The sequence below is a fragment of the Pipistrellus kuhlii genome, unplaced genomic scaffold, assembly GCF_014108245.1.
Source record: "Pipistrellus kuhlii isolate mPipKuh1 unplaced genomic scaffold, mPipKuh1.p scaffold_m20_p_3, whole genome shotgun sequence".
Taxonomy (NCBI): Eukaryota; Metazoa; Chordata; class Mammalia; order Chiroptera; family Vespertilionidae; genus Pipistrellus; species Pipistrellus kuhlii.
The window spans coordinates 14,481,208-14,769,565 of NW_023425529.1; the positions used below are offsets into that span (position 1 = coordinate 14,481,208).

The 288,358-nt window shown below is 39.6% G+C and overlaps 5 protein-coding genes, 2 non-coding genes and 1 pseudogene across 29 annotated transcripts; 6 read left to right on the plus strand and 2 right to left on the minus strand.

The window, feature by feature from the left end:
• Positions 1-756: 756 nt before the first annotated feature.
• On the minus strand, positions 757-58,592 carry VEZT (vezatin, adherens junctions transmembrane protein). Of its 14 annotated transcripts, none has more exons than XM_036458693.2 (12): positions 58,437-58,592; positions 34,440-34,574; positions 29,579-29,665; positions 23,763-23,938; positions 20,568-20,843; positions 17,777-17,914; positions 16,824-16,971; positions 15,535-15,866; positions 12,301-12,494; positions 8,886-8,986; positions 7,216-7,423; positions 757-1,779 (listed from the first exon to the last, which is right to left on the minus strand). In XM_036458693.2, exons 1-12 carry the CDS (start codon positions 58,470-58,472, stop codon positions 1,259-1,261), a joined length of 2,352 nt encoding a protein of 783 aa, XP_036314586.1. In that variant the 5' UTR covers positions 58,473-58,592; the 3' UTR covers positions 757-1,258. The 14 variants fall into 14 exon arrangements, with proteins under 14 accessions (XP_036314586.1, XP_036314585.1, XP_045443608.1 ...); XM_036458692.2 differs by having other exon boundaries at positions 17,777-17,926; XM_045587652.1 differs by lacking the exon at positions 58,437-58,592 and adding an exon at positions 46,364-46,491.
• On the minus strand, positions 42,589-42,695 carry LOC118730980. Its single transcript, XR_004991704.1, has one exon. It is a non-coding gene; the product is annotated as a U6 spliceosomal RNA (small nuclear RNA).
• Positions 58,593-58,795: 203 nt separating the features above from the next.
• FGD6 (FYVE, RhoGEF and PH domain containing 6) lies at positions 58,796-173,058 on the plus strand. The gene is given in 22 exon segments (XM_036458691.2): positions 58,796-59,065; positions 66,358-66,904; positions 66,906-68,735; positions 102,863-103,013; positions 113,294-113,361; positions 113,445-113,475; positions 124,018-124,169; positions 126,416-126,572; positions 129,479-129,566; positions 145,285-145,335; positions 148,944-149,002; positions 149,083-149,154; positions 149,849-149,917; positions 151,011-151,094; positions 152,928-153,007; positions 160,347-160,449; positions 160,947-161,093; positions 163,203-163,305; positions 165,358-165,482; positions 167,968-168,096; positions 169,939-170,087; positions 172,430-173,058. Coding segments are annotated over 22 exon segments (4,248 nt in total). The 5' UTR covers positions 58,796-59,049; the 3' UTR covers positions 172,467-173,058.
• LOC118730660 lies at positions 104,913-105,900 on the plus strand (annotated as a pseudogene).
• Positions 173,059-178,670: 5,612 nt separating the features above from the next.
• Positions 178,671-230,639, plus strand: NR2C1 (nuclear receptor subfamily 2 group C member 1). Of its 10 annotated transcripts, none has more exons than XR_004991550.1 (15): positions 178,671-178,806; positions 190,358-190,431; positions 191,865-192,095; positions 195,642-195,723; positions 197,402-197,581; positions 198,917-199,064; positions 199,160-199,250; positions 203,840-204,024; positions 205,204-205,369; positions 211,235-211,356; positions 217,923-218,062; positions 219,224-219,361; positions 220,180-220,285; positions 222,055-222,325; positions 222,565-224,161. XR_004991550.1 is itself a non-coding variant. In XM_036458721.1 (15 exons), exons 2-15 carry the CDS (start codon positions 190,378-190,380, stop codon positions 230,622-230,624), a joined length of 1,743 nt encoding a protein of 580 aa, XP_036314614.1. In that variant the 5' UTR covers positions 178,671-178,806; positions 190,358-190,377; the 3' UTR covers positions 230,625-230,639. The 10 variants fall into 10 exon arrangements, 2 of the variants coding, with proteins under 2 accessions (XP_036314614.1, XP_036314615.1); XR_004991555.1 differs by having other exon boundaries at positions 219,239-219,361; XR_004991554.1 differs by having other exon boundaries at positions 205,204-205,357.
• On the plus strand, positions 218,259-218,389 carry LOC118731081. The gene has a single exon (XR_004991780.1). It is a non-coding gene; the product is annotated as a small nucleolar RNA SNORA48 (small nucleolar RNA).
• A 98-nt stretch (positions 230,640-230,737) lies between the features above and the next one.
• NDUFA12 (NADH:ubiquinone oxidoreductase subunit A12) lies at positions 230,738-242,417 on the plus strand. The gene is made up of 4 exons (XM_036458740.1): positions 230,738-230,893; positions 231,934-232,016; positions 234,339-234,426; positions 242,145-242,417. The coding sequence occupies exons 1-4, from the start codon at positions 230,808-230,810 to the stop codon at positions 242,323-242,325; spliced, it is 438 nt and encodes a 145-aa protein (XP_036314633.1). The 5' UTR covers positions 230,738-230,807; the 3' UTR covers positions 242,326-242,417.
• An 11,062-nt stretch (positions 242,418-253,479) lies between these two features.
• On the plus strand, positions 253,480-256,467 carry KCNA5 (potassium voltage-gated channel subfamily A member 5). Its single transcript, XM_036458714.2, has one exon. It carries the CDS (start codon positions 253,776-253,778, stop codon positions 255,654-255,656), a length of 1,881 nt encoding a protein of 626 aa, XP_036314607.1. The 5' UTR covers positions 253,480-253,775; the 3' UTR covers positions 255,657-256,467.
• Positions 256,468-288,358: the final 31,891 nt, after the last annotated feature.

Consider the following 288,358-nt stretch of genomic DNA (forward strand, 5'->3'; position numbering starts at 1 on the left):
CTCCATATAACATCTACATACTATGTCAGTACTTGGAAGCTATAGGTTTCAAAAAACAACATACTCCTGAAAATATCACTCTGTGAAAATGAAATCATGATCCTGGCAGGGCAGCTCAGTTAGTTAGTGTCACCCCCGAAAAGCCAATGATTTGATATCATGTCAGGGCTCATGTAAGTATCAACCAATGAATGCATGAATAAGTGGAACAACAAATCAATGTTTCTCTTTCTCTCCCTTCCTACATCTCCCTCAAATCAATAAAAAACAACAAACAAACAAATAAATAAAATGTAATCACAACACAAAACAAAACATGCGACTGGACAATTTGGAAAGCAACCTTTTTTAAGAGGTAGTTTGTAAATGAAGTATTAAGGAGACAAGGATTGCTTTCAAGGAAGCTGACAGGATGTTTCCAGAATCTTATTCAGGTGGAGAGAGGGAGTAGCCTAAAACAAGAAATCAGCAGCATGGTGGCCAGCTCATCTAGACAAACTGATAAAAAGTTGGAGATGAGGTCTTGGACCACGGAGATCCTACTTTTGAAATCAGCTCTTCTGATTGCAATGAAAACAGAAAAAGGTAAACACACAAAAATGTAAAAGGATAATTCTTAAAATGGCACACTTTAAAAAAAATCTTAAAATTAACTGCTGAATACACATGAACAAGGAAAACATAAGAAACCTGTCAAAACCCAAGTACTTTTAAAATAAAATTATTTTTTCATTCCAAACCCCCAGTACACATCAATTGCATGAGATCTTTTTTTAAATTTTATTTAGAACCTGTATCTTTGTTTTAAGACGTGGTATAAACAAAAGTAAGATACAAACAACTTGTTATTAACATAATAACTGCAGTTAATAACTGTGAGAAAACAGTAAAAAGGAGTCATATGTTCTTGCGACAGAATTATCCCAGTCATTTTGTGATAGCAAATTCTGGCAAGAAATGAGAAATTCATTTGTTATGAAAAGTACTTAAAGAACTTCCAAAACTGATCAGTTGTGCTGCAAGTAAAACAGCAATTATTCAAAAGAGCCCTTACCTTTCTCTTACTGTCCTAAAAGATTTGCCATACTGGTAATTACTATTTTCAAAACAGTTGTTTAAACCAGATTCTTCCTGTAAAATCATACTGTAGCTTTATATATAATAAACTTATACTCATTTTCCCTTTCCAGTGGAATATCTAGTCTTGAAGCTAAAAAACACTTTCATAAAAGGAATAATTTAAAATCCTTCATGTAAATCATGGTTCTTCCTTTTCTTCTACCTCACTTTTATTTTCTTCTATTAATTGTTCTTCCTCTTCATCACCAAATGTCTGTTCCTGCATAGTGGTAAAGGAGAGAGACCGAGCAGCCACTTCAGCAGCGAGGCCAGCAGTGAAATTGAAATCCGGTGACAGCTGCAGCCTTGCCAGCCTCTGCCTGATGGAGGGCTGTGGTGAGTCCCTGGGAACTGGATGGGCAGCGATCAGGTCACCAACATCTGCCTGCTGAGAGTCATCTTCACTTTCCCACAGACACGCTCTTCCTTCAGCTCCTTGTAGGAAGCCTTCATGTGTAAAATTGTCTTTATTTTTACCATCTAGAGGGTTTTCACACAAATATTCAGTCCTACTACATATTTCATCATCAGTTATGGAGGGATTACTATTTTCTTCTTCAATATCATTTTTACCAACTTTCCCCATATCTGAATCCATTGATGGTTCTGAATTACTTATGGGTTCCATTGGGTCTACAGGAGACAAGGATTTCAAAACAGCTTTAAAGGGGAAAAAAGCAAAAAAGAAAGAAAGAAAAATAATAACTAAGGACCCAGAAATGATTTAAACTTTGATTTAAATTCCCAGTAGATTTTTTTCTTATAAAGAACAATAAATAAAGGCTAAATAAAACTTTCTAGTAAAATCAATATAAATTTGTAAATCCAAAGAACTTTATAAGAGATAAAATGCCTAAGAAATAAAATAAGACAGGGTTACGATGAAGATTTTAAAACACCTCATGTATTCTCTTATCCAAAATATTAAAGCATTGGTTCTCAAAGTGTGGTCCTTGAACTAATAGCATCAGTCAGCATCCCCTAGGAATTTGGCAGAAATGCAAATTCTCAGGCTCTACCCGAGACCGACTAAATTGAAAGATTGGGTTGGGGACTAGCTATGTTGATAAGCCTTCCACCTTGTACTAATAAATACTAAATTTTGAGGACCACAGCATTGAAAAATAAGCAGCATGGCTTTCACTGATAATATGTCAGATAAAAAGCCTAAGTATTCCAGATAATCATATTTTCAACACACACATATATATGTATAAGTTAAAACAGCATTGAAAAACAAACGGAACATACAATTCAATTTACTTGCCAACTACCTAACACCCTGATAAAAGTAAAGCTGAAATTTCTATACATTTTGTAATGTCACTGAAAAATATATAATGAAATAAAATCTGCACTCAAGACCAACTACTGTACAAAGCATAACACATAAATATAAAATATATCCATACGGCAGAAGTTGTCCTTTCAAGGCAAATGAAGTTTTATTTAGCCCCTCTTGAAGTTAGTAGGCAGTGGGTTGCTTGCTAGGCAGTCTCTCCTCCCAGTATGAGGGGTTAGTACAATACAATATATTATGAAGCATGGCGGAAAAATAAAAAAGTACATCTTGAAGATCTGGCATTTATTTAAAATTATTTTGTAAAATGTGTCCATTTGCAAGAAACAGATCCCTAAGCTGCAGTAACTCCACTGGAGAAGCAGTGACAACAGGTTCCAGTGCAGAATTTCCCTCTCTAATTCCATTCGGACTTTACCCCTGTAGGCAGAGATGAAAACAACTCTGGAAGATGTACCAAAAAATTTCATGGGAAAAGCACTTTACAGTATCAGCAGCTTTTTACTTAATTTCACAAATTAAATCAACATTATTGCCTTTTCAAATGTAAACTATCAAAGCACGTACCTGAAAAAGAGACACATTTCTCAGTGCTCTTTGCCCATATTGTCAATAGGTAATTTTAAAGCTACATGAAGAAAATACTAAACAATAAAAAAGGATACAAGTTTATATATAATGCTATTTTCAGTCTTCACATGCAGTTTTAATCTATAAATATGCTGGTTTAAAGAATGCAACATAAATTAGAAGTTGACTGATATTCCTGATAATTGCTAACTAAATTGGGGAGGAGGGGAGTAATACAAGTGTATCAACACTATGCTAGAATATAAGCCTCCAGGAGTGTGGGATTTTTGTCTCTTGATTTATGTGTTAGGAATAAGTAACAATGAACAGTGTGTTAAGAATTACTTGTTGAAGAAATAATTTGCTGAATGAATACTATGAAGCATAATAAAGCCCTTATTTAAGGAGACTGTATTATAGAGACAAAAAAAATAAAATATCCAACGCATAGAAAATAACAGTGCCTAAAACATTAATGCTCTTACTCTCTGATTTATGTAGGCCCAATATATAAACAGGTAACAGGAATTCAATTTTTACTACTACTTTGCTGCTCAGACTTGCTTTCATTTTGCTACAGTGCCCTTCTGGAATGAGTGTCTGCAGTGGTAGGAAAGGCGGCAAGGTTGGGAGTCACTGAGGAGACTGGTGGAGAGAACAGCCTGGAGAGAGAAATGTCTAGTAAAGGGATGAGCATGAATGTTTTTCATGAATAAAAATAGCAAATTTGTGGAACCATAATCTAATTAGATAAATATAACTGGAGGAAGATATCTATATTAGAAATAGTGGGACATACGTATAATTGGGTATGATGGACTCATATGATGGAAAGGCTTAACACTAGGAAAAGGAGTTTAGATGTAATACAATAAAAAAGGGGGCACTACTGTAGTTTTTTGTTGTTGTTGTGTGTTAAAATATATTTTTACTGATTTCAGAGAGGAAGGAAGAGGGAGAGGGAGATAGAAACATCAATGATGAGAAAGAATCATTGATTGGCTGCCTCCTGCACGCCCCCCACTGGGGATTGAGCCCGCAACCCAGGCATGTGCCCTTTACCAAAATCGAACCCGGGACCCTTCAGTCCGCAGGCCGATGCTCTAGCCACTGAACCAAACATGCCAGGGTTACTGTAGGTTTGTTTGTTGTTGTTTTTATAAAATATATTTTATTGATTTTTTACAGAGAGGAAGAGAAGGATAGAGTTAGAAACATCGATAAGAGAGATTCATCGACCAGCTGCCTCCTGCACACCCCACACTGGGGATGTTCCTGCAACCAATGTACATGCCCTTGACCGGAATAGAATCTGGGACCTTTCAGTCCCCAGGTCGACGCTCTATCCATTGAGCCAAACTGGTTTCGGCCTACTGTAGGTTTTTAACCTGTTAACCGAGTGGGACATATAAATACGTCAAACGTAAACAATATCGGGTATGGTTTAGGTCGTATGAATATGTCCTTGAAATATATGTTGCGCCCTGAAACGGGCGGGACGTATATTTCCGAACAACAAAGGTATTAGTCATCCATACATGTCTCCACATGAATTTAAGACACGGAGGGAATCAGTATAATTTCGCTATTGAGAGTGGTGGACGTGTTCTGGGTGAGCAGTGATGGGTACGTACTTACAGTTACCTACCTATTTTTGTATTATATATTATTTACTTATATTTTTTTATATCTCCAACCTTTATATAATAAAAAAAACATATAAAATTGATCCAATCATCAATTAATTTGTCAGAAAAGTATAAGTTTTTATGTATGTGAACGAGAAATATGCGTAGATAAATCTCTTTTATTAATGGAAAGGGAATTTAACTTGGAAATAATATATATCTACAAAAAGAGCTAGATGTGGAATGAAGTTGTTTATTTTGAGTGAAAGCCAATCTGGATACGTACAAAATATAATTTTATACACAGGCAAGGACACAAATTATGGTTCGAACTACCCACAAGAAAAACAATTAACAAGAATTGTTTTGGAGTTAACACATGACTTACTGAATAAAGGGTATAGGATTTACTTAGATAATTTCTATCCGTCAATTCATTTGGCTGAACTCTTGTGTCAAAACAATACAGACATTGTTGCAACAATGAGGATAAACAGAGTCGGAATCCCCAGTGAAATAAAAACAAAAAAATTACAGAAAAATAAACATATGTAAGTATCAAAGACAAATTTATGGTTTTAAAATGGAAGGATAAAAAAGACGTATTGATGCTCAGTTCTATTCATAATGATGAAAAGACAATGATTGAAAAGAGAGGAAGAAGGCAAGAAAAACCGAATGTTGTCCTGGATTATAACAAGAATATGGGCGGCGTAGATTTGGGAGATGGAGTTATGGTGGCCTACACGGCTGTCCGTAATAGGGTAAAAAAAATTTACAGTATAAAATTTTTTTTCTACGATTAATTGATATGTGCTGCTTCACTACATATATTATATACAAAAAAAGATAAAGGTCATTTGGATCGATTACACTTTTTGATAGAGTGTGTAGAGAAATTGGTAGATAACAACATAGTGAAAACCCACCCAAAGACATCAACAAGCAGGCTCTACATCTAAACCATCACGCTTAGTTGAAAGGCATTTTCCAGAGCAAATGAAAAGTGATATAGGAAAAACTAAATCCAGGAAATGCCGAGTTTGCTACAAAAAAAGTGTTAGGAAAGAATCTACATACTAGTGTCCGGATTATAAGGTAGTACTATGTATCAACAATTGTTTTAAAATATATCACACGGAAGTTGAGTTTTGAATTTTTACATCTATATTTCAATTTTTTAAACTCAATATTTCTATTTTATTTGTGTGCTTTGTTTATTGTTCTGTAATTGTTAACTTTTTTATATTTTTTATTGTGTATAGAAATAAAAAAATATTTTTTGTAATCTTTATAATTCTTTATAAAATTTATAATTTTTTAATTCGTTGTTTCCATTTTTTGGTAGGTATTCTTTTCTATTTGTTTGTAATTTTGTATTTTCCTTTATGCTTCATATATAAATAAATGAAAAAATACATATTTCATTTATTTTAATTAAGTATAAATAAAAAAACATAATAATATAAAATTACGTCCACTGGGCGTGACGTACTGACACGTCCTAGTGAAAGAGTATGTGCCCGTTGTACGTTGCGTAATTAAAAAGGGAACTCCCCGGTTAACAGGTTTTAAGTAGAGAGCTATTGTCAATTTGCTGTTTGAGAAAAATCTAGAGCTTGCAAGGATAGAAGCTATCTTCGAAGCTTAGACACTATTTCTAAGAATAGCTTAGAAGACAAAGATACTGAAAATGCAAGTCCGCTAAGGCTATTAAAATACATGAGCATAATCTAATGAGGACCTGGGCTATAAAAGAGGTCAATGGAAAGAAGGAGGAAGGATAAAATTAAAAAAATGTACGTGTGGACAAAGGAGAATCAAAATGGTAGGGCTCCTAAGAGGACGCTGAGGAACTTTCCAGAAGTTAACTAATTTATATATTTCAAGTGAAAAAGAGAAAGGGAAAAGAGGGCAACTGATTTTGAGGCTCTACATACTTTAAAATAGATGGGAAGTCCCTCTACCTTCTAACAAATTAGCTAGTTTAATATTGTCAAGTATTAAGCTTCCTCTCATTTCCTTCCTTACCTCCTAAGAAGCTCAGCTAAAGACGGGTGGGAAACATAAAGAAGTTAAGGTTAATCTTAGGTAAAACCAGCTTTGTCCAAATCCAAGCATGGAAACAAGTGTGCACAGAAACAAGCCCTCAATCCCATCTCCAACAGCACTCAAATCACTGAGAAACCTAAATGGTGTAGCTAAGGGCCTAAGTCTTAGTTCATTTGTTTCAATTGTGAACCCAATTATTTGTTTTTCACTGAGGTATTTATAATATCAACATAAGGAGTACAGAGTTTAGAATCTCAAATACACAAAATTTGAAAACACTCTAATTTATTCAACTTACTGTTCATTCCAAAACAAATTCAGTCAAAAAATCAAATAACTGATGAAAAGTGTGATTTTTATATCTCATTTCATTACATACATACTCTTTAATTGAACAAATTGATTTTGTGTCTAGAAGAAAAAGTACTATACTTACTGGTGGATCCCTAAAATTAGAGTCATAAGAATTCTGTGACCAAAATAAGATTCAGTTAAAGAAAAATCCCCTACACGGAAATAACCTTTCACTCTGAAGTCAGTGCTTACCGTGGTCACTAAACAGAAGTTGCTTCCACTTCTGCCTTTCTGCCTCTGATGCTTTGAATCCCAGCACAGATTTTAATTCTTGGAGCACCCTCTTGGATTCTTCATGCTCACGCTTTTGTCTCTCTTTGTCTTCTTGAGACAAGTAATAAAAATCATCCTTTCTTAACTCACTGTCCATATCTAAATCATCTACATAAGCTTCTAATTCCTGAAAATGAATAAATGAAAAAGAACTTTACTTCAAGCAGATAATTTTCTAGCAGTATTCATTTTTTTGCACCTACCCTTTTCCAAGATTAAAAAAGGAGGGCTCTTAGCACAGGTCAGTAAAGCATAGTTGGGCAAACAAAGCAAACATAGATAAGTGGACATCTTAAAAAAAAAAAAAAAAAAAAAAACAGCTTAATTTGATACTCTAAAGGGTTTTAAGTAAGAAAGTTTAATAACTCAATCGTTATTTTCCTACTCTGATACCATTCTACAGACCTAGTAAAGATTACAGTGATTAGCTCTGTCAAAACCAATCAAAATTAGCCAGGCTGGTGGTTGGGGAGGTGGTCAGGTACGTTAGTCCTCTTGTGCTAGAATTTGTGGTGCTTTCTGAGGACCCAGGAAGTCTGAACACTATTCCTGGATTGTGGAATACCTCATTTATTGCTCTCTATATCACTAAGGCAGATGGAAGGATCCCTGCTTACCCAGACTCCCTTGCAGTTATGGTTCAATCAGATGTATCTGGATCAAATCTGATTCAGAAGTATGTTATAAAAGAAGCAGGCATCCCATGGAATCCACTCTGGTAAGAATGGTGGCAGAAAAGTTTCCAGAGGCAGAGTTCTGACGGTAGCATGAAGGAGCAGGTGACAATGTCTGTGCCCAGTGACTTACAGAGGTGTTGCCACTGTAAAAGTTCTTTTGAGTGATTTTAGCCTTTTACCCCAGCCTGGCTCAAGCCTGATTACTTGGCCCTCTGAATGTTCTGTGAGGTATCTAATGTATTTTTTAAAAAATTTATTCTTTGTTTAAGTAAGGTTGGTTTCTCTTTGCAATTAAGGATACTGAATAGACTATAAGACCTAAGGAAAACTTCTTGAACAAAAGAAATCTGTCAATATCGAAAGTGAGGCATAACATAATTGCAGTCAAATGCACAAGATAAATGTGTAACATTTTTAGGTGTATACATGGTGGTAACCACTACTTAGATCAGTATAAAAACATTTCCATCATCTCAGAAATGTACCTTTGCCAAGGCACTATTTTTTAATGTGCTTAATCACTTTAAGCAGGGGTCCTCAAACTTTTTAAAGTGGGGGCCAGATCACGGTCCCTCAGAGAGCTGGAGGGCCGGACTATATGAACTAATTCCTACTGTAACACCTCGGCTGCGCTCACTGCCCAAAAAACCTGGCGGGCCGGATCAGACTCCTCTGCGGGCCGCATGTGGCCCGCGGGCCGTAGTTTGAAGACACCTGCTTTAAAGTGTCTAAGAAATGGATTGAAATTCAAGGCACTAAGAACTAATGATTTGATATATATCAATACATTATATTGTGATTTTGAAGCTCATTAGAAACATAAATTCAACGATGTCACTTACAGAGAGCAGTAGGTAAGTTTCATATATGAAACTCTCCTTTATGGGAAACAAAAGCTATTTTCACCCTTACCTGCTCCTCAGGGATTGGATCTTGGTCTGCAATGTGTAGAGTAGGCTGCAGCACGGGCACCACAGTACAGCGTGGGCTTTCACACGCTATTTCAGGTTTGCCTTTAAAAGAAACAGGCCACACAGAAACAAGTGAATATTTGATTAACAACCAAAATACAACCATTACCTCAAAACAGTTATTTATACTGCCTCTTTATACCATATTCCTCCTTCCATATCTAATTCCCAGTAACCATTGACATGTTTTCTGTTCCTATTAAAGTTTACTCTTTTAAGAATTTCATATAAATGGAATCATATAGAATATGGTGATTTAAGTCTGGCTTCTTTTGATTAGCATAATGCATTAGAGATTCCTCCATCTTTTTCTTATTATTTTGTTAATCCTCACCAAGAATATTTTTCCATCGATCTTTTTTTTTAGTGAGAATGGGAGGGGGAGAGACAGAAGAGAGAAATGTCGATGTAAGGGAGACTCATCTATTGGTTGCCTTTCACACATGCCCTGACCAGGGCTGAGGATCAAATCTGCAACTGAGATATATGCCCTTGACTGGACTCCAACCTGAGACCCTTCAGTCTGCGACCAATGCTCTGTCCACTGAGCCAAAGTGGCTAGGCTCCTCCATCTTACTGATGTATCAGTTTATTTCTTTTTTATTGCCGAGTTGTCTATTATATGGATGGAAGTAACAATTTATCTATTCACCAGTAGAAGGGCACAAGCTTCTTTTAGGTGTTAGTGATTATGAATAAATCCACTATAAACATTTGAGTATAGGTTTTTGTGTGAACATTAAGCTTTTATATCTTGGGTAAATATCTAGGAATAATATTACTGAGTCATTTGGTGTATGTGTATGCTTAACAATGGGAAAAATTTTGATGAGGAAAGGGTATTTATATAATCTTACAGTATTCTTTTCACAAAATACTTATAATGACAGAGAAGAAAGGCTAAAGGAGAGTAAGGATCACCAAAACTGAATGCCATGTGTGATCTGTACCTGGACATTAGAAAAGTGCAAACAGAAGTATTTATAGGTAATGAGGTTTCATGCCTGCATCTTTACTCTCAAATGGTTAAGAATAATATCACCAAAGGAATTTACATATAGATACATAGATAAGGCAAATGTGGTAGAATGTCAACAACTGGGGAATCTGGATAAAGAGTACTGTGAACTGTTCTTGTGATATTCCTGTAATTTTGAAGTCACTTTACAAGATAGTACAGTTAACTAAAGCACCTGCATCTAAAAAATGCAAAAAAACACTTTTTAAAATTATCTCCTGAATATATGTCCTTTTTTAAAAATATATATATATTTTGATTTTTTACAGAGAGGAAGGGAGAGGGAGAGAGAATTAGAAATGTCGATGAGAGAGAATCATCGACTAGCTGCCTCTTGCACACCCCCTATTGGGGATGTGCCCGCAACCAAGGTACATGCCCTTGACCGGAATTGAACTTGGGACCCTTCAGTCCGCAGACCGACGCTCTACCACTGAGCCAAACCAGTTTCGGCTATATGTCCTTTTTAACAGTTGATTTTAGAGAGAGAGGAATGGAGAGAAACATCAATGTGAAAGAGAAACATCGGTTATCTCTCATATGCACCCCAAACTAGGGACAGAACCCACAACCTAGGTTTTGTGCCCTGACCAGGAATTGAACCCACATCCTTTTGGTGGACAGGATGATGCTCCAACCAACTGAGCTACCAGCGAAGGCTCAAACAAACATTTTATAGTTGTGTAGTCATGGCCATTATGAGCATTTTAGTGAGAAAAGTTTGTGAATTACTTCTATTCATATCATTATTATATAGAGCAAAAGCCACATTTACAGAGCATAATTAAGAAATTGCTTATCACTTGCCCAGTGCATTGAAGACAGTTATAACGATCATGTATAAGAGAGTGTCTAAGAGTCAACACCTCAGAGTACGCTAAGGAGAAGTTAGTGTGATGCATCTTTTAACACCCAATGGTAATTCTATTTCTAGAAAATGCTCTCAAAAGCTCTAGACTTGGGTCATTTCAAAAAGTTTAAATGCATAAATATCTGCACCTATTACAAATCCCTGGTAAGCCTGGCCAGTGTTGCTAAGTGGTTAAATGCCAATTTATGAACCTGGCTGCAGGCTTGATCCCTAGTCGGGGGCATGCAAGAGGCAGCTGATCGATGATTCTCTTATTATTGTCTAGAGTCCCGATGCACAAAAATCGTGCACTGAGGCAGGCCTGTGCCCTCTTGTAGTCTGGGAGCCCTTGGAGGATGTCCAACTGACAGCTTAGTCCCACTTGGCAGTCAGACAACCTTAGCGCTGTCGAGGAAGCGGAAAAGGCTCCCGCCACTGCGGCTGAGCTTGCCAGCCATGAGCCCTGTGGGAGTGCACTGACCACCAGGAGGCAGCTCCCATCTTGAGTGCCTGCGACCTGGTGGTCAGTGTGTGTCATATTGACGGGTTGTTCTGCTGATCGGCTGATTTGCATGTAGCCCTTTATTATATAGGAGGATGTTTCTATCTCCCTCTCCCTTCCTCTCTGAGATCAGTAAAAGTATATTTTAAAAAAATCCTTCACAATGAAACAGAATGATAAAGCATGAATCCTCTTTGGCAGGAATACAATTTCTGTTATTCATCATAAAGGTGGAAGGGATAAACATGGTTTATAGCAAAGTTTAAAAATTAATATTCCAAACATTTACAATGAAATTGGTGAGATCAGTAAAACAAAGTATAAAATCTATGTTAAATGAAAGCAGGTTTGTGGAGAATTTCAAGAGTGTCTTTTTACCTAACAGTATTACTCTTAAATAATACATTTTAGACCCCCAATAACAAATACATAGTGCTACCTACTGTAACATTTATATATAATTTCTGAATAACTAAAGTAAGAATTTTATCTTAAAAGCAAAACTCAATTTCTGGCCCATGAATATCAAATTCATCATCACCGTTATTGGAAAAGAGATTTTTGAAGTTCTAATAATAAATAATATTATTAAAATCTATACCTTCAGTCTGCAGGCCAATTCTCTAGCCACTGAACCAAACTGGCTAGGGCTGTTTTTCTTATTATTAAGAGCCAAGACTTTATATTCAGTGTTAATTTGTACATATAAGTTCAACTTAAAAAAAAAATCAGAGACACAGATCAGTTGTCTGTAGCAACTGAACCCAAAACATAGGTAAGTGCCTTGACTAGGAATTAAATCTGCCACCTTTTGGTGTACAGGAAGACACTCCAGCCAGCAGAGCTACACCAGCCAGGGTCATATAAGTTCAACTTTTTCTTTAGTAAACTAAAGGTCTGTCAATTAAGTTTCATCATAGAGAAGAAATATACCTAATAAAATCCTAACTGCAGAGGAATATATGGAAGAAATCCCTCCCAGGTACCTTTTATATCTGTATTTCTTCGTAGCAGTTTGTCCACTTGAGAAATGGCCTCTTCCCAGCAATTATTGCTTGCTTGAACATGGGGCTGAATCAACTTTAATTTCTGTTCAAGGATTTGATAAGATTCTGACACTAGTTCTTGTGTTTCTTTAGTACAAACAAGCTTTTCAAGTTCATCTTCAAGAATTATTACCCTGAGTAATAAAGAAAAACAGTTTCACCGTGGAGATTTCTAAAATATAAAATGGAAAACTTATCATTTATAAGGTTTATTTAAGAAATAAGCTTAGAAGATTAAAAATGTTTTGGAGATGGAAGGTAGTGATGGTTGTACAATGTGAATATACTTAAAGCCTTGAACTGTACTGTTAAAAATGATTAAATGGTAAATTTTATGTTATGTGTATTTTATCCCACTTTTTCAAAAAAGCTTATAAACTGTCATATATTTATCCCCAAATATTGCTTGCATATATACTAGGCATGAACTGAAAGGACAAGTTGAACCCATCTTCTATTTACAAGAAACATAACTGAATCAGAGAAATTATATATATATATATAATATATAAAATATAATTATCATAAACAGTCATAATATTTTATTTCATTTACAGATGAGGAATTAGGTCCAGAGAGTTGAAGAAACTTGCTCAGAGTCATACAGCTGATAAACTGTAAACCTGGGTTGAATCCAGGCACAAAAGTATACCACAGAGAGATAAAAAGATAGTGTTTTAAGAATTCAGAAGAGGGGAACATGCTACCAGCAATGGGACAGGTAGGGAGTAGCAGAGGAAGAAGTTCTTTTGAGGGAGCAGTGAAGGAGGGATAAAATTGAAGCATGTTCAAAAGATGAGGAAGGTCACTCTACCCTACCTCCCATATTCCCTGTGGGCATATGGCAATATATACAGTTTGGCTGGATTGAAGGAAAAGGAGAAATCAAGACAGAAAAGCAGAGTGTAGTCAGATTATGGCAAACCTTTTTTACAGACTGTTTTATACAGATGTCAGTCTAAACTGCTATATTCTGAAACCAGTTAAGATTTTTTATTAAGTGAGAAAGCAAATATATGCCTCAGGAATCATCTAGCAGTGAGCACTCTGGAGGAAGAACAGTTAAAGGGTTGATATCCTCATGTAAGAAAGTGAGGGTGGGAATAGCAAAAGGAACAAGGGCAAAGGAGTGAAACACAATCAATTTTTAGATAACACCTCAAAGTTGTGTGTAGCAGTCTACAGATCAATACATATATGATAGTTAATGGCTGGTATACTCTCTAGTTAAGATACAGAATATTTCATTTTAAAAAATATATATTTTATTGATTTTGTACAGAGAGGAAGGGAGAGAGATAGAGAGTTAGAAACGTCGATGAGAGAGAAACATCGACCAGCTGCCTCTTGCACACCCCCTACCGGGGATGTGCCCGCAACCCATGTACATGCCCTTGACCAGAATCGAACCCGGGACCTTAAGTCCGCAGACCGACGCTTTACCGCTGAGCCAAACTGGTTTCGGCAGAATATTTCATTTTTAAGGAGAACAAAGTTCCTATCATAATCCACAATTCCCGATAAAGGTACAAAGCCCCTCTTTTTCATTTTCATATCTACACAGTGTAGCACTCTTCCTTCCCTGACCCACCCTCTCTCTTTATAATGTACTAGAGGCCCATGGGGAGCGGGCCTAAGCTGTCAGTTGGACATCCCTAGCGCTGCTGTGGAGGTTTCTGCCACCACCACTGTGCTCACCAGCAGTGAGCCCAGCTTGTGACTGAACTGTGCTCTCACTGACCACCAGGGGGCAGCTCCTGAGTTGTGCATCTGCCCCTGGTGGTCAATGTGCATCATAGTGACTGGTCCTTCTGTCATTTGGTCCATTTGCATATTTGCCTTTTATTATTTTTCCTCTTATGATTCAACCATTGCCACACACTCACCTTGGGACTGCTCACCTCCCATATTCCTTGTGGCAGACAGAGATGAGTCAGGTTAGCATTCACCTGCTTTCTTGGAATAGCTGCTACGGACCACTGGAACAGACCTACCTCATAGTGTCTTAATTTTTCCTTATGCCCTAAGCTTTACATCAGCCTTAGATACCTAATGCCAGAGCTTGAACTGATGAGTGAGAACTTTCCTCAAAATGTCTTTATGACCTTAACTTCCTATCTTTGAACACATCCTTCTTCAGTCCTTTTGATTTTACTGAGACTTCAAGCCTTTTTCGTTCATTTTTATTTTTCGTCTTACAAAACTGATTAATGGCCCTGGCTGGTTTGGCTCAGTGAGTAGAGCATCGGCCTGTGTACTGAAGGGTCCCTGGTTTGATTCCAGCCAAGGGCACATGTCTGAATTGTGGGCTTGATCCCCAGTGTGGGGCATGCAGAAGGCAGCCAATCAATGATTCTCTCTCACCATTGATGTTTCTATCTCTCTCCCCCTCTCCCTTCCTTTCTGAAATCAATAAAAATATATATTATAAAAAAACCAAACTGATTAATAGTCTCTCCCTTTCACTTCTTGCCTGGTATCCAGAGTAAAGCATCTAAACTATGATCATACCAACCCATTAAATTCCGATGACCTTCCTGATTACCAGCACAACATGAACCAAACCATTCATCTGATCCAGTCCTATACCACAAGTCTGTGTTCTGTACCATACCTGCTTCCAAGGCAGAGTGCCAGCAATTTCATGCAAAGTAGATCACCTAATAAGGACCCTACATTGTATTATCTAACTGGGACCAAAATACATGTCCTATGCTATGAAAAAAAAGAGTCCAAATCTATTGAATTCATTTAGAAAATAGCAATGTATTATTCCTTAACTATATATAACAATGCTTCTTATACTTTATTTTTCCAATGTTGGCAGATATTCTCTTAGATTGCAGGCTCCAGTTTAAGAGCCCTACCTAAAGAGAGTAAACTCATTCTTTGTAATCTCCATTGCAGCTCTCAAACAGAATGAACATCTGCTTTTGTCCTATCTTTCTAGGTTATCTGTTGAAATCAGGAAAAGTAAAAATTATAAATGTACCAAATTATAGTACTTAAAAATCATGCTTCTCCGCTCTATTTGTAAGTATAAACCATCTTTCATGCTGTATGTCTCCATTTTACTGCTTTTTTCTAGTTAGGACACAAGCCAAGAACCACAAAAGCCCAAGAATGAAGCTTGCTAATCTTGAGGACATTTCCTTATATAGCTTCTAAACTTACTCATTCAGTAATGCTTTCAGATGGAGCTGCAAACTCCGTACTGCTGTGTGAACATTATTCAGTTCTCTTGACTTCTGTTGAGTTTTGCATAAACGCTGGGGTACTGACTGGTGCTGAGTTTCAAAGTATCGATAAAACTCATAGCTGCGCTTAAGCTCTTCCAAGCAGGCAGAATGAGCATGAGGTAGACCCTGAGTCACATCAGATAAAATATGATGAGGCAAAAGTGCTGGAGTAAGTAAGGGCCCAGGAGGGGCATTAGCTGTAGAAAGTAATAGGGCTAACCGTCTGAAGAACTCTGAACTCTGTGCCACCCAGAGTTGGAACAAAACCTAAAAAAACAAAAAACAAAACCAAACTAGATCAATAAAATATATTAGCCAACATTCAAAACAAACTACAAATTTAATTTTTAGTTTAAATTTTCCACTTTATCCTAAGTAATGGATATAGCTGAGCTTGAATTAACTCTAAGATTAGCCAAGAATTATATATTAAATTATGTAGTTACTGCACATGGGAACTTCTGATCCCAATATAGCATGAAATACCAAAATATAACTTAGTACGGTTCTAGAAGGGACGTGTTGATAGACTGAGACACATTTATTACAAGTAAATATTGATTATTTTTAAATTTTACACAAAGGAGAAATGAAAACAGTAGGAATTATAGAGCTATATAAGTTCCAAGAAATGAGTTATTGATGAACCCAGATCTGGGGTTCAAAACTACACCATTATTTTGGCTTGGAAATAGTTAAGAAGTAACATAAAAATCAGTCCCACAGTGTCAAGCACAAAAGGCCCTAGCTAGTTTGGCCTGTGGACTGAAGGGTCGCAGGTTCGATTCTGGCCAGGGGCACATGCCTGGGTTGAGGGCTCAATCCAGGGTCGGGGATGTGCTGGAGGCAGCTGATCAATGATTCTCATCATTGATGTCTCTCTCTCTCATCACTTATGTCTCTCTTTCTCTCTCCCTGTCTCTTTTCCCCTCCTTCCTCTCCCTTCCTCTTTGAAATCAATAAAGAAATATATATTTAAAAAATAAAATTTATAAAAAAATTTTAAGTATTTTGATATCAAACTATAAGGATCTTCTTTTCCAATCTTTATGTTGTTCTCCACTTTTAAAGGCAGCTTTACAAACTTCAGTAAGGTTATTGCAGTAACAGTAATCAGCAAATAATAAAGAGAACAGGTGCACCATTTGTGTTCAAAAAGCACAGGCACAATCCAAGAACATCTACCTCTTCCTCACCCTTCCTTCCATTCTACCAATGGATTACCTTCAATGCTGGCAGGCTGAAACCATCTGTAAGGTTATGTGCTTCCTCTTCTGAAATCTGCTCGTCACTAAGTCCAAGGCCCAGCTCTTTAAAAGGCACCACACAGATGTAGTTGGTTACATTGTCACTCTCAGAGTTCAGGGGGTAGGTTAAATTAGGTTAAGGCAATCAACAAAGTCTTCATTAAAACATAAAAGGTACATTAAAATTGTCCAGCCCTACCAGTATGGCTCAGTAGTTGAGTGTCAACCTACAAAAGTAATCTTTGCATTCCATTTACTCATAATTTACTTATGAATCTTAAATAAAATATATTATATACCTTTATTTCCTAACTAATAGAAATAATTTTTTTTTTTAGTAAATTTAAGTGACCATTGCCATGTATTCTTTGTGTCAGACACTATCTAAATACTAACTCATTTGATTTTAACAAAAATACAGTCAGTAAGATTTTGTTAGTATTGACATTTTAAAAATGAATAAAGAAAGGTACAGAGAGTTAAGAAACTTGCTTAAAGTCACCTAGGCAATAACTGATATGCCCAAAATTTAAATGTCACTGATCTGACTCTAGGGCCTTTGTTTTGTGAAAGGAGAAGGATTTCCTGTTGCTGGTTTATTTCCATGTCATGACACAAATTTGCCATGTTCAGTAATTAAAAAAAACAAAACAGGTCTTTTGAATTTATTCTTTGGACCAGCAAAGGAAGGGATTTCAAGTTTTTTCCTTGTTAAAAATGAAAAACACGAGAGAAGAACTATCTTTTTGTCTGTTATTGCTTTTCCCCCTTGGAATGCATTTCCAGTTTTAAAATAGAAGTGCTGATGGAAATTAGCTTCAAAATAAGCAATTTCAGTTTACAGTCAACTTTACAGGATGCAACTATAATATCTATATTCAGCACTCTGGAAACACATCTTATTTTTAAATTTAGACCAAAAAAGGATATTTTTTCAGCATATATAGGGTAGCCAGCCTTGCTGCTTGAAAGTTGGCTCTTACAGTTCTGTAGACAGCTTTCCGAAGACCGATGAGATGCTGACTGGGATGCTGTCCAGCTTTATTAAATGGGCAAGCAGCACTGACCCTGTCAAGCAAACTTGAAAAGTAAAATGTGATACAACTGTACAGGTGTCCTAAAGTTTTTGTTTCCTAAACCCATAATTCTATTAAGTTTAGAAAAAAATCCTTTTCCATAATTTTCATTAGAAAATGTTTGTAAGTAACCCCACTCAGGTCTCATAAATAGCCATTTCCATGATACATATATAGTCACCAGAAAAAGACAAATGAAAAGTTTAAATCTCAAAGTGATGGCTTCCTCTGATATGAAGAAACAAAAACTTTATAGTTGAAAAATAGTAGAAATGTAGGAATATTTATGTAAAAAAATGTAAAGTTTTAATATAGATACTCTACCCACTAAAATATACTAGAGTGGTACTACTTTACATTAGTTTCCAAACCTTTATCTATAGTACGTATAAAAGCTTTAATTATAAACACTTTCACATTCTTAATATGCATTCATATATGTTCATCAATCATATTTTTGGCCACTTGTACAGAATACATTCTGTACATTCATAAAAATAGGGTAAAATGACTTACCCACCTGCTGCCACTGGCACTTACCTACTCAAAATGAAGTAGGGGCCGCAGAAAGATAACAGGACCAGTGGCCAACAGGGGAATGCAAGTAGAAAGGCAAAGTAAAGGTTACTATGAGGTTGCATAGCTACTCTCAAAACTGTTCAAGAGGAAGCACATTTCATAGCACTTTCCATAAGATAAGTGGGGAGTATCTATTTGAAACAATGACATATACTACATTATGCTTTTATAAATGAAACTATGAATAGTTACTAGATAAGAGAATTTTTCTTCACCTAACCAGTAACCAAAACAAAATACTGGAATTTATAAAATTTTTACACTATAACCACAAATTTGTAAAACAAGACATCTAACTCAAAACTTTAAAAATTTTAAATCAAACTAAAATATATTCAGGCATTAGAAATCTAGTAAAAAAAACAACAACAACGAGGACAATGACCGCTGGCTTATTTTAAAATAAAGGAATGAGGCAAAGGAGGTTAAATTATTTGCTAGAGCAGACAAATCGAAAAAAAAACACCAGTACTCATTTCTTTCAACATATGGCACTATTGTTGGTACTCCATTTTATTTACTAAATGAATTTTAAAAGCTAAAAATATTATGATTCAAGATCTACTATTGCTCATAACTTTTTTCAATCAATTATCCAGTTAGATGAAGACAAGCAAAGCACAATTTTTTCCCAGGATTTCTTCTGCCTGTCTGCATCTGAATAGACAGAAGTCAAAATCTGGAGGCAAATCATGTCTAACTGACCCAATTTAGCTCTTCATTCCTATTCTATACATATGGCTTCTAAAAGGTGGACAATGACAAAAGCACAGAATCCTCTATACATGCCCAAGCATTAAATGAATAAACACATAGCACTTTGCTTAATCTTTAAGTAGTCAGTTCTCTCAGTAAAGTCTTGTGCAAGTCAAGAATGAAAAGCCACTTTTATTCTTATTGTGATTTTTAACTTTTAAAACTTGATACTCAAACAACTTAAAAACTGCTATGCTCAGTCAAAAAGAAGTGAACATTGGAAGGACAAAAATAAACAAATATCAAGGACTGTTCCATTTTGAATTGAGCAGAAAGAAAAGTAATGAAGCATCTCTTATGCCTTTGGATTGTTTAAAATACTGTTTCAGAGCACAACAGTGAAGACTGCTGGAGATTATTCTACTTCCCTCTTCATGATTTTTCAGATACAGCTTTTATGCCAAGATCATTTCAGTACTACTTTAGAGCAGAGCACAGTAAAAGATGTGATGACTAAAAAAGGGTCTTCTACTCCCCTTTTGCATGATTTTCCAGATATAACAATAATTAAGAGCAATAATTATTCTGCACCATATATTTCATCATATTTCCTCCCACTTATAGATTGCAAAGGTTATATAAATTATTACGTATATACTACAATACAACTATCACCTGCTAGAGTTTAGCAGGCAGTCTGGTGTACTGCAATCAAGCTTTAGAGCCAGATGGTAAGGACTTGAACATCTGCTCTATAATAAACTGGTGCTGAGTAAATATAACTTTTCCTTTAATAATGGAATAAATAACCAGTATAACCTGCAGCTTAATACACATACAGCTAGACTGGTGAATATTTAATTTCTTGTGGGAACGTAAAACATCATCACTTGCATGATATTCTGACAATATTGGTGCCATAATATCTACTAACATTTACCTAAAGAATATTATTAATAAATGGCAAGAGTTTTCAAAATGAATTCATGTCAGATACAGCTATCAATTAAACTGAGGAAAGAGAGTATCTGACAGGAAGTAAAGAAAACAAGCATTTATTGGGTAACTGTATGTTGGGTTCAATGGTAGGTTCTTTCTCATTATCTCATAAAATTACAGGTAAATATACAGACATAATCATTATTCTCAAAGCACTTTGGTTTCTCAAAGTAGATAAGCAGAATCATATTACATATTAAATCTAACATTTATTTCTTTAGTGAGCAGTTAATAGACTTTAATAAGTGCTAAAGAGAAACCAACTTTTTTCCTATAAAAGCGATACAAAAATGAAAACAGGTAGTAAATATTCTACTCTAATTATGTAATAAAAAAGAATTATTTAAAAATAAAATAAAAAATGAACTCACAGTGTAAATCCTCTGGAAATAACTTCAGTTTCTTGAATGAGACGTAAAGCTTTTCTCACAAGATTAGTAAAAGCTCGGCCATTTGCTGCTGCATTTTCCAAACGGACATTGTATTTTTTTAGGGTTACTTGTAGTTTGGCTGTCCTCCATAATCTCAAAGCTCTTATGATCAGATAAACAAATAGAATCAAACCCCATACCAGCCAGGAAGAGAAAATCCACCAAGTGGGAAGCATAATAAGCAAACTAATGAAGGCAAATAGCATTGAGACATCCCTATAACAGAGGAAAAAAAGAAAACAATACCCATTAGAAAAGAGAAAGATGAGTTACTTTATCAGTAAATTAAGTTTCCTAAAATAAATAAAATTCCAGTTTCTTTGTAACATATGGCTTAAAAAATGACATTAAAAAAAATCATGTGAAAGCCCTAGCCGGTTTCACTCAGTGGATAGAGTGTCGGCCTGTGAACTGAAAGGTCCCAGGTTTAATTCCAGCCAAGGACACATGCCTGGGTTGTGGGCTTGATCCCCAGTGAGGGACTTGCAGGAGGCAGCCGATCCATGATTCTCCCTCATCGTGGATGTTTCTCTCTCTCTCTCTCCCTCTTCCTTCCTCTCTGAAATCAATATATATATATATTTAAAAATCATGTGAAATAGTTTTGAAATATCTAGCAACTAGAAATGGTCCTTAGGTATTAAAACCAAGTAATAAGTTTAGGTAAAGGATATAAGAAATTGGTGCCTTCTGAAATGACTTAGAGAAAACAAATTTTTTTTCAATTACAGTTGATATTGAATATTATTTTATACTAGAGGCCTGGTGCACAAAATCCATGCACTCAGAGGATGCTCCACTGATGGCTTAGGCGCGCTCTCTGCGGGGAAGGGAACTAAACTGGCAGTCGGACAGACATCCTTGCACTGCTGTGGATGTGGGAGAGGCCCCCACCACCGCAGCTACACTTGCCAGCCATGAGCCAGGCTTCTGGCTGAGCAGCCCTCCCCCTGTGGAAGTACACTGACCACCAGCGGGCAGCTTCTGCTTTGAGTGTCTACCCCCTGGTGGTCAGTGCGCATCATAGCAATCGGTCATTCTGCCATTTGGTTGATTTGCACATTAGCCTTTTATTACCGATATATAGGATTAGGTGGGCAGCACAGTGGTTAGACAACTAATAGCATTTATAAAGTATTACCCCAATAAGTCTCATATCCACCTGACAGTATACAGTTATTATAAGATTATTGACTATATTACCTATGCTATACTTTACATCCCCATGATTATTTTATAACTACCAATTTGAACTTATTAATCCCTTTACTTTTCTCATCAGTCCCCAACTCCTCTTCTATCAGGCAATCATCAGTTTGTGCTCTGTGTCTTATGAGTTTATTTCTGTTTTGTTTATTTCTTTTGGGTTTTAGATTCCACAGATAAGTGAAATCATATGGTATTTGTCTTTCTCTGTCTGACTTATTTCTCTTAGCAAAATACCCTTTAGGTCAAGACTGTAAAGATACAGACTCTTTAAAAAAATTTACAGATTAAAAAAATCCAATTTTATAAATTTAAAAGTAAAAATAGGCTAATTTTTACTAATTTTAATATTAAAATACTCTTAATATTCAAATATAATATAAGTTCCTTTTCCCTAAAATCAACTTTAAGTATTAAATATATAATATCTGAAGAAAATATAAGCATTTTTCCAATTAGAAATAATATATACTTCATGAGTAATTGTTTTAAATCAAGTCATCTAATTTTAAATCATCACCACAAATCTGGAATACACACACTTATACAGCAGACCTAATATGGATAAGCTTTGTGTTTTTACACTGCCTTAACTGAAGTAAAAATGTATATACACTTTTTTGCTTAGGTCAACTATAAATCTATAGATTAAAACACATCTTTTAAGCAATGAAGGTTCTGATGAAAACATGTATTTCTCATAAAAAGATAAATACAGAGGAGTTATGTCTGAACAACAGTATACTTGAAGATAGTCAAACAACAAAAAAAGTCTCATTAGGAGTGCTTCTTATTAAACATTTGCCTGCCCTAATTTCCCTTGAAATCTTTTACTTTTAGATGATACTGGTAATATCATAGAGTCAACTTTCATTATCTACTTGTATGTTTTAATAGAAAAGTCTGTAAGTATTTACAGACACTCAGTTTCTTTTCTTTTTTAAAATTTAATTCTTTATTGTTTAAAGAACCCCCCAGCATTTGCCCTCACCCCTGCTTTCCCCCCACCCCAAACCATCCGTATCCATTGGTTATGCTCATATAAGTGGTTTCTTAATCATATTTGTTGCTAAAGAAAACTTGAAAGTAAAATTCTTAAAACATATGGTTCCTTGTAGCAGTCCCTTAAGTTCTTACTTTTTGTTTTTAAAGGATAAGATGCTTTACCTCATCATACGATACAGGTTTGGAAAACATCATACTTTTCTATGTTAGAATATGAAGCAGCTAGCTGCCAGTGTGTCAGAAAAGACAGATAAATTCAGTACACTGAAGCTAATGAATATAATTGCCTGTATAACTTGAACAGTTGGAACAATGATTCAGTTCATTTAATAAACTCATATTTTAACAGGAAGAGGATATTAACAGTTATTTCTATATAATCCCTTCTTACCATTCCTCTTTCTTTTTCTTAAACAGATTATTCTGGGACTTCTTCATTAGATACAAATATTTGAAGTAGTTGAAAAGTTTTAGGATAGTGTAAATCATTAGACTATGTTCCTTATGACTCTTCTCAGCCAATAAAGCAAAAGGTGATCATTTACCTCCATGCCCCACCTACCCTCGTTATCTTTATAATGTGATTATGATATTGTATATTCTACTAACTATAAAGAACCAGCGAGGCCTGCATGCACACATGTGCATAGAGGTATATGGGTAAGACATTCTTTTTGGCACATGTCATAAATATATGTAAGCTATTAAAATACAGAACTAATTATAGTGGATTTGTTTCCAGCTTCATTTGAAATTGTATTCACTTTAGAAAGGTCTTTTTAAAAACCTTTGCATATCATTAATTACAATGCTATAAGGTATGGGATGTTTATTATGCCTTTACAATGGGGAGCATTATGATGGATTTCCTCTGAATACTCTATACAATATGCGAGCAAAGGATAGATGTTTTCTGAACAGTACCAAATATTAGGGGTTGCCAGGGAGCGAAGTGTTGGAAGGTGTCCATTTTCCTGTTGTTGAGGTTGCCCTGCAGACAGGATACTGGGATCAAGTAGCTCAATTAGCTCCACATCCTCTTGTAACAGGACTTCCTGTTGCAGGATGGTATGTAGTGAGTCAAGTCGGAATCCAATATCCTTGCCATTAAAAGACCAAAAGAGAGGTATTAATGCATACATAATTTTGCATTAAATGCTAAGCTCCTAAAGTACTAATAAAATTTAGAGATACTTATTTTCAGTATAAACTCCAAGAAGAAGAAACAACAGTCCAATCTACTGTTGAGGGGGTGTTTTCCCCCCAGACTGTAAATGTGAAATAATAAAGACTGAGGTGGATATTATTGGGCCACCAGATGTGAAATATAAATTTTTAATAAAAAGATGTGAACTACATATTTATAAACCTGTCTAGTTAAGCCCAGTTAATTAAATTGCTAGAACACACATGGAAAATATAATTCTGTAACGTTAAGATGCTGTCCCTGGATACTGTAACAGTATAGCCAGTATCTAAGAATTACATCAGCAGGATCAAGACCTTATAAAAATAGACATTCAGACATTAAAAATACATCATTAAGGAATGTAATATAAAACCACACTAACATGTGCATAGCATTTATAGTTTGCAAAATGCTTTCACATATACCAGCTCATTTATTCCTCTCGCCTTTCCTTCTATCCTTCTATCAATATACCAAGAACAAGACATTTAAGTCTCTACTCTTAAATAGTTCATAGTTTAATGAAGGACTAAAAAGTAAACAGTTGCAACACAATTTTGCCAAGAAGTCAATGATGTATACCAAGGGTATTATGAAAAGGTACCAAAACTTGCAATGAAGTCAGATAAAGTACAAGAGGTTATACCTGAGCTAAGTCTTAACGTAAGAGTAAGGACTGATCAGACGTAAGAGTTGGAAGAGTCAGATGAGACAGTAAAGCTTCTTTAGAACTGTAAGTCATCAATACTAATTTTATGCAGAGTGTTCATGGTAGAGGTAAGAGATGAGTTAGGAATGTTATAGCAGGTAGGTTAATTTTCACAGCAATCCTGTGATGTACATTCTCCTCCTCTCCATTTTATAGAGGAGAACACTGAAGTCCAAAGAGAATAAGTAGCTCTCCAGAAGTCTGATTTCAAAGCCTAAATCTCTAGTAGTCAGTTTTGCTTCACTGTACATATTCTGCTTTGTCAGAAAATTTTAAATTTTATTTTGTATTAAATTTAGGAATAGAGTGACCCTATTGTAAGAAAAAAATAAAGAGAACTTGTAATATTTTTTATTTCTATTGATTTCAGAGAGGACGGGAGGGGGGAGAGAGAGAGACAAAAAACATCACTGATGAGAGAGAATCATTGGTTAGTTGCCTCCACCATTTTGATCCCCATTGGGGATTAAGCCCGTAACACTGGCATGTGCCCTGACTGGGAATCGAACCATGACCTCCTGGTTCATAGGTCAATGTTCAAGCATTAAGCCATGCTAGCTGGGCATAATAAAGAGAACTTTTAAAGGGCAAAGCCTTTAGCAATTAACATAAAAGAGTTAGGTCTAGGGCAGTGGTCGGCAAACTTGTTAGTCAACAGAACCAAATATCAACAGTACAACGACTGAAATTTCTTTTGAGAGCCAAATTTTTAAAACTTATTCTTCTAATGCCAATTCTTCAAAATAGACTCGCCCAGGCCGTGGTATTTCGTGGAAGAGCTACACTCAAGGGGTCAAAGAGCCGCATGTGGCTCATGAGCCACAGCTTGCTGACCACTGGTCTAGGGTTTAAAGCAGTGGGTTTGCTTTTCTTGATCAGTTAATCATTCCTACACCACAGTGTTCAACCCTAGTTGATCATAATGGGGACTTAGTAGGAATGCAGTGATCCATATTCAAACTTGATCATGGGTTATATGCATGATCGGTATAAGTATTGCACTGTGTCCATCACCCAAAGTCAAAACATCTTCTGTCACCATATAGTTGGCCCCCTTTACCCTTTACAACCCCCACCCACTCTTACAGTTTCCTTATCTGCAAAATAAGTAGTACCAACTTCATAGGGTTGCTGTGATGATTAAATAAGTCAGTATTTGCAAAATATTAAGAATGTCTGATGCACAGTAAACACTATGTAAGTGTTAGCTGCTAGTGTTAAAACACAAAGAAAAGCATACAAAAAAAGCATACATAATATATAAAAACTTACAGATCACAGCATAGATAGTCATTACTAGGTTGTTGCAGAAAATAAGAGATCAGTGGGCTGAAGTTTCTGGGAAAGGCCTTGAAGATGAGCTAGGACTGTTAATGAAAAGGTTCTGATAATAGAGAAAAAAATGGAAGGAATTCCACCACAGTATAATAGCATAATTATAGGTATGGAATAAAGGAAAAGGAAGACTGGTTTGGTTGATGAAAATAAAGGTGGATAAGGCTAGGAAGGTAGATTAATGCCAACTTATGCAGACTCTTTTATGCTGAAGTGATTAATTGAATTTGAAATGATAGACAATAGGAATCTTTTTAAGGATCTAAATAGAAAAATGGCATGAGAAGGTAACTTAGGAAGATTTCTGCTTGGATGGAATGAAAGGGATGCAAAGCACAGCTAAAGAATAAAAGAGATTTCTATTTCTGCCTCTACTGATGGAGAAGGGAACTTATACATGTATCAATACACTTCAATGATCTTACACACTTTTAAATATATAATGCTATTTCATAAAGCTGATGAGGATAAAATAAGATAACACATGAAAGCACTTTATAGGCTAAAAAGTGCTAATATCACTACTATCATAGTTGCTATAAAGGCATTTATTTTTTAATACTATAAGAAAAAAACATAAAATATGTGGCCAGTGACAAAGAACCAAGAATGAAAAGATCAGGACTATACAGACTATGATTAAACCACAGAAAAATGTTTATGGATCCATGTACCTTATCACAGTCCTAGTATCATTGAAGAATGAGGATGGCTCCACCTGGATAGAGATGGTATTCTATGTAGTTGACAAGATACTTCATTGACCTTCTCAACACACCTATAAAGATGAAACCCTGAACAGAGAACTTGCCCTTTTGGATTGCTAAAAAAGTAATTTAAGTCAGTCAAAACATAATAATATTCAAGCTAGAGAGGTAGTGCATTATAGTACAGAGCCTTGGCTTAGAAACCAGGAGATCGGAATACAAATTCTGACTCTATCACTTTCTAGCTGATTCTTGAATAATTCACTTAATCAGTATTCTTAAATCAAACTGAGTGGTCTGAACCTCAGGATTTCCAGCTGGTGAATGCACCCAAACCTTAGTGTTTAGATTGCCAAATCAAAATGTGAAAGCACTTTGTAAACATTTTTCTTATAAATGATAATTTATAAGAATAACTAGTGGCCCAGTGTATAAAATTCATGCATGGAGGGGGGGTTCCCTTAGCCTAGCCTGCACCCTCTCCAATCAGGCAGCTCTCAGGGAATTGGGCCTAAATCAGCAGTCAGACATCCCTCTTGCAATCTGGGACCACTGGCTCCTAACTGCTCACCTGCCTGCCTGATTGCCCCTAACCCCTCTGCCTGCCTGCCTGATTGCTCCTAACTGCCCTCCCCTGCCGGCCTGATCTTGCCCCCAACTGCTGTCCTCTGCCGGCCAAGTTGGTTCTGATTGGTTGGTTTCTATGCCAATTAGCGTCAAAAGTTCTGCCTCCCAGGGAACCATTGGCTCCTCACACTTCACCCAGATTTGGTTCTGATTGATCAGTTTCTATGCCAGCATCTCTCTCTCTTTTTTTTTTTTAATCAATCTTTATTGTTCATATTGTTACAAAGGTTCCTCATTTCTTCCCCCCCCACCAGGTTCCCACCCCACCCTCCACCCCCTCCCCATCCCCCATTGTCCTCATCCATAGGTGCAGTTATTGTTCAGTCTCTTCCTCCTTCCCTCTCCCCGATAGTAAATCCCTTTTCAGATAGTAAATCAGTTACTTAGCATTTTCTCATATCAATAATACCACCACATGCCCAATGATACATTTCACACAAAAGACATTTCCAAATAGGTCAACCAGCCTCATCCAGGCCCCACCCAAGGCACTCACACTCACAGATCAACACAGATCAACACCCCAGCCCTATACTAACTTAACACATCCAGACCTAAGCCTTCATCACTTGATTCAGCAGACCCTCAAGTTCCCACAAAAGTTTCCAGCCATGTCTGAGAGGCAGCTGTGGGGCAGGGGCAGGGGCAGGGGCAGGCGAGGAGCGAGCTGTTCCGGGCCTGGCTGCTCCGGGCCTGTATGCCAGCATCTCTGGGCCCATCAATGGGGCCTGATTAAAAAGGTGGGGCTGATCAGCAGCCCCAGTGGAGGCCTGGAGAAATGGAGGTTCAGCTGCTGGCCAGACTGGGAGAGAAAGAGAGAAGCGAGTCCTGATCAAAAGCTGCCATAGAGGCAATGGTTGTATCTGCTTCTCTCTTTAGGCCTCTCTCTGGCCCTGATTTGCAGCTCTCTCAGTAGTCAGTTTTGGGGCACCACGCCTGCAGTGAAAGCAGCAACCCAGTGCTGACTGCAGGACTGACTTCCAGTTAGTTGAGCCTCCGTCATTACTGGACGTTAGGACCAAGAGTTTTTATATATTAGGATTATTATTATCTTAGGGTCATAGGCCAGCAGAGGATCCTGAAAGCCTGCTTACTTGTAATCTGATTTCTCCTACTGAGAACCAGGAGAACTTCATAAATTAAATTTTGAATTATTAGGATATAAAAACTTGAGGTACTCCTTCTTGGGGGACAAGAGGTCAGAGAGAAGAAAAAAAGCAAGCCTCACAGGAATCACAAAGACTGTCAATATTGACTATTCCAAGTCTCTGGAAAATTCTGTGATTTATCAGTCCTGGAGACTAAATTTTACATATGAAATTGTCAAACAATGGTAAATAAATTCATAAAATAAAACAAGCTGAAGTTGTCAGATTATTTAAATAAGTTAGGGAGGAACCACTTTTGATTTTGCCTAAATTATATAATCATTGATTGTGGGATAAGGATAAAGACAGTCATGTTCCTAATGAAAAAGAAGAAGATCCAACTAATGGATATATTCCTAATCCCTTCATTACTGAGAGAAGTATCTGTCAATGGAGGAAGATAGCAGTGGAAAATAGTATTCTAACAAATAAGGTTTCAATAACTACCAAGAATATTCTACTCTAAGTGACTAATAAATTCTAAGAACTATAAGATAATACGGAGCCCAAATGCAATTTGTTTGAAGAGTTTACTTTTTCTTTCTTATTCTTTCTTAGGTGACACAACCAACTTTATTTAATAATTCATGAAGTGGCCAAAACTGGTTTGGCTCATGGATAGGGCGTCGGTCTGCGGACTGAAGGCTCCCAGGTTCGATTCCGGTCAAGGGTATATACATTGGTTGTGGGCACATTCCCAGTGGAGGGTGTGCAAGAGGCAGCTGGTTGATGTTCTCTCTTATCTATGTTTCTAGTTTTCTATCCTTCTCCCTTTCTCTCTGTAAAAAATCAATAAAATAATAATAATAATAATAATAATAATAATAAATAAAGATAAATAAAAAGATATAAATAAAAATAATAATTCATGAAGTGGAAAATCTCCTTTTACAGAACTGCCCAGAATTTTTAATAAAAATTAATCACTGTCCAAATCAGTAGCAAGACAAATTCTAATTTATCAATTTTCTCACTAATAAGCTGGAGCCCTGAATATTGACAAAGAAAGTAAAATGAACACTCACCAATTTGTGAAGTAAATCATCTTTCTTATTGCAATGAGAAGAAATCCAACTTTTGATGGTTTCAGCCACTTTTAACAGAATGCCTCGCTGAAGGAGAAGAATGATATTACATTGGATTATTAAACTACAACCAGATAGTAGAAAAACTTCAAGTAATTACATCTAATGAATGTAATTATCAGGGTAAGGAAGAAAATCATTCAGGCTGCATGTTTTGTCAGTATGTCTCAGCCTCTTTTTTAGTTCCCAAATTTACTTACACATCAAAATCACCTGGATTTGATTTTAGTTAGAAACATATCCTGAGCTCCCAAACGGAAGGTTCAGATTCAGTAAGTTTGAAATGCGACTTGAAAATGTGATTTTTTAATGAGCCACCAGAGTCATCCTGATGTAGCCCATTTATCTTCAGTACACTATAAATTGTATCAAAATGATGATGGTATGTATTTCAGAGGAAAACCATAGGGTTCTCCAAGATCATTCCCTAATACTAAGGCAGAAAGAAATTTTAATTTTAGAAAAACTGTCTCATTGAAATAAAAAGCATATTATTGAATCACTCTCCAAATTCAATATACCTTAATAGTCCATTTCCTGAGCATGCCAGCAAATGGGAATTTACATTCACTGAGGGATTACTATGTCTCAGGTACTGAAAAACAATCATGGGAAGGAAGATGAATACACATAACGGTTGTCAAGAACTTGATACAGAAGAGACAGTACAAATAATTACAACCCAATGTAAAGTGTGAAAAATGTGGGAAAGGAAGAGGCCAAGGGGAGCTAACATTGGAACTAAGCCCTAACAGATGAGTAGAAATGTAACAACAAAGGAGGTTAAAACACTCCGGCAAGGAAACTGGATAATTACAGGAGAGAGCCACGGAAGAACATGCCATGGAGCTGGTGGCACAGTTTGAAACAGCTAGGGCCCAAGGGAAAAAGGGAATTGTAATAAAGTTAAAAAGGTTCACTAAGATGAGTTTGAAAGGACTTTGGTCTCATATGCCACATAGTTTAGATCTTATCCTATAGGCTGTGAGAAGCCAACTAAGGATTTGATGCAAGGAAGTGAAATAATAAAAATTAAAAAAAAAAATCAGCATTTTGAAAAATAACTGGCAACAGTTCAGGGGCTGTACTGGCAGGGAATGACTGTAGCCAAGAGCATGATTAGGAGAGCAGTCCAGCTAAATGATGACAAAGGCCTGCACTAGGATAACAAAAATGGTAATGATTAAGGTTATATTTTAGAGACATAAAAGCTGACTTCACATATCATTTTGTGACCAAATCAACTTGGGAGTGATGGGAAGTTGTAAGATAACTAGGAGGGTACAATTTGGAATTATATAAAAAAAATTTTTTGGTTTGTGGGGAGCTCAGGAAAACTGATTTAGATCTGTTGAATCTGAGTTTCATGGGGCACAGTTAAGTGGAAATGTCTAACAAAGGTCTGGAACTCAGCGAAGATGGAGAATAGATCATAAGTGGCCAATGAAGGCAAGAAAGTACAGGGGATCTCTCAGAGAAAACAGATCAAGCAGAGAAGAGGCCTGATTCTAAACTTCCACTGCAGATACAAAAAAAGGGGGTCCTCATGATTTTTGTCTGTCTGATTATGGCAGCCAAGATTGCATGGGGGAATATAGGAAAAACATGGGAGTCTTTGCAACTCAGAAATAACCTTGTAAACAATAAAGAGCCTATTTAATGTCAAAGAAAATTAAATATGAGTTTATAAGAGAAGTATTCTCCTACTGATGGAGTTTTAAAAGCTTAATGGCTAAAATCAATTAAAGGCAAACTAGTGACTCTCAAAAAATAAAATAAATAATCACAGGAAAAGAAATCAGAAAAATGTACAGACAATAAATGTGATAATACCATGGTGATAATACCAGTACAGACTACTCAGTAAGTACTTCACAATCACATTAAAAAATAAAGTTAAAAAAGGCAATAAATATTAAGGGCTGTTTCATCATGAACTCACATTATACCAAAAAAGTTGCTTTCTAAAAAAATAAGTAACTGATACTTTACTGTTTGAATAAAATTTTGAGGGGAATTCCAAAAATATATCACTGAAAAGGAACTAAATTTCTAAAATTTAGTTGCCCAAAATTTAGAAAAACTTCATTTTAGAAAAATATAGCTCATACAGTAAGTGAAGACTAAACAAACTTTCTAGACATGTGGTAATTTTGAAAAACATATCTGGTATGCTTTTTACTGTTCTACAATTTCTGAATGAATGAATTTTTAAACCCTCATTTTATCCTATATAATAAAAGCTAATATGCTAAGTGTCTGGTCATCTAGTTGTCCGTTCAACCAATCAAAGCATAATATGCTAATGGTATGTTAAGGTCACTCAACCACTTGCTATGATGTACACTGACCACGAGGGGGGACAGACAGTTAGTTGACTGGCTGACCAGTCACTATGACGTGCACTGACCATGAGGGGGAGTATAGTCAACCAGTCAACTGGTCACTATGATATGCACTGACTTCCATGGGGTAGACACTCCGACTGGTAGGTTAGCTTGCTGCTGGGGTCCAGCTGATCGGGACTGAGCGAGACGGACCAAACATGCCATGGAACCTTCCTGTGGTCCCTCCCCAGCCATGCACCAGTGGGGTCCTTTGGCCTGGCCTGAGCCCTCTCCCAATCCAGGCTGAGGGACAGCCCCATCCCCAGCCCCGAGTCCACAAATTTTGTGCACTAGGTCTCTAGTTTATTTATAAACTAATAACATTTCTATATGTAAAAATACCTGTCATGAATGAAAGGACTGAAAACCTACCAGAAACAACACACACACACACATACACACACACACACACACACACACACACACACACACACACACCCTGAACACACACAAGTCAATGTAAGTTAATCCCATGTCCCTTTCTTTGTCTTTTCTTGTCAAGTAATCCCAAATTAAAGTCTTAATCTATAATCTATTAGATATATCTGTAGGTTTTCCTTTAAAAACTCTTCCCAGGAACATCCATATTTAAAAGGAGCAATGAGCAGGAAGAGTTTAAGTACAGAGGACTAATAAACTGATTCTGAACCATGTGAGCTCTAACTCTAACTCCTACCCTTTGGTTGTTAGTAAAAAACAAAAAACAAAAAACAAAATAATAAACAATTTCTCTGGTATTTACTCTGCTATTGCAAATGAGCCTAGCTTGGTTACCTCACTTTTAGGGATTTTTTAAAAAAGACAGGAGAAAAGACATCTATCACCCCAGAGTAAATGAGTAATTGAAAACTTTCAAAGCTACCTCCCAAAAATAATTGATCTTATAATAAAACACTGATTAAACTAGAATGCTCAAAAAATTAGGTAACCTGGTTATGTTTCTCTATTAAATTAGAATTCTTTGTATAAAAACAGAATAGTTTTTAAAAATAAAACAAAAGGGTCCTTGATCCTCTCACAGTCAAGGACCCCTCGGGGATGTCCGCCTGCTGGCTTAGGCCTGCTCTCCGTGCCTAAGCCAGCAGTTAGACATCCCTCTCGCAGTCTAGGAGCCCTTGCTCCTTACTGCCCTCCTGCTTGCTGCTCCTTACGGCTCAGCTCACTGCTCCTTAGTGCTGCCTCGGAGGCCAAAGAGGCTACTGCTTCCGCCGCTGTGCTTGCTTGGCTTCTGGCTGAGCAGCATTCCCTCTGTGGGAGCACAATGACTACCAGGGGGTAGCTCCTGTGTTGAGTACATTCCCCCTGGTGGTCAGTGTGCATCATAACAGTTGTTCTGCTGTTTGGTCAATGTGCATATTATCCTTTTTTTATACAGGATAATTTATGGAGATTCTTTTAGCATCTTAGCCTTATAATGTTGTACAGAAACTATGAGGTGTCCTATCTAATAAAGGGGGAATATGCTAATTGACCATCATGCTTTCACAAGATGGTGGTGCCCACAGTCAATAAAGAGGGAATATACTAATTGACTGCCACACTCTCACAAGATTGCAGCACTCATAGCCACAAGATGGCGGTGCCCAGTCCTCCCAGATCTGCCTCATCTAGCCTCAGTCCCAGTCCCATCAGCCCAACCTCATCCAGCTGGAGTCCCCCAGTCCCCTCTGCCTCGCAGGGGAGGGCAGCTGGGGACAATCATGCCAGCAGGGGAGCAGTTAGGCATCAATCAGGCTGGCAGGGGAACAGTTAGGGGGCAATCAGGCAGGCAGGTAGGCAGGCGAGTGGTTAGGAGCCAGCAACCCCAGATTGTGAGAGGGATGTCTGACTGCCAGTTTAGGCCTGAGGGGTCCCATATTGGAAAGGGTGCAGGCTGGGCTGAGGACACCCAACCCCCATGCATGAATTTTGTGCAGCTGGTCCCTAATGTATTATATAAAAATATGTAATATTGCAAACATAAAAAGCATTAGAAATTAAGGTAAGTATACTCACTCCATCACATATCCTTGAAACTGTTTATGAAATACCTTATCAATGTGTTTTCTTATAATTTGTGCTCTTAAAAAACACATTTAAAGAAAAAACAATTCCAGTTAATATAACAGCCCTAGTAGTTGGGTTCTCATTAATGTTTTAGTATTTTTCTGGTCCTCTCCAGATAACTTCAACATTTAAATAAATAATATATTTTGATCTTCAACCATATTCATTTCCACTTACTATATAAATAACCCATGAGATAGTCTGAAACAGCAAGGATTCATGTTTATCTAAACAGGAAGTTTTGCACTACTGATGAAATAAAAATAAAGTCTTACCAGTGTGGGGGAGGACAAGGTGTTTTTGTTTTTGCTTTTTTGTAAGGCAAAGAACAAAAGATTAAATCGTAGAGAAAGAGCATGCTTCCTTACTTTTGGCAGGGCTCTTGTAGGAGACCTTTGTTGTCCCTCTGCCACTGTGCATTTTTCTGCTTTTGGTGACAGAGAAGAACATGTTTCAAAGTCTGTGTGCCCCAGATCCTGTAAGTACTGGTAAAGTGGAGAATTCTGAAAGAGATATCAAATAAAACATATATCAAGATCATTATTATTTCAAGTTTTAGAGGCCAAATTCAATGCCAAACATCACTATCATGACCAGTATGCCCAAATTCTTTAAGGTTTAATCTATAAAGAAGTGAATTATGTCACAATACCATCTATACACATAAATAGGTAATATGCTAATTTGTTTGTTACAGTGTCCCAGTCTGTAGGTTGAGGACCAGGGTAGGGACTTCCACCCCCAGCACTAACGTTAAGCTGTCTGTGTGCGTCCCCGCCCAGTGCTGAAGTGAAGCTGCCTGACTGCAACCCTGGCTAGGGATGTGACACTGCCTGCATGCATCCTACCCAGTTCAGCACTGACATGACACTGCAGGGGGATGGGGAAGAGATGGTACTGGGCTTGACAGGGGACCTCAGGCCATGGTCCACGCCAGGGAGGGCTTGAAGGAGGTAGGGCCGGCCGGATCTGGGTCTCACCCAGTAGGGGTGGAGCTGACCACGTTTGGATCTTCTGAGTTTTGAAGTGTGTGAAAGTGGTGGACAGAGACTTAACTCTCGGTCCCACAGCATGCCCCAAACTCTGACTGGAGGGAGATTTAATATACATTTTACTAATTTTCTTTCATCTCTGACACTTCTATTATAGAGAAAGGGCAAATAGCAATAATAAAATATTTCTTCTAATTAATTCCCTTTTAATGTGCACAAATTTTGTGCACTGTGCCACTAGTTTAACATTAAAAACACACACCAACAAACAGTTTAACAGAGGGATCCAAAAAAGGGGAAAACTAAGTAAAACATATGGATATTTTTGAGTATCAACAAAGAAAAATTAATTTAGGAATATAAATAGATTTGTTAAGAAATTTCTTTGTCCAAATTTTTTTAATATTAGAGTAAACTGCTTCAAAATAGCCAATCCTGGCTATAGATAGTTCCTAAGGAGATTTATAGTGAAAAACAGTTATTAATTGAAGACAATAAGAATTAGGAAATGATAGTACAGTATTAATTATAATTGTATCATGCCATCATATTCACTGATCTAGTCAAGCACAAATATGTATTATTATAATATACTATAAATAACACACATAGTACCCAGCATGATAAAAAAAAACAAACTTAAAACTCCAAGAAAGTTAACTGAGATGAGTTATGTCCAAGCATATTAAATGAGAGACAGTGTAGTTAATAAAAGCATTAGAATATAGTGGTTAAAGACAGAAACTCTGGATCTGGACCATAAGTTCAAATTCCAATTCTTACTAGCTGGGTAACTATGGTAATTTATAATCTTTTCATGCTCCAGCTGTCTCAACTAAAGATAGGAGGAATAATATTACCTAGTTCATAAATATAAAGCACTTAGAACAGTACATGATATTATAGATAATAAGTACTCAATTTATACTTTAACTTTATATAGGTTATGTGAAAAGAGCACAGGTTTTGGAACAGATGGGGGAAAAAATCACACACACACACACACACCCCCCACCAAACAGAAAGATCACCATCACTACTGGATGAAATTTATGAAACAACTCTTTCTAGATAGAAAAAGCAAAATTTAATTTTAACTTAGTTTTCTCTGAAGTACAAAGTTAGTGATATGTTTAAAAATAAACCTTGATCCCCTCTTATATACATAAGAGGCTAATATGCAAAGTGTCCCCTTGGGAGTTCGACTGGAAGTTCGATTGCTTGCTATGACATACACTGACCACCAGGGGGTGGCGCAGAATGAAGGAAGGCTCCAGCTAGGCAGCTGGGGAAGGAAGGCCCCAGCCGGCAGTGGGAAAGCCTTGATCAGCCTGGTTGCTGGCCAGACCTAGGGATCCTACCTGTGCATGAATTTCGTGCACCAGGCCTCTAGTATTTATATTTTAAAAAGACCTTATGTTAGGTGTCAGAGATACAAGAACAGCTATCACCAAAACAACAGCAACACAGTTGACCCAAACTATGTGGCAAAAGCTTAACTAAGCATTTTACATGCATCATCTTAGATGAGGCTCACAATCTTCTGTAATAATAAAAGCATAATATGCTAATTAGACTAGATGACCTTCCAGACGAAGCTAGGACAGGTCCTGGGTGCCAGGGGGAAACCGATGCTGGCAGCTCGGGGAAGGAAGGCCTACTCTTGCATGAATTTTGTGTATGGGACCTCTAATAAACTCTATAAGATGTATCATCATCACCATCATCTATTGTTATTCCCATTTCATAGTTGAAAAAACATTCACTCAGGTCTACCCCTGTATTTGGAATACAAAGTGTTCATTATTTCTCTTCTGCTTAGTCACCTAAAAAACAACATCTATGATACAGATATTCTATTTTGCTATTTTGTGAGCTGTAACATAAACTGGAAAAAAAACCCCACAGCATTATAATTTGAAAAAAAGAAGTTTGGACTCATCCCCACCTCCAAGCCTCTTTCCAAAAAACAGTTAGGATTCAAGAATGTGCCTCACAAATTCAAGTGAGTCTTTAATTAGGACAGGAGTTAGCAAACTAAAACTGTTGGATCAGATTTATCCCCCCTTCTATGACTATTTTTATATGATTGGGAACAAGAAATGGTTTTTACATTTTTAAATAGTTGGAGAAAATATCAAAAAACTAATATTAATTTTGTGATACATGAAATTTAAAAGTTAAAATTTTTCATAAATAAAAGTTTTATTGGAATATAACCACACTTATTGATTTATGTATTGTCTGTGGCTGCTTTCGCACTATAGCAGCAAAGCTGAGACACAGACCATATGGTCTGCAAAGCCTAAAATATTTACTATCTGTCCTGTTAAAGAAAAAGTTTGATGACACTTGAATTAGTGTAATTCCACTTTGATCCATCTTATTTATTGTTCTTCCCTATGGAAGTTCATTTGAAGAAAGGATTCTACTGCCTTAAAAACAATTTTTTTTTAAAGTATGTAAACTTTTCGAAAGAGAAACACCACATGATCTCACTCATTTGTGGATAATAAAGAGCATTATAAACTGATGAACCAAAAGATATAGAGACAGTATATCAACAAGTAGACTGTCAAATTACAGCGGGGAGGGGAGGAAGATCTGGGGGAGATAATAGATCAACCGAAGGACTTTTATACATGCATATAAGTACAACCAATGGACACAACTCTGGGGAGGGAGGGGATGAGTGGGAGGGAGGGAGAAGGGCAAAAAAAAAAGCAATAAAATATATTAAAAAAATAAATAAAGTATGTAAACTTTTCAAAAGGTCATCCAAATGAACTAGCATTCTTGTTCTTTCACCACTCTGATGGTTCACAGTTTAGTTTGAAAACACAGATTGAGTAATTCAAGGCAATATTTGAAGATCTACTATGGGTGATCCAAACTGAGTATGAATGCTTAGCTGATGTGCAGAATATACAGTATTAATGTAAATAATGTAATTTTAATGAAAATTTTTTTTCCAAAATGGAGGGAAAGAAGGAATTAAGAAGAGTGTATTGCTTCACATTTTTGCAAATCTTAACTGTCTGGTTTAATAACAGATAGGTGGATTCTTATATTTGCTTCTGCATTCAATCTGCTGCAATTTATTGTTTTGGATGAAGTATATAAAGAAAATCACACTTTAAACATATATAGTTGGAAAGGGAATAATGTTTTAAGTCCTTTCTGATAATCGTATTATCAAAGAATAGCCATATTGATGAGTTTTTCACACTCTGTACAAGCACAAGAGAGTAAAAGTGAAAAAGGCAGATAACAGATAATGTCTTGGTATTAAAACCTAATTGCCCAGTATAAAATAACTTACTTTTAGTTTTCTTTTACAACAGCAAGGTGAGGCTCCCTATTGTAACAGCCCTCATCCATATATTTGAAGGTTTGGGGCTCTACGGCTTATAGACTAATACACAGACATTTCTATGATTCACATAGTGAGCATTATTATAGGTTGATGGCAGCTTTAGAAGGATTTTGTGTGCATGCAGAGGGTAAGGCAGAGTAGGTGGTGATAGGTAATTTTCTCTTTTATAACTTTTCTCCCTTGGTTCAAGCACATTAGAGCCACAAATGTTTCAGTTAAGCTGTTTCCTTGAAGAGAAATCATCAGCACTGAACTCAAAGTATAATTCTGTAGTATTGGAGAATGTTACTGCTGCCAAAAGAAATATGAGAAACCCCAGACACAGCATGTGGGAGCTTCTCCTCAGGAAATCCTTGTGGTTAACGATTCCTGTAAAATTCAGCTGACAGAAAACACACATCACAGTACCAGAAAAATTTTACTTAATGAATGATAGCCAAGAGTTTTTGGTTGTGCTGAGATTGTTCTGATGGTTGAAACATATTCTTGTAAGAAAAAATAAACAAAAATAGAGAGGAAAACAACAACATTTTTGCTGAACAAGCAGTTCAAGGAAATGACTCATTTAAATCCTGGGCTTATACTTCTGCACCTCCTCCCCCATTAAACATAACAGACCCCATTCTAATGCAATGTTTATTTTCTGCGTGATTTATGGTGCATTCTGCAGTTATTGCTAATTTGCATTTAAGGAAGGTTCCTGGCCAGCATGGCTCAGTGGTTGAGCATCAACCTATGAACCAGGAAGTCATGGTTCAATTCTCATGCAGGACTCAGATCGCAGGCTTGATCCTCAGAAAGGAGAGTCGGGGGGGAGGGGGCGGGGGGGGAGAGGGAGGGGAGAACAGGAACAATTATAATATCTGAACAATAAAAATTTATTTAAAAAAAAAAAAAGGAGAGTGCAGAAGGCAGCCGATCTATGATTCTCTCTCATCATTGATGTTTCTGTCTCTCTATCTCTCCTCTCTGACATAAAAATAAATAAATAAATAAATAAATAAATAAATAAATAAATAAATAAATAAATAAGGCAAGCCCTAGCTGTTATGGCTAAGTGGATAGAACCTTGGCCTACGGACTGAAGGGTCCTGGGTTCAATTTGGTCAAGGGCACATACCTTGGTTGGAAGTTTGATCCTCAGCCCTTCCACTCTCTGTGTCTACCTCCCTTCCACTCACTCTCTCTAAAAGTCAATGGAAAAATATCCTCAGGTGAGAAGTAAAAAAAAAAAGGAAGATTAACTAGTGTAGAAATAGAGGTGAAGGGTGAGGGGTAAATGCTTTTATTATTAGGCTTTCTTCTAAACTGCTTTAAACCCTCACAGATAGAACAAGTCGTAACCTTTCAGTTCTAGCCAAAAGAGAACAGGCCAAACATGAAAGAATTAGGTAGTCTATTTTATAATAGACATTACTTGAACATCTTCTTTGTGCAAGATAATATCTAGACACAGGGGAGAAAACATAACAGGTGAGGTTCTTGTTAAAAAGTTTCATTCTAGCCCTAACAGGTTTGGCTCAGTGGATAGAGCTTCGGCCTTCAGATTCAAGGGTTCCACGTTCAATTCTGATCCAAGGCATGTATCTTGGTTGTGGGCACATCCCCAGTAGGGAGTGTGCAGGAGGCAGTTGATCGATGTTTCTAACTCTCTCTCCGTCTCCCTTCCTCTCTGTAAAAAAATCAATAAAATATATATATTTTTTTAAAAGCTTCATTCTATGATGCTTCTGATAAGACCATGGTATACTGGCTTTCAACAGTATCAAAGAAAATACTGAGTGGTCTGGTACTTTTCAGGTAGGCCACTATGTTTTAGGAAAATCCTGTCTTAATCTCAGGGCTGTATCTCCTTTTAGAAAAACAAATTGTAGTCTGTAACAACTACTGGCTAAATTCTGATTCTGTTCCTCACAAAGTACCTGATCAGTCTTCTAGATGCCAAGACTCAGTTCTAACAGCATTCCACTGGCTAGAAAAAAGGAAACTTAAATGACAATGTTCATTTATCACTAATCAGATATTTACTGAGCACCTATTATATGTCCAGCACCAGAATTATAGTAGTTTTCTGCCATTAACTTCTCTCTGGGGATGCTCAAGAAAAAGTTAATTTTTCCCCTAGTTATAAAAGGAAACTAAATTCAACTGCTCAGATTTTTTTAGTTTTATTTTTGAGTTAAAAATGCAAACAGGATAGTCCTAGCTGGTTTGGTTCAGTGGATGGAGTGTTGGCCTGGGGACTAAAGGGTCCCAGGTTGATTTTAGTCAAGGTCACATGTCTGGGTTGCAGGCTCAACCCCCAATAAGGAGTGTGAAGGAGGCAGCAATCAATGATTCTCTCTCATCATTGATGTTTCTATCTCTCTCTCCCTTTCCCTTCTTCTCTGAAATCAATAAAAAATTTTTAAAAAATGCAAACAGTACAAAAAGATATAAAATGTGAAATCACTTTCTTTATTGTACCTCTGACCCCTACTCACTCTCTCCAAATATAATAAACATTCTTTAGTTTGTGAATAGCTTCTCCCACCCCCAATTTAGTACCCATTTATGATTGAAAGTGGTTGGCAAGATGATTCCTACATTTCTGGTTTGAACAATTAGGTACGTATATTCACTAAAATATATTATATTGATCTTCACTAAAATAAAATTCCTAGATTTCTGGTTTGAACAATTAGGTATATTTAATAAAATATATTATATTCACTAAAATATAAAATAATGGCAGAGCAACAAATCTGAAGAGGAAAGTGATGAGTTAAAGGTACCTGTGAGATATTCAAATGTGAATAACTTGGACCGAAAGTATTTGGACCTAAAGATTCTGGAGATCTGCCTAGTTTGAATATATATAGAGTTTTAGCAAATAGGTATGGTGACAAATCAATATGGTAGTATATAGCTATGGAAATCTGGAGTAGATGAGCTCAGTTAGAGATAATACATAGTGTGAGAAGACGAGAGTGCCCTAAGAGAGATCAGTATTTTGGAAGAGTGGTGAAAAGCTGGGAAATAATAAGAGTAACAGTAAAAATAGTTAACATTTGTTGAGTTGCGTATATTCTTAGGCATTAGTTAAGCATGTTTTATAATTTACTCCTAATAACAAACTGATTGATATTCAAAATATGAATACCACTATTCATATGTTAGAAAGAAATTGAGGCATACGAAGGTTAAATAACTTGTCCAATGTTACACAGAAGAATGTGAAGCTAACTGGTCCAAGTCCAATGCCCACACTCTTAACCAAAACACAAAACTGCATCTTTGAGGAAAAAGAATATCAGAAGGAACAACCAAGTCTTCTCTCTCAAGTTCATCTTGCTGTTTTAAGATGTAGGTTATTATTCAGGTGTGGTGAGGCCAACAGATTAGGAGACAACTGCTATTGAAAAAATAGTTTGTTACACTCATAGATTCTCAGAAGCGGGCAGGCCATGCTGGAGGGGAGGGCACTATGGACAGCACCAGGTTGTCCTCATCTCAAATACCTCCCTTTCACTGGTGGTTTTAGTCCCTTCAATCTAGAAACACAAATCTTGAATCCCCCCTCCCCCTCCTCCACCTCCCCCATGAATATATTTTGAATAGTGGCAACTCCTCCAAACCTTCATAAAACTGGTATTCTTTTTTTTTTTTTTAAATATATATTTTTATTGATTTTTTACAGAGAGTAAGAGAGAGGGATAGAGAGTTAGAAACATCGACGAGAGAGAATCATCGATCAGCTGCCTCCTGCACACCCCCTACCGGGAATGTGCCCGCAACCAAGGTACATGCCCTTGACCGGAATAGAACCTGGGACCTTTCAGTCTGCAGGCCGATGCTCACTGAGCCAAACTGGTTTCGGCTAAACTGGTATTCTTATGATCTACAGGCTCCATGATTTTTCTGTTGACTCATTCTTTTTTTTTTTTTTTTTTATAAAAATAAAATGTTTATTTATTTTTAGAGGGAGAGGAAGAGAGTGGGAGAGAGAGAAATATTAATGTGAGAGCGGAACATCATTTGGCTGCCTGCTGTACGCCCCCCATTGGGGATTGAGCCCTCAACTTGGACATGTGCCCTGACTAGGAATTGAATCAGCAACCATTTGGTGCACGGGAGGATGCCAACCAACAAAGCCACACTGGCTACAGCAAAAATATAAAATGCTTCACATACTTGTGTTTCATTCTTATGAAGAGCATGCTAATCTTCTCTGTATTGTTCCAATTTTACTATATGGGTTGTCAAAGTGAGCACCCTTCGAGGCTTTTAAATATATAATATGTTTGTTGACTCATTCTTAAGATAGTTCTATATTTATTAGACTAGGGTTAACAAAGTAACAATTGGGAATAATTCAGATAGAAAACAGAGGGAAATTTTAAGATATAAAATGCAAAGAAGAAGAATAATCAAAAGGCAGATCAATTTAGAAACCTAGTTACCAACGGTGAAAGAGCCATATAGCAGGCATTAATATGAACAAGATCACAAACAAAATAAAGCAAGTATTCATTTGAGTGATGCAGTTTCCCACAGGTTTTGGGGTTCATAAGTAGTGGACATCTGGAACGGCTCTTGACCTGCTCCCCCCTCTGCAGCAGAGTTTACCTCTGGTTTAGAGATACCAACAAAGGCTGCTAATTCTGTTTGATACCCAGATGCAATTTTTTCTTTTTCTCACAGGAGGTTATCAGTGTAGGTTCTCATCTGTTTAGTTAACTCCTTCCCTACCAAATCTTTCTCAAACATCAGCAGTGAATATGTATAGATTAGCCGTAATGAGTCTGACACTGTTCTAAGCATATAAAAAAATATATTTTACTGATTTTTTACAGAGAGGAAGAGAGAGGGATAGAGAGTTAGAAACATCGATGAGAGAGAATCATCGACCAGCTGCCTCTTGCACACCCCCTACTGGGGATGTGCCCGCAACCAAGATACATGCCCTTGACTGGAATCGAACCTGGGACCTTTCAGTCCGCAGGCCGCCGCTCTATCCACTGAGCCAATTCTAAGCATTTTTAAAGATGATTTCGGATATTCTAAGCATTTTTAAAGACTAATTCATCTCGTCTTTGCAATAACCTTTTGAGCAGAACTCATTTAAGATAAGAGGAAACTAAGGCAAGCATGGAATGACCAAGTAACTGGGCCTCGGACATGTCATAAATGATAGAGCCAGGATTGGAGCCTAGGCAGCTGAGCAAGAGCCAAATCTGTTATTTTCTCTGCTACATGGCAAATAACTTAGAGTAAATTAGTTAATTAACTTAGTCTAATATAGTATTTTGTATAATTTGTATATTTTTAAAATTAGAAGCTAGACTTGTAATATTAAAATTATTTAACAGGTTAAGTTAGAAAATTCACAATAGGTCAACATATGTCTTCTGATTTCTACATTAACTCCCAGTCATTTATGTTTCAGATGACCTTTAATCCTTATGTAGATATTTGCCTCGGATTACACAAGCCTAGAAATTAGCTGCAAAGAATCTTGGGACTATAAAGGGTATAAACAGACAGTTCAAAGGAAAAAACATACAAATGAAAACATGTTGGACCTTACCCTTGATTGAAGATGTACAAATTAAAAATAATTTTATCTGGTAGTTGGCAATAATTAAGAAGTTTGATCATATTTAGTGTCAAGGGTATGAGGAAATAGATACTTCATACACTATTAGTGGAAATATATTTATGAAAACATAAATGTATGTATCTACTGACCTAGCAATTCTACTATGCAATTGTTCTATGGGTATAACTATAGAAGTCAGCTAAATGTACAAATGAGCATACTGACTACTATAATCATTTAAGAACCCATTTACAAACAAAATAAAACAAAAACCTACCTATATTTTAAAAAGTCAAATTATATGTTTTATGTGTATTAGACATATTTGCATGTGTGTATATATGAATATAATTACACTGAAAATGATCTGGAAGAAAACCGATTACAGTAGTTACTTGAGAAAAGTGGAAGAAATTGTGGAAGGAAAGGGGGCTTAAGAGAGGGCTGATGCTTTCCCTGTATTTGACTTTTTACAATGAAAATATATTCACATTATTTATGTGGGAAAAAGTGCCCAGCATAAGGCCTGATCTTAAAAAAAAAAAAAAAAAAAAAAAGGTGTTGATTTGTTAGTTTAACAAATTAATTAGAATGGTCCTGTGTACTTTTCTATTTCAAAATTAATGAACTCCCTAGCCAGGCAGCTCATTTGGTTAGAGTGTTGTCCTGATATGCTAAAGTTTTGGGTTCAAGCCCTGTCAGAGCACATACAATAAATGCATAAATGAGTGGAACAACAAATCTCTCTCTCTCATTAAAAAACCCCACACCCATTAATGATCTACTCAACTATTACACAGTTCCTTGATTTAAAATGTATTATATCAGAGAGGGAAACATTCATCGGCTGTCTCCTGTATGAGCCCCAACTGACTGAGTATGTTCCCTCCGTGGGAATGGAACCTGACACCTCTTGGTGCACAGGAGGCTGTCAACCAACTGAGTCACACCAGCCACGGCACAGGCCTGGGCTGGAGGCTCCATCCCCAGTTTGGGGTGTGCAGGAGGCAGCCCCATGATTCTCTCTCATCATTGATGTTTCTCTCTCTCTCCCACTCTTCCTCTATAAAATTATATATATATACACACACACACACACACACACACACACACACACACACACACACACACATATATATATATATATATATATATATATATATATATATATATATATATATATATAAAATCAAAGCCATTCTACTAGGTCTCAAAAAATGCTAACTATTGTCAGATGCCAGATGACATTTGATCTCTGCAAGTGTATATTAAACACAAAAGGCAAAAGAAACTAGACGTAGCTACTAACTGAAGGCAGAAGGCAGAAAACATTGGCACAGAAACCTGAAATTGTAGAATTTTGTTAATGAAGACTTCACACCTAAAAATCTGTGCTTATTTAGAAGCCTTTGACTGTCATCCTTGTGAACAGAATTTACCAAATTACTTAACTTTTATTTAAATATTTGTATAAATTTTTAATTCCTTCAGAAAAAAGTACTGTACTTTAAAGTTATATATTTTTAAAGTTTCCACTATTCCAATAGAACTTCTAAAATATTTTTTATTTAAAACAAAATATTTAAGGAAAAAGGTATCTGTAATTAATTAGTAATTAGATTTGATAAGGAATATTTGCCTGGAAACATTTATTAGCTACCAAAAATATTTTTAAAATATTTTCTCTTTAGCTATAGCTTAAAGCTACAGATCTAAATGCAATTATTACATATAGAACTTCATTTAAAAATGTGATTAAAAAGGATGAACTGTTGTCAATTGCTATTATTTTCTTATCTCTTTCTAGGCTAATTGCAGAACATCAGAAAATAAGTTGATGAGGAAGATTGTCATTACCAAATTATACAAGGTAGCTATTTTCTCTATTTTTAAGGAAGAAGCTTTTAATATATATCAGTAAAGAGCTACAACTGTCATAATTTAAAAAAATCATACAAAGGAAAATAAATTTCCCCATTACTATAAATGATATTGCCAATGGGCTGTTTCTATGTATTTTACACTTCTCTTTAATCAGCATACAATCAGAAAGTGTAATCTGAAAGCAATCACTTATTGTCTTCCACCCTCCCCACCTTAAACCTTAGTATACTAAAAACAGTACTTTGCAATGTACAAGATATTACAAAATAATAGGGAACACTTTTTGTAGCCTACCCATTTCAACATAACTTCTAAATTATGATTCCAAAAGCCCCAAATCCAAGAGTTAATTTGATTGTTCCTTGATATCAGCAAAGCAAAATGTAATCATAGAATTCAAAAAGATTAAGTAAGCTAAAAGAGTCCATAAAAATTAGTCCAACTAATTAAACTACTCACAGACAGCATAGTTCTAATTTCTCCAATTGACCCAGATGGAAAATTTACTGCCTCTTGCCCATGTTCTTTGATCCGTACACATCTTCCTTTGATGGTTCCCACTTGTTTCTCCAGAACTATACTAGAAAATGGCCACTGAAGTGGAGGGCGTGTCTTCATCATTACTAAGCATTTTCCTATCAGAAGCAGCTCTTTGAAAAACCTGAACATTTTCTTCAATGCCATTCAGTATTACTCAGTAACTGCAGAAGTAATAGGGAGAGTGGGTTTAAAAAAAATGTTTTTAAGAGGATATGCTTAATATTTGTGTTTACGTAAAAGTTTTTGAAAGCCAGGAGGTGGTATGACATATAAATTCATAAATTTTCCTGACTACAGGCTTCTGATATTTTCAACAGAAATGCACCCCATCCAATTAATTTTATATACAATGTTATAAACAACAAAATGTTCAAAAAGTAATTAACATTTTTTTCTATATGATAATACAAATGTACTTAATTACAATATATAGTACAAAACAAATTGGAAGATGAAGAGATGCAAAGGGAGAAAGTTGATTTACACAGATTATACACTCAACTGATTAAAAATAAAGAACAGCAGTGACTTGGTCTTAACTAGGGAAATAAGAGATAGCAATAATGGACTGAACTCTCCCTACCAAAATCTGGTTAATCAACTGGCATATATTGGGCACTTACTGAATGCAGAGCAAAAGCAAGATGAGAAATTAAAACTACCATTTTTAAGTGCTTCAGAAAATAAATAAATAAATAAATAGAGCCAGGTCAGACACACTGGCAAAATGTTGGGTGTGAGAAGAGCATGTAATAAACATTAAAATGAGGTTTAGATATTAGTAGATCACATCCAACCCTCTTTTCTTTTTTCCTTATCCCTAATAATAATAATGTGGAGACAGAATTTGTGATTCTGTTAAGATATAAAGGGGAGAATCGGTAAGGAAAAGTAAAAATACAAAACACGGCAAAGTAGATGTACACTGAAGTAAGAAATCCACTTTAATTAAGGTGTTAAAGACATATTAATGGTTATGAATTAATCAGCAAAATCCCAACAATAAACTATAGATAGCCAGATTCAGTCTGCTAAAAACATTACAATGTGGCCCTAGCTGGTTTGGCTTGGTGGGTAGAGCATCAGCCTTCGGACTGAGGGGTCTCAGGTTCAATTCCAGTCAAGGGCATATGCCCAAGTTGTGGGCCAGATCCCCAACACGGGCCCGATCCCCAATGGGGCATGTAGGAGGCAGCCGATTATGATTCTCTCTCATCATTGACATTTCTATCTATCTCCCTCTCCTTCCTCTCTGAAATCAATAAAAAAATACGTTAAAAAAATAAAAGCATTACAATGTGAATTTAAAAATAAAGGATGTCCTCAAGTTTGTTATTTAAAATAAAAACTACTGAACATTTTGATCTGCTATAATGGGAATAACAACAGTTCTCAATCTATAATAATAAAAGGGTAATATGCCAGTTAGACCAGATGTCTTCCGGACTTCCTTCTTGATGAAGCCAGGGCCAGGGGGAAGCCAGCCCGGGCTCCAGATGCCTGCTGGAGGCTGAAGGAGGGAAGCCTGAGTCCTGGGTGCTGGAGGGGAGCGGGTGCCAGCAGCCAGGAGAAAGAAGGCCTACTCTTATGCAAATTTTTGTGCATCGGGCCTCTTGTAGCTATATAAGCCATAATCTAAAAATCCAGAGGCAATGAAATCAGTACACTGTCTTAACACTGCCGCTGTGGAGTACATTGAGCTTTGGGCCTTTTCTCCTAAATCCTTATGTCACGATTTGCTTCTGGAAACACGGGGAACAAACCTCTGGTACAGAACTAGGAAAATTAAAATTGAGGCAGGGTGTCTGATCTAAACACAGACTGTAAATGAGCAGGATTTCTCCCTGTACTTCCTAATTAATGGAAGCCTCTAACTTACCAGATTTGAAAATAATTTCATACTAAATAATGATCTGGTATAACTCCATATAAAAAATGGAAAGCTAGCCGAAACCGGTTTGGCTCAGTGGTAGAGCATCGGTCTGCGGACTGAAAGGTCCCAGGTTCGATTCCGGTCAAGGGCATGTACCTGGGTTGCGGGCACATCCCCAGTAGGGGGTGTGAAAGAGGCAGCTGGCCGATGTTTCTCTCTCATCGACGTTTCTAACTCTCTATCCCTCTACCTTCCTCTCTGTAAAAAATCAATAAAATAAAAAAATAAAAAAAGATTAAAAAAAAATGGGAAGCTAGCTTTAAATAAATTAAATGATTCATTCAAGATACACTTACAAATTAATGCCTTTCCACAAGGCTTTTAAAAAATGAGTCTTTATATCTCTCTCTATATATATAAAAGAATAAGCAACCATACGACCATTAGCTGTGATACGCACTGACCAACAGGGGGCAGACACTCAACGCACAGACATGGAACAGACTGGTGAATCTCAGAGGAAAGTTGGGAGAGTGGGAAGAGATTAACCAAAGATCTTATACGCAAACTATAGGCCCAGTGCACGGATTCATGCGCCAGGGGATCCCTCAGTCTGGCCTGCAGGGATCGGGCTGAAACTTGCAGTCCGACATCCCCATAGGAGTCCTGGATTGTGAGAGGGCACAGGCCAGGCCAAGGGACCCCACCAGTGCATGAATCTGTGCATCAGGCTTCTAGTAACTATATAAGAGAGCAAGATAAAATGTTAAAATCTAAACTGGAACTCTGAAGATATGTGAAGAAGCCAAAATGAAAGAAACACATGACCCAGACAAAAAAAGTGAAGACTTGTTTCCCGAGAATATTTTTAATAATTCATGTTATAAAACAAATTTATGAGATCAACCAAAGGACTTATATGGATGCATATAAACATAACCAATGGACACAGAAACAGGGGCTGAGGGCATGAGCGGGGGTGGAGGATGGGGGGGCAATGGAGGGATAAGGGCACACATGTAATACCTTAACCAATAAAAAAAGAAAGAAAGATAAAAAAAAAAAGAAATAGCTTAGGCTGAGTATGACTCCCCCCACCCTGCCAAAATTGAATGCATTTGGAAAAAAAATTATATAGGAGCAAAAACAAAACAAAACACACAAACAAAAAAAACACAACAAATTTATGCTTGCATATCTGGTGATAAACTAGTTTTGGTCTTTTTTTTTTTTTTTTTTAAATATATTTTATTGATTTTGTACAGAGAGAAAGGGAGAGAGATACAGAGTTAGAAACATCGATGAGAAAGAGTCATCGATCAGCTGCCTCTTGCACACCCCCCACTGGGGGTATGCCCGCAACCAAGGTACATGCCCTTGACCGGAATCGAACCCGGGACCCTTCAGTCCCCAAGCCGACGCTCTATCCATTGAGCCAAACCGGTCCCGGCCTAGTTTTGGTCTTAATGGTCAATATTTTAGTCAATATGGCTAAGATTTAATAATTCCATTAATAAAATATTCTATTACAGATAGTGATAAAAGTATGAATTTTGCTATGCTCCCAATCTCAGTTACAATTCAGAAGATTATTTTATACTAGAGGCCCAGTGCATGAATTTGTGCATGGGTGGGTCCCTCAGCCTGGCCTCACTGATAGGGGCCATCAGGGTCAGCTATAATAGATTGGGGGAGGGACTGTGGGAGGATTGCCAGCCATGGGAGGTTGGCTGTGGGAGCACACTGACCACTAGGGGGCAGCTCTTGCATTGAGTGTCTGCCCCTTTGTGGTCAGTGCATGTCATAGCTACCAACAGGTCCTCCCGTTGTCAGTTGTAACTGTCGCTTAGTTTGTTACATATATCCTCCTTCTATATAATAAAGATGTAATATGCAAATGGTCGTTACCAGATCACAGATCGGCAGGAGAGTGGGGCAGCAAGCTACAAGTGTGCAGTGGGGAGCAAGCTATGGGCAGGGCAGCAAGCTATGAGGGGGGAGATAGAGGGATGGAGGGAGCTACAGGTGGGCGGCAGCGAGCTACTGAGGAGCTATTGGCACATGGATTGGTACGCAGGGCTACTGGTAGATAGATAATACAAGTGTAGAGCTTTGGTACTATAGGAAATTGAAGATACATTTGAAGGAAAAATAGAATGATATAATATCTTACAATTTATATCTATAATTATTGCAGAGAGCAAGTTCCATTATCAAAATAGCTACTATTATGCATGTACACAGTCTTGCAAGTAGAAAAGAATCTACAAATGATACTCATAAAAATGACTTAATGTTCTTTACAGAGGTATAACTTTTAAAAATACAAAGAAAGGCCTGGCCAGTGTGGCTCTGTGATTGAGCATCTATGAACCAGGAGGTCATGGTTCGATTCCCAGTCAGGGTACATGCCTGGATTGTAGTCCAGATGCCCAGTGTTGGGCGTGCAGGAAGTAGCAGATCAACGACTCTCTTATCAAAAAAAAAAAAAAAAAAAAAGAGCCAAGGCCGGTTTGGTGCAGCAGGTAGAGCGTCGGCCTGCGGACGGAAGGGTCCCAGGTTCAATTCTGGTCAAGGGCATGTACATTGGTTATGGGCACATCCCCGGTGGTGGGTGTGCAGGAGGCAGCTGGTCAATGTTTCTCTCTCATCGATGTTTCTAACTCTCTATCCTTCTCCCTTCCTCTCCGTAAAAAATCAATAAAATATATTTTAAAAAAACGTGGTTGGAATACTTTTCAAAACTTTGCTTGATTAAAAATTTTTAATGCATATAATTCTCTGAGTCTTAAAGATATAAATGAGTCTGATTCTGAAAACCATTAAAATAATAATATTATATCAACTATACCAAAATTATCCCAGTTACATTTTCTTAGGGGAGATCTTAGGTCCTATGACGGATATGGTGGCCTGATTTGTTCAACCTCTCTTCTACCTTTCTTCATTTAGTATGCCTCTTGTATTAAAGAAATGGGAAAGCTAAATGTGGCCATTTCTCTAATTATCTTGCAGCTAGAATCTAGATATACACCAGGCTCCTCTAATTAGGTATACTCATGAGAGATTTGAAAGATGGAAAAAAAAAAAAAAAAAAGCAGAGGTTCACTTTTTGCTGCTTTGGCTTTTTTTGACTATTAAAGCTGTGGAGGCAAAATGCTTCTAAAGCAGTATTCCAATATGTATTCCTCAGCTTCCTGGTAATGCAGAGGCACTTGTGGTAGAAAGAGTGGCTAGATGCTGAGTTCCAGTACCGCTGTATCAGCTTTGTAGGTTATTGCGAGGCAGATATGATGATGGCTTCCTGATTCTTGGATCGTAGCTATGATCATGACCGTGTGTTCTTGGCTTCATAAGCTTAACAATCTTGATCCTCTAAACCAGTGGTTCTCAACCTTTCTAATGCTGCGATCCTTTAATACAGTTCCTCATGTTGTGGTGACCCCCAACATAAAATTATTTTTGTTGCTACTTCCTAACTGTAATTTTGCTAGTGTTAATAAATCGTAATGTAAATATCTGTGTTTTCTGATGGTCTTAGGCGATCCACAGGTTGAAAACCGCTTGGTATCTAATAGGGTTGATTTAACAGAAACTGAAATATGCTGCACTGGCTTGGTAACTGAGTGGTGTCTGGCAAGGAAATATACTGCAGGCTAAAAATCCAATGATCCACTATAGCCAATTGGCAAAACTTTTGAAAAAATTATTGCTACTGTATTGTAATGCCTTGGAAGACAGACCATGTGCCCAACAAGCTTTCAGCTCTGCAAAAGAAGCTCCCTTTCTGTGGTCTGAAATTCAAGCTGACTAAAAGGGGTGATGAGGGTGGGGAAATGGGATTCACATGGCTGGAAATGCCAAAAGGCAAGAGATAAGATGACAGCCCTAGCCAGTGTTGCTCAGAGGATAGAGAATCGACCCATGGACTAAAGGGTCCTGGGTTCTATTCCAGTCAAGGGTATGTACCTTGGTTTTGGGAGGCAACCATTCGATGCATCTCACATCAATGTTTCTTTTTTTTCCTTTCTTTCTTTTATTGATTTTTCACAGAGAGGAAGAGAGAGGGAAAGAGTGTTAGAAACATTGATGAGAGAATCATCAATCAGCTGCCTCTTGCACACTCCTTACTGGAGATGTGCCCGCAACCAAGGTACATGCCCTTGACCAGAATCAAACCTGGGACCTCTCAGTCCGCAAGCCAACACTCTATCCACTGAGCCAAACCGGTTTTGGCTCACATCAATGTTTCTTTCTCTGGGTCTCTTCCCCTCCCATCCACCCTCTTAAAAAAAAAAAAAAAAAAAAAATCAATAGAAAAAATATCCTTGAGTGAGGATTAACAAAATAAACAAATAAATATAAGTGAAATGACCTAATTAGTGCTATGAAACAAAAAACTACTAAGAATATGAGAAACTACTAAGAATACTTTATGCCAATAACTTTGAAAGCTAAATAAGAAGTAATTTTCTAGAAAAAATTTAATAATAGTTAACATTTACCACATGCTCACATGTGAAGGCACTCATCTAAGTACTTCACATATATTAAGTCATTTAATACTTACAACTGCTCATGAGATAAGTACAGTTATTTCTATTTAATATAGAGTAAACTGAAGAATAGAGAAGTTAAATAAATTCTTCAAAGTTGTACTAAGTATTAAATATTGGAGCTAGGATTTCCTGTGCTGTACAGCCCAAGAGTCTCTTCCTTTAACAACTATGTTACATCGCCTTTCAGAATAAAAATAACACATCCTATTAAAATATGCCCTAAATAGGAAACTGGAATTGAGCAACAACTATAAAAGAAATAGACACCCTGGCCAGGTAGCTCAGTTGCTTAGAACATTGTCCCAATAGGCCAAGGTTGTGGTGTGATCTCCAAGAAGAAGCAAATGAATGCATAAATAAGTATAACAACAAATCAATGTCTCTCTCTCTCTCTCTCTCTCTCTCTCTCTTTCTCTCTTTCTCTCTCCCATTCTCTGTCTAAATAGATGATAGATAGATGATAGATAGAAATGGAATCAGTAGACCAGCATCTCCCTATCCCCAGCAAAAACCTAGATAATTTAATGATAATATAGCTATATCTTCAAGGAACAGATAATTCCTAAAGGGTAGCAGAATATGCCATCCCAAAATATGCCATCTTGGCATATTATTTTGAACTGTAGTCACTTGAGAACAGCAAATGCAGGCAGAGTTTTTCTCTGAACTTCCCTTATCTGCCTAAAGATAGATCTTCCAAAAGGAACTCAATTGCCATACATACCCTTTGGGAGTTGCATCAACTAGGGAAGACCAACTCTAATCATAGGAGAGGAGGCTAGAAGGTCTACACACCTGGACAAACCTTGTCATCTCCCATCCATTCTTCTTTCATTCCTAAAAGTAATTTACTTTTCCCTAAGGAGACTTCCATTTCCCCAAACTGTCCCCTACCTCAATTGAGATGATATTTAAGTTGGAATTCTAAGCCACCTTGGGGAGTTAAAATTTCTCCCTGGATATTGACAAAAATTCTTTCTTTGCTTAACCACACCTTAGCCAGTCTCCAGAACTTTCCCCTTAGCCCACTTGTGCACTTCCTTGCAAAATCTAGTATTAGCAAGAATCTTGCTAACCTATTTTAGCAAGTCTCCCATTCTCCACATCTGTTCACCCTCAATATCTCAGTTCCTCTTCTATCATCCCTCTGCCTTCAGCAATAAATCTTAATACTGGGGATGTGCCTGCAATCAATATACATGCCCTTGACTGGAATCGAACCTGGGACCCTTCAGTCCACAGACCGACACTCTATCCACTGAGCCAAACCGGTTTCGGCTATATTTTCTCTAAAGTATTTATTTTACCTCTTACATCTAGATCTGCCATCTACCTAGAACTGATTTTTGTATGTTATCAAATAAAGGTCAACACATTTCCCACCACATGGATGTCCAGTTAAGCTGGCATTTACTGAATAGGAAATCCTTTCTCCATCAAACTACAATGTTGCCTTGGTCATAAATCAGAATACTTTGTATGTGTGGCTGTTTTTGGATGCTCTTTTCCATTGGTGAATTGGACTACTCTTGTACCAATATCCATTATTTTAATTACTATAACTTTATGATAGGTCGTGGTATCTGATAGGATAAAATCTTCCAGCTTTATTTTCTTTCAAAATTGATTTGGCTCTTCTTGGTCAGTTGTATTTCTGAATGAATTTTAAATAAGCCAGTTACCTACATTAAGAAAAAAACACACCTATTGAGATTTTGATTGGGTTTGCTTAGAATATATGTATTAATCTGAGGAGACCCAGTATCTTTACAATAATGATCTTCAAACCCAAGAATATTTTTATTGCTTGCCTTCTAAATGAGTCAGGCAGCTTCCCATTTCTTCCTGTATCCTAAGATAGGTGAGGTACAAATACCCAACAAAGGACTTACAACCCCAGCATATGTACAGTATAGAACTCCTTCAAATAAGAAAAAGATAACCCAATAGAAAAATATGCAAAAAACACACACTCTTGAATTGGTTTCACAAAAGGACATAGAATGGGCTCATAAACACATTAAAAGACTCAATTCCCTTACCAGGAAAATGCATATTAAAGCCAAGAGGTATATTGCTGATGCCACTGTAATAACATGGTTATAATTGAACAGGAAAGGAGGAGAGGGAAAACCAGAAAGACACATGCCCAATAAGGTCTGAATGATGTGGGAAGGTGTTTGTCGGTTAATCACACCTGGAAAGGAGTCAGAGGCTAGGATGGGCATGGCCACTGCAAGAGCACAAAAACTACATATATAAACTTCTGGACAAAGAAGCCACTCTTCTTCTCTTGGCTCCAGGGAGCTGAGCTCCTGTGATTCCTGTTACCCTGGCATACTCTTCCGCATCCACATGTCTTGGTGCAGGGCTCTGCTGGCCTCCACACATGGACTAAATGAACTTGAATTAACTTGGATAATGAACTATACTGGGTTGCAACATGGAAAAGAAGCTCTGGACACTGACCCTGCTTCTGGCTCTGCTGAATCCACAGCTGCACTTTTTCCAGGACTGGCTTAAGGGGCAGGGGACTTTGGAACTCGAGAAATATAACTTCACACAAATAGAGCCTTCTTCCACATCACATCCTCCCAAGGGGGCTTCTAGAAGTTCTTATTTCAACAGTGTTCCAAGAACCTCCACCTCCCTCCCTACCAAGATTCTCTGGTAACATCACCAGAATGATAAAAAGAAAGACTGAAATGAGCAGGTGTTGGTGAGAATGTAGAGCAACTGGACCGCTCAAGCACTGCTGGCAGCAGTATAAATTGGTAGAACCACACTGGAATAATGTTTGGCAGTATCTACAAAAGGTGAACATATGCATTGCCTAGGCCTCAGTAATTCCACTTCTAAGTATATACCCAACAGAAATATGTTCAACAAAATATATATACTAAAAGGTTCACAGTAGCTTTACTCACAAAAAATCTCAAATTGGAGACTACCAAAAGATGATCAATAGTAGAATGGATTTAAAAAATTTTCATGTATGCACATGAAATACTATGGAGAAATAAAAAAAAAAAAAATGCTCACATGACAATATACATGAATCTAACAAGTAAATAAAGCCAGAGACCAAAAATAAGTCAGATAAATAAAAGCATATACAAATGAAATTGCACAGGGTGTACCCTGTAAAAATAGGCAAAATTAATCTAAGTTAGTTATTGTAAATCTGCATGGTGGTTATCCCTGGGGTGGGAAGAAGTGACTGAAAGCAAGAGAGCTTCTGGGGTACTGGTGATGTTGTGTCTTGATCTAGGTCCTTGTTTTGGGGGGTGTTCATGTGAAAATTCAGCAACCTTTATGATTTGTGGACTTTCCTCTGAATATTAGGCTGCAATAAAAGTTAATGCATATAGCATAAAGCCAATAAATCCAATAACATGCTGAAAAACATTTTCTACAAGAAACAGGAAGAACTCATGCAAGTCAATTTTTAAGAAGCTAGCATCCAACTGGAAAATGGGTCTGCATACAAAAAGAAACATTCAAGCAAAGAGAGAAAAATGGCTCCAATTAACGCACAAAATGTAAATTAGAACAATGGAATGCTATTTTTTCCTAGCAAATTAGCGAAGATTAAAGAAAACCAATAAGGCTGTCACTGAGGATTTGTGTGAAACTAATATTCTTATTCTTAATGGAAACTTAAATTGATATAACCTTTCTTCATTCAGTCTTTAAAAATTACTTTTTTCACCCACTAGTTTCCCTTCTAGAAATTATTCTAAGGAAAACTGAGCTATAATTAAAGATGGATTTATGTCAGTGCTGATTACAATGGTGAGTATTTTGAAACAATATAATTTTCTCACAACGGAAAAATTGCTACATTATGATACATATACATGATGTGATGTTTTTGAAGAGTAATGAATAGGAATAGACATGATAAATTTAAGTGAAAAAATACGTACAAAATTCTATGTGGTATGATATCTTTTGTGTTAAAAAATATCATAGACTTAAACATACACCTGCATGGAAAAAAGTCTGTAAGAACACATATTGTGGTGTTAATAATGGCCATCTTTGAATGGTAGGATAATGGATGATTTTAATTTTGTGGCTTCTTTGCTACAATGAAATGTTCCTTGAACATTTGTTATTATTATTAATACATTCAGAAGTCGAAGAAAATAATAGAGTAAAAAAATAACATCCACCCAGTTTCCTTAATTCTAGAAATCTAAGCAACCTAGATTTTTCTCTCTCCTTTAGCTCTCACATTTAATTTGCAATTTTATCTTGGAAGTACCTGTCCAAGCCATTATAACATTTTATTACTTCTTTCATTTCCAAAACGCAGGCACTTGTCTTTCCTAGAGAGCACTTCGAATGCAGGTTCTTCATTTTGGTAAAATAGCCCTATCCTCCACTACTTCTCCATTCTAGCCATCTCAGAGCACTTTATATAGTGCCCCTCCCACACTCAAGCCCCTGAAATATCCACACCAAGTACTTCCACTCCTCCCAACCTGGGCATACTCTTCTCTCCATGTAATGCATTCTCTCCCTTGTCCTTCTAACCCAATTCACAGTTCAAGATTGACCTCTGATACCTTTTACTGGCCGTAGGTAGCTTCTCTGAGGTTACAAGAACTGATGATGGTTTCCAAATCAACCCCGCAATGACGGTTTGTACATATTTCAGTATTTATCATTCTATATTGTTTCGTGCCTAGCTCTCCCATTGTACAGAATGGGCCATATCTTTTACATTTTTTTCTCAGAATCTAGTTGAATGTGTGAACGCAAAACATACATAGATGCAGCACATCTCTACAGGAGTGGTGTGCACCTGTGTGTGATAAATAAATGGCAACAAAAAGACTTGCTGTGTGTGTGTCTGTTTTTTTTTTCTTTTTTCTTTTTTTTTTTCCACCATTCAAGATGGCAGAGAACGTCTTAAAATAGTCCCCACACAAAAGCACTCACACCCGAGAGCCTTAAGTCAGAACTGGCTACACTTAGCGCCACAGCAAAGGACAAAAGAACCGATGCACCTAAAGGCTCCGAGGGCCCGCCCCTCGTCACCCACGGCGGGTCCCACACGTATTTTAAACCACGTTCCAAAGCTGGCACCTGCTGCCTTCATTCCGAGGGCCACGCCTCGACCAGGCACAGTCCCCTAAGGCACTTCTGGAGCATGACCCCCCCAAAACCAAGGACGTAAACCCGGGAGGCTCCGTGGTACGCGTGAGGATCCAAGAATGCACGGCCGGGCCCCGCCCCAGCCAGGGGCAGTCCCCCTGGGGCGTAGCCGCCCCGGGGCCAGGAACCGCCGGCGGCGCTCCTGTCCACCCGCCCCGACTGGGAATTCCGGGCGGGCCCGAGGCTGAGGGCGTCTCGGGCTACACCTGTCCGGCTGCAGCCAACTCTAGGCCCCAGACATCGCCGAGATTGGGTGGCCGAGGCCGGCAAGACGACCGTCCCTCGATCCCTCCTCACCCCGAGATCGGTCCCTCGCCCTGCCACCTCGCCTTCGCCCTCGCTCTCCTCAAACAAAGGCAGGCAATCCACACACCCACCGCCATTTTCCCCTTACCTCAAAAACCACCTCTTCGTCAAACTCCGGTGTCATCCTTCTCCGCCATGCCACCCGCCTCAGCACGATGGGAAATGAAGGCAGGGGGGGAACCGGCGGCACTCAGGCAGCCGCTTCGCTCCGTCCCGCGTGTCCAGAAAACTACAACTCCCAGCATGCCTCTCTCATCTCTCCCCGCCACGTATTGGAGCAGAAGATGATCCCGTGGACGGGAGAGGCGGGAGCAAAAAAAAAAAAAAAAAAATGAAGCTCGAGCTCTCTGATTGGAGGAGGCTGGGGCTTTTGTCTGCCTGTTACTGGCTGCGGCTGGCAGGGGGCGCCAAGAGCACGGATTTTTTTTTTTTTTTTTTTTTAAGCTGGAGTCGGGCACGCGCCGGCGGAGGCGCGGCGAGCACTCGCTCGTGCCCGCAGCTGGCGGCTCGCGCCCGGGAGCGCCGCCGGGTCCCCGGAGTCAGCCGCCGCATCCTTTGTGAGGACCCTAGAGTTTCGCTGCGGAGCAGCAGGGCGACATGTGGACGCCGCCGCGGGAGCTTTTTCTTCCTGCCTGCCTTCTTGAAACAATGGACTGTGAGGGGAGCATGGATTGAGGGGAAGCGAGCCGCCCGCGGGAATCATGACTTCTGCCGCCGGTAAGTGACGGCGCTCGCGCGGTCCCTGGAAAGTTTGCAGGGAGCGCTGGCTGCTCGGCTTGGGCGCTGGAGCCACTTTTTTTCTTCGGGGTCCAGGTTCGCGGAGCCCCTTTTACACACTTTTCCCCTCCGAGGACAGGGGCGTTTGCTGCCCCGTCTCCTCCTCCCTTTTTTGTGGGGAGAGAGAGGGTGTTTGGAAATCCCGTCTCCCTTGGGACCTGCCTTTAACAGGAGACCCGGGTTGGGGGCTCTGCGCCAGGTGGGACGCGAAATGAAAAAAAAAAAAAAAAAAAAAAAAAAGACCTGTGCTTATCTCCTCAACTTTGAGCGACTTTGCCTTTTCTGCGTGTGAAAACAGTTTTCGATGACCATGTTAAGAAATCAGTTATTCTAAGCAAGGGCAAGGTTCCCAGAGGGTTGGACTCGGCGGCGGGGCTGAGTCGCTTTGAACCTGGTGTCGACTGGAAACCCTGACCCTCCTTGCTTAGCAGAGAAAGAGGTGGTTTATCCTGATGGTTTTTCCCGAGTAGAAGTGGCCATGGCAATTTTTTTTTCTTCTCATCTTCACCCCATTAAAAAAAAAAAAAAAAAGTGGATTTCTTTTCTATTTCTACCTGGTTAATATCAACAACAGCCTTCTTTTCGGTCTGCCTCCTGCAGTTCTTTCCCTTCATTCAAATGTCAAACTGTTTACCTTTGGGTTTTGAGCAATCCTGTACATATTTCCAAACATTTTTTTAAGCAACACTTCTTTATATTCCACGATAATGACGAAAGTGGCTTTAGATCCAATCTATAAGCATAGAGGTTCATTTTTAAACCAGAATTTTTAATGTGTTCAGTATTAAGGTGTTTTTTTTTTCTTTCTTTGCTTCGTCCACGTTGAAAGAAATACACTTTTATTAGAAAGTTTATAGTGAAGTAGTGTAAAGTTTTACCTCCCAGTGACTTCTAGAATCATGTTGCTTTTCTTGGCGTTTGTTTTAAATTCCTGCAACGTGAAACTGTCAAACAGCCCTCTTAAATGTTCTGACTTGTCTTATTTCTAAAGCCTGGATTTATTAAAGTGTTGCACTGCTAGGTGTAATAAGATTACAGGTAACTAGGCAAGAAGTTAGCCAAGGGTAATAAGAAAGCAAAGAGTGAAGTAGTATTCCTGAAGAAGTCGTGGCTCTTTCCTCTCTGATGTTATATGTATATGTAGGAGATACGTTATCATGTCACGTTATTTATAAACCCTTTTCCTTACCAAAATGAGGCTTTCTACTTGAGGTGAATTATTTTCATCCTAAATTTCTGTGCCTCACCTTTGTTCAGTTTTCCTTTATTACTGAACTCTTCCAATTAATTTAAAGTGGTTGGATTTAAATCCTTCCAGCTAATTTTAGCTCTCCCCTCTTTTAGAGTATCAAGCACATTTAAAATATTTATACCTTACATGCATCAGTTTTCAATCCCAATCCTAACAGTTTATAATGAAGCGATACAGAAGCATTTAATATGACATTTAAATATGTAAACGTGATGTAGGGCTCAGTCTGGAAGTTTATGATTCTTTGATTTGCATTCCCCTGGAATAATGCAAGCTATTTTTATATTTCATCAACTTTACAATTAAAGAAATCCACAGACATTTTTGTGGTGTTTTAAAAGAGGGACACTTCCTGTGTTTAGCTGAGTTAAGTTTTTAGCATGGTTTGCTGAGAAGCATTAGCTACTTTTTTGTCCACGCATCTGTTAAGATTTATTTTAATTCTTTTGCAGTCTAAATGGAGAATATGGAAGAGAATTGGCATTTTATCCTCATCCTATTCTTATAAGATTATGTGTTTATCATTCTTACAAGCTGTTTATTCTTTTTGGAACAATAGCCAATTTGATTAAAAGTTTAGGAAAGTTATTTGCAATTGGGAGCGGGAATGTTTGTTTATATCGAATCTAATCTGTGGTATTTGGCTTGGTTAGCTTAATTTAAGGAAATAAGAGAAATGTAGAACAACTATGTTGTGTATCCTGAAGAAGAGCTTGCTTTGTTTTTCTGAAACATCTGTGAAAGAGTAGGCTCTTAGTAAGATTTTAGAATTATTTTAATTAATATATTTAAAAAGAGACGTAATTACAGGTGTATGTTTTCTTTTTTCTTTTTCTTTTTCTTTTTAACTTGTACTGGTCATTGTCTCATTAATGCTTGTGCTTTCCTTTACGGCTGGTTCGAAAGCTAAGAAAGTGTGCACGTGAACCGCAGCCATCTGTGTGTAATAGATGACAGTATGTTTATAATAGTGAAATGGTACGAGTGCTTTACGGTCTTACCTTACTTTTCCCTGGAGCTGAACAGCTGTATAAATAAAAGATTTGCTGCTTTACTTTGAAAAGCTTTAGGTCTGACTGTTGATACAGTATTAAGATGCAAAGGTGCTGGATCCATTTCCAAAGATCATGTACTTACTTCAAGAATTTGACATTGGAGCAGACTCCAATACAATGGCTTGTTATTTTTTTGAGTTATATTTCCTTCATAACAGAGCCACACACACACACAAAAATGATAATAATAATGAAGGATTCCAGATATTTCTGTACCAGTGACTTAATTGAATACTGTTCCTACTAATAATTAAGAACTTATTCAATAATCCTATTGAAGTTGATTCCTGCTACTTTTCAAAATATTATTCTACATTGAAATGGATATGGACTTAAAAAAAAAAAGAAAGAAATTTCCTGCTACTGAGAAATATTAAAGAGTATGTGTATGTGGCAGGTCTGACCATTGGGGATATCGCAATGAGACAAAGTGCCTGCCCTTTCGGAGTTTGCTTTCTAGTGGTGAAAACAAAGTAATATTGGTGAAAAATCAGGCAGGGCAAAAGGGCTGGAGAAAAGAAAGGTTCTCCTGAAGCAAATATCTCAGACGTTATAATCTCAGAATCATATAAACTTTACAGTTCTGTCCAACTCTTTATTTGCAAGTAAGGAAACTGAGGCAGCCAGATATGCAGAAAGGCGCATAATTAGGTTAACCAGCTCCCCGAGTTGTATTATTGACTTCCATGGTTAACACTGGTGAGCCGAATTTCCCAGCTGCTTACTTAATTCAATGAGTATGCATTGAGGGCATTAGGTGCATAATGCTGGGCTACATTTGTTGGCAATCAACCACAGCTCATATGTAAGTAATTTAATTTCTAGGTCACTAAGGAGAACAGAAATTATGTCTGATGGAAGCAGGCTCATGTAGAAGACACATTTAAAGGAAGGAGTAAAATTGGTACCAGAGATTAAAAAACAATTTAATTAGCCTGGCTGGAGTGCTCAGTTGGTTGAGCATCATCCTGTGCTCCAGGTTGCTAGATGAGATATCACTTCAGGTCACATACATGGGTTGCTGGTTCAGTCCTGGGTCAGGGCACTTGTGGGGGAGGGGGGGCCAACCAATCCATGTCCTCTCTTAAGCATGTCCTCTGGTGAGGATTTAAAAAAAATTAACTACAAATAAAAAATTGATCAGTTAAATTATCTAGAAGCTTCTGACAAAGCTGTATTTTCAGAAAGTGAAAGATTAATTTGACGAGATGGGCTCTTTTTTTTTTTTTTTTAGTTGTGGTAAAATACATATAACACAAATTTGCTGTCTTTATCATTTTTAAGTGTGCAGTTCAGTAGTGTTAAGTACATTCACATTGCTGGGAAGTCAATCTCCAGAACCCTTTTCATCTTACAAACTGGAATTTTTTTTTTTTTCCCCATTTCTTCACAAATCCCAGAGGTAGGATACTTTAAGAATGGTTACCGAAATGAAATCAACATGACGGTCTGTCAGTTTTCATTAACTTGAGTAAGATGAGAGACTGGGAAGAGCCTAGGGCATTCATGCTTTCTTTTAAGAATTGACTTAATAGACCAAGAGTTGAGTTTAAGAGATCATTATACCAAGCTGTAGCATTAGACTTCGAAGGGCTTTCCAATTTTTTTCTTCCTATAAAGCAAACAAAACAAAAAAAAAACTAATAACATGCTTACTGGATAGATAACTGAAAATGTAAAAAGCTTTGGGAATTTGTATTAAGCTATTTTGAAAATATTTTATTATCTTCTTCATTTGTCACAACATTATATTGAGTGAAAAAACAACTGTTATCTTATGATCTTTTTAAAAAATATATATATTTTATTGATTTTTATACAGAGTGGAAGAGAGAGGGATAGAGAGTTAGAAACATCGATGAGAGAGAAACATCGACCCAGCTGCCTCCTGCACAACCCCTACCGGGGATGAGCCTGCAACCAAGATACATGCCCTTGACCGGAATCGAACCTGGGACCTCTCAGTCTGCAGGCCGACGCTCTATCCACTGAGCCAAACCGGCTTTGGCTTATGATCTTGATTGAACACATAATATTAGGGGTTTGGGAAATTCTTCCTTGGTTGATAAAAGGACTCTTTTTACTATTTTAAAAAAAAAACTCAGTTCCATGTAATGTCTTCCAGAGCATTGTGACTAATTTCCTTGTTGAAAATAAATTCATCACCAAATGAAGTATATAAGCCTCTGTGTCTTCAAGTAATTAAACAGTGTTCAGTAAATATTTTGAAAGGTTTTGCTTTCCCCCCCCAGCAAATCACGTTTTTATTAAGCATTAGGTAATATTGGAGGAACAAACATAAATATAAGAAATGTAAGAAAATAGGTTATCTCAGGATTTCATTGAGGAAGTATGACAGTGTGATAAATGACAGTATGGATGGAAAAACTTAAAAGAACTTAAAAAACCCTGATGTTCATGCTCTCTGTATCCCATTTTATTGGTCTTTTGTGTGAAGCTTTTATTAGGTTTCTAGGCTAAGAGCAGATCTGTACAAATGTAATTCAGTATAATAGGTGCTCCCTTAGTACTTTTTATATAATGTCGAGGAAGACTAGCCATTGAGGTCATCTTTTAAATGCACTAATGAAGGGTACACAGCATAATCACCTGTGGATCCTAAGAAAAAATATGTCCAGGGGATACATATGCCCAGGCTTAATCCCCAAAAACTAGTTGATTAGACCTGGGGTTGAGCTATAGCATTAGGCTTTGAAGGGTTAGAATGAAAATTTCCATTGACAACCTCTGCACAGAGAAATGTTCGTTTATGAGCCTCAACTAATACAGAAGAATTACTTTTTAGTTTTAAGTTTGAAAAATTTCTGATTTTTGTATTTCATTTTAAGAATGTTTTTGGGGTTTTAGTGATCTTGGTTATTGATAAAGCATTTGCACATCTCTACATCTTTGAGGTAGAAGAATATTGCTTATTCATACGAGACGCTTTAGTTGTGTCCTTGATTCACATAGCACCATCCTGATTGGTCAAAATGGAGCCACTCTGATTAGTCGGTGAAGATGAAAATGAGAGAGTAGTTGCACAGCTCTGATTGGATAGGGAACGTTTTAATCCTATTGGTTGAAAAAGGATTCCCAGAACTCCTTTATAAAGGCTGGGCAGGCAAATCAGTGTAGGCTTCTCCGTGAAGTGCAGCTGTGCAAGAGGACCCTGTTTAGCAACTGCTGCTTGATTCTGTTTTTAAATTTCAGCCCAATTAGCCACCAGGATCCCTTCTTAAATAGCTCCATTCTCAGGCTCAACATATTAAATTTGACTATAGCTGCCCGATGGATTGATTTTTTTTTTTTATAAATATATTTTATTGATTTTTCACAGAGAGGAAGAGAGAGAGATAGAGAGTTAAAAACATCGATGAGAGAGAATCATCGATCAGCTGCCTCTTGCACACCCTCCACCGGGGATGTGCCCGCAACCAAGGTACATGCCCTTGCCCGGAATCGAACCCAGGACCTTTCAGTCCGCAGGCCGACGCTCTATCCACTGAGCCAAACCGGTCCCGGCCCGATGGATTGATTTTAAGCATTGCTGTAACCAGTCACATTACTTCAGGCATTGGATTATGTTCTTATATTACCGCATTGCCTCCCACAAATGGCATTATCCAGCTTTCTAATTCCACCAGTCTGATATGTATAAAATGAGATCTCATAATTTCATTTTAATTTTTTCCAATTATTAATGCTTTGAAACACCTCTTCAAAGTACTTGTTAGCTTTAGAGTTTTCTCATCTGTAAGTTACTAGTCGTATCCCTTGACCATTTTGCACTGTGTTGACAGTTTCTCATAGGTGATGTGCAGAAATTCCTTATATATTTTAGAAAGGGTAATCCCTGGTTGTTTCAGATATTGCAAGTATCTTGTGTTTTATTGTTTTAATAACTTTTTTCATGGTTCCTTTGAACAGAAGTCTTTTATTTCAATATAATTAAATTAATATACTTTTTGGTTGCCATAAAAAAAAAAAAAGAGTTGTGTCCTACAAATAACATAGGCAAATTCAACTCTTAGCATTTAGCAAATGAACTGGAAGTACTTTCTTCTATTACTCAGGCTCCAAGCAGAGGCCAATTATTTCACTTAGTGTTGTCTGAAGATATGGTTATCTGTTCCAAAGTTAGAAGAAAAAACCATATTAAGAAATGTGCAGTATTCCCAAAGTTATGTACCCTAGAGCTGAGACAATTTTAAGACTAATATTGACTCTATATAATCTACACTAATAAAAGAGAACTATGCAAATTGACCATCACTGCACGATATCCACCAGCCTATCAGGAGTGAGTATGCAAATTAACCCAACAAAGATGATGGCCGTCCCGCACCCCAGCTGCATGCAGGTGCGGAGCGGCCAGGTCGGGTGGAACACCTACTCTGAGGAGGATGGTGGGGGGTGGAAGGAGCTCCAGGAGCAGCGCTCCAGCCAGAGCAAAAACTGAAGGCAGCGCAGGAGCAAAGGCCTGGGTCCCGGGTACTGGTGCTGGCAGCCAGGGGAAGGAAGGCCTATTGCATGAATCTTCATGCAACAGGCCTTTAGTCTATATATACATAAGCCTAAGCAACCAAACGACTGATCACTGTGATGTGCACTGACCACCAGGGGACAGATGTTCAATGCACAGGATCAGGCTCCCTCCTGTCTGGATTGGGCCTGCAGGGATCAGGCTGAAACTGGCAGTCTGACATCCCCCAAAGGGTCCCAAATTACGAGAGGGTGCAGGCCAGGCAGAGGGACCCAACCAGTGCACGAATCCGTGCACTGGTCCTCTAGTGTAACATAATCTAACTAGTAAAATGCTGGTTCACCTTATTGTCAAAAGTAAAAGTTATCAAATGTAACCATTTATCATCTCATGCTTTTTTTTTTTTTTTTTTATCAAGTTATTATTTTTTTCTTTCTAGAGATTAAGAAGCCACCACTGGCCCCCAAACCAAAGTTTGTGGCAAATAATAAGTCAACTCCACCTCCTATTGCACCCAAACCTGATATTGTGATTTCTAGTGTTCCACAGTCAACAAAGAAAACCAAACCAGCAATAGCCCCGAAACCAAAAGTTCTGAAGAGCTCACCTGTTTGTGACATCAGGCAGTCACCATCAAGGAAAATCATCGTGAATCTGGAAGGACATAAACAGGAATTACCTGCAAGTGCTGACAGCTCTACTTGCCAAAAGGTAGGGCATCCGAGCAGTGGTTATATTGTTCCAATGTGTTTGTGCAGTTCTGAGTGTATTCATAAGCTTGGAAATAGAGAGAATTTGTGTGTAAAGCAACTTGTCTTAGAGTCCCTAGATATGCCTGGAAATTTAGAACATAGTAAAATTGATGAGTCCTCTGCAGCTATAAAAACAGTGAGTAGAAGTGATTCTAATGGTGAAATGGTCAAGAGCCAGAGTACAGTTGTTTTTTTAAAGGTAAGCATCCTAGAAGAGAAGTTTAAAGACGTTTTAACAAACATCACCCTTTATTTCCCCACAGAAGCACACATCCACAGACAACGCAGAAACGAATGAGGGCTGCAACTCCAACGGACAGTTCAGAATTGATTTTGCGGACTTGACACCTTCCCAGTCCAGCTTTGAAAAGATTCCTGATGGCTATTGCCTCCTACAACGTCCTATCGATGAACTTCAGAATTTTGAAACTTGTCAGGATGACAGTGAAAAAAGCGACATTTGCTTTCAGTCATCTGAACAAGAAGCTCTGGCAAATGGTAAAAGGAGCACTTTTTTATCTTCAGATGGAGTTAGTAAAAACTCTGAAGTCAAAGACCTTGGTCCCTTAGAAGTTCACTTAATATCATGTACTTCAAAATTTCCAGTTCCCAAGCCCAGAAAGACACGTGCTGCACGGCTGTTACGTCAAGAGCACGTAGATGCTCCTAGTGAAAGTACTGAAAAACCAGAGAATTTAGACAGTAACTCTCCTTGTCTTCTTGAAGATAATTTGATTTATCAGAATGTTTTGTATAACCACGAACAGGTGGGCAAAGTGAAACCAGGAAAGAAAAGTGAATTGAATGTGGACTGCAATAGTGACAGGCAAAACTTAGTTGATTCCCAGAAAGCCATGTGTCATGAAACATCTTCCTCTGAAAAAATGACACTTTCTTTGGATACAGATTCTAATTTGAGTTCTGACAACAAGACAGTAGATGATTCTAGTATGTCACCTACTGTGGACAAACGGACCAGTTTTATAAGATGCAGCACTGTATCAATGAGCCTGCCTAAGCAGCTGAAATTAGTTTGCAACAAAGGTTTACCTACGGCCTGTAACTTGGGAGGGGCTGTCTCTCAAATGCAAAAGGAAACTATGGTGAGAGATGGAAGTTCCTCAAAAATTGTCCCCAAAAAACCTCAAAGACACAGCTTGCCTGCTGCAGGAATGCTTAAAAAAGCTGCCTCAGAGGAGCTTCTGGAGAAAAGTTCATATTCCTCAAATGAAGAAAGAAAGGATCCAGAAAGAAATCACCTTCGACAGTTGTGTGCCCAAAACCATGGTATGTCGTCCTCCTTTGAGATGTCCAAAAAGACTTCAGAAAAGCCAGTGTGGAAATTACCTCATCCTATTTTACCCTTTAAAGGGAACCCGGAATCCTTAAAGTCTCTCACCACATCCTCAAATAGTGAGCCTTCAAATGCCCTGACCAAGCCGAGAGCCAAATCACTGTCTGCTGTGGATATGGATAGGTGCACTAAGCCTTGCAAAGATTCTCAAAGGAAACACTCTTTAAAGAAGTTGCTCAGCATGAAGCTGTCCGTCTGTTTCGTGAAGAGTGACTTCCAGAAATTTTGGTCCAAGAGTAGCCCACTTGAAGGCACAACTGCTGGCAGACTCTCAGGTGCGGAAGGAAAAGGGACTGAAAGTGATTGGCATGGCTTATTAGTAGAAGAGAAGAGAAATAAACCCACCAAGTCATATTCTGCAGATAACAACAGTCTGGAATCTCAAAAGAAGAAGAAGAAGTCTCGGGGCCAGAGCAGTGCAACTAATGGACCAAGAGCTGAGTCTTTGGATGACCAAATGCTCTCTAGGGAGGCAACATCTCAGGTGCCTTGCAAATCTGTTGCAAGTGACTGTGCACCAGATTATGAAAACGTACGCCATTATGAGGAAATACCAGAGTATGAGAACTTTCCATTTGCTATGGCTGTCGGGTTGGAAAGGCAGAATTCTAGCAGCATGGAGGACACTGATGCGAATGTGTATGAGGTAGAGGACCTGTACGAAGCTTCAGATGGCCAGCTGCAACTTGGACCTACACAGGAGCATTCCAGGTAATACTTAGGTCCCAGACAGACACTGTATTTTTATGTGCATCACTGAAATTAACTTTCAAAACCCTGCCGGATAGGTAAAATCTCATACATGGAGGAAGGGTGGGGGATAACTTGTTGATAAAGTGGGTTCGTTAAATATATATTAAATTATTTCAAAGAGCAGTCTCCTTTTATCATACAGTCGGATTGGGTATTTGCAATGCAAGTATGAAGTAGTTTCCCTATCACAGTTGCTTATTCAAAGAATTTGAACCATAATAATAGAGGTATGAAAGACCTGGACCATAGAGGCCCCAAGGCCGCAAAAGCATCAATTTAGAAGTGATAGCTGGAACTTAGGGGAGGAAATTGGCCAATTTAATGAGATTTATTTGCTAGGTGTAAAAAATCTGATGTTATTAAAATACACGCATTTACCTACGGTGCCCTTGTCAGGTGAAACTTCAACATTTGCAAAAATTACCACTCTTTGAGGATTGTTTATTTTACTTGTTGAAGGCTAATTGCTAACTTCAGATGGATATGGGAAAAAATGCAGGAAACACTTTCCTATAAGCACATTCTACCTGTGGTATACCCATTCCATTCGTCTTCTTGAAACCTTGCCCATCTTTGATGGTCTAGCTCAGCAATGATTGGCTTCAGGAAGCGTGTACAGTTACCTAGTGGGAAATGTTTACTTCCTATCCTGACCTCCCAGTTATGCTCTGCTATCCTTATGGCCTTTCTCTCAGTCTGTCTGATGGTATGGTTATATATTGGTATGTCAGATGTTCTGTATTTGATTTTAAGCACCATGAAGAGGTATGGTAATATCTTTTTGTCCTGCATTTTGCCAAGAAAGGGATTTAATAGAGGTCAGTAGATGTTAGTTGGGTATGTGAGAGAACGAATGAAAAAGAGGTAAAGGAAGTAACCATTGCAGCTGCTTCCTTTCTCCACTGTCTCAGAGGGAGACCTTGCATTGTATTTAAAGTGTAGGTTTTGTATCTAACCTTTTTGAAGTATTCATGTTTTTCTTTGGTCATTAACTTCAAGCCTCTGAATACTCAGGTCTTAAAATGGGACTTTGTAGAAATATTAACATATGGCATATAGGGCTAAAAAAATGATGATTGGATGCATTGAATAAATAAAATGATCTAATGAAATCTTAGTACACCAAGTAAAATAAATTGTTCTATCAGATATTCTCCTAGCATTTTTCTTTACTCATAATCCTTTCTGCCCTTCCTCCTTTGATTCATAAAAAATAATTTACCTCCGATGCCTAACTTTTCTCATAGCTAACTTGATTCTGAATAATTAGTATCCAGAATAGAGCCGCTTCCTTGGTGTAAATATTTCCATGGAGAATTGTAGTTAAGTATCCAACTTAAAAAAACACACAAAAAACACCCCACCATATCTTACTATTCATGCCTGCTCTTCAGGGAACAATTTTGTTGGGACTCTCTTCCTTTTAACATGCTTTTGTGTAGTGTGTGTGTGTGTGTGTGTGTGTGAGAGAGAGAGAGAGAGAGTGTGTATGTGTGAGTGTGTGTGAGACAGAAATGAATTGGACTTCTTCTTGATATACTACTATTCTTAGTTAAAATGAAGTTTTTTCTTGTAATTGGAGATTTGGCTCTTGGTATAAGTTTCCTGTTGGTGCTCATGCTTAAATCCTGAGAGTTTGTAATTTTCTCTTAACACAAGCTGTAAATTCGGAAACTTGTTCTTTTTATTTAAAAAAATTGATTTGTTGATTTGAGAGAGAGAGAGAGAGAGAAAGAGAGAGAGAGACATTAATTTGTTGTTCCACTTATTCATGCATTCATTGTTTGATACTTGTTATGTGCCCTGACCAGAGATTAAACCCGCAACCTTGGTGTATAGGGACAACAGTATAACTAACTGAGCTACCCAGCCAGGCCCTGGGGCTAGTTCTTTGTCTAATATGCTTCTTATCAGGGGCTTTGCTGCTTGGCTGGAGGAACCAGCTTGGAAGGGGTAATACACAGTCAGCCAGTTCAGCTGGATGGCATTCATTAGGAGGGTTCTTTTCAGAAGCCAGGAAACCAAGGGTGGCTGTGAACAAGTTGCAGGCCGGTAAGTAGGGCAGTCTGGTGAAGAGAGGGTGAGCTTTGCTTTTGAATTTACTTTCCCAGAGATTCTTCTTTAGTTCTAAAGCGGAAACCCCTTAACAGGCTTGAGGCCCCTAAAATGTACCAGCTGAATCAAAAGCCTGCAGTCACAGGATCAGATTAGCAGCTGGAAGTTGCACCTTCTAATAATAACATTGAATAGATGTGAAAGCAACATCCAGGGCTTCATGAGGAGGACACCCTGAAGGAAGGTAAATGAGAAGTGAGCCGAGAGGCACCAAATTGAAATCTTGTTTGGTTATTTGGCTGTTGAAACTGTCGATCTGTTCCTTAGAGTACTTCTAAACCCAACACCCTAGGGTTCTAAAATGATAAGAAGAAAAAAAATGCAAATGAGCCCTGTGTAAGATTTTTCTGTGGAGTGAATCAGAAGAGTGTCTAACAGTTTCTCAACCCTCAGGGAAGAGTCTGGAACTCTTGGGGTCTATAATATATAACTGGATTCTGGGTCAAATAGATATTTGGCAAGCTCGGAAGTAGCTCATGCGGTCACCTTCTTTAGTATGGAGATTTCATGGGTCCATTTCAAATTTCTAACAACATGTTTATAATTTATCAGGAAGTAATTGTAGGTGGTCCCCAATTCTAAAAGGGTTCTGTTATTTTAAAAGTTCATGATAATTTGAAACTCAGAGTATATTCCCCAAAGAAAGAGTTTTGGTAATGGTGGTAAAATTTAGCCCCCAAATTATATTAACCACTAGTGTTCTGACCTCCCCTTCTCCCTTCCCAGGTGAATATTTCCTCTCAGCACTTCTTCCGGGCTGAGGCAGGAGAGTTGGCCTGGGTGAGGTTGAGCCACCAGGTTATCAAGATGAGCCAGTCCATTGGGTCTGAGGCAGCAGGGCTTGTGGAAAGGGTGAGGTGACTAAAGAAAAATGAGGAAATTGGGGGCTGGGCTTACCATAAGAAAGACTAAAAGCATTGGGAGTGATACAGAGAAAGGAAGGGCTGGATCATTGCCATTTAGTAAGCAATGGATTTTTCTTTCCCTTTTTTTATTCTTGTCCCTTACCCTTACCCCTCCCCATTCTCCTAAGCTAACTGCATGATACTGCTAAAGTTGAGTTTCTGACCCCTTGTCATCAGTGAGTAGAAGAAACTGGGAAGGGCTAGATGAGTAAGGAGAGGCATTGGGAAACCCCAAAGTGGAGAAAGAATACCAGCCAAATCTGAAGGTGAGGGAGGATGAAAGGGAGTTCCAGTATTTATAGAAACAGTAGCTTTTAGGTGTTCCCAATTAGACCATCACTGGGTCACTGCTCTGGAAGCCACAGGGTTCTCAAATCTGATGTGTTTTGGGTACAGTATGAGCTCTCTTTCCCAAAAGGTTTCAGGCATTATAAATCTAAAATAACTAGCCAGCAAGAGTCCTTCTTCTCTTACTGCATGCAGGTGATGAGTGCTCAGTTACTACTTAAGTAATCAAAGTTAGATTTTCATAAGGAAGTTCCAAAAATCTGAGCCTTTATTAAAGAATTATAGACAAATCAGCAAAACAATAGTGTTCAATAGCTGGAATTTTCTTCTTGAAATTGTAGGTTTCTTTTTTTTCTTTTCTTTTTTTTAAAAAAAAAATATATTTTATTGATTTTTCACAGAGAGGAAGAGAGAGGGATAGAGAGTTAGAAACATTGATGAGAGAGAAACATCGATCAGCTGCCTCTTGCACACCCCCTACTGGGGATGTGCCTGCAACCAAGGTACATGCCCTTGACCGGAATCAAACCCGGGACCTTTCAGTCCATAGGCTGACGCTCTATCCACTGAACCAAACCGGTTTTGGCTGAAATTGTAGACTTCTTAATTCTATAACCAAGAAAAATTTTCCCTGGAAACATCTCAGGTTTTTCTTTGTGATTTTAGTTTGTTCTTACTGTAAGCACTTCAGAGAAAATGTATAGGAATTGGATTTTCCTAGGTATCCTAGTAAGCCCTCAATTTATTTCAAAATACTGGCCATACATCAAGTAGTGTGCATTAAAAGGTGAAAGGGGTGCCTGTTCCCAAAGAGCTTCTGGTCAGTGAGGCAACAGACAATTATAGACAATATTAGAGACCCGGTGCACGAAATTCATGCGGGGGGGGGGGGGGGGGGGAGGAGGGTGTTCCTCTGCCCAGCCTGTACCCTTTCCAATCAGGGACCCCTTGGGGGATGTCTAACTGCTGGTTTAGGCCTGATCCCGAACTGGCAGTTAGATATCCCTCTTACAATCTGTGACCGATGATGGTTCCTAACTGCTCGGCTGCCTGCCTGATTGCCCCCTAACTGCCCCCCTGCCTGCCTGGTTGCCCCACAACTGCCTCCCTGCTGGCCTGGCCATCTTCCAACTGGCCCCCCTACTCGCCTGGTTGCCCCACACTGCTCCTCTGCCGGTCTGGTAGCTCTCTAACTGTCCAGAAAGAAGTCAGACATCCAGAAGATGTCTGGTGACCCAGTTTAATTAGTACATTACCCTTTCATTAGCATAGACTAGAGGCTCGTTGCACAAAATTCGTGCAAGGGCCTTGGCCCTTATCCCTACCCCTGCCTCTGCTGCAGCCCCAGCCTGCTGCAGCTTTGTCTGGTCTAATTAGCATATTGTCCTTTTATTATTATAGATTATTATAGATGGCTTTATTAATCCAAGCTTTGTCTGAGTTGTACTCCAAATAGGATAATAAAGATGACTTTACAGAGATACCCAAGCTTGTAAAATGGACAAGACCTGATTTGGCATTTCCAGGTCATTTTGTAACCTTGATAAGAATTTTATTGGTGCTCTGAGCAAAGAAACCAGATTGCAGACTGAGGAGGACTGAGAAGAGAGGAAGTAGTATAAGCAAATGTGAATTGCTGTCCCTTAAAACTTTGCCCGTAAGTTTTCATCACTCAAAGGTTCAAATTTGTCTTTTGGTTTTCCTCAAGCACCAGATTTCAAAATAAAACAAATGTCAAGATCATTTCTTTTTAATTAATCAGTAGCCCTCATCTCTGATGAAGGACAAGTACTAAATTTTTTGTTTGTTTGTTTTTCACTATTTTAAGCACAAAACTGGGCTTTAAGAGCTTCCCAAAGGCATTACAAGTTGCCTCAAATCCCATTACAGGATTTATGTTATATTGTACATCATCAAACCTGGTCGAGAAGATAGCTCTCTTGGGTTGCATTTACTATCTATTGGTATTGTTGAATTTTAATAATGATTAAAGTACAAATTAATAGCTCTAATGAGCCTTTCCTTGTTGTCATAACACCAATAAGATTATGCTTAGAGGGTGGGGTTGGGATTCGTATATCTTAACAGCAGCCTTTTCCTGTGAGCTATTTTCAGCATCAGCTCAGGAAATATCAAAAATTTGTATGACTCTTTAATGTTATGTTTCTTGTGTTGAAATCATAGCCACACAATTTTGGCAGATATGTTTATGTACTTACCCTACATTTTAAACTGCAACTAGGAGCATTTTATTTTAGTTCTTGGCAATAAAGCTTTTATTTTTTCCTTTTAAATAAGTATTGGTTAAGTAGTTGAATTGCAGTATTTTGTCCAGCTCTATTGTATCAGATTGATATGCTTTAATGTGGCAAAATGTTACTACTTTTAGAGGTGTATTTTCAGTTAGTAATGAAAGAACAAATATCTAAAATTGCGACTGTTTGTACACACACACACAGACATCCTGTCTTGCTTGATAAAAATTACATTGTTTTTAAGATAGCTGGTATTTATTTGCACATTTTCAGGGAAAGGATGGCATTTTTAGAGATAATTGAATGGTTTGTTATTGCTGGGCTTTTATTAAATTTTTGAATATTAAAAAGGTCAATAAACATTTTATAATTTAACCAACTTTTCATAAAATTTCAACGGTTTACAGTAGCAAGACATAAATTGCTTTGCAAAATGAGCTTCTATCCTGTTTGTTAGAGAAATATTCCCAGTAGGAACTCTTTGGGAAAGAGGAGGTATGGGGAGACCTCATTCTTTCTCTAAGCATTTTTAATTCCTGTAAGAACCTGATAGATAATGCTAATCAGAAGTTCATCAATCTGTGAGTGTTTTAAACCTATAAGTAGGTTGCTTGGAACCCAGAATGCATTTTTTTCAGTAGAAATAACTATGAGTAGGTGTTAGATTCCTAGCCAACCCACAAGAACATATTTAGCTTCTAATATGTGAAAAATACAATGGAAAGTAATAAAAAATGAGACTGTGGCAAGACTGAAACAGAACAATAGAATGAAATAGTTTTTATAAGTCTTAAATGCTGGTTCATTCAAAGAGGAAACATTTAGTGTGTTGAGGAAAAATATTAAGGGGGAAGGGAACAGGATGGAGAAGTATAGAAGATGAACCTTGACTCATTCCATGGTTTCATAGGATTCCAGATTTAGGTTTAAGTTCATTCATAAGGGGGTGAGTATGTTCTTGTTTCAGATATCCAAAGTAATGTCTGTACTTGTATATTAGTTTTGTAAGCTTTCTGTGTTCTTGCAGACATTTCCTTTATTTATTTATTTTTTTTTACAGAGATTTCTTTTAAATGTATCATCTTTTCATAGGCATTGCATAGACTGATTTGGTATTTAAGAAAAGTCCTTTATTTAGAACAGTAAACATGTTTATATGAGCATATTTACTATGATACTTTCTTAAAACTATATTAGGAATAAAGAGCAGTTTGACTTGTAACACTTTGGGTGTGGAAAGCTACATAAAAGTCGCTGACCTTTTTATTAAATACTGAGATTAAAAGTTAAGTTCAAGAATGGAATCGCCTAGTATTCTTCTGAGTGATATGGAAAACCTACTTTGGTGGTTTGGTCTGGGCCTGATAATTATTTGTGTTCATGGGAGAGCAAAAATAAAAGTTTTTGCAAGTAGTTTTGACATTAGACAGAGATAATCTATCATTGGAGCTATAAAAATTGGGTCGGCCAAATAGACTATCAGTGGAATCAAGTATTATGATAATATTTCCAGGGCAAACAGCTATCTTCTTCAGATTTTTCAGCTCTTCTTGTTTGCAAGTATTATAAATTCATTTTAGTTCCATATAAATTGAATTGGAGCAACGTTGTATTTGGTATTATCAGACCCTCCTATACATAAAGAAATTGAATCACAGTGGTAGTGACTTTAGGAAAAATGGATAAAGATGGGAATGCATCTGGATTAGTTTTTCTGGTCCCTGTTCAAGGGTCTGTTTTACCAGACTTGCCCATTTATCAAAGTATTTTGGTTTCTGATTCAGGAAAGGTGAAATAATAAACACTGAACAAAGAAAGTCAGTTTTTCAAGAATGTTTGGATAAAAATAAAAAGGAAAACAAACACATTTAGCCTTTTTATGTTTGAAATGGCATAGCTACTTGTTCTTTTAGCTCCTGTGGATTCCATTGAAACCTTTGTTTTAGTTAGATCATATATTTTTTTGAAGTCAGTTTCTTGGTAACAATTGGTATACTTTGGCACATGTTAGCATCATTTGAAACAGAAATTAAAGAATAAATTTGATTTTTAATAAATTTAGAATAGCTTTCTTTTTCTTTCTCAGAATGAAAAGCAGTTCTGATTTGAACTATTTGACAACTAATTTCAAATCCAGGAATGTAGATGTAATATGTAAAGAAGGAATAATTGGTAACTGTTTTTTGTTGTTGTTGTTGTTGGTCTTTAGATGTATGGGCAGTCACATGTAAATAGAGATTTCCATTTAGATGAGTAACTTAAAAAAAATATATATATATATATATATATATATATATATATATATATATATATATTGATTCAGAGAGGAAGGGAGAGGGATAAAGAGATAGAAACATCAATGATGAAAGAGAATCATTGATTGGCTGCCTTCTGCACGCCCCCCCACTGTGGATCGAACCTGCAACCCGGGCATGTGCCCTTGACTGGAATCAAACTCAGGACTCTTGAGTCTACAGGTCGACCCTCTATCCACTGAGCCAAACCAGCTAGAACATAAATGAGTAACTTTTTTCACCATTTAATTTTTCTTTCCAGAACTTCACTGTTAGAAACCTGAGACTAATGCTCTCTATCACCCAGTGTGGTTGTGGGAAGCACTTAGGAGTGGGCAGGGAAGGAATAAATAATGAGATCATTCACGAGTCTAGGTCTAATTTATTTGGTAGCAAAAGTTAGGGAACCTTTTGGGTAGTTTGAAATCTTTGGAAATTCAAGTATGTCTTTGAATGGTTTTAAGTTAAGTGTAATCATAGAATCATTAAATTTTAGAACTAAAATTCATTTATTATAAATTTATCCAATCATTCCAACCTCCTCATTCACTGATGGCCCAGCAGTCCTTGACTTTCCCCACACCACAGTGATGGGAAATTGCAAAACCAAGGCTCCAACCTGGTGCTTCAAAATACCACATTGCCTCTTCTAAGACTGTTGTGGAAGCATTACAGAGAACATCAGCAAAATTTAGAAAATTCACGTGATCTTGAGTTGTTCCAAAAAGGTTTGGTTTGCTGGTACTACTTACTGCCTTTTTTCTTGTTGTAGCAGATATTGTTATCTCTGTCAGGAAAGAGAGCTGCACATAGCTGTATATGAACATATGATTATATGGCTCAATTTTTTAAATGATGACTTGAGTATTCAAACTAAGCAGAAACTTTCAGCCAAAAAAATGCCTGATTCCACCAATATATGGAGTAGGCAAAAGTAGGTCGACAGTTGTGACTATGCAAAACAGTTTATTCTTGTATTATTATTTGTTAATTATAGCATTATTTACTTTCATTACAACTGTCAACGTACTTTTGCCCAACTCTGTATGCTAACATAACTTTCTTCCCTCCAGCTATCTGACTCCCCATCAATCTGTTGCTCCCCCACTTCATCATAAGTTTATCAGACAATATCAAGGATAAGAAATGCTGTTACTGTCAAATAGCATGTATCCTATGCTTAATGGTACTGGGTACTATTTACTCAACATTTCTTACATGCCAAGCATTAAGCTAGGATCTCTTGCTTATGTTATTTTGTCCCTACGATTTTATGAAATTGATATTACCTTCTTTTACAGATAAGGAAACTATGACTTAGTGAAGTAAACTAAGTTGTCCACAGCTAATAAGTAGACAAACTGAGTGTGGAAACACATTTTTTGATCCTGAGATATCAGTTTTAAATCAGAACATGTTCATATTGTTCTGGCCTGTAGGGCATTTGTTTTGCCATTTTATTTTTTATGTTTAATATGGTAGAGATCTGTGAATCTTCTACCCAAGAGGCAAACTATTACTGATACTAATTTGTTCAAGATCTAGAAGGAAAATATAAGAGCACCTGCAGTGATATGTATAGACATTAATGAACATTTGAGAGGCCCCAGATCTTCCATGCAAGAAGAGCTCATTGATTGGAAAGCTTTTATGGTTAGAAAATACACATCTCAGTGGTTGGAAACTGAACTAATCATGCCATATTTGCATTTGGTCAAGTTAGTGGTGGCCACTATTCAAAGTAAGTTAAAATGATCCCTTCTGTTTACCAGTTAGTTTGGGTGTTAATGACACAGAAAGGATTATGCATGTCTCATATTTCCCCCCAATTTACATGAGAGTTGCTTTTTTAATCTCATTTATCATTGTTCCTCATTTCATGTCCATCAAATACTTTCTGACCTCTAAAGCACTGTTGTTTAATAGTTAATTATTGCTATTTATGGATCCCCAAAGCAAACATTTTTGTAAGGCTGAAATATGTCTGTATATCATAATGAAAAAACAATAGATTTAAATGAATGGTAACGTTCCTCCCCTCCCCCCATATATTCTCTGTAGCTGAAAATTAGAGGAGGTAATATAATATTTCTGGAGACTTTAAAAAAAATGGATTTTTTAATTGAATTTATCAGGGTAACATTGGTTAATAAAATTATGTTTCAGGTAAACAGCTCTACTATACATTATCTATATATTGTGTGTTTTATCAGCACAAGTCAAGTTTCCTTCATCACCATTTATTCCTTCCTCATCCCCTTCTCTCTGGCAATCACTGTGCTGTTGTCTGGAGCCTTTTGAATTATGAAAGGGCAAGACCTGGAAACTGGGCAAGAGGGCACATTCAGTTGAGAGAAATTCTTAGATAAAGCATCGTTGCTGGCGCCGCTGACATGGGTCACAATCGCTGACCCTGTCCACCAAGAGGCTTGCTGAATCTACCACCATGGTGAAATGGATTGGAATGTCTTTTTATGACTTTTTAATTTTGCATCTGTATTCATCCTGCCTAGGGTCAACTGGACTTGGCTAGTTTCATTTTAAGCAAATGAATGCTGTAAATTATATTAAAGAAAACATTTAAATTCCTTCTGTGCACACCCTGCTGGGCATTTTAACAGTGTGTTTGCATAAAATAATAATGTGTTAATTATAACAAGCTGCTCTAAAGCAAGCCTGGTAAGACTGAATTTCTACTTGGCTGTTAATGGTAGATATATCTATTATACATGAAAAGCCTCAAACTGTATTTCATTTGAAGTATTCTATACATTAGATTATAACGAATTTGTAGTTTTTCTCGCAACTTAATTTAGATTAAAATCAACACAGAAAGAGCTACACAATTAGCTTCATTTTCAGGATATTTCATTATCAAAGAGCATAGCATATGTATATGCTTACAGTTTTTAGTGTCCAGATACATAGACATTTCACCGCCCTAACTCTCTTGTTTCCTGCCTCTTCTCTTCCCCATGTTTGATGCTAAAACAGAATAGAAAAGGACAGTGGGGTGATACTGCTCTGAAGGCTTTTATGTCTAGAAGCTAAAATACCATGGCCTCAATCTGCCAGTTTTCCATGACTCTGTCCTACCTAATGACAGTTGATTTCAAAGGTGTCTGGTTGTAATGTATGTGACATTTTAACTACTAGAGGGGGCATTTTCAAGGGACTTTATTCCCTAGTAGCTAAACAGCTACTTCAGAGAGAGTTGGTCAGACTAGAAGTCACAAGAAATTTATAGTCTGTTTTTATTATTTTTTCATTGAAATTATTTTTGATAAAACTGTATATTCACATGTAGTTGTAAGAAATAGTACAGAGAAAAATTCAGTATATTTTAATGATGACATTTTTTAAAACTGTGGTAAAATAATACAACCAGGATATTAACATCGATATAAACTGCTGATCTTACTTAGATTCCCCTTGTTTTACTTGTACTCAGTTTGGATATGTATTTAGTTCTATATAATTTTATCACATCTATAAGTCTGCATATCACCATCAGTCATGACAGTGAATAATTCCATCACTACCAAAGATCCCTTTTGTTGCCATTTATAACCATACCCATCTCCTATGCACTTCACTCCCCAATCCTTGGCAACCAATAATCCATTTCAAAAATATTATATATAACGGAATCATATCAACATATAACCCTTTGGGGTTGGGTTTTTTCATTTAGCATAATTCCTTGGAGATTTATCCACATTGTTACATGCATGAATAGTTCTTTCCTTTATATTGCAGTATTATTCCAGTTAAAGGACATCAGTTATAGGGTCAGTCTCACTATTTGACTCTTAGAAATAGAACTATAATAAACATTCATGTACAGGTTTTTGTGTGGACATTTATTTTCATTTCTCTGGGATAGATACCCAAACATGCAATTGTGGCTCACATGGCAATTGCATGTTTAGTTTTATAAGAAGCTGACAAACTGTTTTTCAGAGTAGCTGAACCATTTTACTTCCCCACAGCAATGTATGAGTGACCCAGTGTTTCCACATTCTTATCAGCACTTTGTGTTTGTCACGTTTTTATTTTAGCCATTTGATAGGTGTGTAGTGACATCCTATTGTGGTGTGATTTGCATTTCCTTGATGGCTGGTGATGTTAAATATGTATCCTTGTGCATAATTGCCATCTGTATATCCTCTAATGTGAAATCTGGGTTTTCTTGTCTATTTTCTAACCGGGAATTCTTGTTTTAAAAAGGTTTTGTATAGATTTTTTTGTTTAGAGAGAAAGTCAGGGGAAGGGAGAGAGAGGGATGGAAAGAAGGAGGGGCAGAGAGAGATAGAGATACAGAGATAGAGATAGATAGATAGATAGATAGAGAGAGAGAGAGAGAGAGAGAGAGAGAGAGAGAGAGAGAGAGAGAGAGAGGATAGATAGATAGATAGACAGATTGTGGGGCGGAACATCTAAGTGAGAGAGAAATATCTACCAGTTGCCTCCCTTTCACACCCCAGTTGGGACTGAACTACAACATGGGCATGTGCCCTCACCAGGAATCAAACGGGTGACCTTTTGGTGCCTGAAATGATGCTCAGCCAACTGAGCCACACTGCCTAGAACATGTTTTTTTGTTTTGTTTTGTTTTTAAAGAATTACATATTTTGTAATTAAGCATCATTTGGAGGCCAGTTCCCTGGAGAATAAAATTGAAACTCTGTAACTTAGTACATAAGACTTTTTGTGGTCTGGACTAGTTGGCTTTTCTAATCTTATGAAATTACCCACCTATATAAGACCTACTTACATTCCTAAACACACTATTCCCTCTCAAAGGTTTGTTCCATTATCTGGCATACTTTTTCTCTGAGACAGATTATCTCTCATCCTTCTAGACCTAACTCAAATGTTATCTTCTGTGGATCTCTTTCCTTCCAATATGGAAAAGGTAACGAAATATCCCTACCTCCACCACCTATCGATTTATCACTTATACAGTTCTGTTTTTCTTTCTAGTATTTCCTATTCTTGTCAACAAGTTACCTATTTATTTGTTCATCTGTCTACTCTACTAGAATACAACCTGTATGAATGAGAAATACTTATTTTGTTACATCACTTTATCTTCAATGCCTACAACAGTGCCTGATATGTAGTAGGCACATAGTAAATATTTATAGAAAGACTGAATGAGGAAGTGAATTTGTGGATACCTGCAGTGCCACTCCCTTCCATAGTATACTGCCTGCCATATCCTGTTTATCTATAATAATAAAAGCATAATATGCTAATTAGACTGGACAGCCGAACCACCTTCCAGATGACCTTCTGAAGCCGGGCTGAGAAGGCCGAGCCAGCCCCTTGCACGAATTTTGTGCATCAGGCCTCTAGTAGTATAGTAAAAGCAATAACTAATATTTACTGTATACCAAGCAGCATAAGGTACCTCTTTGCTTAGTCTCCTATTGCACAGCACTTACCGGTCATTTCCCATATATAAAAACTGCACCAGGTCTTTGTTGACTTTGTTGACTTCCTCTACCAGCTCCCTCCATAAAAAAGAAATCTAAGCTATATGAAAAATAAATATTGTAAGAAATTATAAGGCCTTTGTATCACTAGCCTCAGCAGATACCTGGCACAAAATAGGTGTTCACATCTGAGTAAATAGTTGTCAGGTTATATATTGCTTTTCATATGTGTGAGGTCAGAATCCAGCTGTATTTTGAATAAACCACTATCCCACTGACCAGGCTTGCAGAATGCACAGGAAACATCTGTTAATTTTGGAAAGCAAGTACACTGATTTGGAGAATTACTGCTCTTTGCTTAAACAAAGCTCCCTTGGAGAGAGAAGTTGAGTTAAAAGGCCTCACATGCATCTGTCTGTACTGAGCTTTTCTTCCATAGTGTGGACTAGTGAAGCAAGAAATGTCCCATTCCTCTCCTTCCACTAGTCCTCTTATCGAACCTGCTGATCTGACTCCATGCCAACCCAGAGTGGTTTTTAATGGTTTCCTAAGTAGTGTATAGATCTTAGCATATTTTCATGTGCTGTCCAGAAAACATAGATAATTGCATTACACAAAAAAGTTAAAGTTTTAGAAAACTCTTCTTAAATGAAAGAACATGCCTTATATGTAGTAAGACTAGAAGGAAAAAAATCTGGGCAGTCTAGAGGAATCTTTGGAGTTAGCAAAACTTTACAAAGATGTCCCGAAGTCATAAGCCTGGTGAAGGGACCTGGTGCAGTTTTTATATATGGGAAATGATCATAACGATTTAGCTACAAAAAAACATGTTTTCCCATACAGGGTGAATTATCTATATAATTATTTGCAGATTTGAGCATCCTATCAATCTGCCAAACTATATTGTTTTAGGTTCTTTGCTCTGTTGTCTCCAAATAAAGTATGTTATTTACCTCAAGATCATGGGTATTCAGATGAGAAAGATGTTAAGAGTGTTATCTAAGAAAGGTATGAAATCTTTTGCAGGGGTCCTCAAACTTTTTAAAGTGGGGGCCAGATCACGGTCCCTCAGAGAGCTGGAGGGTCGGACTATATGAACTACTAATTCCTACTGTAACACCTCGGCTGTGCTCACTGCCCAAAAAACCTGGCGGGCCGGATCAGACTCCTCTGCGGGCCGCATGTGGCCCGTGGGCCGCAGTTTGAAGACGCCTGCTTTAGAGAGATGTAAACTGGCTCCTGACTATGATGCTTTGGATGTTGCCAACAAAATTGGAATCATCTAAACTGAGTCCAGCTGTCTAATTCTAAATATAAAAAATTTTACACTGTAAAAAAAAATTATATATATATATATATATATATATATATATATATATATATATGGAATCATTTTGTAGGGCAAATACATTAGCTCCAATGGGTTCAGAAGTTGTTGTTTTTTAATGATAAAATGAGTTTAGGTTTGTTTTTATATTATCCCCAGTGGTTATAATTTGAGTAACTATTGATGCTTTCATGCAGTAGGCTACAATGAGATCTTAGCTGATTTCTTGATTAGATAGATTCTCAATGGTAGTAATTCTAAGTATCATTAATTTTTTTTTTTTTTTAGATATATTTTGTTGATTTTTTACAAAGAGGAAGGGAGAGCTGATAGAGAGTTAGAAACATCAGTGAGAGAGAAAAATCAATCAGCCGCCGCCTGCACACCCTCCACAGGGGATGTGCCTGCAACCAAGGTACATGCCCTTGATCGGAACCGAACCTGGGACCCTTCAGTCCGCAGGCCGATGCTCTATCCACTGAGCCAAACCGGTTTCAGCATAAGTATCATTCATTCTTATTGAGCCCTCTTACTGTTAAGATGCAAAGTATTTTTGTATGATTTTCTGTACTCTACAAGTTAATGTCTTCTCTACTTGCTCATTGAAATATTTCTGCTAACTCTTCTGGGCAGATTCCATAAATGAAATCTGTTGCTGAACAGATGTGTTGGAGTTTATAGAAACTTCTACTTCACTATGCTTACCTGATGTTAGAGTGAAAATAGTCCTTCTTCCCCGGGTTTACCCTGACTGATGGGAATAGAAACTCTAGAGCGGGGGGCGGGGAAACTTTTTTCTGCCAAGGGCCATTTGGATATTTATAACATCATTAGCAAGCATACAAAATTATCAATTTAAAAGTTAGCCTGCTGTCCTAGCGGGTTTGGCTCAGTTGGTAGAGCGTCGGCCCTGGACTGAAGGGTCACAGGTTAAGGTCTGCTCAAGGACACATACCTTGGTTGCAGGCTCTATCCTGGCAGCAGGCTTGATCCCTGATGCATGACGGAGGCAGTCAATCTATGTGTATCTCTCACATTGATGATTCTCTATCTCTGTCTCTCCCCCTCCCTTCTACTCTCTAAAAATCAATGGAAAAATATTCCTGGGTGAGAATTAACAACAACAAAAGACTTCTTCACAAAAAATGACACTATAAAACATTATTAAATAAACAGAAAAATAATATTTAAAAAATTAGCATGGCTCTATTTGGTCAAACGTTTAATTAACTCACCCCTAATGCCTTGGCAAGGGCAGACCAAATGATTTCACAGGCCTTGTAAGACCTGCGGGCCGGACTTTCCCCACCCTTTGCCCTAGCTGGTTAGATGAGTGTTTATTTTTAGGCTGTCTACAGGAAGTATATTGAAAACCATTGCTATAATTCACATGGTGTGATATTTTATTTTATTTTTTGCATTTGGGGTGGAGTCCAGATGGGGCTGGCAGTGTCCAGCCCCTCCTTTCCCTTGCCTTTGACCTTTTCTTTCTATATATATTAAAAACGAACAAGAACAATTTGTGAGAAATGCTTGAAATAATTGAGATTAGGGTGAATGGGGATTTTCAATTCTTTGTGTATTAATTTTTTAATTATAAAAGTTACGTAGAAATTTTTTTTTTTTTTTTAAGGTTAAATGTGCAGGAAGTAAAAAGAAAAACGCTGCCCCCTTTTCCTCATTAACCTCCTCTATTCCAGCTGAGAGAAAAGGTTTTGGGGTTTTGCTTGTTTGCTTTAGGTGTTGGCATGGAAAGTTTTAGAGTAAGTGGAAAGTTTAGGGGCAGTTAATCTCTGTCCCCAGGCCATTATTATCTAGGAGGCACTTGAGAAAGACAGAGCTGTCAGCACCGTTTCCCCCTGGGCAGGAACAGTCTTCCTTGTGTGTCACCTCAGGGCCTAACACAAAGCCTAACCCGTCCTGAGCTCAGTAAAGGCTCTGCTAACACTTGCCCTCATCACAGATGGAGGAACTGATGGTGCTTTGCCTTTCTGTCTGTTCCTATTTCTCTCCTGTTTCCTGCTTTTCTAACTGTTTTCTGGCATCTTCATTTCTTCCTACTTCCCTCCTCTCTGCTCCTCTTATTTGTGAGTGGGCCTTCAGTTAGTGGCAGCAGGTCAGTGTTTTGAAGTGCACCAACTAGACTCTGCACTTTAATCCAATACGAAAATCTGTACTTAGAAGAGAAATACAGGTACTTTGCTTTACATTGCAAAATGAAGTTCATGTTACCAAAGGAATCAGCAACTTGGTTGCATAAGTGACACATGCCTCTTATGTCACTCATAGGCCTTTTCAGCTTTGTTGCTCACTAAAGTTGTCATCATTACAATCATTATTTACCAAAGAGGGACAAAGCTAACTGTTAGTTGCTTAAAAAGTACCTTCAGTTCTAGTGGAATACCTCTAAATTAGTCATATGTGTTGGTGACTGAAATTCTTTGTAAGTAGGAATCAGTATCATCACATGTGTGATACTGTGATTATTCTGAGCTTTGGGATATTATTGTAAAAGTAGTAAGCTACCCAAAAGAAGCAGTGAAGTTAAACATGGGACACAAGCCCAGGAGTGACCTGCTGCAAAACCATGGCTCATATGAACTCATCGCAGGAGTTCTTTACTAAGCAGTGTAGGCTGTGATGAGCTGTTTCACATGACTGTAATGCAGAAGTTTCTCTCTGAAGCCATTTTTGTATACAGGTCTAGACTCTTAATGCAAAAGCAGCCACAGCCCAAGCCGGTTTGGCTCAGTGGATAGAGGGTCTCAGGCTCTATTCCGGTCAAGGGCATGTACTTTGGTTGCAGGCACATCCCCAACTCTCTCTCTCCCTTCTTCTTTGTAAAAAGTCAATTATACATATACATATACATACACATATATACATGTATATGTATATATAGTCAATTATATATATATATACATATATATATATATATATATATATATATATATATATATATATATATATTAGGAGACAGTCCATTTCATTCATTCATACAAGAAATAGAGCCTAAACTGGTTTGGCTCAGTGGATAGAGCGTCGGCCTGCAGACTGAAAGGTCCCAGGTTTGATTTCGGTCAAGGACATGTACCTTGGTTGTGGGCACAGTCCCAGTGGGATGTGTGCAGGAGGCAGCTGATCAATGATTCTCTCTCATCGATGTTTCTAACTCTATCCCTCTCCCTTTCTCTCTATAAAAATAAATAAATAAATAAAAAATAAAAAATAAATCAATAAAATATATTTTAAAAAGAAATAGAGCTCTCAGGCATCACATTAACTTCTGGTGTTACCAGCGGTGAGCAAGAACAAAAATTTCCAGTTCCTCTTAATATTTTGTTCTATGGACCATGATGTTCTCCCTCTTTACATGTCTATTTTTTTTTTTTTTAAATTGTCTTTGTTTCCTATCTATTGTGTGTACCAGGCATGTTCATGTTATCTCATTTAGCCTCATAGGCGGAAGTATATATCAATTGTATGATTTAGGGAAGTAAAAAATTAAAGAGCCAGAAGTTACACACAACCAAGTGAGTGGTGGAGCCTAGATTTAAATGCAAGTTTGTCTTAGGCTAAAACCAGTGTTTCTTCTGTCCGCGACTGCATTTTCTCTAGAAATGAATGAAACTTGATGAAATCTTTGTGACCCTGTTCAAAATGAGTCTGTCCACTTCCTGAATGCATGTTTATTTTCGCTTCCTTTACATTTTCCTTGACTCTAGCTGTCGAAGATGTTACCCAAGTTTGATAACAATGTTATGGTTTTTCTTGGTTTCCCAATCAAGTATTCTAAAAATAATCACAGAGCTAGCTACTCAGCACTGTAACTCGTGCAGAAAAACGGATGCGTGGGATCAAGAGTGGGGAAAGAAACTCATGCCCTTTCCTGATGCTCTCTATAACCTCTCAGTCTTAAAAACTATGGACCTTTGCCCCCAGGGTGCTCTGAGAAAGAAGTAGGTTCCATATGGATTTCGGGGGTTATTGATGAGCCATTGTTGGTCTAGAGTAGACCTTCAAATCAGTTCTTTTGTGGATAGTACCTGAGAAAGAGACATGATAAATAATAATTCTTCATGTATAGTTTTAAATAAGGAAGTGGACTGATTCATTCATGAGTAACAATTTAACCTCCCCCTCCCTGGCTCTGTAGGGTCTCCAAGAAGCCTACTGTTCTTACTCCATAGCAGTGGGAAATCCCAATTACAGGATGTGGTTCCTGTTAGAAAATGGGAACACTCATGTAGGCTGGGATAAAATAAGATCTGGAACTGAAAGCAGATATCTATAGGGTTTAACCACTGTTTTCCTTGTAATTCCTCATGACTGTATTATAGTGGGGTCTGTATTTAACGTAACTTGGAATATGTCATATTTTTGTAGCACATGATATTAATAATACCTTTAACTTGAAAACTGCTTGAGTTTTTCATGGCAGAGTGTTGGATGTGTATGTAAAATGTAATTAGGGCCCTGGCTGGTAAGGCTTAAGTGGTTGGAGCATCATCCTGTACACCAAAGGGTTACCAGTTTGATTCCCAGTCAGGGCACATGCCTGGGTTGTGGGCTCAACCCCTGGTCAGGGCGCATGTGGGGGATGCAGTTGATGATGTTTCTCTCATACATTGATGTTTCTCTCTCTCCCTTCTCTATCTAAAATCAGTAAAGCATGTCCTCAGGTGAGGATTTAAAAAAACCAAAAAAACTAAGTCTACAGTTCTTTGTATGGAAAACAGTACAGTATTCCTATATAATAAAGAGGGAATATGCAAATTGACCATCATGCCATCACAAAGATGGCAGTGCCCATAGTCACAAGATGGTTGTGCCCAGTCCCTCACCCCCTCCGGAGTCCCCCAGCTCTTTCAGGGGTGGCAGGTGCATGGTGTGGCTGAGCCCGCCTTCAGCCCCCAAGTGATCCTGGGCTGGCCCAAGGTGCACACAAGCCCTGGATGTCGACTGCCCAGCTGCCCAGGGTGGGTCCAAGGCACAGGCCAGCTGAGGTCTGCGCTGCCAGCAGTGGTAGCAGCAGAGGTGAGATAGGGGGTGTTGCCTTTCCCTGATCATCTGGTCGCCTCCCACCCCTAAAGGCTCCCAGATTGTGAAGGGGGCCGGAGGGAAGGCTGGGCTGAGGGAGCCCCCTCAAGTGCACGAATTTTCATGCACCGGGTCTCGAGTTAACTAAAGAATAATACAAGAATAAACTGTGTTTCATGTACTCACAACTGTAAAACTTCTTTTGCCCCACCCTGTACTCACAGTTTAGGGGACAAAGACATAGCATGCCATGCAGGGCCACACTGATGCTGCACTTGGAAACAGAGTGAACCACCAGGAACTGTGGGAGGCAAGTTTTGTAGTTTTAGGAAAGAAGAGTACCCCTATGGTTCCCATGGGAGGATGATATTAGCTAGTTTGAATAATTCTATCTGTTGGCAAGGAATTATAATCCTCTACTCAGAGCTAAGCCAGAACTGTCTCTGTGATAAAGAAGGTTGTTTGGCTAGGGGACCTTAGGGGTGTGTGTGTGTGTGTGTGTGTGTGTGTGTTTGTGTGTGTGTGTGTGTGTGTTTGGCAGGAGGGGAACAGCATAATTTATAGTTAGGCCATTCAGGGCCCTCCTGGTTTTCCCCAGAAGCCAAGGCAGAACACAGTTTTAGGCCTTATTCCTTAGTGGTTTTGTACTGAGTTATGGTGGGGTCTCTCTTTTCTGTGTCCAGCACCAAAAGAGAGATGATCTGATTCTTCTTAGAGGGGCTGGTGATTGAGAAGTAAAAGAAAGAGACAAGACACAAAATGGAAGGGAAAAGCTGGGACTGGACAGTGCGTGGAGGCGGGGGTGGGGGTGGGGGGACACTGCTGCCCTCTTCTTATGGAGAGACAGTGACCCAGAGCCCATGCAGCACATTTTTTCACCAAAGTCAAGACAAAGGAGATTATTTGCATTCTTGAGTAGGCCCGAGGATTCCTAGTGCTAGATTGTATTTACATATCAAAACCCACTTCCCTACACCTGGGCAAAGATAAGAGTCAATGCTGAGTGCTGAGAACTCATCTGCCTTTTTGGTAAGATGTGTTACCAAGACTCGCTTTGTCTGTCGCCTTGGTTTCTGCTGACAATCGTTAAGGAAGAATGTCCATGTGCCTCCCCAGGCGCGCTCTACACTGAGTCACAATCAAAAGTATAGCATGACAGAGGGAATGGTCAAGTTCTACAAAAGTTTCACCACCTTTTCAGTGGCCGTGAGGAATAAGATGAAAAGACATTAGCAGAAGCAAGCTGTCACCGAGACACTGTGTTACAGAAGGTAGTCACAGGGTGAGCTGTTTGTTTTTACTTATTCACCAACCAGTCTCACTCCCGTGGCCCTGCTCCCCCATTGGGTGTCGTACTCTTGTGTAAGAACCAGGTAAAGCCAAGGCGAGGCCTTGGGTTTGGATCCCAAGGTCCCATTATGGATGATGATTGTCTCTTCTGCAGTGGCTGCTTGCCAGCTATGTTAGCAATAGGAACCTCTCTAACATGGTGGACTCTTTAACTTCTTATCACATAAAAAATGCCCTCACCCAAATCACCCTCCACATCACTTACAAGCCTTTGCTCACACTGTTTCTCTCACTTAGGATGCCTTTGCTCCTTTTGTTCACTGGGGTCTGCTCTCATCCACTCAGGTCTCTCTGACTGCCCCAGCCTACATGGGGTATTTTTCTGGCTGGGTAGCACTCAGTGCCTATGCATTGCCTTTAACATTTAGTATACTCTAACTTTCAGTTGTTTTCTTTTTAGAAAATAGACCCTGCTTTTATACTAATTGATATAGTTATTTCAGTTCTTTCTGCTTTATCTGTTAAGAAAAGTTTTACTCAGCATGTAAAAAGAGAAGTGACCATAGAATTTAGTTTGAACATTATCTGTAACTAATTCCTTTAGATTATCTTTACCCAGCCCTAAAATAATACAATATATAATAAGCCCTCAATAAATATTTATGGAAATAGCCGAGACCGGTTTGGCTCAATGGATAGAGAGTTGGCTTGGGGACTGAAGGGTCCCGGGTTGATTCCGGTCAAGGGCATGTACCTTAGTTGCGGGCATATCCCCAGTAGGGGGTGTGCAAGAGGCAGCTGATCGATGACTCTCTCATCGATGTTTCTAACTCTCTATCTCTCTCCCTTCCTCTCTGTACAAAATCAATAAAATATATTTAAAATAAATAAATAAATATTTATGGCAATAAACGGTTGCAGTATTATATATTTTAAATAATATTATTTATGTGAAAATACATGTATATATGTATAAATTCATTTGTGTAAATAGATGTGTGTGTGTGTGTGTGTGTGTGTGTGTGTGTGTCTGTCTGTCTGTCTGTCTGAGTATGAAGCATCCTCATGAAGTCCCAGCATCATTATTTCTAGTGGCCTTTATTTGATGTTGTACTACTGAGTTATGTATTACATAATGAAGAGGTAAAGGGAAGAAATGATATTGGGCCAACCCTAACTTCATTTAATTTTTAAAAAAATCTTTCAACAAAATGAATACCATCTTTGCTACAATGCCAAAATGGATTGGAAACCTGGTATATATTTTTGGAGGCACTTCTCAGCTCAGTAAAATGCTTTGCTATTTGTATTAAAAAAAGATTTCCCTCTACATTTTTTTTTTAATATTTTGTTTTCAGGTGTACAGCATAGTAGTTAGACAATCATGTTCTTACAAAGTATTCCTCTCAATATTTCTAGTATGCACCTGGCACCATGCATAGTTATTGCAATATTATTTATATATTCTCTATGCAATATTTACATCCTCATGATTATTTTGTAACTACCAATTTGTTCTTCTTAATCTCTTCATCACTTTCATCGAGTTCACCAAGCCCCTCCCCTCTGGCAACATCCAGTCCATTCTCTGTATCTATGAGTCTGTTTCAAATTTTTGTTTGTTTATTCTGTTCTTTAGATTCCACATACAAGTGAAATTATATGGTATTTGTCTTTCTTTAATTGGCTTATTTCACTGAGCATAATATCCTCTAAGTCCTTCCATTCTGTTGCAAATGGTAAGATTTCATTCTTTTTTATGAGTAATATTTTATTATATGTGAACCTCAGCTTTTTAATCCACTTGTCTATTGATGGGTACTTGGGTTTCTTCCATATCTTGGCTATTGTAAATAACTCTACAATGAACATAGTGGTGCATATATTCTTTCAAATTAGTGTTTTTGTTTTCTTTGGATAGATACCCAGAAGTGGAATCTCTGGGTCATAAGGAAGAAATGCAAATTAAAATCACAACGAGATTTCACTTCACACATGTCAGAATGGCTATCATCAATAAATCCACAAATGACAGGTGTTGGTGAGGATGTAGAGAAAAGGGAACCCTCATGCACTGTTGGTGCGAATGCAAAATTGGTAAACGATGGGAAACAGTATGGAGTTTCCTAAAAAAATTAAAAATATAACTGTCTATATTTCTTGAAGTGCATTTTAAGGGATTATTCCTCAAATCTCTTCAATTTCTAAGAAAGCAAAATTGCTGTGTCTGGAGACATTTTTGTAACAAGTTATTCCTCTTTAGCTAAGAACAGCTAAGGCTTGAGCCAGATGCCTCTCAGCTAAGCTAGAGAGACAAGAGTATCTGTTGCAATGTTATCAGCCTTGGACTCTTTCTGAGTCATAAGAAACTGGACCAAGAACCCTGAAGGGCATGATCATCCTCATTTACAGTTGAAGCATTATCACAGCTTTCAGAAGGAGCACCATGGGAGGTGCCTAATAATATGGTGCTGATCACTGTGGTTAATTAGAGAGTTGTGTGGTTACTCTGTGGCTCCTGCAGACTGTTAAATAATCTCTCTGCAACCTTTTTTTTCTCTTTTTAAAATCATCAAGGGGCTGGTCAGAAGGTCATTCCATCTACCTATTATCTTGAGACTCATGTTAATGGTTTTCCCAAATGTGCACCTACAGGCATTGAGGGAAAGGCATAATGGTCTACATACCACTCTGACCTAAATAGTAGTTAAAGGGATAAAATGAAGGCAATCTTGAAAATGAGCAGAAGCCCAGCTTTGGAGCTCTCTCTTCCTTTCTTTTCTTCCATTTCTTTTCCTTCCTTTCTTACTTTGTAAAAATTCTCATCACCCTGGGAAGGAGTAAGCTATTGCTAAAGAGTTGGTGATCTGAACCATCTTTTGTAAAACTTAGTTTCTGGTTTTGTGGAGTGTGTGTGTGTGTATGTTTTAAAAAAAGTAATAATATCCATAATAAAAATACTTCTAAAAAACAACCATAGGGTAAATTATGAAGTCCCTTTCTTACCTCATACTTTAGTCTGAGGCAATCATTGTTATAGGTTTTTTCTGAATCTTTACAGAACTATATGGGTGTGTGTGTGTGTGTATATATATACATATACATACATACATATATATATGTGTGTGTGTGTGTGTGTGTGTGTATGTGTAGGTATTCTTTTGTTTTGCTTTTTATATAAATGAATGCACACTGCTCTGTGTCTTTAACTAGCAGTCTTTTTAACCTAGCAATATTTTTTAGAGTGCAATCTACACAGAGTGGCCAGATTATTATGATCTCTGAATGCATAATAATCTGGCCATTCACTGTATTTGTATCTCAAAAGGGATACCAAAAGTATTCTAGACTTTTGCTGGAGATCAACCACCTATTTGCCCTGAGTTTTCTATCAGCCAGTGCAAAGGGGAAAACTGATCAGGTGCACGATTTATAGTATCTTTGATATAAAATAAATGAGGTACTCCAGAGAAGTACACTGAGTGGCCAGATTATTATGTGTTCAGAGATCATAATAATCTGGCCACTCAGTATATATTGTCATGCATAGTTCTACCTTAGTTTTTAAATTGCTGTTTCATAATTCATTATATTGATGTGACCCAATTTATTTAACTAGTGTCTAATTAATGGCCAATGGTAGAATCTCCTTTTAGAACTGCTTTTTTTTTTAGTTAAAATTTAATAACTCTAAAATTACTTACATAAAAGGAGTGCATATATCTCAGTATATTCTCTTCTTTAAGGAATTTTGAATTCCATTTGTTTTGTAACTTGTTTTCAGAATTGTCCTGCCATGATTTTATTTTAAAAGCAGCCTCAGAGTACTGATCCTGATTGTGTTTTTAGTCAGTGGGGAATATAATAAATGTGTTTCTGGGGAGGGGAATGGTAATGGTATTTGTAAGAGTAGAGGACCTTGGAAAAGGAAACAGACATGTTTGTGGGTTTTTTTTAATAATTTTTTTTTCAATTACAGTTGACATATAATGTTATATTAGTTTTAGGTGTACAGCATATTTATTAGCCATATATATAACTTAAAAGTGATTTTCCAATATAGATCTAGTATGCATCTAACACTATACATAGTTATAACAATACTAGAGGCCCAGTACACAAAAATTTGTGCACTCGGGGGGGGGGGGGGGGTCCCTCAGCCCAGTCTGCACCCTCTCACAGTCTGGGAGCCCTCGGGGGATTAAGACGTAGTTAGACATCCTTAGCGCTGCTGTGGAAGTGGGAGAGGCTCCCACCACCACCACTGCACTTGCCAGTTGTCAGCCCAGCTTGTGGCTGAGCAGCGTTCCCCCTGTGGGAGTGCACTGACCACCAGGGGGCAGCTCTGGTCCTGCCCCCCCTCGCCCTGCTGCTGCCCCAAGTGGCCTCTCTCTGCAGGAAGTGACCAGCACCATCCCCCTGTTGCTCCTCCTCTGCCTCTGGTTGCCACTGCCCCTGATCTCTGTCTCCTCCCTCTGCCGCTGGCATCTGCTTTGGCTGGCCTGGAGCCATCTGCTCACTAGCCCCACCTCCTGCTGACAGTGGTTCCACAATTCAGTCAATTTGCATATTAGGCTTTTATTATATTGGACTAGAGCCCTGGTGCACAAAATTCATGGATGGAGGGGGTTACCTCAGCCCAGTCTGCACCTTCTCCAATCCAGGACCCCTTGGGAGATGTCTGACAGGCTGGCATTCCTCTCACAATCCTGGATCGCTGGCTCCCAGTCTCCCACTTGCCTCTCTGCCTAGTCGCCCCTAACTTCCACCCCCCTCCCCCCGCCAGCCTGATCTTCCCTCACTGCTTCTGTGTGCCAGCATGACTACCCCTAACTGCCCCCCCCCCCCGCTGGTCTTGTTGCCCCTAATTGCCCCCCCTCCCCCCACTGCTGGCCTAGTCGCCCCAAACTGCCCCCTCCCTGCCAGTCTGGTCACCTCTCATGGCCCCTCCCTGCCAGTCTGGTCACCTCTCATGGCCTGGTCACCCCATGCAGCCTGCTTGTTCAATTGTTTGGTCGCCCCTCACTAACTCTCCTGCAGGCCTGGTTGTAGGCAGCCATCTTGTGAGTGCATGAGGATTAATTTGCATATTACCTTTATTATATAGGATTATTGACTATATACACTAAACTATACTTTGCATTCCCATGATTGTTTTTATAACTGGCAATTTGCACATCTTAATCCCTTCCCTTTTTTCACCCTGCTCCCAAACTGCTTCCCATCTGACAACTATCAAAATGTTCTCTGTATCTATGAGTTTATTTGTTTTGTTTCTTCAGTTGTTTTGTTTTTTCGATTTTATATATAAGTGAAATCATATGGTATTTGTCTTTCTCTTATTTCACTTAGCATAGCAACTTTTAGGTCTATCCATGTTGTCCCAAATGATAAGATTTCATTCTTTCTTATGGCTGAATAATATTCCATGGTACATATGTACTACTTCTTCTTTACCCATTTGTTTATCAGTGGACATTTAGGTTGCTTCTATATCTTGGCTATTGTAAATAATGCTGCAATAAACATAGGGATGCATATGTCTTTTTGAATTAGTCTTTTGGTGTGTTTTTTTGAGTAAATAGTCGAAGTAGACTTCTAGGTTCATCTTAGTCTTTTGTTATAATTTTTGTTTTAAAGTCTACTTTGTCTGATATCAGAATGTACTTGTATGTTTATTTCCTTTGCTAAGTTAGGGATGTTTGCTATCATTTTTCAAATAGGTTTTAAATTCCTTGCTCTCTCCTTTTTCTAGTACCTCTATGATGCAAATATTGTACACTGGATGTTGTCCCAGAAACCCCTTAACTGTTCTTATTTTGTGTGTGTGGGTGTGTGTGTTACTTTGTCTTCCTAATTGTTAATTTGATCCTCTGTTTCATCTAATCTACTGTTGATACCCTGTAATGTATTCTTTTTTTAAAATCCTCACTGGAGGATATTTTTCTATTGATTTCTAGAGGGAGGAGAAGGAAGAGAACAGGGAGAGAGAAAAGGAGGGAGGGAGGGATGGAGGGAGAGAGGGAGGGAGGGGGAGGAAGGGAGGGATAAACATGAGTGTGAGAGAGACACATTGATTGGTTGCCTCCCACTCGTCCCTACCAGGTCTGGGAAACTTGCAATCAGGGTATATGCCTTTGACTGGGAATTGAACAGTGACCTCCTGGTTCATAGGTTGACTGTAAAGAATAGCTAGGCTATAAAGAATTCTTTATTTCAGTTATTGTATTCTTCATTTCTGACTGGTCCTTTTTGTGTTGTTTTATCTCCATTTTTATGTTTCTAATGTCTTTGTTAAAGTTCTTGCAGAGTTCATTTACTCCTCCCGTAAGTTCATTATTATATCCAGTGTTTTGATTTCTGCATCTGGTAGATTGCTGGTCTCCATTTTGTTCAGTTCTTTTTCTGGATTTTTGTTCTGTTCTTTCATTTAGTACTTATTATTCCCCCCCCCCCCCGCCCCCCTCATTTTGGCTGCCTCTCTGTGTTTGTTTCTATGCATCAGATAGATCTGCTATGTCTTCCAGTCATGGCAAGGGCCTTAAGTGTAGTAGGTGTTTTTTGGGGCCCAGTAGCACAGTATCCATGGTCACCCAAGCCAGGTACTCCAGGTGTGTCCCCTGTGAGTTTTGTGTGCCTGCCTGTTGTATCGATAGTTGAGCCTTGATTGTTTTTGGCACATCAGTGGGAGGGATGGACCCTCAGGCTGATTGCCTGTGAATACTGGAAGCAAACCTGTTTTTAAAAACCCATCATTGAAATGTGATATTTCTTTCTAACAGAGTCACCGAAAGCCAGTTTTTAAACAGTCCTCCAGTTTATATTTCAGGAAATCTGGACATTTTTCTGTGTATTTTTTTTTCTTTTCTCTCTCTCTCTCTCTCTCTCTCTCTCTCTCTCTCTCTCTCTCTCTCTCTCCCCCCCCCCCCCCCCTCTCTCTCTTTTTTCTGAAGCTGTTGAACCCTGGCTTGATAGTTGTTAACACCTCTAAAAGTCATGAACCAAAAATAAAAAACTAATTGTGTGCATTTAAATGTTTTTATTTATTGATTTTAGAGATAGAGGAAGGAAGAGAAAAAGGGAGAGAAACATCAATTTGTTGTTCCATTTGTTTGCATTCACTAGTTAATTCTTGTATGTGCCAGACTGGAGATTGAACCCTCAATCTTGGCATATGGGAAACAATGCTCTAACTAACTGAGCTACCTGGCCAGGGCCAAATTGTATACATTTTATATTGCAAGTTTCTTTTTTAGTTTTCGTTTGTTTTGTTTGTTTTAGTAACAAACTCCTGATGTGCTGTCCCTTATTTTAGTGACTTTATTTATTTGTGTAGTCTGTGGTTATTAAAGCATTTAACTCAAAATAGTTAGTATACTCATACATATGTTAGGTTATAGATTTTTTAACCTGAAATTATGATAATAAATTCATTAATTTTAAAAATCAAAATAAAGTTTGTCTTTACTCTTAGGCATTCTCTCAAAAGAAGATTAAAAATTAACGTATATCAAAAAACTAATGTCTCTTTGGGGGGAAGGATTTCTGCTATTGTAATAAGAAAAACAGCCATCCACAGCCTTCCATATTTTTGAAGCAACAGGGTTTCTTTTTAGTGAAAGTAGTTAGTAATGGATAAGACCTATTAGATGATCAGTTTATCTGTCTTCACATATCGGTCACACTTGTCGAACCTGATATTTATTCAGATCAGATAAGTTTGCTTCAATCTCTTTGCTTTTATATTCTGTCACTGTTGCTTTGCACATATTTAAAATAATTGTGCAAACTTCTGTGTTTGGAAAGCCTAAAATCATGACATGAATATATGAATTTTGCTTTATAACAAGGTAAAAATGGCACTGAATGACTGTTTCACAAGTTGTGCCTGTTTCCTAAAAGAAATAGAGATAACTTACTCATTGTTGTGGTAGTTCTCAAGAAAATCATTTGGCCTGGCTGATGTGGCTCAGTGGTTGAGCATCGACCTAAGAACTAGGAGGTCACAGTTTGATTCTTGAGCAGAGCACATGCCCAGTGGAGGGCATGCAGGAGGAAACTGGTATATGATTCTCTCTCATCATTGATGTTTCTATCTCTCCCTCTCCCTTCAATAAAAATACTTAAATACGTGTAATCATTTTTTTCTGGATGAAAATTGTAAAACAATTTTATATAGTTGGCATATAATAATATATAACATTTTTGCTAATTATTTTTATGTAATGTTCATTCTTGAAGTTGTGAGTAGTAGTTTTTCCCACTCAATCTGTGATAAATATGACAGCAGCCAAAGGAAACACATAATCACCAAGTCATAATGAGACAACATTTGAAAAAGAATTATAACAACATCCTGAGCACGAGCTGGTTCTGTTCAGTTTGGGCCAGCAGTAGAAAGAAGAGGAAGAGAAAGATCATAGAAGTTCATATTTACGTGTTGTGACTTGGAAGTGAGAAAGAAGCTCTTGAAAGTGAGGGTATTGGAATGAACTTCTTTCAAGTTTGGGAGGAATTACATCTACATTCTTTGTTTAAGGGGCTCAGATAAAAATCAGAGTCAAAAGAGGAAAAAGAAACTAGATTTTTCAACCACAGAGGACAGGATTCAGTGCTTTTAAAGCATTCTTCAATTAACACTGCTTCTCCTTTTCTTTTCTCTGCCATCCTTATCCTCTCACTTGCTGGAATGTTCACTTAATGGAGGTTCACAAGGATGTTTGGTTGGCTTTATGTTCCTGAAAACTCATAGGGAAATGGATTCAATAAGCATTTTTAAAAAGACAGTTCCATGTAAAAGAGAAATCATCCTTGATGTGACATCTTACTTGAAATAGAAATTTGCTGTGCTTCCCAGTGGAGGATGTCCTGTCTCTCTATAAAAAAAAACATAAAAATAAGTAATTTTAAACATTTATTTAGTTAATATTTTTATTGATTTGAGAGAGAGAGAAAAGGGAGGGAGAGGGAGAGGGAGAGGGAGAGGGAGAGGGAGAGGGAGAGGGAGAGGGAGAGAGAGAGAGAGAGAGAGAGAGAGAGAGAGAGAGAGAGAGAGAGAGAGAGAGAGGGAAATCTGTCTGTTGTTCCACTTATTTATGCATTCATCGGTTGTTTCTGGTATGTGCCTTGACTGGGGATTGAAACTTTGATGTGTGAGGACATTGCTCTCTCCAACTGAGCAACCCAGCCAGGGCAAATAAGTAATTTAAAAAAAAACAAAAAAAAACAATGGCATAGTTTAAAAAGCACTGTTCTGAATTATTTAAAAAATAATAATAATACTTAGAAAGCAATGCGATTAAATAATTATCACTCCAAATGTGAAGATCCTTGGCATGTGAAATTGAAGGAATGTTCCCTAATCAGGGGGAATTTACTTCTGGCTTTATTTTTCTTTGTTTTTATTTCAGTGTACTTGGAAAAAATTATTTTCTAGAAGCAAGAGTCCTTTCAGAAGCAAATATGACTTGGAAATGGTGGCCTAGGGGAGGTAGTCTTGACTCTGTTGTTGCAGCTTACTTTCCTTTTACTTCAATTATCAAATTACGATATAACTAAGGAAAATGTAGAGGAAACACTGTCCAGTTTCCAGTCCCAGTGCAGACAGTGTTAGGAAGTTATCTTCCTGACAGTGGAAAGGAAATAAAAAGAATGGAAGCGCCCCAAACTCAACAACTGGCATTGGTAAAGAATACATATTTCATTATTAGAAATTAAAATTATTTGGATGGATTTGAAGCTGGAAGACCTACTGGGAAATTTGAGTCTCCTTGTTAAAGGCCTACAAAATGAAAGCATAAACTCCTATGCTAGTTTTCATGACCCTTGACAGCCTGGCACCTGTTATCTTCTCCAAGCTTGTTTCTCATTAATTACCTATCGGAGTCTCCTGTTGCAGCCCAAGTGTCCTTTTTGTTTTCTAAATCCAAATATTCTCACTCCTATACCATTGATTGTGATGCTTAGGATGCTCGTCTCCTTTAAACCATGCACTCTTTCGGTATTCCCTCAAACATGGCCTTGTGATCGTCACTACCATAAGTACATACTGTCTAAACGTTCCTGAATGTTTGATTGCTGCCTAATATCACTTTTGTCTAATCTGTAAAAATTAACAAGGAAAGTATTTTGTGTCAAGCAGTATGCTGGGGATTCAACTGTAACCAATTTTCTTATCCTTACGAGTTTACATTTCAGCCGAAACCGGTTTGGCTTAGTGGATAGAGCATCGGCCTGTGGAGTGAAAGGTCCCAGGTTCGATTCTGGTCAAGGGCATGTACCTTGGTTGCGGGCACATCCCCAGTTGGGGTGTGCAAGTGGCAGCTGGTCTGTATTTCTAGCTTTCTATCCCTCTCTCTTCCTCTCTATAAAAAAAACAATAAAATATATTTTTTAAAAAAAAGATTACATTTTAATAGCAGGAACCAAGAGAAGTTGAGTAAGATTGGATAGGACTCAGAGTCAAGTAAATGAATTTGGGTTATGGAGCCGTAGTCTGGGAAGGGTTCCTGTGAGAAAGCAATTTTCAGAATTGCAATCTCCAAACATTTTATGCAGCTTGTTTTGATTTATGCTATTTTAATACTTAAAATTATCTTTTTCTTGTTCTTAAATGTTAACCTTGCCCTAACTGGTTTGGCCCAGTGGATAGAGCATCAGCCTATGGACTCAAGTGTCCCGGGTTCGATTCCAGTCAAGGGCATGTACCTTGGTTGTGGGCACACTCCCAGTAGGGAGTGTGCAGGAGGCAGCTGATAGATGTTTCTCTCTCATTGATGTTTCTGACTCTCTATCCCTCTCCCTTTCTCCCTGTAAAAAAAATCAATAAAATATATATATATTTTTAAAAGAATTAAGGTTTTTAAAAAAATGTTAACCTTTGTAAACATTTATATCCCTAATGGTTGCTATCCTATATAATAAAGAGATAATATGCAAATTAACCCTCACACTCTCACAAGATGGCTGCCTACAACCAGGCTAGCAGTGGGGTTAGTGAGGGACAACCAAAAGACTGACCAGCAGGCTGCATGAAGTTCCAGGCTGGTAGGGGGGTCAGTGAGGGTTGACCAAATGACTGAATAGCAGGCTGTATGGGGTGACCAGGCCAGTGGCGGGGGTGGGGGGGACAGTTGGGGGCTGGCAGGCAGGCAGGCAGGCAGGTGAGCGATTAGGAGACAGTCCATGATTGTAAGAGAGATGTCCAACTGCCAATTTAACTCAAACACTCCCCCCACCTCCCCCCACCGCCCGTGAATGAATTTCGTGCATGGAGCCTTTAGTCTTCTTAATAATAGTTTTTTAAGAAAACCTCTCAGCTCCCGTTTTAGACAAAATAAACATAATTTCTTCAAGGGTGCCATAGCTCTGTAACCGATTATTTGAAATGTTTATGTTGTTGAGTTCAAAGGAACTCAGATAGGTTGACAAAAAAAAAACAAAACAACAACCAAAAACCCAAATTACTCAGATTTTGTTACAACCCGGATTCTGACTCAGTGGGGTGGGGGAAGACCTGAGGTTTAATATTTCTGATGCTGAAGCTGCTCATAGATTGAATATGTCCTGAGTTGGCAGGGTTTTAGAGACTGTTAAGGGGCAATGAATTAAGATAAGAACAAGTAAAACTTTATGTTTCTTCTATTAATATGGATGGATCCTGCAGTCGGTAGATTCTGTTAACTCTCATTTATTCTCATTAATCTAAGTCAGCTAATTACCCAGCTGTGGTGGGCACAATTCCCCACACCCAGAGACAGTGCATCTTGCCAGTGATCTGACTAGAAAGCTTCCGGTCTTCACCCTTACCACTCCCCAGGGAATGTGTTTCTTTCATGTCATAGGCAGCTATGATAAGGTGTGCTCCCACCTAACTGAGGCTGATATGAATCCCTAGGCCCTCCAGGCACTGAGTAATAGGAAACTCCATCTTTGGCAGAGGGAAGTGTTCCTTTTGGCATTCTGCCTCCATCCAACTGGTTTGTTTAACAGTTGGGTTCCAGGAATGGCATCTGAGGCAAGTCTATATCCTACAAAAACTGGCAAAAAAAATTCATCATGCGCTTTTTAAGATTCTCGTCAGAAGTTCTCATAACTTGTGGGAGCCTTGGCGATTGAGTGACCTGCCCATGACCTCTTTATTCTGCCTGAATATTTCCCCAATGATTTAAAGTGGGTGATTTTTTTTTAGGTTTTTTTTTTTGTGTGTGTGTGTGCTGTCTATAGTTTGCAGATATTCTTGCAGACTACAGATAGGAAAGTAGTTCCTACAGGCAGTTTGTTCCTGAGTCTTTATAAGCAAAGCTAAGAAGTATTATTTCTGTTCTCTTCCTGGGGAGCTTTGCTATGGAATTCCCCTCACCTATCTGATAGCAACAATGGCTTTTAGATTAAAGAGATCTGTCTCAATACAATGTGGGAAATGCTGATGTCAAGCTGGTGAGGAGGAGTTGGTAAGTGGCCTGGTACAGTGGTTTATCGCATAGGGGCCCTGCACACCAAGAGTGTCTGAATCTGCAGACCTGGAGCACAGCCAGAGAATTTATAATATCCTCTTTCTTTTCCATGTCTTATGATGTGGTTACATAAAAGGCGATTGCTTATAATCAGGGAAGAGGGCATGTGTTTACATTAGCACATGCATTGTTGATTGTGATGGCCATCATTACTGCCCAATCCTTGTAGGTTTATTAGCTAAACAAAACAAAGAGACCTATGGAAGCAGCACCTCTTCTAATGTTCCTTTGTGGTAACCAGCTCATTAGCTGTAAGACCTTTTGGTTTGTACTTGTAGAGACCTGATCTTAGAGTAAGGATATATTGAATCATAGGATGGGTCAGTTGGGAAACTTGCTTCTCATTCACCTCTGATCATGAAAACACATGTTTTCCAAGGTGATTATTTTAAAATAAGAATAAAAATGAATGTGTTTTCTTTTTAATATGTGTTTTTAACAGCTGGGGTGGGGAAAGGGAAGGGGAAGTTTGATTGATCTGGCTATTTCCAACTCTCTACACCCCTTAGATGTACCTTGTTTATATCACATGAATAAGATGGTTGATTTTGTTCGGTATTGGCAGTAGTCTTTGTTTTGAAAGGTGACTAATGGCTGCACTTTCTATTGAAACAGTTGTGGAGCATCCCAGGAGGTACACAGCGATGTGGACCTTGGTCTTGGTGACCTTCCTTCAGATGAAGAGGAAGTCATCAACAGTTCTGATGAAGATGATGTCAGCTCTGATTCTAGCAAAGGGGAGCCTGACCTGCTGGGAGATAAACAGGTAGATGTTGGTATTTAATTGTGTTTGTTGATCTCTCATGACACTCAGAAATAATATTTATCAGTGTGATAGACACAAAATCCCTAGTTTTCTTGAAATTGATAAAACATTTTTCTAATTTAATTTCTTCTAGGAGTAGCCCACATAACATTTGGTTGTGAAAATCAGCAGGGATTTCTGTCTGTCAGTTCTGGTGAGACAGAAAGTTGCTGGAAACCCAGGAGACCTCTTTGAGGGCCCACACACAAAGTGTGGTCACAGGCACTCACATTGGGCTCTGGTGTTGGGACAGTGATTGGGGGGATTGGGGCCGGGGGAGGGCTTACTAGAGGCATATAAGGAGAAACTGAGCTGTGTGTTTTCAGGGTGAGTGCTGGAGAGATGGCTGCCATTGTCCCTTTATTCAGGCATCATCTCTCCTGTGTTGAGCACTCCTCTTCCCCTCCTCCCAGACAAATCTGAACCTGCTTTTGTCTGGTGAACTTCACTAGCTCTATTGAGACCCTGCCCCACCCAACTCATGCATGGCCCCAGGCTCTTTCCTTGGCAAGCAGCCTGGGAATTCTGGTCAAGTTGGTGTGGGGGATTCACGCCAGAGACATATAGGAAGCAACTGAGTTATGTCACTCCAGGGCAAATGCTGGAGGGAAGGCTACTATTGTTCCTATATTGAGCCATTTCCCCATATGACCCACCTGGATTATGCATTAGTCTGGTGAATTCTACTAGCTCCATCCTGATGACTCCCTGAGGGCCTGGCCTCAGTGTACTCTGAGGCTTTCATTGAGTGGCCTGAGGCTCAGCACTGGTGCCAAATATGAATCTGTATTAACCTGGTAAACACTACTCACTAGCCCTGGTGACTCCCTGAGGCCCTGCCGCAGACAGCTCTTATACTGACTAATGTTTTTTTCAGTGGCTGAGCCTTAATAGTCAGCCAGCAGCACATCTCAGGATGCCTTGTGCCTTTTATTTGCTGTCCCAAGCCCAGTACAGTACCAGATACTGTTAAAAACACTGGTTCAAGGAACTTAGTGAGAAGTCAACAAAGAGATAGTAAGCACAAAAAAGGACACAGAAACCGTAAAATTGGTATTTTTGAACATTTGAAGTATAATAGTATACATTAGAGGGACTACACAATAGATTAGGAGAAGCAGAAGATTGAACCAGCGATTTGGAAGATAAAGTAACAGAAAAACACCCATCAGACCAGGAAAAGAAAAAATAATGTTTAAACATGTGGGTAGTTTAAGGGACTTCTGGGATAACATCAAACACACAGATATTTACATAAAAGGGGTACCAGAGGAGAAGAGAGAAAGCAAATGATTGAGAACCTACCTATTTGAAAAACTAAGAACTGAAAATTTACCAAACCTGGGGAAGGAAATAGACATGTTTGTCCTGGAAACATAGAGAGTCCAAATCAAGATGAACCCAAAGAGGCACACATAAAGGCACATAATTAAACTGGCAAAGGTTAAAGACAAAGAGGGAATCTTAAAAGGAGCAAGAGAAAAACAGTTACCGTATTTTTCAGACCATAAGACACACCGGACCATAAGACGCACCAGTTTTTAGAGAAGGGAAATGAAGAAAAAAAGATTCTGAAACAAATAGTGTCCTAAAATATTTTATGTGCATTAAAACCCAACATCACAGTCATAAACACATGTAATCAACCCTGTAAAGTAAACAACAGCATTTAGAACCATTTTAGAGCCGGGCAAGCACACAGAGACCACACAGAGCCGGGCAAGTAAAAAAACTTTTTTTAAAGTATATGTGTAGGCTATATTTGGACCATAAGACGCAGGGACTTCCCCCCCCCCCCCCCCACTTCTGGGGGTGAAAAAGTGCGTCTTATGGTCCGAAAAATACGGTAACTATAAGGGAACTCCCATTAGGTTGTCAGCTGATTTCCAACAGTAACTTTTTAGGACAGAGGGCTTGACACAAAATATTTAAAGTGATAGTGATAAAAGACCTAAAACCAAGACTGCTATACCCAGCAGGGTATGAATTAAAATTGAAGGAAAGATCTTCTGCCCCAATTCTCCCCAGGGTTCTGGTCTATAAATTGCTCACAAAGATCATTCAAAAAGAAAAAAGAAAAAAAAAAAAAGTGATGTTAAAATTGAAGCAGAGCACTGTTTATACCTGATGTTTTCTAAAGCTGAGATGGCAGCCAAGCACCCCCTCTCTGAAGAGTATAGGGTTGTTGTTGATCACATGACTTCTATGAGCTACACATCACTGCTTATTTATCAGTGGGCTGTTACTACATTGAAGGCCCAGAAGAACCTCCATTTGCCACATTCTTTGAAAACCAAGCTGAGGTGAAGAGGGAACATGGAAAGCGATTCCTAAGACATCTAAGAGGACGTGAGAGTACGATCTGCCTTCCGGTGATTAAGAGCCTGAGATAGATAACTGGAAAACCGGCATTCAAGCTGTAGAGTCTGCTCTGGAGTTGGAGAACCAGTTAGTTAACCAAGCTCCTGCTAGACCTGAAGACCACAGCTTCTGTCAACAATGAACTGTTGTCTATGTTTCATGGAAATGTACCTGGATAACCAGAGGAACAACACAAATAACTGCAATGCCAGCTTGTATATCAAGGAATTAGAAAATCAGGCCCAGGAGGAGAAAGACCAATTTAAAAAGCCTGCTGAAGTGTTAGATGAACAGACCTAATATCTGAAGGCAACAAAGCAAGTCTTTCCATTGTAGTAGGTGCCAAAATCAGCTCCTTAAGAATCTTGACCTTCTCCATTTGACAGAAGACTGCTACCCATCATTGGTGTATGTATAAATAAATCTGTTTTTGCATTATTAAAAAAAAATTGAAGTAGAGATAAAGAGTTTCCCAGACAAGAAAAATGTAGAGTTTTTCTTTACAACCAAATTATTATTACAAGAAATGTTCAAAGGACTTCTTTTAAAAAAACACACGAGGGGAGACATGTTGGGGGATTGGAATGGGGGGGGGGATGAGGACAAATATGTGATACCTTATTCAATAAAGAAATTAAAATAAAATAATGTAGACATGTTGCTCAGACAGATCTGCCTGGTTGTTTTTTGTTTTTAGTAGAATCTTTTCTTGAATAACACTCTGCTGCCTAATTATACTCTTTTTAGCAGAGGCCTTTTAAAAATTCTATAAAAAGTAATAATAAATTATACTAAGCTTTATTTGCAGTGAGCAATATGAAAAGAGAGAATGCATTTTAGAATTTGCAAAACTGCGCTATTATCCAGAGATAGGAACATAAAAACTCATTTTCAGATCAAAGGCTGTTTCGGAATTTGTATGACTTATTTTATGTCCTTGACAAAATTATGAGGGGTAGGAATGAGACTAATGCTTCAACTTCCACAGCAGTGCACTTCTTCTGGGAGATGGAGTTATTGCTTTTAGGCAATGTGCTTTGAAATGCAGTGTAATTTAAGTGAGAGCTTTCATTAACTGAAAAGTTGAGATGCCAAATATGGCTTCTCTTGAGGTTTTTTTTTTTTTTTTTTTTTTTTTTTTCCAGTGGGATGTATTTCTCCATCATTGTTTGAGTTGGGTCAGAATCAGCATTGTTCTTACAAGTTGGAGATAGTATAGAGCTTTTTTATTTTGGTTTGTTTTATCTGTCTTGGTCTTCTTTGAAAAGTATTATTTCCATTGAATCATTTTCCAATAGTTACTGTCTTCTTTTTAGCTCTGTAGTTTTCCTACTTTAAAAGATAAAATAGAATTCATAGACTTCTAGAATTTTAGAATTACCCCCTATATTTTTTCCATGTTTGAGTTTACATTTTCGGAATGCAATCACAAAGGATGAGTTGGAATATGACTGCCTGAAATCTTTTTGGAGAGGGGGAGGTGAGGAAAGGGGAAGGAAAGGTGTAAAGGGATGGACATGTAGGGACAGAGGACACTTGGAGTTGCATGATGGTTCCAATTTGGATGGAGTTAAGAGAACAGTGTGGAGGGATAGGAATGAGACTAATGAAGATAACTAGATACATTGTGATGTGTCTTATGTGCATGACAAAAGAAAAGTTGGTCTTTGTTGCCCATAGGTGATAGGGAGCTGTTGATATGATTTGACCTGAGAACTGATATGATTATATTTGCATTTTAGAATTATTGCTCTGGTGGCAGTGTATAGAATGGATTGCAGTGGAGTAAATCTAGAGCAAAGGAAACCACTTAGGTGATTGTGTAGGCAATAAATAAGGAGATAATATTGTGGAAGAGGAAATATCAATTATGTTTTAAAGATATATTCAGAAGGACAAGTTGACAGAACTTGACGGCTCAGTTGTTGTAGTCATAGAAGGTGGAGGAGTCTATTCTTTTATGAATCTGTAATATCTAGCATGCAGGTACCTGATGGCTTACTTAAAAAGTGACTGTAGTCATCAGATACTTCATTTTTGTTGTGAATCTTTTCCTGAATTACACACTCCTGCCTGATAATGCTCTTTCTCTTCTTCAAGATGTCAGCATGGCCCTAGCTGGTTTGACTCAGTGGATAGAGTTGTCAGCTTGCAGACTGAAGGGTCCCAGGTTTGATTCTGGTAAAGGGCACATGCCCACCTTAGCAGTTAGGCTTAGTGGATAGAATGTTGGTTTGAGGACTGGAAGGTCCTTGGTTGCGGGCATGTTTACAGTCTTGTTTCTAGAAAATAAAAACATACTCCATTTCCAACAGCCCCAGTGCTGCTTCTGGATCGCCGCCAACCCCTATGTCATGGACTTGTCATACCACATCTGAGATTTGAGATACTTAATGATTAAATCTTGGAATTTTAAAGTTGAAAATTTAACACTCATCTTTCTGATAAGGAATGTAAGGCTTCCCATAGTTGTTTTTCGAAGTTAAGTATTGCGTCTCCTGCTATAACAGAAGCACGGTATCTGCCTGGGGATAACATATTTGTTACTATGGAGTCACTCTTTACAGTTTTCTCTAACCCAGGCCCTGGCAGGGCAGGTTTTGAAGAGGAAAGTAAAAAAAAGTTTAGAGTTACAGATGTACCAAAAGGAGGGTAATAAAAAGAGGAGAGGAAATATAAGGTAGATACCAAAAATAAAGGATACTTACTTGAAATTTTTGTATAAAGCTGGTACACATTTTAGGTATGCTCCAGCATCTATAGTGTACCTAGTCTCTGCACAAAACCACCTCTTGACTTGTAAGAGGCTTTATAAGCCTTTCAAAATGAAGAATGCAGAGTCAAGAATTCATTTCTTTCAATGGTTTAGGTTTCTCTTTTTCATTAAAATAAAATTGATATTTTACAGAGAGGAAGGGAGAGGGAGGGATAGAGGGATGTCAGAAACATTGATCAGCCGCCTCCTGCACACCCCTTACTGGGGATGTGCCTGCAACCAAGATACATGCCCCTGACCAGAATCGAACCCGGGACCTCTCAGTCTGCAGGCAGATGCTCTATCCACTGAGCCAAATCGGTTTCGGCTCTTTCATTTTTAATGCATTTCTTTTTACTTTAATTTCAAAAGGATATATTGCATTTTATAAATATTAAACTTTCTAGCTACAGATAACATAGAGAAACCAATTATAATAGTTAGAAAAGCATTGATTTGCTACAATATTTTTCAAAATAATTATCCATGTTTGAGTGTGTGTGTGTGTGTGTGTGTGTGTGTGTGTGTGTTTAGGTAGTCAGGTTATTAGTGCATGTTTGATAATGTAGTCTGCAAGATCAAGCTGTGTTTACAACTTTTCCCTGAGGAATGTTAGCTTGTATAAAAAAACTGTGAGTGAATGCCCTGGCTGGTATGGTTAGTATCGATGGTTGGATGTCGTCTCATGCTTGAAAGGTCAGCAGTTCGATCCCTGCTCAGGGCACATACCCAGGTTGCAGGTTTGATTTGCACTTCGGATACTTATGGGAGGCAGCTGATGAATGTTTCTTCCTCTTTCTCTCTCTCACTCTCCTTTCCTTTCTCTCTAAAATTGATAAAAGCAGCACTAGCTGGTTGGCTCATTGGATAGAATGTCAGCCTGCAGACTGAAGGATTCCAATTTTGATTTCCAGTCAAGGGCACATGCCCAGGTTGTGGGCTCAATCCTCAGTAGGGGGTGTGCAGGAGGCAGTCAATCAGTTATTCTCTCTCATCTTTGATGTTTCTATCTCTTCTCCCTTTCTCTCTGAAATCAATAAAATATATTGATAAAAACATATTTTTAAAAATAAGTAAATATAAAGGTGAGTAAATGGAGTTGAGTATTTTATGCCTATCTTGCTCAGTTGAGCCATACTTATTCAACATTTTAGTCTCAATTATTCAACAACCTGCCCTAGAAAGAGGAATAATAATGGGGATAGAGGTTGACATTATCTAATTGTCCCTTTAAAGAGAGTTTGGGAACTAAGTAACAAGGTAAAGCAAAATATTCTAGGCCAGCAATTTTCAACCAGTGTGCCTCAAGAATTGTGTGTTTTTTTAAGTGATAGGATGGGGAAAGAGAGAGAGAGAGAGGGAGAAACATTAATTGGTTGCTTTTGGTAGGTGCCCCAACCAAAGGTTGAAATGGCAATTGGGTATGTGCCCTGATTGGAATCAAACCCACCACCTTTTTTGTGTATTGGACAATACCAAAGAGCCACTGGCCAGGGCAATAATTTTTAAAACATGCAATACCTGCCTATTTAGTCAGGGACACTGACCTCTTTTTCCTTAAATTGTTAAATTAAAAGGAAAAAAGACAACAGCAATGGCTATTTGGTGTGAATGAATCAAAATTATACTTTTAAAAAAAGTATTCCTTTTGTTTTCCAGATTGGAAAAAAATACATTTTTTGGTGTGCTGCAGAATTTTAGTAACTAGTTATGCTGTTCTAGTTTAATTACACTGGACTATTAATGTACTCTTTATTAATAATTATTTACTCTTTAGAAATTATTTTTATTAGTTGTTTTATAGAGTACTTTGAATTTTTTTTACATAACAGTATTTCTGATGAAAGAGTTGGGATTTCTTGATATTGTATGTGAATTCTTCAGTAGTAAGATATGAAAACACAGAGGGACAAATATACATTGAAGGTTAGTGTTTATTCCTGAAGGAGGAGGGAAACGCTGTTATATTTAACAATTTGTTTCACAAAATTTAAACCAGATACTGCAGAATGTTTGAATTTTTTCAATCTTGAGGAGAGAGGAGGGGAAATATATGTTGGGGGGGGGAGGGAAGAAAGGGAGGGAGGGAGGGAGGGAGGGAGGGAGGGAGGGAGGGAGGGAGGGAGAGAGAGAGAGAGAGAGAGAGAGAGAGAGAGAGAGAGAGATTGAGAATGAGATGAGAGAGGTGAGAGAGACACATTGATTGACAGCCTCCTGAATGTGCCAGACCCAAGGCCAGGATCCAACCTGCAACTCAGGTACATGCCCTTGACCAGAAATCGAACCTGAGACCCTCGGTGCTGGGACTAATGCTCCAACCAGTGAGTCACACTGGCCAGGGATAGCAGTGAATATTTTTAAGGATATGATTATCAGAAGATACTGAAGAGAGATTCAGGGAGAAATAGAACAATTTCTAGGTTGCATATTGGAAATAATGGGTTCTCTTTCCAACTCTGCTAATAATCAACTTTGAATCTTGGCAAATTTCTATGGGTCTTCTTTGGGATTCTGATCATGGTCCAGCTCTTACTTTACATATTCCTTTATGTTTGATCTCATTCACTTTTATGACTTTACCTACCATTTATGATCCGTTGGCTTTCAGTGTAGTAAAACAGAATCTAGAAATAAAGATTTGTCCTGGTCGGGTGACTCTTTTGAGTGTTGGAGTGTCATTCGTACACCGAAAGTTTAGGGTTTGATCCCCGTTTGTGGTGTGTATGGGAAGCAACCAATCTTTGTTTCTCTCAGTGTGTTTGTCTCTCTGTCTCTCTGTCTCTCTCTGTCTCCTCCCCCTCCCTCCCTCCCTCCCTCCCTCCCTCCCTCTCTCTCTCTCTCTCTCTCTCTCTCTGTTAAAAAAAATCAATAAACATATCCTCAGATGAGGATAAAAATAAGTAAAAAATACTTCTTTTTATAATGTAAGTTATTGTAATAAAAGAATCTAAATTTTAGCATGCTATAAAATCTTGAAGGATCCTCTTTGTGTTTATTCATTTAAGTGTCACCAGTGCTTTGAGGAAGTTAATAAAAGGCTTTTAATGTATTTACAGAATGTCAGCAGACACACTTTAAAAAACCATTAAAATTGAATTTTCTGAAGAGCTTCATTCATTGTTAAACTGCATCTATTTTTATATATTGGTTCTGACACTGAAATTCAAGAAGCAGATTAAACCAACTTTCCCCCCCCAAATAAGGAACTAAGATAGTCCTTTGACCCATCACAGTGAGGCTCAGGTAAACAGATGTGCTAGGATGATCCATAATTTCAATTTAGAAAAGAGGGGACCACTTCACTACCGTTATTATTAATTTTTAATAATGAGAGATCACTTTTTTCCCCTGTATCATCTTGTTAGTGACTGACTACGGGATGGTCATGGTCACTTTCTATTCTTATTACGACAGTGCCTTGCTCAATGTCACTTTAGGCAGCACAAAATAACTGGGTTCTGGTATTGCCGATGTCGGCATGTATTCAGGAGGCCTCTCCTAATAAAGCCAGGTCTGATGTTTCTTCAACAGAAGCATCAGTATGTTTTCCTTTATATAACCATAGTCACACCTTTCACCTTAGGTGTAATATAAAAAAATGTTACAATTGCTTGTTCCTAAGTTACTCTCATGGCCCTTCCCAGTGGGGACTGCTGTGTGCAGACCTTTCACCAGAATAGAAATGGGGAGAAACGCCTCCTTTTCTCTAATCACCAAGAGTCAAAACCAGCTTTCTTCATTTTTACGTAAAAACAAGTCTCTAAATCCCTACCTATGTACACCTACTTCCTCATCATAATCACTTCTACCTGCTCAGAGTGAACATTTTTTTTTCTTCCTGCTAGAGTATTTAATTTACACGCAAAGCAGTACATATTTTAAGAATTTCAGTTCTGCAGGCTGTGATGGTGGAGCTCCGAGTTCAAATCCTGGCTGGACCGCTGGCTCCATGAGGCTGTGAGGGAGACATTCACTGAGCCTGTTCCCCTTTAAGACGGATGGAAGCTCTCCCCAGGGTCCCTGCCTGCTTGGCGCCGAGGCCGGGCCCTCAGGAGCAGTGACTGTGGCCGTCTGGGAGGCAGGGACAAGACCAGTGGTTCGCAGTCACTGGGACGAAGCAGGGCCTCCGTGTTGGAATCAGAAGCCTCTCACCTGGCCCCCTCCAGCAGCTTCACTTCACACCATCCTTCCGGCCACGTGTCCGCTAAAGAGCTCCCGTGAAGCACCCCCTTCCTGGGAGTTTTTCCTAAACCTCCGTCCAGCGCTTTTGAACTTGGATGAACAGGTCCCGCATTTAGAACTTGCTCGGCCCACTGCACGAGAGCCACTGGGTGCCATGTGCCGTCTCGTCTGGATCTTCTCAACTGTTTGGCCTTTTCACCACCTTGGTGTTCTGTTGTATGGTTTCTGTCCAGCTCTTGTCACTCACGTCCCTTTTATATCATTAAATGTTTTTGAGGACAAAAAAAAAAAAATTCAGTTCTACTCTTGTTTCCCTTTTTATTGAGTTTATTGGAGTGACGCTAGCTATCAAAATTATCCAGGTTTCAGGTGCATCATTTCAGCTCTTTAGAATAAAACAGAAGTAAAAGAGCATATTTCTAAAAGGGGTTTTAAGTAAATTAAAGAGAGCCATGGCTGAAATGTTGGCCAGTGTTTGGTGCAGACTGTGAAAAAGAGCCCTTTTCAGACTGCACTTAAGGTGTTTGACTTCGCGGCTTTTCTCTGGGTAAAGTGCTCTTATACATTCCTGTCAGACACTCACGAATCTCGCATTACTTGTGTGCACCGCAAGAAGAATGTGCATGTGGTATCTGTTGGGGTCATTTCTGTCTTGAACGACCGATGGCTATGCTGCACCAAGGCTCTTGGGCGTCTTGGGGAAGCCCATCAATCTAGGGCTGGGGATGGTAAAGGGTTACCGATCCTCTCAGCTTCTCCTGTATCCAGTTCAATAACTGTACTGAATTCTCTGCGTTTGTCATTGGAGATGTTATATAGCATGAAATGTGTTCTAGTCCAGAAACTTGTAAGTAACGGAACTGAATTTACATCTGACTAGTTCAAAACGGATCTTCATTATCCTTTTGTTAACTCATGCTTTCTATTGCACTCTTATCCACAGGATGAAGACACTGGAATAAGAAGTAAAGTCCATTATATTGCCAAGGAGATCATGAGCTCAGAGAAAGTGTAAGTATCTAGTTTGTGATTCAGAAGACTCTGTTTCCCCATTGACTAATTTAAAACATCTCTTTCATTGCTGTTTTTTACAGGTTTGTGGATGTGTTAAAACTTTTGCATATCGTAAGTATCTGCTAATATTTTCTTGAAGTCTAAGACTATCTTCTTTTACATCTTTTCCCAGCCACCAAAATTTTCAACATAACTTAAATATACTTGAACTAATACGTACATACATGTATGTGCTTTCTAATATATGGTTTTATTTCTAAATACAGAAATTTTCTAAAATGTGTGATATAGCCAAATTATCTCTGAAAAATAGAGAGCTTTTATAACTTTATCACCAAAGTCTCTTTACTTTCTATCTTCATAATAGTTTTCAAAGTGATAATATTTCTTCTTGGACATTTGCAGAAGTCTGCCATCAGTAAAATTTTGTATTAGCAGTATATACAGAATGTCCTGATCGGTGTTCAATTCTGTTCTTCTCTCTGAATAAGCTCATAAAAAGAGACTTAAAATAGACAGTTTTACAACTAACTTTTTACATTCTATTTTCAGTTTTTATAATTGTCAACTTGAACAAACCTGTTGGGAAATAATTAGGATATGTGTCTGGCTACATGTTCATTTTTCTCATGCACTCCTTTGTATCTGCAGGTTTTTACAAGTTTCATTACTCATTGGCAGCTAATGTGCTTTTAGTATTACTTTATTCCAATTGTATTTTGGCAAGATATTAAAACTTAACAGAAGAAAGGGATAAAGTAGAGGAAACAATGAAAAAAAGAAATTGAAGTGAAAGTATGGAGTAATTATTAACATCATCGTAAACTTAATTGCTGAGAATTGGTAGGCTCACAATCTATACACACATTTATGTCTCTGCAAAAAGTACTATTTTCAGTCTTCTTTTTAATAGGAACTACATGAAAAGTGGGTTTCACTTGGTGATTCACATTCACCAGATGATTCCCTTCTGCTCTATACTTGGTACAACAGAAACATGGAGGGCTAATTCCTGTGTGAAAAATACCTAGCTTTAGAAACATGTTCTAAAATAATTCTTAACAATACTAATTTGTTTTGTGAAACGATTTCCCTGTAAATAGTTTCTCACAAAACTCTTGATTATTTTGGTAACTTTTCTTTTGTAATTCACTAAAGAATTATAACAATACTAGAGTAGGTCTTCCCCAGCTGATGGCACCGGCTTCTCTCTGGCACCCAGGACCTTGGCTTCACTCCAGCCACTGGCAGGCACCCAGGATCCGGGCTTCCCTCCAGCCACTGGCAGACACCCGGGACCTAGGTATCCCTTACAGCCCTGGCTTCATCTGGAAAGTCATTTGGAAGGACATCTGGTCTAATTGGCATATTACACTTTTATTATTATAGACTAGAGGCTTGGTGCATGAAATTCATGCACAGGGGTTGGGGAGGGTCCCTTAGCCCAGCCTGCACTCTCTCCAATCTGGGATCCCTCGGGGGATGTCTGACTGCCAGTTTAGGCCCCATCCCTAAACCGGAAGTCAGACATCCCTTTGCAATCTGGGACCTCTGGCTCCTAACTGATCACCTGCCTGCCTGCCTGATTGCCCCTAACTGCCTTTGCCTCAGCTCCTGCCACTGTGGCTTTGTCCGAAGGACATCCGGAAGATGTCTGGCCTAATTAGCATATTACCCTTTTATTAGCCTAAATTTTCTCACCCAGACACCTGATAGACATGTTTAATTAGGACTTCTTCAAGGAAATTTTAAACATCAACAAGCCAATTAATAAGTTCTATAGTTAATAGAGGCAAAACATGTTATGGAATCAAAAAGTCTTGAGTTTGAACTTCAGTGCACTATTTCAGCTAATCTTGCATGGAACAGGTGTTGAACATTTCGCTGTGAACAACATAGAGTCCCTGCCCTCACAGGGCTCAGAATCTAGTGTACTGCTTCTCACACAATTGTGAGGGACAGGATTTAAAATTTTCCCATCCATGGTGGAGTGGAACTTTTGTAAAATATAATAAAAATGTCATGGCCATATCAAATTGATATAAAAGTTTTATATTCCTTATTCTTACTTTTTGACTAATATCTTTACTGACCAATAACAATTCGTGGACCATACTTTGAGAAGCATTAACTTGGTAGATTCTGTTTCTTACCAGCTATGTGAATTTTAGAAAACAGTTTAACCTTCTGATCAAGCTTGTCTCATTTATAAAATGGGGATAAAAGCTCCCATCTTTCATGTTGTGAGGTCTCAATGACATAAGATGATGTGCAATAGTCTAGCGTTACACATGGTATATGGTAGATTCTTAACTTACCTTTCCATTACCCTCTTCTTTTTTTAAATATATTTTATTGATTTTTTTTTTTTTTTTTTTTTTTTTTTTTTTTTTTTTTTTTTTACAGAGAGGAAGAGAGATAGTTAGTTAGAAATATCGATGAGAGAGAATCATCGATCAGCCGCCTCTTGCACACCTCCACTGGGAATGTGCCCGCAACCATGGTACATGCCCTTGACTGGAATTGAACCCGGGACCTTTCAGTCCGCAGGCCGACACTCTATCCACTGAGCCAAACCGGTTTCGGCCCATTACCTTCTTCTTTTCCATCTTCCATTTTAAGAGCATCAGTGAATGGGAAGCATTCATTCTATTTCCACACAGTTAACTTTTCACTTTTTCTAGTGCCATTCCCCCCTGTACTAAAATTTCATCTTAATGAAGGAGGTTCTGATTCTAATAGACAGGGAGGCAATTAAAAGCTTTACCAGTTTATTTATTTGGTTAATTAAAAATATATGTTCTGTTCTTACCTATATAATTTTGAAACAAATCATAAAAATGGATAATCAGATCAATTTCCCTAGATGGTCTTGGGCTCTTCCCAGCTGATGTTGAAACAGAGTGAGTCATTCATAACCCACATTAACTTGTATATTTTCAAAATCTCCTAAGCCTTTAATATCAGGGTGAGAATAGATCATCTGACCTCATGTTAACATTCTGTCTGGTGTGTGCAAATGTTAACTCAGCAGAACCCAACTCTAATGGGTGTCTTAACAACAGGGCATTAACCAGGTGTGAGCCTTACTAGGAAGGGCTTGTGATGGATAATACAGGTGAAGCCAAGGGCATCTTTCTTCCTCCCAATATTCCCACCATACCATTAAAGCTCATTTTTACTCCTCTACCAAAAGTACCCCATGATGGTCGTACACAGGCCCTTTAATGTACCGAGTCCTGCTATCTGAATGAGTTAACTTCTGTTATATGATAGAATATGACTGATTTAAAATATGTAAATAACATATAGATAATCCAATGGGTGTTTTTGGAAATCAGCAAGCTATTCAAGCGGCTTGGAAGAAGCTATTGTTTCAGTTATACATAATTTCCCATGAATAGTTTTCCATATTAGATTATAGAATAGCTAATAGATCTTTCTGTGGTGACAGAAATGTTCAATATTGGTGTTCACTATGGCAGCCATATCTAAAAGAAAATGTTAATATGTCCCTGTAGCTTACTAACACTTCTTTATTCATAATTTTTTAAATAACTAGGTGAAATAAATCAGAGGAAAAACGTTTTTTAATCTAAGGGATCTCATCATTTTAGTTATTACACTGAGAGGAAATAGACTAAGGTGAAAGGCACACGATTTAAAATATACTTAAAATTTTAAGAGCCAGTATACTCAGTTGAGGGCTTTGATTTATCTACCTGATGTTTGGGGGGAGGAGTTGCACTTGCAGAGGCAGTGGCAAGACTTTATAATTACTGTATTATGTGGTGCATACTCTTCAGTATATACCATGAGCTCCTGAACTTTGAACTGGATAAAAAAAAAAAAGAAAAAGTAAAATGTGCATATTGTCTCTAAGTCAATACTCTGATAAGTCCAAAGAGAAAGGCTATTCCTAAAAGTCAATCTTTCCCATTTCAAAATGGTAGTGCTATCCATATAATTGCAAAAGCCAGGAAACTAGAACTTGGTCTTCATTTCTCAATATCACTTATTTCTCTAGCCAACCCACAGCAAATCCACTGATTCTACTTCCTCTTTACTTTCGCCAACTTATCAAATCTCTTAATCAACAGCCTCCTAAATGGGCTTTCTATTTCCATTCTTACTCTGTCCCTTATATGATTTTTTTCCTTATAAAATTTTAAATGATTTTCTTAAAATATAGTGTCCCCCCAAAAATGTATACACATACCTTTGAATAATTATAAAGGCAGTGTTTATTACAATACATTTTATTTTCAAAATTGAGCTGTCAGCTGTTGAAGTGTGTATACATTTTTGGGGGGACCCCCTGTGTAAATTAGAGAATGCCACTCCTTTGCTTAAAAATCCTTTAAGTGATTCCCAATCCGTTAAAAATAAAGTCTAAGCTATTTACCATGACCTATAAGTAGGACAACCATATGTCTTTGTTTGCTTTTCACAGTCCTGGTTACTGTCTTGGAATAATGTTAATAGAACTCCTTTTCACTGTCAAAAATGATCTGGTTTGGACAGTAAATTGTGGCCCAGCCTATAAGGTTCTGTTGTCTCTGGTAATGAGATGAAACATTGTGGTAGGGTGGCATTCTCGAACCACTGACCATATTCTGGTCATACTGGCCTCCTTTCAGTTTTTGTTTAGCACTTAAGGTTATTCCTGCTCAGAGCTTTTGCTAATGCTGTTTCCTAGAATGTTTGTTCTTCCTTCATTTTGATTGTAGCCACTTTTTTCTTTATTCTTTCAATTGGGCTTTAACTGACCTCCTTAGAAAGCTCTCCTGTGACCATCTTTTCTCTTTAACTCCCCTGGTTTGTTTTCTTCTTGGCCGTAAGTATATAATTTGTATACTTGTTTACCTGTTTAGTGTTTTCTCTACTAAAATGCTATTATATTATATATAAATGCACATTTTAAAGATAAAACACGTTAGACATCTAATATAATTAAGTACAAATGATGCAATGTGTTTTTTGGTTTTGTTACTTTATTTTTGCTTTCTGGTGGGAGACTGATTTAATAAACAACTCTGTACATTTATTTTGTAAGTGTCCAGGCAGCATGATTAAAAATATATTTTTAAAGGGAATGGAGTTCAAAGACCTTGGAGGTCTTTTGGACATAGATGGATTGATTAAGTAATAGTTAAAAGGTACTAGGATTGAAGCATCTGTTTCACTAATTTCTTTAAGTTGGGGGATACATTACTTTAAAATTTGAGAGGCTCTCAGTAAGTCCATGGAGTTGGCAAAGCTTCTTAGACATCTAGATGTGTATTTTTAGTAAATAAAATATATCTTTTTTAATGCATTATAAAAAAGAATAATAGATGGCTTTCTCATAGAAGCCTCTGGTTTTCCCCAGTTTTAAATACACCCTATTTTTTTAATCTTGTGAACCATTTAATTATTACTTAGTTTTAGTTGTAAAGAATCCTCCTTAAGTGTCTACGGACATGGTTTCCAAACCTTCGCTTTTGAGCAGCTTTCTTTATGTGAGGACTGTTCTTCATTGAATGAAGTTCTTTGTTAAGGGCATCTTTGTCTCACTGCTAAGATGTGAGTTTCCCCACCTTGCTTTGGTATTTCCTTCATAGGCCACGGTTTCAGAGCTTCCAGGAACTTATGGATCTTAAATGATGTTCATGTGTTCATTTAAATTAACCAAAATCTTTCCTTTCATTTAATAAATGGCCTTCTAGTGAGTAATGTCTATGTGCCTTTTAACACACTATGTTATATAAGTTATTTATTTTAATCCTCATAACAACCCTATCGAATAGATGTCATTTTTATTTTTTAGATGAAGAAAGTAAGCTAATTGCCAAAAATAACCCACTACTAGATAAATGGCAAAGCCAGATTCTAACTCCGGTCTCTCTCAGCCCTTGTACTTAGTGAATTGTTCAGAATTTGATTAAAAATTGTTTCCTGAAATCTCTACCATACTGGAGAGGGTATAGATGTCTTTTAATATAGAAGCTTTGTTTTCAGAATTCTTTCTGTTGGCCCAGGAAATCATGGTATTTTATCTTTTAAAGCAGAGAATGAAGGTAGTTATTGATCATTTAGGATATATTATGATGATTACTTGTTAATGTTATTAAGCGGGTTGGAGACTTGAGATGGTGGATTGATGTCAGTGGTGCTTTACACAGTTTTGTATTGATGATTATGCACAGTAATAGACCTGAGCATATAGATAAGTAGAAATACTTTCATTGGGCAAATATTTTTATTTAAAAACAAAGTCAACTTGTTAATATGGGGACTTTCCCCCTCTGCTTTTACTTCATAATTTCACACTCATTTCTGTATATTTATCAAAGCTCTTTAACCTTAGCAGCTGCTTTGCTTTTGCTTAATATGAAGTGATTTTTAATGCCCTTCATGAAGGCAGGGAGCACTGCAGAGCTCCCTGTCTGCCCATCTGTCCATCTGGTCTTTGTAATTCATTGTTTCCTAGCAGTGGTTAAGTAACGCCCTAAGGTCAGGAAGCCCAGTAGGGACAGCTGGTAATTAAGTCACTACTTCTCTTTGACACTGGAGTTATAAAGCCAGACCTGAGGAACAAGGCCATCTGTTTGGTGCATCATTGCCTTAGATGTTCATATTTGATTTTATTTGCATTGATTTTTGCTGAGTTCTAACCAAAGTGATCTGAGTTGAACTAAAGTTATGTGTTCATACCTCAAAGGAGCTGAGTTTTTTAAAGTTGATCTGATCCTTATTTTAGGTTTTCTGGGAATTATGAAGAAAAATAGTATGATATGTTTTATAATTCAGAAACCCATTTCTATTTCTAAAAATTCCAAATTGAACAAGCATGTGGTTATTGTGCCCAGAAGCTAGAGTGCAAGTGGTTCGGTGGGTTTTATGTTAGAAGATTAGACTGACGTTATGTAGTTGATATCAGTAAACTCTGTCACCTTATCACCCCTTTTATTTTAATTACCCAGCCTTTTCAGCGTGAAAAAGTATATCTGGATCTAATTTTTGAAGTGCCAGGCCTGTGGTCTTGCATCCTCACTGATTTAATCAACTTAGATTCTTCTGCCCCAAAATAACTTTACTTCTGGCTTTTGAGTCATCACACTTTCCCAAATTATCCTGGATGTTAGCATTTAGAAAAATAACTAGATACATTGGGAGAAGATTGATGCGGAGTGGAGGGCTTTGGTCAGTGGGGTTATGGTTGGGCGTTAGGTCTTGGAGGGGACGGCCTGTGACGGCCGTTCCGGCATAGTGCCTGAATCCAGGAATTCTTACGGATGAGCGGAATGTCTTATAACGACTAAAGACAACAATCTCCTACCGCCACCCCTACCCTACCTGCCAGCAACCCCCTAAAAGCCAATCACTCCCTAACTCCCTCACCCCCCACAATCCCAAACCGCGTTGGCTTTCTACTTATTTATTCCTCCCTGCAACTACCCTCCCACTCCTCCCTCCCCCCTCCCTCTCCCCCCTCTCCCTCCCTCCCTCCTCCCTTCTCTCTCCCCTCCCCTCCCTCTCCTTCCTCCCCTCCCTCCCTCCCCTCCTCCCTCTTTTCTTTCTTTCTTTCTTCTTTCTTTCTTTCTTTCTTTCTTTCTTTCTTTCTTTCTTTTCTCTTTTCTTTTCTTTTCTTTTCTTTTCTTTTCTTTTCTTTTCTTTTCTTTTCTTTTCTTTTCTTCTTCTCTTTATTTCTTTTCTTTCTTTCTTTCCTCTTTCCTCCTTTTAGTGACACCAGTCCTACAAATGGTTGAATTCATAACGAACTGAGAAGTTAAATATTATGTGTGTCATTCCTGTGTGAACATCTCGTCCTGAGACCATAGTTCATTATTTTCAAGGGATGGTGACCCAAGAGATGAGGGAACGAGATTGAGACCAGGGCTGCGGTGCATAGCTATGAAAGCCGTGAGTTGTAGTAGGGCCTTTGGTGTAAGTTGGATTTACCTGGAGTGAGGGATGCTGTGTCCTTTTTGATTTTCAAAAAGGTACCACAAGGACCAGTGATTGCCTTGGTAGTGCTTGTTTAGAATATGTAACTTTCTGAGACTCTAGGGATAATTTCTAATTGATAGCTGGATATTAATTCTCTAAATCCTTATAGTTTCTATTCTGTGTCTTTCATTTGCTCTTTTAATTATTAAATTTGTTTTATTCTTACAGGCTAATTTTTAAAAAGATATTGTGGGCCATTAGTTCATCCAGAGCTGCTTATGGCCATCCACTATAGTACCGGGAAAAGGAAAGTTTTACCTGTTAATGCGATTGGGCCTCCAATTAGAGGCAGCCGTCTCACTGGTCAGCCCAGTGTGGATGTATTTGGCTGGTCTCTGTTGAATGTGTCTTACATAAACAAGTGTCCTTTTTGGCAATGGTGGCAGTTGTGTGGAATGCAGAGTCTGGCAAGCGCTGTGTCAAACAGGGTCCTTAAGCTAGTTAGCAGCTAATGTCTACTCTCACTGTCATGACTGAGGAAATACCTTCCAACTGGAAAATAAAGGTCACCCTGCTTCCAAGGGACAAACATATTCATCATTTAGTCTACCAGAAGAAAGGCCAGTGCTTCCTGCTTTGTTGAACAAGGAACTCATGTCTAAATTATATTAATTGTTAAACCATTAAAAACAAACTATAGAAGATGTTTACTGCTTGTGCTTTGAATACATTTACAGTTGAGGAAGTAATTCATGATATATAGGTATATTCTAATGTTCTGTATGTATGATGGAAAAATCTAATGACTTTCAAAAGTGTTAAGTAGCCCTATTTTCTTTTAGAAAATGTGAGTGCTGATAGAAGCAAGCTGTTGGGAGATGGAATTTGGCTGATATCCATTTAGTTTCTGGAGATGTTTTGTGTGGTTTTCTTGATTAAAGTTTATACAACTTAGGAGTTCTTATTTTCTATTACAGTAATTAGTTGTAAAAGTAGTTTTTTAGTTACTGTAAGTAGATGGTTCCTTTGGGTTAATGTGACTATTGGGCAGGTAAAGTTAGTCCCAGGAACTAAGGTGGATGTTAAGGTATTTGTTTTTAACATTTGGTTAGCAAAAGAGGATTTGACTTATCTAAAATAGCCATACCTTAAAAAGGAATTCTTTTATATACTTTTAAATTACATATGAGGTTTTTATCCTTTCCAAGAAGTGTAAAAAATACTTATGCTTACTATATGTATGTTGGAGGAAGGTGTTGAAGGACTGGGGGTGGAGGGAGGGGCGGAATCAGTATTTTGTTTGTTTGTTTTTTGTTTGTTTATTTGATTGGCCCAGTGAATCACTGAAGGGAAAGCAGGTGAAGATAAAGGCAATGGAAGATAAAGTCTGATAGGGAGTATGTTTTATTCAACCATTGCTTTAAGGTTTTAATTAAACCTATTGTTTCTAAGAAGGAACAGTATTTGTTTTTGAATTCTCAGGATTGTGGAAAAGATTCCACTGTTGTTTTTACTTATATCTTGAGGCCTACCCTCCAGGGATAGTGAAATTTAGACACATACCAATTAATTTGTATGTAAACTGTGTATATACTGAAACTATAGTGACTACAAAGTCAGACTTCATATTCTAAATGTTATCTGTTAGAAAATAGACAATTTATACCTAGATGAAGTTCTCCTCAATTTAACAAATTATCTATTATCCTAAATATAACAGAATTTAGAAGGTGAATAAAAAGATTTTCCTGAGGCCCCTCTCAGAAATTTTCAACTGTATCTCAGTAGCTAGGATTAGATGGGTCATATGGCCATTCCTAGCTAAAAAGGAATCTGAAGAAAAAGCATTTTTTAGCTGGGCATCTTGTCCTTCCCTCCCTGAAAAACAAAAACAAAAGCAACCTAGAAAGAACATATTACATTCATTGTTAAGAGACTGTCCCTGGTTTTCTTCAGAAACTTTATTTTTCTGCCTCAAACATACCTAGATTCCCCTCCGATATACTATTCCTGGACAGTTTAATTTTTTTTCTTTTAACCAATGAATGAAAAATGTCCAACACAACGAAACCTTTCTGTAAGAAAATAATTTTGTTCAAATAACTTTGTTACAGATTAAAACATTATTATTTGGCTTTATTAATAATGAAAAAGATAAGGAAAATGAAGGTAGCTCAAGGAAGCACAGTAAACCAAGAGTGAGTGAGGGCTTAGATCCAGTATTCTGTGATTTATCACGAATGTGTCATCCTTCACATGCCTCACCTAGAATGCTCCAGTTGTTGGGAAATGATTATTGAAAGTAGACAAAGGGGTTCTTCCAGAATAAAATTAGCTAAGATTTCCTGGAGGCTTTTAAAATAGGTTGTTTTCATATTGCAGAGTCTGGAATAATTTTGGACTCTACTTAGAGTTGCAATACAGTTTCTAAACATGCCCTTGAGTATAATTGGAGAGCAAACCAAAAGATTTAAGAGTAATATCACACAGCCTGCTTTAAAACCAAATATCTACCCCAGTACCTTTGTATTAAAAAAACAAAACAACAAAACTCTCTAGGTAAGTGGGATAGAAGGAAGTGAATACTTTTCAACTTCTAATTCTACAAGGGGAACACAGTTTTGCAATTTTTGTTGTTTTAGGGAATATAGTGACTAAGGGAAAAAGTCTTTTCAGGTTATATGTGTATGTGTATTGTTTTTCTCCTCTGAACTGTAATAGGATTTCCGGGATGCTGTTGCCCATGCTTCCAGACAACTTGGGAAACCAGTGATTGAGGACCGGATCCTAAATCAGATCCTGTACTACTTGCCTCAGCTGTATGAGCTCAACCGGGATCTCCTGAAGGAACTAGAGGAGAGAGTGTCGAACTGGTAAAAATGAGCAGACCTGCTTTCTTTGGGTTTCCAATTTTGGATGAAGCTATAAGCCAAAGGGCCCATAATCAACTAATTCAACCTTTTTTTTTTTTTTTTTAATAATAGCATATATATATATATATATATATATATATGTATGTGTATATATATATATATATATATATATATATATATATATATATTTGATTTTACACAGAGAGGAATTGAGAGGGACAGAGAGTTAGAAACATCGATGAGAGAGAATCATCGATTAGCTGCCTTTTGCACACACCCCACTGGGGATGTGCCCGCAACCAAGGTACATGCCCTTGACCGGAATCGAACCCGGGACCTTTTAGTCCGCAGGCCGAGCCAAACTGGTCCCGGCTAATTCATCTTTTTATAGGTGACCTTGATAATCAAGATTTTTGAGATTGAGGGAGTTTAGTTGATATTTTCACGTTGGAAAACATTTTTTAAATGTTTTATCTATCTGTTCTAGAGCCTCAAGTCATGAAATTCCCTTGTGTTTGGAAAAGAGGCCGTTCACTGAGATAAATTGATGATTTGATTAGTTGGTTTAGAAAATTTGTATGTGTCTGACACCATTTTAGATGCTGTAGATTTCAGGACAGATAAAGGATACCAAATAGTCAAGAACTTCCATTGGGTGGAGAAACTTTCAGAAATATGTAGAAAGTTTGGTATAAGGGATTGAATTTTTTGTTGAAATCCATAGGGGACCCACAATGATTTGGATAATAAAGAAGTATCACATACTTTCATGATCACAGTTTCCCTCTAAACTCTCTTTATATATAATCCAGGGAGAAAAAAACAAAAACAAACAAACAAACAAACAAAACCACTACTGCCTATTTTAGAAATATCATGTCTCTGCTTGTTTGGGAAAATATGTGAAATAAGCAATTAATACTTAGCAGCAGTTTACAAGTATAAAACAAAGTTAAGGTCTGAGGAATGACTGAAAGGTAGTTTTTAAAGTCTTGATAAAAAGAAAATGTATTTAAAGAGCTACTCTACATACTTAATCATTCTTATAAAAATTAGCTTTAAATAATCTGAAGTGACCTAGAATGTGCATATTTATGCAAGCAGGGGAAGCTTAAATATCTTTTTTGCTTTTACTAAAGTTTTCTCAGGTTTAGATCTATAGATGTTCTGTGTAAAAATATTAAGCATCCCTAAGAGACAGACTAATTTAAGGGACAACTAGAACAACAACTCTGGCAAAAGCTGTATTTATTACTATAATAACAAGGGATAAGATATATCCTACTTATGAAAATATTTTTCTTTGTTTTTTGAATCAAGACATTCTTTGGTGTTAATAGACTTTCAGAAATAATATTTTATACTGGCTTTTAATAACAATGATGAAATCTTTTATTTCTGTTTCAACCACTTTTGAACACTACTGTGTGCCAGTCAGCACTCTGAACATACTAGGCATATCACAGCACACAAAACATATAAGCCTCTTGCTCTCAAGGAACAAACATTTTAGTGAGGGAAGCACCAGACAAACATACAAAAAACAAACAAACAAAAAACAAAAAACACCAACACACACACACACACACACACACACACACACACACACACACAAAACAAAACTGGGTAGAAGCAGTTTCTGATATGCATTTATGTAAAATAGGATCATGGGTTAGTGAATGAAGATTGAGTGGCTAAGGAAAGTCCTCTAGGATGGCAGCACATTGAAAATGACATCTGTCCAAAAAGAAGTGGCCAGCCTGGGTTCCATATCTCCAGGTTTGTGAAATCATTAGTACCAGTTTTGAAAGTGGTTATGGATTCTCTGTGTCAGAACCCTATGAAGAAAGCCAGTGTGGCTGGAGAGTAATGAGAAAGAGAAAGAGAAGGGTAAGATGGGTCAGCAACGTATGAGCAATGCCACCTGTGAGGCTACGTAAGCCTTTCAGATAAGAAGTTTATTTTCCTGCTAAATAAGGAGGTTATTGGAAGTCACATGATATATGTTTGTAGACTCTGGTTGCACAGAGAATGGCATGGTAGAAGCAGGGAGACCATCTTGTTGGCAAAATCCTGGCAATATGTGATGTTGGCAATGGAAATGCTGAAGAATAGGCATTTGGGGATATGTCTGTCTCACAAGAAGAGAAAAGAGATAAGCTGATGCTTGAATATGGTCTACTCATTGGATATATTTTGGATACATTAATGACTCTTTATATTTTTGTGTATCTCTTTATCCTTAGGACAGAACAACAAAGAATTGCTGACATTTTTGTAAAGAAGGGGCCATATCTAAAAATGTATTCCATGTACATCAAAGAATTTGATAAGAATATAGCTTTACTGGATGAACAGTGCAAGAAAAACCCAGGTTTTGCTGCTGTTGTTAAAGAATTTGAGGTATTTTTGCTACCATCTAATGTTGAGCTTTTGTTTGTTTGCTTTAAAGTTTTAATCTGAAGTCATTGAAAATAAACCTTGCAAATAAAAATATATTAAAATATAATCCCTTCAGAATCAAAGAGGGAGTTGAACAAATTCAGTAGAACTCAAGTGTCTACAAGATTTAATTTTAGAAATCTTATTGCACATTGGAATATTTTAAAGTTTCTTCTTTTGTGTGTGGTAAAATATACAAAAAATGAAACTTAACCATCTGAACCATTTTTAAGTGTACATTCATTTTGTTATGCAACCAACCTCCAGAACTGTTTTCATCATGCAGAAATGAAGCTATACCCATTAAACAACCACTAACGCCCCCATTCTCTGCTTCCCTCAGCCCCTGGCGTCCGCCATCCTACTTTCTGTCTCTGTGAATTTGACTACTCTAGAGAACACTTCTTATTTTTAACTAACCCTTTCCTTTATTCTTATAACAACTAATCTATAATCATGATGGAAAATATAATTTTCCCCTTTAGATAAATAACAGTTTGTGTCACCATTAAGAAAAATGAATAGTATTTTTATTGCCAAAGCTTTGTGTTTTGTCTCAAACCTGTGAGGGTACAGGCCTGATTTGATTTGTTACAAACTGATGTAATGCTTCTTTTAAAGAAATAATTTTTAGCTAGTTTTACTTAAGTTTTCTCCCCTAATTTAGGTAAAATTACTATATGCTTTCATGATTATTTTTCTCTGCCTTGAAACTAAAAATTTTAGTGAATTCCATTCACACAAAATAGAAACATTTTAGCTGTATTAGGATAATGCTGATTTTGCCCTGGCTGGGTAGGTCAGTTGGTGGGAGTTTTGTCCCGATACACCAAGGTTGCTGGTTTGATTTCTGGTCAGGCCACATACAAGAATCAAAGGATGCATGGATACATGGAACAACAGATCTCTCTCTCTCTCTCTCTCTCTCTCTCTCTCTCTCTCTCTCTCTCTCTCTCTCTCTCTTTCTCTCGTTTCTCATCATTAAATAAAAATTAAAAAATAATAAAAGGAGCTCCTCAGGAAAAATAAAAAGGTACTGCTGGTTTCTAATTTGTACAGTAGGCAAGAAAATAACCAGGTCATGTGTTAACTTTTAGTCTGTAAAATATTTGCCAAAAATAGTTTTGTCAAAAAACAATTCAAATGAAAACCAGCCATTCCCTTTACTTTCTTACTTCTAATGTACTTTTCAGGTTTCAAATGTCATTGTAAGGCAACACAATTTTTTAAAAAAAACAAAACAAGGCTTGTAGAATTAAATTTATTTGAAATTATTAGCATGTTTGCTTAAAAACACACACAAATAATTAAACTTTAAAATTGTTTGTAGTCTTTTTTTTACTTCCTTTTCACCTCTCTGCTAATGTATTCACTCTATTAAGAAAGGAAGTGTGATGTACATAGTATGGATCTGATAATTGACCCAGATTTTCATCAGGTTCAAGGAGTGGTTCTGTTGCTTTAGTAGAAAAACACACACCATAAGATGGGAAAGTTAGCTGTTTGGGTTAATGGTGCTTGCATGATAGATGCTTTCTTAGTATGTATTATCATTTAATTTCAAATTATTTTATGTACCAGAACTTGGAGGTGCATATTTAGAAAAAAATAAAACAATCTGAACAAATCTGAAAGGAAAAAAAAAAAAAAGCAGAAAAAAAACACTTCCCCATCCACCTGAACTGTATAGGAAGTGCAGGATATCATTGGATGAGGGACATTTCCACTTGGCCTTTGTAATGCCACCTCCCAGTAAATACCTGTGTTGGAGAATGGGGTGGGGCTTAGGAATGGGCAGAAATGTCTGTTGTACACACAGAGAAAAGTGCTTTAAAGGCAAAATCAAATGTCCTTGCAGTCAAGTCAGAATGGTTCTGAATCAAATGTTTCTATATCCACTGTCATTTGGGGGCTGTCTCTTCTAGCCAGTCATCAAAGAAAGAGTTTTACATTCTCCAAACTTGTTAGAGAAAGATGCTTAGCAAGGCTACTTTTCAGGTTATCTTTAATTTTTGCAATTCTCTGCAGTATGACCCGTTGTTATGAGTATATTGATAGGCTCTGACTATTATTTGAATCCATTTCCCAGTAGGTTTATTACTGCCAACTTACTTTGAGGGCCATGCATTTTCTTGTTCCAAAGTTTTGTTTTTTTTTATGTTTATGAATAGACTAGAGGCCCAGTGCACAAAATTCGTGCATTGGTAGGATCCCTAGCAGCTGCATTGGCAAATGCTCTTCTAAGTGGCAGCTGCTGAGTAGAATGGGCTCTGATTGGCCTAAAATGCATCCACCACTCTCTGAGTGTGAAGGCTGTGAACAAGTTTTCCCTGAGTCAGTGATTTGAGAGACTTATTAACCTAGTGGAGGCCCAGTGCATGAAATTCGTGCACTCGGGGAGATGGGTTTCTCCAGCCTGGCCTGTGCCCTCTCACAGATCATTCCCCACCCCATGTCCCATCACCCCAAAGAGGTAGGCCCTGTCCTCCCATCCAGGGCTCCTCGATGGATTGCTCCAAAATGGTAGGCCTGTGTCAGGGTCCTACCTCTGCATATGCATCGTCAAGCTCCTGCCTACCCGCATGCTCCCCTCCTGGTGATCGCTCATTCCAATGTGAGGGCATCACAACATGGGGGCATGATGACCACACAGGCTTTTATTAAAGGATGAGAAAGGGTGGGCAACATAGTGAATTGGCTATAGTTTCACTCTCAGCATCACAGGTACAGCTTAAATGAAGGGAATTTCTCTGTGAATTCCCTTCTAGAGATGTTGGCTATTTAAAATTTGCCTTCTTCAGCACCTGAATCTTGTCCTGCCTCTTAGAAAAATGCTTGTGTTTACATTGGATGCCTTTTCCTTTCAGATGAGCCCACGCTGTGCTAATCTGGCCCTCAAGCACTACCTGCTCAAACCAGTTCAGAGGATCCCCCAGTACAGGCTGCTGCTAACAGGTGGGCATCTCTGGCAGTTTATCTCTCATTTTCTATCACTCCAGTCACCCCTATACCTATTATATGGATTTATAAATTGTTTAGAACCCTGCATGTGCATTGCCTGAACCTAACCTCTTTTAGTTCTTTGGTCATCCTGTGTACATTCTCTGCTTTAGGCATTTATATTCCTTTTGCTCAGAACTTCTTTTAACATCCCATTCTACAACCCTGCATCATATTGCCTGATTAATACGGTATTAACCCCAAGGAAGGTACTATCCCAGCCTTGATAGTTGATATTTAAATCAATTGTCATGGCCTCAGGCACTTCAAAGGGATGTAAAAAGGCTGGGGTTGGAAACATCCAAGCCTGCAGGCCATCTAAGGCCCTGCCAAGGCATTTGGGGAAAGTTAATGACATGTTTGACCAAGTATAGCAGACTCATTTTTAAGTTGATAATTTTGTATGGCCTGCAAATGATGTTATAAATATCCAAATGGCCCTTGGCAAAAAAAAAAAACAACACACGATTCCCCACCTTCGATTCCCCATCCCGATTCCCCATCCTGATATAAGGAGAATATTGCTTTGGTGAGTGTGTTCTAAATTAGCCCTCACTGTTATTAGTAGTTAGTAGCAGCATTGTCCTTATCACCATCATCATCAACATCATTATCATCATTCTTTGGTCATTGTCTATGCCTTCTGCTTAACTGAGCTTCAACATCTCAGGGCTGTGCCTATTTACTTTTCCACTCTAATAGTAAAAAGCAGGGGGGTGGGGGGGGAGACACACACGGACTTTTTCAAAAAGCTCTGATTTGACCAAAAGCACACATTGTGCTGAGGACTTTATATTCATTTACTCGTTAAATCTTCACCATTGTTACGATGAGACGATGAGACCTCCGTTCTTGTCTTCTTGAGGGAAAGATTTCAATCAAGAAAAAGTGTAAAAAAGAGAGCAAGAATTTATTGACCAAAAACATAGGACAGTGAAACAAGGAGCATTTCTCCCCTGGTTGTGTTGTAACTGGTGGGTGGGCAGAACTGCACCAGGTGTCTGACATGTGGGGTCAGATCAAACCTGGGTTCAGCAACCTCCATACTTGGGTTCTGGGTAGGAAAGAATTCAGAGCCAAGACCCAAACTGTAAGAGAACATTTATTTGGTAAATCATAAAGGTAGAAAAAAAATAATTTTTAAAAGAAATGGGCTTAGGAAACAAATTATAGAGGTAAAGAAAAGGGCCTTTGAAGCTTGTGAGTGAGGAAGTTAGTGTTAATGTGCGTGGGGCTGGGAGGTGTAAGGGAAGGAAAGAGAAAGGAAGGAAGGATTTGTGGTGTGCTCTGAGGAGGGAGAACTCTAGGTCCTCATCCTAGGGTTTTAACATTCTTTTTGTTGTTTTTTAATCCTTACTTGAGGCTATTTTTCCATTGATTTTTAGAGTGAGGGCTAGAGTGAGGGAAAGAGAAATATCAGTGTGAGAGAAACACATCAATTGGTTGCCTCCTGCATTAGCCCGACCAGTGCTAAGGCTGGGGAGGAGCCTGCAACCAAGGTGCAGGCCCTTGACCAGAATCAAACCCAGGACCCTTTGGTCCGCAGGCAGACACGTTCTATTCACTGAACCAAACCAGTTAGGGCACTAGGATTTTGAGGGTGGAGATTTTAAAAATATATATTTTTATTGATTTCATAGAGGAAGGGAGAGGGAGAGGAAGATAGAAACATCAATGATGAGAATCATTGACCGGCTGCCTCCTGCACACCCCACACTGGGGATTGAGCCTGCAACCTGGGCATGTGTCCTGACCAAGAATTGAACCGTGACCTCCTGACTATGACCTCCTGGTTCATAGGTTGATGCTCAACCACTGAACCACGCCGGCCAGGCAAGGGTGGAGATTTTAAGGGAAGAACCAGGGGAAGATTTCAAAAGAATATTCAGCAGTTTTCCAGGTCTGTCCTTTCAGGATTGTGGTCTCCACTGATTGATTGGTCATCACTGTGGCAGGGGGTCATTTTTCAATGCAGTTGGTCCTGAAATTCAGCGGTGGTGGCTGGTTTGATAGCTTATTTGGGCCTGAAGCTGAAATACAACTGAGGCATAGATGTTATCTCTAAGGAGGAAAGGTCAGGGGGTCCAAACCACATGGATATTGATATGCTGGGGAGGAAAAGTCATCCTGGGATCGAGGTCCTACTCTACAATTAATTGATGGTTCTTTGCTAGGCACTTGGTGCTTTTCCACCCTGGTGACCTTCTGTACCTGGCCCATCACCCTTTCTCTGCTCATATCTGTCTAACTGCCTACAACACTTGCAGGTCTCATGAGATCCCTTAGAGGTTAGGGGATACGTGCCTCTGTGGGAAGGAGACGGGAAGGGAATGGCACAGGTGTGGTGCTTCCTGAAGGGAGAGCATCCTGGGACCTTAATTTTCAGGGCCTTCAAAGGTTGGACGTTCCAGGATGTTTTAGGGGTAGATCAGTAGAATATTTATCAGCTTTGTGATGTACCAAAATGAAATTTATTCTCTTAATTTGTCCTTGGATGTGGTTGGCAAATACCACTTAATTGGATTTCTGTTATCTGTCTCTCTGAGGAGGATGATTTAAACTATTTACCCTCTGGCTGGGGAGAAGTACAAACTATTTACTCTTAAGTGTCCTTGGTTTAGGGGAATTTGGGATTAACTAGGTGGCTGCAAACTGCTGTTTAACTATCTGTCTCAGTTTCCCTATTCTGCTAGCCCTGAAATTTTCTTATCTTCTTGCTATGGTGTCTATAACACCATAACCATGTGTATAGCACAATATTTTATTTACTTAAAATAAAATAACAGGCTTTTTAGAGATTAAGTGGTTTGGTATCACAAAAAAATTAGTGAGATCTCAGTACTAAACATAGTATCCAATACATACTACTAGGTCCTCAATAGTATTTGCTAAATATACAGTGACATAATATACCTACATAATGTGCCTTAAGAATTGGCCCAAATGGACGAGAATACTAAAATGCCACCACTATTCTAAATTCTATCTGTTGTAATTTTTCTTTTTAATGGTTTTATCTGTTGTAATTTTATATAAGTAGATTTTAAGGTTCTTGGTTGCTATCAGTGCAAGAAGTGCATACTTTTACCCTTAATCTAATCTCTTCCTTTTAAACCTAGGGCTTAATTGATTGAAGTAGGTGAATCCTTGAAAGCCAGGATTTCCCAATTTCCCTTTAGGCAAAGGCTTTCTGCCTTCCAAGCTGGCCTAGCGGAGAACAAACTGATGATAAGGAAGGCCTTGCCTTTCAGCCCCAGGTCTTGCTTCCTTAGATGTTTCTACTTAATTTGAATTTCTAACAGTGTATTGGACTCTAGATTTTTCTCTGGAATGACCTAAGGCAAACCAAATAATTTGAGGATATCCTGTCCATCTGTACTTTTCTTTCCCCTGTGTTTGGACGACACAGGACAAAAGGAAGTACCCATGCATGTGTTGTGTTTTTGCTAGATAAATTCACTGCTGTATCATAAATGAGCTATTGAATGGCTAGGCTATTTCTACAGCTGTCAAATGAAGTCTTGTTTTTAGTGGCAAAAGACAACTGTGGTTTTAAAAGCTATGATTTGTAAGAAGGATGGAGCAAGGTTATGAAATTTTCATGTGAAAATATTTCCCCCCCACATCATGACTGATATAAGTAAAAATGTTACACATTTTATTTAATTAAGGTTTCATGGTGAGTTTGATTTTAATTGATTAATGGTGAGATAGCAAAAGCAAGTTTAAAAGCCTTCTTTAAGAGAACAGATGTTATTTGTTTTATGAGCTTGGGGTTACTTTTAGTTTTGTGCTATCTCTTGTTTAATCTTAAAGCTGTTTCCTCTTTTTTAAATTGGAAAATCTTCATTATTTAAATGATACACATTACCTTACATATAGTAAACCTGTAGTAATTATGGATCCATTGAAAAGTAAATAGCTTGTTCAGGGTTGAAAAGTCAGGACTAAAGTCAAAGAAAGAACATAGATTTCACATTCTTTGTCCTATGCCTTTTCTCCCATTGATTCAAAGTCTTCTCTTCCACCAAGCCTAAGCTGAAGTCCTCCATTCTCTTTGAAACCTGATTACTGAAGAACTAACTGATTACTCCAGTTCTCCTTGACCTTAGTATCATTGCAGTGTGACTTAGTAAACTTCTATTTGATGCCTTGTGAATTTGGTGATATTCATACTATTTGAATATTTAGTTCTTAATTTAATAAACTTTTTGAGGTCAAAGAGTGGATCTTTTACTAATAATTTAGTGCACCCCAATATATCTAAGTCCATTTTGGATGCCATGGACGCTGTTCAGGAAATAATTTTGGTTGGTTTTAAGCTAGATTTACAGCATCCCTTTAATCAAAACATCCTTAGCCTAAAGAACAACATTGAGAGATTTTAGAGAGTTCTCTTCTAAGTGAAAGACACACCCAGAGAGGTCAAGTGTCATGCCTAAGGACATTTAGTATGAGTTGAAGCACCTATGATCACTTAAACCTAAGGAAATATACGGGTTGATACTAAGAGTTTGTTTAATTTTTATTTAAAATTGTGATTTCCAACACTCATCTTTTGTGATATTCTAATTGCTCCCTACTTTTGTACAGTATTTCTGCTATCCAAGTGCCCCTGTTTATTCACTTAGATTTTTAGAAATTGGGTTTTAAGTCTAAAGTTTGCATCTATTTAAACTTGTTAATTAACTCGGTCTTCATCTTTGGATAAATAAGCTCAATGATTTAATCCTTGGAATAGCCTTGTGAGGTAAGTACTTTTATTTCCATTTTAGAATTTGGAGTAATTTCAAGGGCACAGAATATACTGGAGCAGAGAGGAGGAGTGAGAGACTATTTGAGGCACCCCCTGACAACTTTAATTTATTAATGAGTTTAAGGCAGAGAAGGGGAAGGATTCCTGTCTGACTCAGTGTAAGTAGATTTGTGCTGCTTGGTTTCTCGGGAGGGGAAGATTGAGAAATACAGAGATGCAGCAGATAAGATAGGATAGTTGCTTTTGGAATCTTCTTAGCAAAAGGTGAGTGGAAATTCCCAGACAGCAGTTGTTTTCATACAATTTAAACAACCATCCTATTGTCTTGCATGTGTTTTTTTTGTTTGTTTGGTTGTTTTTTGTTTTTTTTTAGGACATAATTTGTGTTTTATTATTGAGTGTTTTACTTAGGCTACAGATTTCTTTATTGTATTAAAAACATCTTTCTTCCCCCCCCTCCCCAAGTCAATCCAGAATAGGATCAGAGAAAAAGTATATATTGTGTAACAGAATGCTTAGATTAGAATTCTAAAAGCAAACCAAAAAAGTAAATTTAAGCAGAAAAACTTATAAATTTGACCTTTATATTGCCTACTCAAGGCCAGTGGATCTAGTCAGATCTTTAAAATGTGTAGGAACCCAGAACCTGTTTGGATTTAGGAGAGTTGGAAATCTTAGGGCAAGGTTAAGGAAGCAATGAAAGAAATAGACACTGTTGTCTACTACTGCTTATTTCCTCCTTCTTTCTCATCTCTTCAGGGTAAAGACTGTCATTATTATCCTAATTTAGTGTCTGGCATAGAGTCTGGCACATTAACAGAGACCCGGTAAACTGAAAGGCTTAGGGAAACAAACATTGTTCCTGTTTATAAGGTTGAGAAGCCCTACGCAGTGGTGCCAACAAATGTGGGATGGATGGATGAATGAATTGCTTTTAAGAATCAAAACAGTCTCCAGTACATAGGCACAAAACTGTGGAAAGGACGCTGAAATATTTCCCTTTCCTCATCTTTGCTCCCCGGTAGTATCTGCTGACCAGTTTTCGCCTGCCTCTGCTTCCTGCTCTTTCCATTTCCCGTGTTGGCTCTGGGCCAGGCCTTTCTGACCTCATGCCTGGTTATGGAAATATCTCCCTAATGATCATGCTACCTCTTATCACTCCCCCAGTTAGCCTGACACATCATCACTTCATTTCTCCTCCAGGACACCAAGTGTGTCTGGCTTTTTTGCCACTGAGCAATTCTCTTTGATACCATCTGTCATGCAATTTAATTCAATTCTGGGCTGAATCCCACAAGACTGCTTCTTCTCCCAAATTTAAGAGGCCAATTGCATGTTCCATGTTGTCACCTGTATTTCTGATCAACCAACTATTAATCTGGGTCTACATGACTCCCTCCTTGGGTTTCCTAACTTTCTAGAATGGCTCACAGAGCTCAGGGAAAATTTATTAATGCTTACCAGTATATTATAAAAGCATATGATAAAAGATACAGATGAAAATCCAGATGGAATAGGTACATAGGGAGGGTATCTGGGAAGGGCAGCCTGGAAGCTCACCAAACCCTGCCTCTGGGATTTTGATGGAGGCTTCATTATGCAGACATGACCTGTTATTAACGCCACTTCTCCCCCTTCTCCCTTTCCTATGGGATGGAGAGTGGGGCTGAAAGTTCCAAACTGCTCTTCATGGCTTGATCCTTCTGGTGACCAGCTTCATCTAGATTAGCTACTCAACAGCCCATCAAGGCTCACCTCTTTAGATCAAAAGATACTCCTGTCACCTAGGAAAGTCCAAGGGATTTAGAAGCTCTGTGCCAGAAGTAGGGTCAAAGACCTATTATTAGGAGAAAAAAAAAAAAAAAGGTGCTCCCAATGCTCTTATTACAAGGCTTTTAGGAGCCCTGTGCCAGGAACTGGGACCAGATATCTCTATCTTTATATCTATCTATCAACCTACCTACCTATATATCTATTATTTTGCAGACATACTTTTATTCTGCTTATTAGCAAAGTTGAAAACATACTTATCCTATCATAATGGTGGATACATATCATTTTGCATTTGTCCAGACCCATCGAATGTATAATACAAAGAGTGAACCCTTATGTAAACTATGGATATTTGTGATTATGATGTGTCAATGTAGGATCATCCATTGTATCAAATCTGTTCCAGTAGGAGATGTTGATGGTGGGGTAGACTATGCATGTGTATCGGGGCAGGGGGTGTATGTGAAACCTCTATTGCCTTTCAGTTTTGCTGTGAAGGTTAAAAATGCTGTGAAAATAAGTCCCTATTTTAGAATAGAAAAAAACAAAACCAAAAACTTAACATCCACAGTATAAGGTTACAGTTTAGAACCCAAAGTGCCCAAACTTTATTTTCTTTTGCTCTAGTAGGTTTCTTAGTCTCTCTCAAAACCTATCCTTCAAGGCCAGATTCTCTCCTTCATTTATCAGTCACTAACTCAATGAACAAATATTTATTTACTAGAGACCCAGTGCACAAAATTCATGCATGGGGGAGGGGCGTCCCCTCAGGCCAGCCGCTTGCTCTCCAATATGGAATTCCTTCTCACAATCTGGGATCTCTGGCTCCTAACTGCTCACCTGCCTGCCTGCCTGATTGCCCCTAACTGCCCCTCCCCTTCAAGCTTGATCACCCCTAATCACCTCTGCTTGCCAGTCTAATTGCCCCCCCCCCCCCCCCCCCCCCCCCCCCCCCCCCCAGCCTGGTCACCCCTTACTGCCCTGCCTGCCGACCTGGTCGCCTCACACAACCTGCTGCTCAGTTGTTTGGTCATTATGTGGCCTGCTGTTTGGTTGTTATTGTGAGGGAGGGCATCATGACCAATTTGTATATTATCCTTTTATTAGTATAGATATGGGCTGGACACCTGTTATACACTGGCAAAGACACGGTGATCCCTGTCCTGATGAACTTACAATACTCTCCTCTTTGGGGCCATGCTCAACCGTTCACACTCCAACCAAGCTCTTCCTATTTTCATTCCTAAAAGTTATATTGATCTTGTCACTTGTTTGAGTGAGTATATCTTGAGGATTTATTTTTGTATGTGTCACTTTTTTCTTTGAAGGGATCTTTTGTGCCTATTAAAATATGTATTATTAAAAAATAATAACAATAAAGTTCATCTTCTATCATCCAGAAATGATTATCTTTAAAAAATTTTTGTCTCTGTTATATGTGTTATAAATTTTTTCAATAAGTAAAACCTTTGATTTAGAAAGTTACCACATTGCTGTTGAAACAGGTAAATCAGTGATGAACATGGTAGAGAAAATATAATGAAAAATATAATTTAAAAATTTCTCTGAAATATGTTTTCAAATTATTATTTAGGGAAAAATACCACTCCTTTGAACTTTGATTAAATTTGGATCAGGTAGTTTCTTTGGTCTTGTTAAAAATATTTATGTTATATTATGAATGACTTTAACAATATATTACACTAGAGGCCCAGTGCATGGATTTATGCACTGGTGGGGTCCCTCAGTTTGACCTGTGTTCTCTCTCAATTTGGGACCCCTCGGGGGATATTGGAGAGCTGGTTTCAGCCCAATCCTCATAGACCAGGCTGAGGGACTCCACCTGTGCACAAATCTGTGCATCAGACTTCTAGTATGCATATAAGATCATTGGTTAATCTCTTCCCACCCTTCCCTCTGAGATTCATCAGTGTTCCATGTTTTCATGCCTATGTTTTCTTCTCCTGCTTTGAGCGTCTGCCCCCTAGTGGTCAGTGGGTGTTATAGCTACTGGCCAGTCACTTAGGCTTTTATATATATAAATTACTTTTTCTGTTATATCATTGCCTTTAGTTTGGCATGGTATTAACTCCCTCTAGTCTTAGAAATCTAAGATTTCCCATGTTGGTAGAAAATATAGTAAAAACATCTGTTCTTGTGTTCTGAAGTTATAAATTTGAACTATGAATAGGCTAATAAGCAGATGAGTAAAAAGATCAGGATCAAATTAATGCATGACTTTTAAAAAACCCTTACTGGAAAACAAAACTTCCTGGGTAGGTATTTGTTTTAAAACCCAGGGCTAATTGTGTACATCAAAAGTCATTCTAACACTTTCTCTGGGACAGAACTTGATGAGAGGTGGGGCTACTAGTATCCTCGACACTAGCCAAGGAATTTAGATTCTCGGAACCTAAAGGCCCTGGTATGAGACAGTTCCATCTGTGTAAAATGAGAGACTGATAATACTCAGAATTTTCATTGTAATGACATCAGCTCTTGTTCTGTTACAATTCGTTTTTAATTATAGCCTTGAACTAGGTATTGTGAAGGATAGTATTTAGTAAATCATATCCCTGGTTTTAATATGAAAAGACTTTTAGGATATAAGAGGTAAGCCTGTTCTATTAAATTATAGCTTTTATTTATTTATTTTTCTTTTTAAAAATTATAGTTTTTAAATGCAAATCCCACTTTTTGGGATTCTTAACTTTGTGTGTGTGTGTGTGTGTGTGTGTGTGATCTGCGCGCGCCTGGATCCCTTTGGCAATCTGGTGAAAGCTATGAATGGATCTCTTCTCAGAATAAATTTTTAAATTACAGGGGGAAAAATATACCTAATACTAAAAGGAAACTTAGTGGGCTGAAATATAATTATTGAAGTAATTTTGAAATGTTAACATAGTATTACATGTACTTCTTTAGTAATGCAGTAAATAAGAAGATCTGATGGTGGATCTGATAAGTGCCCTGATTTTGAAGTAATGGTGAGAGTAAACAATATTTTGAAATGTCTGCAATAACTGTAATGTGATATAAAACAGTATGTGGTTTTTATGATGACAGAGGCACTGGTTAGCATTGATGATACTGTGGTTTGTTGCCTGCATTTATAATGAAAGGAAATTCTGTGTTTCACTTAGAGGTTAATGAAAATATTTGTTTTTGCCTATCCAAGTTGGCAGAATTCTATCCATGAACATTACTACAAAGTCATTCTTTTTTCTTACTCTCAGTGTAGATTTGATCCTGTTAATAGCCAGAACCCTTTATTGCTGGGCCTTTCCTTGCCAAAAATCAAACAAGCTGGCTCTTACTAGAGTTTCCCTCTTAAGGTTTGTCAAAATCTTGGCTCGCATCAGGAACTGTTCCAGTTGGACAAAACTGAAATTTAGTCAAGCTTGAATTCACCTTGGTGCTTATATTTATCCTTCAACTTGTTGGTCTTTGGTTATTAAACTCGCCCTAAACCTAAATGTGCTCTTCCTTGACCACCAGGGTAGTGAGGACCAAATATGGTTAAGAGCTTCTTTAAGTGGGGCTTGACCGTGCCCAGGTCATTTTTGCACATTTGAGATCCTCACTTGGTAAATTGGCTGCTTTAACCACTGGAAAATGTGTCTAGAAAGACAAGCATTTGTTTCAACTGAGTCAAAATAATGGACATTTACTTTTGTTGGGAGATTTTCTATGGCTTTGACTCCCCCAAGGGCATTCTGGATATGCCTACCCAGTCTGTCCTGCTAAAAAGGGACTGAGGAGCCGAAACCGGTTTGGCTCAGTGGTAGAGCGTCGGTCTGTGAACTGAAAGGTCCTGGGTTCGATTCCGGTCAAGGACATGTACCTTGGTTGCGGGCACATCCCTGGTAGGTGGTGTGCAAGAGGGAGCTGGTCAATGTTTCTCTCTCATCGACGTTTCTAGCTCTCTATCTCTCTCCCTTCCTCTCTGTAAAAAATCAATAAAATATATTTTAAAAAATGGGGGGGGAGGGGGAGGGAACTGAGGAGAAATTCTATCCCGTGTAAGCACTCCAGAATTTTTCCATAGGATGAGCCTGGAATCGGGTGTGGTTCTGGAGTTGGGTGTGGTTCTGGAGTCCTCTGGGCTTGCCACCTCAGGTCCAGGCTTATCGAAGTCTACCGATCCAGAATGGTTATGCCCTCCCAGCTGAGGTCCAAGTCCAGCCTGCACTCTGCTCACCATATTGTGCCTGGGTGAGGGGCTGCATCAGCCCAGGAAACGTGGTCTTTTCTGTTTCATAGAAAGGCATCACCTGCTTTCCTGCTTTCCAAAACATGAGTCTGTGAGCCTAAGAGCTCAGAAAAGTCACTTCCTAACTTTATATAAGCATAATTTATGTATAAGAGGAAGCCCTTGGCCACAAGTTAGGGACCAGGACTGAACTAATATTCAAAGAAAAAAAAAGAGAATTAGAGCAGAGGACCAGAGCACTTTTTATTTTTGTCTGTTTAAAAAAAAACCTAAAAAACCCCCCAAATTTTTAAAATATTTAATGTTTTTTATTGATTTTTAGAGAGAGAGGACAGAGTGGGAGAGAGAAGCATCAGTGTGAGAGAGAAACATCAATTGATTGCCTCCCAAATGAGCTCAACATGGGATCGAACCCGCAACGTGGGCATGTGTGAGTATATGTATATGCTTCATGATTGTTTACAATGAGAATCATTAGTTTTCTTATCTGGTCTAGCCTTCTTATTTTGTGTATGAGGGTACTGACTCAGAAATGCTACAGAGCAGAAGTTGGCCATAGCCCCGTGCCTCTGCTAGGCATGGCTGGACTAATAAGAGAACAAGAAGCTGCCTTCTTGCTCCCAACAAGGGCTCTTGACCACTTCACCAAGCTGCTTTGAATATGGCGTGATGTCTTACAGCTAGAAAATTGATCCTTATTTGGGGTATTTAAAATAATCGATACTGCCGAAACTGATTTGGCTCAGTGGATAGAGAGCGTTGGCCTGTGGACTGAAAGGTCCCAGCTTCGATTCTGGTAAAGGGCATATACCTTGGTTTCGGGCACATCCCCGGTAGGGGGTGTGCAAGAGGCAGCTGATCGATGATTCTCTCTCATCGATGTTTCTAGCTCTCTATCTCTCTCCCTTCCTCTCTGTAAAATAATAAAATATACTTAAAAATAAAATAAATAAAATAATCGATACTTTCACAAGTCAGGATAATTTTTTATTGCTTTTTGAAAATTTGAAATTTTGGCAGTCAGGCTTATTGACCAGTCTTAATGGACCTTTGGATCCCATAATTCTGTATGTGTTGCTGATATCATTACATATTTAGAGAGGAAAGAAGAAATCTGGATAATACAAAGCAAGACAATGTCCTCAAATTCAAAATAACTGACTTTGGAATGTTACCCGTCCTGTATGCTCATTTCCTCTGTGCTCTGCCATTCCCATTTCACAGCACATAGTCCAGGAATCTGGGCATTGTTGAAGTAAAAAGTCCCAGATTCCCACAGATGACTCATGTTTAGGAAAGGTTCACTGTACTGAATAGCTTTCTGCTATAAGTTAATTATTCACTGACTGTGTGATTAGGGGTGGTAGGGCTTACTAGAAGCCCTTATATTAGAAAACTTAGACCTGGAACAAGATACAGTATTTGTTGGGTCCTCAGAAATGAGAACAAAATTAAACTTGCCTGTTCCTTGAGGTTGTCCATGGTGATAATGGGGGTTAGTTAATTTTTATTAATCAATGATGCCACCTGGTGGCCAGAAAGTGCATTTTGTGGTGCCCATGCATGCTGCACCAACCTGAAAGAATTTAACTCAGAAGCATTTGAGGCATTTTTATTAGTGAAGTTTTGGAAAATGCTTAGTTTGGTTTGGCAGAAGCAGGGAAGTGCCATAGACTAATACACGTCTAGTATCGCGAATAGAGTAGATTACTCTGCTCTCCTCCTTTTTTTTTTAAAAAAAAGGAAACTCCTGTACAAGGTCTTCAGTGGTATGCAGTAAACAATTTCCTATGACCAATACAGGTGTGTCTGTCTGGCCTCCTTTTCTGGGTTTCACCTGGAGTGTAAGTCACTGGGGCAGCTGGTGGTTTCCAAACTCCTTCCATCTGACTCAGGGCAATCAATCATGTGCTAATTCTGCAGCTGAGGCACCGAGTGATTCTTCACTGAGTGTGATCATGGTCTGGTCTTCCTTGAAAAGGTGAAAGTTCTCACCAGGATGTACTGTCACAAGATGCCCTGAAAATACATTACCTCCTTGATTAATAGCATGATTTTGTAACATCTTAGTGGTGGGTTTTCTCTTCAGCCGATTTGTGTTTTCACTCTGTTCCTGAAGTTCAGGTTGGCGGACGGCAGCTGAGTTTGAGTACAAGGAAAGAAAATGCAGCTCAGAAGCGTATCAGGCTCAGCACAGTGATTCTGAGGTCAGGATTTCCTAATACAGACATCTTCCACCCGGCTCTCTTGGTTTAGAGAAATGTCTCAGTTCTGTATTAAAGAGCAAAGCATTAAAGACACAATAGGAATTTGTCTTGAATCAGATACTTAGGTAAATCTGCTGTCCTTTCCATACTCTTTAGCGACCTGGAGGCTTTAAGGACTGTCGCTTTTGGATAATGAGGTAGCGGGGATGTTGAGAACACCTAAGACGACGACTAAATGTTTTCTCCCAACCCTGTCATTATCATGGAGAAGTTGACTATTTAGAGCACATGTGTCAAACACAAGGCCCGCGGGCCAAATCCATTCCGCCAGGCCTTGCAATGTGGCCCGCACCGCGCTGTCATCACTGCACTCTGCTGCGTTTCCATCACAATGACAGTTTATGACTGTTCAGTAAACCATTCGGCCCGCGATTTAGGCTGGATTTTAGATTTTGGCCCCTTCTCTGATTGAGTTCGACACCCCTAATTTAGAGTCACCAAACATGGCTTATATAGGGAATTCATTCTGAGTGGAGTCTGGGTGAGAGTAAGTTAATTTTCATTCCCAGGAAAAGTAATCAGCATATTTTGTTAATTTTTGTGGTTTTCTTATTTGATTGGAAGTATACTCTCTCTCCAACTTACGATGTAAATTGCTAGGAAAGAACCTACACATGGTGCATGGAAACTGAATGTCATCATCCACTGTGTCTCCTATGGCTTCCTGCCAGTGCTGCATGTCTAGACTCACACAGGTTCTTGGATTACTGCCTCAAAGATGCACAGAATTTCAACACTTGGTTATGTGTATTTATGTCATGTATTACATTTGAAAAGCTGGCACTGGCACCCAAATTTCCCTTTGTGCCTTTCAGCATGATTTCATAAAACACTGGGATGAAATATGATATAGTCCGTGATATTGTTAATGGAGGTTGATTCTGATAAAAATGCATTCAGTCTCTTACTTAACATGCCTTTCCTCCTCTCATTTTCTCAACTCCCATTGCCATTAGGATTAATTTCAGCCTTCATTGCTGTTTACCTAAACTAAGACAGTTCTGTCTGAGAAAAAGTCATTTAAAAAAATTCTAAGCATATGTTCTCCCTTGTGCAAAAGTCCTGGGTAAGTGCTATGAGAGATAGAAAGATGAATCAGATGTGGGTCCTGCCCACAAGGAGCTTTGAGTCAAATGAAAACAAAAATGATTAAAGGCATAAAATGAGTAACTGTCGTGTAATGTATTATTCAAAGGGAGAGAATATTTCCTTTAAGTGGAAAGTTTAGTAGGAGAAGAGGAATTTGAAATGAGCCTTGAAGAATATGAGGAGAATTTTTATATGTAGAGACAGAGGAAGGATTCAGAAAAAGGGAACATCAGAGACAAAAAGTATGGAGTCGGAGAACACATGGGCAGCGTTTAAGGAATTGTGCAGAATCAAACTTTGTAAGAACAAAGAGCCTGTGTTGGGCAGTAGCAAGAGAGAAAATCAGAAAGTCAATAGGGATCATGTAGTGGGGGACTTTAAATTCCAGGGGATGGAATTTATGTTAATTTGATGGATAAGGAGAAGCCATTCAACATTTCTCAACAGATAAGAAAGTATTACCTCAAAATCCTATTATATTTCTTTTGTTTAAAGATTTTTAAAATATATATATATATATATTTTATTGATTTTTTACAGAGAAAAGGGAAAGGGATAGAGAACTAGAAACATTGATGAGAGAGAAACATCAGTCAGCTGCCTCCTGCACATCCCCTACTGGGGGGATGAACAAATGAAAACATTTTTGTTTTCATTTGACTCAAAGCTCCTTGTGGATTATTTTTTTTCCATTTCTAGATTGCCCTTGACCGGAATCGAACCTGGGACCTTTCAGTACGCAGGCCAAAGCTCTATCCAATGAGCCAAACCGGTTTCAGCTGGATAAAGTTTTATTAACTACAACCTATTGCCTTAATTTCTTTCCATATTTTAAGAACCGCCATAAACTATGTCGCTCATTTACAGACCTTTTTCATCTAGATCAGTTTTCTCAATTGCAGCCGTGTTGACATTTTGGGTCAGACAATTCTTTGTTGTGGGGCCGTCCTGTGCATTTGTAGGATGCTTAGCAGCACCCCTGACCTCTAATCAGTAGATGCCAGGGACCCCTTTTTCCCCAGTTGTAACAATCAGAAATATCTCCAGACATTTCCAAATGACCCCTGCGAGCCAAATTCACCCCATTTGAAAAGCCACTGGTCTAGTGTATTGCATTCTTCTGGTGTTCTGATGTTGTTAGATCTAGATGGACAAACCTAAGAGTTCCTTAAGCATTCAACCTATTAGCGCTTGGAATTTTGTATTGGATGTACATCTGATCTTGAGGTTAAGGTATTTCATGTGTAGAAGACCTGAACTGGGCATCGGGAGACCTGGGTTCCAGTCCTGGCTCAGCACAAAGAGGTTGTGTGACTTGGGTGAGACCCTGCCCTCAGCAACCTGGTTCCTGGTCTCTGAAATGACTGGTGTGACCTCTGAGGCTCCTTTCCGTGTCCTGATTTCAAATTGTCCTTGGGACTTTATTCTTTCACACTTTAGAAAGTTGGCACAAACTGGACCAGCATGTATCTTAACCAACAAGAATGACTGAAGTATTTAGTTAAAAAGGACAAGTGATTTCCCCCTTACTGCTTTATTGCACTAAATACTGTCATTTTTTTTTTCCATTTCTAGATTATTTGAAAAATCTTTTAGAAGACTCTAGAGATTACAGAGACACTCAAGGTAAAAACTTTTGTGGTCTTATATATTATTGAAGTTTTTATGTTATGTTTAGACCAAGAAATTAAAAATATAACAAAACTCTTTTATTTATAAGAAGCCTTTTCTTTTTCTCAAGACACTATTTTGGGCAGGTTAAAATAGAACTAGATGAAGTGGTACAGGGGAGCTGGATGTGGGTAATAGTTTAGGGACAAGTGTGGCCCAGGGTGAGCTGGCCATGGGAGCCAGCCTCCTGAGTTATCACCCAGCATGCTGGGTCAGGGAACTCCATCCTCCTGTGCTGTCACCCTGGCCAGATGTCAGTTCTCCTCTAGATGCCCTCTGCTTTCACAGCAGGGGTTGAACCAGTTAATCTGCATTTAAAGTCATGAGTTCATGAAGTGACCAAACTACACAAATCAGGGATAACATAAAAAATAGCATATAGTTCTGGGACTGAGTAATGATGGGCAGTAGCCTTACCCCGCCCTCTACCCCTCATGCCCAGTGGTACTTAAAAAAGGGAGTAGTCCATTACGGTACAATGGACTCATTGATATTCATGGGATAATCCATAGTGTGTGTGTGTGTGTGTGTGTGTAAGAAATATACACACACACAAACACACACAGGATTTCTTCTGTTACTTCTGGTGTTTCTGTTTATTTCCATTTTTTTCAAATGTCATAGATATATTTCTCATTCTGATTGGCAGAAACACATTATAAAAGTCCATGTCCATCCCATTACTTTTATGAATTTTTATCATATTCATGTGTTATCCTTTACATTTAAATATATATATATATGTGTATATATATGTATATATATATATATTTTTTTATATATATATATATATATATATTTTTTGGATTTCAGAGAGAAAGGGAGAGGAAGAGAGAGAGAGAAACATCCATGATGAGAAAGAATCATGGTGGATCGGCTGCCTCCTACAAGTTCCCCACTGGGGATCGAGCCCACAACCCAGGCATGTGCCCTTGACCAGAATCAAACCGGGAACCTTTCAGTTCCCAGGCTAACATTCTATCCACTGAGCCAAACCAGCCAGGGCTATCCTTTACAGTTTCTGATTATAAAGCCGAACAGGTTTTTAATCCATTTTGTAGAAATTCTTATTTATTCTCTTAATTACTTTACTTCTTCTTCTCTAACATCTTCTATTTGCAAGTGTTATGTTTTTAAAGGTGCTTTTTTTTTTTTTTAAAAGGAAAAGTTTGGAGTGGGAAATATGACATGTGTCTTGCATTCAGTGAACATATCTAGTTGAAGGAAAAAGCCTGCCCAGCAGACAAAGAAAGAGTAGATAGCTGTACATTTAGGATGCACTGAACAGTACAGAATCCTTTGGAAGAGGGAGAAAAGTGTGAAGGTTGAAGAGGCAGAGCTCTGCTTAGAGAGAAGTGGGGCTGGAGGGGAGATGAAGGGTAGGTAGAGCAAGGGTGGGCATTCCAGGTCAGAATCTCTCTCATGAAAATAAAATTTTTAAACAGATCTTAACAAGAAGAGCCTTAAAAAAACATCTCTTCCAGGGCCTCTGCCCTCAAAAGACAGTGAATTATTACCTCTATTCTACAGATAAAACAAATATAAAAAACAGAGATGAAAGAGCTTTTTTAAAGGAAAAGTACACACTTGAGCAAAAACTGAATTAGAATAAGCAGTGAATAGTGAAGTGCACTGTGTGGCCAGATGCACCGCAGTAAAATGGGAGCAGTTATAAACGAGGTTGCCGATGGTGAGGGGAAATGCGACCGCTATACCTCTGGAAGGCAGGCAAAAGAGTTAAAGTAGCAGAGTCACCAGGGCCTCTTAAAGGAATGACCTGGGGAGTAGAATTACAGACTGGGTGGGAGAATGCAGAGTTTGGAATTCAGGTGCCCAGACAACAACAGCTTTATCCTTTCATCCAAAACCTTCTCTCCCTGCCCACTTGCCCTTCAAGCAGCCAGAAAGGAGATGATGCCCAGGACCATCAGGACCATCTCCTGAATATCTGGGGTGATGAGTGTCAGGTGCAATGCAGTTTGATTTATGGTTGGAGGAAAATACTGCTTTCCTTAATAATGGTGATAGAAATGAGCTTATATTTAAAAAATATAGAAACCCCCAGGATTGATACCAGAAAGAGAATCTCTTGGTAGGTTATAGAAGTTGCATCAAAAAATCCTCAACCCTTTTACAATGATTGATCTTTTGTGTATTTTTTCATTGTCTTTTTGTTGGTGATTATTGTTCCTGCTTTACCAGCCTCAGGAGGGCATATCCCCTTTTTAACACTACCAGTTTTTCTCAGTGGGAGTCCTACTGTTATATTGTCTGGAATAACCTTTGTGGGATTTTCTAATTAGGAGTATAGAATGTTTAGCATCCCTGGCTCCTACCCACTAAAGGCTAGAGGACCTTCCCAATCATGTGACAACCAAAAATTATCCTTACACATGTCCAAATGTCCCTTGGGGAACACTACTGTCGTGGGTCGAGAACAACTGTAGCCCCAAAGAAGATGAAGTTCAGACTTCTTTTTATAGCTAGTTACAAAGCTGATAAGACTGGAGCAGTCAAAATCACTTTTCTAACGACAAGGGATTAATAAAAAGAATGAAATACAGATGAAGCTAAATAACCCAGTTTACAAAGTAATGGATGCAATTTCCTAAGGTCTAGTATGCTTGCATGTGACATTTTTCCTAGTGGGATAAGACTAAGAGAAGGCAGCTGGTTAGATTCAGTGGATAGAGCATCGTCCTGGGGACTAAAGGGTCCCGGGTTCGATTTGGTCAAGGGCACATAGCCGGGTTGCAGGCTCAATCCCCAGTAGGGGGCATGTAGGAGGCAGCTGATGAATGATTCTCTCTCATTATTGATGGTTTCTCTCTCTATCTCTTTCTTTCTCTCTCTCTCTCTTTCTCTCTCTCCCCCTTCTTCTCTGAAATCAATAAAAATATATTGAAAAAAGAAAAAAGAAAGCGGCTGAGCCCTGATTCTCCTCTGGTTTCTGTCCCAGGATCCCTCATTTCCCGAGGCAGTCTCTACTGGAATGGTCCTTAGCTTCCAGATGAAATCCTATCCATATCCTTGTAAATTTCAAGAGGATAATCAAGTTACAGCATAAAACAACCTTGACATTCATACATTGATACACATGGTATATCATGTCTCTTTAAAAAAAATATATTTTTATTGATTTCAGAGAGGAAGGGAGAGATAGAAATAGCAATGATGAGAGAGAAACATTGATTGGCTGCCTCCTGCACAGCCCTTATTGGGGACTGAGCCTGCAACCTGGGAATGTGCCTTGACTAGAATTGAACCCGAGACCCTTCAGTCTGTAGGCCAATGCTCTATCCAGAGCCAAACTGGCTAGGGCAGTATATCATGTCTCTAGAGTCTTTGTCTGGTTCATTCCCCCCCACCCCCCCCTCAGGTTCTCTATTTTGCCTGTTCCATCCCCTCATTGAACCTCATCATCCATATTTTTGCCTATTCCCAGTTATCCAAGATCCTGTAGTAGTTGGTTGCTGTAAACTAGCATCTTGTTGCCTGGAATTGCTTCATGTTACAGTTCATTGGTAATGACCAAATGCCCCTTCTGTTCCTGCATATTTTAGATGCCCTTGCTGTTGTTATAGAGGTAGCCAACCACGCCAATGACACCATGAAGCAAGGAGTAAGTATCTGATTTCAGTGGCTGTGTACTGTTGAACCTGGGAGCCAGTCCTTCATTTGCTCTGTGTTCTCTTTCTGTAGGACAACTTCCAAAAACTTATGCAAATTCAGTACAGCTTAAATGGACACCATGAAATCGTGCAGCCTGGACGGGTGAGTGTTTAAGATTATCTTAGGCAAATTTAATGTAATGCTTTTAGGCACAGTTTGTAACTACTTTTCATTTTAGTTATGAAAATAGGTTATTTGTTATTGTTACTCTTCATTGATCCAGTGTGGGTCAACTAAGTTCATTCTACCCATTCTAAACCTTCATGACTTACGTCACTTAGGAAGTCCAATTCAATTAGGGAAATGGCAAGGGACCCCACCGAGTCTCTGATTGAATAGGATCATTTTATTGTGTAATACTAGCTGACCTCATACAACTTTAAAGACAATTTCATTAAAATCTTTCATGTCAGAGAGGATTATGAGGGGAAGGAGAAAATGGGTATTTTGTTGCTGCTAATAGAGCACAAAAATGGCCTAGGGAACGAATTCAGGGAAATTATAAAATGCAATTGTCAGGATGTCGGCTGTGCCTTGGGATAAAGTACACACTGGGTCAATTACATTTCAGACCACATAGTCCCCCTGGGGCCAATATTGGATTTATGAAACTGCAGCCTTGTCCAATTCCTAAATGACTTAGAGGGTTTAGAAAGAAGCCATGGCTTTAAAAAGGAAAATAATGTCCGCCCAGCTCCCAGAGAAAAAAATCTGGGGAAAGAAAGTTGCAAAGGAAATTATATGTATATTGTTGTGTTATGATGGTAGGACTAAATGGGTGTTTGTTTGGAATCAGGTTTTTCTCAAAGAAGGAACTCTGATGAAGCTGTCTCGGAAAGACATGCAGCCCCGAGTGTTCTTCCTGGTAAGTGGCTGTGTGTGTTCCTGATGATCCCCGGGCCGGCATAATTGCTTAATCAAAGGAGACATTTGTACATTAGAACATTCAAATGGCAGTTTTAGAGGGATCTTTGACTGACTAATGCTTCTTTGCATTTCAAGTATAGGAAACAAAGATGCATAACCAGAAAATTATTTTCTTTTTGAATTTAGTTTATTTCATTTTTTAACTTGGAAAAATTGACTCAATCGATTATTTAGGCTAGGGGTGTCGAACTCAATCAGAGAAGGGGCCAAAATCTAAAATCCAGCCTAAATCGCGGTCCAAATGGTTTACTGAACAGTCATAAACTGTCATTGTGATGGAAACGCAGCAGAGTGCGTTTGTAAATTGTGCAGTGATGACAGCGTGGTGCGGGCTTAGCTATTGTAAATTGTGCAGTGATGACAGCGTGGTGCGGGCTTAGCTATTGTAAATTGTGCAGTGATGACAGCGTGGTGCGGGCCACATTGCAAGGCCTGGCGGGACGGATTTGGCCCGCGGGCCTTGTGTTTGACACATGTGATTTAGGCAGATTGTAATGCCTTGGTGGGATTTAGAATTCAGAAACCATTAAATCTGTCTACAGAACTTGGAAGGAAAGCACATTTTTTTCATAATTGCCTTTTTAATATTTTAATAAAACATTCTGGGTGGTTTTAGTTTCTGTAAGCAGAACCTAAGTATTTATTCAGAGAGCTTTTATATTTTATTTATTTATTTATTTATTTATTTTTAATATATTTTATTGATTTTGTATAGAGAGGAAGGGAGAGAGATAGTTAGAAACATCGATGAAAGAGAGTCATCGATCAGCTGCCTCTTGCACACCCCCTACTGGGGATATGCCCGCAACCAAGGTACATGCCCTTGACCCGGGACCTCTTAGTACCCAAGCCGACGCTCTATCCATTGAGCCAAACCGGTTTCGGCTATTCAGAGAGCTTTTAAAGAAATAATATTAGCTTTTAAAGAGTTAATGAAGAAGTAATGTTTTCTTTATTTCTGTGTCTTATCAATAACGTTGTAGATGAAATTTGTTCTTTTACTTCATCCTATGAAATGTTTCTACTTTCAGTTTAATGATGCCCTATTGTATACAACACCGGTACAGTCTGGGATGTATAAACTGAACAACATGCTCTCATTGGCTGGAATGAAGGTCTGTGCTTCTATTGGAAGGTTTTGTTTTAACCTAAATATATTTAGAGAAAATTCCCTAAGATAATTATCTTTAATGTTTCTTCTCCATGTATTATTGTTTATGTATTCATTTAATCATTCATGTTGTCATTTGTTCACTTATACATTAATTTATTCATAACATACTTATTGAGAATGACTATAGACAACATGGCAATAGGTTTGGTGGAAAATATAAAGATAAATGGAAGCACGATTCTTTTTATTTCTGCTCCTATACCAGTCTCCCCAGGAGCTCAGCAACTAGTAGGGAGGATAATACACTATGCATAAAGACTTATAAAAGAGAAGGTAATTAATACCACTGTAAAGGCACAGTTAAAGTTTTTGATTGGGAGTGCAGCTTTTGGTGGGACATGGTGGAGGTATTGATGGCAGCTAGGAAAGAGGTAGAATTAGGGAAGTCTTTTTGGAGAAAGAACCAAGAATAGGTCACATTTGGCCATGCTAAGATGTGGGGAAAGGCATTCCAGATAGAGGAATAGTGTGAGCAAGGCCTGAAGATGGAAAAGTTGGGCCTTTGTGTACATAGGTATTTATTTTTATTTTATTAAAAAATATATATATATTTTTTTTCTTTTATTTATTTATTAAGGTATTACATATGTGTCCTCCCTTCCCCCCCCCCCCGCTCATACCCTAACCCCCATAGTGTCTGTGTTCATTGGTTATGCTTATATGCATGCATACAAGTCCTTTTGTTGATCTCCCTCCCTTTCCTCTACCCTCTCCTGCCTTCCCTCTGAGGTTTGACAGTCTGATCGATAAATCTCTGTCTCGGGATCTGTTTTTGTTCATCAGTTTATGTTGTTCATTATGTCCCACAAATGAGTGAGACCATGTGACATTTATCTCTCTCCAACTGACTTATTTCACTTAGCCTAATGCTCTCCAGGTCCATCCATGCTGTTGCAAATGGTAGGAGTTCCTTCCTTTTTTACAGCAGCATAGTATTCCATCGTGTTAATGACCATAGTTTTTTAATCCACTCATCTATTAATGGGCTCTTCGGCTGTTTCCAGATCTTAGCTATTGTAAATTGTGCTGCTATGAACATAGGTGTGCATATATCTTTTCTGATTGATGTGTCTAGTTTCTTGGGATATATTCCTAGAAGTAGGATCACTGGGTCAAATGGGAGTTCCAGTTTTAGTTTTTTGAGGAAACTCCATACTTAAATATATTTTCATTTATTTCAGAGAATAAGGGAGAGGGGGAAAGAGATATAAACATCAATGATTGTGGGGGGGGGGAATGGTAAGATATGTACACAGATAATAATTTAATTAAAAAAAAAACCACATCAGTGATGAGAGAGAATGACTGATCAGTTGCCTCCTAAATGCCCCACACTGGGGATTGAATCTGCAACCTGGGCATGTTTCCCAATTGGGAATTGAACCATGACCTCTTGATTTATACTTCAGTGCTCAACCACTGAGCCACACTAGTTGGGCTTCTGCCCAGTCGGGGCACATGCCTGGATTGCAGGCTCAATCCCCAGTGTGAGGTGAGCAGGAGGCAACTGATCATTGATTCTTTCTCATCATTGATGTTTTTCTCTTTCTCTTTCTCTCTCTCCCTTCCTCCCTGAAATCAATAAAAATATATTAAAAATAAAAATAAATTCATCTGTAGCAGAGAGTAGGTGAGGGAAAGCAGTGATAAAGCTGTAAATAAATGAAGGTTGGTGGTGGATGTCAGCAACTGGGTCACTGGGCAATTCTAACTATGCTTCACAGATAAGATTTTCAAGAAGATAAGTTTGCTCAAATTGTTTGCTTTCTTCCAGGTAAAAAAACCTACCCAAGAAGCGTATCAGAATGAACTACAGATTGAGAGTGTAGAACGTTCCTTCATTCTCTCAGCCAGGTAAATTGAAAAACTCTGTAGATGAGCATTTGCCAGTATTATAGAGTCAGCCATCTCCAGCCTTTTTTTACACTTATGTTAACTACTAGACTTACCATTTCCCCCTTCTTTTCTTTCTGAATACCATGCAGGTATCTCTTGGTTTACCATGTAGATAAAATGTCTGAGACTGAATGAATCCAACAAAGGGCCAGAAGCACACAGATAAAAATGTTCCTCTGAGAGGCAAATGAATCAGTCTGTAGTGAGTTCCTTTCTGGGCCAACAGTTCTTTTGAGTCCCAATTTCAATGCCAGATAGTTCCTTATGTATACATGCAGCCATGATATTTCAGATCTGGTTGGTGGACAAATGGTGGTAATGCAGGTCCGTCCGTCTCTGGTTTGGTCCTGGGCATCCTTCAGCAATACGCAGGTGCTGTCTGCTGGTATGGCGAGGCGTCGTCAGACCCAGAGAAAGAGAACCAGCGATCAGACTCTCAAACCTCAGAGGGAAAGTAAGGGAGGAGGGGGGTAAGGGGAAGAGATCAACCAAAGGACTTATGTGCATACATATGGCCATGGACAATGGGGGTTGGGGCATATCTAGGGAGGGGTTTGGGATGGGAATGGGTGAATAAGGACAATTATGTGAGACCATAATCAATAAAAAAATAACCCACAAAAAATGCTCCTCTGAATAGAATAATAATGCAGAAAAATGCTTTGCTGATCATTTTTTAAAAGTGAATATTTCAACACATTTTTAAAAAAATATATTTTATTGATTTTGTACAGAGAGGAAGGGAGAGAGATAGAGAGATAGAAACATCGATGAGAGAGAGTCATCGATCAGCTGCCTCTTGCACACCCCCTACTGGGGATATGCCCGCAGCCAAGGTACATGCCCTTGACCGGAATCGAACCCGGGTCCCTTCAGTCCCCAAGCCGACGCTCTATCCATTGAGCCAAACCAGTCTCGGCTATTTCAACACATTTTTAAAAACAAAGAAGGTGATAGGATTAGCCAAAGAATATATATGCATAAGCCACAGTGTGTAGACACAGGCCACAGTGTGTAGATGGCCAGAGGGAAGGAGGGATCAAACGCAGTTGGGGAGAAAATGAGAACATCTGTAATAGTGTCAACAATAAAAAGAAAGTAAAAATTAATTAATTAATTAATTAATTAATTAAACCATCTAGTGCTTTGAATCTTTTACTAGAAGTTTTCACCTAACATTGAAAGGACATAAATCTACTGATAGGTGCCAACTCACTAAAGATGAGGAAGACTAAGTTACAGAAAAGTTGAGTTTCTATCTTAAAGTTACATAATTGGCAGAGTCACATACAAATAGAAGTTTTTTGCTTTTAAATCTGTTGTTATTTATAATACAGCATTGCCTTAATTAGAACCTTTGGTGCTTATGTATAAGTAAAGCTGTAATATCGTATGTAAATAAAGTCCTAAAGAAACCCCGAAGCTGTATAAGCAGAAATATACATTATTGAGTTATTGGCCAAGTGGCAGAGTGGGTGTTTGGCAGGGTTTGACAGGTGAAGGGAGAGATAGCAGCCACAGTGTGCTCTACGGCTGGATTTGGACAGTGAGTCTGGGCAGCTCTCAGACCACCAAACTTTGATGTAATAAAAGTGGTAGCAATTACTTTAGTAGCATTTATACTGTACCAGTCTCTATCCTAAGCACTTTATGTGCATTAATTCATTAAATCTTCTCAACAGCCTTCAAGGTAAGTGACGACCATCACGCCCATTTAATGGTGAGAAAAGCCATCCGGCTATCAGGTTATCAGGGCCAGGATTTAGGGTCAGGATTTGAACCCAGGCAGCCTGCTCATAGCTGTGTCCAAATCACTGAAGTCAGTTAGGGTCTTAGTAGAAGCTTGAGTCATAACTGGTACCACACATTTTTTCTGCATTAGGCATGGTTGTAAAGGTTTTATATTCATTTTCTTTTTTAATTTCTGTGATAACTAGTGGAGTTTGTATTGTCTTGACCTTCCATATAAGGAAAATGGAGCGTGCAAACATGTCCAAGTTTACGTAACTAGTAAGCAGTGGACTAAAATGTGAACATAGGTGTATCTGACACTTAATTTATGCTTTTAACCATAATAATATTGCCTATGCCACATGTCAAGGACTCAGACCAAAATCAGAGGAATACAAGAGCAGCCAGCTCCCTTAGTCATGTCACTTTTCTGAAAGGGAATGGCCACTGCTGCCAGACACCAGATGTCAGAATGACAGAAGATAAATACCTCTCTTCAGGATTTGTCAGATGCTTCCCAGTTTCAGCTAGCACTGTGACCTTCTCTCTGCCCGCATCCCTCCCTCCCTCCTTTCTGTTCTTCCTTCCTCTTCCCTTCCTTTCTTTTTTTTCAGTTTGAGCAAAAGTGCAAAGAACATTAAGCCCCAGTATATCAGACTCCTTGCAAATACTTAAGCTTGGTTCTTAAAATCAAGAAAGTGATTTTCAAAGATCCAAAGAGAAAATGCCCATAGGAAATTCAAAATTTTAATTGTACTTAAATTTTATAACTAAAAAAATGTGCTTTGGTAAAAACATATTTCTATTTTATTAAAGATTAAACAATTCAGGAAATGATGGTAAATCTTCCTTCAGTTTTCTATCAGATAAATATCTGAATGTTCATGTTCTCCCAGATTGGCCTCCTAGACTTTAGAAAGGTAATTTTTCAGTATGGTGGAAAACCATCTGAGGGTTTTAAGCTAAGAATTGATCTGGTTTAATTTACATTTTTAAAAAGAGCACACTGGCTGCTTTGTAGAAGGTAGACCACTGGAGCCTAGAGTAGAAGTTGGAAGACCAGATAAGAGGCTGTAGACGACAGAGTCTTGGACTAGCGTGGTATAAAGTGGTCAGAAGCAGGTATAGCCAATAGGATTGCTGATGGATTGAATGCAGGATATGCAGGAGAAATGATAAAAGTGGGAAGTTATTGACAAAGGTGAAAAATAAGTCTCCAAGGTAGGATTAAGGTGGCATGGGGGAAGGGAAATTAACACATAGTGAATGCCATGCTCTCCTTCTGAATACACCAACCACAATGAGGCAGATACTGTATAACCCACCCTATGAAAACCTGGCATGCTCATCAGCATGGATCTGCTTATGGTTCTCTATGCACACCAGCCTACTTCACATCCTTCTGCCTTGCATAGGCTGCCTCTTCCTGGAACTCATCACTTTGTTCAATAAATCATATGAGTCTCTGCTTTGAGCCAGGCATTGGGGATACTGTGGAGAATTTAAATGACTCTTCTCTCCCGAAGCTTGTAGTCCATTAGGGAAGACTCATGCTAAGCAAATATTAACACAATCACTACCAGGAGATGTGAGGCTGTAAAACAAGGGAACTTGAACAAGATTTGGCGGAGAATGAGCAGTCAGGGTTAGCTTCCCTAAGACCTGCTATATCTATTTCATTGTAAAGCATAAAGGGGAGTTGGATAGCTAGGCAGAGGAAAGGAAGAGACTCCCAGGCATTAGGAACAGTGTGAACTAAGGTGAAAAGGAGCGTGGCACATTCAAAGAACTGAAAGGTCAGTGGGGCATGAACGTAGAGAATGAGAGGGACCCACGATAAGCCTGGAGAGAGGGAGGGAGGTTTCATGGAACCATCTTGTAGACTTGGGTCTTTAGCCTAAGAGCCACAGGAAGCCACCGAAAGGTTTATACTAGGGGTGTCGAACTCAATCAGAGAAGGGGCCAAAATCTAAAATCCAGCCTAAATCGCGGGCCGAATGGTTTACTGAACAGTCATAAACTGTCATTGTGATGGAAACGCAGCGGAGTGCAGTGATGACAGCACGGTGCGGGCCACATTGCAAGGCCTGGCGGGACGGATTTGGCCCGCGGGCCTTGTGTTTGACACATGTGGTTATACAAAGGGATGATGAGATTAGACTGGCATTTTAAAAGGAGTGTCTGGTTGCTGTGTGGAGAATGGTTTGGGAGGGGAAACTAAAGGAGATGCGTAATTGGACATAAAGGATGAGAAAGAGAGTGAGCATGAGCTCCAGTTTGTCCATTGTATTGGGTAGTGGCGCCATTCACTGTGACAGGAAACACAGGGAGGAGCAGCTTTGGTGGAGAGATCAGGAATTTAGTTTCAGATGTACACAGTGAAGGTGAGATGCCTATGAGTCATCAAAATGGAGCCATCACGGAGACAGTTTGTGTAAATATCTGAATGTCAGAAGGAAGCTGGACTAGAGGCATATATTTGGGAATCATCAAAGTAGAGAGGAGAACCAAAGCCAGGAGACTGAATAAGGTGCACAGAGAGACTAAAGAGTTTCTGTCGAACTCTTAGAATTCTTCCCAGCCTATCTTAGTCATCACCTCTGCAGTCTTCCCTGCTACTTACAGAAGGTAATTTTACTAGTACTTCTGTGTTCTTTATCTTCCTTGCATTTATTATATCATATAGTAATTACTTGATTCTGTGTCTCAATTACATGTAAGCCCTTATAAATGAGGTATATTTTTGTACTCAGTAGCTGACTCTTAGTAAGTTTCCAGTAAATGTTACTCACATTAATTCAATTGAAGCAATGTGGCCTTTGTACCTTAGAGTGGCATGTCTAGTTACCACAAGTAGTAAATGGTGTAACAAGGCCTAACTCATCAGCAATCCCTTCTATTGGAATGTTTTTCCTCTTGGAACTTCATCTCAATCAGTGGGAAAATTGTACTTATTAATTATAAATTTGCTTTCAGGCAATGTGCCCATTCCATTATGAAATTTAACTTTTTTTTTGACCTGAGGAAACTGCTGATTCTTTTGCTAACCATGTTGCAAACAAAGAGCTAGAATGCCTTTACTCGGTGCTGCAGCAAATGTGTGTGGTCTGTGAGAAATGTGTTATCAAGAGCTGGTAAACATTGTTCTGGCAGAAACCCACACAAAAGAGAGCCAGAAACCCACACCAGAGAGGACAGCATATGTGACATGATTTACACAGTCAAATCACATTCCACATACTCTCAGAGCTCCAGAAAAATCAGATGGCAATTCTCAAATTAGCCATCTGCCTCTCTGCTTTCTGTTACCTCTTCCAGTGAAACAGTGGGGAGGGAGAGAGGAAAGAGGGGTGGGAATATTTTATGAACATTTGCTTAGAAGCCTGAGCGTATGTTTTTATAATATAGTTCTTCAGAGAACACGAATAGAGGCCAGAGATGACATTGTGGTGAAGGGTGCAACCCTTAGTCACACTTGGTCTGATACCAACCTATTTCGTATATAGCTGTTATCTAAAACAAATTATCTAACATTTCAAATCCTCAGTTTTCTTATCTGTAAATGGTGATGGTGAGTGATGATGTTGGAATGAGGGTATGGATAAGACCCAATATATATTTCATGGGGTGGCTTTGAGGAAAAGATATGATGACATTTGAAAAACATTTATTTAACATAGTTAACTGACATGTAGTAACTTAAATAAATGTTAGGTAGCTGTGGTAGAATATTAGAGATAACTGAGGCAGGGTTTTTTGTTTGTTTGTTTGTTTTTTGTTTGTCTTTTTAAGAGAGAGAGACAGACATCAATAATGAGAATCATTAATCTGTCTCCTGCATGCTCCCTACTAGGGATCAAGCCTGCAACCTCAGCATTGGCCCTTGATTGGAATTGAATCCTGGATACTTCAGTCCACAGGCCAATGCTCTATCCACTGAGCAAAACCAGCTAGGGTGGAGGCAGGTGTTTTGTGTGTTTTTTATGTTTGTTTGGAGAGATTGGGGTGGTTTCTATTTTATTTTGTTATTGGTATATAATAAAAATTTGAGAAATTAATTTAAAATTTTTATTTGTAACTGGATTTTTACCTTTTAATAGCCATATGAGTGCAAATTCTAAATGGCACTGAACTAATTAAGTAAGAAGGTACATTTCTAAAAATAGTTATTGTGGGGAAAGCTAGTGGCTTTTTTTTGGTATGATCTTGACCTGCTCTGAGTTCATTGAAATACAACAAAATATGCCTGTTTGTACCATTATTTTTATTTTTTATTATTAAAATATAATTTAAGAATTCAAAGACCATAACCATACACAGGTTTTCAGTGTTTTACTCAGTGTGACACCTAACTTCCTTCTACTTTTAATACAAACTTTTATTAATAAAATACTTTGAGTAAAAATTGAAATATACTTAAAATTAGAGTGAATAATATAATGAAACTGCATATTCATCATCCAGACTCAAAAGTTACCCAAGAAAATTCTGCAACATATTTTCCTATTTTCTAAAATATTTTAAAACAAATTGTAGATTTCAGGTCATTTTACTTCCATATTGCTTAGTATGCCTCTAAGAAAAATACACACTGTCTTACCCATTATTATAATGGATTTCCATTATTATGATGGAATTTATTTTACTCTGATGATAGTCACATTTTTATTTTATTTTACTATGATGATAGAGTCACATACCCATTATGATGGATTTTATTTTACTATGATGATGGGTTTTAAACTTATTATTAAATTCTCTCATTGTCTCTTCACACACACACCTGAAAGTATGCCTCTCACTCTTGGGTATGCAAAACCAAATATGCTGATACCAGTGATAATCTGAAATTACTAGAGTTTGGGGGGATGAGGGGTACAAAAGCAAAACAAGAATGCCTTGTTCTGAATAGGCCTTCCCCCTATTTGGCCCATTTCTATCTAGAATTGAATCATAGCTCCAGATGAACTGAGGGTAGGAATAGGAAACGTGATGAGCTGAACACAGGTAGAGGCACCCCAACAACGACAAGCTATTTCCCTTATTCACCACTCCTTAAATATCTGTTTATGATTTAAAAAAAAAAAAAAAAAAGTTTCCTTAATCCACTGCCCTTCCTAGAAAATTTTAGTAATAGTTACTAAACTGAAAATACTAGTATTCTATGATATAAATTTGCGTTTGAAACTTGATTCCTTGGAATATTTTTAAATTCTAGTCTTATACCTGAGGAAACTTCTTGGTTATATAAATAATCATCACAATTCTGAATTGTGTGACTAGCCCATAAACCAAACAAAAAATACCTCCAAAGTTAGGAAACTTCAAAAGCCGTTCCGTATAAAGCAGTACTCTTAGAAAGGAAGACAGCATTGTGTTTGCTCAGATGCCCTGTGTTCTCATGCCTGCTCTTATTATTTGTGCACACAAACCTCAGCGTCGCTGCCTGTGACCGGCATTGTTGGAGGGCGGGGGAATCTGTTGCCATGGGAGAAGAAGAAGTATGAAAAAGGCAAAGGATAAAAGCTGGCATCTGGTTGATGGAACCTTCTTTTGCCCCCAACAGTTCTGCCACAGAAAGGGATGAATGGCTAGAAGCGATTTCCAGGTCAATAGAAGAGTATGCCAAGAAAAGAATCACATTCTGCCCTAGTAGGAGTCTTGATGAGGTATTGTCTTTTCCTCCTCCTCCTTTTTTTTTTTTTTAATGCATTTTACTTTTTATCTTTAAAAAAAACTGTTCCCAGGAATTTAGAAAAGCAACATGTGTTTCACAGAAGGATTGGAGGTGTGTGTGTGATTTCAGAGCTAAAGTTTTATCCTGCTAATGTCTCACTGCAAGTCTATAGCAAGTAGCATAGTCATATATTTTTTTTCTAGTTATAAACCTCATTGTATAACATTTTGAAAATACAGCATAGTCTAAGGAAACTAATCAGCTGTCATCACATTACCACAGGCATGTTTTAAAATTAATTTTGCATTAGAGGATTGTTAGAATGTAGCTAATCTTAATATCCTGAGAACATGAAAAATATAATAGCCCATATTTCATTCTATATCCCTTATTGATACTATCAGCATTGTAATCTGCCACTACTAAAGACAAGGTTTGATTCTGTAGCAGTCCACATGTGTGAGATAATCAGGAGTCGTTTTTCCACAGGCAGACTCAGAAAATAAGGAGGAAGTGTGTCCCCTTGGATCAAAGGCTCCTATCTGGATTCCTGATACCAGAGCCACGATGTGTATGATCTGCACTAGTGAATTTACTCTGACCTGGAGACGACATCACTGCCGGGCCTGCGGAAAGGTGGGAGAGGATAACACCATCCTCCAGTGTAATTTTCAATAGCCCCAGGCTGTAATAGTGAGGAAGCACATGTCCCCTTGTAAACCACTGTAGGGGAGAAAAAAAGATACCGAATCATAGATGGTATTTTCTCTAAATATTTAGGCATGGGGCAATCTTGTTAGGAAACTTATTCCCTCTCACATTAAAGTTACTTTAGAATGTCAATAATAGACAATTTTCATTAAAAAAATGTACAAATTCACAATTAAATAGACACACACACACACACATTAATAAATCCTATATAATAAAAGCGTAATATGCAAATCAACCAAACAGCGGAATGACCACCAGAGGGCAGACGCTCAATGCAGGAGCTGCCCCCTGGTGGTCAGTGTGCTTCCACAGGGGGAGCGCCACTCAGCCAGAAGCCGAGCTGACGGCTGGCAAGAGGCTCTCCCACCTCTGGCAGTGCTAAGGATGTCTCACTGCAGCTTAGTAGTCAGTAGGACATCCCCTGAGGGCTCCCAGTCTGGAAAAGGGCACAGGCTGGGCTGAGGGATCCTCCCTTCCTCTAGTGCACGAATGTTGAGCTCTGGGCCTCTAATATAAATATAAAAGCCTAAGTGACCATCTGATTAGTAGCTATGACGTGCAGTGACCACCAGAGGGCAGACACTCAACACAGGAGCTGCCAAGCTGTGATGACTTGGTAGCTGCAATTCTTGGGAGACGCACTCGGAACCAGGGAAGAGGGAGCCAAATTCCAAGGTGTGTCACCCGAGAACTGCCCTCTCGCAATCTGGGACCCCTCGGGGGATGTTGGAGAGCCAATTTTAGCCCAATCCTCGCAGGCCAGGATGAGGGGCCCAACCTGTGCACAAATCTGTGCACCAGCCTCTAGTTTACAGATAATTATTTAAACTACATTTATCTAGATACTAATTATAGTAAATCCTCATTAAACATCTTGATAGTTTCTGTGACTTTAAGTGCAAGGACTTACTATGAGACCAGTTTTACTAGAAGCTAAATAATATAAGCCAGAATTAAGTTCATGTGTGGTCACATCAATCCTATCTAATAAAGAGGGAATATGCTAATTGACCCTCCCACCATCACAAAAGATGGCGGCCCCCACAGCCAATACGGAGGGAATATGCTAATTAAATGCCCCGCCCTCATTAGTAAACTGAGCACAGTAACAATGACATCAGTGAGTAGTTGTAAAGGTTAAATGAGGTCTTATTTAGAGAGCATTTAATATAGAGCCAGACACTTGGGAGAGGTGATCAGAGGTGGTCATGGTTATATCGTGTTTCCCCGAAAATAAGACATCCTCCAAAAATAAGACCTACTTACAGGTTTCCTTCTGAGTGAAATATAAGGCATCCCCCCCGAAAATAAGGCCCCCTAGGCTCTGTCTCATAATGCTATTGCTAAACATGAGAGATTTGGTCCACTGATTCTGAGAGAAATGGAGTCACAAGAAATTCACCAGGAAATTCAGGAATTGGATTGTTATGATGATGTTCCAGAAGATGATGACATGATTGTCATTTGAATAAATGAATAAATTCTTGATACTGTAGGATTCACAGTTTGTCTGGTTTGTATTGACAACTACCGTACCGTATACAGGTAATAAATTTTCTTTATTTTCATTTAACAATAAATGTGTACGGTATTCTTCTTCATGGGAAAATAGGACATCCCCTGAAAATAAGACCTAGTGCATCTTTGGGAGCAAAAATTAATATAAGACACTGTCTTATTTTCGGGAAAACAGGGTAGCAGTGATGATAACAATGACAACAATGATAATGAAGATAATACAGCTAACACAGGACTTACTGCGCACCAGGTGCTGTTCAAACATTTTGCACCCATTAACTCTTTAGTATTTTATTCTTTTTGCAGTAAAAACTCAGTAATTAACTGAGGCCTCTGTATCTTTCAGTGTGGTATTGTGTGTGAGTTCATTACGTGCCTGAAGTCCATAGAATTGTTGTTGAGAATCAATGACTGAAATGGTTTTGAAAAGTAGGCAGCACTATAAATTGTAACATACCTGATGGTTTGGATACAAAAATTACTCTAAATTAAATAATTCCAATGTGTTTTCAGATCGTATGCCAAGCTTGTTCATCAAATAAGTGTGGCTTAGATTACCTGAAAAACCAACCAGCAAGAGTATGTGAACATTGTTTTCAAGAACTGCAGAAATTAGGTAATATATAAGTAAAGACTTAACCCCACGTTCCTTTAATTCCCAGATGCTTTCAAAGGCCTTCTGAAAGAATCATTTTAGACACATTAGCAATATGATTTGGTGATACTCATCTCAAAATAATGACTATTTTGCTTTTCTTAGTTAAGCTGTCTTACCTCATATTTAGTAATATTTCCAAGAGAGGTTAGATTAAAGTTTATTCTTACTTTGATCACAGTTTTGCTTGTAGAAAAGTAATTATAATATAGGATGAAATGCTTAAAACAGTTACAAGGGAACTTTAACTCTCAAGTAATTTTGAAGTTTCTAGTCTCACAACTGTGCTCATTACAAATCATTTTTATGTATCTGTAAAGTAATTCCTTATGGAAGTATGCCAGGTTTCACTTTGATAGCCTAATTTTAATCACTTGGATTGATTTAGTGAGGTGTTAATTGTACATATAAATGTGTAGCTTTTCACTAAATACGAAATGACATATCATATCTATCCCTGCAGCTAAGATGAATGCAGCTAGCAGGACTGTTCAGGTCTGTGTTTTAGAAAGAGACCTGTAAATTCCTGAAACATTTAGGCTCTAAATTTTTTAAAGATTATCTTTCATTTTCACGAAGAGTAGCTTTTCGTCTGCATATGAGAATAATTGAATAAAACTAGATGATATGCGATTTGTCTGTGTATGTTTTTCCCAAGAAGACATATTCCTTTGCCATTGTTTACGTTCCTTCACGTGTCCTCTCTGGTATATAATATTGGCTGGAACCATTCAAAATACAGTTTTTTGAACCATCCTTCCCCATCATTCACACTCATTTGGTCAGTAAGTTTTGTCAAGTTTATCTTTGTTTTTCTCTTGATTTCTTCATCTCATAATAAGGCCTTCAATATCTTTCATCTGGCCTACTGCAGTAATTTCCTAACAGATTTTCTTGCTACAAATCTTTCTTCCTTTCCACTGCCAGATTTATTTTTCTCAATTCATTCTGTTCATGTCTGAAAGGTCTTTAATTTCCCACTGCCTGAACAGCAGCAGTCCAGGTTCCTTAGAACCAGCCTTTTATTTCCAGCCTCATTATTCTCCACATAGATAATCTGATTTCATCTCTCTCTCTGCTTTTTGCTTATGTTGACCTCTCTTCATTCCTCCTCCTCTTTTTTTTTTTTTGCTTAGCAAACTTAGTTATACCCTTAATGGTCAACTCAAACATCTCATCCTCTTCTCAGCTTTTCCTGAACCTGTGCAGTCAAAATTAATTGCGTGCTCCTCTTGTCTCGTAGCCTCTTTTATTTTTTTTAATTATTTTTTAAAATGTTTTCACAGAGGAAGGAAGAGGGAGAAATAGAAACATCAATGATGAGAGGGAATCAGGATTGAGCCTGCAACCTGGACATGTGTCACGCTATGACCTCTAACCCTTGAACCATGCCGGCTAGGCTTGTAGCCCCTTTTCTAGCACTTCGTTCGTTGTAATATTATTTGGTCATGTATCATGAAGTTAGATTTGTTTAAGTCAGGAGTGAAGTTTTTTATTTTTTATTTTTTTTAATATATTATTGACTTTTTACAGAGAGGAAGGGAGAGAGATAGAGAGCTAGATATGTCAATGAGAGAGAAACATCGACCAGCTGCCTCTTGCACACCCCCCTGGGGATGTGCCCGCAACCAAGGCACATGCCCTTGACCAGAATCGAACCCGGGACCTTTCAGTGGCAGACCGACGCTCTACCACTGAGCCAAACCGGTTACGGCAGGAGTGAAGCTTTAAAAAATGTTTTTAAATTGGTAGTACAGTGACATCTTTCACAATTCTAAAGGCACAAAAGGGTAATCCTCTCACATGGTTTAGGTTTGAAAAGTATGAAATCATAGTCAGTGGAAAATCTTCTTCCCACTCAACTTTTGGCCATCTATCTTCTGTGCCATCAGTGCCACCAGTTTCTTAAGTATCCTTCCATGGATATTTTATGCAATAATGTTTATTGATCTGAATTAAATTGAATTGCAGAATGGTTACTACTGGTGTATAAGTGTGCTTGATTTCTTCTAGATCACCAGCACTCTCCTAAGATTGGATCTCCCGGAAATCACAAGTCTTCAAGTGCCTTATCATCAGTCTTACAGAGTATTCCATCAGGGAGGAAACAGAAAAAAATTCCAGCGGCTCTCAAAGAAGTAAGTGTCTCCATTAAACTTGCAACCTGATAGAAGCTGAATTATTCATACGCATATAATAGACTGTTTCTCATTCATAAAGGAAGATGTCATTTCCCACAACTATTAAGACATGCATTTTAATACTGGTGATGAGGTGTGGCTGATGCCTCGCTATCTTGCTTAGTCTCCCATATGACCTGAGTCATTTGGAAAATGGTTGTCAAAAAGTTTGCAGAATATTTTATAGCAATGATAGAAAGTAAAGATAACTTGGCACATGTGAATTTTTTTTTAAACAGTTTGCTTTCCTTTTTATTTTATTTTATTTTTTTTATTTTTATTTTTTTAAATATATTTTATTGATTTTGTACAGAGAGGGAGGGAGAGAGACAGAGAGTCAGAAACATCGATGAGAGAGAGTCATCGATCAGCTGCCTCCTGCACAACCCTACTGGGGATGTGCCCACAACCAAGGCACATGCCCTTGACCGGAATCGAACCCGGGACCCTTCAATCCCCAAGCTGACGCTCTATCCATTGAGCCAAACCGGTTTTGGCATTCTTTTTATTTTTTAATATATTTTTATTGATTTCAGAGAAGAAGGAAGAGGGAGAGAGAGATAGAAACATCAATGATAAGAGAGAATTATTGATTGACTGCCTTCTGCATGCCCCCTACTGGGGATGGAGCCTACAACCCGGGCATGTGCACTTGACCGGAATTGAACCCAGGTCCCTTCAGTTTGCAGGCTGATGCTCTATCCACTAAGCCAAACGGGTTATCATGAATTTTAAAAATTACTTTGAGGAGACCCCTAACCAGAGGGAAGAATATGCAGAGTATTTGTAGGCATTAGTTTGTTATATACAGCTGATAGTCATTAATAGTAGGTTGTCATTCCTTTAAGCTTAAAAGAAATATTTAAAAGGTGATAATAGCATATTCTAGTACAGTTAGACCTGGCAGTGGCATAATCCACAGGCATCACTGGTATCCAATCCCAGTTCCTCAAATTCAAGTGTTCAGTCAAGCCAGAGCCAGAGATCAGAAATACCGCCTTTCTGGCCACTCCCCTTTTAATTCTTTTATTAATTGATTCCACCTGTGCTAGTTTTGTGGCCAGTGGAGTTTTAAATTTCATGCTCTTGCTTAGTTATTATGTGAAAACAGCACACATTTATTATCTCAAGAGCCCAGGCATAGCTTAGCTGGGATCTCTGTAGGGCCACAATCGTAGTGTTGGCCATTGTTGAGTTCTCATCTGGAGACAGACTAGGGAAGGGTTTACTCACTCAGGCTGTTGGCAGAATTCATTCCCTTGCAGTTGTAAAACTGAGGGCCTTGGCTTCTTATTTGCTTTTCCTAGAGGTTGTCCTCAACTCCTTGCCACATGGGCCTCCCACCATAGTTGCCGGTTTCTTCAAAGCCAGAATGGGAGACAGAGCTGTCTAGTAAGATTGAGTCTAATGTCACAATCAGGGGAGTGATATCCCATCAGCTTCACGTACACTGTGGGTTAGGAGCAAGTCCCAGGTCCTGCCCTCATTTAAGGGGAAGAGAATGTGCAAGAGTGTGATTTTGTAACAGCAGGGTTCATGGGGAGTCACTTCAGGGTCTGTTCAACACATCACTAATTAGGCCATTCGTAAACTTTGCTATTGTTCTGTGTTTAAAAAAAGATAGAAAAGTCTCAACTGCCAAATTATAATCACTATAAATACTTACTATATTTTGTCTAGAGATTAAAAATTTTCAGCCTTTTATGAAGACAAACTTTCAAACCAAAATTTGGCAAGTAGAAAATGATCCTTAAAATCCCCATTATTGGTAGAATTCTCTATTTACTTTTCTGTTCGTACAAATTTTTAGTTATTTCAGGGACAGATTTCAAGTTTTAAGTAATTTTCTCTAATTACCAGAATAAAAAGAGCAATAAACAGCATACACAGGCCTCAAAATGCAGTTTTAAAAAAGGCTTTTTGACCTTCGGAATTATTTTTCTTCTGGAAACTCAGAAAACACAGGCAAACTTGCAAAGAAAAGCATACATACAGCTGAAACTGGTTTGGCTCAGTGGATAGAGTGTCGGTCTGCGGACTGGTGCGATTCCGGTCAAGGGCATGTACATTGGTTGTGAACACATACCCAGAGGGGGGTGTGCAAGAGGCAGCTGATCGATGATTCTCTCTCATTGATGTTTCTGACTCTTTATCTCTCTCTCTTCCTCTCTGTAAAAAATCAATAAAATATATATTTTTTTTAAAAAGAAAGAAAAGAAAAGCATACATACAAACCAGGTAGAATTCTAGAACTGCTTCTAAAAGGTATTTTTATGCACGTAGCAATTCAGTTTGGATAATAGCAGACTTTGAAAATAAACTTTAATTTTGAAACATTGTTATTATGGTTATTGCTTTCAGAACCAATGATCAAAAGCAGTTTCGTTATTTTAAAATTTTTGTTTGAACAACATTTAACTATATATGGGATTTACTTATCTAGGTATCAGCAAATACAGAAGATTCTTCCATGAGTGGCTATTTGTACAGATCAAAGGGCCATAAAAAACCTTGGAAACACTTTTGGTTTGTCATAAAAAATAAAGTGCTATATACATATGCTGCAAGTGAGGTAAGTTCTGAAATCTTAATATGTGTAACTTGGGGATCTTGTTTTATAATGCAAACTGCAAATAAATATTTGTTAATTTTATGTTGTTTTGCTTTGCTTCTGGAGGGGGAGATGTTGTTACCTTTGTTATAATCTTCACCAAGGAGATATGTGTGTGTGTGTGTGTGTGTGTATAATAAAAGCCTAATATGCTAAGTGTCCGGTCATCTGATCGGCCATTCATCCCAAGTATAATATGCTAATGATATGCTAAGGTCACTCAACTGCTTGCTGTGATGTGCACTGACCACCAGGGGGCAATCAACCAGTCTCCATGATGTGCACTGACCACCAGGGGGCAGACACTCTGACCTGTAGGTTAGCTTGCTGCTGGGGTCTGGCCAATCAGGGCTGAGCCAGGCCGGGCACTCCCTAGAGCCCTCTCTCAGCTGATCCCTCCCTGGCTAGCCAACTTCCCATTTCCCTCCTCAGTCCCAGTTGTACACCGGGGGGTCCCTCAGACTGGCCTGTGCCCCCTCTTGTAATCTGGGACCCCTTGGAGGATGTCAGAGAGCTAGTTTCAGCCTCTAGTATATATATTATTGATTTTAGAGAGGAAGGGAGACAAGATACTGAGATAGTGATGTGAGAGAGAAACATTTGCATCCTGAACTGGGGATTGAACCTGCAACCTAGGTATGTGCCCTACCGAGAATGGAACTCCCAATGTTTTGGTGTAGGAGGCGATACTCCAACCAACTGAGCCACCCGGCCAAGGCATGTTGTTATTTCTAATGTAAACAGTGTCTGTTTTTTTCTTGAGAGCTCTTATTCAAAAGTATTAGGAATTTTCCATTATTAAAATGTAAGTTTGTTTGTTGTCATGTGACTCCTTCACTGAAGGCAGAGGTGTTTATCCTTTCTGCCAAGCTCTGCTGGATGACATCCTCTTGACTGTCCCCAGATTGCTTCGATCCGGCATCAGCATAGATAATCTAAACTTCCTTTGGGTTATAAGAAGTTTCTGATGGTTTGCTTTAATACTGCCCTTTTCTCCTATCTGATCACCACATGTTCCAACATCTATGAAAACCCCTGCTCTAAAGCCCAAGCGTTTCCTTAGTGAGCCTGGCGTTTCCTTAGTGAGCCTGGCGTAAATTGCTTGCCCTTCTGAGCTATGTTTCCTGCATCCATAAAATCCATAAAAGTATTGTAGTTACTACCTCATGTGGCTCTTGGAAAATATGTTAAAAGCAACACCTGTGAACATATTGAAAACTGTTTAGCACAGGGTCTGGCTCCTGGAAGGGAGGTGTGTGGCTCAGTAAATATTGTTGAATAAATGAAAACTGGAGAAGTTGCTAGAGTTATCATTGTTTTATATATGTGTACTTGAGGCCTGGTGCACAGGATTTGTGCACTGGAGGGAGGGTCCCCTAAGCCTGGCCTGTGCCCTCTTGCAGTCTAAGACCCCTCGGTGGATTTCTGCCTGCCAGCTTAGGTCTGATCCCTGGGGAGAACAGGCCTAAGCTGAAAGGTGCACGTCCCTCTTGCAGTCTGGCACCCCTTGCTCCTTACCCACCTGCAGTGGAGGCGAGAGGCACCCTCCACCGCCGCTGTGCTTGCTGGCCAGCTAGCCTTGAGGCTGGCTTCTGGCTGATTGGCGCTCCCCCTTGGGGAATTCATTCATTGGTCAGTGCACATCATAGTGATCGGTCTTTCCGCCGTTTGGTTGATTTGCATATTACGCTTTTTATTACATAGCATATGAAATGAAATGATAGCCATATATAGCACAAGTTCGCAAATCTGAATTTTGTTTAAATTTTAAAACCCATCTCCCTCCATGTCTTTTTAATTTAGGACGTGGCAGCTATGGAGAGTCAACCTTTATTAGGATTCACTGTCACTCAAGTCAAAGATGAGAATTCAGAGTCTAGAGTATTTCAATTATTGCATAAGAACATGGTATTTTATGTATTCAAAGCAGATGATGCTCACTCAGCTCAGAAGTAAGTAATTTAGACCTATTTTCCTTTTATGCATGGAAGTGTGAGTTATTGTAAGGTAACCTACTTTGGGGACAACTTAAAAGTTGAAGTCAGGAACCAAATAAGAAATGTTTTAGTATTCAAACTCTTTAGCACTATTTCTAAAGACAGGCTAGAGTATCTGGAATATTTTCAGGAGGCAGAGGGGGAAAGAAAATGGGTAGTTCTGTCCAGAATATTTGTGTACACATGACTACTGAGGAAGCCGCATGATGCCGCTCTGCTGAGAGGAAGGGACGCTGAGGTATTTGACCTCTCCTTCCATGCGGGTAAGAATCTTCTCTTGAAACATTCCAGGATTTGGCAGTCCAATGCTTCCATTGTGCCAGGGAACTGCAGGAGTTTAAACAGCTGCTTGCTAACTTCTTTGGGGAAAAGGTCAAACACATTAAGAGGTTCCCATGCTGTTCCCGGTGACTGAGGAGAAGGAATTAGATATCATTTTAAAACTTTTTTTTTTAAATAGATATCATTTTAGATAATAGTGACAGAAAGTCTCTTCAAAATTGTCATGAGGTTGCTTGATATAGAGAAGTATATCTCATGAAATCAAGGTCCTTTCTGAACAAACAGTTCACCTCTCATTTTTTATTTTGGTCTCACCAAAGATACATTTTTGTTTTCACTGAGAGATGCTAATCTTTTCTGAATAGACTCAAAAAGTGCATGCAGATAAGAATGCTTTAAGTAAACTAAGCTTTTCATTTTTAAGGCAGTAAGAATTAATGTACCAGGATTACATATGTTCCTGGAAATTAATCAGATACAATGTTACAAATACTCCCTCCCACCACCCGAACCCCTGCCAGTGTTAGGATATCTAGCCTAATATAGCTGCTACTCCAAATAATTCCTTTTGTGTACAAAGAATGTTTTAAAATTATGTCATTTAGCTATTTTTTCTGGAAAGATTTCATAGTAATAGTAATTGCCCCAATATTCTATTAGATATTTCTCATCATTTTCTTTAGTATTCATCACAAAACTGATAATAATTATTGCTTTTGAATATACAATGTATCTTTTGCTCGTGTCTTTAAATTGATAAGTAAATCACTTTATCAATTTGGGGGATGGAAGTGGAAGAAGATGTTGGAGGATAAATGGTATGAGGAAAAAAATTAAGAATTAAAAAAATAATCACTTCAAGACAGAATTAATGTAGTTAGGTGAAGAGAACCAGCTTACTTGCAATTTAGAACTAATATAGGCTAAAGTATTAGTTTCTCTTTAAGGGTATTCATATCAAAATGGTTGCTTTTTTGCACATTAACAGAATAGTAAAATATGTTAACTTCAATGAAAACTTTTGGCTTTTTTAAAGGCCTTTTTTATGGGATAAGACATGCCATTTGCATTTAAAAATTGTGAAAATTCTACCCTTAAAATTTGAGCTAAATCTGTCATATACTGCTTTACTGCTTTTACTATTTAAACTGAGTGATTTAAAATGTTCTAGTAAGTTCAGAAGCAATTATACTATTAGGGAGGCACAAAGACACTACCTCTAAGCGTCTGAATAATTGCCATTATGTGTATTGTCAAAACTTTGAGACAAGGATTTTGGAAAGTTCTGTGAAACTGTGAAATACTTTTACATACAAATTTTTGATCAGATGTTAGATTCCCTTTCGTTGAAAATTTTAGAGCAGGTCTAGACTATGGATGCCTAAGGAATCAATGTTAAGGGAGAAGGAGAGAAGGACAGAGCTTGTGTTCCTAAAAGCAAAGCGGCGGTTGAAATAAAGGCCTTTAAAGATATAGCTACTCCCAAAACCAATTAAACAGGATCATCAGGACTCCATAGAACTTTCACATGAAATGGGTCCTTCCTCATGCCTCAAAGAAATAAAAGATGCATTTTTCAGTCCAAGTTTTTTGTTTTGTTTTGTTTTTTAAATATATTTTACTGATTTTTTTTACAGAGAGTAAGAGAGAGGGATAGAGAGTTAGAAACATTGATGAGAGAGAATCATCGATCAGCTGCCTCTTGCACACCCCCTACTGGAGATGTGCCCACAACCAAGGTACATGCCCTTGACCAGAATCGAACCCAGGACCTTTCAGTCCGCATGCTGACGCTCAATCCACTGAGCCAAACCGGTTTCGGCTCAGTCCAAGTTTTTGGCCAAATTATCAAATAAAGGATACTTCCATATTTACGGAATTCTAGTTTGCTATAGGAAAGATCTTAAATACATTGTTAGGGTAACAGATTCATAGGCACATCTATTATCTGTGTTAACATAACATATATTGGATATTTGCATTTTGTGAATCTAACAAAGTTCTCTTATTAATAGGTGGATAGAAGCATTTCAGGAAGGCACAATATTATAGCAGTATTGGTTTCATCTCTTCTGTGATTTCAAGAGGGTGGAATTTCATCAGAATGGAGTAAATACAGTATAAAAATGTAATACAAGTGAACACTGCCATGATAAATGTAACAAAATCTTCATCAAATATGAAAAATTATTTTGTTAGGCATTAAGAGTATTTTTAAATGTTTGTTTTTTCCATGTATGTTATTTATTAAAATTTTGATGTTTACTTGTCAGAATTATTTCTGAAATTCACACTGAATTCTAAAGTACCTTTTCTTTAGAAATTAGAAAATGTATCTTAATACTGTATGCTGTATTACCTGTTTGTGACTAGTCCACACTGTTTTCTCAATGTGTTTTACAGTGTTACATTGTAATAATGTTCTCACTAGTGGTAAGTCTTTGTAAATAAAAAAACACACATCCAAGAGCAAGTTTCATGCAATGTTCAGTTTAGGAATTATGATTAGAAAACTGCTTATGACAAAAAATCTGTATCTTTAAATCAGTAAACTAAGATGAATTTTTATCTTTAATGGGAAAACACATGACCAACTTCTACCTCAATAACTGTGAAATGAAATTCTAATAAATTATCCCAAGCATTTCTACTATGATGTATCTCTTTTGGCATGAGATAATGTTATATCATAAAGAAATTATAGCAGATGGGAAGAGTTTGGATTTTTATTTAACCGAATACACACAGGAAAGATGTTTTCATTTGCAGAGGAACACAAATAATTAACTCTATAGACTTTATATTAATTAAATCTAAACTTTTTAAAAAAATATATATATTTAATTGATTTTTTATAGAGAGGAAGGGAGAGAAATAGAGAGCTAGAAACGTTGATGAGAGAGAAACATCAACCAGCTGCCTCTTGCACACCCCCTACTGGGGATGTGCCCGCAACCAATGTATAATACATGCCCTTGACCGGAATCGAACCGGGGACCTTTCAGTCCGCAGACCGACGCTCTACCACTGAGCCAAACCGGTTTCGGCTAAACTTTTTAAAATATATATATATATTTTATTGATTTTTTACAGAGAGGAAGGGAGATAGTTAGAAACATCGATGAGAGAGAGTCATGGATCAGCTGCCTCTTGCACACCCCCTACTGGAGGTATGCCCACAACCAAAGTACATGCCCTTGACCGGAATCGAACCCGGGACCCTTCAGTCCCCAAGCCGACGATCTATCCATTGAGCCAAACCGGTCCCGGCAAATCTAAACTTTTTAAAGCTACCAGTTCTACACAAATATGTGTATTGTTTTTCAAAATGTAAAATATGGCAAGCATTATATTACATAATGTCCCTTATTACTGTAAGTGTTCTGAGCCCAAGTCAATAGTGGTATTTGTATTTAAAAAGAATGTTACATTTCCTTTGTGCTTTTAAAAATGAACTGGAATTACCATATCAAAAAAGCACAAATTTTAAGCCAGTATTAATTAAAATTGTATAGTAGTCTTTTTATAAAAAAAAAAAAAGTTTTTTACTACCACTTTGTTAGATCTTCCTTGGTAAAATTTTAAAAGTCCGTTATTTCTTTAACTAGCTGTCAGTGCACCTCATTAGGAATCTGGTGCTCTTATTGTTTAACATAGGAACTACTTTGTAAATAAAATTGATTTGCAGAAGAAAAATGAACACTGATTAAAGTCATTCCTGATGTTCATAGGAACATTTATTGACTGAGCTTAAGCTATAGTAAATTATCCTAAAAAGCAAAATTATTCATTGAATATTTTATTAACAAACACAAGAATTTTCCTTTTTCTTGCATAAGGGATTTCTTGATGCACTGTGATATTTATGATTGCCAAGAGAATTCGAGTGCCTTTCTGGGGCCTTTTGGATGTTCTTTGTTGCAGCACCAGAGGCCCTGTTAAATCTATAGTTGGCTGTAGTTTTTTGTGTTTTTTTTCCTGTTTTTTTTTTTTTTTTCCTGGCTATTGCTTGCTGTGGAATCATTTTAAAATGTTATTGCAATCTCACACACAATCCTCACATGCTATCTCTCATGTCTTTCTGCTACTGTGGGTAAACTAATATTCTTTGCCGCTCATTAATTTTAATCAAGATAGCATGAATTGGGCTTCTATGTTGAAAATCCCTGAATTTTTTAGTATAACCTTTTTGGAGTTCAAGGTTATACCTTATAAAGCATTCCCTTGTGCATCATTGGGCTTAGCACTTCACAAAACAGTAAGTTATTTAGAGTTCTTCGCCCTCCTCTTAAGCTCTTAACCTTCTGACTACAGGTTTGGTTTAAACCTCAGAATCTTAGAAAATATCAGGCAGGCTATTCTATCTTTCAACAGTTGGATAAATCAAGAACCAGTTATAAATCTAAATAGAAGAAACATTGCACAAACTTTTAGTAATTCTCCTAATTACATGTGAATCTCATGTATGATTATACTAGCTATTGGCTTAGCCCCATGGAGGCTTTTGAAAAACATAAAATATAGCCTCTTGGGAAAGCTATCAGATTACACCCCCCACCCTATAAAGATGTCTTAAATGTGGAATAGTATTACATTCCCTGTCCCCCTTATCAATTCTCATAACTTAATAAAGCTGATCAATTATTTAAACTGGCTTATTCAATGTCAACTGAGAAACCTAATTATATACATTTTGTTGTAAAGCTATTTTGAAAATATCTCTTGATAGCTAACATTTTAGTGGAGTGGGAATGATATATTGGGTACATCCTATAAATGAGAAAAAAGTATAAATAGTACCTACATCCCAAGAACACTATTTGTTATACATGCGCTTCCAACAAACCCTTTTCAAATATCTCTTTTTATTCATAAGGAAGAGAAAGAAGAACAGTTATAAAGTTAAACCAAAGGGATTCTGAAGCAACCTAGACAAGAGATGCCAGTTTAAACTAGGAGATGGCTGTATTCTTACAGTGTGTCCCCAGCCAGTGTTCCTCTTATCTATGGCATCTGTCCCACCAGAATCCTAGAAAAATTAGAATGGTTATTTTTGGGATCATCCCATATTTCTGGACCTCTCTCCAACCCTTTCCCCCCATTCCCTAATGTATCCAGTGTCCTAGCGTCCTTTGCCCAAGACACTTAATTCTTTCCTTAATCAAATGTTTAATTCTTTGTGTATGTAATAGCATTTCTTAAAATGAGATAAGAGCAACCTTTAATATAAAGATGTGATGAAACAAGTAAGCGAAGAAGTGTAGTTTTGTTAGCCAAATGAGTATTTTATATTTGATTGGTAGAATATATCCAGGGAAATAAGGAAAGCCAGATATAAAGTAATTTAGTTAAAATGTAAATGTTATCACATTTATGTTGATGTGTCTTGGAATGTGCTTTCACTGTACTATTTTTGAAGTTTGAGAGGCAGTGTAGTCAGATATAATCACTGGGCTTTCCAGAAGTAAATCCTATTTCTCTTACTGTACTATACACTCCTGAAAGGCAGATGCTATGTCTAATGTCTCAATTTCTCACAAAATACCTATCTTCGGTCTTTTAAGAGAGAATACTGAATATTGTTGGAATATTTGTTTCCTCTACAAAGAACATGATTCTCATCGTCTACATCTCAAACACAGCCCTCCAAATGCCTACGCTAGAACTCATTTCTTACACCTACACGTCACACCATCCTGCGAGGCCACATTTGCAACTTCCAGTTGGACATTTACACACAAGTCCTTAAGCATTTTAAACGTTACATCACTAAAATTCAACTCACTTTTCTTTCAATCTGTTTATTTTCTTCTGTGATGGAAAAAGTGTTCTACTCTTCAGAATCTGACTCCGAGTCTCAACAGGGCTCTCTGCAATCGCTCCTGTACCCTTTCCGTCTTCATTGCCCTTCTGTTGTTGCACAGACCCTTGTTACTTCTTTCCAACGACTGGAATAACTTCTAATTTCAGTGCCTTCCTTGCATGGTGGCATTTTAAACACTGCCAGAGCCATCTTCTAAAGCATGGCTCTACTTTCATCCCCTTCCATTGGCTCTTCCACTTCCATTGGCTTCCCAGTGGCTTGGCATGGAACACTTTTCCTCGGATATCATGCACTCCCGCTAATTCCAACCCAATTTTTCTCTGTTCATAGTTTCTCTCCAACCCCCATTTCTGCCTATTTATCCAAGATTTCTCTGAAGTTGATCCGAAGTCCTTTTCCCTATTCCTCTCTCCTGTTTCTTCAAACAGGAGATTTAGTCTTCCCTTCCTCTAAATTCCCATAGCCTTTAGCTCATAAACAGACTTTCGTATGGTACTTATCACATTCTCCCTGAGCATCTGGCAGAGTGCCTATAATTGTTGGATATTCAATATTTGATAAATTACTTCAAATGGACTCCCCTCCTTTTCTTTTGTCAGTATCCCCAATACACAAATATCATTCAGGAGCTTAAGCCACTTTTAAAGTTATTTTTTAAGAGAAAAATTTTACCTACAACTTTCTTCCCCATTAAAGAAAAGAGATAATTTATAGTAGTATTTTTTTAAAGATGAAGGTGGCAGTAAATTTTCAAAATGTCTCAATATATCAAATTTCTTTTTTCTGCTGGGGGGAGAGATTTAAAAGGGGGCAGCCTTTTCTTTTATATGAGTTGGTCATAGCATCTTGAAAACCAATCTTAAAATGCTATTATTTTTTAAATGACTTATGAATTTCTATAAATACTTTTTACTTAAAGTGATAATAGTCTGTATGTTATTGTCCATAGAGAGATCTAGTAAATCCTTTATAAATCAAATGTTAGCATTGTAAATAATGTTAATATGTATTTATTACAAATAAATTTATCTACTTTTGGTGTGATGTGTTTCAAATCAATTTTTTATATTATTTTTTGTTAATTTTCCCTTTCGTTCTCTTTAGACCTTAATTTTTTTAAGAGTCACATTTAAAGATGAACCACATTGACCTGTTTTCCTCAAGCATAATTAGGGGTTGCTCTTCTCCACCCACAAATGATGTTTCCCAAATTGCTTTTACTTCCACATTTTAGTAAGTCAACCTATAGTAACATATTAATTAATTGGATGATAAAGGTTAACCACACGCATAACTAAAAGCACTCATATTATGAACTGAGAATAGAGAAAGTGTCTCATCTCAGATTGCCCTTTCCCTTGTAAATGTGCTTTCTTAACTTTCACTTTTGAGATCATCTTAAGGATTTGGGGGGAGACGGGGGAGTAAAGGGAAGAGGGGCTTCCTTAAAACCACCAAATACAATGAATGATGCCACAGGAAAAGGGGGGCTTTCAGAGAATGCGGCCTAAAGTGTATTTCTACTTGTTAGGGATATTGTTGCATGTCCTTTGTGTGTGTCCTGTGTCCAGCTCCTAGTTCCAGCAGGAAATGACAGAGATGGTCTCCTTCCCAATGTACCTTTGTTTTCCTCACTTGGGTTTCTGGCCTAAATCCATGACTGCTTTTCTAGTGCTGATCAATACTAAAGAAATTTTGAGGACCCCTTCTCTTAAAATCCAAACCATCACACAGTACTTTGCATACAGGACAGCTCTTCCTGCCACACCTCTGTGCCACAGGCCGTTACTGTCAGAATGTCATGTTCCATCAATACCTCGTTCCAATTTTTGGTTGGCCATCAGACACTGTCCTACAGGATTGGGAATATACGGCTGAGCAAATCAGACAAAAGTAAGCCTTCAGGAATTTCACATCCTAAGCAATAATGTCCATGCACCATTTAACAATTATACCTATTTCCTTACAAGAGCTGATAAGTAAAACGACTACACAGGATTCTATCCCAGTTTGTCATTTTATTGAAGTGAATTTTAAATATCTTACTGGGATTTACCCATACTTGTTAGTCCTGATAAATGTTGGAGCATCTATCACAGAGCCCAGTTTCCCCACAATTAGAAACAGAATTGCCTAAAACTGATGAAGGCTATCTCCATACTCCAATCTGAAAAGTTGTTTCAAAACCTTTCAGGACTGCCTGAGGCGCAGCAACGGCGGGGGCGTTCTCCCTCCTGGCCGCAAGGGGGCAGTTGGTTTTGAGAGGCTCGATCCTTTCATCCCTCCTCCCTAGGAGCGGCACGCCCTCCTCTCGCCTGTCCCCCCCTCCACCACTCACGCGCAGGCGCGGACTGGAGCGCGTACCGCGGAGCCGAGAGGTCACGAACTCTGACCCCCTCCAAATACACAAACCCAGAAGCTCCCTGCCCCCCCTTTCCTCTACCCTCCCCCTCCTTCATCCTCCAAGCCACCTCCTCCCGGTATTCCCCCCCCCCGCCCCCCCAGGAGCCGCCGCTGCGGGGCCGCCGGTCCACGCCCGGCGCTGGACGCAGCTCGGCGGAGAAGCCGGTAAGAAGTGCCGGGAGCGGAGAAAGCGGCCGCGGCCGGGATGGGGGTGAGGGTGGGGGTGGGGTCGGTGTCCCTTTCTCCCAACCGCCAGCCGACCCTCCCTTTCCACCCCCACCCCCAGTCCCAGTCCCGCCTGTGCCTGCGGGCTTCGGCCGGCGGGCTGGCCCGGCGGCGGGGCGCTCGGGCTGGGCTGGAGCGCGGAGCGCGGCCGGAGCTGCGGGGCCGGACGCGCGGGGCTCCGGAAAGGCTGAGGCCGCGGCCGGGGCGCGGAGCCCGGGGCCCGGAGCGGGGTCGGGCGGCGGGGCGCTGGCGGGAGTCCGCGAGCGGCTCGGCAGCCTCTCCCGCGGCGCCTTCCGCGGCGCCTCTGACCTTTCAACTGCGGGGAGAGCTTCCGTCGGGCGCCGCGCCCTCCCCGCCTCCGAGCGCCGCGCACCGCGGGCTTCCGTGGCCGGCGGGACGCCCCGAACCCCGTTCACTGGGGGCCCCTCGCTGGTTCTCGTGCTTTTAACGGGGGACAGCGTAGGCGCTGCCCTCGGACACACGTATCTTTCGAGAAATAAAAGGCAACGGCCCAAGCCGCTCCCTGCACTCGGGCATGATGGCCAAGTGTCCAATAGCCCTTTTGTTGAGAAGCTCTGCCTCCCGCTTCTGCAGATAGCGCTTGATGGATTGCAAGTGTTGCCAAGTTGTCTCGTAACCTTCACTAAGTAGGTCAGCCTGTTTAAAAAAGAAAAAATGGAAAGGAAAAGCAAAAATGAATTGAAAGTAAGGCCTTAAGGTTTTTTTGTGTTTTTTTTGTTTGTTTGTTTTTGTGCCTCTGAAGTTGTGGGTGGACCTAAGACTGAGGGTTTTTTTGTTTTGTTTTAAGACCGATATTTTTGAACAATGCTGGGTGGCTCATTGGTATGTGATGATTGTTTTTAAATTGTGCCTATATGTGCAATGGAGAGATTAAAAGGTATCTCTGTTCTTATATATTAGAAAAAAGTGGATCAAATGTAATGAATGTCATCATTCTTTGTAGGGGTTTTTAAGTCTTCTTTTAGGAGGGGTTTGAAGGAGACACAAATCAGTCAGCAAGCATTCCCAAAATTCCTTTTGCACACACAAAGTATGAAATTCCTACCCTTGGGGAATAGAAAAGAAAAAAGAAGCAGCATAGACTAATAGTATAATTACTGTCTTGGGGTTTTTTTTTTTTTGCATTATAGGATTATAGGACCCTCTGCAACCTCAAAATCTTATGAAAGCCATGGACTGGCCTTCCAGAAAAATGCACCTTTACATAAAAATTCTGGTGACTTTTGCCTCCTTGGGACTTCAAAATATTAAAGTCAACAGAATTCTGTGGATCCTAGGTAACAACCTTAGTATACACAATAAATGCTGGACCTAGAAAGATTGGATTAAAAAACCAACATCATTTGAACTGAGTTGGAAAGGTCAGGTGGAATTTAAACGAGGGAGAAGTTTGGAATGGTTTGTTAGGAGAGAGACCCCTCTTGAGAGTGATAGCAGATAAAATGAGAAGAAGAAATGAGACTATAAAGAACTCTCCTTTGTATCCATAGTGCCTGGCATGTTACAGGGGCTTAGCAGATACTGAAAAAATAAAATAATAATTAAAAAAAAATATATATATATATCTGAAGGGCCGAAACATACTTAAAGAGACACTGCTAGTTCTGAAGTAGGAAAAAAGGGATGCGGTTCAGTTCTGTAAGCATCTGGGGATATTGCTACTTGTCAGAGTGAAGGACAAAAAGATGACTTTTGCCTTCTTGGGACTTCAAATATATGTAAAGATGGTTCTTGCCTTCTAGGGTCCTTTCATATACATAAAGATGCGTATATTAAATACACAATAAACTCAATTCTGGCATTAGCTGAAATTTTACCCAAAAGGTTCTTAACTTGAAGGCCTAGGACTAGCCACAGAAAGTTTTATGAACCCCTCAGAATTCAGCATATACCATCATTTATAGTGTAAATCAGGGCTGGGGAACATCTGGCACACAGGCTGTATAAAGCCCGAGAAATTATTTGGTCTGGCTCTGCCAAGGCATTAAAGGTGAGTTAATTAAATGTTTGACCAAATATAGCAGGCTAGTTTTTGAGTTGATATTTTGTAAGGCCCTTGGCAGAAAAAAGGGTTCCTTACCCCTGCTGTAAGTGAATGTGAACTTGTGTTTTCTGGTGAGGAAAAGAATCAATGGAAAAAATATCCTTGGGTGAGGTTTAACTACACAAAAGCAAAAAAGAATAATTATTCCTTTTAAACCTAATTTTCTTTAGAAAACAATTAATACTATATACTTCTTTTCCCTGTTACTGATTTCCCCTTCATTAGCCACCTAGTTTTTTTTACCTTTCCTTTAAGGCTGGGAATAAAATCTGGACTGGTAACCCAAAACATCCTTGATTCTTTTCAAATTGTTAATAGACCTTCCCCATACAGAACATTCTGGCCCTGGACAGTGTGGCTCAGTTACTTGAGTATAGTTCATGCACTGAGGTCACAGGTTCAATTCCTGGTCAGGTCATATGCCTGGGTTTGGGGCTTTATTCCCATTGGGGGCATGCAGGAGGCAGCCAGATTAGTGATTTTCACTCATCATTGATGTTGCTATCTCTCCCTCTCTTTGTCTCTGAAGTTAATCAAAACAAAACACAAACATTAAAAAATCAATTAAAAAAAACACTTTAAAAAATTCTGAATATCAATACATTAGAGTAACTGGTAACCCCTAATATCTTTTGTTTCATAAACAAGTGTAACAGCTTCCAGTCCTTAAGACTCTAGGCCTCAAGTTTTTTTGTTTGTTTAATATTTTATCGATTTCAGAGAGGAAGAAGGAAATAGAAACATCAATGATACATGAGAATCATGGATTGGCTGCCTCCTACACGCCCCCACCCTGGGGATTAAGCCCACAACCTGGTCATGTGTTCTTGACAGGAATGGAACCTGGGACCCTTCAGTCTGCAGTCCAGCTCTCTATCTCCTGACCCAAACCAGATAGGGCTCAAGTTTTTGTTTTGTTTTTAATCCTCACCCAGGGTATTTTTTCCATTAATTTTTTTTTTTAAGAGAGAGTGAAGGGGGAAGGGAGAGAGAGAAACAGAGAAATATCGATGAGAGAGAGTCACATCGATTGGTTGCTTCCCACTGTGGATTGAAGCTGCAACTGAGGTACGTGCCCTTGACAGGGAATCAAACCCAATACCCTTGGTCCACTGGCTGACGCTCCAATCACTGAGCCAAACTCACTAGGTAGACCTCAAGTTTTTAATACTAAGAATTGTAAGGCTGTCTTGTCTCAGACTAAAGAAGTTTTATGCCTGTTTTTACCAACTAAAAAAGAAAAGCAAAAATGTTTTTTGTATGTTTATGGTATACTTGAAAAATTCATTAAAATTTATTTTGTGAATTCTCTAGAAATTTTTGAGGTTATTTAAAACAACATAGCTATAAAACTAAATTTGTCACTTACTTAAATAATCCAAAAAGCAAGAAATTAGATTTGGAAGTGGCCAAAGTAGATCTCTTGATATGTTATAAGAATAAGAGTTTTTTTCTTCCTCTTGGGATTTCTTCCACTGACAGTAGAAAATTTCAGTCATTGCTGAATTACATTTGAGTAGCTGTAGTAGTGTTTAATGTACTTCTGATTGAAGAGTTCTGTGTATCATTAGTAGAAACAAATTAGAGTGGTTGCCTGGCTCATGGTGATTATATCAGTAGCAAGTCTGTGCCAGTCCCATCTTTTGGTAAATAGGCCTTCTGAAAATACAGAAACTGCCAATCATATTAACCTTTCTTTCTCTCTTCCTGCTCCACCTACAGTGAATCTATTAACAAGATTTTAAAATTAGGATTTGAAAAGTCTACTTTTCCTTCCCTGGTGCTTTACTACAAAGTCAGAAATAAGCCACATAGGGTGTCGCTGAGATAGGAAGATTCCTGACAGCCAAAGAAATCCTAGCTCCAGTTTTCCCCAAGGTCAGCTCTGTTGTGATCCTAGTAATGTATCCCACAGTCCCCCTTTTTTGCTTAAACTAGCAGTAGTTGAGCTAATGCACTCTCATAGATTCCTACTTTCATGCCAAATAACTATTATTTTTACCAGTTTTCATCATTTTCCCCCTTGTTAATATTTTGTCTATTGAAGTGAATAATATTAACTATCCTGTGGAAATTTCTGAGTTTCAATAAAACTTAATAAGTTTGGGTAGGATTTGTAATTAATTTAGATAATTTTTTGTAAATGGTAAAAGTTTTTTGAAATGAAGATTGTATGATATATTTTTATTATCTTGTGGATTTTTTTATATCTAAATATGTATAACACTAGAGGTCCAGTGCATGAAAATTAATGCTCTGGAGGGGGGGGGGGGGATCCTCAGTCCAACCTGCCCCCTCTCACAACCTGGGAGCCCTCAGGGGCGGGAGGTGACCCTGCAATCAGGAGAAGGCTGCCCCATCACACCTCTGCTGCTAACACTGCTGACAGCATAAGCCTCATGTGGCCCTGGGCACCTGGGTAGCCGACATCTGAGGCTTGCCTGCACCTTGAGCGTTGGCTGGGCAGCTGCATTCCAAGGCTTGCCTATGTCTCGGGCCAGCCCTGGGCGGCTGGGGGGCAGAGGGGACTGGGATCTCCAGAGGCTGGCATGCAGCTGAGGGATCTGGGTGCCACCATCTGTAGCTGTGGATGCTGCCATCTTTGCGACAGTGTGAGGGTCAATTAGCATATTCCCTCTTTATTATATAAGATTCCTGGTTAGTTTAATGAGAAAAGTAGGTAATGATGAAAAAAGGATTCTATGATACTAGAGGCCCAGTGCATGAAATTTGCCTCCCTTTCTTTCCCAGAGCTTCCCTCCCTTCCCAGCCAGCCTCAGCCCCTGGTAAAACTCTCAGATAAACTCCCAATTGAGGGGACAATAGGCATACTACGATTTTATTATATAGGATATTGTTTGTCATAAACTCATTAATATTGGGTGATTATAATTAATATTGTCAAATTATCTGAACTTGATTACTTTTATTAAAATTATAAATGTTAATTAGTTGTGCTAAAAAGCAATGTTCAATATTTAGTATGATTATTCAACTCTCCCTGGACTGGAAAGAAGTGGCTTCAACTTCTCTGAAACCAACAGAAGAGACAATGCTGCTCCCTGGGCCAGGTCTTCAGACCCATCTTTGAGGCACATTCTTCCCTATTCTTGAAGGATAACACATGTTTGAAACTGCATAGCTCTACTGGCCCATCCCATAGAATCCCAGAAGTCCAAGAGCCTGCCTTTATTTCATCTCATTTGTGTCCTCTTCAGTCCAAGCTTGGCAGCATTTCTGCTAGTATAAGATTCTCAAAAATGTTGTTCCGTGCAATTCATGGTGGTGCAAGCCATCCAAGAGAGTCCCCTGCAAATCTCTCCTAGATAAACAATCTCTATTCCTGGTTTCTGTTGAGATGACCGATTGGATCAATATATCACAGCCCATAATCTCTTTAGCAAAAGATTGCCCAAATCACCCAAACCTGGGTAGTCTCTTCAGAACAAGCTATCTCCTTTTTTGCAATATAGATAAGCTGAGTATTTTCTAAAATCTTCAACTTTTTGGATTCTATATTTCTTAATAACTTTAATTTATCTCTCCTTTCACATTTTACTCTAAGTAGCAAAGGGAAATCAGGCTGCATCTTCAAAACTTTGCTTAGAAATCTCCTGACATAAGTATTTGAGCTTATCACTCACAAGTTCTACTTTACATAAAACACTAGCATACAACATAGCCAAGTTCTTTGCCACTTTATAAGAAGGTTCCCTTCGTCCAGTTTCCAATAACATGTTCATTTTCTTCTGAGATCTCATCAGAAGATCTTCAATGTATGTCTTTAATGTATGTCTACCAACATTCTGTTTATGATACATGTATATATCTCTAAGATGACAGCACCTTTTTCTACAGTTCTCTTCTCCCTGAACCCTCACCAGAATTGCCTGACATCCATATTTCTACCAAAAACTTGTTAAGGCAAACCAGGTTTTTTCTAGCATGCGTCTCAAAACTCTTCCCATTTCCCAGGTCCAAATTTTTAGATATGGGTTATAACAGCATCCCACTTCCCAGTAGTAAAAGTTGTACTGGTTTATTAGAGTTGACATAACAAAGTAGTAGCACAGGTTGGGTGATTTAAATAACAAAAATGAATTTTCTAGGTTGGGCAAGCATTACCACCATTTGTCCACCATCCAGAACTGAAATATCATTGCTGACATATACACATAAGAAACTGTTTGAGCCAGGACCGGTTTGGCTCAATGGATAGAGCGTCGGCTTGGGGACTGAAAGGTCCCAGGTTCGATTCCGGTCAAGGGCATGTACGTTGGCTGCGGGCATATCCCCAGTAGGGGGTGTGCAAGAGGCAGCTGATCAATGACTCTCATCGATGTTTCTGACTCTCTATCTCTCTCCCTTCCTCTCTGTACAAAATCAATAAAATATATTAAAAAAAAAAAAAAGAAAGAAACTGTTTGACATTGAAATTGGGTCTCAAAAGAACTATTGGCCCAGAAAAAAACTCACTATAGACTGATTCATTTGTCTTTCAGCATAACCATTATGGCTTGTCTTATTTTCCAATCTTTTATTTTATATATATATTTTATTAAATTTTTAAAGAGAGGGAGAAGGATAGAAAGTCAGAAACATTAATGAGAGAGAGACATCGATCAGCTGCCTCCTGCCCACTCCCCACTGGGAATGTGCCTGCAACCAATGTACATGCCCTTGACCGAAATTGAACCTGGGACCCTTCAGTCCGCAGGCCAATGCTCTATCCACTGAGCCAAACCAGTTTCGGCTCATTTTCTGTTCTTAAAGGTGTATTTCCAGTAGGACATCATCTCACTCATCTAGGGGAAATGATGAACAACACAGACTGATGAACAAGAACAGACCCAGAGACAAGGAGCCATGGATAAGACTGTTAAACCTCAGAGGGAAGGAGGGTATAAAAGCGAGAGATCAACCAAAAAACTTGTGTGCATACATATGAGCATAATCAGTGGTCAAGGACAACAGGGGGATGGAGACAAGCGTGGGGAGGGATAGGGGATGAGAATGGGGGATGAGGACAAATATGTGATACCTTAATCAATAAAGTAATTTAAAAAAAATTTTTCTCACAATTTTCGAGGCTAGAAGTCTGAGACAAGCAGTCCAAATCTGAGTTAGCAATATTGGTTACTTCTGGGACCTATCTCATTGCCTTGTACACGTTCATCTTCTTTCTTTCTTCACATGGCTACGCTTTGGTTTATATCTGTGATGTAATCTCTTCTTACAGGGACAACAATCAAATTGTATTAGGGGCCATCCTACCTAATCTATTTTAACTCACTTACTTCTTTAAAGACTACATTTGTAAATACAGTCCCAAAGAAGTACTGTGGTCAGAACTTCAATATATAAATTAGGGGATGTGGGGGAGAGACAATTCAGTCCATAACATTTAGGCATAAATCTAGTAAGAAATGTGCAAGATCTATGTAAAGACATTTTTTAAATGCTACTTAGAATAGGGAAAGTTATCTAGAAGAACACTAAGAAAAGGTTAGTGACTACCTTCAAGGAGAACTGGAAATCTAGTAAGAGGATGGAACGAAGACTGTCTTTTCACTGAATAAGTTAGTTAGTTCTTTTACAATTTTAATTACTGTGTGACGCACATGTACATGTATGTATCAATGTATAAGTTCAGGCTTAATTGTATATACTCTGTCATTAGCAATGCCTCAGGTAACAATACTAATGGATTTTAATGTTAATATGGTTGGAAGAGTATTCTTGAGTACTGAATTCAGGGATATTTAGGTGTGTATGTTTTGTGGGGTTTTTTTTTTCTTCTGTTTAGGAAAAGCAAGAAACTGTAATGGATTCATCACCTTTTCGGAGGTTACAAACTTCTTAGAGAATCTGACTAAAGCTACATACTCTTCAAAAAATATAAACATACTTAACCGTATTTTTCGGACCATAAGACGCACTTTTTCCCCCCAGAAGAAAAAGTCCCTGCGTCTTATGGTCCAAATATAGCCTACACATATACTTAAAAAAAAAAAGTTTTTTTACTTGCCCGGCTGTGTGGTCTCTGTGTGCTTGCCCGGCTCTAAAATGGTTCTAAATGCTGCTGTTTACTTTACAGGGTTGATTACATGTGTTTATGACTGTGATGTTGGGTTTCAATGCACAAAATATTTTAGGACACTATTTGTTTCAGAATCTTTTTTTCTTCATTTCCCTTCTCTGGTGCGTCTTATGGTCCGGTGTGTCTTATGGTCTGAAAAATACGGTATATTTGAGGGATTCTATTTTGTGACCCAACACAGCAACTTTCTACTTCTCACTATAAAAACGCTTTGCATTGCTGAAATCAGTTTGGCTCAGTGGATAGAGCGTCGGTCTGTGGACTGAAAGGTCCTGGGTTCGATTCTGGTCAAGGCATGTACCTTGGTTGTGGGTACATCCCCAGTAGGGGATATGCAAAAAGCAGCTGATCGATGATTCTCTCTCATCAAAGTTTCTAACTCTCTATCCCTCTCTCTTCCTCTCTGTAAAAAATCAATAAAATAAATTAAAAACAAAAACAATGCTCTGCACTACTGCAGTTGTCTAGAGTCATTATGTCTTATCTAAATATCAAATAAAGGGCAATATGCAAACTAACCATCATTCCACTATACCCACAAGCCATGCCCATCAGCCAATCAGGAGCAAGTATGCAAATTAACCCAACCAAGATGGCTGTGGCCACGGAGAGAGCAGGAGGCTTAGGTTTCCCCAGCAACGGAGGAAGCCAAGTTTTTTGCATATCCTGGTGGGCCCAGGCCCCCACTCAAGGCTACCCAGTTTCAATTATAGAAGATAAATAAATCCCAACAATGGTGGCAGCCACGGAGCTGGAGCGAGCAGGAGGCTTGGGTTGCCCCCAGTGATAGAGGAAGCTTAGCTCCCACAGCCCTGGCCTCCGCTACAAAGTTTCAATTATAGAAATAAATAAATCCCAACATAAATGGCTGCAGCCATGGAGCAAGCAGAAGGCTTGGTTCTGCTCAAGACCACAAAGTTTCAATTATAAATCCCAGATACCAGGGCCTCAGCTTGGGTCTCCAGGCTTGCAAACCACCACAGGCCCCTTGCCCAGGCCACCCCATGCGCCAAGGAATCCCCACCCTGATCCGGGATACCCTTCAAGGCAAACCAGCTGCCCCCCACCCATGCACCAGGCCTCTATCCTAATAAAAGAGTAATATGCAAATTAACCATCACTCCAATATACAAGATAGCTGCCCCCATGTGGATACAAGATGGCCGCCACAAGATGGCCAGAAGGGGAGGGTACTTTGGAGGGACCAGACCAAGGAGGGCAGTTGTGGGCGATCAGGCCAGCAGGGGAGGGCATTTGGGAGGGACCAGGCCTGCAAGGGAGGGCAGTTGGGGGCAATCAAGCCTGCAGGGGAGGGCAGTTAGGGGTGACCAGGCCAGTAGAGGAAGGAAATTGGGGGCAACTGGGCCTACATGAAAGAGCAGTTGGGGGAGGATCCAGGCCTGCAGGGGAGGGCAGTTAAGGGTGACCAGTCCTGCAGGGGAGGGTAGTTAGGGGTGACCAGGCTGGCAAGGGAGCAGTTAGTCATCAATCAGACTGTCAGGGGAGTCGTTAGGGGGTGATCAAGCTGGCAGGGGAGTGATTAGAGGGTGATCAGGCTGGCAGGCAGAAGCAGTTAGGGGCAATTAGGGAGGCAGGCAGGCAAGCAGTTAGGAGCCAGCAGTCCTGGATTGTAAGAGGGATGTCTGATTGCCCCTTTAGGCCCGAATCCTACTGGAATCGGGCCTAAACGGGTAGTCGGACATCTATCAAGGGATCCCAGATTGGAGAGGTTGCAGGCTGGGCTGAGGGACACACACCCCATGCACGAATTTCATGCACCGAACTTCTAGTAGATCCATATAATCCAAACTACTTAATAAAAGAATACTCAGGTAAAGTTTACTGGAATATTTACTTTAGTGTTTATGTATCTCAATTTGTGTCCCTCTGCCAGCACTTATGTCTGGGAGAAAGTTGCCCCTCCAGCTCTCACCCTGATGTCAGATACTTCAGTTCCTCCCCATATAGTCAGTCCCTGGTTGCTTTCAAGCTGCTGCCCTGTTAGAGCTCAGAGGAGCAAGTCTGAGTAAGTGTGCACAGGACCTTTTGAGGAGCTGCATAGGACTCCAGCTACATGGGACTCTGCCTCACTTAGCCACAATCCCTGCTGGTTTTTACAGGCAGAAGTTTTGGGGATTTTTCTTCCCAAAACAGGAACCCTGGGTTGGGAGCTTGGTGTGGGGGTGGGACCCCTTACTCTTCAGGGGTAACCTCTGCACCTGAGATATTCCTTTGATTTTTATCCACCACATCTGGGAATGGGACCAGCTCATTCTGCACCTCCACTCCTTTTTTTTTTCTCTTTAATATATTTTTATTGATTTCAGAGAGGGAGAGAGAGAAACATCAATGATGAGAATCATTGATTGGCTGCATCCTGCACATCCCTTACTGGAGATTAAGCCCACAACCCAGGCATGTGCTCTTGGCTGGAATCAAACCTGGAACTCTTCAGTCCACAGGCCAACACTATCCACTGAGCCAAACAAGCTAGGATTCCTTCTACCAGTCTTGATGTGGCTTCTTCTTTAATATTCTTAGTTATATGACTTCCGTTCAGCTCGGTTTCAGGTGGTTCTAAGTCATGGCTAGTCTGTAATGTAGTTGTACTTTTGAAATGGTTGTGGAGTATGAAACACAGCATTTACCTACTCATCTTGACCAGAAAACCACTCATTCTATCATATAATATGAAGCCAGAAGTAAATTTTATATTCTTGACTATCCTGTATAGAGAAAAACCAAGTCAAAGTCAAATTACTAATCTTACAGGCTCTCAAATCCATTTGAAGACAGCTTTTCATTAAATTCATTTAACCTTAATATATAAGAAATTGCCACTCACGAAGAATGATCATTAGTGAAGTGATTTTAGAGAAATCTTCCATCCTTCTGAATGAATGCAATTATTTTGTCGGTTTTTATAATGTTTGATAAAAGCATATTAAATGGCTATAGTGATGTATTTGTTTACAGATAGGATTACCCTTGTTTAAGTTCATAAACTACTCCTAACCTGTAGTAGAATTCTCCTATTCAGGATTCAGTATCTTTGAAAAGTGAAATTCTTTGGTTGAATAGTTTTTTTAATAGACATTTTCAAAATATATAAAAGCAGAGAGGTCATTTTATGAACCCCTGTGTAAGCTTAATCAGTCTTCAGTAACTGTCAGTGCATGGTCAATTTTGTTTTATTTTTTTCCTTCCCAACCCACCCACCTTACTGGATTGCTTTGAGAAAAATCCTAACATATAATTTCATTTCTGAATTCTTAAATATGTTTTATGGGTATAATTATAAAAAATTATCCTTTTATTTTTGGCAGGACATTTTGGCAGTTAGATCATGGCAACCATAGAAGAAATTGCACATCAAATTATTGAACAACAGATGGGAGAGGTATGGTTAGTTTATAGTTTATTCACTGGTTCACTTAACTACATCAAATGTATATACTAGGTTCTGAAATACAGTGATAAAAGATGGCAATTTTGTCCTCCAAATTCCTCAGGCCAAGATTTTGTAGTCATCCTTGACTCTTTCCTTACATTCCACATCCAGTCCCTTCAGTTCATCTTGTCACCTTTCCTTTCTTAAAATACAAATTCAGGTGTCCCCCACCTCCCCAGTATGGCTATTTCCCTGTTATCAGCCATTATCTCTGCCAATATATAATAATCAAATATTACCACTTTCTGTGCACTAACATCCTTTCTGATTTCCCTTAATTCTACTCTTGAACAATCACAGTCTAGTCTTCACACTAAATATAGAATGATCCTTTTTAAAAATATATATTTTATTGATTTTTTTTATAGAGAGAAAGAGAGAGTGCTAGAGAGTTAGAAACATCGATGAGAGAGACACATCGATCAGCTGCCTCCTGCACACCCGCTACTGGTGATGTGCCCGCAACCAAGGTACATGCCCTTGACAGGAATCAAACCTGGGACCTTTCATTCTGCAGGCTGATGCTCTATCCACTGAGCCAAACTGGTTTCAGCTAGAATGGGTCCTTTTTGAAAAAGATCCTGGCACACCTCTGCTTCATAAGCCCTTCAATGTATCTCCATTTTATACAGTAGGAAATCCAGAACTTGAAAAGCTTTATGAGAAAAACTTTTGTTGCTCTATTTTAGGATCCAGTACAAACAGTGCTTTGCAAATAGAATACACCCAACGTATGCTTGTCTAAATGGAAGGTGAAAGGGAAGGGGAAGGAAGGAATCAATTTAGTGAGGTCTGAATGTTCTTACTGTTGTACCTTTATTTATTTTACATTTGTTTATTTCTGTAAGATAGGGTTTCCTGGAAGTAGAATTGCTAATTTAAAGGCGTGTATGTGTGATATATTGAATATATATGTGATGAACTGGCAGCGGCAATTCTTGTGTGACACACCCTGGAACCAGAGAGGAGGGAGCCTGATTCCAGGGTGCGTCACTCGAGAACTGACCTCTCACAACCCGGGAACCCTGGCAGATATCTGAGAGCCAGTTTTGGTCGGATTCCCCACAGGCCAGGCTGAGGGACCCCATTTACTCTGAAGAGAGCCCTTCGAGCCGTGGTGCCACCCCAAGTGTGGCCAGCCGGGGAGGGACCGAGGGAAGTTGGCTCAAGGGCATGTCCGGTCTATCTCGCCCAGTTCCATCCTGTTGGCCACCCTCTAATTAATTTCCTTTCCATGTGGACAAATCCATGCACCAGGGCACTAGTATTGAATATATGTGTGATGGGAATGCTTTTCCAGCTTTGTCTGAAGCTATGACAAAATTGTGTTCTTTAAGAGAGAGAAAATTGATTTGATTATTAATTTTACATGATTGTGTTAGGTTGTTACAGAGCAGCAAACTGGCCAAAAAATCCAGATTGTGACAGCACTTGATCATAACACACAAGGCAAGCAGTTCATTCTGACAAATCATGATGTCTCTGCTCCAAGCAAAGTCATTCTGGCCAGGCAAGATTCCACACCTGGGAAAGTTTTTCTCACAACTCCTGACGCAGCAGGTGTCAACCAGTTATTTTTTACAACTCCTGATCTGTCTGCACAACACCTCCAGGTAAATAACCATAGCATGTCTTTGTATCTTACACTTGAAAAGAATTAAAAAGCATGTCATAAGTATGCTCTTAGTTACATACAGTAAGTTCCACTCTGGCAAGTTTGGCAGGAAGGGACTTAATATAGAATATAAAGAGCTCAAAGAATTGTTGGGAGGCTGAAGAAACAGTTTGAGGTCAGGTTTCCAAAAATGACTACTGGAGCACACTTGAGAACTACTTCTAAGAGACCTGCTGCTTCTGCACAGTTAGGAAACTGCCAGATCAGGAGCATCTTCTGTGGCTTCAGTTTCTAGGACCAAGCTGCCTGTGCCTTGAACCAGCAGCATCCATGTTAAGAAGTTGTTATCATAGCTGCTGTCTTTGTCAGTTCACCTCTTCTGTTGTCATCTACATCTTCGTTGATAAAGAAGCCATTTACTCTATGGTCTCCTTTAATATTCAAACTCAGTAGAGTGTAGATTACATTGTGTTAGTGTTAATTTTTGACAGTTATGTATTATACTTCAAGAGCCAGTTAGGGTTTTTTTTTGTTTGTTTGTTTGTTTTTTAAATATATTTTATTGATTTTGTACAGAGAGGAAGGGAGAGAGATAGAGAGTTAGAAATATCGATGAGAGAGAGTCATTGATCAGCTGCCTCTTGCACACCCCCTACCGGGGATGCGCCCGCAACCAAGGTACATGCCCTTGACCGGAATCGAACCCGGGTCCCTTCAGTCCCCAAGCCGACGCTCTATCCATTGAGCCAAACCGGTCCTGGCTAAGAGCCAGTTAGGGTTTTTACACACTGCATGCCTATGGTTATGTAGATATTTTTACTGCTGGTTGTTACAATTGAATACAAATACAGTGAACCATTAAGTTTGCCTCTAGAGAGATTTTGGGTGAGTGCCCACTTAAAATTGGATTCCACCTTTTTTTAATGAAAAACCGATCAAAGAAAATTCCTTTCAGGATTGAAAAACTCCTAATTCATAAAATAAAAAATCTTGCCAAGGTATCCTATTGGATTTTCTTCTTTCAGATACATCATTTTTAGAAACTGCTGAGGTAGAAAATGGATAGGCGTTACTAAAAAAATGTATAACATTATACATACCCTAATTTCTTTATTTTATTAACAAATTTGATTTTTTGAAGTTTTACATTAATAGAAATATAAGCAGTTAATATGCAGAGTTCTCATAGAACCGCCAAACACAAAGTTTCTCCTGTTTTAACATTTTGCATTAGGTTTACACATTGTTATAATTAACGAATTAATATTGATACATTATTAACTAAAATAGATATTTTTCTTTTCCTGATTTTTACCTAGTATTATTTTTGTCTCAGGCTACCATATTGCATTTAGTTGTCATATCTCCATAAATTCCTCTTACCTATGACAATTTCTTATACTTTCCTTGTATTTGATTACCTTGACAGTTTTGTGATGTACTGGTCAGGTAAAGTGTAGGTTGCCTCACTCTGAGACCTTGGCTTATATTTTTCTCATGTTCGATTGGATTGTGGGTTTTGGGAAAAAGGGTCACAGAGTTTAAGTGCCATTTTCATTACATTATATCAAGGGTACTTACTATCATCACACCTTAACCTTGATCTTCTGGCTGAAGAAATAAGTGTCAGGTTTTTACTCTTAAAAAAAAATTGTATTATGAACATGGAAGTAAGATTGGTATTTTGACTACTTCGTGGATTATTATTAAGGGCAATGAAAGAAAAACAAATATAGGATGGAATTTCTTGGACCAAGAAGATTTGATTTTTGGTCTGTTGACCTAAGATGGCATATGGGCAAGTCCCTTGCCCTCTCAATATCTCTTCTACCCTTAGAAATACACAGTACATAAAATATTAACACCTTTTGCATGCCATTGACTGGAATTGAACCTGGGACCTTTCAGTCCGCAGGCCGACGCTCTGTCCACTGAACCGGTTTTGGCGAGGTTCTAATAGATGTGAAATTGAGGAAAAGATGCCGAAACTGGTTTCAGCAAGGTTCTAAACTTTTTTTTTTTTTTTTTTGGCTCAGTGGTAGAGCGTCGGTCTGCGGACCGAAAGGTCCCAGGTTCAATTCTGGTCAGGGGCATGTACGTTGGTTGTGGGCACATCCCCGGTGGGGGGTATGCAAGAGGCAGCTGGTCAATGTTTCTCTCTCATCGACGTTTCTAGTTCTCTATCTCTCTCCCTTCCTCTCTGTGGAAAAATCAATAAAATATATTTTTTTAAAAATTGAGGAAAAGAATGATATTTGTATTAGATGCTTTCAAAAGACATCTAATAGAATTTTTAAAAAAAGATTTTATTGACTGATTTTTTTGTAATATAAAAATAAATGATAGCACTATAACATAACAAAAGACAGTTATTTTAAGAACTGTTTAAATTTTTTAAAATCAGAATTACTTCATAAGGCATTCACACCCTTAAGAGAAGAAAAGGAGTCAAAGTAGAGGATTACTTTGTGGGTTGTTTAAAGCAGGGGAAAGGTATTTACTAAATGCAATATCACATTTTGGGGATTGAAAGGAATTTGTTCATTTTTCAAAAGATTGAAAGAATATGAAGAAAAGGTTGAAGGATAAGCCTAAAAGAAGAAACTAGTATTTCTTTACCAGCATTAGTTGTACTTGGTGAATTTTTTATATAATCGAAAGAGGCTTAGTAATTTACCCAAGGCTATTCCACCTAGTCACACTAACTTGCTACCATTTATGAGTCCACGCTCTCAACCACTTCACCTAGCCCAAACTTAAGACGCTCATTAATAAAAAGTTTATTTATACCTTTGTCTTTTACCAATTATATTTTCATAATTATAAAGTTAATACATCAACAAAATATTTTTCTTTTAAAAAATTGCTGGTTTTTTATGCCATAATAGCATATTTTAGTCCTGTCATTCCAGTGTAAAAGTTCTAAATTTTTATTTATTTTTAAAATATATTTTATTGATTTTTTTACAGAGAGGAAGAGAGAGAGATAGAGAGCTAGAAACGTCGATGAGAGAGAAACATCAACCAGCTGCCTCTTGCACACCCCCTACTGGAGATGTGCCCGCAACCAAGGTACATGCCCTTGACCGGACTCGAACCTGGGATCTTTCAGTCCGCAGACCAACGCTCTTCCACTGAGCCAAACCGGCTTCGGCGGTTCTAAACTTTTTAAAGACAAATGTCATGATAGGATTGATAACTTTACGATAATTTGACAAGTTCCATATGCATGTTAAATGCTTAATCTGTGAGATGCATTAAAAACTACTTATGTATTCATGTGTTTAACAGTCATGACTTAAGTTTTTATGGACAAATTAAAAAAAGGTATCTTACTGTTGTTGCTTATTATAACATTGAAATTTTTACATATATGTTAAGAAAATTACAAATATTGTAGTTTATTTGATATATACATAATAATAGAGTATAAAGTTTCAAAATAACTTAAAAAGGAAGCAAAAAGTAAGACTGAATGTTCTTTTTTTATGTGAGAGCAATACTGAATAGTAACATTGTTGTGTTTTGTTTTTGTTTACTTTAGTTCTTAACAGATAATTCTTCTTCAGACCAAGGACCAAATAAGATTTTTGATCTTTGCGTAGTATGTGGAGACAAAGCATCAGGTAACATTAAAAATAATTTCCTATATGTGTTGTGTTATTAAAATAACTATCACACTACCATGAAAGTAAAAAGAAAAATAAAGGCGCTTGTAGTTTGTGGTTTATAATTTATAATTATGAAATTTAACTGATTTTTCCCGAGATTTTTATTCATGTAAAAATTTTTCTCTTCAATACCGTTTAATTTGATCTGTCAGTGAAGAAAATTTATATTTCAGAGCATTATGAAATGCAGTTGCCATTTTTTGTTGTTGTTAATCCTCACCTAAGGATATTTTTCCCATTGATTTTTAGAGAAAGGGGAAGGGAGGGAGGATGGGAGTAGAGAGAGAGAAACATTAATGTGAACCTGTTACTAGTATTCAGGGCTATGTCATTTTAGCTCTGGCTATTGTTACCTCATGCCAGAAATACAAACCAGTGTTCATTCGAATGCATTTATAAATGCCAGTGTGATATAATTTAAGGGCCTGGTTTGTTTAATTTTCTTTAAACTAGCCCATCACTTAATTACAAAAATCTCCACTAGAGCTTTACTTAGAGGATGTTCAGTTTGTTAATAGATGTGCCAAAGAAGTGGTTTGTGAAATGATAGGCTGATCAGAGCACTACAGATATTTCCAGAGATTTAAAAAATGGAACTCACAGTGGTACATTTACACCATGGAATACTATGCAGCTGTAAAAAAAGAAGGATCTCTTACCCTTTGAGATAGCATGGAGGGACCTGGAGAGTATTATGTTAAGTGAAATTAGCCACTAAGAGAAAGACAAGTATCATATGATCTCACTCATATGTGGAATATGATTAACAAAATAGATCCATAGTCTTAGAAGCATGGAATAGACTGATGAATCTCAGAGGAAAGACAGGGGTAAGTAGGAAGAATTTAATCAAAGAACTTATATGCATATATGCATAACCCATGGACACTGACAATAGCGTGGTGAAGGCCTGGGTAAAGGGGGTCAATGGGGAAAGAATGGAGGACATTTGTAATACTTTCAACAATATAAATAAATAAATAAATAAATAAATAAATAAATAAATAAAAAATAAATAAATAAATAAATAAAAAAACAGCCGAAACCGGTTTGGCTCGGTGGATAGAGCGTCGGCTGCGGACTGAAAGGTCCCAGGTTCAATTCCAGTCAAGGGCCTATACCTTGGTTGTGGGCACATCCCCAGTAGGGGGTGTGCAAAAGGCAGCTGATCGATGATTCTCTCTCATCAATGTTTCTAACTCTCTATCCCTCTCTCTTCCTCTCTGTAAAAACTCAATAAAATATATTATAAATAAATACATAAATAAAAACAAATTTGGTGGACAAAAAAACACTAACTTACAGTGAGGAAGGATTATTACAGTTCAGATACTAACTGATATATCTTTTTTTGGAGCATAATTTTTAGATTGAAATATGCAGTATATAATAATTTATGATATCAGAAGTGAAAATAGTTATGTTATAAAATTAAAAACACTGGCATTATTTAATATAATCTTATCAAAGAATATGGTTGTTTTCATTTTCTGTTTGGAAACTCCTATGCATTTTTTTCATGTCATAAACTCAAAAGTGTCAGTTTCATCTCAGATATGATGTTTAAAGGGAAAAAATGGGCTTATTTCATTTCTGTTCTAAAATATATGACTTCTAAATATTTTATCTCTAGGGCGTCATTATGGAGCAATAACTTGTGAAGGCTGCAAAGGATTTTTTAAACGAAGTATCCGAAAAAATTTAGTTTACTCATGTCGAGGATCTAAGGACTGTATTATCAATAAACACCATCGAAACCGCTGTCAATATTGCAGGTTACAGAGATGTATTGCGTTTGGAATGAAACAAGACTGTATGTATTAGCTTTAAAGGAGAAAATTAAGAACTCAGGCAAACTCTAGAAGTATGTTAAAATTAGCACATTAAAATGTCAATATTATATGCTTTTTAATTTACCGTTTTCCAACTAAAAGTATAGAAATACTTAATACCTACATGTGTATTTTTAATTCACTCAACAAATAGTTTTTGATTGCCTGTATGCCAGTTGTGTATTTCTAGTTTGAACAAAGTAAAAAAAAAAAAAAGCACAATTAACTAAGTTTAGTTTTTGGTAGCTATTATTGAGTAAGCTCTAACTATGCCTAATAACTTTCTTATTCTCACAGCAGAATTCTGTTCAGTAGGTACTATTGTTACCTATTTTACACTTGAGTAAGCAAATTTAGTAACTTGTTCTAGGTCACGAAACTATTAAATGGCAAAACTTGGATTTGAATATTGGTAGTTTCTAGTGCATAGGAGGATGCCCAACCATCTGAGCCCCACTGGCCAGGGTTTGACTGAGATTATCCTATCTAATGAAAGTATAATGTAAATTGACTATCACTCCAACACACAAGATGGCCATCCCATATGGTCAAAGATGGCTCTCCCATGTGGACACAAGATGGCCGGCAGGGGAGGGCAGTTGGAAGGGACCAAGCCTGTGAGGGAGGGTAGTTGGGAGCAATCAGGCCTCAGGGGAGGGCAGTTAATGGTGACCAGCTGGCAGAGGAGGGCAATTGGGGGGTTATCAGGCCTGCAGGGGAGAGCAGTTAGGGGTGACCAGGCCTGTAGGGGTGGGCAGTTAGGAGAGACCAGGCTGGTAGGGAAGGGCAGTTAGGTGTCAATCAGGCTGGCAGGGGAGTAGTTAGGGGCTGATCAGGCTGGCAGGAAGGGGCAATCGGGCAGGCAGGCTGGCAGATAAGCAGTTGAGCCACCAGTCCTGGATTGTAAGATGGATGTCCGACTGCCCATTTAGTGGGATTGGGCCTAAACGGGTAGTTGGACATCCCTCGAGGGGTCCCAGATTGGAGAGAGTATAGGGTGGGTTGAGGGACACACACACCTCATGCACAAATTTCGTGCACCAAGCCTCTAGTAAAAAATAAGAATTCATCTACATTTCTACCACATTAGTGACAGAAAGAGAAAAGAATTCATAATGGTCACTTTTACATTAACTATTATAGTTTACTAAAACAGCTTTGTCAAATATGCAAATAATTTCTAAAGATTGATGGTTGGTTATCTTTGGAGTTCTTTTATAATAACCATGTCTTCAGTTAGCCACATTGCTGACCTAGAATTTACATTATAATTGCCTGTAAATTTTGCCTTGTAACAGTCTACCACATTTTTGTAGCTGTACAGTGTGAAAGGAAACCTATTGAAGTATCAAGAGAAAAATCTTCCAACTGTGCCGCTTCAACAGAAAAAATCTACATCCGAAAAGACCTTCGAAGCCCATTAGCTGCAACTCCAACTTTTGTAACAGATAGTGAAACTGCAAGGTGTAGTAAATACAGCAAACAAAATATTGAGTAGCTGGTCATTTGTTTTTCTTCCCACTGAAACTAAGGCTGAAATTTGTTCTTATTTGTTACAGGTCAGCAGGATTGTTAGACTCAGGAATGTTTGTGAATATTCATTCGTCTGGAATAAAAACTGAGTCCTCAACGCTGATGACACCAGATAAGGTGTGTTTAGTGGAATTAGTGTAAAGATTAAACATTTTTAAGCTTTTAAAATGGTTTCCTTTATTTCTATAAATTTAGTCAATTGATTTGGTCATAAATATTCCCTATTACAAGTTGCTTTTAAAAAAAATATGTAAATTATCAACTGTCTCATAGTGCCAAATAACAAAACTAAAACAATTTAGTTAGGAGTTCAATGTCCTTTATTCAAGGGGAAACAACCCATGCATTGGGAGAGAACAGTGTCTCCTCATAAGCAATGGAACATTCTTCCCCAGGAGAGTTTGGGCAAGAGTGAGTTTTACAGAACATTAGAAGCAGCAGCAAGAACACAGCATGATTAGCTGCAAAGTCAGGGATTTCCTCCTAAGGCCAGCAGGTCCTGTTTTCCTAGGGTAAGTACAGAGTACAGGCTGGCTTAGTTTAGATTTGTGACATTGGTGGAGCCAGTGTAGCACCCTCCATTTTGTGAATCCCAATACTATAGGAATTTTATCAGTAGAAATATTATTCCACTAGGACAGTTACAGCTTCAATGTGAAAGTGATAAACATTAAAAAGTCTTCCAGATTTTTTCATCCTATCTAATAAAGAGTGAATATGCTAATTGACCATCACACTGTTGCAAAGATGATGGTGCCCACAGCCAATAGGAGGGAATATGCTAATTGACTGTCCCACCCTCAAAGATGGTGGTGCCCACAGCTACAAAGTGGTGGCCCTCAGTACCCTCAGCCCTTCTGGATGGAGGCACAAGGCAAGGCCTGGCCTGCCCCACACACCTGTTTCTGAGCCCCCTTGTCCCCTCAGCCCCCCGGCCACCCAGGGCCAGCCTGAGGCACAGGCAAGCCTTGGATGTTGGCTGCCCAGCAGCCCAGGGGCTCCTGAGACTCAGGTAACCAGAGCTGGCTGAGCTTTGTGCTGCCGGCAGTGGCAGCAGTAGGAGGTGTAATGGGACATCACCAGGTCACCTCCTGCCCCTTAGTGCTCCTGGACCGTGAGGCGGCAAGCCAGGCTGAGGGATCCCCCCTCCAGTGCATGATTTTTATGCACCAGGCCTCTAGTACTGAAATAAAAGTCATCATAAATAGGTATTTATAATAAGTGGGGGAAAAATTAGTATTCCTATACTCAGCCCTTGTAGCTCAATGGTTGAATGTTGACCCGGGAACCAAGAGGTCATAGGTTTGATTCATGCCTGGGTTGCGGCTTGATCCCATTAGCGTGGCATGCAGGAAGCTGCTGATTGATGTTTCTCATCAATGGATGTTTCTTTCTCTACCCCTCTCACCTGTCTCTTAAAAAGATTAATGAAAATATTTAAAAATTTTTAATATTCCTGTTATATTTCACTACAGATTATATAGTGCCAAGAGAAATTCCTAACACACCTGACTCAAATCACCAACTTGAGTTCAGGCGACTGATGGGGTCCCTCAGCCTGGCCTGTAAGGTTCTTCATCCTATTTATGGTCAGATTTGTTATATATCAATTAATACTTTAAGGCACTCTTTTTTAAAAAAAATTTATTGAATTCAGACAGGAAGGGAGAGGTAGAGAAAGATAAAAACATCAATATAAGAGAGAAACACTAGCCAAAACCGGTTTGGCTCAGTGGTAGAGCGTCGGTCTGCGGACTGAAAGGTCCCAGGTTCGATTCCGATCAGGGGCATGTACATTGGTTGCGGGCACATCCCCGGGATGGGGGGTGCAGGAGGCAGCTGGTTGATGTTTTTCTCCCATCGACGTTTCTAGCTCTCTCTCTCTCTCCCTTTCTCTCTGTAAAAAAATCAATAAAAATATATTTTTTTAAAAAAAGAGAGAGAGAGAGAGAGAGAGAGAGAGAGAGAGAGAGAGAAACTGACTGTCTCCTTCACACCCCCTACTAGGGATTGAGCCTACAACCCAGGCATGTGCCTTGACCCAGAATCAAACCATGACTTCCTTGTTCATAGGTTGACATTCTACCACTGAGCCACACCAGCTAGGGCAAGGCACTCTTAATACTTGTGCTCTTGAGTCTAATTTCAGCTGCCACCTGCTAGCTGCATAACCTTGGGCAAGTTATTTGACCTCTCTGTCTCATTTTACTTTTTTATCTGTAAAATAGGGATAATGAGAGAGTCAACTTAACAGATCAGGCGTTAGCATGCTGCTACTAAATGATGAGATTTGGCCTCTTACCATATATTTTGGAGTTAGGAGATTTAGCCTTGTCTAAATGATTCAAGGTTACATTACTACTTAGAATTTTATTTGTATATTAACTCCTTTGGGAAAGGAAAAGAACTAAGTTTTGTTGAGAAATGACTATTTGTCCAGATATTGTACAGTCTATATATCTTTGTGGGGGTTTTTTGTTTGTTTGTTTTGTGTTTTTTTTAAATATATATTTTATTGATTTTACACAGAGAGGAATTGAGAGGGATAGAGAGTTAGAAACGTCGATGAGAGAGAAACATCAACCAGCTGCCTCTTGCACACCCCCTACTGGGGATGTGCCCGCAACCAAGGTACATGCCCTTGACCGGAATCGAACCCGGGACCTTTCAGTCCGCAGGCCGACGCTCTATCCACTGAGCCAAACTGGTCCCGCCTTTATATCTTTGATTTAATTGTAATACCAACCTTATGTGATAAGATTCTGACAAATGGTCCCCAAACTTTCAAGTCACAGGCTGAGTGAGGTCTTTCCACAATGCCCAAGAGTGGCGAAAATTAAAATTTTTATTTACATAGACCTGTTATGAAATGGAAGAGAATATATGTATTTAAGTTTTAGTTGAAAAATGTTAAATTTTTATTTTAGTTTTTTTTTTTTTTTTGTTAATCCCCCTCCGAGAATATTTTTCCATTGATTTTTAGTGAGCGTAGAAGAGAGAGGGAAAGTCAGAGAGAAACATTGATGTGAGGGAAACACACCAGCTGGTTGCCTCCTGCACAAGCCCTGACCAGGGCCTGGCCCGGGGAGGAACCTGCAACCAAGGTGTGTGCCCCTGACTGGAGTTAGAGCATCCACGGGCTGACGCTCTGTCTACTGAGCCAAAACTGGCTAGGGCAAATCTTTTACTCATATATAAGAAGGCTACAGCAGAATGGTTAGGAACATGGGTTTTCCCATCAGACCTGGCTTCCCACTCTGCTTCCCCTATCTACTGCTGGAGTGACAATGGATAATTCTTATCAATAAAGGGATGATGATTCCTATTTCAGTGTTGTTATTAGGATTAAATAAAATATATAAGTAGTGATGCAAGAACTCAGTAACTGGTGGGTTGCTCAGTAAATGGTTCAGGGACCATTCATTCATTTGGGGAGAACTCAATTATTTCATTCTACTTATTCACTAAAATTAATTTCACAAATACTAAAGAATTACCATAATAAATGAATCACAGAAACATGTTTTCTCTTAGGATTAAGAACACTGAAAAAAAAAAAAACCATAAAGGAAGAACAAAAAATACCATTAAAGGATCCTGTCAATACATCAGATAAGGCAACTGAAGGTTAGGGTGGAATAATTTGAACATTTAAAAAAATAATGACTAATGGATTAAAAAACATCAATATATAAAAACTAATATGAATTTAAAATGATACTCAAAACTCACTATCACCATTAGAGGTTGCTATGACATTGACTTACTGCTTTACAAATTGAAGAATAAAAGGAAGAAGAATCAAGCACTTAACTGCCTTTGTACAAATTATATTTCGAGGTAATCAGAGTTAAGGAAAGTTGTTTTTAATAAGCTAATTAACACATAAATATATACAAACATGCACCAGTAACAAAAATAAAAGCTGAAGGCAAATGGGAAAATAATGTAATGTATAAAAATAGCCCAGTATCTTAAATATTTAAGATTTTTGGACTGCACATTTCCTGGTATTTACCTGGTAAAAGTTGATATCCTAGGAAGTCTGTTCAATAATACTTTTTCATTTTCCCTTCTTTTCACTAATCATTTTATTACATTCTTTTTACTTTCTAATTTATGATTTGGAAATTATAACAATTTCAAAATTTTAAATGGATAATCTAATAGCCTTTTTATTTTTATTTTATCCTCACCAAGGATAATAAGTTCTTATTGGTTTTAGAGAGAGAGGAAAAGTGAGAGATAGAGGCATTGATGTAAAACATTGATTGATTGCCTCCCATATTGCTGCACCGGGTTTCAAACCCACAACCTAGGTATGTGCTGTGACTGGGAATTGAACCTAAAACCTTTTGGTGTACAGCTTGACTTGCCAACCAATTGAGCCACCTGACCAGGTAATTTAATAGCCTTTTAAGTGACTGTGACATGGATGGATAGGTGAGCCGTTAAGTGTCCTTTTTGATTTGAAGTAACTTTTGTATAACATTTTGTTGTAAACATAGTAAATGTACCTGATGTTTTTAAACATGTATTTTCCTCAAGAAGCTTCTAAGTGCTCACAGCTCTTTGATTTTACTTTTTAAATTTCATCTTAGAGTACTTTTATTTTGGCATTTCATAATCTGTAATTGGATATTTCAGATTTAAAAGTTTATAGATACCTACTTGCAGATTTAATTTTTCTTTTTCTTTTTTTTAAGGCTGATTCATGTCAAGGAGATTTAAGTACATTGGCCAGTGTGGTTACATCTTTAGCAAATCTTGGAAAAACTAAAGATCTTTTTCAAAATAGTAATAAAATGTCTGTGACTGAAGGATTAAGTAATGGTGATACCTCTTTGTGTGAATTTAATCAAGAAATTCATACCAACGGTGATGTTTCAAGGTAAGGTCTGTTTTGATCTTAAGTGTCCTTTTGTTTAAGTGTCTTTTAGTATTTCTTAAGATATTTTTATGTTGAACACTATAGAAGTTTCAAAAAACGGTATTTCTTTAGGTTTAGAAAATGTAAGGCATAGTCAGTTTTAACTAAAAAATTCCATTCTATGTAAAATGTTTTCCAGCAGGTTACATTATAAATAATGAGCAATAATTGAATATTATTATATGTTAGAAATGTAGTTATAAAATCCAGGAATTTTTTTTCCACTGAAGATGATCATGTGGGTCTGAAATTTCATACTTAGTTTAGTTGTCAGATTTTATCTTCTGTGTATTTAGAGTTAATCATTTATCTTTATTAGAGAGTCATGTTCATTTTCCCCATCATTTTTTAGTGATGAAATATATTTAAAGATTTAGTTAAATCAAATTTTTAAGTTACACTTCCGGAAACTCATCAGAATTATATTTTCCATTCTCTCAATATTAATACTTAGTATGTAGAAACCAGATTTCTTTAGGCTTTTTTCTTCTTTCCATCACCTCAAATATTGAAGAAACTTCACTTAAGAATCTCATTAAGTACTTGGTTGAACAAGAGGTTTCAAGTAAATCTAGAAGGCATCTCATTAGAAAATATGGAGAACTACTTTGAATAATTATTTATTAACATTAGTTAATTATTTGCTATTCAAATCTCAGATTCTTACTGTTTAGATATAGCTATGTAACCACAAGTTTTAAAATATTCTCTGAATTATAAAATAAAATTAAAACCTAACTTTATGTTGTGTAGAGCACAGTCAAGTGTAAGTTCTAGCCCTTGTTCTTTCTAAATAACTGCTATATGTAAAATGAATGGGCTGATATCATGTAACAAATGTATAACTTGTAAAAGCATATTTTTATACCAAAGTATAAAAATTATACCTCCTTAATTCCATAATATTTTTTTAAAGACTAGTTCTCTGATAATACATTAATATATTTTTCATACTTATGAAGTCTTAATTTGTTTCTTTGGAGAGTCATAGATATCACTGAAATAGAGTGTTCAGTGATACACCAAAGTTTTACTTCCTAAACAGTTTTTAGGCCTAAATCTTAATTCCAGAATTTTATGTAGAATTTTTATTTTATTGTGGAGATGGCCAAGGTCACAGCTTCTGATGTCTCCTTATAGGGCATTTGACACTCTTGCAAAAGCATTGAATCCCGGAGAGAGCACAGCCTGTCAGAGCTCAGTAGAGGGCATGGAAGGAAACGTACACCTAATTGCTGGAGACTCGAGCATAAATTACATCGAAAAAGAGGGGCCGCTTCTCAGCGATTCACATGTAGCTTTCAGGGTATTTCCATATATATATATATATTTTATAGTTTTTGTGTTGTATTATCCATTTTCATTTTAATCTTCCTTTCAAAAATCAAAGTATATTTGTTGTGCTTTTAAAAGTCAGAAATATCCCTGATAGAATTCAAAACAGCAGCTAAAACATATACATCTGCCTACATAAAATAATGGCTTAATAAATCCTATTTCTAAGACATAGTTATAATATTAATTAATTGGCTTAAGTTTATAAAAGTTAGCTTTTAGAAATTTATACATACGTTGTTTCTTTTTTTTTAATTAAGCATTGGCAGCCATGATCTGTCAAATGCACTAGTTTGTTCAGTGTCTTACTACTATTACTACTTCAGTATAAACCAGTATCTAAGACTCAGATACTCTGCTCTTACCAGAGTAATTGCAGAGAACTCCACTTATTATGTATTACCCTAATTAGCTAGCTCTCAGAATTATTTTAAGAAGGTAAAAATCATTTAACAAATTTTAACTTTGTGTTAACTTTTAACACTTTAAGGATTTGGAGAAGGTACATTTGTAACTTATTTTCTGCTCCCCTAATATACATAAATTTATGGTGGAAACTACAGTTAGAATACTAGGAATAATACATATAAAACATTAGAAAATAACTTTATAATATTTTATTTGTAATACAGATGGTTGACATTCAGCTATAGATATGCTGACCATTGAGACCCTAATTAAAATCCAGCTGTTTTTGACCCTCCATTTTAACCACTTTGTATCTTTGCTCTGCCAACTAGCTGTGACAGCTGTTAGCAAATTATATGCAGAGTCTTTGGAAATATGTAGGACATTTAACAATATATATTCGTTCTGGAATACCTGAGTAATTTTGTTCATAACTTGACAATAGAATACACATTTCCATGAATTTTTTATGAAAACATATAGTTATCAAATAGATATGTGTCACTGGTAGAAATAAAGATCACAAAATTAATCTAATACTGGCCAAAATTGCATATAATTAAGTTTGTTTATGCAAATTTTAACTACTTGGTAGAAATAGCCACAGAGAAAACACAGTGATTTAAATAATAATTGCTCTAATTTGATAGTTAATAAAACATCAGTGAAACCAATCTTTATGTAAAATTTTACAAAGATAACATGAAAAAAAAAGAGAAAAGTTCTATTTCCATTGTATAAGAAAACTTACTAGGAAGGCTACAAGAGGAGGCAAGGGTAATAATCATTGTCATCCTTAAACATATGGACTGGGGTAGAGCAAAGCAAAACTGATTTTTCCCATTGCTCTTTCTTATTCTAAGTAAAAGATATTTTATTAGTTTTATTTTTCCTCTTTGGATTTAAGTGGGAAGGAAGGGTAAAAGAAGTAGAACCCATTGCAAGGAAAAGGTACTCAAAAATGCTTCTATTGAAAGTAGAAGTATTTCCAATAGTTCCCCATTTATATTGTTGATATTGGTCCTCAAAGTTTTTTTTCTTTTCTTCTTTCAAATATTTGTTTTGGACAGATGAATTAGGTAAACAGAACTTTTTCTTTTTTCCATTCCATCTTTATTCTATTATACTTGGGATATCCTCATAATCAGCACTGTAAAGTTTCTTGTTCTCCTATAAAAAGGACAGCTCCTTCTTTCCTTGAATCTTATTTACAGACTGTCAAGTCAGAGTCTCACTTTTTAGTGACTTCCCAGCTACTACCTTCAGGGTTAGTTCTTTCCTTAATGTTTTCTGATCATGAGTTTCAGGACATGCCATCTGTAATAAAAAAATAAATAAAAATGGATTTTTCTCCTGATTGCTGAGCTCAGAATAACATTTTGTTCCTTTCTTGCATTTTTATATACAGTGAATATAGTTTGCAGCAGCCTTTCACATTCATTCTTTCTTTTGAGCCTCACTACAGTCTATTAAGATGGTTCAGATTTTTATTGTCATTTTTCTGAATAAAAAAAGAGATTTGGAGGTTTTTAGTGTATTGTTAAAAGCAACCCAGACAGTAAGGAGAAATAGTCTAATAATGCTTCTTAAATTTTTATTCTGAAGAATCTAGGACTGCAGCAATATTTAACATTTCTGTTAAACTTCAGAGTTTTTGGTATGATTTCATATGCTTTGTCTCACTTGATTATTTCAATTTGCTTATACAAATAATCAAAGTGGATACTATTCCCATTTGGAAATAAGTGTTTGAGATAGAGGTAGGTGATTTCCTAAACTGTTCTCTAAAATTTATTATCCAAATATTAGAATCACAATCCTAGTCACCACATTTGCTATTTGGGAGTCATTTTCATTTTCCTAGCCTCATTCCCTGACTAAATCCTAAACATTCTATTAGAATTTCTCCCTTTCTCTTCATTTTCAATGCCATATTCCAGGCCTCTTAAAATTTCTTAAAGTGTTATAGTCATATCTTTGCTTACAGTCTCTCTTCTCCATCTTGAGCACTGATAACTGAATAATAATGGTTAAAACTTAATCCAGTTATGTTATTCTGCTATATAAAAACCTTCAATAGCTTCCCATTGCCCATCATTTCTGAGACATGCCATTCTATTTTTTTAGCCTTTTCTACAGCTCATTCACTTTCCATTTTATTTCTCTGTTGAGACTACAGCATACATACAGCACTTAGCTAGATGGCTCACAATGAACTCTCAATAATTGGTTGCTGAATTAATATGTGATTCAGGCCACACAATTAATGACAAGTTGGGAGTAGAACCCAGATCTTCTAACACAAGTCAAAATTTTTTAAAGCTATATTATTTAACCCATTATGAAAATTACATATAGAAACTGCTGGAAAGGTAATTGTAGACAATATCTTCTAAAGTAGGTATCCTTGTTTAGTCATGTCTCAACACTAAAAATAACAAAAACATCTCAGCCCTAGCTGGTTTGCTCTGTGGTTAGAGCACTGGCCTATGGACTGAAGGGTCCTGGGTTTGATTCCAGTTAAGGGCAGGTATCTTGGTTGCAGGCTCCATCTCAGCCATGGTCAGTAATGAGAGAGAATCATTGATTGGGTGCCTCTTGCATGCCTCCCACTGGATAATCAAGCCTGCAATCTGGGCGTGTGATCTGACCAGGAATGGAACCATGAACTGCTGGTTCATAGGTCGACACTTAACCGCTGAGACATGCCACTCTCTCAGTGGGAAAATATCCACAGGTGATTAACAACAACAACAAATCTCTTTATCTGCTTGGCATCATAGATACCTTTGAGAATCTGTTAAAAGCTAAATATTTATTCCCCAGAAAAATAGATAATGGGCACATCTAGCTTATCCCATCCCAGGGTTAGCCACTGCTATTAACTGTGTGGTGTATTTCCTTCTCTGCTTTATTTATATATATAAGTTGGATCATCCACATATTATTTTACAATTTTTTCATTTAGATATATCTATGAGATGTTTTTTTTTCTGTGCCACATCTCAGTTTATCTTATTAATTTTAATACCTAAAAGGTACTCTATATCTGGATTATTCTTTTCTTTAGTGAAAGATTTGAATCCATCAACCTAGTTCATAGGTTGGCACTCAATCACTGAACCACATTAGCCAAGTATTGGTCACACATTTAAAATAATTACCTAAGGCCTGGCCAGTGTAGCTCAGTGGTTGAGCATCAACCCCTGATCCAAAAGATCACTTGTTCGATTCCTGGCTAGGCACATGCCTGGGTTATTGGCTCGATCCCCAGTAGGGGGCATACAAAAGGCAGCCAATCAATGTTTCTATCTCTATCCCTTTCCCCTCTCTCTTTGAAAAATAAAATAAAATAAAAACCAGTGAAAAATATATTAAAATAACTACCTAAGGTCAGCAGTAAAACTGGAAGCCTGTGAGTATTATGGCCACAGACATACTTGGTTTTTCCTGTTTATTAAATGGGGATTATTTATTTATTTATTTATTTATTTATTTATTTATTTATTTTTACACAGAACCTGCTCTTTGAAAAATTGATAGCAGGCATCTGTTTTTCCCATATGTTTTTGATGTGTTGAACTCATATTCATCTTCACAGATGGCCTGCTTCAATCAATACTTTCTGAGCCTATAAGCATTTGAATTTAACTCCATAGCATAAATGAAAGGGACGTTTAACATATACAGGATTGCTCTTTAAAGTGAATTTGTTGTATACTACCTTAATCCTAATATATAAAAATCCAGGGTCCATAACATCCAAAACAACCAAAGGCTCCACCGACTGGAAGTCACCATGCCCGACTGGAAGATTGTGGGCATGATGACTCAGCACTGACTGTGAAGGGGGCTGTGGATCAGGCCTGGAGAGAGGCCTGGACAGAGAAGCAGGGTCTGAACTGTAGTCTCCATGGCAGCTGATGATCAGCCCTTGCCTCTCTCTTTCTCTTGGAGTCTGGCCAGCAGCCATACCTCTCTTTCTCTCTTTCTCTCAGCTCCACCTCTCTGATCAGGCCTGTTGATAGTCCCAGAGATGCTGACTGGCATAGAAACCGACCAATCAGAACCAAATTGGGGTGAAGTGTGAGAAGCCGATGGCTGTCTAGGAATTGGAGCTTTTGACTCTGCCTGGCATAGAAACCAACCAATCAGAACCTAATCTGGGTGAACTGTGAAGGCAGGACCTAAGGTGGGGGCTGAGGAGGGGTTTTAAGGGCAATAGCTATTTGGTGTAAGATGTAAGAAAGCGGTTCAATTTTTTAATGACTGGTTTGGCAGTATAGTGCATATGGCTGGCTATCAGTTCAGATATAAATGTATTTTTATCTGCCAAGAACATCTCCTCCTGCTGAAAAAGGCTTTTAATCTATACTACTAAAAGGGTAATATGTTAATTAGACTGGGTCGACAGGCCATCTTCTGGGTGTCCAACTTCCTTCCGGACAAATCCATGGTGGTAATGGTTGAGGCAGAGGCCATTAGGGGTGATCAGGTCAGCAGGGGAAGGCAGTTGGTGGTGAGATCAGGCTAGCAGGGGAGGGCCATTGTGGGCGAGATCAGGTAGGCAGGGGAGAGCAGTTAGGGGTGATCAGGCAGGCAGAGATATTATAGTTGGAGGCAAGATCAGGCCAGTAGGGGAGAGCAGTTGGGGGTGAGATCAGGCTAGCAGTGGAGGACAGTTAGGGGCAATTAGGCAGGCAGGCACAGGCAGTTAGGGGTGATCAAGCAGGCAGGTAGGTGAGCGATTAATAGCCAGCGGTCCCAGATTGCAAGAGGGATTTCTGATTGGAAAGGGTACAGGCTGGGCTGAGGGGACAAACCTCCTCCCCCCCCCCCCCCCCGCCGTGCACTAATTTTTTGCACCGGGCCACTAGTTGTTAATAAACAAAGGGAGGAAAGGAAGAAATTTTTAGACTTAAGAGAGAAAGTAACCTTTAAAAGCATCCAGATAGCTTAGCTGGCATGCCTCAGTGGTTGAGTGTCAGCCTATGAACCAGAAGGTCACAGTTCAATTCCCAATCAGGGCACTTGCCAGGGTTCCATCCTCAGAAGGGAATGTATGGGAAGCAGCCAATTAATTATTCTCTCTCATCGATGTTTCTCTCTCTCCCTCCCCTTTCCTCTCTGAATTCAATAAAAGTATATTTTATAAAAATACAACCCGATAATATCATGGTTGGATATTTATTAAGTAGGATTCTGCTTGTCTGAATATTGCTTTGTTAGAAACTAAGATACTCATTTATTCTAAATCATATTTTTAGCTGTAAAGTCCAGTCTCTTAGATTATTTTAAGATTTATCTTTTGGTGAATCTATTAGACTCATATGTAATACGTTATGATTTGCATTTAATTTTTTCAAAGAAAGTACACTTCAGGATTGTTGGTCATAAAATAATTTACCTCAATCCCTGTTCACACTAGCTCACAATGCCTTCTCCTATGCCTGAGTACCTGAATGTACACTACATCGGGGAGTCTGCCTCCAGACTGCTGTTCTTATCGATGCACTGGGCACTTTCTATTCCTTCCTTCCAGGCTTTGGGGTAAGTGTTTTAAAATCTTAAATATAAATAAGGTTTTGTAGCACAAATGTACATTAAACAAGAACTTTTATTTTGGAAGGATCTGCATTAAAGGAAAAAAATGGTACAACGTAACTTCAAGTTTTGTCACTTATGTCACAAATCATGGCAGCTAATACTTTTTTATTATATTTATGTGGAAGAGTATTCATATTTCATGATTTGACTAAGTTAATTCAAAGGGGATAAATGGGGTGGAACTGATAAATCATGGCCAGCATTTGTAATAGCCTGTCTCTGAATGACTTAAAGAAAGGGAGCCTTTAGGGTTGTCCCAGGGTGGTGGTTTTCTTTACATGACAGTGTTCATCTCAAACATTTTAAAATATATTTTATTGATTTTTTTACAGAGAGGAAGGGAGAGAGATAGAGAGCTAGAAACATCAGTGAGAGAGAAACATCGACCAGCTGCCTCTTGCACACCCCCTATCAGGGATGTGCCCACAACCAATGTACATGCCCTTGACCGGAATTGAACCTGGGACCTTCCAGTCCGCAGACCAACGCTCTATCCACTGAGCCAAACCAGTTTTGGCTCATCTCAAACATTTTAATAAGAAGCTGAAACTTGTGAGCAGTGAATATGTTTAAAAATAGAAATAATTGTTTTCCAGTTGTGCGATTGAGGGGGCGGGGGGGGGGGGAAGAAAATGTAAACCCCATGATAATTTAGAATTTTGTTCTTTCTATTGAATAGCGCATCTGTAGTCTGTTCTGAGGTAATCAGATGTTAATAGAAATGGCTTACTATAAAAAACCCAAGCTTTGCCTCAAGTTTGCCAGATTTATTTAGATTGCTTTAAAGTAGCTGGTATGAAGAAGCAAAAAGACCATGGTATATGTTAATCCCATAGTTAGAAAAGTATTATTCTAGTTACAGGACCCTATTCATCAGTATGATTTTATAAACCATTCACTTTCATATTCTGTAGATCTGTTTTTCCATTTTCCAAATAAGAATAATAACTACCCATCCTTTATCCTTAGGGAATATTTACAATATAACTAAAGAACATATCTGAATTATAACTTTAAGAGACATACATAGAACCCCACTGTAATTTGGCTTAGTAATCAATGTTGGACATACCATATATTAATATCATGTATTAAGTAATGTATTTAAATATTATAATTACAATAGACTAAGAGCCTGATTTATAATGATTAACCTTTAAAATGATTGTTAGCTCTTTCTCTCAAAATAACATTTAACTTTAAGAATTTCTCCAATCCATTTTTTAAGAAAAATTAAAATATAATATAAATTTATACATTAGCAGTTTATTTTAAAGCATTAACTGTAGTTCCCTAAGCTTGTAATTGGCATACTTGTACCTTGAAAAGTAATCTGATGCTGTTTTTTATAATTGGATATTAATTATTATAATAAAACAACAAAAGGAAGGATTTTGGGTGTAGTGACTTGAACTCCTTGAGTTATTTGTAACACTACCTAATATATTTTATTGATTTTTTTTTACAGAGAGGAAGGGAGAGGGATAGAGAGCTAGAAACATTGATGAGAAACACCTACCAGCTGCCTCCTGCACGCCCCTTACCAGGGATGTGCCCGCAACCAATGTACATGCCCTTGACCGGAATCTAACCTGGGATCTTTGAGATCAAAAACCTATCCACAGAACCAAGCCAGTTTCGGCAACACTACCTATCTTAAGTACTTCTATTAAATTAAGTGTGATTTTTCTATAGAAATAGTCCAGATGTTGAAGAAAGCAAAATTATAAAACCTGAGGTTTCTGATTTATAACAGTATAATTTTATGTGGCATCCACATTTCCCTGTGATCTGTATTAAAAATCTGGTTCAGCCAAAACCGGTTTGGCTCAGTGGTAGAGCGTCCATCTGCAGACTGAAAGGTCCCATGTTCAATTCCGGTCAAGGGCATGTACATTGGTTGCGGGCACATCCCCGATAGGGGGTATGCAGGAGGCAGCTTGTCGATGTTTCTCTCATCAATGTTTCTAGCTCTCTATCTCTCTCCCTTCCTCTCTGTAAAAAATCAATAAAAATATATTTTTTAAAAAAATCTGGTTCAATGTAATAGCCAATCTGATTCTTTGAAGTTAGACTTACTATTAGTGTAGCTGTTGTGTAAGTTCTACTTATTATCCTATCTAATAAAAGAGCAATATGCAAATTAACCATCATTCCAATACACCCACAAGCCATGCCCACCAGCCAATCAGTGATTATGCAAATTAACCCCAACCAAGATGGCTGCAGCCACAGAGAGCAGGAGGGAGGCTTGGGTTTCCCTGGCAATGGAGGAAGCCAAGCTTTCCACACACTCTGGTGGGCCCAGGCCTCCACTCAAGGGTACAAAGTTTCAATTATAGAGGTAAATAAATTCCAACAGAAATGGTGGTAGCCACGGAGCTGGAAAAGCATGAGGCTAGGATTGTCCCAGGCAATGGAGGAAGCTTCTGCAGAGTTGGCCTTCAAGCCTTCACTCCAGGCTACAAAGTTTCAATTACAGAAGATACATAAATTCCAACAGAAATGGCTGCTGCAGGAGGCTTGGCTCCATCCGCTGCAGGCTACAAAGTTTCAGTTGTAGAAGATAAATATACTCTAGATTCCAGGGCCTCTGCTTAGGCCTCCAGGGGACATGCCCGGCCTATAAACTACCACAAGCCCCTTGCCTAGGCCACCCCATGCCTCCAGGGAACCTCCACCCTGATCTGGGACATCCTTCAGGTCAGACCAGCTGGCCTTCACCCTTGCACCAGGCCTCTATCCTATCTAATAAAAGAGTAATATACAGATTGACCATCACTCCAACAAACAAGATGGCTGCCCCCATGTGAACACAAGATGGCTGCCACAAGATGGCCAGCAGGGGAGGGCAGTTAGAAGGGACCAGGCCTGCAAGGGAGGGCAGATGGGGACAATCAAGCCTGCAGTGGAGGGCAGTTAGGGGTGACCAAGCTGGCAGAGGAGGGAAGTTGGGGGCAACCAGGCCTGCAAGGAAGGGCAGCTGGGAGGGACCTAGGCCTGCAGGGGAGAGCAGTTGCGGGGGACCAGGCCTGCATGGTAGGGCAGTTAGGGGTGACCAGACCTGCAGTAGAGGGCAATTAGGGGCAAACAGGCTGGCAGGGGAGCAGTTAGGCATCAGTGGAGGGCAGTTAGGGGCAAACAGGCTGGTAAGGGAGTGGTTAGGGAGTGATCAGGCTGGGAGGCAGAAGCGGTTAGGGGCAATCAGGATGGCAGGCATGCGAACAGTTGGGAGCTAGCAGTCCTGAATTGTGAGAGAGATGTCCGACTGCCCATCCCACTGAGCAGTCGGACATCCCTCAAGGGGTCCCACATTAGAGAGGGTGCAGGCTGGACTGAGGGACACACACCCCCATGCATGAATTTCATGCACAGGGCCTCTAATTTACATAATCAAGAGTAACATGTTAATTGATCGTACCTTTGTGGCACCCACCAGCCAATCAGGAGTGAGTATGCAAATTAACCCAACAAATGTGGTGGGTTAGTTTGCATATGCAAGTGCCGAAGGGGTGTTCTGCACCACCCCAGCTGCTCTGGGTCTCCAGGCTGGAGCAAAAAGGAGGCTTTGGGTCAGAGTGGAAAGTCAGCTCTGGCGAGAGCAAAGGCAGTGCCAGCAGCTGTGGGAAGGAAGGCCCATTCTTGCACAAATCTTCATGCATTGGGCTTCTAGTCACTAAATAATTTTTAGTTTGAATTAAACAGATTTATGCTGACTGAGAACTTGTGTTAGTATTTCTATAAAGTATGCTGTTACAGGTGGAACTGCTGAGTCTGAGGTGTATGTTTCCATTTTTTGTTAGGCACTACCAAATTGTCCTCCAAAATGATGTTGAGACAGTTTACACCCACATCAGCAATGTACAAGAATGAATGGTTATTTTCTCACATCCTCATTAATTCTGGATTTTATCCACCTTTTCTGATAAATGAAAATAGTATCTTATTTTAGTTTGAGATTAAAATTTTTCATTTCCATATGGAGATTAAAACTATTGACTTTCTTTTCATTTAAATTTTACTTTTAAATAAATTTTAAATGGACAATTTTTTATGGTAAGTAATTCTTCTCAGGTACTGAATGGAAAAGAGTGATTAGCCTGGAGTAAAAATTTCAGCTGAAAAATTCCCAGTGAGAAAAATTACTTTCTATATCTCTTAAGTTGGCAATATAAGCTTTTGTTTGAGGTATTCAATTCTTAAATAAAATGTAATATCATAAAGAAGGCTATGTGTTTTAACTTAAATGATTTAAGTATATAGGTTTGAATTTAAAGATTATTTGGTAGGAAAAGAGTCCATGCCCACAGCTTTTCTAACTCTGTTTTTTCTAAATTCTTACTTCTCCCTGTTCTATATCCCCTGAAATCAGAAATCATTTGCTGAATTTCTTCTGTATGCCATCTACTGTGCTGTTGACAAAGATACAGACATGAATAAGCCTTCAGTAAGGTCTTAATCTAGTATAGGAGACAGACTCCAAAACCAATAAATTAGAATACCATGAAATAAGTATAAAATGTAAATGAATATGTGACACTGAAGGAGGAATGATGAACTATCTTGGGAGAGGAATGTGGTAAGATAATTTTTTTTTAAGTGAGCTCTGAGCTATAGATTAATGGATAAGAAAGACTAGCCAGTGAAAGGATATTTAAGAAGGGAGGAGGAGTTACATCAGAGGAATTGAGGCATGGGAGGTTCCCCTGTTTTCTTCCCTTACATTACTATGATTCAACAAAGGATTCCCAGCTCATCACATAAGCTCATCTAAGAGATCCATGAATTAAAACATCTGAAGCATTATTAATCCTAGCCAAGACATGGAAACAGCCAAAGTATCCTTCAATAGATGACTAGATAAAGAAAAGAAGATGTGGTACATATATACAGTGGAATACTACTCAGCCATAAGAAAAAATTAAATACTGCCATTTGCGACAACATGGATGGATCTTGAAAATATCATGTTAAGGAAAATAAGTCAGACAGAAAAACTCAAGAACCATATGATTTCACTCACATGGGATATAAAACTGAAACTCAGACACAGACAACAGTATGGTAGTTACCATTGGGGAAAGAGAGTGGAGAGTTAATTAATAAAGGGTAACAGGGGTCAAATATAGTGACAAAAGGAGACTTGACTTTGGGTGGTGATTGCACAACGCAGTAGACAGATGTATTATAGAATTGTTCACTTGAAACCATATAATTTTATTAACCAATGTTACCCCAATAAACTTAAAGGAAAAAGTTAATATAACTGCTGACTCATAAAAGGACCATAGTTTGAAATAAAATGTTTAGAAATTTAAAAAAACTAAGGGAGGATATCACTTATTAATCCACTCAATAGTTTTTATTGAGTATCTGCTACATACTGGTTCTCACCTCAACAAGTTTGGCCCTTCTTTTTTTCCTGGATAACTGTTCTACTGGAATTTTTTTTTTTTTTTTAAGTTCTTTTCTGTTTTTCTCTATTCAAATGTCAGGCACTTAGACAACTATCTTACCTGAACATGGCCCCAAATCCCCATTTTCTATTGCAGCATCCTACTTTATAGTAATGTAGAATTTTTATTGCCTAAACTAACTTAATGTTTGTATAACCATATGAATATGTGTATATATATATTATATAAAATATTTAAAATGGCATATTTATTATGTTGCCCTTCTGTTTTATGAAGGCAGACCTAATCCATGTTGTTTGTTACTATTTTTACAGTGCTTCCTACAATGCCTGGCTTTTTGTACTTTATGTTATGGCCTGTTCACATAATTCTTACATTTGTGCCTCATAATAATTGAGCTAGATACAGGCATTAGAGTCTCTGCATTTTATATAGCTAACCACCTGAACTTGGAGCTTATTTACCTCATTTTAAATGGATAATAAATTGATAATCTAGGTTTTAAAACCCTGGTCTCTTGACTCCTATTACTTTTTCTATTCTCTCATGCTGAAATTTCTTATTTAGAAATTCAGGGGGAAAAACTTTTGACCTTTCTTGCCCTCTTACCCCTAGTACAATTCTTGGTTTCTCATTTATAGAGATAATATCTTATCTGAAACTTACTTAAAGAAGAAACCTTTTTTCCTAGGAAATTGGTTGTTATCTACCATTAAATAATTTAAATTGCCTTTAAAAAAAAAAAGTATTTACCTGCATTAAAGGCAAAATAAAACTTGGGGAAGGTTTTTTAAATTAGTTTTAATATTTTTAAAAACAATCTTTATGCTGTTTCCATGAAATGTGGTATTAAAGCCCCAACTTCTGCAGTTTGAATCTGTTCTTTATAAACTAGCTGACTGATTAATGAGCTAGCTAATTAAGGTTCTAAGCCTTTCATCAAGTGCAGTGAGGTATACAGAATTGATCAAGTTTGTCTTTCTAGAGTAATTGTACTTCACTAGTATTTTACTATAAAATATATGAGTCAATTGTAAAGTTTATAAAATATATCTTAATAATACCTGATTTGTGTGTGTGTATTTTTAATAGGCAGGAAAACAGCATATCTTTGGTGAAAGCTTATTGGAATGAACTTTTTACTCTTGGTCTTGCCCAGTGCTGGCAAGTAATGAATGTGGCAACTATATTAGCAACATTTGTCAATTGCCTTCACAGTAGCCTTCAACAAGGTAAAAAGCACCTTATTTCCTTTTTCCAGGATATAAGAGAGGATGTCAGTTTTATAAAGTGTTTTACTATTAAAGTTACATTTCTGAAGATAATGTTTTACATACCAACATCCTTTTTCCTTTAGATAATTTTTAAGTTTTGATCATTTCATTTCATTGACCACCGAAAAAAAAGTTTTGAATATTTAAATTTGTATGTCCCTGGATAGAGTTGCACCTAATTTGGTGGTGCTTGTTTCATGTCAGCAAGGGTCAGAGTAACTCCTTGTTTATCCTAGCTTGGCGTTTGGTCTGGGCCCATGCCTGGTTCATGCCCTAGACACTTGAAAATAATTCTTGAATTTTAGAATGTTTTAAAGCACAACAAAATTGAAACAAGTATATTTAAGTTTGGTTGGCTATTTCTGACCAGGCCTTGTGAATTTTTGTGCTTTGCTCTAGGTACCAAGGAATCCAGGTGTAGCTTATATAAAGCTGAGTAAATACTTCAAAATGTATTCTTCCAACCATTACCTTTCTTCATTGTAACCCTTTGAATTCCAAGATTTATTTATTTATTTATTTATTTACTTACTTACTTACTTACTTATTTAATTTCAGACTGGAAAGGAGAGGGAGAGGGAATATTTGATCTGCCGCCTTCTGTATGCCCCCTACTGGGGATTGGGCCCACAACCCAGGCAGGTGCCCTCACTGTTATCCAACCATGACTTCCTGGTTCATAGGTCAACACTCAAACACTGAACCACACCAGCTTGGCAGTGTTGTTAACTTTAAAAAATCTAGATGATTTTGCTCACTTTTTAAAATCAGTGTAAGCTTAAATAAAATCCTCTTACCAAATTTGAATCTTTTGAATTTTCTTTTGCCAGTTTTTCAGATGATTGCCTTATTTTGTAAAAGGTGTATCTTGAAAGGAGAAACATTATATTTAGGGTTTTTTTTTTATATATATATAAACAACTTGTTTTGTTTTTTCTTGAATGAAGAGTATCCAAAGACCTCTATAGTGTCAGCTATACTTGTAGAGACATTGAATTTGAAGCATTTATAGATTGGTTATATTTAATGCTGGAAATTAATGGGAAGGAGATATGTTGGATAAAAATAGTCATACTTTTTAGCAGAAAATTAGAAGCTTTTTTTTGTTTTTAATTAAAGATAAAATGTCAACAGAAAGAAGAAAATTATTGATGGAGCACATCTTCAAACTTCAAGAGTTTTGCAACAGCATGGTTAAACTCTGCGTTGATGGCTATGAATATGCCTACCTAAAAGCAATAGTACTCTTCAGTCCAGGTACACAAATAGTGACATCTTATCTAAAATACAATGTTTGAGCTTGTGGTGAAATTGGATCCCTCATACCCTGTTGGTGGGAATATAAGATGATGCAATTAAAGTGGAAACAAGTGTTCATCAACGTATGTCTAAGTGAACCAAATGTAATATATGCATACAATGGAATATCATTCAGCTATAAAATTAAGTTCTTACACATGCTACAACATGAATGAACCTTGAAAACTATGTTAAGTGAAAGAAGCCAGTCACAAAAGACCACATATTACTGATTCTATTTAAATGGGATATCTAGAATGGGCAAACTTTACAGACAAAGTAGGTTAGAAGTTAGTAATTACCAAGGACTAAGGAGAGAGAAGAATAAGGAGTGACTGTGAATGGTACAGAGGTCTTTTAGAATGACATAAATGTTCTAAAATTAGATTGTGGTGATAGTTGCACAGTTCTGTGAATAATCTAAAACAATTGAATTATACACTTTAAATTGGTGAGTTTTATGAATGTTGGACACTTATTTGGGTGTGAAAAAACATTTGAAACCAGTGAGCAAAATTCCTTCTTCACTTTTGGGATAAACAAAAATACTATTTTAGTAGATCTCATTGATCTCATTTTTTATTAGATATTAGAATTTGTATATGAGATAAAATAGTATAATAGGCTTTAAGTACAGTACCTGGTACTTAGTAATATTTATGGAAAGAGGTTTCATTTTTGACTGAACTATTCTTATTCCCTTCCACCTCCACTTTAGATGTCTTATTAAATGAACATTCAGAAGCAGGGTAACAATATGTTCTTTCATGTTTCAGACCATCCAGGCCTAGAAAACATGGGACAGATTGAGAAATTTCAGGAAAAGGCTTATGTGGAATTTCAAGATTATATAACCAGAACATATCCAGATGACACCTACAGGTATCTAGAAGTTAAATACTATTTAACTATATTAATTTTAAACAGTTTTGTGAATCTATTCTTTCATTATTTTATATTTCAAGAGTAAATAAAGTGTTCCAGTTAACCTTTGAAATGAAATAGCTAATGCTATAAAAAGCAGTATGCATTATTGCATGTTATATTTCACCCAGTTCTTACATTTATATAGAGATGACGTTAGCATACAAAGAAAGGTTAAGTAACTGGCTCAAGATCACAATAATTGGCAGAGCCTGACTGGATCCAGGTAGTCTGGCAATAGTGCCCAAACTCTTTCTTTTAAATAAATGAAATATTTGGCTTATATTTCTACTAACGTATTTCTTGTTGGTGTTCTTTTAAAAAAATATAAGATCAGTTAAATTTTTGAAGGAAGGACAGTATTGTACACACATGGCCATCAGAGCCAGAGTACGTAGGTTTGACTTCTGACTTTCCTTATTAGCTGTAAGACAATGGGCAAGTAGTTTTTAACTTCAGTTTCTTCACCTGTAAAGTGAAGAAGATAATAGTATCCACATTTTACAATTAGTGTAATGCTTAAATCAGTTAATAATGTGAAGAGCTTAGAACAGTACTTGTTTCATAGCAAGGGCTATATAAATATGGTTACTAACATTATTTATTTGATATACTTCAAGCTAGTAAAAGAACATTTCACATATAACAATGTTTTATACGTATTAAATAATAAATTTATAAGCAGTTCCATCATGAAAATGAGCCTTAGTTAACCAGTTTTCTTATCCTGCTTTCTACCAGTTCTGTGGATGCTACTCAGTAATTCTGGGGCTACTAGTTTCATTTGATCTCAAGCATTGGAGTGCTAGGCCTTAGACTAGAGGAAGGATAAACATTACCACAATCTTTTTGGAAAGGTGGTTCTTTTGTTGTTGGTTTGTCATGATTCCCCCCCCCCCCCCAGATTTTAAAAAATGTTTCTAAAGTTGTTTTATGCCTCATTATAAAATAAGTACAATATTTACATTTATTCTCGTTTAGATGTGTAGTTGTTTGCTGACTTCTATTTGATTAGATTCCAGCTGCTTTCACTGATCTTTGGAATTATTTCTGAGTTTCTTACATTTCTAGTTATTTAAAAATAATAAATTATCTTTCATTAGCAGTTTTCAATGTATAATGAACTTTCACACAAGATATCTTGCCAAAATTTAAAAACCTCACTATACAGAAACTGGCAGATATCATTGTAATTTAAAAAAAAACAAAAAAAAACTGAAGAAAGGCAGGCTGTACATAGCTAGGAGGGCAACTGAATCAAAATGTGAGTCCAGTGATCTTGATTCCATTGTTTTGTGCTTTTCCCAGTAATAACAACCATTGCCTGTTTTGCCATTCCCGGAAGTATTTCATAAAGCAAAACCAAGAAAACTATTATAATTGAGTCTGTGTGCCCTGATAACACAAAATATTACTGTTCTTACAACCTAAAATATCGATAAGTTCCTCTGCCATTTTTAGACATATAGCTTGAACTGTGGTTTAATAGTGTAGCAGTTAAGAGCAAAGCTCGACTATGAAATCTGTAAGACTGCACTTATATCCAGTAGATTGTCATACACTATAATATAAAGCTTGAATTCTAAGGTTTTTATTTTAACTTTTGAAAATTAGATCTTTTATTCAATTAGGCTACAAAAAATAACATGCAAAAATTACTCATTTTTCTACTTACTCTGTCTTTGATTTATAACCTTGTCCCCTTCTTCTTTCTTTTTTGTTTTTAGGTTGTCCAGACTCCTACTCAGATTGCCAGCTTTGAGGTTGATGAATGCTACCATCACTGAAGAATTGTTTTTCAAAGGTCTCATTGGCAATGTACGAATTGACAGTGTTATCCCACATATTTTAAAAATGGAACCTGCAGATTATAACTCACAAATAATTGGTCACAGCATATGAAAGCTGAGCACTCAGTGTAAACTTATTGTTCTTTCTCAGAACACAAGACACCAAATTGAACTCACTGTTTCCAGAGCACCTGGAAATTTTGACTTTCAAGAATTACCAAAAACCGCCCAAACCGGTTTGGCTCAGTGGATAGAGCATCGGCCTGTGGACTGAAGGTCCCAGGTTCGATTCCGATCAAGGGCATGTATCTTAGTTGCGGGCATATCCCCGGTAGGGGGTGTGCAAGAGGCAGCTGATCGATGATTCTCTCTCATCGATGTTCTAACTCTATCCCTCTCTCTTCCTCTCTGTAAAAAATCAATAAAATATATTTAAAAAAAAAAAAAAAAGAATAACCAAAAACCAAGATATTTTTATTTTTACTTTCTTAAGAAGAATTTTCAAAGTGACTGGGCAGGTAGCAGGAATTAGAGTTTCCTGTCTTATTTAAGTGATAAGAAATACTATGAATTTTTTCTTGGTTAAGATGATATCTAAAGCTGTCACCTTTTAACTATCTAAACTAAAATCTCTCATATCTTATTTGGTGAAATAAATAAATTAGTGTTTTTTTCCCAGAATTGTGTTCTATTCATGTTTAACTTCATTATGAGCTAGTACAAATACATAATTGTCAGAAGTCTCTGAGGATATCCTTGTATATTACACTTTTGTAATATAATCTGTTTTAATTACTTTGTTAAAAGATTATTTTATGGTCAATGGTGTAATGATAACATTAGAACCAGAGGAAATCATAATTGAATATATATTTTTTTGTCTTTTATAAATATTATGGCACTCATAGCATAGACCACTCATTGCTGGCAGTGAGACAGGATATTCACGATCTTAAAACTTGACTTTTTTAGTGGTTTATGTTATTAGTTACAAGCACTTTTTATTTATGTATGTAACAGAAAATTGTTTTTGAGAATAAGATAAGGTTCATGTTTTAATATTTTCAGTTTACTGAAGTGTTTTAAAAGTAGTCGAAACTGGTTGAGCCCAAAATATTTCAGTATTGCAGAGTAGATCTTAAAATGTTGCTCTTTCATTGCACAGAAAACATCTGTCCTCTTCCTCTTTCCTGATCCATATTATATAGTTTCCTGACCCTTCCATGGGTGTTAGCCAATTTCTTTTAGGTCATTTCGAAATACAGTTTGTTAAATAATGGATTTATCATAACCAATCTGTGTTGTCAAGGTGAGTGAAAGAATTATTTTAAGGCAGTTAATAGTTTTTAAAAACTAAAACTTTTTAGTATATAAAGGAATATGCACTGATTTTTCACTATAAAGAGGGAAGGGCTATTTTAGTATGAGCATTGGCCTAAAACCTTGTTATTGCTACAACAAAAGCATTTTTAATTTTTTGGATGTCTTCCACAGTAATGTTTTTCATAGCAAACTTAATACTGTTAAATATTTATTTGCTCTGATTTCATGATGAATTGTTTTAGTGTGTTTATTTGTTGCTTTGTTATAAAAAACAAAATGGAGATTTCATTGTACTTGGAGTACATCTTTTACAAAGATTTTTGTAATAGAAGAGAAGCTAAATTTGGGGAGGCTGTGGATTTTACTAATTACTACTTTATAGTAAATCAAAAGTTTAAAAATATCACCATACAGTCTTTACCATCTTACTAAGGGAAATTTTTCCCTATTTAAAACATGTTTTTTGTTTTTTGTTTTTTTTTTGTCATTAGGTTTATTTATAATATTAGCTGTAGAAAACTACATTTACTATAAAAATATACAAATGGGAAAATTAGTAGCTTTATACCTTTATAACCCCAAGAAGTAAGCCAAGGATTCAGAAATAATGTAATAATGGTCAATTAACACACGTTTACTGCAGGTATTTTTCATGATTAAATTTGTAGTTATATTTGGAAGTGTATTTAGATCTATATTAAAATGTGACCTGCATTATAAATTTGTTTCCTGACAATATATTTATTTGATTTCAGAGTTCTATTTGTTGAGTAGTTATCCTTTTGTTTGCCACAGTAAAGTATAACTACATCATGATAAAAGAGAAGAAATCAAAGGATAAGAGAATCTGATAAGTCTTTAGAAAATAAAATCAGTAGAGAAAGACTGATTTAGCAGAGCCAGAATCAAGGACACTCTAACCTGAGTGCCTGCAAAAGAAAATACAGTGAGAAAGAAGCCTGTACACCTTGCAGTGTCCAGAAAAAATGCTCATTATCTGGAGGACCCAGGTACTTGTATTCAGAGATAATGTTTGGGACATAAAAAAGGATTGATTGCAAATCTGTATACAGACTCATTGAACTGTCTCTACACAAGTCAGGTGATCATTTTCTGCCTCCACCCTCCCCCTGCCCTTTTTAAAAAAAATATATTTGTACTAGAGGCCCAGTACACAAATTTGTGCATGGGGTGGAGGGGTGTTCCTCAGCCCAGCCTGTACCCTCTCCAATCTGGGGCCCATTGAGGGATGTCCAACTGCTCATTTAGTCCTGGGATTGGGCTTAAATGGGCAGTCAGACATCCTCCTCACAATCCAGGACTGCTTGTCTGCCTGCCTTCCTGATTGCCCCTAACACTACTGCCTGCCAGCCTAATCACCCCCTAACTAATCCCCTGCTAGCCTGATTGATGCCTAACTGCCCTTCCCTGCAGGCCTGGGTCCCCCCCCCCTCCCCCACAATTGCCCTTACCTGCAGGCTTGATTGCCCCCAACTGCCCTCCCTTGCAGGCCTGGTCCCTCCAACTGTTCTCCCCTGCTGGCCATCTTGTGGCAGCCATCTTTAACCACATAAGGGCAGCCATCTTGTGTGTTGGAGTGACAGTCAATTTACATATTACTCTTTTATTAGATAAGATTGACTTCAGAGAGGGAGAGATAGAAACATCAAATTATAAGAGAGAATCATTAATCGGCTGCCTCTTGCATGCCCCACACGGGATTGGTTCCGTAACCTGGGCATGTGCCCTGACTGGGAATTGAACTATGGCCTCCTGGTTCATTGGTTGATGGTCAACCACTGAGCCATGCAGGCTGGGCTGTTCCCTCTCCTCCCTTTTTGAGCATCAAGTCAAAGGTTAATGTTATTAAAAAGCTAACTGGAAGATCGTAGGACTTCCAGGATGCCAGACATAATAGAAGGCTTGGATTAGATACAGGATTGAAAATATTAAGCCCTAATCAGTTAGCTTAGTGGTTAAAACATTGGCCAAGGGACTGAAGGATAATGGGTTTTATTCCAATCAAGGGCACTTAACTTGTACCTCAGTTGCAGGCTCCAATCCCTGTCACCCACACTCCCCTCACAGCACATGCAAGAGACAGCTAATCCATGTTTTTCTGTTTCTCCTCCTCCCATTCTCTAAAAAAAAGTCAATGGAACAAAATAGCCTTAAGTGAGGACTAACAAAAAAATATACAGATTAAGTTAAAATATGCATTCTGAATGTGGGCCATCAGGTATAGCTTTTCTCTTCAGAAAAACTACCTCCAGAGAAATGATCTCCAGGCACTCACTTTTGGTTGTGTCTAGATATGATGCCTGATTATCATTTTATCACAAACCCACCATCAAGTCGTGCGTGTATAATGTATTTTCATTGAACTCTTTGGTGCCTATTAAATATGAGTGTGGAACCAGGATTTCCAAATAGTTAAGGAAAATCTGTAATATCTAAGAGATCACACATAGAGCGGGGAAATATAATGCAGGGATCACAACAATACCCCCATTGCTATTTAAAATATATGTATCGGGTCTAGTAATAATTAATGTCGTTTTTAAACATTCGTTTAAAATCTTGCTTGGCGTTGACTTGTATTGACATAACCTTCAAACACGTGGTATCTACAGAACGTGTGAAGTGCAATTAACAAGTTTTGCTTGAAAAAGTTTGTTTGGTTTGGTTTTTGTTGCAAAACTAGGGCTAAGAAGATGGCGGATGAAGAGCATATTCGGCACTGCATGCTTTACGAGTTCCAATTAGGAAGAAAAGCAAGTGAGGCTGCAAAAAACATCTGTAGTGCTCTTGGTCAAGATGCAGTTAGCGCCAGAAAATGCCAGATTTGGTTTGAGAAATTTCGCGAGGGAAATTTTTCGTTAGATGACAAGAGTGGTCGAGGCCGTGTGTCCAATTTTGATCAAGAAGCTCTTCAAGCTCTTTTGGTGCAAAATCTTCAAATTACCCAACAAGAGCTTGTGACAACTTTAAATTGTTCACAAAAAACAATTTCCAATCAATTGCATGCACTTGGCAAAGTCCAAAAGTTTGGAAAATGGGTTCCTCATGAGTTGACCGACAACAACCGTAATCAAAGAGTCACAATTTGCAGTTCGCTCCTCTCTCGTCAAAACCGTTTGCCGTTTTTAGAGCAAATTGTTACCGGAGATGAAGAATGGGTGCTGTATGTTAATTTGAAAGGCAGCCCCAATGGTTGGACAAAAATGAGGCTCCGCAGCCCACGCCAAAACCTGACTTGCATGTGAAAAAAGTGATGTGTGTTTGGTGGAATTTTAAAGGAATTCTTCATTATGAACTTTTACCATCTAACCAAACCATTACAAGTGCAGTGTATAGTGCCCAATTGGAAAGGTTAGCCCAAGCTTTAAGAGAAAAAGAACCCGCGCTGATTAATCGGAAGGGCGTAATTCTTCACGAAAATGCACGACCGCATACTCCAAGAATCACTGCTGAAAAACTGCGCCAGTTGGAATGGGAAGTTCTCCCTCAACCTGCATATTCTCCTGATATTGCCCCTTCCGATTACCATTTGTTTCGTTCTTTGCAAAACTTTCTTCTTGGAAAAAAATTTAATAATGAAGAATGCCTCAAAAATGCATTGACCGAATTTTTTGCATCAAAATCACAAGAATTTTACAACAGAGGGATTAAAATGCTTCCTGAGCGTTGGGCACAAGTAGTAGAAAACAACGGCAACTATATTGTTGATTAAATTTTGTTGTACTGTTTAAATAAATTTGATTTAAAAAAGTATTAGAAAACGACATTTATTATTACTAGACCTAATATATTGATTTTTTACAGAGAGGGAGAGGGATAGAAAGCCAGAAACATTGATGAGAGAGAAACATCGACCAGTTGCCTCCTGCACACCCCCTACTGAGTATGTGCCTGCAACCAATGTACATCCCTTGACCAGAATAAAACCTGGGACCCCTTAGTTCGCAGATTGACACTCCATGCATTGAGCCAAACCAGTTTTGGCCTCATTGCTATTTTGACAGAAGCTAGGTGTTATATCCATTAAATGAGAACAGGAAGTTTTAAAAAGGGAAATTTGGTGCAAGGAACAGCCCCTGGAAATTAAAAACTATAGCCAAAGCAATTCATTGGAAAGTTTGGAAGGTGAAGTTGAACTCACCCAGAAAGCATAAGAAAAGATAAATAAAAAATAAGAAAAAAATAACATTAGGGAGTCAAATCAGGAGATCTTATATTTTAATATTAAAAGTGTAAGGAAGAGGGGGTTTTAGAGGGGAGAGAAGTATATAATAAAAAGGTAACATCTTGTGATAGAACTGTTCACTATCTTGACTGTGGTGACATACAAGATAAAACTATAGAACTAAATACGTGATAAAACTATAGAACTAAATACGCACATACACAAATGAGTAGAGGTAAAGCTCAGTGGATTGCATTAATGTCACTATCCTGGTTGTGTTGGTATATTGTAGTTTGCAAAATGATATACCATTAAGAGAAAGAGAAGTATAAATAGAATAGGATAGGATCTCTCTGTATTTACCCTACACTGCATAGGACTATAATTATCTCAATTTAAAATTTCAAGGGAAACAAGAACTTTAGGAATATTAGGAAATTATTACCTAGCCACTGATCATCAGTGGCTGCTAAAATCATGAAAAGTGAAGCAAGTGGATACCATGTGTGCATCCTGATTGAAGGATATCATCACATAAAATATGGTTAATTTTTATGTGATGATATCCTAGTCAAGCACTTAGGTTAATTACTAATATATAGGAAATACAGGGGATAGAAGAATATTAACGGGGGGTGGGGCAGAGGGAGGGCGTACAATCAACAAAATCCAGACTAGGGGAAATTCTTCTATCCCAGTATCTTCATCAAATACATTGGAAGGACAAAAAAAGAGCAGGGGGTGGAAAATGGGAGAAACCTATAGACTAAAAGAAATTAAGATCAACCAGTTACAACATATGGTTGGAAAAACAAAGGAGACAGTTGGGAAAATTTGAATCCTCTGAATATTTAATATTAAGGAATTACTGTTTAATATGAGATGATAATTTTTTTTACTATATTGTATTGATTTTTCACAGAGAGGAAGGGAGAGGGATAAAGAATTAGAAAATTGATTGGCTGCCTCCTGCACACCCCCCACCAGAATCGAACCTGGGACCTTTCTGTCCTTTGGCTCTATCCACTGAGCCAAACCGGTTTTGGCATGATAATCTGTTTTTAAGAGTTTGTAGATATATAAAAATATTTCAGATGGATTTTTTTTAAAGGGAAAACAAAAAGTGCATGAAAATCACAGTTCAACATGAAATAAATTCAAATGTGATTTTGAATTTTGACTAATTAATAGAGTCTAAGAAAATTTGACCCTGATATTTGCAAGTTTTTCCCTGGGGGTTGAAGATTGAATAGTATAAAATGAAATATTTTTCCTGGATCTAGTTATATTACTTGATTCTTTCATGAAATACTGTGTTTCAGTTTTTAAACTCAAACAATGGAAACTTGCAGTTACAATTCAAGTGTAAATCTTATAAACCTTAATCTTTTGAAAGTAATGATAATGGTGACTTAGAGTCTGAAGAGCAAAGGATGAGAATAGGTGAGGAAAGTGAGGTGCTAAATTTCTCATCTCAAATAGTTGAGAATCAAGAGAGAATGTTCCAAGTCGATGGGTCAAGGAATATATAGATTTTTAAAAACATTGTTTAAAATGAAATAGCCACTGGAAAATTAGGAATAGTCTTTATTTAATAGCCTGCAATATTTAAAATTTTAAATATGCACAGCAGGGCCTGCTGTGTGGGATGGAGCATTATGGGATGGGAGGCTTGGGTGTTTGGTAGTGGCCAGCTGGTGTCCATGCCAGCAAAGGCCCAGTGACTTACAGCATCCCCACAGAGGTGGAGATAGCCTATGTCCAGGACAGCTTCCTGACTAATGACATCCTTGATGAGATGGTTGCTGCAAGTGGAGTTCTACCAGAGTGCCCCTGACCTGTTGAGGTCTCAGGACTCCTACCTGGACAAGCTGAAGATTTTTCCTAACAGCAGGACACCCAGGGATGAGGCCTTGTGCCAGTGCTGGAGCAGGTTTACACATCCTCAAGCAAAGGAGCTAAGGGCACGGGCCTCTAATGTTCCAGGAGGCCTCCTGATCAGACTCTGAGCCCCACCTCACTCCAAGCAACCCTGGGTGAGGGGGAACAGGTTTAGGGCCTTCATTTGCAACTAACTATTGCTCCCTTCCTGTGTGACAGTATATATATGAGAGAGAATAAAAAAAAAAAGTATACACATTTTGAATATTAATTCCAATGGGTTAAATCTGAAATGAAAGACAATTGAACTATCAAAAAATTATGTGCATATGTAAAAATGTAAATGTGTGTACATTCATATGTACACACATTTACATTTTTAATGAATTTATTGAGAGATTAAGGCCCAGCTCTAAGGTCATGCCTAATTCTATGAAAACCTACCCAAGGTTTCCTCCATCTGCCTTTGCATTCCCCTGCTTCATTGGATTATACCTTACTTTTTGTTACTTATTCTCAAGATTGATCTAATAGAAGAAGCAAATCCTGATTGAAACCTGTATTTCTTTAAATAAATATGGTCATGCTTAAATTGCATTAGTTTCTGCTGTGTATATAGTGCACAAATTACTTTTGTTATGAATTTAAATACTTGAATTTTAACTTTGAAACTAAATCACCAAATCAGTGAGAGCAGATACTTAATCATATACTTTTTTATTCCTCCTTGCTATTCCTGCACAACGCTAGTGTGTGTAATCAATATTATGTTCTCGATATTGAATTCCTTAATGATATCTTGTTTCTAAAGAGCCTTGGCACGGCACTAGAAAGGATTTTGAAGTCTGAATCAATCATTTGAGATGGGGAACCTGGGTCCCCCAGAGGAACTTGCACCTGGGGAAGCCTAGTCTAGGTGTTTTCCACCACATATACCGCCTTCTAAATTAAGGTGACCTGAAGTCCCGATTTTTGACAATTGTCCCGCGTTCCGCGGCGTTTCCCTATTTTTGGGGCAAATTGTTAAAAAATAGGGACGTCTGGTCACCTTATTCTAAAGGCAACTTTTATGAATTGGTGAAAGTTTATTGTGCCTTTGCTTCCCAAGGAAACCTAACCGCTCTTTCTTCCCGCACTTTCTTGGGAAGTGGGAAAGCGGTCCCGCGCGCGCGAGCGCCAGCTCTTCGCGCATGCGCAGAGCCGTGGGAACCCTGTGCGGGAGGCTCCCTGCGAGCGAGCGCGCGCTTCCCCCCGGCCGCCTTTGAACGGCGCACCCGGAAGGCCCCGCCTGCGGGGCAAGATGGAGTTGCTTCAGGTCTTCAGGCGAGGACTGCAGCAGGTCAGCGGCCACAACGGCCTCCGAGGCTGGCTGCGAATGCTCTTCAGGTAGGCGGCTGAGCCGTGCGCCCGGCCTCCGGGCTGGGCCGGGCTGGGTTGGCGGGGTGTTTGGAAGGAGGGGGCGCGGGCTGGGTCACCTTGGAGGAACCGCCGCTCCGGCCAAGGACAGCCGGCCCAATCCCTGCCTTTCACCCCCGCACTCTGTGACCTTGGAGACGGTCTTTGTGACCCTTTATTGGCCTCCGGTCTCCTCCTCTGCGCGGCGAGGCGTTGATCAAGGTGATCGTAAAGGTCTCTGGTCCTGACATTCGTTGAGTCGGACTAGCAGGGTCGTCCCTGGAAGCCAGTTGGAGAGCCAGAGTGGAATGAAAGCGCGGACATGAATAGCATTTAAGATGATGTACTTTGGCTTCCTGATTTCCTGAAGGTGTTTACTAACTCCAGTGCCTCTTGTAGTAGATAAAAGTAGTTTTGTAAGTTGCATCTTTATATTTAATGTAGTTTAACTTATATCGGTGGGTCAGCTTATCTCTTCCTGTGCTCCTTTGGTGGTACTGGGGACTTTTTAAAAACAACGCGGGACAAATCGTTAAAAATCGGGACTGTCCCGCCAAAAGCAGCACGTCTGGTCACCTTATACCACATGTGTCAAACACAAGGCCCGCGGGCCAAATCCGTCCCGCCAGGCCTTGCAATGTGGCCCGCACCGCGCTGACATCACTGCACTCCGCTGCGTTTCCATCACAATGACAGTTTATGACTGTTCAGTAAACCATTCGGCGCGCGATTTAGGCTGGATTTTAGATTTTGGCCCCTTCTCTGATTGAGTTCGACACCCCTACCTTATACTGAGGGCAGCACGAGCGTGCATTCTAGAGCTGTCCCTGGGAGCTGATGGTTCAGCAGTGGGTGGTGTGAGCCTCCAGATGAAGAAGCTAGAAGGCTACCACTAGTGCCCAAACCCAAGCATGTCCTCATTTTTCTTATTGATGCAGCAGCTTTGTTTCTTAAAGTCGGTATTCTCTACTTATATTTGTGTTTTGAACAAAGAAGCTCTCTAAAATATCTTTTCTTTTGGGTATTCACAGGACAAATGATGTGAGGGTTGGTACGTTGGTGGGGGAAGACAAATATGGAAACAAATACTATGAAGACAACAAGCAGTTTTTTGGTGAGTGCAGCACTGGTATGAATAAAGGGAGTGAGCTTAAATTTTGATTTGACTCTGTTTTCCATGATATACAGGTGGCTTCTTTAATGAATGTATATACTATGTTATTCATGTTGATAAACGGAATTTTTTTTTTTTTTCATAAAAACCTTGGGCGATTTTTCCATATTAGTTATTTGGAATTATCTACAGCATTATTTTTTGTTTGGATATTTGTCTGTATATTTTTATTATATTTTTTTCACAGCATTCTTTTTAATAGCAACACAATATTCCATTGTATGGAAGAACTATTATTTTTTCAAACACTTTACTATATATATATATATATATATATTATTGATTTCAGAGAGGAAGTTGAGAGGAAAAGAGAGATAAAAACATCAGTGATGAGAGAGAATCATCGATTGGCTACCTCCTGCATGCCCCCTCATTGGAGACTAAGCTCACAAACCAGGCATGGGCTCCTGACTGGAATCGAACCTGGGACCCTTGAGTCTGCAGGCCTACGCTCTATACACTGAAGCCAAACTGGCTGTGGCCAAACACTTTTAGACATTTAGGCTGCCTTCAACTTTTTTTTTTTTTTACTAGAAACAATGCTTCAGTAAACTTGCTTGTACCTACTTTAAATAGTCTAAGAATAAATTTCTGTAAAGTGGAATTGCTGAGTCTGAGTATACACATTTAAAATTTTAATATATTTATCTCAAGATTGTTCAGGCCCAAATACTATGCATCATGGCCTGACTCTATGAACCTTACCCAAGATTTTCTCCATTTGCCTTCACGTTCCCTGCCTTATTGGATTATAGCTTATTTTTAGTTACTATTGTCAAGATTGATCTCTCTAATCGAAGAAGCAAATCCTGGGTGAAAGCTGTATTTCTTTAAATAGATATGGTCATGTTTAAATTATATTGCTCTATATTTGTTGGTTATAAAGTAAATGCAGATTACCTTGTGTTTATTGGTTTAAAGTCTATTATAGAGTTGAATTCAGTATTCCCTGTGGGATGGGGCAGTGAGGAAGGGGTAGAAGGAATTGATATTTATTATGCACTTATGTCTGATGTTGAAGTAGGTGTATGTGTGTGATATTTAATTTTCACAGCAACCTTCAGATGAGGTATAATCATCTACTTTTAATAGACAAAGAAACTGACTGAGTCTCATAAAATGTACCTAATATCCACAGATAAATGACAGAATCTTGATTGGAATCCAAGTCTTTGCCTATCTTAAGGACCCAATAGAAATAGTCTTATAGCCCTAGCCAGTTTAGCTCAGTGGATAGAGTATCAGCCCATGGACTAAAGGGCTCCAGGTTTGATTCTGGTCAAGGGCATGTATCTCAGTTACAGGCTTAATCCCCAGATCCTATTGGGGCGTGTGTGGGAGGCAACCAATCGATGTGTCTCTCTCACATCGATGTTCCCCTGTCTCCCCCTCCCTTCCTCTCTAAAAAAAATAAAAAAGAAAGAAAGAAATAGTCTTGTAAATTGTGATTAGGCCTCTAACTACTCCATTAGAAATGTGTTAAACAAGAATGTAACCGTATTATTCTGATGACATGAATGGTCCTACTTATTTAACCATCATTTATATAGTTTGCTTATTATGTGTAATCAATTTCTGAAAGGATTTCTGGTAGTCATTTAAAAATATTTATATGGCCGAAACCGATTTGGCTCAATGGATAGATGGTCGGCTTGGGGACTGAAAGGTCCCAGGTTCGATTCCGGTCAAGGGCATGTACCTTGGTTTCAGGCATATCCCCAGTAGGGGGTGTGCAAAGGCAGCTGATCGATGACTCTCTCTCATCGATGTTTCTAACTCTCTATCTCTCTCCCTTCTTCTCTGTACAAAATTAATAAAATATATTTAAACATATAATCCAAGTATGATTGCTGTGAGTACATTTCTCCTGCCCCATTCTCAGGAGGAGCACTTTCTCTCCTGAATACCCTGACTGGCTGGGAGCCCATTCTCCTACCCTCCCCGTTGCTTTCTTGGCATGGGTGGAGGCAAGGGTTCTCCACTGTGGGAAAGGCCTGAGCCCCTCCCACAGAGTAGGTCTTAGTCCCTGTGCAGGGATTTGGCTCTGGCAGCTGCCAGGGTTTGATAGAAGCTTGCCATACACTTCCTGGAACTTGCCTTCACTCTTACAGCCTGGGTGCTATTTCTCTTAGGTAAGCGCACATATAAGTCTTAATTAAAAGGTTGTCTTCTTTGACATTTTGCAATTATGGTTTTTTGTGTTTTCTTTTAAAGTTGTGTTTATTTTTTCACATTTTTCTAAATGTTGTCCTTTCCACTCAGGCCGTCACCGATGGGTTATATACACTACTGAAATGAATGGCAGAGATACATTCTGGGATGTGGACGGAAGCATGGTGCCCCCGGAGTGGTAAGCTAAGTCAACGTTCTCTTTTTTTGGCTGGAGGGGGCTATGAGGGAGTTTGGCAATGTTTGTTTTATTATACAAATATTTATTAAATAGCTTATTTATTTATAAGACAATTAATGGTATTCTGAAAGCATTGGTCTCAACTATATATTTCATAGTTTTTGTGGGTCAGGAATTTAGATAGATACAACTTGTGGATGGCTTATCTCTGCTCCAGGGTATCTGGCCTTAGGTACAAGATTTAAAAGCAGAATGAAGCCATCTGAAGACTTCATTCGGTTTCTGGAAGCTGATGTTGACTGTCAGAGTTAGGGACATAGCTGGGGCTTTCTCAGGCAAGTGCTGAGAGAGAGAGAGAGAGAGACAGAGAGAGAGAGAGAGAGAGGCCTTGTCCACACTTAGTCTTAGAGATCGCCCAATATCAGTTTCTCATTTCATTGGTCGAAGCAATTAGATATTCTGCCCAGGTTTAATGGGAGAGAACATAGATCCTATCTCTTGATGGAGGTGTGACAACATATTATTTGTTGGGATAGATAGTGGTGTGGCTGATTTGAGGGGAAAAAACAATATTCCACAGTATCACCTGGCTGTGGGTTAAGGGAAAAGCAAAAAGAACTCTGCCTCTAGTCTTCTTTGGCAGCTCGATCCTAAGCAAGTTCCTTACCCTCCCTGGGACTTAGTTTTCTCACCTGTAAAAAGAGAGCCCAAGTTCCTTAGATCTCTAAAAACTGATTTTTATAACTATAAACTACATAAACATTTTGAAATGAAATTCCAATGGTTTTACTTGAATTGCCAAATTTTATATTAAATATTTCAAAACAAAGTACTGATCTCTATTCCATAGATTGCTGAAATAATACCATTTGTAAGTTTATCAAGTTAACTGACATTTTATTTTAGTTGAGCTTAATCATCAGAAATAGTTTTTGGCAAGTGGGATAATCTCAATGCATTCACTTCCATTGTAAAAGCTCAATTAGAAACCCACGAATTTAACCAAAGTGAGTGAGATGTGAGACAGTAAGGAAAGTGAGGACTATAGTGAACTGAAAAGCACACACTACATCAAAGAGGGCAGCACTATTCATTCTTCCTGAGTTCCATTAGGTGAGAATTTGACTAAGGGTTTCCAGATAAATGATTTTCAAGAGAAAGTAGAAATCTGTATTTTATGGTGAGATTTCTTGTTTTTTATATGTTAACTTAAAATATTTGTCAACTTAAATACATCACTGTCTAATACATGGCTGGATGTTCTGTATCTGCTCTGATCAGTAGGGTAGCCACTAGCCATATATGTCCCTTTGAAATGTGACTAAGGAAGTGAATTTTTAATTTTATTTAAACTAAATAGGCTATTTGATTGTTCCGAATAGGTTTCTTTTTATTTATTTGTTTTTTATTGTGTGAGTTAAGCAAAAATGTTTACAGGATTTCACTACAACCAGTTTTTAACCTCGTCTGCCATGTGGACCAGTTAGGAACATTGAACCATGACATGGATGTGGTTTGAAAACCACAGTATTGGATTATGTCTATACTAAAACTCATTGGCTCTTAACAGCAGCACTGATGCTACATTTGAGGCTGGATTTCCTCTTTTTAATGGGAAATAATAACGTGTGGTTCTGTTAAGGTCTAGGAGCTGTGATTTTAGGTTTAGAGCTGTCTGCTTTCTCCAAAGGGGCATTCTGTATGTCAGGGGCACTATTCAACACCAAGGTCTCAAAGTGGATTATTGGCTTTAGAAAGTGAGGTGTCTCGGTTTTCATTTGGTTTTTTTGTTAGTTTGTGTTTTTTTTTTGTGTGTTTTTTTTTTTGGGGGGGGGTGGGGGTTGGGATTGGTCCTGAGAAAATGTAGAAAGCAGGTGGGTGTTTTGTTCACATTGAGATCTATCTCCTTCAGAGTACTCCTCTAACATTGGTGCTCAGGTTCTGTATTTTGGGAGAGTAGGACGTGGGGGAGGGAACTGATTTAAGTTATGTGAGATGAAACAAATTTGAAATTAGAAAATAGTACAAGTTATGAAGAGATAAAAGTGTTGTTCAGCCAAGCAAGCCCTTTCATATATTCTGGCATCACATGGGAAAAAGCGAACAGTGGTAGCAGACAGCACTCCAGCAGGTGCCTGAGGGCAGTTGGTGTAGAGCTGAATTTCTCTGTGGAGTGGAGCCTCCTCTCCAGGCTGAGCACCTTCAATGACCCCTGTTTGTAAGGGAAGTTTAAAGGCCTGGGATTAGTCTTTGTGGGAAGAAGTGATGTGAGACAAGCACAGCTGTTTGTTTCTCAGACTCCCTTTTGCCGAGTGTCATGTATTGTGGAATTCTAAATCTGTGGATTCTTACCTGTGATTTTATTCCTGAATAAGTTTGAAGTAGGGTTGATTTATTAGAGCCAGGTATTATCTTACACATAGAATAATGAATAACACATACAGTTTAACATCTTTATGCATTCAAATAACTATTTATTGTATACCTATCAGGTGCACAGTCCTATTGCAGGCACCAGGGATACAACAGTGAATAGAACAAAGTTCTTGCTCTCAGACAGAAAAATAAATATGTTATATGTTTTAGGCAACAATAAACACAAAGAAGATAATACGAAGCTGGCATTCATAAAGGGATAAAGAGCATGGAGAGTTAGTAAAGACTTCTTCAAGGAAATGAAGAGAGGAGAAGAGGGGTGGGGTGGAGGTGGTGAAGAGCTCCATGCAGCAGGAATCAAGTACAAAAGCCCTGTGTGCTTGAGATGTATTGCTTGTATTCAAAGAACAGCAGTATGGCCAATTTGACTGGAATGAAATGTGGAAGGATAAAAAAAAAAAGTTTAAATAATCTGGCAGAGACAACCTCTGTCAACATTTAGCATATTTCCTTTAGTCCTTTTTAAATAATTTTTATTGTACAATAGTTGTGTTCATAATGATAGCCAATTTTATCTTGTTTTTTTTTCCCCCCTCTAGATATTATAAGCAATTTTCTTTGTTACTAAAACAATCCTTATAATCATGGTTAATTTTTTTTCTGATTATAAAAATTTATAATTGTTATAGGAAACTTGGAAAATCCAGAGAAATAAAATTAGAAACCAAAATAAACTCTAGTTCCTAAGCCCAGAAATAAGCACTGTTAACATTTCATTTATTGATTAAACAAATATGTGAAGGTCTGCTTTTGAATAGAGAAGGAATGTTTTTAAAGAATAGATTTTTGTTTTTGGTCACACCTTCTTAGAAGTTTGTGATTATAATTAACTGTGTATAGGCACATATATGAGTATATATGCATACAGGGTGTGCAAAAGTGAATTTACATTTGTCTGTATAGAAAGTAATACAATAAGTAACCCTATATAATAAAAGCCTAATATGTTGCATGTCTGGTCATCCATTAAACCAATCAAAACCTAATATGCTAATGATATGCTAAGGCCGCTCAACCACTTACTATGACTTGTAATGATCACCAGGGGGCAGATGCTCTAACTGATAGGTTAGCTTGCTCCTGTGTTCCCGCCAGTCCGGACTGAGCGAGATGGGCCAGACACTCCCTGGAGCTCTCCTTGGGTCCCTCCCTGGCTGACCAGCCTCCAGCAATCATGCACCAGTGAGGTCCCTCAGCCTGGCCTGCACCCTCTCACAATCTGGGACCCCTCGGGGGATGTCAGAGAGCTGGTTTTGGCCTGATCCCACAGGTCAGGCCCAGGGACCCACTGGTGCACAGGCCTCTAATAGATAACAATACAAAAATAAACTGTGTTTCCCATACTTACAACTGTAAACCTACCTTTGTCCATCCTGCATATATCAGTTTATTATGCATGATATGATGTTTGCTTTCCCCCTCTCCTCACTTAATATATCACAGATGTTTTCCCCATTTCACTATTCTGTTTGCCAGTTTGAGATTTTTAGTGTCAGGGGGCTATTATATGTAAAAAAGATTAATGGCAACTTGGGTTTAAAATTAATATTTATTGGTTACAGTTCCAAATTTTAAAAACCTAGTTCTTAGACTTTCTGCTGATTCTTATAATTGTCAAATCCTATTGGTATTTTAATTCAATTTGCATTTAATTAAAAATGGTTACTGAGCTAACAGAGTTTGAGTTGGTTATTTTGTAATGAGCTATCTTTGTTTTTAAAATTTGTTAAATTTATTAATCCTATCCTGGGGTTAGATGAGTCTCGGGATTTTGGCAGATACCTATTTGCTATTGAAATCTTAATCTGGTTTTCATCTACTGATTGTAATGAAGTTTCTGTTCAAAGGGTTTGCTTCACCAATGGGAAACTGCGTTCAAGTCTCAGCTCTGTAACCCACATACCTGCTGTGGGACCTGGCTAAAGTCATTTCAATTCTGCTTCCTCAGTTTCAAGATGTGAAACATTAAATCGTGACTAAGTGACGTGTGTAAGAATGTTTCACAAACTGAAGTCTGAGGGAGTAATATAAGTGTTAGTATGAGAGTATTTTTGCCTCAAAACATATTCTGGAGTTTTTCTTTAGACTTTCTTATTTCTTTTTTGAAAAACTGAAAAACCTTTGGCATTTCTATGCTCAGTTAAAACATCTGAAACATGGACATTATGGTCACAAACCAGTCTTGATTCCCAAAAATTAAGAATGTTATCTAAGGAAAAGAAAGATTTAAAACTGCCTGTTTTTATTATTGTTATTAGCAGTTACTTGGTAATGTTTTATTTCCTGAAAAGAATAATTAAACTTTTAAAAATATATTTTTACTAGAGGCTGGGTGCATCCATTCGTCCCTCTGCCTGGCCTGTGGGGATCGGGCCAAAACTGGCTCTCCGACATCCCCCAAGGGGTCTCGGATTGCAAGAGGGCAGTTCTCAGATGACGAACCCCAGAATCAGAATCGGGTTCACTCCTCTCTGGTTCTGGGTGCGTCACCCAAGAACTGCAGCTGCCAAGTCACTGCAGCTCTGCAGTTCCTGCATGAGCATCTGCCCCCTAGTGATCTGTGCTTCATAGCTACTGGTTAGAGCATCTGCCTCCTGCTGGTCATGGTGCATCATAGCTACCTGTTGAATGGTTGAACAGTCACTTAGGCTTTTATATATATATATAGATTGATTTTAGAGAGAAAAGGAGAAGGAAAGATTGATAGAACATCAATGATAAGAGAGAATCACTGATTGGCTGCCTCCTGCATGCCCCTCATGAGATCGAGCCCACAACCCAGGCATGTGCCCTTGACCAGAATCAAACCCAGGATCCTTCAGTCCTCAGGCCCACGCGCTATCCATGGTGCCAAACTAGCTAGGGGGAAAAATCAAACTTTTTAATTTTTATTATTAATTCTAATCTTAAAGACTGTTTTCATTTGCACTGGTTTTCAAAATAAACCCTTTCATTTTGCACTTTGAATGTTCCCAAACTGAGGGGCTATTTAAGTGAAGTTAGTATATATTCAAAAAGAAAGGACTAGTCTTTCTTCCCTGTTCCCTGACACACTTTTTCTTATACAGCTGAAAATAGGATCAACCATTTGTTAGATTTATTTTCATTTGAGTTGTGTTTTAATTTTTTTTAATTGAATTCTTTATTGTTGAAAGTATTACCTATGTCTTCTTTTTCCTCCATTGACCTCTCCCCGCCTGCTCCTGCCCTCTTGCACATGCCTTCATCCCCCTAGTATCTGTGTCCATTGGTTATGCTTATATGCATGCATACCAGTCCTTTGGTTGATCTCTTACCCTCCCCTCATCCCCATCCCCCAACGCACACACCCTCTCCTGCCTCCCCGCTGAGGTTTCTTGGTCTGTTTAATGCTTCTGTGTCTCTGTATCTATTTTTATTCATCAGTTTATGTTGTTCATTATATTCCACAAATGAGTGAGAGCATGTGATATTTATCTTTCTCTGACTGGCTTATTTCACTTAGCATAGTGCTTTCCAGGTCCATCCATGCTGTTGCAAATGGTAAGAGTTCTTTCTTACAGCAGCTTAGTATATAATTGTCATTTAATATCTTTGTTTCCAGTTATTTTGACACAACTTATATTTGAGTACTGAGTTTTTCCCAAAATGTATTATATTTTCATTATAAATATTTATCTCTTTGGTATTTATAACATTTTGCCTTTCTCCCAGGGTCCTCATTTGTAGTCTCACTGCCTTTATCATCAAGTTTAAGTAATTTTGTATTTTGTCCTTTAAGAAAATAGCAGTGACATAAAATTGAAGCTCTAAAGCCAACTGCAACATAGTTTTCCAGACAGTGCTGTTAGTCCAATGGTGTCTTTAATTAATTGGAATAAAAATGACCCAGCTGAAAACTCTTTGGTGTGGAAATCATATTATTTCTTTAGCCTTTATTTAATATTAATTGTAGCAGAAGGATTATGTTAGCCTGTTTCTTAGTTCCTTACACTGCCACGATGAGAATAAATTGTTTACTCATTCCCTGACTCTTGCCAGTAGCCTTACTGTGTAAACATTTTCAGATTTTAAGTATTATAAATTATTGCTAATAAATATTCTTGAACATACATAACATCATAAATTTTTCTTATTAGGTTTAGTCTTAATTATTTTAGTGAAACCTCCTCTTACCCTTTTCTCTGTAGCTAGTCAACTTTTTTTTTTTTTTTTTAATTGGAGCTGCAGTTCTATGCCTGTCTCCTTATTCCCTGTTGTTATAGGGTCATACCTGTATTATGAGCTCTGAGCCTTGGGGGATCTGGGATGAGTTCTCTCTCCTTCCTTTCCCATAATATTCAGTGTGGCTTCCCTTGGATATAGATTCTTCCTTCTTCTATCATTAGAGAGACATTCCCCTGTAGACTCCAAGGAAAGCACCCAGCTTCCTTCAGGCCAGATTTCTGGCACCTCCCGGCAAATGTCCTTTGAAATTAAATGGTTAAACACTTAAAGCTGAAATACTTGTAAACTGTGATTTAATAATTTTAAGGTAATAGATGTTATGTTCTCCAGTGTTCAGACTTAACCTTGAATTTAAGGTGCATGCTGAGACCCTCTTCCTCTTCCTTTTCCTCAGCATTGGGTTTCCAACTACAGCTTCATGAGGCAGAGCAACTCAGCACACAGGAACTTTCGAGCTCTAGCATCTCATAGTGATACTGTAGTTCAGGGTTGTCAAACTCAATCAGAGAAGGGGCCAAAATCTAAAATCCAGCCTAAATCGCGGGCCGAATGGTTTACTGAACAGTCATAAACTGTCATTGTGATGGAAACGCAGCAGAGTGCAGTGATGACAGCGCGGTGCGGGCCACATTGCAAGGCCTGGCGGGACGGATTTGGCCCGCGGGCCTTGTGTTTGACACATGTGCTGTAGTTCATCAATTTTCTAACATTTTTTACATATTCTACCAATAGTGTCATAATTTAATTGGCAACATTTTTTTAATTTTTAGAGATACATAAAATAATGGTGTATCTTAAAATTGATGTCCCAGATTTGATGAAATACAGTAAGCTAGCATTTGTTGAATTCCTACTATGCACAGGAATTTTTCTAGGTGCTTTATATGTATTATCTCATTTAATCCTTATCCCTCTTTAGGAAATAAGATGTTCAGATGAAATAACTAAGTTACAAAAAAGTTCAGTTGTTAATGATTTGAGCTCAAGCAACAAAATAGCCCCAGAGCTGCCCTCTTAACCTTCCTTCCCCAACATTGCGCTGCCTCTTCCTAACTGTCTTCTTTCCCCTCTTTAAGGCACCGTTGGCTTCACTGTATGACTGATGATCCTCCAACAACAAAACCACCGACTGCTCGTAAATTCATTTGGACAAACCATAAATTCAACCTGAGTGGCACTTCAGAGCAGTATGTACCTTATTCCACCACTAGAAAGAAGATTCACGAGTGGGTCCCACCTTCAACACCTTACAAATAAAGACACTGAACAATTTAAACATGTAAAATATGAGGCTTTTCATGTAATTGCACTTTTACTGCTTACTGTTAATTAAAATAATTTGATTAAACGATGTATTTTTGCCCTTGTTATTTATCAGTTGCAAAATAGAGGCTTACAGATGTGGGTAATTGAAGTAGACTTCTGTTGGGATGGGTGCTGGTTTACAGTTCTCTTTACCTGGGGCCATGTCTGTGCTTTGTGACCCTGCCTCCCTATCACATACTCTGTCATCTGCCACTTCAGTAACTTTTCTGCCAGGGCCTAAAGCGGGGAAACCAGCGAGCAATTGGGAATTCTGTTATCCTGGCTTGCTGTTCTTTCTGGGTCAAGCATGTTGGAGGGTCACCTGCTAGAAGAAAAAAGCAGGGGGGCGGGGGGCTTCATGGGGAGGGAGAAGATGGAAAGGTAGTAATTAGGAAATGTTCCATTTGCACAATCTCTTACTGTGGTTAGGTAATCTTAGAGTCAGGCATGAAAGTAACAGCAGTTTTAACCTGATTTTTTTTTTATTTTTTTTTTTAAAGCCAACTTGATAGGTCTGTGTAACAGACACTTAAATCAAGCCAGAAGATCACAGCTTCTCAGTTCGTGGGTGATTCAATTAACTGAGAATAATGAAAGTCAAGCCTGGCTTATAGATGTTGAGCAATTCTCAGGACCAGAACACTTTATTTAAGGGCCTTTGCTATAACAATAGAGATGTGTGTTATGAATCTTTCACCTAGCTATTTCTTTAGGTGATATGCAGTCAGAAATGAGAAATATCCAAAGTTTTTAGGGATCTGTGGATACTTGTTCTAAGTTATGGGGGGATTGAGAAGACTATGACTCCTGGTCAGACTAGAGGTCATGGGAGGGAAACTGGACAATGGAGTTGTCCCCCCCACCTTCATCACCCAGATCCATTTCCTCAGTTCCTAAGTGTAGATAGGACACACATCCTTTGCAGAATCTCTCCATTAGCTCCCTGCCCCAAGGAGTAAGTGCTCTGTGGTAGAAGGGCCAAGGGGAAGACATTGGAGCATTCTGTTCCTCCAAAATACTAAGTAAAAAAGTAGTATGTCTTTGTGGGTAATTATAGAAGTTGTACAACCATCAGAGGATAGAAAGATACAAATGAGGTAACCTGTCATAGTCCCAAGTGGAGAGTCCATGAATGTAGAGTGTATTTCTGTTTGACCAGTGAGAAAGATTGATAGCTCTTGGAAATGACAGTGGACTCTGCATTAAAACTTAATCTTGAGGTGATCCGAATTACAGCTGCTGTTCCTGAAATGGTCTCTATTGGAGCATCTTAGAACAGCCTTAATTAACCAAGGTTAACTTAGTTAACAGCCTTAATTTGATGTGTAATTATTGGTCTAACCACTGCATTTTTAGTTAGCGGAGTCCACTAGCAGTTTGCTTTTACCTGCTAGGGACAGAAATAGCTTTATAAGTCTGTCCCACAGATGCCAACTCCAGCTGTGTGCTACATGAGGACATTTAATGCATCACCAAACACGCGAATACCACGCCAGAGTCATGTATTCAAAGGATAAACTCCGAATCTCATAGAGGTATAGGCACTTGACTGCTTAGTAATATCTCCAGGGATTCAGTGGTCTAGTACCTGTGGTGATACCCCCTCCTGTGGTAAGGATACATTGCTACATCTTGCCCCTTCTACAACTAGGAAAAGCACAGCACCTTGTGGTAGAGGCAGCATATGACACATGGGTGTTTCGCAGATTTATTTTCTAGGTGACCTAAGAACCTGTAAGTGCAAAGCATTCTCTATAGGAGGTCTAGGCTGCCGTCTAAGCAGGTCTGCTCCTCAGCCCTCTCAAAATTCCTGGGAGACCTAGTGAAATCAGAAACAAATCTCTCCAGAAAATCATGGAAGCACACAGGATTAGGGAGCAAGGCCAATCCTAAGGAAGATGACTACTTTCCTTTTCAGAAGCAGCTTTGACAAGCTACTATGGGATGCAAGATGCTATCTAACCCACCTACTCATAGAGTGGACCATGTCCAGTAACACTCCATCACCTTGTAGATGGGGCCAGAGCAGGCCATTAAGGCACTTAGTTTGTGTAAGCAGATTTCTTCCCACTGTGTGCTTTTGACAACACTATTTCCACACCTTGTCATGGCCAGTCTGTTCCTTTGCCCTGGTGAAGAGTTGTTGGCCAATTAAGTGAGGATAATAAAAGTCAAGTCTGGTTTATAGATGTTGAGCAAGATGCACTACCAGCTGGAAGTCTCCTATTGTGAACCACAGCCCCTGTCAGCAGCTGCTGTGAAGGACAGCAGAGGGCAGGATTTCAGCAGGAATCAGGCAGCCTTTCAGGCAATGCCTTTTATGTATTTTGACTGCAAGGAGACATGACCTGAGTCCGGCCGGCTCTGTCACCAGTCACTGGCTACATGTCAGACTTGAAAAGAGCAGCATTGGAAATTGCTGTGAAGGTTTTGGGAAGGGCTTTGCCAATGAACTTAGAGGATTGGGCCACAGAGATTAAGAACAAAGCAGCCAGGTGCTTGCAGGGTCATCTGAGCACAAGTTCTTGTCTCGGTGTTGGCTTGTGGGTGAACACAATATAAAAACACACCCGAGGCCAGCAGCCTCATGGTGGCAAGTTCATTTCATTGGGGCGAAGCTTGATTTGTTTTCATGGAAATGGATGTTGTTCTGAATTTGGGTCTGCTTTCCTTGCCTATCATAACTTAGCCAATGCCAACATTCATGGACTTAGAATGCCTTCTGCTTCATCATATATAGGATAGTGCCCTGGCCAAGAAAACCAGTTCATAGAAAAGAGCCATGAACTAGTGTTTGCAGGGATCCCTGCTTGAGTTCATAGCATGCCCATTTACCTCTCAAATGTCATCTTTCTCATTTTTCCCTCCAGCACCTACCATGTGTCAGTCATACTAATCCTCTCTTTATTCTTTTTAAAAATTGAATGTATTGCCCAGCTGGTATGGCTCAGTGGTTGAGCATCAACCTATGAACCAGGAGGTCACAGTTCAATTCCTGGTCAGGGCACATGCCCAGGTTTGGGGCTTGATCCCCAGTGTGGGGCATGTAGGAGGGAGCCAGCCAATGATTTTCTCTTATTGATATTTCTATCTCTCTCTCCCTTCCTCTCTGAAATCAATAAAAATATATTTTAAAAATAAAAATGGAAGGTATTGGGGTAACATTAGTGAATAACATTATATAAGTTTTAGGTATACAAATTTATAATACATCATCTGTATATTGCATTGTGTGCTTACCACCCAAAGTCTAGTCTCCTTCCCTCACCATATATTTGATCCCCTTTACTCTCTTCATTGTCCCTCACCCCTTCCCTTCTGGGACTACCATACTGTTTTCATGTCTATGAGTTTGTTTGTTTGTTTTATTTATTTGTTGATGTTTTATTTCCCACAATCAATGACTTTATATGGTTCTTGTTCTTTACTGTCTGACTTATTTCACTTAGTTTGGTACTCTAAGGATCCACCCATGTTGTTGCAAATATTTTGTCATCTTTTATGACTGAGTAGTATTCCGTTGTATTCATGTACCACATCTTCACCCAATCATTGCTTGAAGGACACTTAGGTTGTTTCCATGTCTTGGCTATTGTGAATAATGCTTCAGAGAACATAGGGGTACATATCTATAATAATAAAAGCATAATATGCTAATTAGACCAGATGTCCTTCAGGACAACCTTCCAGATGAATCCAGGGCTGCAAAGGAAGCCCGAGTCCTGGGTGCCAGAGGGAAGCCAGTGCCAGCAGCCAGGGGAAGGAAGGCCTACTCTATCACGAATTTTGTGCCTTGGGCCTCTAATATCTTTATAAATAGTGTTTTCAAGGGTTGTTTTTTGTTTTTGTGTTTTGTTTTTGTGTGTTTTTTTGTTTTGTTTTGTTTTTTTTGTGTGTGTGTTTGTTTTTTGTTTTGTTTTGTTTTTGGTAGATACCCAGAAGAGAGATTGCTGGGCCATATGGTAGCTCTGTTCTTACTTGTTTTTGAAGAATCTCCATACTGCTTTCCAATAGTGGCTGTACCAATTTACATTCCCACCACTAGAGTATTCTCACCAGCAGTGCTTGAGGGTTCCTTTTTCTCCACATCCTCTCCAACTTGTTAGTTCTTATTAGTTCTTGTCTTATTGTTAATAGTCATTCTAACAGCTGTGGGTGGTAGCTCATTGTGGTTTTGATTGACATACAGCTTCATTCTTGCCATGGGGCCTTTGCACTTGCTGTTCCTTCTTCCTGGAATAGTAATATCTTTGCGTAGCTCCCTCTTTTGTATCATTGATGTTTCATTCCACCAATATCACCTCCTTTCTCAGCAATATCTGTGTCTGGGTAATTTAAAGGTAGAAACAAAAACAAACTCTAGTTCCTTGGCCCAGAAACAAGCACTATTAACATTTCATTCATTTATTTAACAAATATTTGATGATCTGCTTTTGAGTAGAGAAGGAGTGATTTTAAAGAATCACAGTGTGGCCCGGCCTGTTGTTGAGCATGTACCTGTGAACCAGGAGGTCACAGTTTGATTCCCGATCAGGGCACATGCCAGGGTGTGGGATTGATTCCCAGTAGGGGGCATGCAGAGGCAACCCATCAACGATTCTCCCTAATCATTGAGGTCTCTATCTCTCTCTCCCTCTCCCTTGCTCTCTCTGAATTCAATAAAAAGAACAAAACATATTTTAAAAAACAAGTCTGTCTCCTGGGCAAGCACTATATGATTATTCCGTCTTTGGGCAATTGGGCTTAGCACAGGTTGAGTTGAGCCTCCTTCTACAGATTTCATTACCTGAAGGTTATAGCAGTGTGTGTCTTGGTGGTAAAGTCTGGGAGAAGAGTGGAAAGGGAGAGAGGGAAAGAGGGAAGAGGATGGGAATGCCTAGTTTCAGAGCAGTGTAAGACCATGCAAGAACTGGACCGCAAGCAGGGAGGGCTGGAAGGCTGATCTGACCAGGATGTCCTGAGATGGGATGTTGATACCTCTGGCTTGACATTCCTTATGAGACCAAATGTGCCCCACCGGGGGAGTCTAAAGGGATCTAGAAATCATGAGAATTAAAATTCCACCTGGGGCCCAAGGTGTCAGTTACCTCTGAACCTCTTACCAAAGTTTGAAAATCTGACTCTTGAGATGCTAACTCCTGGGAACAAGAAAACTGTCTCTAGACCTGGAAGCATGAAAATGCCCATGTGGCTGGAATGGGACTAATCTGACCCAGACCACTTCCTGGCCTGCATGGATTGTGTCGTGACCACAGGTTTTCCCAGACTTAGCAGGGATGCTCCTTACATAATATTAAAAACAATCTTACACTTGCTTAGCACTTTTAAAATACTTTTTTTTTTCATAGATCTTGATACAGAACCTAAGTTCATAAATATGTATTTATGCAGTGTGGGCAATAATCTAGCTGGAAAATGAATCTAAAATACTCAATTACTGCTTCCCTTGATTTGGGTACCTAAGCAGAGAGTTGGGAAATAAAAGCTGCAGCTGTTGCTGAGAAAGTAAAAACAACAACAACAACCAATTCAAACATCTCCAACCCTAACAACAAATGAAGCTCTTGGTTCAAAGTTAGAAGGTTTTCATCTTATGCAAGTGAATAGCATTGTTGGATGTGTTTAGGGAAGAAAGGATGGACTTGAGCAAAAGAGTGACAGAAAAATAGTCACAATTAATCTATAACCCAGCAGCTTGTCAAGGGAGGCAGGAAAAGGTGTGTGTGGGGGTGGTGGAGGGTGGGGGCAGGCAGGAATACCATACTCACCAAGGCAAAGCCCTCCGGGCCCCTGTATATCTCAGTCACTTTCCTTTCTATGTTTGGTCTCTGAAAATGCACTGGATCCATTAATGAATTTATTCCTGGATTACATGGAGAGAGGGAAAGAGGACAGGAGGGAGGGAGGGGAAAAGCCAAGCTCCAGATGTGTCTTGATTTGTGAATGACCTCTAATCTCAATCCCTCTAAACCGGAAATCAGAACAGTCTTCCTGAGGCCTCTGTCAGATCTGGGTCAATTTAAGCATAATCTCTCCCTCTCCTCTAACCCCCAGCTTTTTCTCCAGCTTCCATCTCTTAGCACAGTAAACACATCCTCTCCCTCCCCCCCCCCCCTCAAACACGTTTGTTTTGTTCATGTGTTTTGCTTTATTTCGACATTGACGCTTCCATCAAACAGGAAAGGAAGGTCATTTCCAGGGTTTCCTTCCCAAGGTGTTGCATTGAGGGGCAAGTGAGAGGGCAGGGCAGGGAGAGGAAGAACAGCTGCTCCCCTCATTAAAATGCTTTTTTACTACAAATCTACATGGAGTGCATCTGGGGGACAGGATTAAGTGAGAGAGGGCTTTACCCCTTTGCTGATTGATAATTCTCTACTCAATCATTGCTTGGCAACATAGCCTTGCCATATCTTATTTAATAGTAATGCACCACAAAATCTATACTTTGTAACACTGAGCAGTAAGACCCAGCCTACCATTTTTTAAAAAATTATTTAGCCGGAGCCGGTTTGGCTCAGTGGTAGAGCGTTGGTCTGCGGACTGAAAGGTCCCAGGTTCCATTCCGGTCAAGGGCATGTACCTTGGTTGCGGGCACATCCCCAGTAGGGGGTGTGCAAGAGGCAGCTGGTCAATGTTTCTCTCTCATCGACGTTTCTGGCTCTCTATCTCTCTCCCTTCCTCTCTGTGAAAAATCAATAAAATATATTTAAAAAATTATTTTTTAATAATTTTTTTATTTTTTAATAAAAAAATTTGGCTCTACCCACTGAGCCAAACCAAGCTGGTTTGGCTCAGTGGGTAGAGCGTCAGCCTGCAGACTGAGGGGGCCCAGGTTCAATTCCAGTCAAGGGCACATGACTGCTGAAAGTGGTTTGGCTCAGTGGATAGAGCGTCGGTCCATGGACTGGGGCGTCCTGGGTTTGATTCCATCAAGGCCATGTATATTGGTTGTGGGCACATCCCCGGTGGGGGGTGTGCAGCAGGCAGCTGGTCGATGTTTCTCTCTCATCGATATTTCTAGCTCTCTATCTCTCTCCCTTCCTCTCTGTAAAAAAAATAAATAAATAAAAATAAAAAATATATATATTTAAAAAGGGGACGGGAGCACATGCCTGGGTTGCAGGCTCAATCCCCAGTTGGGGCGTGCGGGAGGCAGGCAGTCAAAGATTCTCTCTCATCATTGATGTTTCTATCTCTCTTTCCCTCTCCCTTCCTCTCTGAAATCAATAAAGATATATTTTTAAAAAATTGTTTAAAGGCATTTTGGTGAATTTTATTTATGCTGCCTTTTACTGGCTCTCCCCGGTCCAGCCTAAGAAGTCCCAAGCTCTCTCCTCTGACTCCCAACATCTTCATGTTTGCTTACAAAGATGTGAGGAACTGTGGGGAAGTGGGAACGAACAAGTCCCCCCAGTCTGGGGGTGACAGCTTCCCTCGTAGAGGAGATGCTAAGATGGTTTTCTTCACTTTCCTTTTTTGTTTGTTTGTTTGTTTGTTTGTTTGTTTTTTTTAAAATATATTTTATTGATTTTTTACAGAGAGGAAGGGAGAGAGATAGAGAGCCAGAAACGTCGACGAGAGAGAAACATCAACCAGTTGCCTCCCGCACCCCCCCCCCCCCCTCACCGGGATGTGCCCGCAACCAACACACATGCCCTTGACCGGAATCGAACCCAGGACCCCTCAGTCCGCAGACCGACGCTCCATCCACTAAGCCAAAGCGGTTTCGGCCACTTTCCTTTTTTGATGGAGGGGAGATGGAAGGTGATGGGGGTGATATGAAATAGCTGTTTACCAGAGTGAGAGAAAAAGGACTGGGAAAACAGCCGAGTCTGCACTGAGCAGAAATGGCCTGTCCTTGTTACCCTGTGGATCTGGAGTGCCGGTCACTACCTGAGCCAAGTAAACAGAGGCAGGGTTGAATCTTATATGAGCATTTTTTTCCAATAATGCCAGCAGCATAGGAGAGCAGCAGGTCATTCATGAAAATCCGCCCTGCACCCTCCATAAACCAGGCAAATAGGCAAAAGGAATAAGAATGGATATGACAGGTAGAGATTACAGGCATTGTGGGCCTCCATTGTTTGGGCAATAAGGTTGTTAGTCTTTCCAGGATAATAGGCAGTTCTTGGTTGAGAATGGACCACATTCTAAGGTTGACTCCCAGATCCCAAGGGTGTATAACTCTCAGCCTGGATAGAATGTGCTTTCTTTAATCAGAACAAACCAATCACAGTTAACAGAGAACGATTCATGTTTCTTATAACTAACAGCTAGTCCACAATATTCTATTTCTGCCCCTAACACCACCAGCTGAGGCTGTCAGCTAACTGTACTCCTTGAAACTAAAAAAGTAAGTTCTTTGTTTAAGGGGAGACCCATGGCTGCCACATGTGGCATCTGGAGGCAATTTTGAAAAAAAAAAATAAAAATTATGAAAGCAATAGATGTATGGAAAGCAGATTTAAGAAATGACCACATTAAAGGAAGCCTGGCCTGTGTGCTTTTCCAGGACTGTTTATGTTGTGCTGATTCTTCAGGAAACGGTCTCCCCCTGGAAGACAAGGTCCAGAGAACATTTTTCCTTGGGGAGCCCAGGAAGAGATCCTCTGAACCAGTCTGGTATCCCTGTAGTTATAAGATGCACGAGTCAGTAAACAAGAAGCAAGGCCAGGGGTCTGCAGCTCAGCAAGCCCCGGGCTCCCCAAGGGCATACCTGACCCTGACTGGCAACCTCAGAGCCAGAGAAAATAAAAACCCAGAGCAGCTGGGACCGGTTTGGCTCAGTGGATAGAGCGTCGGCCTGCGGACTGAAAGGTCCCGGGTTCGACTCCGGTTGAGGGCATGTACCTTGGTTGTGGGCACATCCCCAGTAGGGGGTGTGCAAGAGGCAGCTGATCGATGATTTTCTCTCATCGATGTTTCTAACTCTCTATCCTTCTCTCTTCCTCTCTGTAAAAAATCAATAAAATATATTAAAAAAACAAAAACAAAAACAAAACCCAGAGCAGATGGAGCAGGAATGGCAGAGGTCTGGGGAGGGGCGTGCAAGGCCCTTTGGTCAACCAGCGATGCCTCCACATACTGGTTTTCACTTTCCTGCCCCTTCCTCACTCATGCACATCTGTAAGCACAGCGAATCACATGCACAAGTCACACACAATGAAAACATGTCCACCTGCTGAAATCATGTCCACTCTCACATACACTTCAAAAAGCCACACGCACATACACTTCTCCAGCCAGACAGGGGCCTTCATGTCCACACCCTGCTATTTCAACCAACACTTGTGCACCTGGTACCAAGTTTCCAAAACATCCCACCTGTGCAGATGGCAGACAAGAGACTGTAGCATCCACACTCATAAACCCCCCAAAATATATAGAGGAACAAAACTAATCAGACATTAAAAAAAACACAGTGACTTTATGGTAACTTAAAACCTACTAACATCTGGAACTGCCAGAATTGCCTTGAAAGGTATTTCCTTTGACTATAGATGCCCACTGAAACGTGGTGGGAGCTGGGGCAGGGGCAGATAGGTAGCCCAGTGTGGTAACCCAGAAGGACTTGGCTGTTATCTTAGCCATCCCTTGCCTCCTGCAGGAGGGAACTTAAGCTTTCAGGCCCCATGTTTCGGGGAGAGAGTGCCTGCATCTGGAAAGGGGGTCACACACTTCTGCAGAGGAGTGGAGTGCCAGGAGCAAGAGCCCAATCCATGCATGCGTAAGTGTGAACCTCAGCATTGCCACTTCCTGCCTGTATGACCTTGGCAAGTTAGTCAGTCTCACTGTGTTTCATTTCCCTCATCTATAAAATAAGGATAATCTTAGTACTTACGAAGCAGGTTGCTGGGCCTGGTGCATCATAAGAGCAAAGTATGTGTTGGTTATTATTCTACTGCTGGGAGTTGCTCAGCTCTGGGGCTTCCACAAGGTCCCTGGTTCTCTCATGCAAACTTGTCCCTAGCCCTAACCGGTTTGGCTCAGGAGATAGAGCGTCGGCCTGCAGACTGAAGGGTCCCAGGTTCGATTCCAGTCAAGGGCATGTACCTTGGATGCAGGCACATCCCCAGTATGGTGTGTGCAGGAGGCAGCTGATCAATGTTTCTCTCTCATCTATGTTTCTAACTCTCTTTCCCTCTCCCTTCCTCTCTGTAAAAAATCAATAAAATATGTTACAAAAAGTAAACTGTCCCTCCACCGTGGCTAGCTCCCCTCGCCGGGCAAGAACAGCTCTCACCAGGATTTCTTCATCCCTCCTCCCCTTCCCTATTAAGGAGTTTTTAAAAATATGTTATTTATTGATTTTTTGGGGGGGAGGCATCAATTTGTAGTTCCACTTATCTATTCATTCATTGATTGCTTTTTGTATGTGCCCTGACCAGGTATCAAACTCGCAACCTTAACTTACAGGGCTGCTGACCACTGCTATCTGGACCGGAAATGAGGGCTTTCCCAGGGCAAGGGAGGGGTAACTGCAAGGTTGCAGCCTATTACCTCTTGGTGGGTTTGTTAGGAGTTGGGAAGAGGCTTCTCCATTGGTTTGGAAATCTATCTATCTATCTATCTATCTATCTATCTATCTATCTATTTGTCATCTATCTATCTCATCTTTCAAGGCCTATATAGTTCTGCCTCGCCCCTTTCAGTGTGAAATGTTTCCCAAAGAAGAGAGAACCGTCATTCCTCCAAGGGCAGAGATGTGAAAAGGATGGTTGCCTCTTTTCTCACTCCGACGCAGCCAAAGATTTATCCCTTCAACCCATGACAATTCATTTCCCCTCGAGTCCACTCTGCGTTCAGCGTGCTCCCAGGTGAACTGAAACCCCGAGCTATTCTCATCTGGTTGCCCCGGGAGTTTCAGCGCTCTTGGTACAACCTGTTCCTCCATCCTCGCCGCTCCCTCCCAACCTCTCTCCCTCGCCCTGGCGCGACCTCTCAGCCCTCCTCCCTCCCCTGCTCAGGGCCCCCGCTGCGCCCTCCGGAGAGACCAGAGACGCACGCTGTTTGGGTACCCGGGAGGGGAGGCGGGAGGAAGAGGAGGGGAGGGGAGTAGGCGGGAAAAGGAGGGAGGGGGGAGGGGGGAGAGGGGAGGGAGAGGCTGGGCGCCGCGCCGCCGGGAGGGGCGGCTGAAGGTTGCATCTGCTGGAAGGAGGCTTTTGGCTGCTTGGTAACGGGCTGCCAGAACCCAGAGAAAGGCAGCGAGCTAGCTGGGCAGCGGCTTCTTGACGTCAGGACCTAGCGAGGGGATCGCGCGCGCCAGCAACCCTAGCAGCGCCCGCCCCACTGGTGCGCCAGCCGACGGCGGGAGAGGAGCCCCACGCCAGGCCCTCGCGGAGTGTGAGCGGGGGCGCGGGAACCGACCCACAGGGGCGCAGCATGCCCCGCGCCCCGGGGCCATGGAGATCTCCCTGCTGCCCCTGGAGAACGGCGGGGCCATGACCGTCCGAGGAGGAGGAGGTGAGGCCCGGGGGGGCTGCGGCCATGTCCCAGCGGGGGAGCTCCAGTGCCCCTCGACGGCCGCGCTCTGCGACGGACCCAGAGGGCCGGCGCCCGGGGGGTGCGGCGCGCCCCGGAGCGCGGAGCCGGGAGGGCGGCCTTCGCCCCCGCTGCCCCCGCAGCAGCCGCAGCCGCCTAGACAGGTCCCCCCGGGGGACGAGGAGGGCGAAGACGACCCCGCCCAGGGCGCGGCGGCGGAGGACGACCCGGTGCCCAGCAGCGCGGCGCCGGCCCTGCACCACCAGCGCGTCCACATCAACATCTCGGGCTTGCGCTTTGAGACGCAGCTGGGCACCCTGGCGCAGTTCCCCGACACGCTCCTGGGGGACCCCGCCCGGCGCCTGCGCTACTTCGACCCCCTGCGCAACGAGTACTTCTTCGACCGCCACCGGCCCAGCTTCGACGGCATCCTCTACTACTACCAGTCCGGGGGCCGCCTCCGCCGACCCGTCAACGTCTCCCTGGACGTGTTCGCCGACGAGATCCGCTTCTACCAGCTTGGGGACGAGGCCATGGAGCGCTTCCGGGAGGACGAGGGCTTCATCAAGGAGGAGGAGAAGCCCCTGCCCCGCCGCCCGTTCCAGCGCCAGGTGTGGCTCATCTTCGAGTACCCGGAGAGCTCGGGCTCCGCGCGCGCCGTCGCCATCGTCTCGGTCCTGGTCATCCTCGTCTCCATCATCACCTTCTGCCTGGAGACCTTGCCCGAGTTCAAGGACGAGCGCGAGCTGCACCGCCATCCCCCGGCCGCGGCGGCTCTCCATCCCCCGCCTTTGGGGGGGCCGGCGGCTTGGGGGGCCAATGGCAGCAGCGGGGGGGCCGGGGCGCCCTCCACCTCCTCCGGCCCCGGCCCCACGGCGGCGGCGCCTCCTACTCGGCTGCCCAGGACCCTGGCCGACCCCTTCTTCATCGTGGAGACCACGTGCGTCATCTGGTTCACCTTCGAGCTGCTGGCGCGCTTCCTGGCCTGCCCGAGCAAGGCCGACTTTTGCAGGAACATCATGAACATCATCGATGTGGTGGCCATCTTCCCCTACTTCATCACCCTGGGCACCGAGCTGGCCGAGCCGCAGTCCTCCGGGGGCGGCGGCGGCCAGAACGGGCAGCAGGCCATGTCCCTGGCCATCCTCCGGGTGATCCGCCTGGTCCGCGTGTTCCGCATCTTCAAGCTGTCCCGCCACTCCAAGGGGCTGCAGATCCTGGGCAAGACCCTGCAGGCCTCCATGCGGGAGCTGGGCCTGCTCATCTTCTTCCTCTTCATCGGTGTCATCCTCTTCTCCAGCGCTGTCTACTTCGCCGAGGTGGACCACCAGAAGAGCCACTTCTCCAGCATCCCCGACGCCTTCTGGTGGGCGGTGGTCACCATGACCACGGTGGGCTACGGGGACATGAGGCCCGTCACCGTCGGCGGCAAGATCGTGGGCTCCCTGTGCGCCATCGCCGGGGTCCTCACCATCGCGCTGCCCGTGCCCGTCATCGTCTCCAACTTCAACTACTTCTACCACCGGGAGACGGACCACCGCGAGTCGGAGGAGCTGGCCGCCCTCAAGGAGGAGCAGGGCAACCAGAGCCAGGGGCTGGGGCCGGAGGGCAGAGGCCAGCAGCGGAAGGCCAGCTGGAACAAGGGGTCCTTCTGCAAGGGGCCCCCCCCGGAGAATGCTGAGGGGGCCCGAGGGGGCAGCTGCCCTCTAGAGAAGTGTCACCTCAAGGCCAAGAGCAATGTGGACCTGCGGAGGTCCCTGTATGCCCTCTGCCTGGACACCAGCCGGGAGACAGATTTGTGAGGGGGATGGGGGGGTTCTGGTGGGATGCCGGAAGCCTCCCGAGCTTGGGCCTCTTTACATTATACCACAGAGTATTTCAAACCCACCCCGTAACCCAAGTCTGTCCCTCTTCCCTTCCCTCTTCCCATCCCTTCCTCACTCCCTCTTTCCCTGGATCCCCCCAACTTTTCCTCTTCTTTCCATGACACCAAGAGTCGCCTATTTTTAAAAAGTACCACATTCCATGACGCAAAGAGCTGTTAAAATGGTGAGCGCCATGAGATGGATGTATTTGTAGCCAGTTTCCTATACCCAGCAGAGGAATAACCCAAACAAAAATGACTTTAAATAGCCCAGATCCCCAGGGATTTTATACCGTGCCCCTCCTCCCCCATCCATGTGTTCCAAATTTGCTTTACATATTATTATATTTGTGTATAGGGGGAAATATTTTTATGGCTAGTGAGAGGATTTTTGTACTGTAGTTCAGATGAAGATATTTTGGATATATTTTTCTTGGACATATGTTGTCTTTATGGAAGAGAGAGTTACTGTGGTGTTTTTCTGTGAAACGTAGAGTCGGAGACCCTCGGTACAGGGTCTGGCTCCTGTGTCTGTGAGCCTCTCTCTTTTCTGGGATGTGGTATCGGTGCTGTGCATCTAGGGCAGAGAATGTTCTGGAAGAAAGGCAAGCCTGACTCTTTTCTGCGCGCCTTAAACAATTCTTATAACTTCCTTTGGAAAGCATGTTCATGATGTTGGAGGGAGACTTCTGACAATTCATTCTCTTTGCTTTTATCCCATGAAATAAAATGTTACTTGGTTAAGGCAAGCGTTCGTTATCTACACTGATGCTTTTCTTTCTTAAATAATAATAATAATAATAATAATAATAATAATAATAATAAGCCTGTCACTTGCTGTTTCTGGTTTTGGAGTCAGAACAAATGCCACCTTGACTGGGGAAGAAAACTGGGAACCCCAATGATTTGATCATCAACATATTCTTGCTGGGTCCCCACTGTGACGCGTAGAGGAGCAAATTCTGTTCATCTCGGGCCTTTGATGGCATGGACCCCCTGTAACATGTTGGTATGAGACCCAGCCATCAGCATGGACTGGGATGGAGCTAAAGGCAGAGGGTGACAGGGACCCCCTTCTGCTCCTCCCCCCACCACTGCTGTGGTCTCCGGCTGCTGGATTCTGAACTCTCCTTTGTCTGCAGATTTTAAGCCGTCCCTGCCATGGCTCTCAGTAGCCCTGGGAAACAGGCCCGATTCTCAGGCATGAAGTCCGTTCACAAACGAGGCCCTGGAGTGAAGGTCACAGAGGGAGGGAGGGAGGGGAGCAGCACCTGCTATGCTCTCCCTGCCAACCGCGATGGACAGAGGAGAATGCACTGCCCTTTGGTGGACGGAGGCAGCCAGAGTCCAAGAGGGATTTGCTTGTCCACAGTAAAGGCTGGTTTCTGCCGTGTCTGGCGTATTCCCTAAACCCAGAACGAATCTCTTTGTTTCCTTTTCACTGGACGGTTGTGGAAAAACATCACAGTGGGTAGGTACAACACTGGCTAGAATTTCTCTCTGGGATTAGCTATTCCCGTGGGGGCTCTGAATTCCTGCTGTTGCTTTTTCTGCCGAGTTATCCGAAGCCTGGTTATTTCACATGGTCGCCAGGGAGGCTGGTGGTGCACAGTCACGCCTCCCCCACGACAACAGTGAGCTGATGGCTAGTAGTGAGGGTGCATCTGCATCCAGGTCTCCGTGGGGCGAGGGAGGATCTGCTAAATTGTTGCCTGGGGATTATGGGCTTAAGATGCTGACACAATGATAAAGCCAGTGCCTGTGACTGAGCAGCCAACCTGAGGAGGAAACAGGGCTGCAGGCTGGGTTCTGTTGTTTTTCACCACATGCTGGGGCAAAGGAGGAGAAGCAGAGCTGTTTTACTTATTTATAATTTACAATCTGCCTCAAAGCAGGCATCTTGCCAAAGCTCAACTCCATGGAGTCTCACCTCCAAGCCCTCTATGGCTTTAAAGCCAATGCGTGGAGTTCAGCGCACACCTCGTGATTGGGACTGGGCCACCCAGTCCCGGGCTCAACCCTCCCTTCAAGGCAACAGAGAAGTTACTACCGTGGACCAGAAGGACAGTTCCTTAAGCAACAAAGACTGTGGTGCAGTGCCCAGGGCTTAGAGGTGTCCAGGTGCCTGACAGTCTGCATCGTTTTGTTCTGTTAATCCTCACCTGAGGATAGTTTTAACAAATATATTTTTATTAACTTCAGAGAGGAAGGAAGAGGGAGAGAGAGAGAAACAGCCATGATGAGAGAGAATCATGGATCGGCTGCCTCCTGCAAGTCCCCCACTGGGGATTGAGCCCACAACCTGTGCGTGTACCCTTGACGGAATCAAACCTGGCACCTTTCAGTTCACAGGCCGACCTTCTATCCACTGAGCCAAACCAGCTAGGGCCTGAGGATATTTTCCCACTGATTTTCAGAGAGAGTGGAAGGGAGAGGGCAAGACAGAGAGATAAACATCAGTGTGAGGGAGACTCATCAATTGGTTGCCTCCCGCAGCACCATGACCTGGGCCCTGGATTGAGCTTGCAACTGAGGCCCCTGCCCTTGACCAGAATCAAATCGGGGACCCTTCTGTCTGCAGGCCGATGCTCTATTCACTGAGCCAAACCGGTTAGGGCCAGCCTTCAACTTTTATGCCCAGTAAGTGAGTGCAAGCTGAAATCTTCAGGGTGCAGTGGAGGAAAGGAGAGAGTAAATTCCTATTTTGTGTGAAAGGAGAGGATACTGCAGAAGGTTTATCAAGGGAATCAGGGGGGCCCCAGGGGACCTCCCAAAGTGGGGGTGATAAGCTGCTGCCTCTCATCTCTGTCGCCAGAGGTGTGGAATCTGTCCTGGGGTGCTGGGAGGGGCACCCACTGGACAGCACAAGCATTTCAGCCTCCGTGTCTTCTCAATGTGCCTGTTGCTATGGTTATGAGAAAGGCTGGTTCACCTGTTCCTGTGCTTATCGGGAAAGGAGCCTGAATGTCAAGGCTCTTACTCGGGCTGCCTGAGGTAAGAGGCCCCTCCTGTCCCCTCTCAGCCTCCCCTCCTCTGCTGTATTGATTTTCCACCGCCTTTACCTTCCTGAGGAGATTACATCAAGTGGCCTCAGCCAAGCTTTTTATCCAGATGTTGCTTCTTGGCCCCCACAGCAGGAAATCACCCCATCCCCCAGCTTCAGCAACCTCAGTGCGGAGAGCAGGGCTGTGCTTGGGCTGTGCTCCAGGGTTAGAACAGCGTCTCCCCTGCAGAGCAGTGGCCCCCTTCCACGACCTGCTTTTTGCCTGTCTGATTGCTGAACCCTAAGCAATGACAGACTCAGAAAAAAATTTTTTTACATGCTTTTTTTTTTTTTTTTTTTTTAAATAAAACATATTTTTATTGATTTCAGAGAGGAAGGGAGAGGGAGAGAGATTGAAACATCAATGATATGAGAGAACCATTGATTGGCTGCCTCCAGCAGGCCCCACACTGGGGATGGAGCTCTTATCCTGGGCATGTGCCCTGATCTGGAATCAAACCGTGACGTCCTGGTTCATAGGTCAACGCTCAACTACAGCCACGTCAGTTGGGCTTTTTCATATGCTTTAAAAGCCCCCGCTCCTTGGTTCACCCTGCCAGGGACACTCCCTGGAGGGGAAAACGAAGCCGTGCCAGTCCTTGAGGAACCTCTCCGCAGAGTTGGACTTTGAGTTATTCTAGTGGTAAAGACATGAGCACTTCCAGGCTTGGGCTGCATGGAGCGAAGCATTTCTCTTGGTGCAGGGACTCCTTGCTCCAGATCCCCTCCGGAAGTAGAGGCTGTGCACGTGGAGGGGGACCCTGGGTGGTCATCTCATGCTCTGCTCTGATTTGGACCTCAGCAGCTCCCATCTGCTCGGCAGCTACCTGGGCCCGGCCCTCCTTGGTGTGCTGGGGATCCTGGAACAACAATTAGAATGTGGTCCCTTGAAAGAAAAACACAACATGATCTCACTCATTTATGGATAATAAAGAATATCATAAACTGATGAACAAAAAGATAGATACAGAGACAGAAAAACAACAAACAGACTGTCAAATTACAGCGTGGAGGGTAGGGAGATATGGGGGAGATAAGAGACCAACCCAAGGACTTGTATGCATACATATAAGCATAACCAATGGATGAAAAACTGGGGAGTGAGGACATGTATGGGAGTGGGGAGGAGGGCAATGGTAAGATATGTATGCATATAATACCTTAATTAAAAAAGTGAAAAATAAAAGAAATAGGATATTAGGTAAAAATGAAGGAAATCGAATAAAATACAAGGGTTCATAATAGCATATGAAAAAAAAAAGAAAAAAAAGAATGTGGTTTCTGCCTTCATATGCTTCCCAGTCCCAGTGGGGAAGCCATCAGGGCAAAACACAAGCAAATCACGAAAGACAGTGGCATTGAGTGCCTTGCAAGGGGCTCAGAAATGAAGTGTTACAGGTCAGAAGTGGGAAGGAGAAGGGGAATGGAATAGGAAAGGGAAGCTTCTAGAGACTTTGAAGGGGGGTTAGGAAGAAGGGAGGGCATTTGGGAAGAGGGAAGTGGGAATAGAGGGCTAGAGGAGAATGGCTGCCCTGTCCCCATCACTGTCATTCGGGCATGGAGTCCAGAGTTGAGGACCAATGGAGTTTGGGTTTTGCCAATGGCAGGGGACTCAGAACTTGTGTAGGGACGGGGTTGGCAGAAGTTCCCAAAACAGCCAGGTAGTAAATGTTACACTTCTCTGCCCATCTTTGCCTGACTCTTCTTTGGCTGTAGAGATGGGCCCTGGGCTGGCATGGCCTCTGTGCGTGCATTTGGTGTGCACATGTGGAGGAGTGTGCATGATGGGGGAGGTGTGGCCTAGCCTGGAGTGAGTCACCTGCAGACCACAGACTTGCAGAATGAGCAAGATGCTTATTACATTCCCTTAACTGACATTTATTTTCTTTATCTTTTTTAAAAATAAATATATATTTTATTGATTTTTTACAGAGAGGAAAGGAGAGGGATAGAGAGCTAGAAACATCGATGAGAGAGAAACATCGACCAGCTGCCTCCTGCACATCCCCCACCGGGGATGTGCCTGCAAACAAGGTACATGCCCTTGACCGGAATTGAACCCAGGACCCTTCAGTCTGCAGGCTGACGCTCTATCCATTGAGCCAAACCGGTTTCGGCTTCTTTATCTTAAAAAAAAAAAAAAAAAAAAAAAAAAAAAAAAAAATATATATATATATATATATATATATATATATATATATATATATAATTGATTTCAGAGAGGAAGGGAGAGAGAGAGAGAAAGAGAGAGAGAGAAGCATCAATGATGAGAATAATTGCTTGGCTGCCTCCTGCATGCTCCCTGCTGGGGTTCAAGCCCATAACCTGGGCATGTGCCTTTATCAGGAATCGAACCATGACCTCCTAGGTCAACACTCAACCATTGAGCCACCTCAGCCGGGCTGGCATTTATTTCCAATGTCAAACTTTGCACAATGCAATATTTCAGCTAGAAGGAACCTTATAAACAATCTGGTCTGTCCCACTTCTTTTACAGAGGAGCAAACGGAGGCCAGGAGAAAGAGGTGGTACATCCAAAGTCACACCCCAGTTAAAGTAGTCCAGGCCTGGGCTTGTTTCCCCAAACTCCCAGCCTGGATTTCCCTCTGTGTTGCCTTCTGCTCCTTCTGCATGGAAGTCCCCCAGTTCTCATTAAGCTGCCCTCTCTCTACCCTGCCTCCGGAGGCACATCCCTGCCACATCAGTTTATCCGAATCCAGAATCCAGTCTGGCTGGCTCTCCTATGCTTACGCAGCCCTGATCTGTCTCCTCCAATTTGATTTTACTCATTTCAACCTGTGCTTATTGCAAACGTGAAGCCTGTGTAGGCAACGAGGATACAGCACTGTGATGAATAGGTTCCTATATACAAACATCTCACTGTCTAGAGGGGAAACCGAAGCACTTATAACCCAGTGTCCTTCATGCTATCACTCATTCACCATCCATTCACTCATTAATTTATCCCTCCATTTATTTGACAAATATTTGACAGGCAGGCATTGTGCTAAGACACTGGGATCTTTCCTGATTGCTGTTCCAGTCCATTGAGGGGAGAATCAGCAATCACGTTAAGTAAATCATTTTAAAAATGGAGGAAAGAGCCATGGAGGAAGTGAGCAGCACTGTAATCAGAGGAGAGAGGTACAACCTTAGAGAGCAGCCTGGTCGGAGAAGAATGACGTGAGTGAAGCATGAGAAGGCATGAAATAAGGTGAGGTGTGGGGGACAGGTATGTGAGGACTCTGAGGGCATTAGGAGGAGACTATGTTTTCCTGCAGAAGCAGAGGGGTGGAGACCTCAGGCAGGAGTGGGGGTGGAGAAAGGCCAATGCCTCCTGGGGAGCTCCAGGCAGGATTTTCAATCCCAGCACCACACAGAAAAAGAAGGGGGGAAAAATGCAACGGGACCACCTCACCAAAGGAAACAGCAGGATTTCTGCTGGCTTTTTATTTTGCTTTTTATTTAGGGGAGCAGGACACAAGTGCCCATGTGTGTTCCTAGCTTTCCTCTCTAGCTGATAAACCTTTCTATGACTGGGATCATTGGCACTTTTTAAATGGATGCCACCTGGGAAGTTAGGGGAGTGGTCCCAGTTGTGCTTAAGAGGCCAAGGCATCCTCAGGCAGAGAAAGATGAATATCACATGATCGCACTCATTTGTGGAATATAATGAACATCATAAACTGATCGATAAAAATAGATTCAGAGACAGAGAAAAATCAACTATTAGAACATCAAACCTCAGGGAGGGTAGGGGCCAGCAGGGGTAAGGGGGAGAGATCAACCAAAGGACTTATATGCATGCATATAAGTCTAATCAATGAACACAGACAAAAGGGAGGTGGGGGCATGAATAGGAGTTGGGGGGGGGTAATGGTGGAATAAGGACACATATGCAATACCTTAATCAATAAAGAAACAAAAAAGGTCAAGGCATCCAGTTGTAAGAGATTTTTCTCACAAAATATCCAGTTGAAGCAACAGGCAGTGGTTTGTGCTTCTGTTGTACTTACTTTATAGTGTATATGTTATTATATTACTAGGGACCTAGTGCATGAATTCGTGCACTTTGAAAGGAACTATAGGCTGCGAGGCTGCAGTGGGCACAAGGGCGGGTCTCAGCCCATCCTCTGCGCCCCTGCCTGTCTCCTCCCACTGCAGCCCCAGTCCCCTGTCTGCCTGCAGCCCTGCTCCCACTGCCACCACTCCATGTGCTAATGGCACCAGCCCCGCTCCACTCTCTGATAGTGCAGAGCAATTGGGGCTGTCACCAGCAGTGGGTGTGAGCAGGGCTGACATTGTCAGTGGGTTTGAGCAGTGGCTGCTGCCCCGATTGCCCCTTAGTAGCAGGGGGAGGTGGAGAAGCCCTGGGGGTCGATTGGGGCCGGCACCACCATTCCCACCCACTGATGGTGCCAAGAGATTGGGGTGGTGCCAGGTATTGGTAGTGGATGCAAGTGGGGCCAGTGCTTGGGCGAGACAGCAGTGCGTGGGAGCAAAGAATTTTCAGTAACCACCAGAGGCTCGCCCTGATGACAGTGACTAGTGCCCCATCTCCCATCTTGGTCTAGTTCCCCCCCCCCCCCCACCCAGCTCTCCTGCTCCACCATCCCACTGTGGCCGATGGCCAACACCCACCATATTCTGCACTCTGCTGCCTGTTGCTGACACCCGCCATGCTCTGTGCACGCCCCTTCGTGGTCAGCAGTTGATCGGTTGTTCTACCATTTGGTCTATTTGCATATTAGGGGTTTTATATATATAGATTATTACTTATTCTTCTTCTTTGGTTGTAATGAAGTTATCTATAAATCCCACATTATTAGGGCCCCAGGTGTGATATGGACCCTGGGGTGGGCATGGTAATCTTCTCATGGCCTTTCTGCCTTTATTTCCCTGTCTGCCTCCAGTCGACATTACACATCACTTCTAAATTAATTTCTCCAGAGGATATCCCCTATAATCAGATCTTTCCAGGGTTCCTACTTGTAAATAGGATAATCCCTCTCCTTTAGCCTGACTTTTAAAATCCTCTATAATGTGATACTAAATTTTCCTTTTTAGCCTTTTCTTTCTCTACATTATCTACCCCCAAACCATATATACTCAGTAGCTACACTGGACAAAGTCATGGCTCCAGATGACACCCATTGGTATGCCTGCCCATCAGTCATCCTCTTGGGTGGACTTTAATCTACTGCATTCCTACTCATCCTTCAAAACACACGTATCTTCTATTCAAAGGAGCCATCCTTCGTCTCTCCAGTCCAAAGCCATTTCCCTTTTTCAGTGCTCCTATCTTAAACACATTCTGCTTCAGCTGTGGTCAGTTGTTTACCTACCTCTCTCCCACTCAAGCTCAGATGAATCCTTCCTTTAGAGTAGGAATTCTCTCAGATTCCTGTTCATCTCAGTGCCTAGAATTGGGCCTGGAACATAGCAGGTGCTCAATGATAAGGCTTTCTGGATTGAAATGACATCTTTTATGACTTTTTGCCTGTACCTGTACCTTTTAAGGCAGTGGACATAGACACTAGCTTCATCACTGTTTTCGTATGAGATGTGTTGATGACGTATCTGCTTTGCATGATTAAGCCCTTGACAAGCTGTTTTATAATGCAATAAAATACACGACTCTGGGCCTCCCACATTGAATGGTGAGGAACAATCATTTATACAGCCATTCCCTGGCATCTAGGATCCCGTGGAAGAACGGCCTTTGTTTGACAGGTGCCATTGCTCTGCCTTCACTCACCGTGGATGTAGTCCAGATGGATGGTCACATTTGATGTGAGCTGGGCCTCTTAGAATTAGAAAGACTTAGAGGGTGACAATTCAGGGGAGTGTCTCAGAGACCAAGGAAGAGCCATTGGGTAGGAATGAAGGAGGAAAAGAGGTGGGGACTGGAAAAATTGTCACCCTGCTTGAAAAGACATTGGTGAGAGATAGATAGATTGATATACATCAGGCCTGCCAAGAACAACCGGGAGTACACCTGTTGGTGATTAAGGAAGTCTTATGAATTATTTCTAACCCTCCAGTCCCTTCATTCCCAAATGTTTCAGTTTGGAAGATAGAGTGAGTGGTCACCCAAGCAGAAATGGGCAGGGGTGGAGGTGGTGATGGTCTCTTCATCATTCTCTGCTACTGTTTTCAGGGGGGAGCCCAGGGTGGCCAGGTTGGTTGACTGCAACACCAGCAGCAGTGGTGCCTGCAGGGATAAGCATGATCAAGTCACCACACATTTTCTGAGTTCCCAAATGCCAGAACTGTGCTGGACACTGGGATTTAGATACACAGAAGACTTGGGGACCCCTATGTGGTATGTAGTCCATATCCTCAACCCCAATCCAATATAATATAGTTCCCAACCCTGGACCAGAAATCTAGAAGTCTTTTTAAAAAAAAATATATTTTATTGATTTTTTTACAGAGACGAAGAGAGAGGGATAGAGAGTTAGAAACATCGATGAGAGAGAAACATCGATCAGATGCCTCTTGCACCCCCCCCCCCTCCCCCCGGGATGTGCCTGCAACCAAGGTACATACCTTTGACCGGAATCGAACCTGGGACCCTTCAGTCCTCAGGCCGACGCTCTATCCACTGAGCCAAACTGGTTTCGGCATAGAAGTCTTAAGCACTGAAAAGAATACGATGCTCCTGCAAATGTAATTCAAAATAAAAACAATACCTACCAAAACATACATTTAAGAAAGCCCTCAAAAGTTCTAATATTTTCCTCGATGCTTTTATGGACATAGCTAGTGTCAAGTTATTTAAAAAAAATGATCTCACCTCTGTTGAGCTGGTGCTCTCAGCTCAGGTTGTCTCTTCTTATGGATAATCTGGCACTGGCCCAATCACTCCTAGCTATCCTCCCTAGACCACATCACTGGGCCCCATCCTGGTTACAGGAAGTTCTGTCTGAGTGGCTTTATGAAATGGGCGAATGGATTCCAGATGCTGACAGCTGGTGGTCACCGAGACAAATCTGAGTCTGAGTGGCATGGAATTTCTTGGAGCCACACAGAGACCATTGTTCTGCAGCTTTGAAGGGGCTGCTCTGATGCCACCCCTACTGAGACATGGTTTGTTGGGTCTTTTCTGGAAAACGCCGAGAGGGCACAGCTAAGGAGTAAGTCTCTGCTGTAAATTAATAATCACGTCTTTTTTATGCTGGGCCTGGACCATCCTGGTGCTTATGGGCAAACAAAGGGATTTATAGTGTGGACCCAAAATTTCAGAACTGGAAGGGACTAACCTGAAACATAGGAATAATGAGAGAATCACAGTGAAAAGTGTGCATTAATGAAACATTTCATTAGACTTATTTTTAAGCAAATATATATATATATATAATATATGCAAGATCTTCAACCATACATATAAGTATTTTAGGGGTCATCTTGGGGAAGGCCATCCAAGTAACTGGACAATGTTTTAGGGATCACCTTTGGGTACACATTCAGATTTAGTCTTTGAAGTTAGCAGATATCCTCTTTGGCAAATTCCCACCGTTAAGGGATTAGTAGTCACTTACACTCTGGTGTGAACTACTTAAATAAAATGCAATTTAACTATAATCCGACAGTCTAGTAAATGGGAGTTTAAGCAGAAGGATACATGGAGACAAAGCTTGGCAGTGGAATGGTGAATGGCAGAGTAAAGAATTGTGGGGACTGGAGATCTTAGCTCTGTGGAGAGCAACTGGGGCATGTGCTGTCCCCAGGAGGTCACAGACTGAAGGGCTAGTATATTGGGCCAAGGGTAGGAGAGAATTAAGAATGCTAAGATGACCCTTCAGGCCAATACATGAGGAAGCATCCAGGCAGTCAAAGGTTTTGGTTAACTGAGTCTTGAAGGCAAGTAGATCTGAGTCCTAATCCTAGTTTTGTCATTTTTTAGTCATTTGACCAAATGCAAGTGACACTTCCTCTATAATAAAAGCCTAATATGCAAATTGTCCCCTAGAGCAATCATTCCACTCAGAGAATAGGACTTCGATTGCTTGCTATGATGTGTGCTGTCCACCAGGGGGTGGCCTAGATAAAGGCAGGCGTTGGTGACACGGTGCTCGCAGTGGACAGCAGTGAAGGCACTGCTAGCCCTGATGAGCAGGACTGTGATGGGATGGTTGAGTAGATGAGCAGGTGGTGCCAGGCCAAGGCACATATGAGCAGGGGTCCAATCACCCCTTCAACAGCCCACAGATGAAGACCAGCAGCAGCGGCAGGGGGTGGGGCTGCTGCCTGGCTCCCAGGTACTGAGGGAGCCAGGTGGGAGTTGGCCCTGATCGATTGCTCCTCAGGAAGGATGGTGGAGCAGGTGAGGGGATGGTGCCAGGCCAAGGCGGGATGCCAAGTGGGGCTGTGAAGCTGGGGGTGCAAGCTGGGGCCCGGTTGCCACAGGCAACCCCAAGTGACCCCACCCATGCATGAATTTGTGCACGGGGCCTTCAGTTTCTAAATGATGTTCTATTATTATAAAATAGCTTTTTCCCTGTATATAATAGGAATAAAAAGGCCTTCTCTCAGAGTTGTCATGAGGCAACTTTGAAATAAACTACTTAGATATTTGTTAGGCAGGAAGCCATCAGGGAGATTCAGTTATGATGTTGGTGATGATGATGATGATGATGATGATGATGATATGAAGTTCTAGGACAAAGCCTACAATGATTAGCCTTGTCCTTTCAAAGTGGGGCCAGCATCAAATTTAACTCAACAACAGTTACTGAGACAGAGCTTGGAGATGTAAGCAGATGAAGAGAAGTATGCACCAGCAATCTGACAAGCAGCACAAACTAAGGGCACAAATGACAAAACAGATGTAGGAATTAGGCTTTTGAGGTGGCTCTGGAAGGAGAGGGGAGACTGACCCAGGTGCGGGGACCAGGCAGGGCAATCCATGCAAAAAAATCATTTTAGCAGAGGATGGAGGTGAGAGGTCTAGACCAGCTAGTCCTGCAGAGTGAGAATGAGCTGTCTTGTTGCAGAGTATGTGAAGCCCTGGGCATGTTCCTGGCTTCTCACCTTATCTCAGCTTGAGCTTCATTTCCAGTACAGGTCTGAGAACTGGGCTCATTCCTGACCCTATCGGTCCAGTGGACATTATTGGTCAATATTATAATCCTATATAATAAAAGCCTAATATGCTAAATGTCTGTTCATCCAGTCATCTGTTCAACCAATCAAATCATAATATGCTAATGATATGCTAAGGTCATTCAACTGCTATGATGTGCACTGACCACCAGGGGGCAGACACTCCAACCAGTAGGTTAGCTTGCTGCTAGGGTTCAGCAGATGGACTCAGCAAGACTGGCTGAACATGCTTTGGAGCCCTCCTCAGGTTCCTCCCAGGCTGGCCAATATCCCATATTCCTCCCTGGTCCCAGTTGTGCACCAGTGGGATCCCTTGGCCTGGCCTGTACCCTCTCACAATCCAGGAACCCTCAGGGGATGTCAGAGAGAGAGCCTGTTTCAGCCAGATCCCTGCAGGTCAGCCTGAGGGATCCCATTGGTGCACGAATTCATGCACCAAGCTTCTAATGAGTTTATAATGGTTAAGACTCAACTGTAAAAATCTATTTGTTAACTGAGGAGCTACAACAAAGGAAGAGAAAAAGCCGTGATTTTTGCTATTTGATTTATCCAACCTCATAAATGAAATTTCTTCTCTCAGCCTGCCTCTTGTCTGGGACAAGCAGCTATTTGGTTGTGTATTCAAAAAGGCATGGACATTTGAGTGTAGCAGCATTTCAGATGCAACCGAATACGTAGATTCTGATGATCCCTGGCCTGGAACAGATGGCCTCCACTTCTGTACCCCTCCTAGAAATGAATAAGATCTAAGGTCAAACGGAAGAGTCACATGTGCATTCGTTATGCTGCCTGTACTACAGCGGGAGTGGAGACCAGGTGGTCTGTAAAGAGAGTGTCTGGGTTTGCGGTCTAGCATCAGCTTAGTTACTGCCTTTGTGTTTGTAATGTGGGGATACTAGTACCTTCTTCATGTGGTGGTTTTGAGACGTAAATGAAATAGTGCATGGCAAGTCCTTAGTGCATTGTCTGGCCCATAGTGACTCCTGTGATCACTTTCATTCAACATCTACTATGAGTCAGATGTGTGCTTAGAGTTATGAATAATGTGCAGCCCTCAACCAAGAGGCAGAGAAGCTTACAGCTGGAGGCAGCCCTGAGTTCATTACCATGTCCTTTGTGTTTCCCCAGGGTTTATGAGTGGGATCCCTACCAGCAGGACTTTTTAAGAGTCTCTTATCTTGTATCTTAACACTTTAAAACATATTTTTATTGATTTCAGAGAGAAAGAGAGAGATAGCAACATTAATGATGAGAGAGAATCATTGATCAGCTGTCTCCTGCATGCCCCCCACGGGGATCTTGCCTGCAACCAGGGCATGTGCCCTGACCACAGAATCGAACCGTGACCTCCTGGTCACTGAGCGATGCGGACCAGACTTATCTTAGCACTTTTTACAGACTAGTAAAGCCACCTCTTAAAAAAAAAAAAAAAAAAAAAAAAAAAAATATATATATATATATATATATATATATATATATATATATATATATATATATATTGATTTTTTTTACAAAGAGGAATGGAGAGTGATAGAGAGTTAGAAACTCATGCACAGGGGATATGCCCACAACCAAGGTATAATACATGCCCTTGACCGGAATTGAACCTGGGACCTTTCAGTCGGCAGGCTGATGCTCTATCCACTGAGCCAAATCGGTTTCAGCAATGCCACCTCTTCAGAAATGTTTTCCATAGCCTCCAGCCCCTTCAATCCCATTTCCCTCTCTTTACCTAATTCCTTCATAGTACTTACCGTTTTCTGAACGTACAATACTTGCTTACTTGCTCATTGCCTCTTGCTCCTACTGAAATGCTAATTCCATGTGAACCAAGACCTTGCCTGGCTCACACACACTCTGGATTCCAGGCACGCAGCAATACTGATAAATACTTGGTGATTGACTGACTGCTGAGTGAAGGCTGCATGACTTAGAGTGATGCAGGTCTGACAAAACTGACTTTAAGTTGGTCCATGAGGACAGAGGCTGTGCTTTCTTCTGTTATCTTTCTTGGCCTTTTGTTATCTTGCTTTGGGTACACAGTAGAGCATGATAAATACTTTTTAGTGGATTGTTTGAATCAATAGCCTCAGAGAGGAGGTATACTTGGATGGAGTAAAGGAAATGATAAGATTATGGGTTAGAGGACCACAAAAAAAAACCACAAACAAACAAACAAAAAAAACCATAGGAAATTGTTTTTAGTGTAGGGAGATTCTGATATTGTGGTGTGGTAATGACAAGTAGATTTATAGTCACTTTTACTGTTTATAGGTTTAAAAACACGGTACATGAGCTTATATAAGAAAGTTGGAGCTTTCACAATTTTCCATTGCTTTGAAAGAGAGGTGACTTCCATCAACACTGGCATCCACCCTTTGGGCCTACGTGACATTTACAAATCATTTATCAGCGCGGAACTCCCTAGAGCCTGCTCTGCCCTCCTCCAAGATGTCGGCTGACACCCTTGACAGAAGAAGCCAGCATGTGTTTTGACAAACAACTGGTTTCCTTAGCAAGCTGCTGGTATTCCCAGGCAGCTCAACAGAGGAAGCCGTGGCTTGCAGATCAAGCCCTCAAGGGCTTCTCCTCTTAGAAGCACAGGCTGACTTTATCCTAAGACTGGTGTTTGGATGTGTCTCTGGGCTCTAGGAAACTGGCTCACCAGTTGAATGCAAAGCTGGTCTCATCACTTTTGTTATTTTACTTAAGAAAAGCCAGTGATCTTGGAGCACAAACCCCCAGGGAATCCAGAGAGTATGTTTGATCCCTTCTAGCTCCCAGAGACTGTTTGAAGGGTGTTGCATGTATTATCTTCTCTAATCCTCAGAACAACCATAAGGAATAAGAACTACTATTACCACCATTTTAGACTATACTACAAGGTGGACAGTGATACTTGTCTAAGGTTGCGTGAGAAGCCTGTTGCAGAGCCAGGAATTAAAACCTGTGCAGCCCTAGAGGAGCTTAGACTCGTCTTCTCTTGCTATGTCAGCAATGAAGATTAAATCATCCATCCAACAAATATTTATTGAGTGCCCACTGTTGGCCACGTGTGAGAAAACTGCATGGTCTCTGACTTTATGTAGCTTAGCCTAACGGGGGAGAAAGACATAAATCAAATTATCCTACAAACCTATGTGAAACTGCTTGTGAGAAAACGCAGAAAGCACTGAAGGAGATGCCTGTGATGCCATGAAAGTGCAAGATGGGATAGTTTTACCTTGTCAGGTAGGTGTGAGGTGGGCGCCTGAAGTGATGGGCCCCTAATGACAAGGACCGGAAAGCCTGTCTGTGCCCACATCTTCTAAGGATCCTGTGCCAGTCACAACCAGGTTTTGGAAGCCTTGGGGTGGAAGGAGAAGAGAAGACACAGGAAAATATGTGATGCAACCCTCTAAGCAGCTTCTCTCCTCTCTCTTACCCGCTACTTTTTCCAGCCCTGGGGTTAAACCCTGGAGAGGAGCAAAGGAGCCGGACCTCCTAGAGGTCACCCTGAAAGCAAGTCTTTCCCAGGAGGTGAACTCAGCACCAGGCCCTTCTGTGGAAGAAGAAAGTTCTTAAAAAGAATTAACCACATCAGATCTGCTGGGAGAGAAATGGGTGTCAGGCATGCGGAATTCAGGGGAGAGGAAGTGCAGGCTCCATGAGAGCTGGTGTCCTGAGGGCAGATCCTGGAGAGGGGGACACATCCTTTTCTGTTTGCCTGGCATGCCTTCTGTAGTGAGTGAGAGCAAGCTTGGGGACCCCAGATGTCACATCATCTCCAAAAATTTGTGTGAATGTCACCACTTATATGGGCAAAACTGATTGTGATGTTGGCAAGAAAGTGATGAACACTTGTTGAATATTCTTATTTATCAGACACATTTTCACATGTATTTATCTAATTTAAACCTGTAAACAACTTCCATAAGGTTGTTAAGGATAATCATATTAACAACAATATACATATACATTATTTCATTAAATCCTCAGAATAATCCCACAAGCTGACCGCTATTATTACCTCCACACTGTGCATCAGGAGGCTGAAGCTTAGAGACATAAGGACTTGTAGTGGGTGGCTGAGACTTACCTCGGGACCTCAGGCTCTAAATAGTGGAGCTGCTTTCCCAAGGCTGAAACCCAAGGCTCATGGGTCTCAGGGCTCTTTGACCTTGAGCAGAGACCACCTCTCAGACGCTGAGCCCAAGAGTGAGGACTCAGATAAGTAGGCTGGAGACAGGAGTTGGGGGTAGGTTGGCTGGGGCTGTAGTGAGTCAGGGGAGGGAGATGGATTTATCCAGTTTGACATGGGAGTAAAAAAGAGTTAAAGGGAAGAACTGTGGCTAGAAGCAGAGAGATGTTGACTTGCTGGTGCAGCATTTATCCTGGAATGGGCAAGAGGCAGATTCTTCATGCTTATTCTGGCTGAGAATTGGAAAATGGAGGCCAGAAAGGGCAAAGGACACTGAGGACTCCTTCTTTCCAATTGTGGTCTAGCAAGAGGAACCTGGCGTGAAGGCAGACGACCAGTCACCAGTCCCGTAGTGAGTCAGTTTTCTACAGCCCCCCCCCTTTCTAAAAAATATGTTTTTATTAATATTTTTAGGGAGAGAGGAAGGGAGGGAGAGAGAGATAGAAACATTGATGAGAAAGAAATGCCAACATCATTGGCTGCCTCCTGCATGCCCCCTACTGGGGATCAAGCCCAAAACCTGGGCATGTGCCCTGACTAAGAATCAAACTAGCAACCTCTTGGTTTCTGGGTCAATGCTCAACCACTGAGCCACACCAGCTGGGCTCTTTTTCCTCTTTTCTCAATAGGGGCTTATCTTATATCTCCCATGGAGTTCTTGTGAACAGTAAATGAGGCGATACATAACTAAATGAAATGACCAAGAACTGGATGGATAAACAATGTAATCACAATGTTTATTTTAGTGATGAGCCAAACATGCCACATGTCTTCCAGGCATAGTGATGGTTTATTTTCTGTCACCTTGATGGGGCTAAGGCATGCCAAGAGAACTGGGTGTGTGAGGGTGTCTCTGGGAGAGATTAGCATTTGAATCAGTAGACTGAGTAAAGAAGATGGCCTTCACCCATGGGGCTGGGCATCAGCCCATCTACTGAGGGCCTGAATAGAACAAAGGAATGCAGGATGGGGGGCCTGAATAGAACAAAAGAATGCAGGAGGGGAGAATTTGCTCTTTCTGCTTGAACTGAGACATGCACCCTCTTCCGCCCTTGAACATTGTTGTTCTTGGCTCGGGGCTTTTGGAATAAGACTGGGACTTACACCATCAACCCCCAATTCCCAGGCCTTGGGACTTGGACTGGACCCCTATGGGCTTTCCTGGGTTTGAAGCTTGCAGATGGCAGAGTATGGGACTTTTTTAGCCTCCATTAACTGTGTGAGCCAATGATATAATAAATCTCTATATCTATATCTATATCTATATCTATATCTATATCTATATCTATATCTATATCTATATCTATATCTATATATCTATATATCTATATCTATATCTATATCTATATCTAATCTATCTATATTTATATCCATCTAATTTGTTTCTCTGGGGAATCTTTTTTTTTTAAATTAAATTATCATCTGTGTACATATTTTAACATTCCCCCCCCCCCCCCCTCCGCCCCAGTACATACCCTCCCTCCCCACTCTGGGGAATCTTGACTAATGCAGGTACCACTCCTTTTTTACAGAGCATTCCCTGTGACCTCTTTTCTTACTTTCTATCCATATGGGCTTTGGGGTAGAACGTCTTACATTTAAAAATAATACCCCCTCCTTCTAGTGAGGCTCCCACTTTAGCTAATAGAATCTCAGTCCCTTTAATTGTAAATGAGAATGATAATATCGGCCTAATGTGCTTGTTAGGAGCTCACATTAAATGTACTTAAGGCAGCTGTTGCAGTACCGGACACAGTCAGTGCTCCATAGACAGGGACCCATGTTCCATGTTGGAAATAAAGATCGTCATAGGACAAGGACATACTGTAGAGCTGGACAAGAGGTTAAAAGGGGGTAGTTCTGGCCTGAAACCAGATCCTCTCTCCTCCTCAATGGGGAGATGAGTTCTCAGGCACTTTTGCTCATTTCCACATTGCCTTTGCCTGCTCCTGGCCCCTTAGCAGCCTCCCAGCCAGCCTGCCTTTAGTCACACTGAACTGCTCACTGGAGCATAGGGGGAAGGTGCTGGAGAAGGTAGTGCGTTATTGGCCAAGGAAGCTTCAGAAGAGGGTTTTTGGGAGGTTCTGGCAGAATCTACTTTCAAAAGGAAACAAAGGGGAAGTAGTCATTGTGCCTTTACTGCTGGAGGGGCCAGATCTGCTGTGATATGCTTCCCAGAGCACAAACTTGCAGGAATTGAGCCTGAAGAAAAGGGACTAGGGTGCCCTTGGGCTCTGCTGTCAGAAGTACCTATGCTTAGCGCAGGTTATCATCCAAATAGAAGCCCATGGAGGGTGGGTGGAGAAACACAAGTGCACAGGAACCCTTGTTATGAAGGAAAGGATGGGGTGGTGGGTGCTGAGAGCCCCAAACCACTCCCACTGCAGGTTCTACTCCAAATGTCACCAGTGGGAGTGTGTATGGCATTTCAGTTTACACATTGCTTTCATGTTATCTTATTTAACTATCCACAATAGCGCTAAGGTAGATACTTTTTCTTTAAAAAAATATTTATTTTATTGAATTCTTACAATGTGATTGGAGATAGGAATTGGCATCAAGACACTTTTGCTGGTCAAATATATTTTGAATTATTAATCACATTTTAGTAAGTGTTTAATACACAGTGTGAGAACTCAGATTTAGGATTCAAACTGCTTGTATCATACCACATAGCTGGGTATTCTCTAGGGTCAGCCCACTTTAATATCTCCTACCCTGTCCCTCTTCTGCAGACCAGGAATGACACAGGAGATGAATGCATAGGAGCTTTGCATTTCAGTATTATGCTCACCCCCAGCCAGAATCCTCTGCTTTATCTTACAATCTCATTTTTGAAAATGGAATCAAAGGTGTCTCTGGTTCTTCCTTTGCTTCTAAGGATTGGGTCCAGCCTTGTCTATACATTCAGATTCCTAATTCAAGAAATGTACTTGGTGCCCGGCTGGGGTCACTCAGTGGTTGAGGTTGATCCATGAACCAAGAGGTAGCCAGTTTGATTCCTGGTCAGGGCACATGCCCAGGCTGCAGGCTCAGGGTGTGCAGGAGGCAGCCAATTGATGTTTCTTTTTCATCAATGCTTCTATCTCTCTATTCCTCTCCATTCCCTTCTCTCTAAAGTCAATTAAAAAAAAACAAAAAAAGAAAAGAAATGTACTTATTATAACTAGAAGGATCTTAGCTGGACATCAATTGGCAGCCCTCCATTGAGTATCTTCAAACTGCTGAGCAATATGCCAGGCCTGTGGAGAAGATAACCTATATAATAAAAGGTAATATGCAAATTGATTGAACAGCAGAACGATCAGTTGCTATTATGTGCACTGACCACCAGGGGGGAGACACTCAATGCAGGAGCTGCCCCCTGGTGGTCAGTGCACTCCCACAGGGGGAGTATTACTCACCCAGAAGCTGGGCTTATGGCTGGAGAGCACAACAGCAGTGGTGGGAGCCTCTCCTGCCTCTGCAGCAGTGCTAAGGATGTCTGACTGCCAGTTTTTGTTTTTTTTTTTCCTTCAATATATTTTTATTGATTTCATAGATGAAGGGAGAGGGAGAGAGAGATAGAAACATCAGTGCTGAAAGAGAATCATTGATTGGCTGCGCCCTGCACACCCCCTCCTGGGGATTGAGTCCACAACCTGGACATATATCCTTGACTGGAATCAAACCTGGGACCTTTCAGTCCTCAGACTGACAATCCATTGAGCCAAACTGGCTAGGGCTAACTGCCAGTATAGGCCCGCTTCCTGCTAGGCCTAAGCTGTCAGTCAGACATCCCCCAAGCGCTTCCAGACTATGAGAGGGTGCAGGCCAAGCTGAGTACACAAATTTCATGCACTGGTTCTCTAGTAGGAATATAAAATAACTTAGAGGATATGTCAGAATTAGGGAAACCAAACCGGAGGATGCCAAAATTGGAGGCTGTGAGACTATAGGCAGTGAACTAGGTCTTAAAAAAAAAAAAAAGGACATCCTTGGGCTGGTGCCCAGAGAAGAGAGAGAGCATTAGGTAGAGGCACAGTGGGGAAGATACAGAGGTGGGCTATATTATGATTCTAGGGAAAGTCTTGAGGACATGAGTGCCTGGATTTTAGAGCACAGACCTGCTGCAGTAGCTGGGATTCTCACACCCTAAGGAGGTGAGGGCCATGGTAATAGGAAGTCCTGGCGGGTCTGGAAGACCCTGGGGTCTCTAGAGCTGACCTTCAGCCATTTTGAGATGCTCCTCCTTCCTTGGCATGGGGCCTGGAAAAGGGGGAACTTTGCAAAATTCCCAGCAGATGGCAGTGTTTCCTAGTGTGACTGCCCCAGGGGAGCACCATGCAGGGATTTGCCTGCAGAACACCCTATTATGACATAGTCGAAGGCAACTGCCCTGGAACCAAGGTTCAGGTTTCTGATTCATTCCATGACTTCCTCCCAACCCCCAATAGAATACTTCCAGGGATTTCATTCTGGGAATTGGGAGCATGAAGTTGTAGAAGGACCTTCTCCAATCCGAGAGGAGGCATCAGCACGGTCTCCTCCTCTTTCCCTCCTCCCCACTAGGAAATCTAAATGGTGCAGGCATGCTTACTTTCCCCATGAGCCACACTTACCTGGGGAGCAGAGCAGCTTGACCCCTTCTGAGTTCAGAATTGCCTCATCCCAATGTGAGTCCATGCCCACCTCTGAACCTGCTTTTTCATCTTCCCTTCTGTGAGCACATGCACTTGGATCCTTTGAAGATAGAAACAGTTGGAGCCACAGATGGCCCAAGGAGCTCACTTAGCGGCTCACTGTCTTACAAATTGGAGCATGGAGCAGAAGAAGGTGCTGAAGAGAGAAGATGAACAGCAGAACCTGGGTTCTCTTGGTGCTTTAATTCTACAAGATCCAGGGGGTTTTGGATCAGTTTCACAACATCAAAGCAGCCCAAATGCTGCAATTTTTCCATTTCCCAAAGCCAAGAAAGTGACTACCTTCAGAGTACAAATGAAGTTATTTTCCAGTTTAGAAAAATGTTTTTCAGGTAGCAACAGATACCATTTAAACAAAATACTTAATTTAGTAAAAAATAAAAAATGCTGAATAGGACACATTAATCAGAAAGTGCATGCTTCATTTGGGGACATAGATCTTGCTAGGACTTTGGTCAATAGCAATAGTTGGGGCAAAGATGACCAGAATACATGACAAGCAAAAGGGTCCAGAGATGGTAAGGGATGGGTGTGACTTGATTTAGATTTAGGTCAACCTGGAGTGATTTGGTAGCCCAGGGCATTTCACATAGTGAGGCAATTTAGATTTTTTTTTTTTCTTCTGAGATCCCCAGACCAAGCTCTCTATCCAAGCACACCTGATCGCTTATTGTCACATGACTTACTTAGAGCTCTGTTATGCTGCTTATGAACATGCAGCTAAATGTGGTAGTGTCCTATAAGCGTGAAGGCATTCTCTCTCGAATGTGCCCTCTCCCTCATCCTCTTGCATGGTCACTGGAAATACTCTTTTATGAGCGAAAAAGAAAGGCATGTCTGAGCCCATTCCTTCTGACATCATTGCTGTCAGTGTTCATCTATTGCATCATATATGTGAGAAAGTATGGCAGTGTGGAAATCCCACAGGCTTTGTGATCAGAGGACTGGAATTGTGTCCCTGACTTATCAGAGAGCTGAGTGCAGACTTTAGCATCTCTAAATAGTTTCTATAAAAAAGTGATAGTAACCATGTGGCTTAAATCCCAAGGTTTATGATAAACCTGATGAGTTCATGTTGATGAGAGAACAAGATAAACTATAGAGGATTGTTTTTATTATGACCCAAAATCTCATTCCAGTTTTATGGGGTTCTCTTTGGGAAAAGCAGAAGACACTGTCTCTTGGCACTGAAGCAAGTTTCACCCATGATCTTACCCAGCTGAACGCATAGAGGACTGGAGTGTCTTCACAGCATGGGTGGGACTGCCTCTCCTCATCATCATCCCTCCAGGTGTGGTGAGGAGTGCTCTGTGGTCTACGACTGAGTAGCTGAGGCTCAGGCTGGTCTGTCTCTGTGTGATGCCCTTCTCACAGGAGCACATTTAGGCTTTGATTTCATTTTAAACAGTGAACAGTTAGTAAATCTAACTTCTACCTCCTTGCTTGACTAATCTTTTTTTTCTTTTTAAAAAATATATTTTATTGATTTTTTACAGAGAGGAAGGGAGAGAGAGAGAGTTAGAAACATCGATGAGAGAGAAACATCAATCAGCTGCCTCCTGCACATCTCTCAGTGGGGATGTGCCCACAACCAAGTTACGTGCCCTTGATGGGAATCGAACCTGGGACCCTTCAGTCTGCAGGCTGACGCTCTATCCACTGAGCCAAATCAGTTTTGGCTTGACTAGTCTTTCATTTCTCTTCTTCCTTACTCATAACAACAGCTGACACAGCTTCCAGAAAGCACTGATGAAGACCCTGGGATGTCATCTGTGTTCCAAGCAGTAGGTGTATCTTCTGTAGCTAGGTTAAGCAAACTTTATCCAAGAAGCTCGCTAGATTCCCTAAATCAGGTCCCTCTAAAGTCTCTGTGTATCCACCTAGCCCATACGACACTATTATCACTCATCAGAATCTACTCTGCATCAGGGAGGTGTGGACACAGGTTCAAGGGCTCCTGGGTGGGGGTGAGGGAAGGCTTGATTTTCATTAATACTTATAGTACCTGCCACCTCCTCCTATACCACTGACAAGTTTTGTGCTTTGTGCTCAGTAAACATAAGGAAGAACAGCATTCAAAACAGGAGTTATAGTGAAGAGATGAGGGTCTGCTTTAGGGTATTCTCAGGCTTATAAGGGGACTGGAATTCAGGAATGGGAAACCCAAAAGTGAATTCACCTATAATAGTAACCTTAGGATTCCCCACCTCCCCCAAGGTACTGTGAGTCCGTAGGTAAGTTACAAACTCAGGGCTTTCCTTAGATCTGCCTACATTCATTCCGGACGGTTGCTAGAGTAAACTGGTGCTCAGTCCCACTGTGTCTGATCCTCACTTTAGAAAAATGAAAATTCCACAGCTGCATGAAGTGAGAGCCGAGAGCTGTGGCCTGACAGTGCCCTGGCTCTGTCTGGTCTAGGTGGTCCTTCCTTTCTCAGGTGGTGGAAAGGAAACAAGAGAACCCCAAGGAGCTCAGACCTAGCATTTTCTAATTGAGAGGATCTGTTTTTCTGTGATGGCTGCAATAGACATACTCCTGACATGCTCTATTGAGCACACAGTATGAACTCCCGTGGCACCTGCAACCCTTGGTGTGAGGCCAACTCCAATGGAGTCCATAGGCGCCTGACCCAAGAGCCAGATCCAAGCCTCAGGAGATCCAAGCCCCAGGAGAAAGATTCTAGGATAAAGAGGCAAATCCTTCACCCAGACCTCAGCCAGTGATCCAGGTCCAGGGCCTGTCAGTCTCTCAATAGCAATTAAGGCAAACGAAGTAGATATGGATCCTTAGCCCTTGAAGTCATAATGGTAAGTGAACAACCAAGGTGCGAAAGGACACATGTATCAGGAGAGCGATTTTCAACTAGTGTGTTGCACGGATTTTTAAAATGTGCATCACCTGACTATTTAGTCAGTGGCACGGAACTACACAATAGCCATCTGGTATGAATGAATCAAAATCATACCTTTTTTGGTCAGATCGGCTAAAACGTACTTTTTGGTGTGCTGCAGAATTTTAGTAATTATGCGTGCCATGAGATGAAAAAGATTTGAAAATCGCTGCATTCAGATGCTATCTGTGCAAACTTTGTGAGAATCTGTGCAAACTTTGTAAACAAGCATATGAATTTGTAATAAAGTGGAACCCATGTTTGTGAAGGATGCGTGCTGACATCAGGAGAATGGTTTCCTGTTGGATGGGAGAGCGGGTAGTAAGGTGGAGTGTTCATGAGTTTTAGTGCTTATTTGTAATCTTATTTTTTCTTTTAAAAAATATATATTTTTAAACTTGATTTCAGAAAGGAAGGGAGAGAAAGAGAGATATAGAAACAATGAGAGAATTATTGATTGAATGCTGTCTGCAAGACCCACACTGGGGATCAAGCCTACAACTTGGGCATATACCCTGACCAGAAATTGAACTGTGACCTCTCATAGGTCAAGGCTCAACTACTGAGCTACGCTTGCTGGGCTGAATCTTATTTCTGAACAAAAATATCCTGAACAAATATATTGGGTACAAAAATCTGTTGAATCTTGGCAGTAGGTACACTCATTATTTCCTGAATATTTAAACATTCTACAATAGACCAAAACTTTAAAAAAAAGAGAAAGAAGGAAAAGAGCTGGGTAAAAGGATAAGGAGAATTCTGTTTGTGAAGAGCTGTCCTACACCCTTTCCCACTAGTCTTGGTTCTCAGTTCTAACTGTGTATCAGAACTACCAGTGACATTCAGGGTTCCCCTCAGTCTTAGGAATCAAGCTAGAGTCCCAGGTAAGTCAGTTTCGGAAAGCTGACCCAATAGTAATGCTTACCCCACCAGGGTCAGATGAGATGCATAAGAAGTGAACACAAACTTCTACTGGTCTACCCAACTATCAAGTCTACACTGAAGGTTCTCTCAACAAGGTCCTGATCCAACATTGGCCTTCTGTCCAGGTGAACTTCTGCTCTGATTTCAGAAGCCACCTCTGGAGTAGGCTTCTACCAGGACATGGTGCTTCTTGCTGTTAGGGGAAACCTTGGTGTGTTCTAGCCACAGGCAATCAGGACAGCTGAGGTCATAGACCTTGATGAAAACTCAAAGCCATCTTGCTAGTTCTCTGCCTGTCAGGATTACTTCTGACCACCCTGGGCATGTTGCAAGAATACTCTGCTTTCAGGAGTCACAGGGCTTTTCTGTGGATCTTTTGGGGTCTCCCAGCCATCACTCAGAGGGTTCTTGTTTTATCTCATTTCAAACTTCTGAACCCATTTCCTCCTTTTGGGGTCTGAGAGAAGGAGAAGGGAAGCCCAGCATAAATCTGATGTGGGAATGCAGAATGTGTTATGCGCTTTGACGAAATTAACTTTGAATTGTAGTCCTGGCTCAGGGCAAACTGTGTCCTGTGACCTTGGATGCTCCTCTCTGGGTCAGGAAAGGCACTTCCCTTGGGCCTTCCTGCATATAAAAATGTCATGAAATGTGAGCACTGTCAGAGGTCTAAATACTGGGGCAGCGTTGGCCTTTTTCTTGGATCAATATGGCCTTTTGGTTCTCAGCTCCTTCCTTGAGGGCATAATGGGATGCTATGCAGGTTGCATGTGCCCAATAAATACTTGTTGATGAGAGGAATGAGTAAATGGAAGTGTTTTGAGGAGTGTATGTACAACCTGAGCGAGAGACAGTTATAATTAGAAAACCGTGGCTGGAGCTGGGAACCCAACCGAGGTACTGGTTCCCGGTGCCCTCACTATCAGCTGCGGCTGTCCGGGCTCCCAGACGGCCTGGGCATTCCAAGACTCAGAATGCTGGCTTTCAACAAAGCCCAAGGGAAAAGCCATCCATCATAGAAGGTAATGGCGCGTGGAAAGCTTTGCCTCCCCTCCTCCTCTCACAATCTTCCTCAGCCTAGTGGCTGTTGGGAAAGAATCTGACTTTCCCAAGAGAAGAAAGGCCAATTTTAGAACAGTTTTTTTTCTTTTCTTTTTTTTTTTTTTTTTTTTTTTTTTTTTATAAGCAATCGGGTGCCAGTACAGGACATTCTGCACGGTTTCATGCTAAGGTATTCCCGAGCTTTCTCAGACTTTCTCTCCCCATGGTCATTCCTGCTACTCTGGCTCTCAGTTCTCCATCTCACTATCTGTGCCTTCTCCTAGTATCACCCAATCTGGAAGGCAGTAGTAACCATGAAGTCTCCTGGCTTCTGGAGCAAATGTAGTGGGCTCAGTGCTGGCCTCCCTGACTTGCATCAGTATAAGTGACTAAGGGTGGGTTGGACAGCTTCTCTGATGGAAAAGAGCCTTTAAGAAGAACCACAGTGGCTCTTTCTTCTCTTCCATATCTACTTGTAATAGGTCTAAGTAATAAGAAGTAGAATATAGAAAAGTAACTTCTGGAGCCTTGCTATGTGAACCCAGAGCCAGCAGCACCACTGGCCCCACCTGGGCACTTGTTAAACGTACAGAACCTCAAACTTCACCTCTGTAACAAGATACTCAGGTGACTTCCATGCCCATGAAAGTTTGAGAAGTAGTGCTTTGGCCCGTTGGTTCTCCACTGTGGTCCATGGACCAGCAGCATCAATGCCACTTGGGAACTTGTAGACATGCATTCTCAGGACCTGCCCCTGACGTGCATGAATTCTGCTTCCACGCGAGGCCTCAGGGTGGGTGTCATGGCCCAGGAACAGCTGCTGTGCTGATGTGCTCCTCCGTCAGGAGCAAAGGGTAGTTTTGGGCACCAAACTCATACTCAACATTGCCTTTAGGTTCTTTGATTTCTTAACAGAGCCTTTCCCCACTCAGAACTCCAAGTAGAGACTGACTTCTTTGCCAGGACCCTGGGCTAGAAGGTACAGATTTTATACCTGCTTTTTATTAAGGTTGTTGAGAAAGAGGTAGAAGAAACTTTCTAGTTTCTTTTTACTTGAGAATCACAGGTGGCATAAGGTTCTCAGATCCTGACCCTTAAAACCCTGTTTTCTGGTCTGTGTCTGCTAGTGACGCCTTTGTCCTTCTCTCCCAGGGCCATTGCAATTAGAGCAAATATTCTTCTGGCGTTCAATTCCATCATCATTTCAGATATCTATGTAGATTGCTTTCTTTCTTATGAGCCCAACTGCATATTTAATTTAAAAACTTATTTTAGTTAGTATTTTTGTTGTTGTTGTTGAGATGGAAGCTTGCAAGGAATTTAGCCTACCATATAACTGCAAGTCACAGATGGTGTAGTGTTTCAAGGTTCCTTTCTAGACAAGGAAGTCATTTATTGGGTTAGTAGAGGGAGTCTCTTATCATTTTAGACTTTTCTATGGAGTACTCCTGATGCTAGAGACTCAGAGCATCTCTCTGAGCTTATTACTTTTTTTAAAAAATATATTTTTATTGATTTTTTACGGAGAGAAAGAGAGAGGGATAGAGAGTTAGAAACATTGATGAGAATCATCCATCAGCCACCTCTTGCACACCCCCTACTGGGGATGTGCCTGCAACCAAGGTACATGCCCTTGACTGGAATCAAACCTGGGACCTTTCAGTCTGCAGGCTGACGCTCTATCCACTGAGCCAAACCAGTTTCGGCTCTCTGAGCTTCTTTCTAAGCTGCTTCATCATCAGCCATTGGAACTGAAATGCTCCCTCCATCCCCACACCCCTTCCTAACCCCCAACCCCAGGCTGGTTTTATGTCCACAGTCTTCTATTGGACTTGCTGGGTGAGCTGATCCTGCCCAGTGATAAATGGAAAAGAGACACTGTACCTGGTGACCTCCTTGAAGAAGATGGCGTGGAAACTATCTCCTTTCTTCTACACCATAGACATTGTTTGTCCTAATTTCAGTTTTCTATGCTATTAGGAGATGGATCCAGAAGTTGTTCTTGTTATTCATTGTTATTACTTTGTTAAGGTGGGAAGTAGAGGTACTGTTTGGGGATTTTTCTTTATGGAATAGTTATTCACATGCTCCATCCTTACATTGAAAATGAGAAACCAGAGTCTTACTCTTGTCAAAGTTTCAGAAGATACATTTTGGCATGGAAAATGATTGCTGTTATCTTGACATGGAAAGAATAACACAATAAATTGACATTTTGAGGGGTCAAGAAAAGGTGGAAGGAAGGGTAAACTCATAGAATCCCTTATCTTTCACAGAAAGAGGTTAACAGAACTGTCTAAACACCAAATTTAACATTCTAATTAAATCAAGGAATAAGTCAAGGAATAGAGGCATAAACATTTTATTTTATGCTGCAATGGTAAGGGCAAGAGACTGAAATCCAGAAATGCTGAAGGAGGTTGTCTCTGGAAGTCAGAGGAGGGAAAATTTCCTCACTTTATGTCTTTCTGCAATGTAATTATGTTTTCAGATCATGGGCATGCAATTGTTTCTATAAGAATAAAGGCATTTTCCATGTCTGGTGGGTCAGAGATAACTGTGCCCTGGTCAGCAGGATCTAGCCAGAGAAATGTTTTGATTTCTTGTGCTGCCAAATCTGTTTTTTTAAACAAGATAAAGCAGTGGGGATAAGCCCGCTCTGACGTGACAGCCTGTCGGGAGGGAGACAGATAAAATCCTGTTCTGATGAAGGGGCGTGGGAGTGAGAGAAGGTCAAATGCCTGTTAAAGGTCAGGCTGCTGGGGCAACTCTTGCTTGTCTCAGGGTCATATCATGTTCAGGAAGACAATCTGGGGAGTAAGAATTTTCTACCTAAACAACAGGAAAAGGAGAAGAGAAAAAAGATGCTATAGTGTATTTTCCTTCTGCCTAGTCTCCCAGACTTTTTTACTGAAAGGAAGGGAGAGGGATAGAGAGTTAGAAATATTGATGAAAGAGAAACATCAATCAGCTGCCTCCTGCACACCTCCTACTGGGGATGTGCCTGCAATCAAGGTACATGCCCTTGACTGGAATTGAACCTGGGACCTTTCAGTCCTCAAGCCGACGATCTATCCACTGAGCAAAACTGGTTAGGGCTTAGTCTCCCATACTTAATAATAGGCTTTTCTGACCACTTTAGGGTCCTAGGTGGCATTCTTAAGTTTTTTAAATTGAGGAGTAGCCCAGAAAAAGTAAAAACAAAAGACATGTTAACCCAGACACCATCTGTGAAAAGGAAGGATGCGTGAGCACGGGAGACGTTCCTTTTGATGGCAAATAGAAGCTGTGAACCCTGGTTCCTAGCTCTTGGATGGAGCTATTTGTCCTAAAGGAGACTGAAGGAAAGAGACTTCCGCAGTATTCCTAAACATTATAGTGCCAGCTTCCCACCCTGCTGAGCTCCTGTCAGCTCTTGCCAGGTGTTTACTGTGCTCAGACCATTATCTGCACTCGAAGAAGTTTAGTCTAAAACCTGGCCCTTGGTATATAACAGATGAGGTGGGTCTTTCCAGTAGGTTTTCAAGGTGGTATTCAAGTTTCTGATTTCTTCTTGATTCATGGCAACAAAGGAAGCTGCCCTTTCCTGTTCTTTGGAAAAGCACTCAAGGCGATGTGGCCGATGGACACTTGCACTGTGTCCTCTGGGAAGCAACCACCCAAACCCACTGGCCCAGCAAGGTCCTGTGCCCTGTTGCTGGACATCCAGCCTCTGTGTTGTGCCATACGTGGTTCTCCAGAGTTAAGTGGAGTTTTAAGTTTCCCCTTCTCCTGCCTTTTGCATGCACTCCATGCTCGCTGTTCTTTGTGGGCACTGTAAGTCCATGTTCCTATGCCTTTGTGCATCCTCTTCTCTGTGCTGGGATGTCCTTCTTTGCCTCTTGAGTTACCAAGACCTTCCTTGAGAACCTCACAGCCTAATCGGCCTGTTTTCTGGAGATTGGAGCACTTTGTACATACAGGTGTATTCGACTTGGCCCTTTGTATCTGTGTCTCCCTTATTCCCTAGGGTCAGGGATTATGTCCCATTAATTTCTTAATTTCTATGCCCAGTCCCCAGCACAGTTCCCATTCATGTGTGCACCCTGGAGCCTTGGTGGGCATGAGTCTGAACTGGGACAGGACTGGGTAGAAGTCCTGGCTCTGCTACTCACTTGCTGTGTGACAGCTCAGAGCCTCGTTTCCCCATCTGTGAGGATGAGAAGGGTATGATTCTTAAATCAGACCATTCCAGAAGAGTGCTTTGCTTATACTAAGTGCTCAATCAAATTCAACAGTAATTATCTGATAGAAGGAATGCAGTGTGTACAATTTCAGATGTTTTTTGGGCACACATTCTCTTCATCTTTTCTGAAACTTCTAAGCGAGGCAGCGTGAATGACCAAAAGTTTAGAGCTTGAAGATGGGGTCCTAAGTCTAGGATAGGCCAATCTTCACACGCGGAAAAACATGCATTCCAGATGGGAATAAACAACAGAGGTTGGCTTTCCCATGCCTGTCTCCAGGAAGGCTGGCAGCTTTAAGGCTGCTAAGAGGCCATTCATTTAAGACCTCTGCAGAGGTAAACACACATCAGCATTAGAATGTTCTGATTTTCGCCTCATTTCCATCCGTCGATTATGTAGTTTTAGGCCGTCTGCCCTTGTTCTGTCATCATAGACTTGTGGAGCAAAGAGAACAACTTGCAAAGCCTGCAGTATCTTCTCTGGTTCCCTAGGACAGGGTTTTGAACAGGACGTTTCTGTCAGAACTGAATCTCAAATACAGGCCGTGGTCACCACCTGGTGGGCAAATGCCATATTGCAAACTTTTTTTTCTTTTTTCTTTTCTTCTGCTAGTTCACAATTACCAGGAAAATGGAGACTTGTTCAAAATGTTAGATTTGTTTCCATCATTGAAGGCAGTTGGCTAGGCCAAGAATCAGATCCATGAGTTAACAAATGCGATTCTGCAAGCTGAGCTCTGGAAATCGCGGTCCCAGAAAAGGGGACTTGGGGGGAAGTGAGAGACACATGTTTAAGAGTGAACCACACACCTCATCCAGACTCCAGTGAGGACGACCACTGTTCTCTTCTGTATGTGCTTACGAAGGATGGTGTGACCCATCTCTGATTACTCTTCAGTGTTACAGAGATGTCCTCACCATGGGGGCTCCACTAACCATGACAGTGACCCCAGCTCTACTTTTTCTGTTTTTCTCTTTACTTTTTCAAGGTACTTGTGCTGTTTGAGCCCAATGGTAACCCAGCAAGAGGGGCATTGCCGACACAGCTCTCCTGACTATTTTGTAGGGGATTTGAAATGCTTTGTCTCAAACCAGGGAACTGTTTTAGGGTGCTCCTGGGACTTCTTCCTTTCTTATCCCAGTTTTGCTATTTCTCTCAGGACCCCTCGACTCTTTCTTGGAGGATGATATTTATTTTTTATTGTTATTTTAAAATATATTTTCATAGATTTCAGAGAGGAAGGAAGAAGGAAAGAGATATAGAAACATCAATGATGAGAGAAAATCGTTGAGTGGCTGCTTCCTGCACATCCCTCACAAGGGATCAAGTTGGCAACCCTGGCATGTTCACAGGAATTGAACCATGACCTCCTGGTTCACAGGTCAATACTCAACCACTGAGTCATGCTGGTCGGGCTTGCAGAATATTTAAAACCCAAGATCTGGGGACTTGGGGTGCTCATTGCTACTGGGGCACTATTGCTCCTAAGCCCTTTCAGCAGACAGAGCTAAGGAATGCGTGTATGTGTGCAAACCTGTGCATACACACGTATCAGCTTTTCCTCTTTCAGCCTTGATTCTTTTCTCTCTCTCCGTATGGCCATCGCTGCTCACCAGTATGTGTGGTGAGCATCTCTCATGTTTCAGAGGACCTGTCTAAGGAGATGGGCCCTCTTTGTGCCACATCCACGTCCCTAGGGATGGGCTTTTGGTGCAGTCTGGGTTAGTAACCAAGTCCTGACCCATTCATTCTGATCCAGAGGTACAAGAACAAATTGCTTATATACATCTGATTGGAACTCGCCTCAGTATTGGGATGGGGTGGAGACCATTCCCTAGAGAGCTCCGTGAGATGAGCAACCACAGTGGGTGCTCAATTCACACAGCAAGTCTGGGGCACAGTCAGAGTGAGAGCACAGTCCCCCCGACTTCCCGAGCAGTGTGGGTTTCTCTTCAACACCTCTACCCACATTAGGCACTGAGTCAGAGTCAGCTTGACTTCCTGTCTTGATCAAATTCAAGCTAGAGTGGCATATTATCCCAATGCTTGTAAATAAGTGTGAAATAGCACTTGGGTAGAGAGAGGAGGTGAAGGGCTGAGCTTCCCAATAATTCCCTGGATGTAAAGCTCTCCTGGGTAGATCTGTAGAGCTGAGTTATCCCTCCAGCTGTGCTCCCCTAATTCTCTAAAGACATGGAACTAAAACCCCAAAGCTAATCCCTTAATGGGGTTGCCCTTAAAATGCAACAGATTTTCAGAAATGATTGGAAAATCTTTTCCGAAAGGAGAGATGCCTGGATCAGATTCTTCAAGGAAGGAAAGCGCAGCATGCCTCCCTGGTTCAGTGGGGAAGAAAGGGGAGGTGGGCGGACCCATGTTGGGAAGAAACCAGGCTTAGCAGCATTTCCTAGATTCCTGGTTCATAGTTTCCCCCTGATGTCAGGAATGGAGCATCCCTTTCTCCAGTGGCAGCTTGGTCATGGCACCAGGAAATCCTAGCTAAATGAGATGCTCTGTGAACAGAGTCTGGGACAGCTGGGCATTGC

Bases quoted from the DNA above. Each gene is read 5' to 3' on its own strand.
- VEZT (XM_036458692.2), bottom strand. From the start codon at position 58,472: ATGACACCGGAGTTTGACGAAGAGGTGGTTTTTGAG. The intron at 23,939-29,578 runs GTGAGTGTTCAT...TTTAATGGCAAG, and splicing joins ATGATTTACTTCACAAATTG to GATATTGGATTCCGACTTGA. The intron at 20,844-23,762 runs GTACTGTTCAGA...CCTCTGTTATAG, and splicing joins CTGGCAACCCCTAATATTTG to GGATGTCTCAATGCTATTTG.
- NR2C1 (XM_036458721.1), top strand. From the start codon at position 190,378: ATGGCAACCATAGAAGAAATTGCACATCAAATTATTGAACAACAGATG. The intron at 205,370-211,234 runs GTATTTCCATAT...TGTTCACACTAG, and splicing joins ATTCACATGTAGCTTTCAGG to CTCACAATGCCTTCTCCTAT. The intron at 218,063-219,223 runs GTAAAAAGCACC...TTTTAATTAAAG, and splicing joins TCACAGTAGCCTTCAACAAG to ATAAAATGTCAACAGAAAGA.
- NDUFA12 (XM_036458740.1), top strand. From the start codon at position 230,808: ATGGAGTTGCTTCAGGTCTTCAGGCGAGGACTGCAGCAGGTCAGCGGC. The intron at 232,017-234,338 runs GTGAGTGCAGCA...CTTTCCACTCAG, and splicing joins AGACAACAAGCAGTTTTTTG to GCCGTCACCGATGGGTTATA. The intron at 234,427-242,144 runs GTAAGCTAAGTC...CCCCTCTTTAAG, and splicing joins AGCATGGTGCCCCCGGAGTG to GCACCGTTGGCTTCACTGTA.
- KCNA5 (XM_036458714.2), top strand. From the start codon at position 253,776: ATGGAGATCTCCCTGCTGCCCCTGGAGAACGGCGGGGCCATGACCGTC.